This window comes from Phyllostomus discolor, chromosome 8 (genome assembly GCF_004126475.2).
Source record: "Phyllostomus discolor isolate MPI-MPIP mPhyDis1 chromosome 8, mPhyDis1.pri.v3, whole genome shotgun sequence".
NCBI classification, from domain to species: Eukaryota; Metazoa; Chordata; class Mammalia; order Chiroptera; family Phyllostomidae; genus Phyllostomus; species Phyllostomus discolor.
In genome coordinates, this window is record NC_040910.2 from 36,417,110 (window position 1) to 36,701,249 (window position 284,140).

The window sequence follows — 284,140 nt, forward strand, 5'->3', positions numbered from 1 at the left end:
CAGAGACTCAAGATCGGCGACACTGGAGGGCAGACAGAAGTCAGGGAGTGATGGGGGTGGGGCTGGGGGAGGGGGCCAGGCAGTGCATGGGCTTTCTGGGGGGCCAGCAGGAGGCCCTGCCATGTTCAGACCAGACCTGGTGCAGACGGCCAGCCGGTCGGGAGGCTGCCGCAGCGGCACTCCACACAGGGGAGGGGGAGGACTCGAAGCAGGGCGGGCAGGCAACGCCGCCAGGCGACACACCCGTGGGCACAGCTTCCGGGCGAGGCTGGGGGAAGTTCCTAGAACAGCCACGTGGCCCTCCTCCCGAGGACATGAACAGTGCCTCACAGCGGTCTTAGCTCTATTGAACAAAAGAGTTCCAATCTCTGGAAATGCTTCAAAATTAACTGTCGATTTTGCTGCGGAAGCTACAAATTGGTTAGTCAAAAGGAAATCAGCCCCTGGCTGTCCCACTCTGTCCCCCCATGGGACACTAATCGTCCTTAGACACAAAGCGATGCACTGATATCCAGAGAATTAGTCACACACGATTCCTCCTGTATCTAAAAACTAGGCCGGATTGGAATCACTGCACTTAAAGAAAATCACTCTTCAGAACAAGGCCGCTGGTTCTGAGAGGCGCGGTAGGGTCCCATCTTGGCGCTGAGAGCAGCAGCCCGAAGGGCACACGTCACACCCTAAAGCTTCGAGGCCACTGGTGAGTCCCGGGCGTCGGTTTCCAGCCACTGGACAAGGATCCGATTCACCTCAGCGGGCCTGGAAAGGAAACGCCAGGCCGCTCACCCCATCTGCACCCACTCGGTCCGCACTAAGTGAACGGCTCACCCGGGAAAAGCTTTACTGAAGGTGAGCGGGAAGTCCCAATGTCCCCCACCCAGAGACCCCCAGCTCCTTACTTCTCTATCTGTGTGAAGTGTCCACAATCCTTAATGTGTCCCCTTTTCAGGTGGGGGATCTGGAAGAAAACACAACCCGGAAAAGTAAATGACAGAACGCAAACAGGCCTGGTGTCAGGTTGGTGCAGAGTGTCACACGGAGCCCTGAGACGAGGTGCCTTCCTCTCTGCAACTCACAGGCCACCCTCCTTCCTGAAAAGCTCTGCATTATTTAGGGAAGTTACTGAGCAACTACTATGTGCTATGTGCTCTGCATGCATTGCCTATTTAACCTTACCCACAATCCTGTGGGGTAATCAGAAATCCCAGAGAGGTTAGGTAATCTGCCCAAGGCCAGAGTGGCTGAGCTGAGATTTGCATTCAGGGCGGACCTGTACTTGTCACAACCGTCTCCCTTCAGAATCATTCACTCTCAGCCCGTTTGTTTGCTCCCTGGAAACTGCTCAGTAGCTGTTTGGCCCTCGCCATATAGTCGCAGCTGCATTCCCTTCTCGGGCTTCCAGGCTGGTGGTCTGCGTTCGGGGCTGTTTGGCTTCCCCCTCTGTAACCTGAACTCTCACAGTGGGTCAGAGCCACAGGCGCCGAGAACTGCAGACCAAGAGGGAGCAGCAGTGCAGCAGCTTAGGATATGTGTGTTTCTTCCTGCACCGCCTTGAACCTTAACAGGATGTGGAAAAGGCTGGGGGGAGGGGGACATGCCATTTTCTTCTTGGAGATGGAGGCTGCCACTCCCAAGCACGATAAGCCTCAGTGAGGTTAGCAGTCAGTTATGAGGGGCTGGAAAGGACCAGCTGAAGAACCTGAATTTCTACAGAAACCCTCGAGGGTCTGGGCCAGAGAGACAAGGCCCGTGGGCTCCAAGCTCTCTGGAGCCCCTTCCTCGGCTGGATCCAGAGCCCACAAGGGGCATTGTGGCAGCATCCCAAAGCATGCCCTCCCCACCGTGCCTGGAGGTACTAACGAAGCCCAAGCCCAGGGCAGATGAGCTGCTGTGGGCAGCTGGCGAGCCCACAGTCACCCTTCCTGAGAGCTCCCCACTCACCACCAACCCCTACACTTGGAACAGAGTGAGCTTCAGGTCCTGGGTTTGGTGCCCGTCACCCCCTTCAGTGGCTCTCATGGCTGTGGGCCCTCACAGCCCAGCCTGGCCAGAGGCTCAGCAAGAACCTGCAGCCTCATCGAGCTCCGCCGCTCTCCAAGCATGCGTGCTCCTCGCTTCTCAACACCCAATCTGCTCCCGTGTTCTCTCTCTCTGCCTGTGTTGAGTGCGGGCGTAAGTGCAGGGCAGGCAGCTCCTGGAGGGCGGGGCCTGTGTCTTACTCATCTTAACCTTCTCAGTACCTAGCACAGTCCCGACACATTTAAGTGCACAGTAAAAGCCCACGAAATGAATAAATGAATGAGTGAGTGAATGAAGGGCAGACTCCATCAGTACGAGGAGGAGGAAGCATCGGTCATGGTTCTGGCTCCCAAGAGGTGACAGTGATGCTCCTGATGAAGCCCCTTGTCAAGCAAGTGACTCACCTGAAGGTCCCACTCCGTCCTCAGCTGCCGTCTGCCCTCTGGGACCCCTGCCTCCTCCCAGAAGCACCGAGGGCCCCGGTGCAGCACCGCCCTTACCCAGTCCTCCATGCGCTTGGACATCCCAGGAGTGAGCACAAAGTCCTTTTCTGCCGTCACCATCAGGGCTGGAATCAGGATCTGGGGAGGGGTGACAGAAAACAGGTGCAGTCACAGAGGGAAGGAATGTCTTCTCTTGTGCCCTCCACAGCTTAGGTCTCCCCTCCCCTGGGGCAAGGAGACGGGCTCCATTTCCATGCTATGTGGCTCCCTTCACCACTACTCCCTCAAAGGACCCCCAGCGGCACCACCGTGGCCCCGGCCTTGTGTCTGGCATGCACTGCAAGAAGGCGGCATTCACCCTTGCTGCGGGTCCGGAAGGGTGCAGGGAGATAGTAGAAAATGCACGCATCGGTCCCTGCCTCTGGGTCCTGGCGCAGAGCGCCTGAACCCCTGGACACTCCTAAGTGACAAGAGCTCTGGGAGCACCTTCCGGTCTAAGGAGGCAACTCGGTGTTTCCTGGGTGGGGCTGGTCCCCCGAAAAACCAAGCCACGATCAGGGGCGCGAAATTTTCAGCCCACCCCCCACTTCTCTAGAGAGGGGAGAGGGCCTGGAAATGGAGTTAACAATTGATCACAGCCCCATGAGGAAGCTTCATAAAAATCCCAATACTGCTCGGGGTTCGGAGTGTGTCTACACACCCATGTGCCCGGGAGGGTGACACGCTCGGCTCCACGGGGACAGAAGCTCCTGCTCTCGGGACCTTCCCAGACCTCGCCCTGTGTATTTCTCCACGTGGCCCCTCACCGGTGTCCTTGATCACACTCTTTGCGCAGTTGGTAAGCGTGAGGAAGGGTTTCCCTGAGTTCTGTGAGCCACTCTAGCAAAGACTGATCAGACCCCAGGAAGGGATTGTGGGGGCCTCAGATCTGTAGCCAGAGGGTCGGAAGCACAGGTGACAACCAGACTTGCTACCGGGGTCTGAATTGTGTGGTGCCAGGGGGTGGGCAGCCTCGTAGGACTGGGTCCTTAACACGTGGGATCTGACTCTGTCTTCAGGTGGATAGCGTTAGAACTGAGTTAAATCGTAGGGCACCCGCTAGTGTTGCAGGAACTGCTTGGTGGGGGAAAAGCCCTCACACATTTCGTGACCAGGAGTGTCAGAAGCAAAGTGTTTTGTGTGAAAGTGAAGGAGGAAAAGATTGGGATTTTCCAACGCCGATGAACTTAGCGCCGTGACTGGCCTGGGTGAGCGTGCACATGCATGCTTAAGTAAGAATGAGCTGGCTGGCCCGCTCTGTGCCATGGAACCGAACGGGTGGCCCCAGAAAGGAAAAGAGATACCCTTGAATGGAGATCAATACTCCTTTTCTTTGAATTAGATGAACGCTTCCAACAGACAGCCAAGACCCTCGTGAGTGGCTGGTCAGCCACAACTGTCGTTGGCCTGACACCAGAGGCAGCGAACATGACTTCCCGTTTATCTACGGACGCCTGGGGCACGGAGAGGCCACGCAGCCTCCACGCAGCCTCAGTGCTCACTCCACTGTTATAATTTTCAAACAGCTTCAATTTCTCCCTGATGAGGGAATTTGCACTATTTTATTTTATTTTATTTATTTATTTATTTTTTTTGCCTACATGCAGAACCATGTGCTTCTCACTGCACCCGGTCCTCCAAATAATGAAGGACCAGGGCACGTTCCAAAGTGCCTTTGCTGCTGAAACTCACCCTGAGGCTGCTGTTGTGTAAACTCTAGAATGTTCCAGGTCAAAATGCAACCTGGTGGTGGGTGTATGGGAGGGAGTGGGGGAGGAAGAGCACCTAAAAGAAAACTGCCAAAAAGCGGGGGGTTCCCAACTTAGACGCCCTCAGGGTTCACCTCCCCAAAGACTGTGTCATTATGTTCTTCCATGCTCAGAGTTTGCCCATCAAACTGCAGTTCTGCCATTTTTGTCCATCGAAGATTAGAGTGACGATAAGGATAATGACCATTAGTTGAACTACTACTATGTGCTGGGTACTGTTCTAAGCATTTTACGCGCATTCACCCCTGATATCCTTACACAGCTCTATGAGGTGGGCACCATTCTTGCAGAGTAGTTAAGTATCTCAGCCAAGGTCACACAGGGATCAGATCCCAGGCTGAATTGCCATCCAGCCCACCCTTAACCACACTGCCTCTGGACCTAACTTGTGAGGCCGAGACCTCATCTGTTTTATGCACCTGGTACCTCCACGGCCCAGCACAGTGCCTGACACATAGAGAGAGGGTGTTCACATTTGAGCGGGCCCACAAGATAACCAGGGCTCCTGTGGAGCTGGGGACTGTGAAAAAGCAATTTTCCATAAGCTTTTCATGTAACCTGGGACCCCAGGACTCCTATTGCAGACCCAGAGATTGGAAACCACCTTCTGCTCAACAAACAAGGAAACTGAGACTCAGACTGACTTGGTCACGTGACGCAGCCAGAGGCGAGGGCCTGTCTCTCTGAGAACACCCAGTGCTCCAACTGCAAACCAGGAGCTCCACGACCTCGGCCACATTTGGGAGTCGCCCTGGACCATCTGCTTCATGGAGCTGGGGCAGCATCAGGAGACCTGGGCCTTGCAGACTGATGCTGCGGTCACCTGGACAGACCCCTGCTCTGGCTGTAGCACCACCTTCTGCTGTTTCAAGAGAAGCCTCAGCAAGAGGTCCTAGGGGAGACTCTTGATTGGAGGCACTTCGGGAAGCCCAGAGGAAAAGGACAGAAGGGAGGAAGCCGGCAGGTCAGTCTGTCCACGCCCAGCTCTGACCCGAGGGCATATCAGCTGGTCAGTGGGAAGGGGGCAGGGGAGCCACGCTGCACCAGCACTCACCTTCCTTCCCCTGCCTTTGCAGACCCACTTCCAGTTCCTGTCTATGTTTCGATACCAGTTCAGGGGACCTCTGGGGGGCAGATCAGGGAATAAAAACAGGAAAGCTTTTAGTCAATGACTATGCTATAGACCCCACCAGGAACCAGCTTCACACAGAGATGATCTTCTCAGGAAGAGCAAAGTTTCCACAGGGGAAAGAGAACAGAGCCCAGGAGCCAGGTCTCTTGCCCTGCACAAGAGCGTTACACAGAGCAAGGCCTAGTGAGCACAGAGCTCACGGTGCAGCTGCCATGCAGGAGCCAGCCCACAGCATTCCCCACGTTAGCCCGGGGCTGTCATGTAACAGGATGCGGAGCTTGGCTTAGCCCCTCTCCATCCAGAGGCCATTTCCCTTCCCTGGAAAACCCACTGAAAAGGGACATCAGTGGGTGGTGCAGAGGGGTCTCCTCCAGGACAGGTAAGGTTGGCCGTAGGCCTGGACCTAGAACACTCTCCCGGTCCTCAGGCAAGGTTAGGGTTGGCGCCCTCGGGCCCTCACGGCTACTCCTGTGGCCCCAGACCCTGGGAATACTGTGAACAAGCCATATGCCCTTTGGGGACTTTTACCTTTTCCTCCTAACCAAGGAGGGGGTGAGACCAGATTATCTCCGTGCTCCCTTTCAGAGCAAATCTGTCCCCAAATCTGAGACTCTCAAATGGTCTCTGCTTGAAGAAGAAGAAGGAGGAGGAGGAGCAAGAAGAGGAGGGGGAAAAGAAAAAGAAAAAAAAAAGAGCCTTAGGGAAGAGCTGTAGGTGGCGGTGGTACAGGAGAAGCTGGGGGCTAAAGGGCGGCAGCCACAGGCGTTCACGGCCAAGGCTGCAGTGTCCTGGACTTCCGGGGTGGGGCTGACCAGGTCGTGAGTAAGTGACCATGGTTTGGCTCTTTCTGCGTCCTTGGGTTCGAGTGAAGGATGGAGGTGTCAAGAGAGAGGCATAAGGGAGAGAGGAAGGATGGAAATGTGGTGAACTGCAGTGTCCTTGAAGAAATCATGAGCTTTGAGGACTTATGATATTTAAATAGTTGAGGGGCTATGCAAGAAAGGGGCTGTTGGAGCAATTCTTTGTGGTTCTAGAGCAGGGCCCCGAACTTCGGCATAAAAGCAGATCTGAGAAAAAGGAATGAAGTAGCTGCACCTGCTGCAACACGGGTGAACCCTGAGAACACCAGCTAAGTGAGAGAAGCCGGGCACAGAGAACCACATAAGATACTCCATTTACATGCAGTATCAGTACAGGCAAATCCAGGGAGACTGAAGGCAGACAGGTGATCGCCTTCTAGTACTGGGGCGGGGGTGCGGCGCAGCGGGTTGGGAGGGTAGAGGGGAAGTGGGGGCGGGTTGGCTGCAAAGGAAATGGAGTTTCTTTTGGGGGTAATGAAAACGTCCTAAAATGGAACGTGGGGACGGCTGCACAGCTTCGTGACCACACTAAAGACCACTGAGTTTCAGAGAGTGAGTTCTGCGGTGAGACAAAGCTCACTAAAGCTGTTTTGAGAGAGAGAGAGAGAGAGAGAGAGAGAGGGGTCTACAACACCCCTAAAAACTTATGCAATTTTTGAGTTTCTGTGTTTTCCTGGAGAAGGAACTCAGAGCTGTTGTTGGGTTCTCACAGGGGTCATGACTGAAAACAGGTAAAGACATCTGCTCTGAAGGGGCCCCGAAGCATAAAGCAAAACCAGGTGATCTATTCCAAACTAGAGCGGCAGAGCATCGTAAGGTAGTGAGCCTTCGAACACTGGAGGCATGTAAGCAAAGGCAGGCCAGGCATTCATGGGGCTGTGGTAAAGGAGAACTGGGCCTTACCCTGCACCCTGAGAGCACAGCAGCCCCTCTTTGGGGACAATCTCTGTTCTGTGTTTTGGGTACCCTTCTGTTTACCTGAAACCGGACTTCTTAAACTGCTGCACATAGTACTGGATGTCCTCCTCAGACAGGAGCTTGCTGAGGCTGGGCTCTTTGGGGGCTTTGCATAAGAGTCCTCCTGCAAAAAGACACTTCTTTCCAATCCCATACCTGGGCCAGGTGTCCCAGCAACAAACTCTGGCCTTCCCTAGCGAGGTTGAGAAGCTCCTAATTGCCTCTCATGTGCCCTGGTGCTCCTTCATTCATTCTCTCTTAACCACGATAAGCCCATCTCTTCTCAGGCTCCAAGTCTGTGCTGTCTCTGTCATTCTGGAATGCAACAATCAATCTCTCTCTCCCTCTCTCTCTCTCTCTCTCTCACACACACATGGGCCTCAACTTCCAGGAAATGCTCTAGGACTGACCGTCCCCCTCCTGTCCTGCGGAAACATGCAACCCAGTTCCGGGATAACACCTGTCTTCCCCTGTCTCCCGGCCCTGCCAGCCCCCCAGCTCCCTCCTCACCTAGACGAAGCCTTTTCTACATAGCTTAATGAATTACGCCCCTCTTCAGATGTCTCCACTGAGAGCCTTGGTATTTTCACAAGATCTTGACTCCCAAGTTCCCTAAAGGAAAGGAACCCGAGGCCCTGCGGTCAGCCCAGGGCTCAGGCGAGCGGTGTTCCCCTGCGGGGACCCTACGTCACACAAGTCACAGTTCAGAGCTGGCGGCTGGCTATTGCTGCTCAGAGGAGGTGGATGGAGAAACCCTCGTTTAGCGCTCAGCGGGCCCCTGCCACGGCCTCCTGTCTCCCTTCCCTCAGAACCTGAGAGCAACTCTTACCGATTTTACGGATGTTGTACATGATGGGAAGACCCTGCAGGGAGAAGAGTGAGAAATTATGTCACGGGTGAAGTAAAGAAAACAGACTGAGACAGGTCATCCGAAAACCCCGTCACACCGAAGAGCCACGAGTGCCAGGAGACTGTTACAAACGTGCCAAACTCCCAAGAGGGACAGGCAAGCCCTCCGGGGCCAAAGCAGAAGCAGCCAGCAACCCAAGCTCTGGGCCGAGGCTGCCCCACCGAGCGCGCGCAGATCTTGGCGGTGTGAGAGGACTCGGGTTCACCAGCCCCTGGGAGCAAGAGATGAGGCCTCAGGTCTGCGGCAGACGGGAAGTTAAAAACGGGACCCTCCCCAGCCTTCCACCGGAAACCCAGTAAGTCTGTGGTCCTCGGCTGAAGGGTGGGCTGGGGAAAAAAACGCACCCGTCATGACAGAGAGATGTCAAAGGACTTGGTCCATTCGGTTTGGTACTAAGAGGAAACCCAAAAGTGTTCACCAAGAAATTCATAGCGGCTGCCTTCACAAGTTTGGATTTACACTGTCTCTATGCTTTCAAAACCTCCAAGGTGCAAAGTCAATGACAAAAGCAACCACAAAGAGAGGCTGGGTTGGCGGCACCCCCAGGACGCCTTACAGCAGTGGCAGGTGCTACAGCACAGTAGGGTCACTTCTTCAACACTGACTAAGCACACCGGTGCACACTCAGTGCTGCTGAGGGTGAGCTCACAACCAAAGTTACCACGCTTCTCTCCCCTCTCCTCTCTCCTCTCTCCTGCACATGCACACCCCAGAATCCCACCGCAAGGGACAGCAGACATCAAACCATGAAATAAGACTTCCCAAGAGCATCAAATAATAGACCTTGCAAGAGAGGGAAGAGGGAAGAGAATGAAAACAGAGTATGCTTAAAAGTATTATACACAGGAAAGAACCTGAAAAACAAGAACAGAACAAGAGTCCAAATGATTGGGGGGAAAAAAACAAATACAATTTTCATCAATTAAAAAAAGTTTCCTTGAAATTAAAAAAGAAGACTTCAGAGATGGGTTAAACTGCAGATTAGACACCCCTAAAAGACCAATAATGGGGCAGACCCAAGGCCAGGTTCTCCCGAGCAGTAACAGGAGTCTCTAAAAGAAAAAAAAAATGTCAACCTCGAGTTCCACACTCAAACCATTCTTCAAGACTGAATAGCTAGGAGTGCATGACTGCCCGACTGCCAGCAGAACTGCAAAAGAAGGCCCTTCAGGAAGAAGGCAAGTGAACCCGGTAGGAAACAGCGAGCCGCTCGAAGTGAGTGAGGCGCGGAGACAGCGGCAGACACGCGGAAGGCCAGGCAGGCGCTGCCCCGTGAGACGAGGCAGTCGGCTGACCTCTCGCGCCTGAGACCGGAGGGGGGCGGTGGTCACGGAGACAAACCATGATGAGCCACTTTGTGCACGAAAAGATTTAGGGGTAGAAATTAATTTTGAGCTTTGATAAACAATTACACATGCTAAAATGGCAAGGTGAAAATGGTATAATTTCTCAAGCGCCACTATTATGTAACAGTTCTTTCATTTCAGTTTCAAAGCTTTCGTGACCTTTCCTCCTTAACTCGACTGGTAGAGTGCGAGTCCCAACCCTGCTGGCTGCAGCAGTCAGAGGGCAGAAGGCCAGTGGGCTGGTGCCCAGACACTCGAGCCCCTCCCCCATCCTCGTAGGGAGGCCACCCAGCGACCTCGCACCACTGCAGTCCCCGGCCCTCGCACCACTGCAGTCCCCGGCCCGCTGCCCAGCCCACTCCGACCCTCCCGCCGGTGCTCCTCACCTCATCATGTGCTCTTAATATGCATTTGAAAGTCCGATCCAGGTTCTCTTCCAGTTCAGCCTCAGCCACTCCCTAAAATAATCAAGAAAGCAAAATGACGGACTCCACAGAAATCTCGGCCACTGCACCCCTCCCCGAGCTGACTGAAAGCAGGACGCCCCACAGTCCATCCCCTCCAGCCCATGTTCCATTAGAAGCACATTCATTGTGATTTTCATACTGAAACACATTTTTTAAAAAAAGGTTCAAATTAAATACAAGATGCTAACGGTGACTCCTCCCCTGGGAGGTGGGTTTATAGGTGTGGCTTTCTTTTGTTTTCCAAAATCCCTACCAGGAGAAGTCTTGCTTGTAATAACCCCTTTAAGGGAACAGGGGGCGGGGGCTGGCACAGGAGGAGGTGGGGGGCCGAAGGGTGGTGAGAAGAGAAGAGGATTCCAAGGACTCTGAGGAGCCAAGTGGAAAAGCCAAATGCTGTTCCGATCACACCTCTTTTTGCTGCAATAACTTCAAATCCGTCTCCTTCGATTTGGGCGTAAATTTTTACGGCCCATCAGAAGCCCGTGGATTGCCTCCCTGAGGGCAGCAAGGTTCCTTGTTAAAGAGCTGGGACACAGACCCTTCGTGCTGGCAAATTCCTAGGTCTTCCGGCCTCACGGGAGCCTCCTTACATTTAATTGCCTTATCTACACCTGGTTGTTTGGCCATTTCCAGGAAAACAGGCTAAGAGATGCAGACATAAGAACTGAGGTCCCAAGGGTGGGGTGATGGCTAGACGAAGGAAAGTGCCCTAGTTCTGGGGCTGGGGAAGAGATTCTTGCTGGAAATGAAGGGTCTGGATTCATCTTCCCACCACCTCTCCTTCTCACTCAATTCCCTGTCCAGGAGCATTTCCAGACACAAAGAACAGGGAGGCAGGTGGCATGGGGCTTTAAGATCCATCTGTGGATCTTAATCTACTGGCTCAGGTCTCCTGGCTCCAAGATTTTTAGGGCAGAAAAAGAAAATGTTAACACAATCTGTATTTTCCAGGAATTGAAAGCCCTTGGACCTGAGAGCTGTTACAGAATCAGCGTAAAGAAAATCAGCTGGCCCTGAGGCACAGATCCGCTGGGGTGGCTGCTCAGAAATGAGAGATCCTTCCTGGGCAGTCCCCGAGGGAATCAGTGTTATGGGAAGAAACTGGGTAAGAGTATGGTGGTGTCTTAGTCCATTCAGGCTGCTGGAAGAGAACTGTAAGTTGTGTAGCTTATAAACACAGACATGTATTTCTCACACTCTGCAGGCTGGGACTCCAAGGTCAAGGCACCAGCGAGAGCCCACTTCCTGAGTCACAGATGATATCTTCTTGCTGTGTCCTCACATGGTGGAAGGGGGAAGGGGGCTCTCTGGGGTCTCTGTTATAAGGGCATTAATTCCATTTACGAGGGCTCCACCCCCAAGACTCGATCATCTCCCAAAGGACCCACCTCCTATTAACACCACATCAGGGGGTTAGCATTTCAACATATGAATTTGCAGGGTGGTGGTGGGGAGGGGTAAACACAAACATTCGGTCTACAGTAACGTGTCAATCTATTCTTCTCCTCCTTTCTGCTGCTCGCCCGAACGTACCTGGGGAACAACTAAACTGGATTGCAGAATGTTTTCTGAAAGGATGCCCTGCTTCCCCACCTCTCTTACTTTCTATATTGTAACATCCACCAAGAACACTTGCATCCTTCAGACTGCCTTCAAGGAGCCTTCTGCACCTGTCCCAAACGCTGCCTTCTCCCTGAAGTCCTGCCTTCCCCCATCACTATAAAATCCCTCTGCTCTCCTTGGATCCCAGGGGACCTTTCATGTGCTCCCCCCGGAGCACCCGGAGAGCAGGAAGTATCCACTCGTCTTATTCCCAGGATTATCTGTGACTGGCAGAGTAGAGGCTGACATTATGTTTGTTTCTCTCCCCCAAGTAATGTTCCCGGAGAGGAGGATCCTAGAAGTGAGGTCAATAAAGCGTGCTAGTGACCAGCGGCCCTCTGTCCCTGCACGCTGTAAGAGGTCCCCCTCCACTGCACTTCATTTGTTCTGCACATTGCAAAGCACGAGAGCGCTGGATCTACGAGCTGCCAGCACGGTGCACGGGACGCATCTGTCATCAGGCAGTGCTGGGACTGCAGTCTGAGACTTGCCGAGGAAATTGATGTTGGTGTGTTAATTACAGTCCCCTCATACGTGTAAGATTCAATTATGATGGAGAATCAATCACGGCCCTCTGCTACGAGATGAATGCAGAGGCAAGAAATAGCTACGGAAGGAAGCACATTTTAAGAGGTCGATGGCAGCCCCAGTCCCCCCAGCACATCGACGCGGTCATCACTCTGATTTACAGAGAGCAGCCCCCATCCATCCCAGAACCACGGCGGTTCATGAGCTCAGGGCACATCTTGGTGTGTGCAGGCCTCTCCGTAGGTCCAGAGTTCGGAACAGGGCTTTGGCCCTCAAACGGTCCTTGAAAGAGCAAACAGATGCCAAAAGGATCAATAAAAAAAATCAAAGGGGGCCAAAAGGTAACTAAGTCTGCGCACCCACAGGGGAGTGCGTCCGGTGAGCAGAGCGTGAGGACTCAGGTCAGGGCAGAAAGGGGAGAAGCCGGTGATGTTTGTGCTCTGGCTGCGTGCCTTGCTGATGGCGTTGGCTCTCTGTAATTTACAAAAATTCTTTTTCAAGTTCTACAGAACAATGTCAAGGTGCCTGTCTGCCCAGCGGGATGGGGCACCTCCCTCTGTGCCACCGAGCATAGGACTTAAACAAAAAACTTTGGAATTCTACAAATGTGGTTTCAAGCCCCGGTTCTGAGAGTTATTAACTGGGTGACTTAATCTTCCAGAGCCTCAGTTTCCTCATCTATACAATGGGAGTTTTATTTCCTATAATGCCTGACATATAAGAGGGATGCCAATAAGTGGTTATCATTGTCATCATAATTATTATCTCCATCACTGATGTTACCAAATTGCATCAGAATTGTCTACTTTTAGTCCTGGACCCCTCACTGGCCTGCTAATTTCTTCGGGACAACACACTGTACCTTGTTCACATTCTCATTCCCGCCACCATAGCATGGTAAGAGGAAGTAGCCAACCAAGGCTAGATGGATGGGAAGGAGAGAGGGGAGAAGGGAGGACAAAAGGGAAGGAATGTGCAATGAAGACTTGGGAGGGAGTATCTTCTAAATGACCACGTGAGTTGTGGCTTCATTTTTCTGCACTCCACTGCACACCCATATTCACCAAACAAGGTAATTCGCCTCCAGCTCTGAGGTGGAGCTGAGCACCAACCCCCAGAACAACGCCACATGAAGGCACCTGATCTACCATCGCCCAAAAGTTACCACCTGGGGCAGCAAAGCTGAAGAAAGTTCTAGGTCCTAAAAGAAACTCCTTAGAAAGAAAGCCTTTGGAATTCCATGAATCCTGGAGCTGTCTCAGAGTACTCTAAGGATGTTTAAGGATAAAGATTTCCTGCTAGGCAACTTAGAAATGGTGTGAATGACTTGAAAAAGAAGAGATCCACCTTAGAGAATTCATCAGAATCTCTTAGCCGTTCTTACTAACCACGTCCACTTTTCTCCCTGCTTCTTTATTTTACACTTGACATCACAGACACTCCCAGTGAGAAGGAAACATCTAATTCTGTCCTCCTTGGTTTCTGAGGCTTCCAGACCAGCGTCTCCAGCTTCGCCCTTACTCCTGAGACACATTCCCACTGTCTGATACACGTGTCCATGGGGATATCATGCCTCACTCTTCAACGCGATCATTACAATGAACGTTAAAAACCAATAAAGAAAACGCAGCACTTGGTGAAATACATTTTTCATGCATACCCCAGTCTCATCACACGTCATCCTACTGGTTTGAATAGTGACCCCAAAGGATAGGCCAAGACCAAATGCCCAGGACCTGTGAACCTGACCTTACTTGGAAATGGGGTCTTGGTGGATGTAATTAAGTTAGGATCTCAGGATGAGGGGTGGACGGCCAAGTCCAGGAGCAGTGAGGGTGTCTGGCATTCAGCAGAGGGTGGGAGAGAGGCGCGGAGAGAATTCTCCCCCAGAGCCCCCTGAAGGAACCAAACCTGCCGAGGCCTCGATTCGGACTTTCATCCACCAGCACTGTGAGCGAACACATTTCTGTTGTTTGAAGTTCTGGCCATGTGTTACGGCAGCCTCGGAAAACTGATCTGCCACTTCAAGGAGTCTCTTGATGTGAGGGGTAGGGAAAGAAGGACAAGGCTGAAGGTCTGCAGAGCCTCTGAGTCCCCTGGGGCCCACTGAGCAGCAGGAAGACACGGGTGCTGACCACAGGGTGGGGGGGGGCAGGGGTTCCCAGGAGCCAAAGCACCCAGACTTCTCCTTACACCCCGTCTTTATTCCCATGCATATAATCAACTCACTGTCAGAGGAGCCCCAGAAAACTAGGGTAAGATAAAGAAGCTCAGGTTCGTTTGGACTTTTCACCCAAGTGCTGGCAGAGACAGAGGTCTCGGCCACCTCATCTACCAGGGAGGGCCCTGCAGCCAGGAGGACACAGCAGGCCGCCTTCTCCAGCTCAGACCCGACAGACACCTCCTCCCTTTTCACCAGCCCAGCGGGACTTCCCTTTCATCTTCCCTTGTGTTCTTTCCAGGCCGTAGACTAGGCCTGCTGTGGAAGATGCCCTTAATTGGGCCTATTGTTTCATGGCTAAGACAGTAGGGACGGCCACTTAAATCAAATGGCAGCTCCCGCAAAGCGGGAGCCCAGGCAGGTGGTGCAAATCTATGGCTGAGACCACAAGACACCGACTCAGGGCGGAGATGGGCAGGTCCCTGGAGCCGGTGGGCTGGGGCCAGCTGCTCTGATTAGGGCTGTGGCTACCCTGATAATTACTTGAATTCCTCTGAAACTCGGGGCAGAGTTCTCTCAGAACAGGCCAGAAAACATGGCTGGGGTGGCTGTCCCTGGGGCTGAGGGTGCCAGTGGGTGGAGGTGTCTGACACCCGGGGAAAAAGCAGAAACTGCTTATTATTACTGTCTGCAGCTTGGAGAGAGAGGGGGGGGGGCAGGGAGATGGAGGTCAGGTTTCAGAGGGGCTGTGAGAAGGCCTGAGACACTGTGACGCTGCCTCCCCTGGGAGGCCCCTTCTGCTCGTCCTGACGGCACTGAGTCGGGAAGGCCATCCTGAGGAGGAAGAGGGCTCAGGTTGGGGTGTGATCTTGTTCGGAGGTGGGTTACAAATGGTTAGGCTGGGAGTGAGAACTCCAGTGTGAGGCGCCTCAGTATTTGGTTCTTTCCACTAGAACATAATACAACCCACGTCAGAAAACAAAAACGAAATGCCAACAGTTCCTCCCAGGGAAGGCACAAAAACAAAACTGTGACAAAGACTGGCGAGGAGGGCAGCTCACGGTGGCACATTCTTTCCCAATGTGTGATTCCATCAAAGTTGTGTTCCTCAATGGAAGGTTGGTTATGTGAATGATTACGGTCCATCTTGATTATGAAGCACCAAGCAGCCATTAAAAGGGATGGAGTAAATCTTGCCCTGGCTGGTGTGGCTCAGTGGATTGAGTCCCAGCCTGAGAACCAAAGGGTCACCAGTTTAATTCCCAGTTAGGGCACATGCCTGGGTTATGGGCCAGGTCCCCATTGGGGGGCATGCGAGAGGCAACAGCACATTGATGTTTCCCTCTCTCCCTCCCTTCCCCTCTCTCTAAAAATAAATAAGTAACATATTTTACAAAACAGGAATGAGGTAAATCTCTATGTACTGCAGGAAAGTCTAAGATCTATCCAATGAAAAAGCAGAATGACTCAAATTATATCAAAAGTTATATATACTCTCATGTACACACACACTGAAATATTCTTTAAAAATGGGAAGTACCAAATTATTTATAGTAGCTAGTTCTAGATGAGTGAAGGGGGATTTAACTTTTTATTTTGCACAACTAAGTGTTTTCTTTAAAGTAGCAAGCATAAATTGGCTAAAAAATACAGGATGTAACAAATCACCAGCTGTCCCTGTAGCCTGAGGGAGGGAGTTAGAGTGCTCTAGGGATTAAGGAGGACTCGAGCCTGTGAGGGAGAAAGATCGTTTGTGGAAGTGCCCTTCAGCCAGGCAAAACCCTCTGCCCTGACCAAGACCTAAAATTTCCTTTCCCTACATTTTCTCTCTATTCCCTAGTTTCTCAGCTGGTTAAATACCTAAAAGTAAGTTTTGGTGCTTGAAATCTGACTATAGCTTGTTTTATGGTTCCATACACATGTGTGCATGGGTACGTGAACACGCACACGTGGGTACCACACACCACACAACCCAAATAAAAATACACCTGTACTTCTTCCTGCCTAGGGGGCACTTCCTATCTAGGAAGAAGCGAAGATGAACCAGCACTGGGAGGCAGAAGAGGGCAGGGTTAATAGGACACACTAGACACGTTCTGATTTGGGGCGGGGCAAAGAGGCTCTGAGATGTCCCCAGCTAAGCAAGACGTGAAGAGTCTTAAGATTTAAAATTACTCAGGTCCTGCTAAAATTACTCAGCTGATTCTTAGTCTTTGCTGCCCAGAGCTGCCTCCTTGTCCTCCCTTTCTTACTAATACAAATGCAAAGCCTATTACCCCTTCTCTGGGAAGCAAAGAAAAAGACACCTTTTAATACTGGTTTCCACCAGACTTGGCAAATTCCCAGGACAAGACCGTAAACACGTGGGCTAAGGGTTCAAAGGGCTGGGGGTGGGGCGTTGGATCTAAACCTGGAATTTGTCTAAGCCGCACCCCGCAGCGTGCTCTGCAAATAGGAGCAAGAGGTGGGCAGGCTGGACACCCGCACAGTCCGGAGCCTTCCTCAGGCCGGATGAGTCTGGAATGACCTTGAGTCCTCAAGGATGACTCCTCCAGGCTAGAGCAGTGGGGACTGGGCTGGGGAGAAAGAGGCAGAAAGTAAGGGCTGGCTATCAACACCCATCCCTGAAAGCAAAGAGTTGCTGTACACTTTACGTTTTACTTATTGGCCAGAATACGTTTGCAGCTACAATCTGCTTGAAAACCATCCAGTGAGGCCATCCTTTTTCATCCTTTGTCCTGTTACTGAGTAGGTAGCAGGCACGCTGGAACAACCCAGGCGAATGGCTTCTCTGTGAGACCCAGCTGTGTGCCTACCCAGACTACCCCGGCAGGGCTCCTGGGTTCCTTCAGTGGCCAGATCGCTAATTTGAATATCTAACTTTTCCCTGACAAGAGGCCTTGCTTGAGAACAAAACCATCCCCTGCTCTCCATCCCACACTTAAACCCAGTGTCGCGACAGAACAGCAGAGGCACTGTTTTCACAAGGATGGTGCCAACCTTTGAAACCAAAACCTTTGTCCCACTGGGACTGCAATAAGCTCCCGTCTTTCCCCTGGGGCTGCTTTTTCAATCAGGACTTTGAGCTCAGCCTGGTTTGCTTCTCCCCTTTCTGCTGAGACATGCAAGACATAACCAACCCCAAGCTCCCTCCCAGAGTGGCCTAAGGGGAGGCACACGGACTTTGAAGTCAAACAACAGGAGGTCAACACCCCCACGCAGGCATGAACCCAGTGTCGGGCCAGTTAGGGAGCCTGTCGCAGAGTCTCTGCTTGCTCAGCTGAGAGGGTGGGACGGACACCAGAGTCGGGACGGACGCCAGAGTGTGGTTGCAACAGAGCTAACTGGCATACAGCACTCAAACACAGCAATAGTTGCAACCCAGCTGCCCATCGACAGAGGAACGAAGAAACAAAATGTCGTCTACACATACAATAGGATATTATTCAGCCTTAAAGGGGAAGGAGGCCTGGCTAGTGTAGCTCAGTGGATTGAGCGCAGGCTGCGAACCAAAGGGTCACAGGTTCAATTCCCAGTCAGAGCACATGCCTGGGTTGCAGGCCACAGCCCCCAGCAACCACACATTGATGTTTCTCTCTCTCTCTTTCTCCCTCCCTTCCCTCTCTAAAAATAAGTAAATAAAATCTTTTTTAAAATCCTATCTTAAAAAAAAGAGGAAGGAAATTCTGATGCGTGCTACAATGTGAATGGCACATGCCGGGTGAAATAAGCCAGACACAAAAGGACGAATATTGTACGATTCCGCTTAGAGTAGTCAGATTCCACTTAGAGAAGTCAATTTTGTAGAGACAGGAAGCAGAACGGGGGTTGCCAGGGTCTGGAGGAGCAGCGAGGGGGTAGTTAGTGTTTAGTGGGGACAGAGTTTCCGTTCTGCAAGATAAAAAGAGTTCTGGAGCTGGATGGCGGGGCAGCCGCACAGCAGTGGAAATGCCCTTAACGCCATCGCACTGTGCGCCGGAAAAGGTAAATTTACATCGCGTGCATTTCACAATTTAAAAACAAATGAAGAAAATAATTTAAATGAGTTAAATCCCATCGATAAAGACTCTCACTGAAATTTGATCAAAACACAATATATAGTGGAACTACTATTCCCTTTTTCTAGCTCCTATAATTACATTAATGCAACTTTTTAAAAAAGCAGCATTTTTCAAAGGTCTGTCTGGAGGAAACCTGGGGAGCCCTGAGGCCAGCGTGCTGCCTGTGTCTATCTCTCGGGCTCTCGGAGGCAGCTGTGCGGATCCCGAAGGATCCGTGCGCGCTCTCGCGCAGCTGGCTGCAGAAGCAGCGCAGACAACCAGCTGAGTCCCTTAGGCCAAACACAAAAGGGATCTGAAAAATGTAAAACAATGCTACTCACTCACTAAATTGTTTAAGGAAAGTTTGTTTAAAAATAAAAATGTTATGTACACTAACGTGGGCGTGTTATTTTAAAATGAATTAATATTTTAAACTTTCACTTTCTAGTAGAGTAAATATCCATAGATAGAGATATAATCCACATGAACCAAAACCCTGAAGTCCTTAGTGACTTTTCAGAGTGCAAGGGAACCTGAACCTAGAAACCTGAGAATCACTGCAGTAAAGGCACCCTACGTGCAGGCAACAGCCAAGGCCCAGCCCCCCACCCCCGCCCCGAGGTCCGCTCCAGCAGGCCTTACTGGAACCAGCTGCTCAGAGGTCTCTAATCCCCGCCCCGGCAGAAGGATGGCTATCAGCCCAGCACTGCCTGGGGAATGGCTGGATTAGCTCCTCCCCTGAGGCTACAGCCTGGTTCTCAAGCTGTGCTTGCGGGACCAGCGGTATCAGCCTCACCCAAGAGCCTGTTAGAAATGCGAATCCTTTGGCCCCAACAAAACCTACTCTATCAGGGCTCTGGGGCTGGGGTCCAGGAATCTAGCCTCCCACTCTGATGATATCTGAGAATCACTGGGCTAGATAGACACCGTGAGCAGTCAATGAGATAATGAGTCACATGGAGGGCCTCGTTAAAGCGCAGCTTCTCACTGGGTAGATGGCAGAGGGCCTGTCAGGTGAAGCTCCCAGGTGATGCTGGGCTGCAGCTCCCTGCTCCCCACCTGAAGCACCAAGCCCATCCCATCCAGCAACTCTTAGCCTTTACAGAGTTATTAAGGTTCTGATGAAAGTCAGGGACTCTTCCTTTCCCTGGAAACATGTGGGCATACATTAAATTCTGTGGGCAATTTCAAGATGCTCCAGACCTTACAAAACTCACCTTAAGGATCACTGACAATTTCATTAGAAACTCTCATCTCCCGTGATATTTATCCCAGGTTAAACAACTTCTACATGCAAATTCAGCCATGTGTCCCTCAGACTAGAATATCCTTCTCACTCACATCCACCCTTCCAAATCTTACTCATCGTCCCGGGCCCGGTTCCAATGCTCTCTCCTTTAAATGAGTAAAAATTAACTGTTTTCTTACAGACTCCCAGAACGGGCTGTACCTCGTTACAGTGATTTATGCTACTCGTCCCCTGCCTGTCCTCTCAGGAATTGTTGAAGCCCTCAGAGGTCGCTACTCATGTCTAGACCCACTCCTGAAGCTGTCACATAATAGAAGATGCATAAGTATTTGCTAGATGAAATAATGAACATTAATTCTTCACAAGTAACACTCGTCAAAACGTTTTGACATTTCAACATTGTCTGTAACACTCGATCCCTCACACACGTTACAGGGCACCTTTGCTTCGCAGCAGATGGAGTCTTCTTACAAATATTCAACCCAAAAGGATGAAAAAGAGAAAAAAGAAAGAGGATGTGGAAGAAAAAACAGTAAGGACGACACCCCATGCCCACACTTTCCCTCTGGATCACCCACACGGGGCACCCAGCGGTGGGGCCAGGGTGTCGGGGGCCTGTTGGCACCGACCCACAGGGCATGGGGGCTGCGTTGGGGGAGAGGGGTGAGAAGTGACTGAGATTTGGGGTGATGGAAGGGACCTGTGGGACGGCGCCCTCTGGGAGGGGAGCTCCGGTTGGACACTTGGGGTGGGGGCCAAGCAGAGCCAGAGCTTGAGAATGAGGTCAGATAAGAGGTGAGAGGGAACCAAACCGCAGCTCCCTAATTTTGTGGGGGACTCTGCTCCCTCCTCAGTTCCCAAAGGCCAAGGAGCTGCCACTCAAGAACCCAGAACCAGCACTTTGCTTCTCTCCCTCTCACCAGATACTTCTCCAGCATGAGCTGTGCCTGGGTGGGGCAAACACCTGGCAAAGGGTGGTGGGCGGAGCATCACACCTGAGACCGGGCTTCCGATTTCTAGTCCGGCTGAAAGGATTTTCACTCGGCCATCTCTGACGGAGTGACGAACCTACAATGGTTTTCCACCACTGCTGACACCAGCTGCGACTGGGGGCTTACTTTCCAGCCTTTGCACAAGGGTCCCCTGGTCCTTCCGGTTCCACTCGCCCAGATCTCATGCCTAATATGCCAGCCTCTCACAGTCCCCACTCTTCACCCTCACTGCCCCCCTCCTGTTGTCATCCTCCTGTTTCTTTCACAAGGGACACTGTCCCTTTTTTCTTTTACCCATCTGTTGTGGGCCGAACCCTGTCTCCCAGAAATGCCTATGAAGTTCTGATCCCTAGTAGCCCAGAATGTAATGGTATTGGGAGGTAGGATCTTTAAAGAGGTCATTAAAATGAAGTCTTTAGGGTGGGCCCTACTTCGCTGTGAAGAGGAAATCTGCCATGGCTGGTGTGGCTCAGTGGATTGAGTGCTGGCCTACAAACCAAAGGGTCACCAGTTCAATTCCCAGTCAGGGCACATGCCTGGGTTGTGGGCCAGGTCCCCAGTGGGGGAGCACACAAGAGGCAACCACACATAGATGTTCCTCTCCCTCTCTTTCTCTCTCCCTTCCTCTCTCTAAAAATAAATAAATAAAATCTATTAACAGAAAGACAGACAGAGAATGGAAAGAAAACAAAGTTTTTAAAGAAGAGGAAATATGGATGGACAGGCACGAGGAAGTGCCATGTGAGGACAGTTCAAAGAGGGGACCATCTACAGACAAAGCAGACAGACTTTAGAACCAGCCAGCAGACACCTTGATCTCTGACTTCCGGTCTCCAGAACTGCGAGATCATCCACGTTGTTGTTTAAGCCCCCAGTCCGTGGTACTTCGTTACGGCGGCCCTAACTGACTAACATACTGTTTAATCATATCCATCCTTCAAGACCAAGACTGCTTCAAACTAATTCAAGCCATTTTGATTCAATTCGAGCTGAAGGACGCTCACTCTTCCCACGCTCTGGGCTGTGGCCTGGACGGGCACGGGCTGCAAAGGAGGATGTGATTCATGGAGTCTCTTTTCACGATGTTTGTTGTTGGAGGCTTCTGGTGTCCTTCTCAGTGAGTCAGGTTATTGCTGGAATCAAAAACTTCCTCTTTTGAGGCACCATCTTATCTAATAAGGTTGTTCTTAGAGAAAAGTTACTTGCCCAATCAGAACTGGGGTGTTGTGACCCTCGCTGGAAATGTACCACCTTCAAGCAATGCTCTTGTGATCTTCATTAATTAATTTAATCCACTCTTCTCTCTTTAGAGTGTTAATGAAAGCTTTTATCCTTTCTGAATTACCCAGATGTAGCTAGACATTGGGGTCCAGAGCCCACAAATGAATGCACCACAGGTGCACCACAGCTGAGGTCAGCCACGGGGCAAGCCAGTGACACTGACTTCTGATGCTGCTCCCGGTGAATCCCAGTGACACGTGATACCCCAGCACACACGTCACCTGAGCTCCAAGGGGCATCTTGGGTTTTGTGGCACATCGGGTGACGCCTAGAAATGCCCCACGTCTCCAAAGCACACCAGAGGTCCCTACAGGGCTTTTAGGCTCTGCCACTCCCTGTGATCACAAACCTTCCTTCTCAAGAAGTCGAGATACCAGGTCCCGGGCAAGAGGCGAGGAGATGTCACCAGCAAGGGATGGGTTCTACCACCCTCCCAATCAGAGAACTAAAAGGGGGCAGCTCCAAACTAGCACTCAGCCCCGACTCCACAGTTTGGGGGAGCAGGAGAAGCTGGTGTGCCATCGCCCGCACTCCCGTTCCCCTCACCACCCCAAATACACACACAGAGAAATGCGTCGTCACCCAGAAAGGACAGCTGAGCTCCGGAGTCAGTCTCGCCCAAGCCCGTCTATAAAGTCATTTCTGAGTAACGCCAGGGGACAGAGATGCATCGAGTCAGCGAGAAGGAGAGAGAACGGGGAAAGGAGAGCCATACCTTGCTGGGCCCCGAACTTACCGGTTCTTGGAAATAGAGCTGGTACTCAAAAACAGGGCTGGCTTTGATTTTCTCCATCGGGTGCATGTTGGGGTTTGCCGGCATGAAGGGAGTATTCAAACTTGCCACGGCCCTATGGAAAGAAGAGGCACCAAGACACAGACCCTGAAGACGGTCTGCAAGAACCAGACAGGACCTTGCATGTCCAACCAAAGCCGGAAGCGGGCACGTGATGTGCACAGGCTCTCGTCCAGCAGCGTGTGGTACGAAAGGATCCACACTCAGACCTTCTCACACCCAGCCCAGTGGTCTTTTCCCTCATCAAACTGCAGTATTTCCCACTCGCCTTAGATGAAGACAGACAGACAACCCCCGCCCACACACACACACTCCACTTGCAGTGTATCAACCTTGATTAGGGTATGTGAACAGTACATACAATCTCCCCCTGGTTTTTAGCATTCATTTATTCCTTCCTTCCTTCATTACTGTGTCTCTTCTGTGCTGAGTATAATTCTACACTATACACAAGGGGAGAGGAAATAGAAAGTCAACCCTCAAGGAGCTTCTCACAATTTAATAAGGAAGGCCATAAGAATAGCACAGATACCACAGGCGTTCAAGGGGATAAGACGTTTCTGGGTTTGGGCATCATGGAAGCCCTGATGGAAACCTGAACTTGGCATCTAATACAGCAAGTAGAGTAGCCTTTTGGGGAAGCCAGTTATTAAGAACTGAGCTCTTATTTTGCTTTTGAATGAGAGAGAAGACAGGGAGAAAAGCTAAAGAGATCAGAATAAGAGTGTGAACAAATTTTAAGACATTTTAGAAAATGTTTGATTCTTGTTAGTGTTTGATACCATTCTACCACTTGAGCTGTGGTGGAGTTGAACCAAGTTCTCCAGTGTTTCCATTGTTATAAACTTAGCCAAATAAAAAGTAACTCGAGCAGGCAGGGAAACACAGATGGCTGCTAAGGGCAATGTTTATTTAACTTTGCTAAGACCCCAGGCCAAAATGGGAGGTCAGACCAGTTCTAGCTTGGGTTGCCAGCGCCAACAGAGCGCAGCTGCAAAAATACACCTGACTCTCTGGGCTCCAGACCCGCCACCTGTAGCCCCTGCCGGTGCTCCGAAATGCCCTTCTAAGGGTGGTTGTGCCTGACGTGAGGGTGATCGTGAAATGCATGCCAACCTGACACCTGTACACCCGAGTGCAGGGTATGTAGTCGGGTAGGGAGGAGTTCGCGGCACCACTTTGTGGTTGAGGAAACCAAGGCCTAAAAGTGCTCGTTCAGGGCAAAACTGGAAGCCACACTTTCTAGTCCTGACTCTCCATCTGGGACTAGTCTCTCCTGGTGCTCAGTTCTATAAACCCAGCACCCCTGCTGCTTCCCCACTCCCCTCCGAGTCTGCCGTGATTCCCCCGCACGCCCACTGAATACTGAGTCCCTGAATTACTTGTCGCACTACCAGTAACAGGGGCAGGCCTCGCTGTCTAAGACATTATTAGCTCACTAAGTCCTCCTTGTTGGTGTGCCAACGGGCACTGAGGACTTAAGGGGGTACCTTCCCAGATAACCTGTTTGTCTTCAAGAAGTTTTCTGGGGTTCAAGACCCGAGGAAGGATTTGATGGGAATGCAGCCCCCGTCTTACCCAAACCCTCACTGCCCTTGGCCTGATTACCTCACTCTCTCAGGGTAGAAGAGAGCCATGCTCCACACCAGCATGCCTCCCCAGTCGTGGCCGATGAACACCGCCTGAAGGATGCCCTAGCGAAGGGGAAAGAAGGCAGCGAATGTGGGTGGGCTTCTGGGCTGAGGCGCCAAGACCCCAGGCCCCGAGTTCTCCTTAGGCCCGGTCCTGAGATGCGGTCCTTCCGTTCACTTCCCAGGGACTCCTCCACGGGCCGTGTGGCAACAAGGTCATTACAGCGTCAGGACGGGGCGGCCACACCAGGCCATGCCCTCTCAGGTGTCCCCAGCATACTCAAAGTTCCAAGGCCAATTCCACGGGACTGAGAATCCGCAGAGATCAGGGACTGGGATGTTTTCGCCTCCTTCACTAGTGCCCGGCACCGTGCCTGGTTATCATTCTGGGACCCCTGAGTCATATCAGATTCCTCCCTTGGCAATCACAGCCGCTCACAGGTGACCCATCGCACCGCTCTGAGGCTCCCGTAGCCATCCCTCCCCTGACAGTGCTTCCACTCCGCACCAGGACCAGCTGAGAGGGGGGCAGCGTGCCACTGAGCCGCCGCCCCAGGGGTGGCACGGGGCTCTGCGAAAGCGTATTCACAGATCCTCATTGAGTGGTTTCGAGTCTGACATTCCAAATGAAGTTAAATGAAGGCATTCGATTTTAGATATTTCAAAAGATATTTAAAAAGTTGTGAAATATTAGCCTATAGGATATTTTCTAAACTTCTTGACTCAAGCCAACAAAGGTATCCTATTCCCTGAAAGATGCTTTTCATGAAACAAAAAAAAACCCCCAAACTATCTCTACACAGTTCTCCAACATCTCTGTCTTTGTGATCCCTTCTGCTCCCCCCACCCCCACCCCTGAGTCCCACTGTCCCCGAGTGGGCCTTTCCGTGCCCCTGGAGAGCTCTGCAGCCGACACCTTGAAGGCACCATCTTGTCTTCAACTGCCCAGACCCAAACAGAATTCTCCAAAGAGTTCGGTTGAAAATGATTACTTACCAACTTATCCAGGAAGGTTACCATATCCTAAGAAAGAAAACACACACACAAATCAGGAACTGTATCCACCCACCTCAGCCATGTCAAGATTAGAATGACTGTGTTGCCTTTGTTATCGACTGAATTTTGTCTCCCTAAAACTCACAGGTGACGCCCTAACCCTCAGTGCCTCCAAAGGTGACTGTATTTGAGAAGACAGGGTCACTAAAGAGATGACAAAGTTAAAATGAGGTCATCAGGGCGGGCCCTCATCCAATCCAGCAGGTGTCTGCATAAGGAGAGGAGATCTGGGCGCATGGAGACTCAGGGAGAAGATGGCCACCTCCGAGCCTCGCCTGGAAGCCTCAGACAAAAACGTGCTAGCACCTTAATCCCAGACCTCTAGCCTCCAGAATGGCAAGAGATAAACCTGTTGCTGTAGCCACCGAGTCGGGGGTACTCTGTCACAGCAGCCCGAGCACACTGACGAAACGTTCGCACATTCCACTAGCTTTGGAGTTCTCTCCCTTCCCTTTCCAGCTTGCTCTCAGGAGCAGCAGAGCGGAAGAGGCAAAGGCTTGGAAACCGAGGGAGGAGACACAGACCCGACTGGAAACCAGGCTTCTACCTGCACTGCCCTTGTGAGATGCAGAGGCTGCGTGGGGGGCTGGTGGGGTGGGGGTGGGGGCTCCAGAGCTGTGACACTGAGATAGAGGCTCTTTGTAATTTTAGTGTAAGCAGTAGTGTTGCTGGTTTTCTGTCCCCCCCTTGACCCCTCCAGCCTTTGCTTTTGTTCTAAGGAAGTTTGGGTCGCAGACTCTCCTCACCTTTGCCCCATCCCCCCTTAAGCTCTGAGATGAGGGTCCCCCTCTGCGACAGTGCTTATGCCTGTCTTAGAATAGTCACTGACCCACACACTAACTCTTAGGTCTGGCCACCAACATCTATACCAAAATACAGTAATTTTTAAAGCTCCCAGGATGAAAAGACAATATGGGGGAGCGGCTAAAGGGAGAGCTATGGAAGCTAACGTAGGGTTCAGACCTGGCTCTACTGGCTGTTCCCCTCAGGCAATTACCCTCAGGCTATCACCTGGGACTCAGTTTCCTCTCCCATCAAATGCTGAGAGCAGGACTTGAGACACAGCAAACTTTCAGTAAGAATTAAACCTAAATGTTGTGAAATGATATTTTCCTGAGATTGAAGTGAACACCCACACTTCTGTCCTATATTGGCAAAAACACCAAGAGGAAAAAGATGTTACAGATGTTTCCCAAAGATCCTTCTTACCTTGCATAACACTTCCAAGGAATATTCTTCTATTTCTGCAATTAAAAAGAAAAGAAATGCATTCAATATGCAGGGCTAAAATTTAGCAACAGCCGAGAGGACCCTTTTACCAAAACAAAAGTTTGTGTTCAACCCTCAGATTGATGCAGCCCACTTGTTTCCGCTTTTGTTGCCTGTGCTTTTGGTGTCGGACCCATGAAATCATTGCCAAGACCAAGGTCACAAGGCTTTTCCCCTATTTTTCTTCTGGAAGTTTTAGCTTCAAGTCTTACATTTAAGTCTTTAATCTACTTTTGAGTTAATTTTTTGTAAGATAACGTGTAAGATAATGGTCCAATTTCATTCTTTTTATGTGCATAGCTCATTTTCTCAGTGTTTTCCCTATTGCGTGTTCTTGACACCCTTGCCAAAGGGTCAGTTGACCATATGCGTGTAGAATATGTGTGAATTTATTTCTGAGCTCCATATTCTGTCTTTATGCCAGTACCATACTGTTTTGATTACTGTAGCTTTGTAAAATATTTTGAAATCAGAATGTGTGAGTCCTCCAGCTTTGTTCTTTTTCCAGATTGGTTTGACTATGGTCTGTTGTGGATCCATATGAATTATAGAATTGTGTCTTCTTTTTCTGTAAAAAAAATGCTACTGGATTTTAATCAAGGTTGCATTAACTCTGTAGATTGTTTTGAGTAGTATGAATATTTTAACAATAAATGGTTAAATAAATGGTTTGGTTCTTGGCAAGTCCAGAAAGAAAAAGAAAAAAACAGAATTACCACAGAAGTAATTCAAGAAAATTTCCAAGAACCAAAAGATAAATGTATCCAGCAAAGTAGATGAAAAAAGACCTTTGTCACAGCACAAGATCATAAAATTTTAGAATACAACAAATAAAGAAAAGACCCTAGTGTCGAGGGCAAGAAAGAAAAAAACAAATGGTCACATAGACAGGTTTATGGATCAGAATGGCATGGGATTTCTTAGTAGCAACAAGGAAAACTAGAAGATAGTGAGACAAAGGCTTCAAATTTTTAGAAAAAATAATTTGTTATTTAAAACCTATTAACAAATGGTTTGAAACTCATACCCAAATGATCTGAACCAGATGTGTATGTATTCCAAATCATGCTTGGCTTTAGAATTCATAGTATATAAAATCTTCAATGATAGTTAATGTGTAAATTATGGTTTCCTTAAAAATTATAATTAGGGTATAACCGTAAGTTCCGGTTCCAGTGTCAGTGTGCTATTACTAATAGTGCCCCTTTTTACCTTTAATAGTGTTCGGGTTTGAATGAAAAACTGTGTTACTAAGCTATGCCAAGGGGAATCAGGGAACATTGCAGTATAGATGAATAAAAAGACACTTTAATTATTAAATTTGTTTAAAAACCTTAGACACCTTTCCCAGGTTTTTGAACTGAAGGCTGTCCTTCTGTCTAAAATGCTTCCGCATCATTCAACATCATAAGCAGCTGCTGAATCAACACCTCAACACTCAGGGGAAAATCACGGAGGCACTCTCCTGCTATGACAATCTGAGGGGCCTGGTCGGTGGGTCACCTGAGTGACCCAGGGCATCAGCCCACTTCTGCTGGCTTTAGACTCAACACAACAGGCCGAATGTGAACATGGGGGAAGCAGCTCAGAAAAGGGGTGCTGAGCAGCCGGGCTGGCTCACTGGGCCCACACTCACTGAGCAATGCTAACAGCATCGCTGACACCTGAAGGCACCAGGGGTTTGCTGCATGCCTGGCTGCTGCTTCATGTTGCCGCCTCCACACTTGGGATTCTTAAATAGTTTTGGGCTGAGGACCCCTCTGAAACTGATCAAAACAATGAAAATATGCTCATAAACCCACATGTGGCCTCAGGGGTTCACAGGCCCCCTGATACCTGTTCGTGGATAGACTCCCACTGGGGTCCATGGACGCTGGGTTAAAGATCTGGCCTGTAAATTACCTTATGATCTAACAATTTGACTTCTGGTTATATAACCTAAAGAAATGAAAAGAGGACCTCAAACAGATATTTGTGCACCCATGTCCACAGCAGCATTATTCACAATAGTCAAAAGGTGGACAACCCAAGTGTCCATCAATGGGTGAACTGATAAATGTGGTATATCCATTCAATGAAACATTATTCGGCCTTAAAAAAGAAGGAAATCATGATGCAACATGAATGAACCTTGAAGACATTATGCTAACTGAAATAAACCAGTCACAAAAGGATAAATACTATTTGATCCACTTATGTGAGGTCCCTAGTGTAGTCAAATTCATAGAGACAGAAAACAGAAGGGTAGTTGCTAGGACCTGGAGGGAAGGGGAATGAAGTTATTGTTTAGTGGGTAGAGTTTCAGCTCTGCAGGATGAAATATGTTCTGGAGCTGGACGGTACGTCCTACACTCTACATCCCCATCAGCCAGCAGGAGACACACTCAGGGCACAGACCACTGGGCTTCTTGTACTCATTCGGAACCCAAACTGCATAGACAGAGGACACTGCAGGCGAGAGGAGATGCAGACTCAGACCCCCTTGAAGGACTGCCTGCTCTGACCTGGGACCAGGGGAAGGCAGTGCAGCTGGAGAGCTGGGACAGTCTGAAAGCATGACCAACAGAGAACAGCAGTAAGCCAGCCAACCCACCAGGAGGAGCGGACGACTCTCCATAGCCTTTCAGGTCCACAGCCAGTACCCGGAAACCTGCCTGGGCCAGAGCAGGAATCTAGAAAACAAATAATTCAGGTGCACTCCAGTGTGGTCTTATAACTGTTTGACACTCCCTCTTTGTTTCCTCTCTCCCCCTCCTCTTTGTAACTGGCTCCATCCCAAGTGCCACGTGACATTACCTGGTATCTTCTCCATGGGATTGGAACGAGCCCACCTGGATAGGGCTGCCATGGGCGGTGGTAGGGTCTGTGCACTGCATCTAATGCTGCATCTAAGAGCACCTTTCTTAACAAAGACCTTGCAGATTTCTACAATCATTACAAAGACTTCCGGCAGGTGGCACAGAGTGAAGGAGTCTGCCTTTTTTTAATCTGCAAAGGTAGCATATGGGCTAGCACAGCTCTGAGGTCTCAAGAAATCTCCACCCCCAACATTTCTGAGGTCTCACAGCCAGACTTTGGTTTGGGCTTCTTAATGACATTCAGGCTGGGGCACACCATCTCGACAGGCTCCTTGCCTCACCCTGACTGGGGCATGCCTTCACCCAGTTTTCCTTACCTGGTACTTCCAAGAGAACCAGCTCTCAGGAAATCCATGGCAGAGGCACACGGCAGGGCCGGAGCCCATCTCTACAAAGTGCAGGTGCACCCCGGGCTGCAGGGGAGAGAGGTGAACAGGAAGGGGCCGCTGCGCCAGGCTGGGCAGAACAGGCCCCTCTTCTGCCGCAGTCCGGGCCGCCTCAGTGTATCTCCAGATCTTGCACAACCCACATTTCTCAGCCTAAGACCCCAGTGCTAGAAGATTTCTAAAAAGAGACAACTAGCCAAACTGCAATAAAAACACGTGGCTTTTATTGTAACTTATTTAAGAAGCTTGAAAAGAGTATAATGTTGGGGGGGGGGGCAAAACAAAACTATTTTGTCTCCTCCCTAAAAGGCCTTTATACTATCAGAGTTTCTGGTGTGGTTTGTCATATTTTCGATATTAAAACTTGGGATTAATTTTGTGCAGAGCATAATATTCATGCTGACATGCAGAATACCATAATTATTTTATTGAAAAGCTGTTTATCTCTTGAATATGAATTTTTTCAAGTTTGCTATACTTCTAGTACTTTCTGGACTACAGGGGTATGGCAGAGGCTGCTAGGGCTCAACATCCATGTTCCTCTCTTCTCCCTGGAACATGGCAGCATTTTCCAGACCTCCCCCCTGCCCCCCGACTTCCCGGCAGTGGATGTGGCCACATGACTGAGTTCTGGCCAATGGTATGTGAGTGGAGGAAGTGTGTGCTGTATCCAGGGCCTCTACACTGGCCCTCCCTCTCTTTTTCCATCTGTATCAGAATGGATTGGGCCTTGAGAAAGAGGGAATCAGCAGAAAAAAGGAGCCTGGGTGCTTGAATGACCACGTGGAGAGGGCCTACTGTCCAGCTGTCCAAGAAACAGACTCAGTGTTAAGCCACCGAAAGCTGGGGTTGGCCGTGAGGGCACTGAGCCTCCTCTGACCACAGTGGGGTCTAAGCAAACCAACCAAAGCTACATGTGGTCACAATATAGACTACTTTCCCCACATGCACCCACCTCCAGCTTTCTAGCGGAAATGAAGGAGAAAAATGAGTTTCCCATTATGGAAATTCACTTGAAACAATTCTGTTTCACTGCGTCTCAGACTTCGCCAAGCTGGTGTCCCAAGCTGGACGTCTCAGTCATGACTCCCAACAAGCTGTTTTGCTCAAGGAAATGTCAGGCTGACCTTTCACAAACCCTTTCACGGACTACAATCTTTTTTTATCAGAGTATGTTCCACAATCTTCCCTTTAGTACTTGGTAAAGGGAGGGAATTTAACTTTAAATGCCATACTCCTTATATTAAAAATGTTATACTGCCAAGGTCCAATCCAATGATCCTCATCTGCCTCTGTTCTAAGTGGATCCTAATTAAAGCCTCGTTCTGCTGCTTCATATTTGAACCAGCTGAGTAACTCAGCAAATACATGTGCTCCCCCCCTTAAATATGTTAATAAAATTGCCATAAAGCTGGAAAATGAGAAAGATCTATTACAACCCAGTTTGGGTTGCATTAGCTGCCAGTGGAGATAAATGCATGAGCACCCCCAAGCCTCGTCTCCACTGGGGTTCCCCAGAGGTCACTGCCCCAGCTGCTGAATTTGGAGTGGTGGCAGGGGGGTAGCAAGCTCTGACCACCTTCCTTCCAAGTCAAATGAGGAATCTATTGAAACTGGCTGGATATGCAAACATGAAGAGGATGACAAGAATAACCCTGTCCATGGGGTGGAAAACACCAGGTTACAGCCCAGACCCAGGCCCATGCCAAGAGCCCCTCACTCTTCATCAATATAGAGGTGAGGTGTGAAGGGTTATGAAATGCTCACCCCCCACACCCCAGTTTAGGACCACCCAGGGTTATAGGAGGGGCTGCACTGATGCTGACCCGTAGCTTCTACTACCACTTTTTTACACTCCAACTCCCGCTCATCCTTTGATGCCCACTTTGCCATGCCAGCTGAGCCATCCGCTGGCATTCAGGGTGCCGCCTGCCCATCACAGAGCCCGTTCTCAGTGCACCGGGCTGTCAGGCCCAGACCTCATCCTCTGACGTAACCACAAGGGCTTCAAATGTTTCTCTCAGTGGACCGTAAAGTTCCTCGGGCGATGGAAGACCCTCCGCTCACCTCGGCACTTCTCCCCATGCCCAGCCCACAGCAAATGCTCAATAAAAATCTGCAGGGCTCTCCTCTGGGACAGCAGGTCTCGCATGATCTGCATACCTGTTCAGATAAGGCCAGCGCCCCTCTTCATCTGCTACTATGCCTGTGGTCTGCCTGTGGTATTTTGATTAGCTTTTACAAGCACATTGAGAGAAGGACAATTGACCCTTGAACCACACAGCTTGAACTGTGTGCATAAGTAGCCCGTTGTTTCCTGAGCTCTCACAGCATCGGCCACACCCCTTTGCATATCCCAAGGCATGGTCTGTGTCTTTTGATTTTTGAGAAATGATACTCGTGGGAAATGCGATTTCCTTATAAACAGTGGCTATTCAACTGCCCTTGATATTTAACAAATGTCTCTGTGAGTCACTTTAGTGACCTGGTTAGAGAGCACTCAGCTGACCGAGAAAGAGCTCGCTGACTGAGAAAGAGCTCACTTACCTTTATCGGCACGTACCCATGGCTCACATCACTTGGGTGGCACAGGGCTGGGGGAGGGGCCGCTGCTTCGAGAAGCTGCAAGTAGAAGACACAGTGAGAGGTACACGGAGGGAGGCACCTGCAGCTTCCTTCCATGAGGGGTTCTCAGAGTTTCCAGAACTCCACCATGCTGGCACCAGAGGTGAGCTCACAGATGCCCTCTGCCATGGCCTCCTGAGTCCTCTCGGTGACTCGCCAACCCACCATCCTCTCCTGTAGTATCGATCTCATGATAAAGCTGTGGACGCTGAGATTCAGAGTGGTAAAAATTGTACCTACACTTGCCATCTTGGTAAATGCCAGGATTCAGACTGGTTCTGTTGGATTAGAACCCCGCTGGACTTCATCTCACCTTCCTGTCAGTTCCTCGGAGGCCTCTGGGTTCTGACCAGTGACATGCAGACAGAAGAGTATGGCCCATCAGCTGGGCCCATGGAGATCCCCACCCAATCCTCTCCATTCTCTTTTCCCTATTTTCTAGCTGAGTGTCTGGTGTGACCTATAGGAGGTGTTGACCTGTCAGTCTAGCCTGGGAAAAAGATAGGATTGGCTGGGGAGCTGGACCCTTCTGGAGTGTGCGGAATTTGGAGCCAGGAGATTTAAACAGAGGGAAGAGCAGAAACATGCCCCTTCTTCCCTTCCTTGGCCCTGTGGGGGCTGGCTCATGCCCAGGTGGAGTTGCGCACACTGGGCTACACCCCAGAGAACACTGCCCCAGCAGTGAACTGCAGGACACAGCGTCATCTTCCAAAGCTGCATGGATGGTCCCAGACAATGCTCCTCTTTTCCTCTGAGTTGCTTGGTACAAACAGGTGGGCTAGAGTGCTTGCAGACGGGAGGGCCCTGGAAGCCACATGGCCAGTGGGCAGGTGACAGGCTCCTGGTGTAAGAAGCTGTGGCACAGCATGATGATGTGTGCCCTGTGCGCAGACTCCAGCGAGACTGAGAGCAACCCACCCAGCAGCCTGTGCTCCAAAGAACAGAAAGGATGGAGCAAGACTTCTGGATATGGTTTTGGGTGTGAGTCTTTGGAGGAGCCAGGGAATTCTCTGGTCCCCCAAATTGTGCTACATTTTAAGAAAGACCCTTTTCCTTCCCCACCACCCTTTCTTTTCGGAATATACCTGTGTTTGGTGGTGGGCAGCCAACTCCATGTTTGTTCAGTAATACTTGGGCAAGGTTCTTTAAGGTTATGAAGTCATTAGATACACATTTTTATTTATTTGTTAAAGACAAAAAGTCAGTCATTCTGAGCAAAACTGTACCTCCTTCTGTTGAAATCTTAACCCTCAGGACCTCAGAATGCAACTACATTTGGCGATAAGGTCTTTAAACAGGGGACTAGAGTAAAAGAGATCACTGGGGTGGACGATGGGAGTCAGAATCTAATTTGACTGCATCCTTATAAGTAGAGATTAGGAGCCACACAGGGGTAGACCATGTGAAGACACAGGGAGAGGATAGCCATCTACAAGCCCAGAAGAGATGCCTCGGATGCTGCCAACACCCTAATCTTGGGTTCCTAGCCTCCTGGTGAGGCTGTTGTCTCAGACACCCAGTCTGTGCTATGTTATGGCAGCCCTAGGAAATGATAGCACTCCCTCCGAGAAAATGGTTGACACCTTTGCAGTCCATCTAGCTCAATCAAGTGTATGGATTCCCTGCTCTCTCCTATCCCATCACACTGACAGCCCTGAGCAAAGCACGGCATCACTGCAAAATGTCTGTAACTGTCACCTCTGGACTCCCTGGGATGGGTGATCTCAGGTAAGCTCAAAAGAACAAAAGGTGCCTTGGCTTTGGCAGAGCAGGCTAATTCCCACGCAGCCCCCCCAGGAGTATCATTAAGGAAATCCCATTCTTAATAAGAGGAACAGTTTTTACTCAAAAGCCTTCCTGTAGGCTGGCACGAGAGGTGTGCACCAGGAGAAGCCTAACAGCCACACCTGAGTGCCAGTGGCATGACCAGGCACATCAGGTGAGGCCTGGGCTCCCCACTGGGGTAGACCTAGCAGCTACACTCTGAACATTCACTCTGAAAAGGACTGGTTGGCTCGGAGAGCCTGACTCTGACGAGTATAGATTCTCACTCCCAGAGCATTGTTTCTCTGTTCATTGACTGCAGAGAAAGGAACCAGGTATTCGTCAAGGACACCATGATGACGGTACAGCAGGTAATGAACTCCCACCCGAGAGATCTGCGCCTGAGCGCCACGCCTGGAGCAACGAACTGCCCGAGCACCAGAGTCTCCTCTTCTTTCGCCTTGGGTGCCTCCACACAGACCAGTGGCAGGAAGTCTGACTCAGCACACACACACACAGTTACCTGTATCCCAGTTACTTTCTCCAGTTCTTGCAGGGCGACGTGGCTGTCTCGAACGAGGATGGTGACCATTCCTAAATTACGGGCTGGCTTCAGATTAGCCCCCATGTCATCCAACCAAACAACCTGAATCCAAATAGCATGGACACTAGCATTACTTTGACTAAAGCAAACCTCATGTGCAAAGGACAACACCAGAAAGAAACACATTAAAATATGAATAGAGGTGCCCTGGCCAACGCAGCTCAGTCAACTGGAGCATCGTCCAAAGGATTGCAGGTTTGATTCCTGTTCAGGGCACATGCCTGGGTTGCGGGTTTGGTCCCCCTTAGGCACATGCAAGAGAGAACTGATGGATATCTCTCTCTCTCCCTCCCTCCCCCTCTCTAACACCAATAAGCATGTCCATGGGTGAGGATTAAAAAAATGTGAATAGTGGCTATTTTATGAGATAAAATTAAAAATGATCTTTATTTTCATGGAACTGTTTATTCTTAAAATTAAAAACATTGAATTATGTAAGTATCACATAGACACACAGATATCCATGTTCCCACATACACCTACTGGTTTCAGCCTGAATTCTGAAACTGTGAGAAGATTAAGAAAGAGTGTAAATTACCAGAATGACATTAAAATTTATCTAGAAAAATCAACATTGATGAATTGACAAAAAACACATCTGGAAAAGAACCATAATAAACACAGATAAGAAAACTGCATAAAGGACTTCCGGCCAAGATGGGGACATAAGTAGACACACTGTGCCTCCTCACACAACCAAAAGAAGGACAACAATTTTAAAACAAAAACAACCAGAACTGACAGGAAATTGAACTGTATGGAAGTCCAACAACCAAGGAGTTAAAGATGACACACTCATTCAGACAATAGGAAGGGCAGAGACAGGCAGGCAGGCAGAGAGGACTCGTGGCAAGGTGATGGCTGGAGGACCCAGTGAGGTGGTGGATTATGGGACGGGGAGCACAAGCCAGTGGCTGGAAGACTGAGCGGTCCCACATTTGAGCACAGATAAACCGGGAGAAACAACTGAGGAATGGGATGGACTACACAACCCAGGGTCCCAGTGCAGGGAAATAAAGCCTCAAAACACCAACTGAAAACACCTGTGGGGGTTGAGGTGCCAGGAGAAACCCCCAGCCTCACAGGAGAGCTCGATGGAGAGACCCATAGGGTCCTAGAATGTACACAAGCCCACCCCCCAGGAACCAGCACCAGAAGGGCCCAATTTGCTTGTGGGAAGTGGGAGAAGTGACTAAAATTCAGCAGAGAGCAGAGCAAGCGCCATTGTTCCCTTTCCACCCCTTCCTTACATACAGTATCACAACCCAGTAACGTGGGTTGCCCTGCCCTGGTGGACACCTAAGGCTCTGCTCCCCATATGTAACAGGCATGTCAAGACCAAAAAAATGGCCCAAATGAAAGAACAGATCAAAGCTCCAGAAAAAATACAACTAAGCAATGAAGAGGTAGCCAACCCATCAGATGCACAGTTCAAAACACTGGTAATCAGGATGCTCCCAGAACTGGTTGAATTTGGTCGCAAATTAGATGAAAAAATGAAGCCTACACTAAGTGAAATAAAGAAAAATGTATAGGGAATCAAATCAATAGTGATGGGAAGAAAACTGGGACTCAACTCAACAGTGTGGACCAGAAGGAAGAAAGAAACATCCAATCAGAAAAGAATGAAGAAACAAGAATTCAAAAAAATGAGGAGAGGCTTAGGAACCTCCAGGACATCTTTAAATGTTCCCACATCTGAATTATAGGGGTACCAGAAGGAGAAGAAGAGCAACAGGTGGAAAAGTTATTTGAACAAATAATAAAGGAGAACTTCCCTGATCTGGCAAAGGAAATAGACTTCCAGGAAGTCCAGGAAGTTCAGAGAGTCCCAAAGAACTTGGACCCAAGGAGGAACACACCAAGACACATCATAATTACATTACTCAAGATTAAAGATAAGGAGAGAATCCTAGAAGCAGCAAGAGATAAGGAGGCAGTTACCTACAAAGGAGTTCCCATCAGACTGTCAGCTGATTTCCCAAGAGAACTTATAGGCAAGAAGGGGCTGGAAAGAAGTATTCTAAGTCATGAAAGGCAAGACCTACATCCAAGATTGCTCTATCCAGCAAAGCTTTCATTTAGAGTGGAAGGGCAGATACAGTGATTCTCAGATAAGGTCAAGTTAAAGGAGTTCATCATCACCAAGCCCTTATTATAAGAAATGTTAAAGGGACTTATCTAAGAAAAAGAAGATAAAAGCATGTATAGTAAAATGACAGCAAACTCACAATTATTAACAACCACACCTAAAACAAAAACAAAAACAAACTAAGCAAACAACTAGAACAGGAACAGAACCACAGAAATGGAGATCACATGGAGGGTTATCGACAGGGGAGTGGGAACAGGAGAGAGGAGGAAAAGGTACAGAGAATAAGTAGCATAGATGGTAGGTAGAAAATAGATAAGGGGAGAGTAAGAATAGTATGGGAAAACTAGAAGCCAAAGAACTTATATGTATGACACATGGACATGAACTAAAGGTGGGGAATGTGGGTGGGAAGGGGTGTGCAGGGTGGAGGGGAGTGAAAGGGGAAAAATGGGACAACTGCAATAGCACAATCAATAAAAAATATTTAAAAAGAAAAAAAGAAAACTGCATAAAGCCACAAAAGGTGAAAAAATGTTTGGTACTAAAAAAAGAAATTGACAAAAAAGACATATCAATGAGATAGAAGAGAGTCAAGAAATAGACCCAAATACAAATTATAGTTTAGTTTCTAATAAAGGTGTCATGTCTAATCAATGAGGAAAAAGATTATTAAAAAGATTATTTAATTATTTTATCAATTTGAGGGAAAAAGTGGATCCTTCATATCTTACTTCCAAAAATATTTTGAATGGATCAAAGGTTTAAATTTCAATAAAAATAAAAGGTCCTTAGAGGTGTAAAAGAAAACATGGTGTCTTTATTTACAATCTTGGATTAGGGCAGGCCTAGACTTCTAAGCAGCTTATCCAACCCAAAAGCCCTCTGTGAAAAGACATTCATTTATAGGCATGCTAAAGTTGAGAGTGTTGTTACAGTGCTTAACCTGGGTGTCGAGGAGAGCGGAAGCAAAGTTCTAGAGGAGAAGACAAGGGTTCTGGGAGTATGGAGCCTGGCAAGGATTCCCAATGACAGGGCTCGGGATTCCATCTGATCAGGTGTGGGTGCGGTAGGGCCAGTGAAAGGGTCAGAAACAGCAGGGGAAGGAATTTAATCTTGGTTCCAATTGCCTTTTTGAAGATGACAGGAAGGGAACACAATGAAACAAGTGCTTTAGAATAGGCCATCTAGAGACAGTGTGGAGACAGAATGTAGGGGTGCTGGGGTGCTAGAAGACTGCTGTGATATTGGAGCCCATTCCTGCTCACCCTTTGGAGTGGTGATCCCAACTAGCCTTGTGGTCTTGGGAAAATCTCTCAGAGTTGCAGTGTTTTTACAGGCAAACTGAGGCAGCTGGTCTAAAAGCTTTCAACAATACCTATTTTGATCAAGGTCCTGTAAGAGCCACAGAGAGCAGTCAGATGCCCACCTCTGGTAGAACTTTCTAGAAGGGATGGGTAAAAGTCTACAGGAGTCCTGGCCTGAGAGAAGTGGAACCTGCCACTGGACCTAGAGCCATCTGCCAGGCCCCAGATATCCCCCACTTGCTTACTCCTCCTAGATTTTTCTTGATTACCATATCTCTAGAACAGCAATCTCCACTGCAAGACAGCATCTACTACACACCTCATTGGGGCTGGCCTTCAAGGTGTCCAGCACAAACTTGTAGATCTGAGGATCAGGCTTGGCCATTCCGATCCGACATGACTCTATCAGCAGGTCAAAGTGTGTCTTCAGTTCACACATCAGCTGGGCCCAGCAGCTTCTCTGGGTGCTGTCATCCAGCCAGTTGTTGGTGAGGATGCAGGTTGTCAATCCTGAGTGAGAAGTAACCCGTGAACAGACCAGCTACAGAACTTTGCTCTAAGAAGCTCTGGGTGGAGTCAAGTAGGGTTCTGCTCACTTATACCAGTTTCCTGATGCTTGACACCTAAGTTGATAAACTGGAAAAGAATCATCTTTACCCTTAAGCACCTCCTGAACAGGGGCATGAGAGCCAGCCCATTGTGTTCATTAGGGCTTTCAGAAGCCAAGATAGAGGTGCTACATGCCTTACTTCCTTGCAGTTGTAGAGCAAGTGGTTGTGACATTTGTCAGTTCATTCAATCCTCACCCCATTTGCACTGGGAAGGTCAGATCTTACCATCCTACTTCTGCTGATGAGCAAGCCAGAAGCTCAGAGAGTTGACAAGCTGTGCCACTCACACAGGGAAGGCAGCGCCACACGGGGCCCAAACCCTGCCTTCAAGGTGCCACTCCACTGCACCTCCTGGTCTATGCTATTGCGGACTCTGCGCCTGTGTTTCAAACCACCTGCTTTGGCTTTCAGGGACTGCATTCCCATGTCAAAACTAGAGAAATGTAAATAGACATAGCAGTCCCCTCAGGCTTTCTCTGTCTAAACAGGGAGAGCAAGACCCAGGAGATACTGGCAATGAGACAGCTAAGTCAAGGGTGTGACACTTCCCATGTAATATGAGTGACAAATATGGACATGGATGGCTCAGCCACAGTCAGGGAAGTCTACTGATAAGTGGGTGGAATGACTCCAGATACACCTGTGGAGAAGAGCCGGGCTCTGACACCAAATGAATGGCTGTTGAACGAGCATGAGCTCAAGTCATAGACCATTTGACACCATCTCAGTCCAGGTCAGCCAACTCATAGCTCATTACTGTGCCAACCAGAGGTTGGGAAAACCATAATTGCTGAAAACACCTTATTTTTAAATTATTGTGGCAAGATGTTGGGTCACTTGGGTCATTACTTCTGTCATCTTCGTCAGAGGGACAGAAGTTTGCTCACAAGGCACGCTCTGGCATAAATCGCTTGGTTACGTAAAACTTTCATTTTCCCAGCCATTCTGAGGGTGTTGCTTTTTGCCATTGGGTATAACTAACTCTGGGGCTATGTTTTAAGAACAGCTTTCCATCAAGGTCTGGAAGATTTGTGATCTCAAAACACATTTAGATATACTCTGACCTACGCTTGCCAGAGGTCCTGGTGTGGCTGGCTCAGAAGACGGCCAGGACCGGATCCTTACCCTTCTTCCTGAGAGTGAGGGCTGCCTGGAGCATGGGGTGGTTGATCTTCCTTTTTGAAATCGCCTTTTGAAAGACTTGAGTTATGGAGAAATTCTCAGGGAGGGCAATTCCAGAATCCTTGGAGTGTTTCCTGCAGTCTTCTTCTGTGAGTGACATCCACTGTAGAAGGAAATTGCCAAGGGACTGTCAATTGGTACAGTCACTTGGAAAAGCTTTTAGCAGCATTTACTAAAATCTGAACATATGCATTCGGTGTGATCCAGTAATTTTACTCCTGGACACATACCCAGTGGAAATGTCTACATATGTTCACTGCAACACGCACAAAAATGTTCACAGTAGCATTATTCCGTAGAGCCCCACGCTGGAAAGTACTCAAGTGCCCCTCGTATGGGCTGAATTGTGCCCCACCCCCCAATTCCTGGTGAAGAAGTCCTAACCCCCAGGACCTCAGAACGTGACTGTCCTTACAGACAAGGTCTTTAAGAGGTGATGAGGGTAAAATGAGGTAAATGGTTTGGCCCTAATCCAATCTGACTGGGGTCCTCAGAAAAACAGGAGACTAGGACACAGACCCTGGCAGAGGGGAGACCTTGTGAGGACACAGGGAGAAGACAGACATCTGCATGCCCAATAGAGAGGGCTCAGAAGAGGCCAACCCTGCAGGCGTCTTCATCTTGGGCTATCAGCCTCCAGAGCTATGCTATACATAGTCTTCAAACCCTTTGCTCCCATTCTGTCTTGAACACACTCTATCAAACTTCCATCTCCGCATTCCAGAGACTTCTCTCGTCAGGGTTACCAGTGACGTTCTCATTGTGTTGTTGTGTCTGACGGGCACTCACCAGTCTTCATTTTACTCGATCTATCAGCTGCATCTAACACAGTTGATCATACTCTTCGTCTAAAGCTTGATCACCTCATGGCTTTCAGGACTGCACTCTTCTTGGTTTTCCTCTTACACATTCCCTATCTCTGAAAGCCGGGTCCTCCTCACCAACCTGACCTTTAACATCAGAGTACCCAAGACTCTGACCCCTTCTCTTCTCCATTTACGTTCCCTTTCTCCATGACCATGTTGAGTCCAATGGTGTTAAAAATACCATCTACCTGCTGAAAATATATATGCATTGATCCACCCTCAACCTCTTCCTTGAACTCTGGGTTTGTATATCCAGCTGCCTATTCCACACTCTACTTGGATATCAGTAAGCATATCAAATTAAAATATCCCAATCTGAGTAGCTGACTTCCCAATCCCTGCAGCCGTCATGCCTGTTTCATTTAAGAGCAACACCTACTTCCTGTCTGCTTTGGCCAGAAGCCTGAGTCATCCTTAACTTCTCTCTCCTGCCTCTCACTCAATCCGTCAGGAAAACCTATTGAACCTACCATCAAAATAGTCCCAGAACGTGACCACTTTTTACTACTCCTACCAATATTACCTTAGTGCAAGCCGCCATCCTCTCTCTCCTGGACTTTCCAATAGCTGTCTTAACTAGTCTCTGTACGACTGTCCTTGCCTTCTAAGTATATTCTCACAGCAGCCAGAGTGAGGTTTGAAAAATGTAAGTCAGATAACATCACTTTGCTGCTCAAAAATCTCCCAATGCCTTTCCATCTCACTCCGGGTGAAAAAAAAAAGAAAAAGAAACAGAATGGAAAAAGAGATTGAAGTATATCCACATAATAAAAGACCACGGAGCAAAAAAATAAAACTATCTACAACTTCACATGATAACATCTATAATTCTCCTAAATATAATGTTGAGGGAAAGAAACCAGATACAAAAGAGCATGTCTGCACGAACACTTCCATGAAGAGCAAAGTCGGCAGGAGCGATCTAAAAAAGGTGGGAGTCGGGACGGTGGTCGCTCTCGGAGAGCTAGCGTGCGGAAGGGGCGTCAGAGGTGACTGTGGTGCCAATAATGTTTTACTTCTCGATCAAGGTGCTGGTGATAAGGTGTCTTCAGTTTGAAAATTCATCAAGCTATACACTTTGTTTCTTTTTATTCATACAGTATATATGAAAGTTAAAAGATGAATTCATTCCTAAGGTGTAACTCTTTAAAAAACTAAGGAACCCAAGTAGCCTTTATCATAGTATAATTAGGTTTTTCAGACCTCTTCCTCTAACCTATTAGAGTTTCACAGAAGCTACACAAAGGCTAAAGAAGTCTGAATGGGTACAGGATTTTCATAGCAAGTACTGAAAATTCCCTCTATCATTCCTATGTTCATTGAAAATATACAGGGTCCGGCAGAAGTAAGGCCTGCTTGAGTGTGGTTGGTAGGGTAATAATATGGGTGTAATAATTTACAGTTTTAATTTGAACATTTCACCTAAAATGTCACACGGTATGCTTGAGTGTGCTATTGTTATGTTACAGAATTACATGCTTATGATTTTCCAGTAAAAGGTTGTGTCATTAAAAAGGGTGTTATTTGTGCCGGATCCTGTATAGTATTTCCTTCTTTCATTATCTTCCAACAATATTACTGCAGATTTTTTTATTGATTCAAGCTTACTAACATTTATTCCCAATAATATCTTTCCAATTTTTATTCACCTGTGTGTGCACGAGAGAGAGAGTTTTAAAGTGACTGCAATTAATTATACCTCCCACACTAAGCCCCAACTTGCCTTCTCAGGAAAAGTGGGCTCTTGATTCCCACTACAGCAGTCGTCAAACTCTCTGGCTGACCTACAGGTGACTGTCATTCATAAAAAATTTTAAATGTATAGATGGGTTTATCTGTGTACTTACAGAGTACATTCTCAACAGTCTTTCTTCCTTGAGGCACTAAAGAGAATTCAAATGGTTTTCAATCCTGATTACTTTGTTAGAAAGTAACTGAGGTTATAGTAACAATAATAACTATTATTTTTTGAGCACTTACTATGTGCCAGGCACTGTAATAAGCACTTTTCCAGCTTTATAACAACCTATGAAATGGATACTATTATCACTCTCATTTGATAGATGGCAAAACTGAAATTTAACACCCCTCCTCCCCAGTGGCCCTGTCTAAAAATAACTATTCCAATAAAAATGTGAAAAAAGTGGAACCCTTGGACACTGCTGGGGGAATATAAATGGCGCAGCAGCTATAGAACACAGTATGAAGGTTCCTCAAAAAATTAAAACTAGAACTATCATATGACCCAGCAGTTTCACCTTGGTGTATATGCCCAGAAGAACTGAAAGTAAAGTCTCAGATGTTTACACCCATGTTCTTAGCAGCATTATTCACAATAACCAAAGCTACAAGTAACCCAAGTGTCCATCAATGGATGAATGGATAAACCAAAGGCAGTATATACATTCATAGATAAATGGAATCCAAGTTGCATTTATCACAGTGTAATTTCATTCCTCTGAAGAAGGACATCCTGTTGTATGCTACACCCTGGATGAACCCTGAAGACATAATACTAAGTAAAATAAGCAGTTCCACAAATATTGCACAACCCCTCTTACATAAGAGCAGTTACCTAGAGCACAGAGACAGAAAGTCTCGGTAGAGACAGAAAGGTAGTGCAAATCGGTGACTGGGTGGGGGAGGTGAACAGGAAGTTATTATTTAATAAGTATAGAATTTCAGCTTTGCAAGATGAAAAAAGTTCTGGAGATGGATGGTGTGCAGTGTGAATATACTTAACACCACTGAATTGTATACTTAACAACAAAGCTGGTAAATTTTATGGTATGTGTATTTTACCATAATTTAAATTAAAAAAAAAAAACACTACTCTGGCTATTGTAACTCCCTGGCCTAGATCTTCAAAGGTTTGAAAATTTCCTAGTCATTGGGGTATGTCCCTCTGCTTGTCCCAAAAAGACAACAAACCAGTCCAAGATGTCTCTCTGGGTCACCAGCCCGTCCTGTGAGTTAAATGCTGTAAAGGGGAAGTGGGTAAAGCAGACACAGCCCTGCCCTCACCAGGCAATGGTCAGTGCAGGAGACATCTTCTCAAGGGAGTCTACAAGGTGTCCCCTCACCTGGGAAAACGTGATCTCTCCCCTCATGACACGGTCAATGGAACCATCCGACTCTCCTTTCTGGAAAACTCCATTCAGAAAGCCTCTGGAAGACACAATGTCATGAACATTCCAAAGACTTCATCACAGCGGCATATGGGGACAGACACTATCGATGGTAGGCAGTTAGACAGGCGTGAGCAGAACAAGGACAATAGGCTGGGTATAGAATGAAGGTCACCAGGGTGGAAAGCCTTGGGTGCTAGCAAGAGGCAAAAATGGGGAAAACATGAACCTCAAGCACCCAGGGTAACCTTCCCTCCCCTATCGCTGGCCATGTACAGTGGTCCCTCACCTATCGCAGGAGTTATGTTCCAGAGACCCCCGCAATAGGTGAGAATCCGCGAAGTTGTGTTACAGTTATTTTATTATTTATATATATTTTAAGGCTTTATAAACCCTTCCCACACTCCTATAAACCCTTCCCACACTCCTATAAACCCTTCCCACACTCCTATAAACCCTTCCCACTCTCTTATTAACCTTTCCCACACTCTTATAAACACTTCATATGCTCTTAAACACTTTCTACACTCTTAAACCTATGTAATTTTAACAACATATAAAATTCTATACCGCAAAATCCTGCAATACAGCGAAAACTCCACAATATAGAATTAAATACATTTTTTAAAAACCCGCGATACAGTGAAGCCGCAATAAGTGAAGCGCCATATAGCGAGGGATCACTCTAGTTTGGCCCCGCCCTTTATCTTTCATATCACTGGTCATGGGGCTCGGGCCTTCCCCTGGTCTTTCCACCCCTGGCATGTCACTAGTCATGCAGTAGACCCCCATAGAGGAGGAACAAGGGGCAGGAGAATAGCCTCATATGACCTCCATATAAGTCCTTGCACAACCACTCCCTTCAGCATTAACCCCCAGGGACAACCGCTGTCCCTCACAGCTACCCCTCAGTTGTGTTTCAGCTCCAGGCCCAGAAAAGCAACAAAACCAGACAAGCGATGTCATGGCTGACCTCAGGACCAGCTGCAATGACTACTGACCCTGATGCTGACCAATCGGTGGAGACCATGACCCTGAAAGGAACCCCTGCAAAAGCTGATGAATATTCTATGAGATCCTCCCCTAGAACTCCCCTAAAATCTCCTTAAAAGCCCTTACTTAGGATGGAGGACCCTCTCAGTAGCACACCTGCAACTTTCCCACCCTCCCCTCCAACCCACCCCCACGTGTTACATTTACCTTCTATCTCCTAAGTTCCAAAGGCCCCCTTTTGCCTCTGTAACTTGTTTCCTGAGCCCGTATCTTCTACCTTTGTGACCTCCTAAATAAGTTCTACCATATAGTTTGAGTCTTGGCTCTGAATTCTTTCTTAGCCAAAACTCAAGTACCAAGGTTGTTGATCAAGGTCTGGTCTGACTCTCCCAATAAAACACCTGGCGCCATTTTCTCCTTATCAATATATCCACAGACAAACTGCTATTAGAAGGCATTCTGCCACGGACGGAACGGAGCTGAGTATTCTGAAGATGACTTCCTTTTCTGAGTTCCTTCTACCTCATGCCAACGTTTGAAAATTGGACTGTATTTTGAGTGATGTCAGAATAAGCCTAACATTTTAAATATCTGTTAGTATGGATACCATTTAATATAATTTTAAAAGTTAGTGATTCTGTAAATTGTGTTATTGGAGTTAAATTGTGCTGTATGATGAACTGGTGCTTTCTTTGAGGTAGGAAAAAAGCCTTCCCGATACCAACCACCAAATGCTCCTCATGCCCGCAACACTTTAGTAAGTGCTGTAGAGAACACAGGAAAGAAATGAAATCTGGTCCTATTCACTAAGATATTTAATTTGATGGAAAGCATCACACTGTTGTCTGACAATTAGAAAACAATCTGACTTCATTAGCAGCCAGCACTTGTTTTTGTTGATGTACTGATGGCAGAAGGCAGCCATTCGGAGAGATGGGAGGTGGTATCTCATGGTGGTTTTAATTTTCGTCTCTCTGATCATTAGTGATATTGAGCTTTTTTTCATGTGTGTATTGGCCATCTGTATGCCCTTCTTGGAGAAATGTCTATTCAGGTCCTCTGCCCATTTTTAAATTGGGTTGTTTGCCTTCCTGGTGTTGAGTTGTATGAGTTCTTCATGTATCTTGGAAATTAAATTCTTATCAGATGTATCATTAGCAAATATGTTCTCCCATTCAGTGGGTTCCCTTTCCATTTTGTTGATGATTTCTTTCACTGTGTAAAAGCTTTTCAGTTTGATGTAGTCACATTTGTTTATTTTCCCCTTTGTTTCCCTTGCCCTAGAAGATACAATGGCAAAGATATGATTTCAAGAGATGTCTGAACTTTAACCATCTATGTTTTCTAGGATTTTTATGGTTTCATGACTCACATTTAAGTTTTCTTATCTATTTTGAGTTTATTCTAGTGTGTGGTGTAAGTTGATGGTCTAGTTTCATTTTTTTTGCATGTACCTGTCCAGTTTTTCCAACATCATTTATTGAAGAGACTGTCTTTACTTCATTGTATGCCCTTGAATCCTTTGTCAAATATTGACTATAAAGGTATGGGTTTATTTCTGGGCTCTCTGTTCCATTTAATTGACCTATGTGCCTGTTCTTATGCCAGTACCATTTTGATGACAGTGGCCTTGTGGTATAATTTGTTATCAGGTATTGTGAGCCCTCCAACTTTGTTCCTCTTTCTCAAGATTGTTGAAATTATTTGGGGTCTTTTTTGGTTCCATATAAATTTCTGGAATATTTGTTTTAGATCTGTGAAATATGCCATTGGTATTTTAATAGGAACTGAGTTGAATCTACAGATTGTTTTGGGTAGTATGTTAATTTTTCCAATCCATAAATACAGTATATGTTTCCACTTATTTGTATCTTCTTCAGTTTCTTTCTTCAATGTCCTATATTTTTCCAAGTACAGATTTTTTGCCTTCTTGGTTAAGTTTATTCCTAGGTATCTTATTTTTGTTGTTGTTGTTGTTGCAATAGTAAATGGGATTGTTTTTTTAAATTTCTCTTTCTGATAGTTCATTATTGATATATAAAAATGCCACCAATTTTTGAATGTTGAGTGTTATCCCATTACTTTACCCAATTCCCTTATTAGATGGAGTAGTTTTTGGTGGAGCATATAGGGTTTTCTATGTACACTATCATGTTGTCTGTAAATAATGACAGTTTTATTTCCTCCTTTCCAAGTCGGATGCCTTTTATCTCTTCTTGTCTAATTGCTGTGGCTTTGACCTCCAGTAGTCTGATGAATAAGTGTGGTGAAAGCGGACACCCTGTCTTGTTCCTGATTTTTAGGGAAATGCTTTTCATTTTTGCCCTTTGAATATGACTTTGGCTGCAGGTTTGTTATTTATGGCCTTTATTATGTTGAAGTATGCTCCCTCTGTTCCCACTTTGCTGGGTGTTTTTATCATAAATGGGTGCTGGACTTTACCAAATGCATTTTCTGCATCTATTGATATGATTATGTGATTTTAATTCTTTATTTTGTTTATGTGATATATCATGTTTATTGATTTGCAAATATTATACCAGCCCTGCATTCCTGGAATATAACCCACTTGATCATGGTGTATAATCTTTTCGATGTATTGCTGGATCCAGTTTGCTATTTTAGCATCTATGTTCATCAGAGATATTGGCTTATAATTTTCTTTCTTTATAGTGTCTTTATCTGCTCTTGAAATTAGGATAATAGTAGTCTCATAAAAAGAGCTTAGAAGAGAGAAAGGTTAGTAGGAACTTACATTTTCTCTTTACATAATTCTGTTCATTTGAATATTTTCATGGTAAGAATATGCTTATGTATTAGTTGTATGATTAAGACCCACATGAAAATTTTTTTAAAATATAGGAAAGATACTTTAAAGAGTACAGAAAAGCTCAGAAGTGCCAAACAGCAACTGCAATCCAGAAACTGCCCCAAGAGCTCCTGGAAGTATTGAATACATGTTTCCTGTATGTACGCAGGACATGAAGAGGAAGAAGTCCTAGTCCTCAAATTCTCTTTGTTTGCTGATCCCTTGTTTATTTACTCAAACAAAATGTTTACTCAGCTTTGCATATTGAAAGTACCTCACATTCTAAAGTATACAGTTTTGAAAGAAATTGACACTTTTTTCTTTCAAATTCTTTTTCTTTTTCAATTGCAGTTTACATTCAATATTATTTTCTATTAGTTTCAAGTGGCAGCACAGTGGACAGACTACCCCACACTTCACAAAGTGCTCCCTCAAAATTTCCACTACCCACTTGGCACCCACACAGCTATTACAATGTTGTTGACTATATTGCCTATGTTGTACTTTAGATCCCTGTAACGATTTTGTAACTACCAATCTGTACCTCTTAATCCCTCCACCTTTTTCACCCAGCTTCCCAACCCTGCACCCCTCTGGCAACCATCAGTCTGTTCTCTGTATCTATAAGTCTGTTTCAGTTTTGTTTGGTCAATTACATTGTTCTTTAGATTCCACATATAAGTGACATCATATGGCATTTGTCTTTCTCTGAGTGACTTAAGAAAGTGACACTTGCTCCTTCCCTGGTGTTCAGTCCAGTGGCAGGGGGCAGACCTTCCACAATGAAGCTGTGCCGGAAGGTATTAAATGGAGCATACACATCATCTCTGGGTCTCAGGGACCCATCCCTGCTCCTTCAGATCACATCAGCCTCACTTGCTGAGGTGACCACCCTCTAGCAGCCTAACCCTCAGGGGACCCTGGTCTGGGTGACCATACCAAGAGTGGAGTTTGCCCCTCCGTCCTTCGATCTATGGCATCAGAAGAAATTGCATCTTCCTGGTCCCCCCTGGGTATTCAACAATCTCCACTTCTGGACTTCCCAACAGCCACTTGGGCTCCTGTCACTTTGTCCCTGAGCAGGTATTTACAGATGTCCAGGACCTTCATCCCTTCTACCCCTCACAGTTTCAACACCAGGCTCACAGGATTCCTTTGCCCTCCTCCGGGCCCGGTAGCCCAGGCTTTTCATCTTCCATGCCAATGACCCTGCAAACTCCTAGCTCAAGGTCTTGTTCACTTTAATTCCAACCTCCATCAGGCTTACTGTAAGTGGCATCTCTTTCTCCTTACCAATGCACTTGATCCATCACCCCAACACTCAGCTACCTTGAGTTAGAACATTGATTATTTTACTCCTTTTCACCCCATCTCAAAACCCCTCAGTCACCAGCTATCAAAGCAGGTACATGCTTAGCCTGACTTTCATGTCACATTTCAATGCAGGCCCAGTCAACACCCTCACTTCTCTTTTGTGACTCCCCTCCTCTGGCTACACTGGAGTATTTAATGTTATTATGCAGTCACCTTCCAGCCTTTGCTCATGCTGCTCCCTCGCCCTCACCTGGGAAGCTCTCCCTTCACATCTCTCCCCATCAACCTCCTATCAATCTTCTCAGGGTCTGATTCCATTCAGGCTTTCTTGATTCTCCAGGTCAGACCTAATCTCTCCCTTCCTTGAAACACCTAAGAACTTCGTTGTGCCTCTTATCCACACTGCCTTCATCTTGAACTTGGGCAATCTGTGGGTGTTTGAGCTTTCATATTTTATGGCAAGCATGTTGAAATAGGCCCTTCAGGCTCACCCTCTGAATTAATGTCTTCATGGTTCCTACACAGACTCCACAGGCCAAGATCAAGGCCAGGGGCTCTGATCTCCTGGATTGGTTTTGCTATGACCTGTTTTTTTTTTTCTTTGGGGCAGGGGACTGGGTGTCTGTTTATTTATTTTTGCTGTTGGGAACAACCCTAACCATGGTCAGAAGGAGTGTGTGAGTCAGTGCAACATTAGGTAAACGGCAGATGCCCAACAATCACCTTGGATATGCATGAGATTTTTGTAAATAAATGTACCAGGAACACAGCTGTGCATCCAACTTGCATGTTATTTAATTTTACCCTCACAAAAATGTCTAGGGGAAGGTATTTTCTTATTTTAATATGAAGACTATGGTTTTAGATGGTAGATGTTAAGAACTAAGATTTTTAATCTGGGTTTGACCCAGAAACCCATGCTCTTTTAAATACCCTACATTTGCTCCCTGACCAGTGTGGCTCAGTTGGTTGGAATGTCATCCCATAGACCAAAGGGTTGTAGGTTCAATTCCCGGTCAGGGCACATACCCAGGTTGTGGGTTCGAGTCCTGGTGAGGGTACCTATAGGAAGGCAACCAATCGATGTGTATCTAGTTTGAAGTTCTTTCTCTAGTTTGCTGTTACAAGAAGTATATCTGCTGGCTGGTGTAGCTCAGTGGATTGAGCGCTGGCTGTGAACCAGTGTCGCAGGTTCGATTCCCAGTCAGGGTACATGCCTGGGTTGCGGGTCATGACCCCCAGCAACCGCACATTGACGTTTCTCTCTCTCTCTTTCTCCCTCCCTTCCCTCTCTAAAAATAAATAAATAAAATATTTAAAAAACGAAGAAGTATCTCTGCAAGACACAGAACTTTTTTTCTCTTCAAAAATCTCAAAACAGTCTTTAAAATCCATCCCAGCCCTGGTTGGTGTGGCTCTGTTGGTTGGAGTGTGGGCCGGGGTGTGGACTGTTGGTTCAATTTCTGGTTAGGGCATATATCCAGGTTTCATTTCAGGTGAAGATGGGAGGCAACCATGTTGCCTCTTATATAGATGTTTCTCTTATATAGATATTTGTCTCTTCCTTCCTTCCTCTCTCTCTATGGAAAAAGTGCCCCCAAGTGAGGATTAAAAATATACATAAATAAAATAAAATTCCTTCCATCACACAGAATTAGGCGGGCAGTAGCTAGCTCAGCGAACAATTCCTCTCATTTGAGGAAAAGCTTTCCCTATAGAGGGCAATTTTGGAGTTCTTGCAGAGGTTTAATCACTTAAGATTTTGAGAGACACTGTATCTATTTACACAGGCTGGTGTTTTATGGCTAGGTAATTATTTTAACCTTTCGTAAGGCTCTCAAACAACGGCGATCTGAAACCTGGGCTGAAAGGCAACTTCTAGGCAGGAATCCCGCCCCGTACCGCACTGACGCACCCGCGCAGGCTGGGCCCGGGTTCCCCTCACCTGGGCAGTGCCAACTCTTCCTCGGTGCGGTCAAGGGCTCCGGCGACCGATGGCTGCGCCAGGACCCCGTCCAAGTCGAACACGACCGCACGCAACGCCATGGTGGCCTGAGCCTCCGCCAAAGCTCAGGGCACGAAGCGCTCTGAGGCTGGACTGGGGCTGCCAAAGGAGCACTCCCAGAACTAGTCCCTCCTCGCTCCTGACGTCCTGCCCAAGCCTCAGCCTCCGCCCCGCCCCCTGTCCTGGTACTGGTCACGCCCACTGGCCTCTGCTTGAGTCCGGCCCCCTTTTCTGATAAGTTCCTGCCTCGCCCCTTCTGACTTGGTCACGCCCCGTCAGCCTCTTCCTTGCCCCTCGACGGCCTCTGGCCAAGTACCTGCCCGGGTTTTGCTCGAGTCACGCCCCATCCCGAGCTCCTTTTGTGTCCCCTGCGCTTGCACGGACTCCGTTTCCATCGCTTCTGGACTATTTATGACTTTTTTTGGTACATTTCACTTGTACTAATGCCACCTAAAAATGTGTGGTCTTTGTTTTAAATCACAGCGTTCACACTATTGGCTCATTTGTGTTTCTGGAAAACCTAAAGCTCTGCTTAGGAGTGCCTGAGTGGCGCTTTCATGGGGGCTGTTAGCACCCCCACACCTTTGCAGTGCAGCCCCATGAATTTAAATACGCTTCAGCCCAGTGTTCCACCTTGCTGAGAGCTGGGCTCAGGCCACAGACGATGGAGACCTCCCTCTTGAATGTGTCGTCCGTGAGTTTATATGAGACTCTCCCCTACTTAGAATGTGTGTGAGAGATTGTTAGGTACCTTACTAAAATCAACAGGTACTTACTTGATCTACAACATTCTTACCAGTCATCAATCTGATTAACAAGAGACAAGAATCTATTTCTGGGTATTTTGTTCTGACAAACCGTGTTCATGCTTGCTTCCCTTGCTTCATAACCTCTTCTAGGATCTTACCCAAGACAGTTATTAATGTTTTCTGAGAACAGAAAATGTTTCCTAATTTGCTAATGTTTCCTAATTTCTGAGGTGTTCTCTGGGAGTCTTTCTGAAAGGCCACACCTGGAGCTCACTCCTCCATCCCTTTCAAAGGTTTTGTAAGCTCCTAATTTCTTGCATTAAATCTCTATTTAAAATAACTAGAGTGATTTCTGTTGCCTGACTGGTACAGTACTGTTTATGAATACATATATATGCTTGTAAAAGTAGCAAAGCAAAGAGGAAGGAAGACACATCTACAGAACTGGATTTTATAGATCCTCTTTTTGAGAAGGAAAATAAGAAACTTAGATGATGAGACTTTATGTTAAGATGGGAATTATCTTTGGGGAAGAGGAAAGTATAAAACCGTCGCGTGGACTTTTGTTTATTCAGGAGTCGTAAATCAATAGATTGATCTAGTCTGGGATATTTTACAATAAATACCTTGTGAGTTACAGAGCTTCTTGGCTGAATTGCTAGATGAAGGATTCGGGGTTTCAGTTGCATTCTGTGCTCCGTGCCTCCTCATGGCTCACAGTTCTGTGTTTGCTGCCACCCGAGGTGCAGGAGGGTCGGAGCTCACTCAGCTGGGCTGGGGAAACTGGATATCTTTTTGAAATGTAAATCCTAATGCTTACGTCTGCTAATTTTAATATTTATCAAACATGTTTTAGGTCAGCGATTTTCAATCAGTGTGCCACAGCAGTACCTGACTATTTATTTAGTTCAGGGGCACTGGCCACTCTTCCCTTTGACTGTCAAATTAAAAAATCACAACAGCCATCACAATTGCCATCCGGTGTGAATGAATCGAAATTATACCTATTGTTCTGTCAGACTGGCAAAAATATATTTTTGGTGTGCTGCAGAATTTTAGTAATTAGTTTATGTGTGCCATCAAATGAAAAAGATTGAAGATCACCATTTTAGGTGAGAGCATAAAATCATAAAACAGGCTAATGTAGTAGTGAAAACTGAGATGTCAGTCATAAGATTTGGGAGAACGTACAGTGAACTCATGAGGTTTGGTCTGGGATGTCCTGCCTCTACCACCACGTTCCCACCTCCCGCTAGACCTTGATTATTCCAACCTTAGTTTAAAACTCTGTTTAATTCCTAATGGTTGAGAGAGGATTTCACGCTGCTTCTTTTCCTGCTGTCAGTGTTTGAAACAAGCTTAAATTAAAGTTGTCTGTTTTTTGAACCCACATTCCACCTAAGCTTTTTCTTTCTTTAGTGCAGCAAATAAATATCCTTAAATTATTCAACAAATACATATTAAGTACCTGCTATTTGCCAGGCACTTTGTTAGGATTCAGTGGTGACGAAAGAAAGAGAGAGAGAGAGGGAGGGAGGGAGGGAGGGAGGGAGGGAGGGAGGGAGGAAGGAAGGAAGGAAGGAAGGAAGGGAGGGAGGGAGGGAGAGGGAGAAAGAGAGAAAGGAAGAGAGAAACAGAGAAAAGGAAGAAGAAAGAAGAAAAGAAAGAAAGAAAGCAAGAAAGAAACAGAAAGAAGACAAAGACAAAAACGTCAAAGCACCGCAGGACAGAAGAAAACATAAATCATCCCTCCACTAGCCCAACCCTACTCCCGACCCCGAACATCCCCCATCCATCCCTCAAGTCTCGCCCTCCCACCCTTCGCCAGCACCTAGATCCCCCCCCGAATCCATCCCTCCCGAACTACTAACGACAAAGCAACACAGAAGACAGGGAAAAAAAATACGAGAGAAAGGAAAAGGAAGATGGTGCAGGGCCTTGTGGCCCTCAGCCCCTGATTTGGCGGCAGAGGCAGCAGCTGTGTCCTCACTAGTCTGGTTCTGTGCTACGGTTTTGGTGTTGGTCTTCTCTATGCTTGTTTTCCCAGCTTGGTTCTCCAGCCTCCCAGAGGGCCTTGTTAATATGCTGTCATTAAATATATGATCCTCTTAAATCAGCCAGAATAGTCACCTCTTACTCCTTCCCAATTCCTGAAACCCTTTACTGTGTCCTCCGGGACATCCTGGAACTCACCAATGCCCTCTGGAACTTCGGTTTATCATCAGTAAAATCTCTTTTCTATTCTCTTTCCCTTCTTGCTCTGTCTGAAATCTGGTTCTACCCTGGGGCACCTGCTTCTGCTGTTCTCCCCTCATGCCCTTGTACCACTGGGCAGGGAAAGGGGTAGATATCCTTTGGAAACTTCATCACTGCCAGATGCTCCCTGAAGGTTCATAACATTAATCTTGCCTCACCAGGCTGCACTGCTCTCCACCTAACCACTCCATTACACTTCTCTAGTCTGCTCTCTCTCCTAATCTCTCAGAAGACTGTACACTAAATGTATTTCTTTCCTCAGTTTCCAGTACTTTCCCCCCATTGTCACTCTCAGCCAGTATCTTGGCTTTTTGTTTTACTGAGAACATTGAAGCAACCAATAAACTTGCACAAACTCTCACCCCTACTTGTACCTGTGGCCATTTCTACTCCACCTTTTCTCTAGCTACACTGATCAGCTGCATCTGTTCCAGCCTAAGGCCAACTCTTCTTGTAAGGCACTAGGTGTGGTACCCTTGTAGGCTCGGGAACAATCCCTCCTCCCCTATCATCATTTACCTACTCTACTCAGTCGTCCCATTCACATACCAACTGTAATGAACTGAATGTTTGAGCCTCCCCTTCCTGTGTTGAAGCCTTAATCCCCATTGTGATGATATTTGGAGATAGAGCCACAGATTAGCTGGTTTAAATTTATTTCTCACAGTTCTGGAGTCCAGGAAGTCCAAGATTAATGTGCAGGCCAGGGAGGTTTCATCCTGAGGCGTTTTCTCTTGGCTTGTAGGCGGCCACCATCCTACTGTGTGCTCATGTGACCTCGTCTTTGTGTACACACAGGCAAAAGAGCAAGCTCTCTGGTGTGTCTTCTTGTAAAAGCACTAATCCCATCATGAGGAATCCACCCTTAAGACCACAACCCCACTAATTACAGCACCCTCACCCGCAGGATTTATCACACACCTGGTAGCTACCTTTCTTCATTCCTCATCCTAACCACCTGTCCCTGCCTCTGGATTTGAACCAGGGTCAGGTCTCTACATGCCCCAGCAAGCAGCTTCCAGGGACAAACTTGAGAGGAGACACAAACACATCCCAAACTACAAGATTCTGCTCATTTTTGTCCACAATCTGATAAACATGCATAGAAATGGATTCTTGAGGTACTAGACCAAAGACAGAAAAATCACTGTCAATCTCTTTCTTAAAGTCCTCCAAGATTTTCTTTACATATTTAGGTGCTCCTATATTGGGTGTGATTATGTTTACAAGGGTTATAGCCTCTTGTTGGACTACCCTCTTAAGTATTATGTAGTGACCTTCTTTGTCTCTTGTTATGGCCTTTGTTTTGAAGTCTACTTTGTCTGATATAAGTACTGCTACCCCAGGTTTTTTGTGTGTCCATTTGCATGGAATACTTTTTTCCATCCTTTCACTCTCAGCCTGTGTAAATCTTTTGTTCTGAGGTGGGCCTTTTGTAGATAGCATATGTGCAGGTCATGTTTTCTTATCCATTCAGCTACCCCAAGTCTTTTGATTGGAGCATTTAATCCATTTACATTTAAGGTCATTATTAATAGGCACATACTTATTCGTTGCCATTTTCCCCTTTGTACCTATGTTTCCCTCTCTATTTCTTCTCCTTAAAGCAGTCCGGCAGTCCCTTTAGCATCTCTTGCAATGTCAGTTTGGTGGAGATGTACTCCCTTGGCCTTTTTTTTTTAATCTGGGAAGCTCTTTTACTTTACTTCATCTTCCATTTTAAGTGAGAGCCTTACTGGATAGAGTAGTCTTGGTTGTGCAGGTCCTTGCTTTTCATTACTTGGAGTATTTTGTGCCAATCCCTTCTGGCTTGTAGTGTTTCTGTTAAGAAATCAACTGATAGCCTTATCAGAGCGCTCTCTGTTACTAGCTGTTTCTCCCTTATTGCCTTTAAGATTCTCTCTTTATCTTTAAAGTTTGCCATTTTAATTGTGATGTGTCTTGGAGTGGGCCTCTTTGGGTTCATCTTGCTTGGGACTGTCTGTGCTTCCTGAACTTGCATGGCTTTTTCCATCGCCAATTTAGGGAAGTTTTCTGTCATTTTTTCATATCCTTTGCTCCCTTTCTTCTCCTTCTGGTATCCCTATGATGCAAATATGTGGGAGAGCTTTGCCTGCAGAGCCCCCCCGTCTGCCATGGATGAGAATAAGTCTACCAAGACATGCTCTGCTTGGGGAGGAAAGGTGGATGATCTCTCAAAGGAGAAGGGCCAGGAGCCTTTTCCTCAATGGGCTTTTATTGGGTTCGTTTGCACAAGAATACAAGTAAAGCTCATTAATCATTGTCAGGCAGTAAGGATCAAACAATAGATAAAAGAAAGATCTCTGAAGGCCTATTTTGAGTCAGATTCAGATGGCTAAAGAGCTATAAAACTTTGAGGAACAAACTCACTTCTTGCTTGAACTCTTATTTAATTTAGAACATTCTCAACAAAGCAAGTTTTACAGGATTTTACATATTCTTTCTTAGGCCTGATTGCCCTAGGGAACCCACCCTTTCTAGCATAAGGCGGTACCCACCACCAGCATTGTTTCAGGCTTAAGGCATTGTCTCAGGCTTAAGTCAGGCAGGGGAAGTAAGGCAGCCAAGAGATTAGGAGACTTCTTGCAGGCAGAATGAAGACTCAAGCCATGTCATAGCCAAGGGGAGAGGGTCCATCATCCCCTTTTGCTGCAGCCACCCAAGTCCTTTCTTGGGGCCTCCACATGATTGTTCCTGTCTTAGGTCATCCCTCCCTTGGGGAATCTTACCCATCATTGGCTAACTGATCAAGCATTGGGGGCCAGTTATGGATAAAGAAAAAGGAGCAGAAGTGGTACCCCTTCCAGGGAGATAAGCCTTGTCTCCTTAGTGGCTTACAGTCCAAAGGTCGCTTTCTCAGCCTTAGCCATGGGCGGGGGGGGGGGGGGGGGGCGGTTACAGTTTCTGAAACCAGGCAGGGCGGTTCCCAACACCAATATTGTTATGTTTCATGTTGTTCCAAAGCTCTTTTAAACTATCCTCATTATTTTTAAGTCTTTTTTCATTTTGTTGCTTTTACTAGGTATTTTTTTCTACCTTGCTTTCCAACTCGCTGATTTGATCCTCTGCTTCATCTAGCCTGCTTTGAATTCCTTTTAATGTATTCTTCATTGAAGATACTGTAGTCTTCATTGCCACCTGGTTCTTATTCACAGTTTCTATGTCCTTTTTCATGTTCATGTAGTTCCCAGTAAGTTCCTTATAGTTTTCACTCAGTTCCTTGAGCATTCTTGTAAGTGTTACTTTGAACTCTATGTCTGATAAATCGCTTGCCTCAATTTTTTAGCTCTTTTTCTGGGGATTTCTCCTTGCCTTTCAATTGGTGGTTCTTTCTTTGTCTCCCCATTTTAGCTGACTCTTTTAGCTTGTTTCTACATATTAGCATATTAGATCAATCTGCTTTGACCCCCTGTCTTCATGTGGTGGCCTTCTGAGGTAGGAGGCCTGTGAGGCTCAGTGGTGCAGTCTCCCTGATCTCCTGAGGGGGGTGCTCTAGGGATACCCTTTACGCAGTGTATATGGGATCTGCTGTTGTATTTCGGTTTTGATTATTGTTGGCCCATTCATTGATGGGTTCTCCTCTACAGCTGGCTGACTGCGAGTCTCAGCCCCCACCACATCTCGTATTCTGTTGTACAGGTGCCAACGGAACAGAACAAAACAACACAGAAAACAAAACCCACACAAGCAAAAATACCTGCCAACCACAACAGCAACATCAATGACAAATGAGCAAATATTAATAAAGATGGAAAGAGAATAAGATTGCAAGAAAGAAAAAAAGAATATGAGATGACAAAAGGAAAGAAAAACGATTGTAAGAGGATAGATGGAGGAGAAATAATAAGAGTAAGGAATAAAAACAAGGAATCCCCACAAAAGGTGAAAGAAAGGGAAAAAATAAAATTTAAAAATGAAAAATAAGAAAGGGAAGGAGAAGGCAAATGGAGTAAAAAGGGAAAAAGTAAAATATGAGATTTGAAATAAAAATAGTGAAAAAATAAGAACAAAATTGAAGAAACAGAAAAATGTTAAAAAGCTATGCGAAAGAAAAATAATGTAAATAATGAAAAAGAACAGAGTAGAATCTGTCTCAGCAGAGTTTAGTGCTTACCTGCTGGGTTCTCCTTCTGGATATTACTCTGGTGTTGCCTGAGACTGATGAAAGCCAGGGTCAGACTCTGTCCCCATGTAGCTCTAGGCAGCCTGTTCGAAGCTACAAGTGATCCATAGTCTGTGGCTGTCTCCTTCGGGCTTGGCTGAATCCAGGATGGTCCTCGCTGCTGTCTACTACTGGATTTTTATCAGCACAAGTCTCAGTGTGGGCCAATTAACAACCAAAACCACCACAGGTACTTCTCCACTGGCCTCTATCTGCAGTCCTGCCATTAGTTTAGCCTAGCCACCGACCCATCTGTTTCCAAGAGGTCTTCTGGTACAATCAGGATGATGGGACCCCTGGATCTACGTTGGGAGGATCTGTTCAGACTTCAAGGAAGATGGTGGGTGTGTTCCCCTGACCCTGTGCCACATGTCTTGTCTGTCCCAGATTATTTCCAGTAGTGAACAGTTTCTAAAGAGTTAGCAGTCCATTATATGTGAGTGACCAATCTGTGTAAAAGGGTCAGTTCTTTCTGCTTGGAGTTGATGGTAGCTCTGTGTAAGAACCCTGGGGTTGGCCTCCCTCCTTCAGCCTCTTCACCCTTCCCTGTGGTCACCTGGTTTCTCTCCAGAGCCTTTTGATGAGGGTCTGTAAGCTGAAACCAGGTCTGCTGAAATAGGGCTGGCAGATTTACACTTTGTTGGAATTGCAGTCTGTAGGGCACTCAGTGAGGGGAGAGTAGCCTCTACTCAGAGTCAACCCCTTCAGTCTTTGCCAGAGATTCAGGCTCTTGCTTCCTCAGTGGGGCTCACTGTTGGTTCAGGATGGGCACATTCAACTTTCCTCTTTGTAGGAGTGAGCTCAGCAGCTCTGGACTTCAGGGGATAGATCAAAAGAGCCTCCCATTGGGGTTAGGGCAAGACCAGACCGCAGGTGGGGACTAAACTTGCTTTCTCAATCTCAGTAGGATGCTAAGCTCTCTGTCCTACTCCCAGGTGATGTCCTCCAAAATTTGCACACTTTGAGAGTCCCCATTTGAAGTTATTTTTATTTCTCCTTTGGAAATGCACCCTTTAGGAGAATCTTGGATCTGGCAGTGCTGTTCTGCAGAGTTTCACCCTTGGAGGTGGTGCCTGCAACCCTGTAGGAGAAGGATGGGTACACCTTTCCCTTCCCAGAGGACTGTATTCTGTGTGGGAAGTTTGTATTGCTGCCAAGGATCCCAGGTGCTCAACTCTTGCCCATCTAATTCTCAGCCCACAGCCTTTGCAGGAGACACAGTCCAGAACTCTCTGTTCCACACAGCACCCGGTTTGCTTGTAAGCTGAGTGGACAGAGCCCAGAAAACCCCTTGTTGTGCAAATTTCTGATCTCTCTGCCCAGCTGGTTTCAATGGGATAGGACCTGAAGAACCAGCATGGCTTGACACAGCTGAGGAAAGTTCAGAATGGCCCTGTTTGGAGCTTCTTTCTTCCCCCTTTGGAATGCACCCAGTGAGGGGATCCTGGACCTGGCAGAACTGCTCTGCAGAGTTTCCCCCGTTGAAGGTGGTGCCTGCAACCCTGCAGGAGGAGGATGGGTACACCTTTCCCTTCCCAGAGGATTGTGCTCTGCTAGGAGTCTGCCTGGCTGCAAAGAATCCGAGGTGCTCAACTCTCGCCCATCTCGTTCCTAGCCCTCAGCCTCTGCAGGAGACACAGTCCAGAACTCTTTGATCTGTGCAGCCACCAGCTTGCTTGCAAGCCAAGCTGGATGGGGCCCAGCAAACCCCTCATTGTGCACATTTCTGATCCCCCTTCCTAGCTGAACTCAGTGGGAAAGGACCCAGAGATCCAGCATGGCTTGGCACAACTGAGAAAAGTTCAGAACAGATCCAAAAAGCAATTTTCCCATTCCACTAGGTTCTTCTCTAGTCTGAACTCATATAGTGAACTCTTCAGTCTGATGTCCAAACCACAGAAGCACTTCACGCTGAATTGCAACCTCTGGTTTTCACAGGTGTGGTAGAACTTCACCATATCCCACTGCCAGAGACTCAACAGCTTCCCCTCCTCTCTCTATCGCTACAAGTGTCCTTACAGCCTGCAGGTCAAAGGGGAAGGAGCTCCAGTGCTGCGATTTCAACATGGTCTCTGCTGGCAGGGCAGCTGCACATGGGATCCTTGTCTGTCACGTTTCAGCTCCTTTTAAAAAGTCTCTATGCTCTACCCATAGCGCAGTACTGAGTCAGTGTCTGAATCTCCGCACATACAACCTCCACAAAGAATGGGATCTCTCTCACAGTCGTGGCTGGCTGCAGCCTCTAGGTGCCTCTAACACAACCAGCTGCAGCAAGCTGGTCACCTCAGTAGTCTGAGCCCCTGTCTGGAGCTCTCTATGTTGGTACCTCAGCTACGGGAGCACTGCTTACTGTGTGGTCTGGGTCTCAAAGGCTCAGTGGATCCTCCCAGGTTACCCCCAATTAGGATCGGGGATCCCTGTGTGGAACTAAGACCCCTTGTTCTGAGGGAGGAGGGAGCTCCAAAGCTGTGAATTCTGTCTGCACTCTCAACTGCAACAGCAGCCGTGCACAGCAGTTCTACTTCCACTTATGAGATCCCCCTGTCAGATGGTACAAAGCACGTTCTGTACTCCTTGGCTTCAGAGCTTCATATCTACTAAGATTCCATTGATTGTTCAGGTTGGTTGTCAGATCAGCTAAAAATCACGGTTAGGGGCAGGAGCAAGTGAGCTCAGCTTCCAAATCGGCTGCCATCTTTAGAACTCTGGGTACAGATTTTTAGAGCAGCGATGTGTAAGCAATTTTTTCAAAGTGTAATTATGGAAAGGTGGGTGTGCCTGAATGTTAGGAACCAAAGAGTTAGGTATGGGGGAGCATTCTAGCATTTAAACTTCTTTTAAATATCTTGGGAACGTCCCCACCTCGAAGGTGGCACAACCCACTTTCCACATAGAAGCTCAAACATCAGATCTTGCTTTCTCAGCCTTCCTCTGTCTAGTTCATGGGCACATGACTAATTACATGCATCTGTCCTGACCTTTGTATTGGGGGCTGGTGACCGAAGCAGGGACAGAGGAGAATTAATTCTGGCAGCAGTAGCAGCAGCACGAATGGCTGGTGTCCAGGCAGAGCGGTATGGCAGCACCGGTGACAGTACAAGGCTTTGCAGCCAACTCTGCAGCAGCAGGGGCCACCATGCAGGTGATGGCTTGTGATTTTGGCTCCAGTATGGCTGTTTCCCTGTTCTCACCTGTGCTCCCAGTGGGCTCTCCAGCTTTCTGAGTGCTTCTGTGAACTCCCCATTGTCCTTGGATAAAATCACGTGCTGCTTAAAGTTAATCAATAGGTTTTTATTTGCTTGTAACCAAGAACCCTGATTGATACGATCTATGATTATTCTCTTTCTTTCCTCATTTCCCTCCCTCCCTTCCTTCCTTCCCTCCTTCCTTCCTTCCCTCATCCTCCTGGCTTTTTTTTTTTTTGTTACAATTGTTCTATTTTATTATTAGGTATTGTTATTAATCTCTTACTGCGCCCGATTTATAAATTCAGCTTTATCACAGGTGTTTGGTACTGTCCAGAGTCTCAGGTATGCACTGGGGGTCTTGGCACATTTGCCTGTGAGCAAAGGGGGAACTACTGTAGTATTAGCCCCATTTTATGGGTCACTCGGCCAGGGTCAATCATAAAGAATCCAGATCTGAATAACCCTTAACCAGGTCCTTGAGCCTCACCCTGCCCCTGTCAAACTAGGCAAGGAATGTAACTTTCTTAGCAAACAGTAATGATTAATACATATCCACCCTCATTCAGAGGGGCTGGGGGGGCATACTAGCGAGAAACTGGTGGGGAATAGGGAACCAGTCCTACCACATCCCACTGTGACCTCAGGAAGGGGCCACTTTCCTCTCTGGGCCTCAGCCACCCAATCGGTACCTGGAGAAGCCTGGAGTGCCCAGCCCCAGAGGCCGTTCCCATTCAGACTGTTTTTAAGGGACCGTCCGACAATGGGAGGTCACCCGATTCCTTACTTCACCTGGTGGGCCCCTGCTCATCCTTGCAGAGCTGACTGGATGTCCACAAGCTGGGGGTCCTGCCTGTCTTTCTGATGTCATCTCCTGATGGCTGCCCCTCCCTCCTAATTTCTGTGCTCTGCTCTCTTCCCTCAGGATTTCTGCACCGGCTGTGCTCTCGCTGCGAGCACTTGCTTGGCTCGCTCCCTCTGGTTTTTCAGTTCCAAGGCTACGTTCTCTGAGTCCCTCACAGCCCACAGCAGGGGAAGAAGCCCCCCCCACCCCCTACCCCCTCACTGTTTCACAACCTGTTTATTTTCTTCACAGTGCTCATCGCTGTCTGAAATTAACTTAAAGACTCTATGGTCTAGCTCTTCCCTACAACTGAGCTCCAGGAGACAAGACCTTGTACGGTTCACTGCTGTTTCCCCAGCACCTGGACCCATACCTGCTGTACAAGATGCTCAGTAAATATTTGTTGGTGGAGGAAAAAAAAAACAGGATTGAATGCCACCTCCTCCAGAAATTCTTCACAGTCAACCTGCCCAAGGCATGGGTAGATAGCCTCCTCCGCTCCCACGGCCCTTGCATTTGCCTTCACCCTATACTACCTGGGACCCTGTGTATGTCTGTCTGTTAACACAATCATCACCCCACACACTGGATGCTCTATGAAAGCAAAAACTAAACCAGATTCATCTGTGAATTCCAGCAACTAGTCTTGGCCTGGCAGGCAGTTGGGCTAAGAAAATGTTTGTTAAATGAATGAATGAGTGTGCTTCTGCACCTCTCCCCCTTCCTGACTCTGCTTTCTCCTTTTCCGCCTTGACAGATGCCAAGAAAGCAGCACCCAAGGGGGCTGAAAAGAAAGGCCACTGTGGCAGGAGCTTCCTCGAACAGGAGCAGCCCCTTTCTTCTCCCACCAGGAACTACTTCTGGCCAGTGAAGGGACAAAGCCCAAGGCTAGCACTGCCCTTGTCACAGGAATCATCTGGGTCCTGGCCTGGCAAAGCCAACAGGACAGGGATTTCCCCCCATACTTAGTCCTCACTGACGGAATGAGGAGGTTAGCCGGCTACCTTGGAGCCCCAGAGGGAGGCCTCACACAGCCAGCTCTGCTAGGCCAGGGGCCAGTTGGAAAACACTCGATTATTCAAATCTCGTACTGTCTAGGAAGAAAATATCCATTCCTCTGTGAAGAGGAAGTGAGGCCAGCCCAGGGATTTGGATATTGAAGGAGGACATTTCAGAGCAAAGTTGTCCACACAAGCCAGTACAGGGGTGGGAAATCTCAATTTCCCACCCCGGGAAGACACGGGAGCCTGAGACAGAAACCCAGGAGAGCCAGGCCCAAGGCCGGAGGTTGCTGAGCTAGCAGCAGCTTCAGCCAGGCCAACTGCTCTGGCCTCCCCCCCGACCCTGGTCCCGGAGACACAAGGACTGCCCAGCTGCGCTCACTCCCACCTCCAACTCCCGCTTATCCCAGGAACCGAGGCTCACAGGGGACAGATGAACTCCGCACTTCTCAGCTCAGGGGGCCAGGAAGTGTCACATACTCAATTCCTGCCTCCTATCCCCTCCCTGAGTCAGGCTCTGGAAAACCATCAGGTTCAAGAAGAGTTTGCATATCTGGCCTGCAGAGATTTTCTAAATGATTATAGACCCACCCTCTGAAGCCAGGCCGCCCAGGTTCAGATCCACCGCTTATGAGCTGCATGACCTTGGGCAAGTCCTGTCCCCTCTCTGTGCCTCTATTCTTTTGTAAAAACAGCAATTCAAGTACCTACCCTGTGGGAGGTTACGAGGACCAAATAAACAAGGGTGCAGAAAACATTTACTTATCAGGCCACATACAGAGAGTCAGTGAGTCACAGCTCTTACCATTAATTAAAGAAATTACAATTGTGTGGACCCAGGCCTAGCTCTCTGGACCATAGATCCCCGAGACAGACACATCCTCCCTCATCAGAGCCAAAACTAGTCTGCTCAGCAGACTGGGAGGCAGAGGGAAAAGACTCCAGGCTCTGGGTTCAAATCCAGACTCCACCACCCACCAGCTCTGCAACCCTGAGCCCGTTACTTAACCGCACCAAGCCCCGTTTCTGCCTCTGTGCACTAGAGATCACAGCAGTATCTCCCTCAGAAATGTCATATTCCTTTCCCACCTTCAGGGGTGCTAGCCCATGCTTCTGGGCAGTGCCAAGGTTGCCCCAGACAGGGGTGAGGCCATAGGTCAGTTTCCCTTCCTGGAAACCAGCCTCAAGGTGTGGTGTACAAGCAGTCATTCCCTCACCAATTATGTATTAAGTATTGTGCACCCAGAGGCATGGTACATACAGATTTGTTATTCTATGTACGGCCTTGCTATTATTGTTATTGAAGAAATTAAGGTTTGGCACTGAGGATACATCTGTGGAAAAAATGGACAAAAAGACTGGGCCAAGGTGTGATGTTGGGGGAACCCACACCTGACTAAGGGCCTGAGACATCAGTCAGGACACTGGCTGGTCCTGCTGCCAATCACTAACAAGCCATCCATGAGCTGGTGCCATCGGTGGGGAGATGATACCGATGGAGACCTCGGAGGGGCGGCCGAGCTCACCCTGGGGCAGCTCTGGTGTCAGAGCCAGCGGGACAAACCTCATAGGTCAGCATTCTCTCAGTCACGTGGTGATTTCTGAGCGCTGGTTCTCAGCCCAGCTTGCTCCCTCTCCTGGCAAGGTTCTCGTTGAGCTCTGGAGTTTATATTAATAACTCCAGTTTCTATTTCAAGGTGAGAACTCCAGGCTGTGCCGCTGGGTCCTGCCCCTGGACTAAGAGGCCTGATCCACAGAGGTGGGTACAATGTAGAGATCACCAGACTTGGAATTCTAGACACCCAGGCTCCACCCAGTCCCGGCTCCCCTGGCAGTGTGTGTGCGTCCTTGGACACGCTGTTTCTCCTCTCGGAGGCCTGCTTCTTCGACTGTAAAGTTCAGACTACATCTAGCTTGCAGGCAATGTTGGGTATATAAGCCATAGAACAGGTAGGGCTTGCATCTGGGTTCCCCCATTTCCAAGCTGGGACACGTCAGGGTCCAAGAACGGACAGAGGGGACAAGCTCTGTGGAGATAGCAGCCTCAGGTCCGTTCCCAACATGGAGTCCAGGCTCCTGGACAAGGCTGTATTCAGGACAGCAGGCATCTGAGTGTGAGCAAGGGGGGTCCAGGCCACCCTACGGCACAGCCCATCAGGGAACGAGCAGAGCCTGGACGAAAGTGGGCGATGGGTTTCCGGGGCTCAGGGGCAGTGACAGAGCCATACACCCAGTCTCAGCGCTGCATTTTCTGCAGAGATTAGAGCTGACGACAGCCAATAGTCTCTTAAACACAAGCACCAACTAACGCTTGGCATGCACTCATGGAGACCCCACCACCTGATGGGGACTAGTCATCGACCTCCTCAGCCTAAAGGAGGAGACGGGGAACAGAACTCATTCCAGGTCACACAGCTAGGTCGCCCTGTCTATTAGTGAGGACCAAATACTGACTGATCGATTTTATATGCATTACTGCATTTTTAAAAACTCACTTATTGATTTGAGAGAGAGAAACAGCCATCTGTGGCCCACCTACCCATGCACTCACTGGTTGATTGGCACATGGCACCGCGGGGACTCACGGCAGCCTGGGCACACAGCCTCCTGGCTCCACCCTCTGGAGCCGGCCGGCCAGGGCTGTCACTGCATTTTAATCCCTTTCCTTGTGAATTGCTTGATTCCAACTCTAAAATGTGAGTTTCAGAGCCTGAAAATTTGTTATGCTAATGTCTGAATGTCCACTCCAGGAAGAGGGCATCTGTCTGCTTCCTCCACTGCTGTATTCTCAGCACAAAAACAAGGCTGTTAAATTTTGTTCTGGCACCAATTCAGTTGTGTCCCCTACAATAATAGCCATACTGGAGAGGCTTGGTCCCCGTTTTACAGGTGGGGCCATAGACATAGACACCCAAGCTTGTGTCGCTCCGGGGGCCTCTTCTGCTTAGGGAATCCGGAGACACGGAGCTCAGAAGGAAAAAGGAGGCAGAGGGGCGGGGCAGGGATATGGGGTAGAGTGGGTGGGGTGGGGACCACACAGGTGGGGAGGACGGGAGATTTGAAAAGGGCAGGTCTGGGGGGGTGGCAGGAGGCAGGACAGAGGCCTGGAAGGACCTATAGGAGGAATCAGGTTTCAGCTCCTCATCTCCTGGGCGTTAGAGTGGGAAGTAGGAGGTTGAGGTTGTAGGGTTTAGAGTCTGGGTTCAAATCCTGGTTCCTACTTGATTAACTTCTTAACTACTTGGTCAGTTTCTCTAAGCCTCACTCGCCCCCGTTTGTAAACAGTATGAGGCACGTAGGGTGTTGGAAAGGGTCTGGGGCGCAGTGGGCTCTCCAACAGTTGGGTCACCTTCACTGGGGTGGGAGCCAACTCCTGCCTCCCAGGGAGACCCGCCCACCTGCGGCAGCCCTGGGACCCTGGGTCCCACCTCCTGGGACCCTGACGGCCCTTCCCGGCGGAGAACACCCAGGCTTTGGCCCTCCAGGGTTCCCCTCCCCCAGCCCCACCAAGTGCTGAGAAGTGGCAGAAACAGACAATGTCGGGGAAGATGGGGCTTTTCCTCAGCTTTCCACCCAGCCGTTGCTTTATGCGTTTTACACTTTCTTACCAAAACTGGGCACAGGAAGCAGCCCTGAGCAACCCACTCTCCTGCACACATGCCCAGAGGTGGGTCACAGGCTCCCTTGGCTTGGGGAGCCCCGGAGCTTTGACCCACGGCTGCTGTGAACAGCCCCACGCCCAACCACACGCCCGGGTGGTCCCCTTTCTTCTCTCCCGGGGGTCCCGACCCCCTCCCTCCCTCTACTGCTTCCCGCCCCCGCCCCCGCCCCCTCCCGCTCTGGCTCAAACTACTTTAGACCCCAAGGGGGCAGGCCAGCGCCTCCCCTGGTGGTTGTGGCGGGGTCTGGAGGGTGTTAAGTGGGAGGCAGGAGAGGGCGCCAGGCAGGGGGCTGAGGCTGGCAGCCTGAGTCTCTAGATCTCGGACCAATGGGACACCTCAGGGGGGCTGCGCAGTCCCCGAGCACCGGGCGGGGGTGCCCGGAGTGAGGGCAGCGGTCCAGGAGGCAGCAGAGCCCAGGACTGCATCAGCTGGCGGACTCCGCGGGAGCCAAGTCCGTCCAGCTGCCTCGGCGCGCGCACCAGAGCGGGACAAGTGGCTGAAGGTCCCAAACGGGCTGCCATGGGTGGTGTGGGGCGCAGAGGTCCCTGCCCTGCCATTTATACCCAACTCGCGGCCCTGCGGAGGACGTGGGAGGGGCTGGGTAAGAATCAAGGTCCCGGGGTCCCGGGAGCCAGGGGCAGCGCGGAGAACTGACCTGCGCAGAGTCCGTCCTGGCAAAGCGACGTGGGGTCGGCGCGCTGGGCCTGAGGGTGCGGAGAGGCAGGGGCGTGACGTTCCTCTGCCTTTCTCTTTGGAGAATGTGTGCATTTAGTAGTTGCACAATTTTAAATAAACACACACATAGAAAGAGCGGTGTATATACATGTACACACACACATATGTATCAAGTGAAAGTAAATATGGTGAAATATTAACAGTTGTTAACTATGGGTAGTGAGAATATGGGTATTTTATGAATTTTTGTATTTTAAGTATTTTAATTTCCTCAAAAGCTAGTATTAGCCATCACACATGTGTAAATGTATACATAGTACTCTTCCACTATTCTGGGCCTTTTATTTATACCAACCGTTTACCCCTCGTAGCAAGCCGGTGAAGCGGGAACCATTCTTTACCTCCTCCCGTTACAGGTGAGAAAACGGGGACACGGGGAGCGGACGAGGACATGAGGTGGCCCCAGATCACACAGCTCTTCGGGGGCAGAGCCTGAGACCAGCCCCTGGCAGCCGTGTCCAGGGCTGCCCCTTGCTTTCGCCAAAATAAGGGAGGAAAAAACAAGTAGTTTAAGGGGGGGGCGGAAGCCACAGTGTTTTCGGGGCGGAGGATGAACTTACTTACAGGTTGAGGGGAAGAAACCAGCGGGGAGGGAGAAGAGGATGCAAGAAGGCCTGAGGACATTTAATGGCGGGGCCACTAGCCAGATCCTGGGCGCTAACTCTGCCCTGCCTGGGACGAGGAACAGGGCTCCTGGTTTTTACTGAGGACGGCAGAGAGGGATCTGTTTATGGTGCAGTGGAGGGTGACCTTGCTTCTCTGGGCAATGGATGGCAAGGTCGCCAGCAGGGAGGCTGAGAGGCAGCCAGGTGGCGGCAGCTGTGGCCTGGTGTTCCCACAGGAGGCTGGCAGGGGGGAGATGGGGGCTCCTCCAGGGGAGAGGGGCAAGGAGAGAACTGGAGGCTGGCTGTCCAGTGACTCTGTCCTGTCTTCTGTTACTCAGAACTCTACTGTTCTGTTGACAGAACAGGGCCCAGGACCCAGGACCCAGGACCCAGGAGATTCCCCACCTGTGAGTGGGTCAGGGTCCCAGACAGTGACCCAGGAGCATGGGGTCCTTCAGAGCAAAGAGCAAAGCATCCTAGTAACTGGGAACTGAATCTGTTGTCTGTCCCCACTGGACACAGACTGCATAGTCACAGGCTCCTCTCCCCGTCCCTCCAGAGCGTGTGTGTGTGTGTATGTGTGTGTGTGTGTGAGAGAGAGAGAGAGAGGGAGGGAGAGAGAGGGAGAGAGAGAGGGAGGATGAGAGGGCGAGCCTGTGCTTGCCAAGCTAGCGGCCCCTCCTGTGGACTGGCTGGCCTCTTACCTGCACAAGCCTTTGTGACGCCCTCCTCAGCAGCACCTGCACGAAGCTTTGCAAGCAGCCAGAGCGGGGAGCCCCAAGCAAACCGACGTGCCTGCAGAACTTGTCCGGTCCTCCCCAGGATGCTGACCGGACTCTCAGAATCAGGTCTTCCTCATCTGCCAAGGTGCGTCCTTCCCTGGCCTCTTTTTTGGCAATGAAATGCAGTCGCCCAGCTCTGCTCTGCACCTGTCTCTCTGTTTCGGGGGAGACTTTTGTCAGCGAACCAGCGTCTACTAGCTAGGCTGGTGTTTGGCATTCTTTGAATGGCCTGTCTTCTTCTGTGGTCACAGGTAAGAAGGGTGCCCCCCAGACTTGTGTTGGGGACATTGTGGATGTGGGGACACTGTGGGGGTGAGGACGTTGTGAGGGTGAGGTCAAAGGGTACTTAGGAGGGGGTGTGTCTGAATGGGAGAAGCTGCCTGCTCCTAGAAAAATGTTAGTCTCCTGGGTGTCCCTGCCCGGGCTGTTCAGGGCACGGTGGCCGTCAGCCCCTCCCACTGGTAAGGGCAGCTTAGTTTCAGGGGTTATCGCTTCACTATACTGAATCTGCTTCAACATCATTATTGTTTTATCCTCCTTCTCTTGTCATTTATTGATCCATTCAGTAGATACTCTATCTCCTTCAATAACGACTAACAGACATCAGTGGTGTTCTCTGACTTGGAAGGTGGCAAGCTCTTCATCGCTGGGGTTTTTCTGAGGCTGGCATTTGTCGAGGGGATTCCTACATCAGCTGGTGTGGTGATCCAGATGACCTTTAAGATTCATGCAACCTTGAGATGTTAAGCTTCTGCAATTGATTGATTTCTTGGGTAGAACAGATATAAAAGCTATGGATATGCCCTCTCTTCCCTGAGCACCTTTAGTGAAATGATTTGGAAGAAGAAGCAGTATCATTTCCTTTAGCCAAGGGGCTTTCTTTGGGGTATTGACGGCTGTGGGAGAGCTGGGACTCCCGCACTGGAGGGCGGTGGGGATGCTGATGGCAAGGGGTGGCTGGTGGGATCTGAGCAAGCTTTCTGGAGAAGTCAGTGCTTGGGGAAAGAATCGAATGTGGCCTGGTGGGTGAGAAGTTGAAAACCAGCTTAGGGAGGTGGACAAAGAAGCAACCCAGAAAACCTTCACTTCAGTGAGGCCAGGATTCAAGAGGTGGGGGAGGGAGGCTGCAATGAGTTGGAGTGGGAGTGGGGGGTGGTCCGGGCATCCTTGTTCATCAGTGGTGACACAGGCCGGGTAGGGATGTTGGCATCAGAGCCCTTCACGTGTGCCATGATTCTGTGTTGATTTCTCTTGCACCCCAGTCACCCGGACCCGCTTTACAAACCGGGACCTCACCCCACAGCCACCTCCCCCCAGGCCTGCCCATCCAGCCACTTCCAGAGTCGAGGGGTCTAGGGCTCTTTCTCTTTTAATGTCTTTCTAATGAGAGGTAGAAGGTTACCCTGGTTACTGTCAATTACCTGGAACAATTTCTCCTTTGGTTTCCAGTGACAAATTAGTGAAATTATTACAGTGGACTAATTACAAGGTTGCAAATTGGAGGCACGTTGCAGGGATATGTCCTCTAGAATCAATTGAATTCTTTTTGCACGTTCTTCCAGAGGGTCCCAGATTCCTCTCCTTGGATATTTTATATGACGCAATTTTAGAATGCCTGCATTTCTATTTTTTTCCCTCTATTCTCACAAATGGGGGGGGACCTTTCTTTTATAGAGTGCATTTGGTTGAAAGGTGAAACAAATCATAACCTTCAGATCTGTGGCCATGAGATCTGGTTGGAAAGAGGGGGAGTGAATCTGCACACAGAAGAACCTCCTAGAACCTTGATTCTCGGTGAATCAGGGTGCCCTCACCTTTTGGCTATCATAACTAGCGCCCAAATTCTTCTTCTGGCTACCCTTTTTGGTGTGTTTATCCTCATTTTACACATGCAACACCGAGGCCAGAAAGATGGGCGTTTCGGTATCATCGGTGCCCTCCTCTGTCCACCGGGTCAGGGCTCCTCTTAGGGTAGAGTGGCTCACTGGAGCACCTGTGTGCAGTGTGAGGACAAAGGTACATCCGGGTCAAGGATGCACGCCCCTGAGACCCTCTCCTGGCTTTGCCCAGGTGCGGCGCCAAGGGGGCCTGTGCAGAATCCAGCCGGAGCTCTACCGTGTCAGCAACCTGCAGGCCTGCTGGGTAGGCAGTTGCAGTTCAACCCACAGCAAAGCCCTGGCCCGGCCACTTTCCCATCGGCAGCCAGGCCCGCCTCTGAAGCCATGGGCCTCGCCCACCCTGCACTCCAGCCCATGACAAAGCTTGGCCTGTGGTGGCTCCTTCTGATCCCAGCAGGTGAGTGAATGACATCACCAGGACAACATGTCACACCTGTAAGCTCACATGTGGTGGAGGAAACTCCTACAGCTGAGCTCATGGCAACCGCCATAGCTGCAGGGTACTCCGAGTAGCTCATCCCACAGTGAGATGGGGGCAGGGCACTCGCAGCTCTGACATGGGCAGCAGCATCACCTCGAACCTGCCCTAGCTTTGGCGTTCCTCGTCTGTGAATGCCGATCGTGACTCCCAGGTCTATTGTGAGGATCACATGACAGGAGAGTGTGTGACCAGCACCTGGAATACAGTAGGTGTTCCGTGCACACCAGCTGTTGCTACCGATGTGCTTTTCTGGGTGTCAGACCAGTAGTGCCCCTTTGCCCAAGCCCCGGAACCTTAGGAGGTGATGACGATGTTCAAAGAACAGACGTAAGCGGTTCCCTCAGACAGTTGTGGGACACTTTTTAGGAAAAGTGTCCTAGGCTGAATCTCATCTCTAGGTCTCACTTCTTCCCCGCTCCTCTGCCTCAGCAGCCTCCCCACACTTACTTCCTCGCTGACTTAGCGAATGGTCCCAGGGCAACGGACATGTCCTGAGCTCTGACCACGTGCTGGTTGCTTTGTTAAATTCTCACACACGCTATTCTGTTTACTCCTCACCAGTGTTGTGAGATAGGTCCTGGATAGCGTCCCCACTTTACAGACGAGGAAACTGAGGCTTAGTGAGTTTGAGTGGCTTTGCTGGGAGAGGGAGTTGAACACCCACCACCCTGGGCTCCAGGAGACCCCACTCTTCCTTCCTGTCCCCCAGTGCTGGCACGGCGAGCCCCCCACACCCAAGCTGAGGATCGCCTCTTCAAACACCTCTTCAGGGGCTACAACCGCTGGGCACGGCCGGTGCCCAACACCTTGGACGTGGTCATCGTGCGCTTCGGGCTGTCCATCGCCCAGCTCATCGATGTGGTAGGCCCGTCCCACCACCCTCTGAGCCCGTGGGATCAGGCCCAGGCACGAGCCGCTTTCCCAGGGTCCCCCCTCCCTCCCCAGCCCCAGCCCTTCTCCTTCCAGCCCCCCAGCCCACCTCGATCAAGCTCCCTCCCCCGCCTCCCAGCCCTGGAGGCCCTCCTGGGGGGACCGTGATTTAGCAGGGGGGCTTCTAAATGCTTTGCTTGTTCCACTGGACACGGGCCCAGAGGACCCAAGTGGCCTGTGTGACCCTAAAAATCTGAGCAAGGGGTACAGTGTCAGGTGGGGTATTGGCTGGGCCTGGTTTGCTGTATCATATAAGAGGGTCTTCTGGTGAGTGAGGGGCTTGAGTCAGCCTGTCCCATGTCACCCTGTCTTCTGGGGCTGGTTCCATCACTGGCTGCTGTTACCCTCTCTCCCACTGCCTGCTGGCCAGGACGAGAAGAACCAAATGATGACCACCAACGTCTGGCTAAAGCAGGTGAGCACCTCCCCCACAGGTAAGACAGGAGTGGGGGCAATGTGTTTGCTCTTAAGTGCCTGCTTCTCCCCACCCCCGGGATCCCCACGCAGGCTGATGCATTTGTGTAAACGTTACCGGACTATTCCTGGAGGGGAAGAGGCATTGTGCCTGGGCACTTTGCAACAATGCAACACTGCACCATTTTAGTGCGAATGCATAAAAGCAAAATGGCCCCTGGACCTAGGACAGGCCTAGAGTCGGGGAGGCAGGGTCCAAGCCCCAGTGCTGCCACTTACTGGCCGTACCCTGCCTCAGTTTCCTCACCCTAACTCATTGGATTGCTGTGAAGATTAGAAAAAAGCATCCAAAGGGCACTACCACCAATGGTGGTGGTTACTGTTTTAATGATTATAGGCCCCTACAGGGCAAAGGACAGGCTTGGGTGCCAACACCAGTCATTCTCTGTGGGGGGTAGTTGCTCCTTTTAGGTTTAAAAGGGACAGGGGACCATCCTGGAAATGCGACCGTACAACTCTGGAGTTTTTCCGTTGCTGGGGTACTCATTTTCTGAGCATCCACCGGGGCCTAGTGCCAGCCGTGCAGGTGCTGTCCTGGCCTCACAGGCCTCACAGATGCGTTAAATCAACCACTGCACACATCTGCGCATAATCACCATTTGTGATAATGCCATAGAGGAAACTTCAGGGACTGAACAATTCTAACCTGGTTTGGGGGAGAAAACAATAAATCACATGGACCTGCTGGTGTGAGCCCTGGTGGCACTCCTAGGGGGCGCTCCGAAGCACAGTTTGAAAGTCACTGGTTCACTCCCCTTTCTCAGCTGTATGTTCTGGAAGGCTTTTACCTCTCTGGTCCTCAGTTTCCTCATCTGTTAAATGGAAAAATATTTGCACCTCCATGGCATTCTCTGCCCAGCCCTCCTATTAAGGGTGTAAATAATTTTGTAAATTGTGATGCATTAAAAAAAAAGTTAACCCTGGCTGGTGTGGCTCGGTAGGTTTAGAGCCAGCCTGAGAACCTAAAGGTCACTGGTTCAATTCCCAGTCAAGGCATATGCCTGGGTTGCAGGCCAGGTCCCCAGTAGGGGGCATGTGAGAGACAACCAACTGATGTATACCTCTTGCACATCGATATTTCTCTCTCTCTTTTCTCCCTCCCTTCCCCTCTAAAAATAAATAAATAAACTCTTTAAAAATATATTATTACACACGAGTGAGGTGGCTCCCTGGAGCCGTCCACCTGGGGAGTGGCAGGATGGGACTAGAGTCAGGACTAGGGTGACAACGACTAAGTGTGCCCGGGACTTTAAGTACTAGACCCGAGGCAAAGCCAGGGGGTTGGCCATGTCAGACCAGACCCCTGATTCCCAACCCAGAGCCCTCTTCCTCCGTGGGGCTGGATGAGCTCCGTGGTGATCGTGAACCTGCCTGCTGGGGCGCCCCCAGGCTGCCTGTTGGCCCTGAGACCCCTCCCCAGGCAGCACCAGGTGACCGGACTCCCCTCCCCACACACAGGAGTGGAGTGACCACAAGCTGCGCTGGAACCCCGCGGAGTTTGGCAACATCACATCCCTCCGAGTCCCTTCGGAGATGATCTGGATCCCTGACATTGTCCTCTACAACAAGTAGGGAGCCGCTGGGGTCCTGGGAAGGCCCCTGGGAGGCAACTTGGGAGGGGTCTCTGGGTTGGATTTGGGAAGTGCGCCCCCTTATGTCTCACCCTCATTGCCCCCCCAAGTCCTGCTCTGCTATCACCCACCCTACCCCGAGCTTTTGTATTGATCCCTTTATTTCTTTCATTTTGTTCTCTTATGCATACACCGAAATTTATTGAGCACCCACTATGTGTCAGTGCCTGGGGCCGTGCTAATGGGACACAGATTTGCCAACACTATTACTTCAAAACTCAGCTGGTGCAGGCTGTGGAAACAATGCCTGCCGGCTGGAATTTTGCAGCAAGGTGGTGGTGCGGCTAGAGCAGGGAGCAAGCTCAGCTGGTATGGGTGTTTATAAAACCATACTACTTGTCATTGCCTTGTCTTCAAGACCAGAAAGGACCAGTCTTTGAGCATAACAACCAGAAGCCAAAAAAGGCAGAGGAGTCTAAAGAGAGCCCAGCGGGGCAGGGAGGTGGGGCAGGGAGGCGGGCTGATAGAAGAAATGGAGATCTATCATTTTATGTATGGTGTTTGGTAGCGGGTAGTTCTTCATTCAGAAGTGCTTACAATTAAAAGGTATTTGAGACTATGTTCATCTAAAATATGTTCTAAAGTGGGGCTCTAAGGAATTCTTAGAGATGTGAATGGACGTGGAAAACGGCCCTCGGGTCAAATGATCCTAGGTGGCGCTGCACGCCCCCCACCCCTGGGCCTGCCTTCGGGGTCCGTCAGAACGAGGCAGCATTCCAGCATTGTTGGAAGTTGTGCAGCCAAGAAACCCATTCAGGCCAGCATTTCCCAAGTCTTTAGACCCAGCTTTGGAGAAGCCATTAAAAAAACAAATAAACACACAAAGAGGAAAGGTCCACTTTTGGAGTCTGGGCGCCTCCAACCGGGTCAGAGGGGAATGACAATGGTTGCCTGTCATTGGAGCCCTTCTCTCCTGTGAAGTGTTATAGTTCATTGAATCACTAGAAGTGTGATTTAAATGCATTTGCTGTAGGATCTTCCCGTGTATTTTCCTTTTAGAACTATAGGGTTTTGAATCACTGGAGCCGTTTCTGTATGCACAGTCAGCGGGGGTTACCTGGAAGGTCCAACCCACAGGTGCCTAGTGTTGGCTGCTGCCACCAGAGTCACTGCCACCTGGTCCCTGTGTCTATTCCCCTGAGCTGGTACCCAAAAGCCACCTAGTTTCTGCTTCCTGCGCATCTGGCAGAAGTCAGAAGCAAAGTCCTTCCTTAGCATCAGGTAAGACCTGGAGTTTTAGGGTGACCAGTAAGGCTCCAGCCAGTGTTACTTGAATATAACAGGTAATTCTTATGACAGTTCAAGCCAAATTCTTGCCTTTAAGGAAGGGTCTCCTCCCACCCAAATACTCCGTGCCAGGCTTACAGGAAGATCAAAGGAATCGCACGTTCCTTCCTCACAACAGGGCACATCTTGCCATCTAGCGGTGATTGTGTGTGCTGACAAAAATGCCTTCTGAAACTTCTGCCCCGATCTGTTCCTCTCCTCCCAAGTTCCCATTTCCAACCTTTTCTTTAAAAGATTCCCGTTTTGCAGCCTCTAGCCTGGAACCGCTCCATGGGAAATAAGTCTCCTCCTGGTATTCTTCTGGTTCTCGGGCCTTCAGAATTGACCTTGAGAACTGGAGAGGGAGGGACAGCTTGTTAAAGACTCAGGTGGGGAACACTCTGCGTCGCCTCCCAGGTCACACTCCCAGGGCGAATCAGGGGCTCGGGCTCCCAGGAAGCCTGACAGGTCACCCCTACTTCAGTGTCCCTAGAAGCCCTCAAGGAAGTCCCTGTAAGCCCTCAGATGCTTAGCAGCTCCATGAGGAGACCAGACCTGCCCCTCTAATGTAGGCACGCCCTGTGAACTTTGTCCTTCCCCTCCTCTGTCCCTCGTTCTGGAGGACGCTCTGCCGGCACACTCCCCACCCCTTCTCTCTGCCAAACCCTGCCATGAGTCAAGGCGTCACTCAAACGGCAACTTTCACGGGACTGGTCACTCCAGCCAGGAGGGAGTTCCCCTCCATCTCTGTGGAGGAGCGCGGTGGGCCCTCAGAGCGCTGCTGTGGAACTGCCTCCCCCACGTGGCAGGTGTCCGGGGCTGCCTTTCCCTCCCCCCTGCTTCCTCCTGCCTCTGCAGGGGCAGGCCGGCTCTCACGCTGTGCCCCCACAGCCCCCATGTCAGCTCCGGCGGGCAAGTCTGGCTCAGAAACGCACGGGGAATGGGTGCATCAAGGGATTATCATTCTTCACTAGCAAAGATGTTGGGTCTCTTCTCCACGAGACACTGACAGAGGTCCCAGGTGGAAAGACCTGACCCCCAGGTGAAGGCCTGATTCACCATTTGCTGGGGGCAGAAAATACACTCATAAATAATCACTCTGAACTATCAAATATTCACAGAAATGTATGTGATCTATAGGACATCAAATATACATGACATATATATGTCAGAATGTTAATAGTGGCTGTTTTTGACATTCTTGGAATATTTTTATATTCTTCAAAATTCCTACTTCTGTAATTAAAAAGATGAGCTTGAAAAGACAACACCAGTAGCCGTCGATGCCCATGTGCTAGGAGAGTCTCCCGCACTGGCGTGGCCCCCAGCCACCCGACCAGGTCTGGCTTTGGTACTGGGGTCCCTGCTGCCGGCCATCTGGAGCAGCCCAGCGTGTGCAGGGGGGTGGTGTGCGGGCCCTCCAACCCCTCCCCTCTCCCCAGTGCAGACGGGGAGTTCGTGGTGAACCACATGACCAAGGCCCTCGTCTTCTCCACGGGCACCGTGCACTGGGTGCCCCCGGCCATCTACAAGAGCTCCTGCAGCATCGACGTCACCTTCTTCCCCTTCGACCAGCAGAACTGCAAGATGAAGTTCGGCTCCTGGACGTACGACAAGACGAAGTTCGACCTGGAGCCAATGGAGCAGACGGTGGACCTGAAGGACTACTGGGAGAGTGGCGAGTGGGCCATTGTCAACGCCACGGGCACCTACAACAGCAAGAAGTATGACTGCTGCGCGGAGATCTACCCTGACGTCACCTACTACTTTGTCATCCGGCGCCTGCCCCTCTTCTACACCATCAACCTCATCATCCCCTGCCTGCTCATCTCCTGCCTGACCGTGCTCGTCTTCTACCTGCCCTCCGACTGCGGGGAGAAGATCACCCTGTGCATTTCCGTGCTGCTCTCGCTCACCGTCTTCCTCCTGCTCATCACTGAGATCATCCCGTCCACCTCCCTGGTCATCCCGCTCATCGGAGAGTACCTGCTCTTCACCATGATCTTCGTCACTCTGTCCATTGTCATCACGGTCTTCGTCCTCAATGTCCACCACCGCTCCCCCAGTACCCACAACATGCCCTCCTGGGTGCGGGCGGCCTTTCTCAGCTGCGTGCCACGGTGGCTTCTGATGAAACGGCCTCTGCCGCCCTTGGATCTCCACGGCCCCCCAGATCTGCAGCTCAGCCCCTCCCATCACTGGCTAGAGACCGATGTGGATGTGCAAGAGAGGGAGGAGGAAGAGGAAGAGAGATGGGTGTCATACCCCTCCATGCGTGTCCTCCATGGCCACGCTGATCTGCACCAAGGGGCCTTGGGCCCCCAGGCGGAGGCCCAGCTGCAGAAGGGAGGGCTCCTGCTGTCGCTTCGTATGCAGAAGGCACTGGACGGCGTGCACTATATCGCCGATCACCTGCGCTCTGAGGATGCCGACTCTTCGGTGAGCTGGGGCTGGGCTCCTCCCCTGCATGACTCTGTCAGCCTAGCGGGGAGCCTCCTTACCCCAGGGTGTTTGGTTGGGCCAAGCCAGTCTCCTTCACGTGAGAACCCATCTCCCTCAGTCATGGCCCTCGGGAGTCTGGAATAAATAGTGGTGGAGATCGTCCAGCTGGCAAATCTGAAGACATGAAGGGGCAGGTGGCAGACCAGCAGTCAGGAATGCCCCGGCTGCCCTGGCCATGTGGCTCAGTTGGTTGGAGCACCATCCTATAAACCGAAGGGTGGTGGGTTTGACCCCCAGTCAAGACACCTGCCTGGGCCGTGGGTTCTGTCTCCAGTCAGGGTGCGTGCGAGAGGCAGCTGATCGATGTCACTCTCTCACATCGATGTGTCTCTCCCTCCCTCTCTCCTTCCCTTTTCCTCTCTCTAAAATCAATAAGCATGTCCTCAGGTGAGGGTCCTAAAAAAAATTAAACAATTAAAAAAGAGAGAGAGAATGCCCTAGCTAAGCCTAACTGGAAGACAGCAAGACAGAGCTTTGCACGCCATCCTCACCACTATTTCTCCCCATTGCCCGTTGGCCGGGGTAGGGGCAGAGGGAGGTGGAGGGAGTGTCATCAGGAGAGACCATACGTCAGGCTGCTGTGGTGTCAGCCTTCCTCCTTTGCCCTGATGGTCTCCCCCTCCTCCTCCTCGTTTACGAGTCCTGGGTATTTTGTGAACTTCACTGTTCACACACAAACCCCGAGGAAGCTTGGTTGTGCCGGGTGGATGCCCCTCCTTGGCCTCGGCCATGTCTGGCATTATCAGGTGAGCCGGCCACTGCTCAGCGTCTCGGAATCCTTCTTAACAATTGAGGAAAGTATGAAGGGCAGGGAGGTTATTACCAGGTGACCCTGATGAGTAGATACAAAACATTCTCATTATCTAATCTGGGCGCAGCTAGGAGTTCCGACCCACTCACCTAGGCTGTGAGCCCGAATCCCACAAAGTACCCCCTGCAACACGCACCCCCCCCCCGCCAGCCTTCCTAGGGCCACGCCTGCCCTCACCTACGCCCTCTCCATCTCCTGGAGTCGTGGGTGAACAGGGCTTGGGAGGCAACATGGGGGCAGCAAAGTCTTCACCAGGTTATAAGTACTGGGTAGTGTGTTTAAACCACTGTGGGCCCCTGGGTATTCTAGAACCTTTTTATGTCCCTTCAGCCTCTCTTACCTGGAACTTGAGGGCCTCAGGAAAGGCCCTAGGCTGTGTCAGAGGTAGAACAGGATGGGAATTGCTTAGGAAAGCACTGTTTGAGCCTTGAGACAATCTATTACCCACCCGCCCACCCCCGCTTCTGCTTCTCAAGGTCTCAACGGGGCCCCCTTGCCCCCATGCCATGGTGGGACCCCTCCCCTTTCCCAAGCCCTGGCCCCTGTCACTGTGAGCCTCTTGCACCTGCAGGTGAAGGAAGACTGGAAGTATGTGGCCATGGTGATTGACAGGATATTCCTCTGGCTGTTTATCATCGTCTGTTTCCTGGGGACCGTGGGACTCTTCCTTCCCCCGTTCCTGGCTGGAATGATCTGATTTCACGGCCCTGGCTTTGGCCCAAAGGTGGCACTGCTGACCATCCTTGCTGCTGCCTCCACAACCCACCTTTGGGGTCAGTACCATGTGACCGCAGGTGCCCCACCCTGGAGTCCCTACACTGGCCCGGTCCTCGCAGACTTCCTGACCCCGCTCACTTGGCAGCGCTGTGCTCTCGCTGAGCCTGCACTGGGCGCAGAGCCTGGCTTTGGGTGCTGAGCAGCGGGAAAGGGAGGAACTTGCTCTGCAGAAGGTTATGATGAGGTGGTGACAATGTGGAGCGTATGAGATGCTCCTGAAGGAGCTATACAGACACTGGGTGACAGGAGTGTCACTCGGGGGAGCAGAAGGCAGGGGTGAGGCCAGGCGAAGGGGAACACAACACCAGCCTCAATGGAGGGGCGTGGGGGAGAGGCGAGAGGGCGCCACAAGGGGCAGGAGGACTATGAGCGATGTTTTGGATTCAGGAATGAGCCCAAAGTATTAGAACAGCCAGGCCGAGGTGGGGCTCCGGTGCGGGGAGCACTGGCTGGCAGGTGGGGTGTCTTTGAATGAGGTGGAGAAAGAAGTTCAGAGTCTGAGACCACGAATCTAATGGCAGAGTGGGAAAGGCTTTCGGGGAGGGGAGGAGGGGGAGGCAGGCTACGGGTGGGGCAGAACTGCAGGGCAGACCCTCAGGCAGAGGGGGAGGGTTAGCACCCCATCCCCCCTGCTGCAAACTGGCTCGGCAGCAGCCTACCCCCAGAGGCCTGGCAGCATCGAGCGTCCCTGCTATGGGCATACCCTCTGCCCTTCAACTCCTGTGGACAAACCACAAGGTCAGCCTGAGCCACTCTTGATCCAGCGTGCTCCCTCCCCGCCTTGCTCCCCAAGACTAGTGGTGGTTGGCACTCGGGAGTGAGTGGTCCGCTTTGGACCTCGAGAATGCTGTGTAGGTGCCAACACTGCAGGACCCAGGACCGCTTCCCTTCCCAGCCCGCCCCCCCTGTCCTTCCCAAGGCCCCATGGTGTGCCTGAGCTGCCCATGTGGTCTGTGTTCGAACCTTGGAATGCAGCCATCCATGGCTGTCAGTTGCAGCGGGAGTCTAGAGGAGTTCCAGCGGGGGAATCAGGGCTCCCCCCTGCCCCAGCTAGTCCTGCTTCTCCAGGGTGGAACCCCAGCAGTTAAAAGATGTGGACACTGGGTTCTTGGGTCAGCGTGGGTACCCCAGACAGGACGCTGATCAGGACAAGCTTCCAATTTCCCTTCAATCTTTGGGGTCCTCTCCCTCCAAACCCCCAGGCCCAGCCTCTGCTCCTTGGTTCTCTCCCAAGACCCCCGACTCGTGGCCCATTCCGGTTTCTGGCCCCTCCCTGTTTCTGTGCACGTGGTCCCCAACCTCCCTCCTCCCTCCGGGACCTCCCAGCCTGGGTCTCGTGGTGCACCGATGCCCCCTTATGTCAGTTCATCTCCCCTCTATCTTGCAAGTTTGTAGAGAAATCAAATAAAATTGAGGCCGCCGTTCATCTAGCTGTGCAACCCCTTGCGGCATCCCCAGGACCACCAGAGACTCCCCCAGAGCCCTGGTTGTTTGGATGTCAGCGGGGAGTGCCATTCCACTGGCATCCCTCCTGTGGCCGCGTCGGGGGCTGCCCTGGGTCCCCACTGGAAAACGGCCCCTTGGTCAGGTGCGGAGCGAAGGGGCTGAGGCTCATAGCTGACCCCACTGCATGGGCGTCACCAGGCCCCCCTGGGCTGAGCCGAGCATCAGCCCTTGGTCTGCACCCAGCTGAGCGCAATCAGTTTCTTCCAGGGCTGCGGCTAGAGGCCAAAGTTTTCCCCCAATGGCAGTTCAAGCAAATGAAGTGATCAAACCACAAAGCAAATAGTACAATTTTAATTCATCCACAAGTCAAATAGAAAGAAGGGAGAGAGTGTTCTGCACAAACACAAGAGAGAAGGAGGGCAGGAACTGATGAGAAAGGGGGAGAGAAAGGGAGAGGAGCAAGAAAAGAGGAAGAAAGGAGGGGGGAAAAGGTGGGAGTGAGGAAGGAAGGGGACTGCGACCTAAGTCCCATTTGGCCTCGACTCCCCTTCTCCTTGACACTTGGCGTGTTGACAACACAGTGTCCTGCGCCCAGTCTCCCAATAACGTGTTGCTGGACCGTGGCCCAGGTTCCCCCTCCAGGGGGCACATGGCTGTCAGTCCAGACCAAACTCACATTAAATAAATTCCAATATACACTGTACAAGAAAGCCAGGTCCACCCCTCATCTCACCAGCTGTCCACCTCGTGAAAGGAAGCTGCTCTCCGACCCCTCTGCATCCGTGGGCAGAAGAGCAAGAAGGAATAGCTTGGTTTCCCCGTGGCCTGCTATGTCCATGCAGAAAGCCACCATGGCCACTGGGGGCATCAGCGTGACCCCCAACAGGCCAGGCAGGTATGAGGAGGGAATGGCCAGTGGCAGCTGTGCTCCCTCTGAGTCCTCCTTGTCACCCCCTGGAATCTACAGCCCTGAGTCCCCTCTGTCCAGCTGCAGCCTGAACAGCACCGTCTGGGGGCCGGGATGGGGGAGGGGGTCGTGCAAAGTGGCAAGGGAAGAACTCCCCTCGGCCTTCCCCCTGAGAAGACCCACATGACCGAAGGCAAGGCAGGGGCCGGGGGCAAGGAAGGTACACGACAGGCGGGGGCGGAAGACGCGGACAGGTGACTCCCACCCTCCGTCACTCTGCAGGCGGGTGAGCCAGGTTGGCCAGAACCTTGGCCTGGTCCACGGCATCAAGCAGGTTCTTGGCATCCACGGCCAGGGTGTGGGAGGCTGTGAGCATCTGCCGCTTGCACTCCTCGCTCAGGGAGGTCACGGCGTTTTGCTGGGCCAGTCGCATCTTATTGATGAGCTCTGCCAGGTCCTTGTTGAGCAGTTTTTGGGTCCCTTCAATCTGGAGGAAGAGTGCACAGCAGAGGTTGGAGCCCGAGCCACACAGTTGTCCACTTTGGTGTTGGCTGAGATAGTCAGAATTTCTCTGGGGGGCAAGTCAGACCCAGGCCAGGGCTGAGTCCGAGGCCCTGAACAGGCTGGAGCCCAGCCACCAAGGACAGACACCGCAGACGTCCCGGCCCCAGCCCACCCCATGCCAGCCCAGTCTGATCCACCCCCACCAGCCCTCCCTTTATCACATATCATCTTCTTGTGCTGGCCCCACGTTCAAGTGGATAGTCGGGGGTCAAGTGCATTTACTCATTCATTAGCTGTCTGCCATGAAATCAAGAACTCTGGGGCTGTGGTTTGAGCTATAGGGCTTTGTTTACTGCCATAGGCCCGGAGCTCAGCACACTTCTGAGCACGCACTCAGCACTCGAGAGCACTGAGCAGGTGAAACGAATGGCTGGGCCATCACACCCAGGGCAAGATGCTCTCACGTCAGACAGGACAGCCCGGCCTGGGGCTCCTCTGTGGGCTACCACCGCGGAACCCCCCACCCCCGCACTGTCTTTTCTTGAGCAGTCACAGACAGTGGGGATTCAGTGGTCACCTGTGCCACGTCACGGACCACAGGCAGATGCCACATCAAACAGCAGCCTGGCCCTGGCTGTGGGGTTCCCAGACAGAGAGCCAACAAATGCGCGGAGGCACTGTACAAGTTGCCTGTTGCTGCAGTGACTTAAAACGACACACTGATCCTCTTCCGGTTCTGGAGGTTGGAAGTCTGGAGTGGGCCAACGGGGCTAAGTCAGGGAGATGGCGGGGCCGAGCTCCTGCTGCAGGCTCTAGGGGAGAATCTGTCCGCTGCCTTCTTCCGCTCCGAAAGGCTGTGGCTTTCCTTGGCTTTCGGAGCCTTCCAGCCCAAGCCGAAATAATCTCGGCCTCTGCTTCTGTCATCACACCCCCTCTCTGACTCTTACGAGAGCTATGCTTCTGCCTCCCTCTTGTGACTACATCGGACCGCCGTGGATGATCCAGTGTCCTCTCCCCACAGCAAGATCCTCAGCTTAACCACATCTGCTGAGGCCCCTTTGCCACGCAAGGCAACACAGCAACACAGGCGCCGGGGGCTGGCATGAGGCCCTCTCTGAGGAGCTGTCCTGCCCGCCACAGGCTCCCACGTGAACACGGAGCACCGAGACTCCTATGTCAGTGGTCGGTGGTTGTTTGTTTCTCACTCAAATAAAGAAAATTAGATTAAATGGTCCACAAGAGACACCTTAACTGCTATGTCCGTAACACACTCAGCTTGCCTCTAGCGTGGAGGGAGACTAGAGAAGGGGTCACAGGAGGGCCGGAAGGGAAGGCGTGTCCTCCCTCGCGTGTGCGCACACAGTAAGGCATCGCTGCAACTACCTGAGACCTAAGCTAGGAAACCAGCCCTAGGAGGCTGGCCAGGTCCCTAGGTGCCAGCTCAGCCCCCTTGCGGCACCTGCGCAGATGCGCTGTGCAGGGCCACCTGCTGCAGGCTCGGTGGGCAGAAATGAGACTGCCCAGGTGGCCCCGCTGAGCCCCCGCGTGGAACACAGCTGGGCAGGTGCAGCGGAAGGGGAGCCGGTGGCACCGTCTGACACCAGGACGCTCACCTCTGTCCGAGACGACGACGGCAAGGAAGGCAGGATGTTGTCCACGCTCCCGATGAGCTTCCGCAGGGTCAGGCCCACGTTCTGGGGAGAAAGGGCGGGGCGACTGCACCTTCCGCTCTCTGAGAAAGCCATGCTTCCTTCAGAAGGAGCGCTCCTGGTTGGCATCGGCCTTCTGAGCCTACCTGGGACTAAACGCCCTCCGCCACCTTGCTGTAATGGGGTCTTCCCGGGAAAGACACCCGGCATGTGGGGCAGACCGGGAAGCCCAGCCCCATCCCATGTGCTTGCAGGGCTGGGATGAGCGGCCTCCACCTCCCTGTCCTGGTTCTGCCCCTGGTGCTCACCTTCACCACCACCACGTAGGCCTCAGGGGGCAGCTGACAGAGCTCATTCTTGAGGTCCAGCACAGCCCGCACCAGCTCCATGACATTGAGGTACACCAGGTCGTCGGTCCGATCCAGGTTGGCTGTGGGCTGGATGGACTGGCGGGGGTGGGGGGTCTCGAGTCAGGGGAATGCTGCGATTCTTTCCTGGGAGGCACTACTGGTGCCAGCTCAGCCCCCAGCCCAATTTGAAAAGATCTCCAAGACAACAGTGCCCTGCGTTGGGGGTGCACCCCTCCCTTCTGCGTCTGGGGCAGTGGTTCTCACATTGGAATCTGCTGAGGGCCTTCTAGCAGGTTGGTGGCCAGCTTCACACCAGACCAACTCAACCACCACCCTGGCACGGTGGCCAGTGGTTTTCCAAAAGCACCTTGAGTGATTCTAACAGGCAACCAAGGCTGAGAACACTGTTTCAGGTGAGGAAAACCGGCGCCCATCCCAGGCTACCGCAAGAATAAGGTGGGCGCTGACACCCAAGGGGATGCACTCAAGAGAGGAGGGGGCCCAACTCCTGCTCCTAGGGCAGGACCAACGAGCTTTCCTTCAGGTTGGGGAGAGAAGAGACTGGCCATCCCCTTGCTTTTTTGGGGCTCAGCTGTGTGGCCTTAGACAGGGCACTGCCCTTCTCTGGGCCTCAGCTACAGCATGAGGGGGCTGGACAAGGTTATTTCCGAAGGCCTGTGAACTCTTCACAGACCACGGTCTTCAGTCTTGGGCAGCCCCGGTTCAAATTCATTACCAGCTTTGGCAGAGCCAACACATACCTGTGCACCCAGCCGTGGCGGCTTCTGTGGGGGGCCCGTGAACTCTGCTGCAAAAGGAGGGAGAGTGAGGGGGGCAGTTCTCAGCACCCTGGCCCTTCCCTCTGCGTCTGCTGATAACCAAGCCAATCCCCTCTCTGCTACCAGGAGACACAAAAAATGAAACCCTCATTCCCGACGGCAGAGAAAGAAAGTGACCTCCCTGGCCCTCCCAGAGCCAGGGACAGCCCTGTAGTCCACCTCTTGGAAGGATAAAGCCAAAGTTATAGCAGCGCTGGAGGGACTGCAGAGGTGAGCCAGACCCTGAAAGCCCGTGTCCAGCCCTGAGGGACAGCACACCCTCTGGCCTTGACAGTCCCCAGGAACAAGCTTCACTCTGTGAAGGCAGGGAGCGGGTGGCTGTGGCATCGGTCCCCAGCCCGGTGCCCCTGCGGCTAGCAGGGTGGGTTTGTGCGCGTTCCCCAGGGGTCTGCTCTGAGCACTGGGGGAGTCGAGGAAGTGGAGCAGCAGAAGAACCACACTCCTCACGCCCCACTTTGATAAGCAAAGGTGCACTCGGCCCCTGGGCTGCAGGAAGAGCCCACTCAGAGCAGAAGTCACAAGGCCCAGTTCTACTCTCAGCTCCTCCACCAAAGGGCCGTGTGACACAGACAGGGAAGCTCAACTTACGCTCCCTGGGCCTTGATTTTCATCAGTCAGATAAGGGGGCTGCTCAGAAGGGTCCCTGGAGCCAGGCTGCCTGGGCTCAAAGCTGAGCTCTGCCAGTTACCAGCTGGGTGACTTTGGACAAGTCACCCTTCCCCTGCCTTGCTTTCATGGCCTTTGTAAAGTGGGTGCCATAACAAATTGTCTTATGTCACAGAGTTGCCTCGAGATAAAACCAGTTGACATCTGTAAGTGACTTGGGCCTGTGTGTGGCTTGTGTCAAGTTCTCTGGGATGGTGTCATCATCACAACTGTCACTGTCATCCTCACCATCATCAGCCCCACCCATCCAGGAGGATGAAGATGCACCCAGTGTGCTGCTGGCTCCTCCCCCCACTGCAGCAGGGGCCTTTGGAGAGACTCTGAGGGCTCAGCCACCCCCTTTCTCCCTTCCATCCCCCAGGCCCAGGGAAGATGAGCATCAGCGAGGAGAGGCCAGGGGAACCACCCTATTTTCCTCCATGAGGAGCCTCCAAAAGAATGAGTGGGGGCTAGGAAGGGAGGGTCACGCCTTCCTCCAAATAAATGCAAAGAGGGGATAAACTGGGAAGAGGACTCAGGACCCCAGGACTGAGAGAGAGAGAGAGATGGGAAAAGACACTGGACCGGGAGAGTGTGGGGTGGCAGACGGGGTGGAAGGGCAGACACCAACTCCAAGACGGAGCCCCTCTGCACACTCTGAGGGAAAACAAGGCAGACGTTTCTTAAAACTGCAAGTACACTCTACGGCTCTCTCCAGCGGGCAGGGAGCAAGGGCAGTGGCTCAACACCAGAGGTCAAGTGCAAACTCCCACTGAGAGGAAGGGCGCGTGGACACTTACTGTAGCCGGCCTCCTTCTCTGGGGTCTGGAAGGAAGGAAAAAGAACACATCACTGACGTGGCTCTGGGGACAACCCAAGTGCCCCCTGACCTGTTGTCCACCCCCTCGACATGGCATTTAGAGGGTTAGAGATCACGGGCATGGGGGCATAGAGTCTGGGGGTTCCTGACAAAAAGCAAGCTGGAGGCACATCCCTCTTTTCTAAAAAGCAGAGGGGGCTGGGGCAGAAGAAGCAGTGCTGTGGGTGTAGATCAAGTGAGAGCTCAGGAAAAGGGCCCCTCAGAGGTTAGAGGAGAGAGAAGAGACTCGCTGCCAAGGTGAGAAAGAGGCAGAAGGGAAGAGACAGGCAGGCCGGGGGCCGGAGCTGGGGTCCTGCTGTCTGTGAGGGCATCCCAGCCTTCACTCTAAGGTAGAGGCCTCTCCCAGACTTACCAGTGGGGACTTGTCATTCATGTGAACCATGGGGTCCTGCAGAGGAGAAAACCAAAGCAGAGGACTTAGAATTCCAGAACTAGGAACCTCAATAACGCACAGAGAACGTGCACTGTGGTCAGCTGTGGGGGGCAGAGGAGGACACACCAATGTGACATGATGGCATGGACGTCTCTCCCATGCAAGCACGTTTATCAGAGTGTCCTCAGCAGGCTGCCGAGAACAATGTCCCGCCCCACGCACAGCTCAGCGGCTGCTCACCAGGGATTTCTCCTCCTGCCTCAGCCACTGGTAATCTTCCACCATCTGCTTCTGCTGCTTGTCCAGGATCTGCCGCATCTTGGCCCTCTCAGCCTCCCAGAGCTGCTGGGCCTCTTCTCGGCTGCTGGGTCGGATGAAGTCCTCCTCCTGGGAGGACAGTGGGGAGAGAGGGGAGGACACAGTGAGCCTAGTCCCCAGACTCAGAGGAGGGACAGTCCTCTGAAAAGCCTCGTGGCAGCCACAAGACTTGGCCTCATGACGCTGCTCTTAAATCCACAGTCACACATGCAGACAGTTACAATTGGGCCCGTCAGCCCCACACACATGCTTGTGTTGCAATGGAATGCCAAGCTCAGAACGCGGTGTTTAACCTGCATTGTATTCGAGTGATTACATGACCTGTCAGACAATTTAATTTTCGAAAAAACTGCCCTAATGTTATTTTCTCAGCTGGTTATCTGTCATGGTTGCTGTCACTTAATCAATTTAGAAGTGCAAAGCCAACCCTCTAGAAAAGCCTTGGGCACTGCCCTCCAGCCCAGCACCACTGCGCAGGTCTGCAGGCTTCAAGGGGCCGCGGTGCTGCCTGCAGCCCCACAGTGGGGCGGGGCCCGAGAGAAGGAGCAACAGTGGGCACCCATGGATCGTACCTTTTTATTAAAACAAGCTCTTTATCAAGATGGTAGCTGGGGTTGTTTAACCAAAAGAAATGCATGAGCTGGGAGACAAAGTGAAGAACAAAATTTAAAGAAATACAGATGTGTAGACATTCAATACATGCTTCCTCTCCCAGCTTTATGAATCCAACCCTTGATTTAACTCATTTGGGGGACTTTGGACCTGCTCATCGCTTTACCAGCTATTTCCCAAAAAGAAGGTGTTGCGTGTTTTCTTAGCACCTGCTTTCCCCTCAGGCTTCTCAAGGGCTCATTTGTATAGTTATCTGCTCAGTCCCTTCAAACTGTTTTTGCATTCTTTTCTGCTGCCCAACTTTGCACCTGGACTCCTGGACTTGCACTAACACTCCAGGAGTGTTACTGGCATTTTTTGGACTGCATAGAGCCAAGGACTGCCTTCGCCAGGGGCAAGACCTCCCTGTGGCACCCAGGCCAGCAGGCCCCTCCAACTGTTTCCTTTGAAGTGGCCAGTTTCCATACAAACCACTTGTCTAAAATGCCAAAATTCATGCTCTATCCACTTCAGCGAGCCATAGTCTCCGCCAATCCTCTGAAGCTATTTCCCCCACTAAACTCCCTAAACACACTTGACTATAACAAGACAGTTAAATATTGAGCTTTTTCCCTAGTGCTCATTCAGTTTCAGTTACTGCTCTCAATTTCTAACAATACTTCTTCCCACTTCTCGGATTTCTCGGTGAACTATTCTTTGTTCATTATTTTATTCAACAACCATATATTAAGCCACTGCTGTGTGGCAGGCACAGGGGTGGGTGTGGGGAGGGCAGCGATGGTGTAACATGCAATGTCCCTGTTTGCACGGGCTGTGTGAGCGACAGCCAGACCAGGCGTCGCAGCCTCAGCACCATAGACACTTGGGACCAGATAATTCTCTGCTGGCGGAAGATGCCCTGACCTTGCAGGACGCTTAGCTGCAACTCTGCCCTCCAGACGCCTCAGCACCTCCCCAGCTGCAACAACATGCCCCCAGGCAAAATCACCAAATGGGGCAAAATCAGCCTCAGTTGAGAGTTACTGAGTTAGACCTTATTTTAAGAAGACAGATTTCAGAACATAAAGAGTATTTTGTAATTGTAGAATCATAAAAATAAACAAGATTTATTTCACAGAGGACAATGCTCCAACATGAGGGAATTTTAGGGTTATAAACAGCCCCACTTACACGTCAGCACCTGCAAACACAATGGTGGGGCTGCCCCAGGATCCCAGCAGACACTGCCCACCAGGAGCCAAGGGTCAAACACTTTGGATACAGAGTTAGGAACCTCCAGGCATAAGGAAAACGTGTGGACTGCAGGAGACTGGAGGTGGTACTGGTAGGAGGAGTCACCAGAGTCAAGTAAACACTACGTAATGTGTAAGTGCTAAAAAAGGTTCCTACCACTCAAATATCTAGTGCGCCCCAGGCCTGATCAGCATCTCACAAAGTATTTTAAGATGCATTCACAGATTTGTTCCTACATCTTCCAATTTCATAATCAAATCCAAGGAGAAAGTGAGATTTTTAAAAAATTGAATCACTTTTAGGCTTCCTGGTCTGAAAAGTACCTCAGATATTCTTATCAGGCAATAAATTCTTACCTGGCTGGTCACTCTTATCAGGGATCAGGTCTTTGTGGCGCTGTAAGTGACCCACAAGCTTTGACCATTCCAGAGTTTGGCTCCCTGCTCCTCCCCTCCTGTCCTCACGTCTGTCCTTCCTCACTCCAGCCAAACAGCTCCTATGGTTTCCCAGCACTCAGCTGTGGCTCCTACTGATGCCTCTGCCCCTTTCACCCCCCTCAACCCAGTTCCTTCCTGTCCAAATCTTACCCATCCTTCCCAGCCCAGCTGATGAAAAGAAAGCTGGAAGGAGTTGTTCTCCTCTCTGCACTCTCACTGCACTTTTGCCGTATTTTGCTGAAATGTGTGTGCCACTCACGGCTTTCTGGCTTGCATTACAGGTAGGTGTGCACCTTGCCTGTCTCTCCAGGCCAACTGTAAGCGCACTGAAGGCAGAATCACCAGGGCCTCCTGTCAGCACCTAGGACAGCTCCCAGCAAAGCACTCCTGCACAATGTACTGAATTTATTTTAAGCCTCAGTTGTGAGATTGCTGCCTTACGAGTCTGGTGTGGCATCCCACAGATGCCCGGATGAGCCAGGCAATACCGGAGTCAGTCAGTAACAAGGGTGTTTTTATGGGAAAAACATCTCCGATTTGTGTTCAACGCTTTGCAGGGAGCCTAGGCCTTTTCAGCATTCTACCTGGAAAAGGCTTTATCCAAGTTTCTGATGTACACCACAAAGTGGAGTTTTATTTTTAACCTTTTTTGGTTTATTTTAAGAAATGTTCATTATGTTCTTTTAGGCAGACTTTCCTTGCGGAAGGTACTTCTAAACCCCGGACACAAAAGGTCTTTTTTCCCTGCAGCACAGCCCGTCTCTATGGAGCTGAACAAAGTCCTCACGGGAAGCAGGGATTAGACAAAGGCGATGCCGCCCCCCACACACGCAAAACAGCTTCCTTCTGAAAGGTCGCATTGTAAAGCGAAACTCACTAAAACTCAATTAATTACGAATAAAGAGTCAAGGGCAGGAGGGTGGAGGAACTGAATACTGCCTAAATTATAGTGCAGGCTTCAAAATGCAGCTTTGTTATTGTTAAGTATATGCTAAGATATAAATTGTTTAAATGATAAATGGGGAAATTTATTCCACAATAGATCTTGATGCCTAGAATTCTGAATTATATTACTCATTTTAAAATTTTACTAAGTTAAGAACAAGGGCACAGAATATATCAACCAATGCACTTTCCTACATCTTCTAAATCTATTGGAATAATCATGCGGGTTTTCCAAAAAATTTTAGAGGCATGTATACTGAACATGAAATATCGTGCATGTATATGGAGTTAAAGCTAAAACAATAAGGGCTTTAGTCTGTTTTGTCGCATAGCAAGGCTCAGTTTAGTAAAATATATTAAATATTCATGGCAACCACAGGAGCTATTTGCACTGAAGGAGAAATGGGTGCTGACAAGTGACAAGTGGGCAAGCAAAGGTGCTTTTATTTATTTCATTATTTTTTGATTATCACTCAAAGACTCAATGACTGATTTTAGAGACAGAGGAGGGGAGAGAGAGAGGGAGAGGGAGAAACATCAAAGTGAGCGAGAAACATCCATGGGTTGCCTCCCACATGTGCCTGACTGGAGATCAAACCCACAATCTTGGTTTGTGCTGTGACCAGGGATCGAACCCACAACCTTTCAGTTATAGGACGATGCTCCAACCAACCGAGCCACCTGGCCAAGGCTGTTTATTTATTTATTGTATAAGCCATGACAACCAGATGCTAAATCCATGAAGTGCTCAGGGCCTCATATTGGCAGTCATGACAAAGAGGTGACTGGAAAGGCTGCAGCCCCCCAGCTCCTTCCCAAACAGCAGCAACCTTTACAAAAGCAGCAGGACTGGAAGCCACAAAGAAGCCTTCTTCTGGCTGGAGAGAGACTGGACACCCAAAGCAACCAGGCAGGAAGGGCAGAGCAGAGCAGAACCTCCAGGGCCTTTGTTCTCTGGCACCGACAGGCTTAGTTGCCTCTCCCCGCAAGACTCCTCACTACACCCAGAGCTCACGAAAGGGGGACATTGCGCATCACTCGCCACAGCACCAGAGTGTGGACAGGGCAGGTCCGGGTCCAGCTGGTGTCCTTGGGAACAAAGCCTGGCTTGGCCGCCAGCCTCTGATGTGTTCGCCAAGGAGGGAGTCACAGAGCCCCTCAGTGGCCGGACTGGCACGTGGACGCATGGAGGGCACCTCCTGAGTCTGAGGTGGTGGGGTTCCCGGTGTCCCAGGCACCTCCCCTCCATTAGCCTCCTCAGTCCGGGCTGGGACCCAGCATGCAGAGTCCTCTTACCCGCATGCTGTGGCGCTTGAAGACATTGTGCCGGTGGAGAGGCGGGGTGTGCAGCGAGTTTACGGGAGATGGGTACTCCATAGGGCTGGTGAGCGTAGGCGAGCTGGCACACAGACCCTCGGGGACCTATTCAGGAGAAGCAAAGAAGCACCACGCACAGGGACAAGGCGAGAAGGTAGACAATTAGCTGCTACAAACTTAGCACAAAGAAACGATACGTGAGCACCACGGGAGAAACAGGACTTGGTCTCTAGGAGCCAATAAAGAATATAATATCAGCATTTCATGGGCCCTGTTGGGAAGACATGGCGGAGCAGCATACACAGACAGCTCTTGGCTAGGACTGGGCACTGCCCTCGTGGCCAGCGGCCTCCGTGCCCTGCCAACGACGGGCCCACACGTGCGACTGACCGGCCGAGCGCGCGTCCCCTCCCTTGGGACTCTTCAGAAGAGAGTTCTGTTCCATAGTCAGATATAATTAACACACAGATGCGTGTGTGTGTTTGATCGCTGAGTTCAGCATCCCAAAAGGCATGCTTGGTTTTAGTGGCATTGCTTCTATCTTCTGCATCAAGTTTTTTTCTTCAAATGAAGAGGATTTATGTTAGTTCTTGGTTGGGCTTGGCTGGGCACTGGGCAGGGACTCTGAGCCGAGGGGTGTGAAGGAACAGACGAGGGGGACTGGGGCTCCCTCTGACCGAGATGCGAGAGACAGGCGCGGGGCAGAGGCCCAGGCTCGGGCGGGGAGACCCCGTGGTTGGTGATGACGAAGGCGGGACAGAGCTCAGATGAAACACTTCTCTCTCTTCACTGGCCACCTCTGTGGGGAGCTCCAGGGAGCAACTCCATTTTCTGGGGAACATCAACTGTCCCCAGCTTCCTTGGAGCCCTCCTCAGAAGGCTCTGCTCAGGGAGGCTTTGGACACAGACGGGCAGCTGTGGGCAGGCACACGCAGCAGCAGACGCCGTGGACAGACGGGCCGGGCGTATAAAGCGCGCCTTCGCTGGGGACAGCCCAGTGAGACTGCATTGGGTTTCCTTTGACCTCTGGGGACTCTGAGTTCAGATTCTTTTCTGGGTGCCAAAGCAGGCCCTCTCTGTTACCTGAGCAGTGGGCTGCTGCTCCGCAAGGCATGAGAATGGAATTTCAGGAGGGACCAAGACGGCCCTGAACTTCCCAGCACCTGGTTATGCTTACCTGGAACTGCAGTTTGGGAGCCAGAAGGTTGGTTTGTGGCGGGGGCCTGTACTTGGGTCGGCTGGGCTGCAGAGAGAGCACAGAGAGCGGTCAGCCCGGTGTCCCTCCCTGCGAGAGCACTAGAGGGGAATCAGGTCAGGGACAGGTCCGGCTTGCTCAGAATGAGGAAGATGAGGGACACAGTTTCCATTGCATTCACCTCCTGAGCACCCATTACATGCTGAGTGACAGGCGGGTACACAGAGCCAGGCTCTCTGTCCTGCTGGGGGCCGGCACTAGGTGAGGGGTCACTGGGCCCTGGCTTTGCAGCTTCTTTGGGTGGGGGAGCACCTGTCAAGCGGCAGCTGAGAGCCACAGACATGCGCAGGCAGGAGGTCACGGGGCTCCGGCACTTACAGCAGCTTCATGTGGGAGGTGAAAACTGAGCTGAACCCTGACTCAGGGAAGCGGGGAGGCACCCCGGGCCAGGGGCACACTGAGAAAAGGCCCTGCACCAGACAGGGCTTTGTTGTGGACAAATGTCTGTGTCCCCACCAGAGCTGTATGGTGAAGCCTAGCCACCCCATCCCCGCAGTGTGACAGCCTTTGAAGGCAGGGCCTTGGGAGGTAAGGGTTGGATCAAGACGTGAGGGCAGGCCCCCATGTGGGATCTGCATCCTTATAGCACTAAGGAGAGACTCCAGAGTGTCCACTCTCTCGGCCCTGTGAGGGCACAGTGAGAAGGTGGCCATCTGCAAGACAGGCAGAGTCCTCACCAGACACTGGATCTGCCAGAACCTTGATCTTGGACTTCCCAGCCCCCATGAACACCTGCTGTTCAAGCCAGCTGGTCTATGACATTTGGTTACAGCAGCCCAAGCTGCCTAGTACAGGTGCTGTCACTCACAACCCACCCACCCAAAGACAGGGCCATGGGGCACTGGCTCCTGAGCCCAGAGACGTTATGGAGCATGTGGACACGAAGGCTGGACCTAAGGGGCCCGGACACACTCCTCATTCACGTGCCCTTGTGGGGATCTAATTGTCCTTAGAAAACACCAGAAAGTGCTCAAGCTTCTCAAGGAAAGTGTTTCCAGGTGACTCCCTGCCCCAGCTGCCCCATGGGCAGGTGCTGTCTTGCTGTCTCCGATGCCACCTGCCAGGGCACCGAGGGGGCAGGGATTGAGCTCAGTGCTGATGGAGGGTTGCCTGCAGGGGCTGGGAGAACTGTAGGGGCACACTCCGTCTGTGCTGTGAGGGCCTTGCAGTCGGGTCAGCAGTAGGCCAGATGGGGACCCAGTCCTGCTGTGACTCAGGGGACCAGTGAGGCCAGGGCTTGGCTTACCTTGGGTGGTGGTTCCTGGAAGGCTGGGGGCTCCAAAATTTTGGGAGGTCGGTAGCGAGCGTTCCTCTCCTGCTCTATAGCAAGGTCCTTCTCCATCTGATAAATGTCACTGCCAAGGGGTCAGGTCAGATAGGGAGAGAGAAACAAGGTCAATGCTCCTGGGGGCTCCTCTCTTCACTCTGCAGCCCGGAGAGGCCCAAGGATGACCACTGGGGCCCACTTTTATCTCCTCTGCAGAGTGTGCTGGGGAGACCCCTCCAAGACAGGCTGGGACACGGGCCCAAGGTCGCTTCCACACCAAGGCTGGGAGGATTTCAGAAACAGATCCACAGAGGGGAAACCCCCTGGGAGAGACAGTCTCTAGCCCACTTCCCCGTGCCTCTTGCCTTCCTGTGCCTGCTGTTGGCCCTGATCCCCTATGTAGGTTTCTGGCGTCCCAGTCAATGTCAGGACGGCCCGGCTTCTGCATCTCCTGTTTCTCACTGAACGTCCCATCAGCACACTGCTGGTGCATGGGTCACTGCCACGCCGGCCCTGTGCATGCTTCTGGCTCTCTCACCCCATCCAGTGGTTTCCAACCTGGGGATGGCAAACCCCCAAGGATTCTGGAATAATTGCAGGGGTCTGTGAAACCACATGCTCACAGGTGTACTGTGCATTGTCTGCAGACCAAGTATTATGTATGATTGAAATAAATTTCTGGCCCTGACTGGCGTGGCATCGTTCTCAAAAACAAAAGGGCATGGGTTCCGTAACCAGTCAGGGCACACGCCTGGGTTGCGGGTTCGGTCCCAGGTCAGGGCGCATATGAGAAGTAACCGACCAAAGTTTCTCTCTCACATCGATGTTTCTCTTTCTCTTTCTCCTCCCTTCCCCTCTCTCTAAAAATAAATAAAATCTTTATTTAAAAGAAAGAAAATGATTTTCTAGGCCCAAGATAGAGTCACTCGGGGGTGCCACACGAGCAAGCCAAAACTTAAGACAGCTTTTGTGTCCCTCTAGATGCTTTGCTTGACCCAAAATGCAACACATCCAGCCGGCCTATCCCCAAACACCCAGACAGCCCTGGGCTCCACATGTACTTCCTCGTTCCCAGTTCATTTCCTGCTTTTCTCTCCCTTGTTCCTTGTTCCTTTTCGCACTAAAGCTTCTATTTTCTTCTCCATTTTGCAATTCTCTGACCCTTTGGGAATGGAGGCTGCATGCTTCACAGAGTGTTAAATAAACTTTATAGCACCTAAACTGTCTTCTTTAATCACTTTCAATACCAGTACTACTGAATATAACATAGCTGATACTGTGTTTTCAGATTTATATGCATTATATTGTGTGAAATAAAGAATGCATCATACAGCTTACTACATTTTGTCAATCAACAGATTCTAAAAGTATAACTGACATCACATGGAGGAATCCTCAAAATCTGATATTAAAAGGGCCCTTCTTACCCCAAAAGATTGGGAAACACTCGCCACATCCTTTTTTAGCTCTAAAGGAGGACTGCCAAGCTGCGGCTTGGGGGAGGCAGCCCGGGTCACTGGGGCCTTTGGGTGCCCTTCCAATCACAGCAAAAGAGGCCAGCTCCTTACTCCACCCACGCCGGGGGCCAGCCCGGCGCCTCGGCCCAGGGAGGGGCACCCAGCCACTGCCCCCCTTGGTCCTCAAGCCCCAGGATGAAGTAAGACCCCTCTACCACCTCATCACCCCAGAGCTTTTGCTCTCTTGGGCTACATCTTTCAAATACTTTTCTCTTGGAATCCTTCAGTTTCCCAAATCTCCTTTCTAAGGGACCAAGAAATGAGTCTGGAATTAACCAGGGGTGTCAGTGAGGGGGAAGACAGGAGCAGAGCGGCCTTCGAAGCCGGGGGTCTCGCACACTGCGTCACCACCCTTGCCCCTACACGCAAACACAGCGTCACCCCCAGTGCCCCGGCCTGGGCCTTCCCAGCGTCCCGCCCTGGGGGCCTCCCACAGCGGTTTCCAGGAGCTATTTTCTTGCCCCCAAAACATACCCTCATGGTAGCTACCGGGTGTGAGGTCGCACTATTTAACAACCCACAGGCCAACTCTGGCTACTGCCTATTTTTGTATGCCCCTAAACTAAGAATGGTTTTTAAATGTTTTAATTACTGGAAAAAAAGTATTTCAGGACACGGGAAAATGACATGAAATTCGCATTTCGGTGTCCACAAATGCAGTCTTGTTGAAACCCAGCTACACCCACGCATTGCCTGCTGTCCACGGCTGCTCTAAGCCTCAGAGGCAGAGCCGAGTAGTTTCAGCAGAGACCACACAGCCTACAAAGCCCAGAGTATTTGCTATCCGGCCCTTTACAGGAGAAGTTGGCCTTCAAAGGCGCCAAAAGAAGTGAGATCACCCAAGGAGGAACTGATGTCAGAGAGGCCACCAAGGAAACAGGGGCCGCCTGAAGTATGCTCCAACAGCACCCTTCACCAGGCACCTCCCAGGGGTGACAGCCCCGGGCACCTGATAAGGATCAGACCCCAGGCCATCACAGTTCCATTCAGAGGGGAGAGGCGACCCCTCGGTCACTGTCTTCACAGTCCACACTGACCCTCTTCCCTGTAATCTGGGAAGAACAAACGAAGGGTCCGCACTTCTGCTGGAGGATGGGCTAATTCCACCTGGACACGGAGGTCTGTGTAGGTCAGAGGGGCGGTCCTGGCACTCGTCCCAGCCCGCCTGTCACTGCCTTGGGCGAGTCACCAGCTGTGAACCTGACTCTCTGACCGTCGGGGTGGGGACAAGGACACCGTGCGTCATTTAGGGAAGCCCACTGTAAACCTGCAGGCGCTGCGGCAGAGAGGCCTGGCTCCCTCGGGGCCCTGTGCCCGCAGCCCCACCCCTGCCCCCGCTCACCTGAGGCTGCACGCAAGCTCAGTGAAGCGGGGCCGCTCGCTGGGGTCATAGTCCCAGCATCGGGTCATGAGGTTGTAGAGGACAGGCGGACAGAGGTCGGGCTTGGGCAGCCGGTCGCCCTTCTCGAGCACCCCGATGACATCCTTGTTCTCCAGCCAGAAGAAGGGCTGCTTGCCGAAGCTCAGGATCTCCCACAGGCACACGGCTGCAAGCAGGAGGAGGCGGCTCAGAGCCCGTGCTGGCGCCGGGTTCGCCTGGGGGGGTCAGTGCGCCCCCTCCAGGCGCAGCCACAGTCATCAGCTCTCGGTCCCTGCGGGGAGGAGCTCCGTGTTCCCTCGCCTCCCCCTTGGGCATCCCCGGAGTCCTGTTCACCAGAGTGGTCACTGAGGGACCAGCCACTGCATCTGTAAGTGAGCAAGGCCCCCTCTCTGCGCCCCCTCCACATGCAGCTATTACGGTTCTGTGGGGTGGGGTGGGGTGGGGTGGGCACGTCGTTGGGACCACCGGCGCCTTCCCTTAGGAAGGGGTGCAGCCTCCATCAGAAAGGTGGGGTTTGGAGCCAATACGTGCTGCCTCTGTGATCGAGGGGAAGCCCCTGACCGGCCTGAACCTCGGCTTCTGTATCTGGAGACTGGGAATACTAACAACAGGACTTCACCGGTGGGCTGTGGAGAGCTGAGAGGGGTGATCTACGAGGCCGTGTGCTCTGTAGGGGCGGGCTGTCTGTCTGTCTGTCACCTGGGCTCATCCTCATCTCTCCCTGAACCTCCTTCTCGGAAAAAACCTCAGTTTGCCTTGGAGGATCCCTCCCTGGTGTCCCACACTGGTGCCCGGGGCTGGCTGGTGGCGCACACGCTCACCTCGAGAGCCATTTCCAGGACGACTGGCCCGCACTGCCCCAGCCGGCCCTGAGCCCCTGTCACCCCCCCACCACTGGCCTCTCACTTCTGACGCTTCCCAGCGGCCACAGCAAAACAGAGCCCTGCCACCCAGCAGGGGGCCAGAGCCAGAGCCCCGCTCCTGCACCTCCCCTTAGCCTGCTCACGGGGGCGGGAGTCGAAACCCTTCGGAGATGCAGCTCACCAAACATCCAGACGTCACTGGCCGTGGTGAAGCGGCGGAAGTTAATGGACTCGGGTGACATCCATTTGATGGGCAGACGTGTCACAGAGGCTTGGAGTGGCAGAGAGGTTTACAGGCGGCGTTTAGGGAAGAAAGATCCAGAATTATCAAAAAATACAGCCTATTCCCTGGAGGCCCGGGACCCACAGCCTGCTGACCGTGGCCTCTCTCCTGGGACTCTGGCTTCCGCAGCCCATCCGGGGGCGAGGCAGAGGCCGAGCGCCCTCACCTTTGTAGTAGTCCTCATCCTCGATGTAGCGGGACAGGCCGAAGTCCCCCAGCTTCACACACTCCGGGGAGGCCACCAGGATGTTCCGGACGGCGATGTCCCTGGAAAAGGGATAGGAAGACGAGGGTAAGGTGGTTCTGAGTGCTTCAGACAGACAGACGGACGGATGAAAGGAGAGACAAAGGAGAGTGCTGGCCGGGACCCAGCCTCAGGGAGGAGTCCAGCAGCTCCCACGGGTCAGCCCTTCCCTGGCCCACTGAGTCATCTTACTGGAGCCCCCGCCACACACCAGGCCCTTCGTCACCCCCTTTCACCTCACCGTTGAGCCTCCACTCCCGTCATCACTTCTCCTGTGTCTCCACCGCGAAGCCCATTTCAAGCCCATTTCAGGTTCTCAGGACTTGCTCCCTACACTCTGCGGCCCTGCTGCCTGCATTGTCCTTCTGCCAGGGGTGCTGTCGCCCTGCTGATTCTCCAGCCAAGAACCCCAACCATGTGACCGGGCACAGCTGTTCTGTCCTCATGCTTGCAGAGGACTGCGCATGGCTGAGAGCAGCGGCAGCTTGTGCTGACAGGGAGACCCCTGCCCCCGCAGCAGAGGAGCTGGCCCAACAGGGTGCTGGCAGCAAAGGAGGCAGCCTCACCCTCACAGGGCAGCGCTCGCTGACATAGTTTACCCCATGTTCCTGCATCACATCTGACCCCACACTGGCTGGTCAGCTTGCTTCTCACAGGCAGGCTCCCTCCTGGCCATTTGTCTTTATTATTGAAAAGATGTCACACAAATAGAGGAACCAAATCTGTTATCCCACCATCTTCACCCCACGACTCTTTCTGTCTCATTTTAGCCTCGTGCTAGAAGGTAAGCTCCATGAGAAAGGAATTTTTTTTCTGTTTTGATTATGACTTTAACCCAAAGCCCAGGACAGCACTTGGAGGCAGAGGGTGAGAGTTCCAGAGTATTGTTGAATGAGTGAATGAATGAATGAATGAATGAGTGATGAGTGAATGAATGAATGAGTGAATGTTTATAGCCCCCAACCCTGTTTTGCATAACATCACTCACAAGGCCACATAGCTGACATCCATGGTGCGGGACTGAAGAACTCACCCGTATACCTTAGTGCTCTGAGAGCACCCTTCTCCTTCCTCTGGGGGATCCTGTCCCCTGTGGTGGGGGCCTCCTTTTAGGGAGGGAGCAATGCCAGGAGAAGGGGCTGGTGGCACAGACAGGGAGGACTGGACTTGGTAGTCCAGGGATTGCGGGGCAGTGCCAGCCCCTCTGGCTGGAAAGGCCCAGACCCCAGGATCTTCCCAGCGCTGCCCTCGCCCCGACCCTCCTGCCTGGGTTCTGTGTCACCCAATGGGCTACAGGGAGGACAGCAAGTGGGAAGCGATCTCCTGGAACCCACAGGGAAGCAGACTAGGATGCACCCAGCTGCCATCAGGCACCTAGGACTTACTTTATTTTCATCCTTAATAGCAGCCCTGTGAGGTACATATTCCTACTTCCACTTATCAGAGAAGGAAACAGGTTCACAAAAGGTGCTCAGGGTGTCACCTTGGAGCTGGGGTTCTGACACGGTCTGTGTGACACCAAGGCCCTGCTCTACCCCGAGCTCTGCGGGATCAGATCGAGGGGCCCTCTCCCACCCCAGCCGCACCTGTGGACACAGTTGATGCTCTCCAGGTAGGCCATGGCCTTACAAATCTGTAGCGAGTACAGGACGAGAGTGAGCACCTTCAGGGAGTTCTTGTTTCGCTCCAGGTAGTGGCCCAGCTGCCGGAAGGGGAAAGGTGCCATCAAGAGTGGGCATGGCCTTGGCCTGAGCCAGGGAGCCAGGTCAAAGGGTGCAGGCGGGGGTTGGGGGGCCGACCCAGGCTGCAGGAGGTCCCAGGGATTTCGTCTACAAATGGTCTCTGGGTGGTTTCAGCTGAATACAGAAGGTAGGAAGCTGGGAGTTAAGGGCCCCTCCTTCTAACCTCATGCCACCCGGCTCCGCTGCGGCGCAGCTGCCACCACAGGGCTCCCCTACTGCCACCTCCCGCTCACCTCCCCGTAGGAATACAGTTCCATTATGATCCAGGTGGGCTCCTCTTCGATGATGCCTATCAGCTTCACAATGTGCGGGTGGTCCAGATTCTTCATCATCACTGAAATCAGGGGTGAGAGGGACGGGCGGAAGTGGCTCTAAGGTCCTCGGTGAGAAACGTGCTTTGCTGTCCCAACCGGGAGAAACGGGGAGGGACACCCCTCCTCCCACGTGGGTCCCAGCACTGCTCACACCACCCCCTTCCCAAATTCCAGGCCCCTCTCTCGTGTGGGGGGTCTGTGTTGCCTCGGGGTCTTCTCCAGCTCTCGGGCGCTGTGTCCCTTCTCAGGGATCGCCTACCTGCCTCACTCATGAACTTCTCTTTGTTGTCCAGAGTGCAGTCTTTCTTGCAAGTCTTCACAGCTACACTGACCTTCTCCCCTTTCTGCAATGAGAGTGAGTTCAGGGCCCCTTGGTCCAGCCCAGCACCCAAAAGAAAGTGTCCCTTCCAGGTGCCACCGTCATCTCCCCACAGGCTTCACAGCCCACCAGGGGAAGGCCGGTGACCTCTGGCCTCTGGGTCTCTGCACAGCACATTCCTGCCCTTTCTTCCTCGTCTTGTCCCTGCTCCTCTCTTCTCCGCCTGTCCTCTCTTCCCTACTCTTTCTTCCTGTGCAGGGTGCGCAAGGACTGCAGTGACTTTGAAGGCCAGGTTCCTCGAGTCCCTGGCTGTGCAGATGGGGAAACGGAGGCGGAGGGGCCAAGGGCCCTGCCCCAGGTTAGCGGGTGTCTGTGGAGCAGGTGTGAGGCCACCGCCATCAGACCTGGCCTGCGGGTGTCTTTCTCCCTTTATTGTTAGTTTTCGCATTTCTCTGCCCCTTTCCTTCAGCTCTGCCCGTCCCCCAGGCCTGGTGGGAGCACAACCAGGAACGACATCCCACCCCACTGGCGGCCTCAGCATTAACGCCTGCTCAGATCCCCCGGCCCTTCCTCAGAACTGCGTGGTATCGTGCCTCCCCGCTCACATTCCCCCACCAAGGGTCAGTCGCCCCTCTCCCGGAGCCGCCTCTGTTTTGAACCCGGCATCACTATCCTTGGAAATGACTCTTGTTTCCGTCATGCCCTGGGTATTTCATAAATACTGCAGTTGCCAAGTGCACGGAGACCCACGCAGCACGACTGCCGCCTCCAGCCCTGCAAGGTTCATGCTCCTCCCCCACCCTACACACAGTGGAAGCCAGGCGTCGGGGAAGAGTTGGAACTCACGTGGTTTGTGTAGACACCTTCATAGACCTCTCCAAAAAAGCCTTCTCCAAGAATTCGATTCAGAATCACATCTTCCCGGGCGATGCCATATTGTGGGCCTGCACACAGGGACAGAGCGGAGACCCAGAGTTCAGAAACCGGCTGACACCCAGAAATCTGCGTGTCCACAGGCTGTAACACCAGGCTCTGCTCCCCTTCTGCTCAGGTGTGCCCAAGACCCCTTGCAACACCGCAGCCAAGAACCAGGGGCGGGGCTGGGAAAGGGGTGCTAGAATGTTCTGTTGTCTCAGACCCGAGGAAGAGCCGTTGCCCCAGTCCCTCTGAAAGCAGCCCCATGGCCATACTCTGAGGAGCCCCAGATCAAGGGTGCCTTGCTCAGGCTGTCCCTGTCTGAATCCCACGTGGCAGAGGACAGAGAAAGAAAGAAAATCCCCCTGCGGTGTCACATAAGTCCCCACACAGGGCCCCAGCTGTGGCCTACACGGTGGGGTCAAGGACTTACCTCCTGACCTTCGCAGAGTCTCGTCAGGAATCTCAGCATAGATGTCGGACTCTGCAATGACAGGAAAGGACACCCCATGGGCGTGATGCCCCCCTCCAACGGCACCTCCAGGACCCAGGGGTGTGGCTCCCATATCAGGCCGGGGGAACCAAGGCTGACCACACCTGGTGGGGGGGGGGGGCGGGTAAGGTGACAACCAGGGCTCGGGCACAGGTTTCCAATGGCCACGGAGCCCAGGGCGCCTGGCTGGAGTCCCTGCTCGCTGCTGCCCGCTTGCCTTATTTAGGGCAAGTTGGTTAGTCTCCCCTAATCTCAGCTTCCTTTTCTGTAAAATGAATGTTTCTGGGGAATGTCCCAAAGGTCAGGTAAAATAACATCTCCAATGTATTTAATGCTATTATGGATTGAACATTTGTGATGCCCCTCGCCAAATTCACATGTGGAAGCCCTGAGCCCCAATGCGATCGTACTTGGGGGCGAGGTCTTTGGGGGTGGGGAGGGCTACATGAGGTCATGAGGTGGAGCTCCCATGAAGGGAAGAGTGTCCTTATCAGAAGAGGAAGAGTCCAGAGCTCTCCATCTGCCCACCACGTGAGGACACGGAGAAGGCAGCTGTCTGCAAACCAGGGAGAACGTGCTCCCTGGACCTGACCGTGCCGGATGTGGCTCTTACACGCCCAGCCTCCGGGGCTGTGAGAAATAAATGTCTGCTGTGTGAGCCGCCCGGTCTGCAGTGTTTCATTATGGCGGCCTGAGCTGAGACAGACACGGTCCCACATGCTAACTATTCAAAGCACGTTTGCTATTGTGACTGATGGACGTTTTACACCATCACTGAGACGTCCTAGGGAAAGTTCGTGCTTGTGTAATTCTGAGGGGATCCTTGACAATCTCACAGGAGCAAGCAGAAGAGAGGCTCTGGGTGCGGGCGGTGGGCAGCGGGTGGGCAGGCTTACCGATGCTGCAGCTCTCTGAGAGGCAGGGCCGCTGAGCCTCCAGGTTTCTGCAGGAGGAGATGAGGGGGCAGGAGCCGAGTGAGTTCAGAGCCTAGCAATGCTCCCCCAGGGCAATTGTGGCCCACCCTGTCCCACCATCCCGCCCGGAGGGCCAGCTACATTGTGTCCACAGTCTGTAACCTGGGAGCGTGTCCAGGTTATTCTAACCTGGGGGCAGCAGGGAAGGGACAACATTCCGTCGGATTAAATGCCAGGTGGCATTAGAATACATGATTATCCCCATAAGAATTTACTGGGAGAAATTTACTGACAAAAATATTGCCACTCGTGACATGCTGGGGTTCCAGCGTTCTCCCCTGGGGACCGGAAACCACGGGGCTGGAGGCTCCCTGTTTGTTCTGCCTTCTCCCGGGGAGACAGGCTGAGGGCAGGGCCCGTTCCCTGCCGTCTGGCTGTACTCACAGCGCAGGGATCTGGGGCAGGCTGTTCCGCTTCTCACCATCTGGGAAGAGGGGAGGAAGGAAAGGAGATGGAGCCAGGGACACAAGTCCTGCTGGCCAGCTGACCGCACAGCTGCTACGAGCCGGCAGAAGGGAGACCCTCCCGGCCATTATGTGCCCTTTGAAAGCGTGAGTAGAAGCTGGGCGGCCTTGGTCCTGAATTGGAACCCTCTTCACAGGAGAAATTATTGGGCTTCCTCCAGCCCAGGATCCTGCTTCCTGATCCCATCCCAAAGCAGAGGCACCCACACAAGAGAAACCAGCCAGGTTCTAGCTACAGCTTTGGTCTTTCTGGGGCTACCATGACTTTTCCTCCAGAAGTTGGCCTCCAGGCCGCCACTGACCAGTGGGGCCAGGGGTCTGCTGCTTGGGACTCAGGTGGGACCACAGGGGCCAGGTGAGCACCTCCACACACCACCACAGCCACTTCTTTCACACGTTGGTCAATGGCTTAGCTTCCCCTGCTTTCTCCCAGGGGCAGGGTGGGGCTGAGGGAGGCGGCTTGGCTCGGCCGTGCCACCAGATGCCCACTGGGCCAGTTTGCCTGTGAGTAGAAACGTACCTTTCTTGGGATGAATGATGAGAGAGGTTTTATGCTCCCCCTGCAGCCGGCAGTAACCGTCTATGAGGTCAGCCATGTTCTCGGCCTCTGCCAGAGAGGAGGTTTTGATGGACAAGGACTGCAGAGAAGAGACCAGCCAAGTATGAGACCCCAGAGCCTAGGCTGCAGTCTATCCGACAGGAAAGAGAAGAAATTGCATATTCCTGCCATCCACCCTCACCCAAAATCCATCCGCGCCCCAACTGCGGCTTGGCTTGCATTTTCCCGAGAGCCACCAGGGGGCGCTCTTGTCATCCCTCCCAACTGACTGCCTTAAACTAGGAAGGCCAGTTCCAGGTCCGGTTTATTTTAGTCTCTCAATGGTAGGTACAAAATACGCAAGAGCAGAAACAAAAAAGGGAAGAGGGAACGAGGGGGCAGGGAATACATGAATGAAAGGAGAGATAGAAATCTGTTTTCCTCTGAGGTCTCTGATTCTCACACCCACGCAAAAGCCTGGGTCTTTGAGGTCTTAATTCTGAGTCACTGTTCACGTGTGTAAAGTGAGGCCTCTAATTCGGCCAGATTTCTGGTCACCTTTACTCCCCCCATCCTCACCCCTGGCCCAGAAAACTCCCCAGCTTTTTTTTTTTCTTGACACTTTTGACAACAGTGTGGATCCTGAGCTATCTTCTGTATAATGTATCATCGTCCTGGTACTTTGAGAACTAGGTCCAGTTTTTTTTTTCAGCAGGATCTCAGAAGCTGGAGAATCCCCAACTTCCTGACTATCTGTGCAAGAACACCCAACTTGCAGTTGTGCTCCCATATTTTGGAGCTTCCCGATTCCCAGAGACGCTCACCTGGGGGGCACCCTCGATGCCCAGCTGCAGCGCTGCCTGGCCGTCCTCCAGCAGGAGGCACCTGATGGACCTGATCTGCTTGAACTCTGCCAGGCAGGTGGGCTGTGGGGGAGGAAGGGAGGAGCCATCAGACCACCCCACTCCTGGGATCGGGCCATGGAAACTGGTCAGTATGGGGGGCACAAGGAAAAAGTGGGATTTGGGAGTCTCTTAGCGGGGTGAAGAGAGGATCAAAGACAATTAATGCTGGAAGGATCATCTAGTCCAAGCCCCTGGCTTTGCAGATGAGAACATGAGTCGAGAAAGCTAGGACTTGCCCAAGGTCATATGCCAAGTCGGTGGGAGAGCCAGGACTGGACCCAGGCCTTCTGACTCCCAGGGGAGGGAGGGTCCCATCTGGCCACTGAAAGAGCAACTCTGCTATCTGAGCCAGAAGAGCCAAAATAGTGTCCTTCCCTCTGCTCCATACCCTCAAGCCCTCCCTGTACCCCTCTCCAGCCTCTACACAGGGGATAGCTACAGGCCAACAAAGAACAATCAGCCCTATACTGTTATGCCAAACACTCACTACCACTGCTCATGCCCATGGGCAGGAAGAATGGATGGGGCAGGCCAGGGTAGGAGGCAGCAGAGGCGGGGGGCAGCTCAGCCAAAGGTGGGATGGGGCCTGCCCCCAGTGTCTTTCTACCTTTGCGTCTTGACTGGTAAGCTGGCGGATGCCTTTAGGGCCGATGACCAGGTCCACAGTAATGTTCCATCCTTGCTGCAATAAAAGGAAAGAATGGTTACCCAAGCCCTGCCCTACTCCTATTTCAGAAACTTTGGGGGGGAACCCACTACACTAGGCACAGGCTACTGTCTCCTGGGCCCTCCAGCTCCTTCCACTCTTAAACTCTTGCTACAGAGATTGTCCCCTCCGCAAACCCTGCCCACCTCCCAGAGTTGGAGCCAAGATTTCAGCTTCCTTCCCAAGGCAAGTAGATTAACATTTGATGCATGTTAGGGCAGGTCAGTACAAGCAAGCAAAGCCCCTTCCCCCCCCCTCCTTGATGGCCGCCTGGCTCCCTCTCCCGAGAGGCCCAGAATTCAGGTGGAGGAGAGAATTACAATGAGTTCACAGCGATAGGTCTCCTGGTCAATGCTGGCAAAACCGGCGAGGGTGTTGAAGAACTTCATGACGCACTCCTCCTCCCTGAGCGAGGCATACTGCTGGAATGTCTGCTGGATCATCTTCCGGAACTGCTTGGGCTGGGGGGGAAGGGCAGGGGTGAGCAGGCCCCTCCCGGCTCTGGTTCCTCCCCTCAGGGTCTCTCCTAGAGCCTGCCTGCTGCGCTAAGACGGTCCCCGGGCCTCTGCCACGAGAGCCCTGGCAGTCTCTTACCTAGAGCACACACCTGTTGTCTCAAGCAAAGCTCACCACAGCCCTGGAAGGGAGGCAGGGGAGGCCAGTGCTCAGGGGCACAGCTAATTGGCCTCCGATGTGGAAATAGAGCCAGTTTTCCTGACCCCCTGCCGTGGAAAGGGCCCACTGGATGCATTTTGTTGTCCTATGTCCAGGCGGCCCAAAACGACACAGATATCCTGGATGTGTCCCTGGTATTCCCCAGCCCAATACCTTTAGCTCTAGTCCTGGGAACCAGCACGAAGGGGTCTTTCTGGGCCCCTTGCCCACTGACCTTTAAGTTTTCCTGCATCTGCTTTGGGAAAAACAGATCAAGCCCCACTTCCTTCCTGAAAGAAGAAAAAAAAAAGCATCATTTGACACCCTCTGTCCCCCAGCCCGGGACTTCTGGCCAATCAGGCAGAGGTGAGAGGGCTCAAGGATGGGGTGGGTGGGGCTTGCTTCCTGTCTCTGGTCTGGGGGTGAGTGGAGTAGGGGATGAGCAGGAAAAGCAAGGCATCGAGAAGGGAGGGGAGGCCGGCCCATCTCAGGACTTACTCCAGGAGCTCGAAGTTGGACTTTTTGTCAAGTGCATTGTGGGGCATGTCCTTGAAGAACCGCCTGGAGAGAGAGAAACCATGGAGAGGCTGATGGCCGGAGCACGGAGCCACCACAGCCAGGTCGCCTGACACCCCACACGTTGGCCTAGAAGCCCCCCTTCCCCTGCCACGTGTGGGAACCACTGGGAGGGAGCAAGTTAGGAGAGTCAAAAAGTTTGATACCTAGAAAACCAGGAAAACCCAAAAATCTCATTTCTAGAAAAGACCGCAGCCCTACAGCTCCGTTCGGGGACTGCCCCGCTGCGGGCAGAGGACGAGCACGAATGGCCCGGGGCCACCAGCACTGCAGCTGTCGGTTCAGGGACACCCGCCTGCCTCCACCTGCAGGGGCCGGCTGCCCTGGGCAGTTTCCTTCTCCTTCTTCAGCTCTCCCTGAAACATTGTGTGTGTGTGTGTGTGTGTGTGTGTGTGTGTTGGTGTGTCTACTTAAATAATTATTAAATGCAGTACATAGAAAAATTTTAGAACTTATGGAATAGAAAAAGGAAAAAGAAAAAGAATCCTACGGCCAGGGGTGACATTTATTAATTTTTTAATATATGTATAGTCTTTAAGACCCATTAAGTGTATGTCTTAATGGGGATTTTTATGTATTATTTGTGCATAGCAATTGTTGTTTAAGTCAAGATCAAATGGCCACTGTCCCCACTTGTGTCTCCACCCTGCTCTGCCTGCACCGCCAGGTCTAGAAACTTCTTCGGCTGGTGCGGACACTGTCACACTGGAATCTGACACACGAGTGGCTCTGCTCCTTCGGCCCCACCGTCTGCACACGCAGCTGAGGACAGCTGGCTGCGATACTGTAAGCGGGGAGAGGCGGTAACTTCTGACCCCAAAGACGTGAATCTAGACAACTAACTATGACTAGAAAATGTTGAGATTAGATCTTCATCTCACACTTAATTTTAAACATTTATTCTAGATGGACTAAAGAGGTAAATGTAACAATAAAATTGTCATCAAACTACAAGAAAATCTAGGAAAATACTCCCCAGTCATGGGATTGGAAAGAACATGGAAAGCATGAAATCGTAGAAGAAATCCCCAATTAAAAAACATAATGTTGTATCCTTAACAATTCTTAATAAATGGTGTGTTTTTGTTTTGTTTTTAATTTCTTTTTAATTTAATTATAGTTTGTATACTATCCTCTATTGGTTATATTAGTTTCAGGGGTACGACCTAGTGATTTGACATTTTTATACTTTACAGGGTGATCACCTCACTAACTCTACTGATCATCGGCCATCTTGTAAACGTTATCACGATATTAACTATATTTAGTTAATAATATTAACCTTTTCACCCATCCCCTCCACCTTTCCCTCTGGTAACCATCCCTTGGGTCTCTGTCTCTAGGAGTCTGTTTTGTTTTACTTGTTTGTTTTGTTTTTAGGTTCCGCACGTAAGTGGGACCACATTGCATTTGCCTCTCCCTGTCTGACTCATTCCACTGAGCATAATACCCTTTAGGTCCTCCATGTTGTTCCAAATGGCAAGGTTTCATTCTTTTTCATTGCTGCACAATAGTTCATTGTGTATGTGTCTGTGTGTATATTTATTTAGTAATTTTTAATAATGGATGTTTTTAAACGGATAAGAACAGATACTACATTTGATCTTAGCCAAAAGGCCAAGAAGCAATAATAATAATTGGTGTTTTTAAAACTTAATTTAACTGCATTTTACTTTTCAGTGACCATTTACACTCAATACCATTGCATCCCAGCCTCAGCGCGGGAAGCCCCTGCGCTCTCGCCCCGCCCCACACTGCCCCGAGCGCTCCCCCACCGGGCGCCGCACCACCTCGCCATATCGACCGCGCTCCCCATGCTGCAATCCACGTCTCTGTGGCTGTTCTGCAGCCACCGACGTGAACTGCTTAATCCCTTCACCTTAACAAATGGTGGGTTTGAAAATATTGTCAAGCATGTTAAGTAACTATGTTTTAATAAATACAGTTTCAATTTTAGAAAAAATGCACTGGAGACCATCAGACTGGATCGACCTTGTTAATGGAAATTAGCTCTGGTTAATGAAATTGCAAGTGACTTTAGTCAGTTTTTTCTTCCTTTCCTACATGCTCCAAATATTCCATATTGAACGAGTATTACTCCTTTTACTGGAAGAAATGAAGGCGGCGAGGTTGTTCAGCCCATCACGATGGCAGCAGTCTGGGCGCGCTACCTGCGGAGGCAGCCCCTCCGGAGCCCCGCGTCTACTCGGCATAAAGTCCTGTGCTCCTTTCCCTGCCCCTCTCTGGGCCCCTGGAGCTACAAATGTTAAATTTAACTCCCTTTTTAGGTGTCATAGGTTTGAAAGCAGTTATTTTATCCTGATCTCTGTTCTCATTATGGTCCCCTCTCTCTTCCCAGCCCCTGACACACGCACACACCGGGTCACCGTAGCTCGGAGGAGAACAGACGAGGGGAATGCAAATGAGGAAGAGGGGAAGGTCTGTGTGGGGAGCAGGGCCCAGTAACACTAGGGGCTCTTTCTAGCAAGGGCAGGTGGAGCTGTGTCCAACGCCAGTAGCTGGAATGAGGGGAAAACAAAAGCTATAGTCTTTGATATAAAATTCATCTTACAGAACCCAAAATGGGCACAGTCAAATGAGCATTAAAGAGTAATACTATTTAATGATGGCTCAGTGAATATTGCTAAATTATATCTTACAATGCTGAGATGCATTTCCAGCCTATATCCCTCCAAAGAAAGATGCAAGGACACACAGTTTACATATTTAAATAAAGCAGGCCTAGAAAGAAACCAGGCAACGAGATAAATGAGCTAAAGAATATGGCAAACTTGTGGTTTGGGGTTCACTTGTCCAGGAAGCCAGGATATTGGATAGAAGACCTCGTTAAGTGTATAATTCCCCAAGAGAAAACATTTACCATGAAATAGAGATTGCATTGCTTAAAATAAAAAGTTTGAAAAACTGTTTATTGAAAGAAAATTAATATTCTCAATATTTATTTTACCCCCCAAAATGAGAAGGCAATATATGTCCCTTTTTCTCCTGTTGCAATTTTGGTAAACCGCAATGATATAACATGAAAGTTCCATCAATGTGGTGGCTGGCGGGTCTAACGTTCAGCAGTGCAAGTATATGGCCTTCCAATGGTCTAACTCAGTGGTTCTCAACCAGAGGCAGCGGTGACCTCCTCCCCAGCCTGAAGACATTTGGCAATGTAGGGGACCTTTACAATTGTCACACCTGGTTGTTTCACTACCAGCATCCAGTGCGTGGAGGCCAGGGAGGCTGCTAAGTGTCCTACAAAGCACAGGATGGCCTCTATGACAAAGAGCCACACAGCTCTAAATGCCCCGACTGCTGAGGTTGAGAAGCCCCAGCAGCTTGATTCAACACAAGGACTTAGGGAACTGGGAAGTGTGGCTCTTCCCCAATGCTTCTCTCTACCAGGTATCTGACAGAACAAGATAGCAGAGGCTAGTGAACTATTCCAGCTGATTGGGGCAAGTCTGATGCTTGGAAACCAGACAACAGGTAACAGGGAAGACAATCAGTTACAGAACATAAAAATGCTATAAATCCACATGTTTATTGCAGCATTATTTACAATAGCCAAGCTATGGAAGCAACCTAAGTGTCCACCAGTAGGTGAGTGGGTAAATAAGAAGTGGTGCATATATACAATGGAATATGATCCAGCCATTAAAAAAAAATGAAATCTTGCCACCTGCAACAACATGGGTGGACCTACAGGGTATTCTGCTGAGTGAAATAAGTCAGACAGGGAAAGACAAATGCCAGATGATTTCACTTACATATGGAATCTAAAAAAAAAAACGAAACAAAATAAATGAACAAACAGAGTAGAAACAGGCTCATAGATACAGAGAACATTTTGACAGTTGCCAGATGGGAGAGCAGCTGGGGGCAGGGTGAAAAAGGTGAAGGGATTTAGGAGTACAAAGTGGTAGTTACAGACTAGTCATGGGGGTGCAAAGTACAGCACAGGGGATACATCAATAATATTATAAAAACTGTGCATGGTGTCAGATGGGCACTAGGTTTATCAGGGTGATCACTTCACGAGTTACACGAATGTCTAATTATGGGGTTGTCTGAGACAAGATCGTATGTCAACTGCAACTAAAAAAAAAATGAACCTTATCCAGGATTCTCCCTGGGAGGAAAACCATTTCATCATACTTCTACCTGAGATGCTTGTGGTTAAGATCCCAAATTTCCACACAGCCAATGATGACAGATTTAGAAAGTATTCTGAGTCAGTGTCACCTGCCCTCCACTTTCACAGAAAACCTCAGAGCACTCCTGCAAGGCGCCAAGTCCAGGCACCAGGTGACCATCCATGATTCCCGCTGGCTGAGTGAGCTACAAAATAAACTCTTAGGAAACTGAACAAATTGGCTTGCCATACGCAATTATTTAATTCTAACAGAATGAATGTTGGCAAATGTGCACCAGGGAAGAGGAATTTAGATCTTTCAGGGTTATCCATTAATTCAAATATGGACTGTGCCCTCATTGGGTGCTAGGTGAAGGGAATGCCAACCCTGACTTCAAGGATCTGACAAGATTTCACAGTCTAGTGCGCAGGAGCCAACCGGTGCCTCGGGCAGGCAGGTGGGGTGGGCAGGGTGAGGAGAGGCTTCGAGATGGAGAAATCCCTGAGCTGGCTTTGCAGGAAGAGGCTGTGGCCACCAAATTGCTTATTATCGACACCTCACAGATATGCCCTGAGGTTTCCTATGCATGCAGAGGGCACGTAGGCAATACTGGCTTAGTAAATTTTCTAAAGCTTCCAAAACGAAGAATAATTTACCAGGCTGAAAAGGGGAATGAGAAGAGTATGTCAGCCAGAGGGGGTGCATTACTCACTAAGGGGGCAAGAGCAGCTTCTGAGTCCCCAACACCGGGTCCCTTAATGTCACTCCTAGTTTATGATAATTGTTGAATGGATGAATGAGAATTGAGACTAGGGGTGGATAAAAGAATTTTGAGGACTAGAATATTTAAATAAGCCTTAGCAAAACAAAAGCTGGGGTTGGTTAAATGGAAGGGTAAACAAATTTTGAAGTGAACACTGAGGAATTAAAACATATGAAAATAATAGCAATTTTAAAGTGATTAAGGGGGTGGTGAATGGAAAAATGTTTAATTAGGGAAAGGTAACTCAGTAACATACCAAAGTTACCCCAATCTGTTGAAATCAGCGCGCTCCCTACACCACTGATGGCCCCTCTCCCATGCACCGAAGATCAGCTCGTGTGTTTGTTTTTCTTGACCGCGGCCCCCAGTCACTCAGGTGTGCCATGATCTGTGTGTTTCGAACATTTGGGCAGTTGGACATCACTGGGGTGTCTGAGAGAGCCCGTCGCCACTGCTAATCAGACGTATTGCTTTTTCCAGAGATTGAGCTCCACAGTCGTCTGGACTGAGCCGCATCTCAGCTGCTGTCGGTGAGCAGCACCCAGTGATCCCTGACCTGCCTCAGCTGCCTTCACTGAATGAGGGTGCGCCTGCTGGGAGCGCCCTCTAGTGCCCGGCTGGTTCTCCCCAGCCCAGGGCTGCCGTTGTGACAGGCCAACACATCAGAGGACCAGGGGGCCCAAGAACAGGCACAAGTCCATGATCTATCCCCAGGTGATGACAGCAGAAAGTAAAGAAACATCTTTGAAAATCCAGTGGGTTATGTTTTCCTTCTAAAAAGCGATAGAAATATTGATTCATCACAAACATTTGCTAACTATGGAACAAAATGCCTTTTGAAGCCAGCTAAGTGGTCTTTGTCTGATCTTTACTTATTATTAGTTACAAGTTAACTATTATTGGGGTTCTATGTTCACTCAGAGCTTTCAGGTCAGTGTCTGGAGCTCTGCCAGGGGCTGGCAGCTGCCCTGGCACCTCAGGTGAAGGGGAAGCCATCTGGCTCCTCACACTGGGCAGGTACTGATTCACGGCATGTGGGCCATGAATTTCACATTTTAATGTATCGGGGGGCATGTAGATAAAATAACACATTTGGCATTTATAAAGCACCTCCAATAAATTCATAAAATTGATTAGGAATGATTTCAACAATATGAAATTCTGGAAAAAGCAAAACTGTGAAGTCAGTGACAATATCGTTGGTTGCCAGGGGGTGGAGGGAAGGAGGGATACATAGGTGGAACATGGGTTCTTAGGACAGTGAGATTATTTTGGATGATATTGTGATGGTGGCCACATGTCAGTACACACTTGTTAAGACCCATAGAATCTACAATATCAACAGTGAGCCTGGATGTAAACTATGGACTTCAGGTGATAAGGGTGTCTCGGTGTGGGTTCAGAGACTGTAACCATTGTAGCGCTCTGGTGGGGGTGCTAGTAAGAGGGGAGGCGGGCCCTGTGTGGGGAGGGGGCCTACGGGAAATCTCTGTACCTGCCCCTTAATTTTGCTGTGAACCTAATACTGCTCTACAAAATAAAGTCTATTAAAATAAGTTTTAAAATAATGAATAAAAGTAAAGAGAAAAATAATTAGTACAAATAATAAATCATTATTGGGTACTTTGGTCCGTATCATTGTTCTAAGTACTTTAAATGCACAAATTCATTTACTCCTCAGAACAATCCTATATGGTTGCCACTATAATTATCATTCTCATTTTACAGATGGAAGAACTGAGGCACAAACAGCTGAAGCGACTCGCCCAGGAAACGGAAGACCCAGGACCTCCCGGGCAGCCCAGCTCCAGACCCCGTGGTCTTCCTCATTATGCCCAGTCGCTCCTTGATGTGAACTGAATCCATGGAGGATTCATCTTGCTAACCTCTTATCTTGTGCATATATCATACTCCTTTTGTAAGCCAGGAAAGAATTTTTTTTTAGAGACACATACTTTTTCCCTAGGTGATACCATCAACCATGTTAATAGGACAAGGAACTCTGCCTGTGGTCTGTGGGCAGACCGCATGCTGGAACCTTTGCAGGGGGAAAAATCCCAGCCCTGGAAAATTCTGCCTTATGGCCCAGTTTTCAGAAATGTATCCATTTCTCTTGGTGAGGAATAGCTAAAACTTGATTTTATATGGTAAAATCATATAGACCATATGATATATGGTACATTGTAAGGTGTAGCTTTGTATTCAAGTTTAAAAATCATAGGTTTTTAAATCTTCTATTAAACTTACAAAGTAGGCATTTTCCCCATTCTCTTCCGAATATCATGTAACCTGTAACTCAAAGATCAACCTGTAGGAATAGGAACATCTCTCTGACTCTGTCCTCAGGCCCGGGAGACAGGACATGGCGTGCCGCTGTCATTCAACAAACACAGAAAGAGCCTGAGTTGCTAAGGCAGCAGACACCGCGAAACCTGACGAGAGCTCACTGTGCGCTCCAGTGCGTCTGGCATTAGACAATAATAATAGCTATTATTATTGTTGTTGTTGTTAATAGTATTATATAATAGCTATTATTATTCCTATTACCAATAATAATTTGGGAATGAGTCAAGGAAATAAAAACAAAACAAGGATAAAATAGAATACTAAAGGGTCTTCTCATCACTGTTACGTTACGACTAAGTGATGATATTTGGAGAGGTGACTTAAAAGATTGATGTCTCAAACTGAATGCAGAGTCCTGGTGTGAGCGCCACAGATGAAAAGGGAAAGGTAAGCTTTGCTCAGGCATCTAATTTCAGAGGAGATGAGACTGTGTAAGCCGAATGCAGGTTATAGGAGCTGTCATGGCCTCGGAAGGTATAAAAGGGCACACATAATAAAGTAAACTCACAGACAACTCCCGACCCACCAACAGAGGACCCCCAGGGCCACTGCCAGCTGTGGCCAGGTGGTCTGTCTTCCGATTAGCACCACAGGCTGCAGACTTTCTCTGTACAGAGGGCCCTTGTGTCCCCCGGCTTGTTGAGACAGAGTCACCAAGTGGGAAACCAGTGAGGAGCCCTCCAAGGCTCTCCTTGACCTATTCTGGCACAAACGCCAACAGTCTCAGATGCAGAGACAAAAGCAGGAAAGGAGGGCCTTTCCATCCCATGGCCCTCCCTAGGGGACAGCTCAGCACCCTCTCTGAGACCCAGGATGGGAGCCCGAATTCCTGCATGGCCCCCAGAAGCAGCAGCAGGGTCACACTCTCTATAACTTCAATGTCACAGACAGGGCCAGGACTCTTCCTACAACCACATTTTGAGGTCACCAAAAGTCACCCTTTGCCAAAGGTTTCCCTGGCAATGGTCTTGGAAGTCCCTCCATCCACTCAAGAGGCTAACCATGTTCAAGTCATCTCAGGGGTGTGGGGGGGATGGGGGGAGTTGTCAAAATGCACACCCTAAAGTCCCACCCAACTCTACTAAACCAGGGTTCCAAGGGTAGGGTTAGGGTTATTCTACTTTAATAAGCTCCCAGGTGATTATGATTTGCAACCAGATTCCAGAACCACTGTTGTAAGACAGATAAGGGGGTTACAGAAAAAGCAGTGGGAGTGTAGAAGGGGCAGATGGATGATGATGGGTGGTGAACTCAGTGGTGTTGCTTTGGGCAAGAATGTACTAGAACACAGGTTTAACCACATCACCATCCTTGGCCCAACAGCCAAGAGTAAGACCTACTCCTTAGACTATCATTCAGAGTCTTCCACCATCAGCCCGAACCCACCTCCCACAACTCATCTGCCTCTGTCCTCCAGTCTGGCCTTGTCCTCCCACCGGTCACTGAGTCCAGCATGCACACTGCCCTGCCCCAGCCTGCCCCAGTGTCTCCTTATAGGAGGCTCTCTCTTCCTTCCCAGAGCAGTTCCAATCTCCTCCTCCTGGTGCCCTAAGGCAGCATTAATGGCTCCTGTATGTACATCTGGCTGGCGCGTATTTCATCCTGCCTTGTGTTATGATCAATTGCAGACACACCTGTCACTTCCCAAACACCGTAGGTTTAAGGACCTGTCTGGATGATTCTCTAATTTCGTACATACTTAGCAGTGCCTGTGGGAGCTGGGGACATGGCAGCGAGCAACACAGATGGGATTCCCAACATTTGAATACCTCCCAGAATCTCACCTAAGGCTCAGAGAAACGTTTACTGAATCACTTGGATGGCAGCCAGAGGGAAGAAGCAGGCATCCAGGAGGCAAGTGCTGTGGCAGCCAAAGGAAGACGGGGACACCAGCCCGAGAGGACTTGGCACTCACTTCTATCCCAGGGTCCAGACGGCAAGCACCCAGGGCCAAGCCCTGTCAGCCACCACTTGTCCCCTCCCGGCTCACATATCCACTCTTGCTTCCCACCCTGGAGGACAGCCGAGCTGGCCAGGAGCCCAGTACAGGAGGGAAGACACAAGCATCTTCCCTGGAGAGGCCGCAAGGCCACCTACCTGAGCTCCAGACAGCCCAGCTGCAGGGCCATGCCCTCGCTGACCTTGCTGGCATAGCGTTGCATGTAGTCAATCCGGAGCTGGGAGTGGGGAGAAAGGCCAAGGTTGAGACTTCCGCCCTCGTTCCCTGTTTGCCTGAGCAGAGGCCCCAGGAGCTGGTGGGTGCCTTGAACACAGTCCTGTCCCCCTGGGCTGTCTCTCTCACGCACCCACCACGCACAAATGCACAGCAGGAGATGAAGAGCAGAAAGGGGCCGCCCACCCTCTGCTCTGCCTCAGCCTCCCTCCAGAACCCCGGCAGGGCTGACCAAGCCTCCACAGGATGGGGCCTTCGGGTCGTTGAAGTGCTTTGGACATGTTACCGTGAGCTCCACGAGGCAGGAAATTCAGAGTCCCCTCCCCCACTCCTTATTTTGGAGATACAAAAACAGGGATCTGGGGGAGGGGTCAGTAATTTATCCAAAGCCTTGTTGGTAAGTAGTGACAGATGTCATCCACTGTACAAAAAAAGTCCAGCTTGGTCTCCAGCAAACTGGGAGAGACACAGGAGGGAGCGAAGGTCAGCAGAACAGAGTGACGGCATTCACTCAGTGCCAAGTCCTGCGTGAGGCACATCACATGTACTGCATCAGTGTGTTGGAGAAGCTCCAAACAGCTCATGAGAGCTGGTTATTAAATTTTTTGAAATGTTGCAAGCTGGCTGATAACACATCATCAGTAGCTTAAAACAGGCCTATTTACACCATGGGAATTGGAAGTTCTACAAATCAGGTATTGTTGCTTCAGGGAGCTGGCTTGCCAGCGCATCGCTAATGATATCATCTGGTCCTCACAACAACCCCATAAAGTAGGTGTTGTTATTACTATTATCATCCACATTTTATTCAAGAAGAAACAGCTTCAGGCAGGTGGAGTCCCCGAGGGCATTGGGTTAGTAAGAGGCAGAGCTGGACCAGAAAGCAGGTGACTCAGGCGGCAGAGCCTGTGTGTCTAAAACGACAGCCTTCTTCCCGGACCTGCTCCGCCTGGTTCCCCAGCCAGGTCTCCCGGGCAGTAAACAGCCACCAGGAAAGTTCCAGGAGGAGCCGTGAGCATGTGGAGCAGGGTTCGCTGCACTTAACTAGCTGTGAGGGAGGCAGAGCTGGACAACTAACCAGGGGCTAAGGACCGTCCCCAAGTGAAGTTTCCTTGACTGGGACCTCCAGGGCTCTGTCCTCCCATCTCCTAGGAGAGCATGGGTAATACTTGCATTTACGGTGCAATACGACCCTGGGCACAAGAATTCTCTTTTACCTGTTGGTAAAAATAAAGCAGTGTAGTCCTGTCTTTTTTCAGACTCTCTATGAAGTCTTCTGGCAAGTAGCGGATTTGAAGGTCATACCTGGGACAGCAAATTGAGACTCTCTTGTATTTAAACGAGTGGGACCAGGCAAGGACAGAAGCAACCTCATCCACCACACGCAAGGGGCTACTCGTACAGTTCCTGGCCACCCTGTTAGGACTTTTGGGTGGAGGACCACAGAGGGCAGAGGGGTGGCCAGCAGGTGGTGGTCAGCTCTAGTGCTGACTTCCCACACTTGCTCTTCCTGGCAACGGTTTTCCTTGGACCAGCCACTGGCCTGGCTCACCCTCCTCCCAGCACTTCTGTTCCCCCTCCATCGCACCAGTGCCCGGGGTGGGGGGATGTGCCAGGAGCCCATGTTAGGCCTTGGCAAATGCATGCATTGGACACTACAGGAGGACTAAGCCTAAATGTCACTTAGATGTTCTAGAAGATTCTCAGAGGGTGGGAAGTGCTCCCAGGTCCTCCCTGCCCCACACTCATCTCCCCCATCTGAGAGCCCAGGGCCCCTCTCCTACCTCCACTCGGCTTCCATGTGCAGACACGCATACTTGTCCTGCACCTCGCCCACTGTCATCTGCGGGTGCAGCCAGTGGATCTCGTCCGACTTCATGTGCTTCAGCCTCAGCCCATAGCACTCAGCCAGCTGGATGTTGGGCCCGATCCGCCCGCTCAGCAGGATGGAGGCAATGACCTCCTGCGGAGGAGAAGACAGGGACACAACTCAGAGGTGCCTCCTTCCAGGCTCCCACCATCCTCATGCAGCCCCGGAAGAGTGACTCTCCAGGGTGAGCTTCCGTCTTAGTGTTTTATTCATCTGTGATTCTCTAGCTCTCAGTGCAAGGCCCTGTACACAGTGGGCCCTGTCTGATGGATGAACAACCTGGCAAAATGAGGTAGAGACAGAGGAACTGAGAGAAGAGAGCACAAGCAAAGGGGAAAACGCAGTGAGGCAAAGAGCATGAATTCCGTGCTTCTGCATTTCAGTCCAACCAGACCAGCTAATAGTTATCAAGCACCCACTATGCAAAAAGCACCCACTGAATGGTTTCCAGTTTAGCCGGTATTACTCGGGTTCTGCAGGAGGCACTTCTGGGCACTTAGTATTCATTATTTCATTAAATCCATACAACACGGAAGCAGGTGTTACATCCCCATTTGGATGGAAAGGAAACTGATAGAGGCCACACAGCTCATGGAATTAAGCTGGGATTTTCAACCCTGGTCCACTGGACTCTGAGGATTTGGACTAGACCAAGCTGCTTTGTGGGATGGTAGGGCTGGGCAAGACAGAAGGACAGGACTTGCATTAAGGGATTAAGTGGCACAGTCCCCACACAAGAAGCATGACCACAGGACATAGAGTACTGATCGGAAAATAGGTGCCCTCCTTACTCCTGCTTTCTTGGCCGGAAGTCAGCCTGCCCGACATCCCGATGCCATAGCTCCCTGGCCTGGAGCTGGAGCCGAATGAAGAAGACATCAGGCAGGCAGCTGCCTGGAAGCCCATGTAGAAGGCCACGCCTGGTCCGAATCACATGGGTTCCAGTGTAACTCAGGTTTCTCACGTGGTTCCGCACATAACTGGTGAATCGAGCCTGCTCCTGGCGGGGCAGAGAGGACCCTCAAAGGCAGATTTTGAAACTCTCAGGCACTGGTCAACCTCTGTGGAGTATCTTTGCAATGTGCCTGTCCCTAAGTCTACACACGACCATTTATAACACGACAAAAATAACAGCGCCTATTTTAAATGATTTTATGAGGATTAAATTAGGCAAAACTCCTTAGGACAAAACCCAGCATGAGGTAAGTACTGGAAAAAAAATTGCTAGCATTATTTTATCACAGCAATCAGGTGGCAATTCTGGTGCTTTTGCAAAAACAAACAAACAAAAAAGTCTGCTTTCTTCTTCTTCACCTTCTTAATCTCTTTTTTGTTTCTTCTCTTGGGGATGATGGGGTGGCCACGGGTCACAGTAGCGAGGCTGAGGGGTGGCCGCAAAGCCAGAATCGGAGCAAAGGAGGAGATGGGACTGGGCAGAGGTGGCTGGAGTGGTCAGGCGATTGGTGACGTACAGGGAGACTGAGCAAAGGAGTGAATGTATTGAAGACGGTGGGAAATAGGTTTCTTGCCATTGGAGAAAGCACTTGAAATATGGAGAGGGGAAGGACGGAGAGAACCCTTGGTGAGGGATTGGAATTGGAAGTACTGGCGAGAACTCACAGGGAGAGAGAGCGAGCGAGACCGCCGCAGTGCTTTGCTTATTGAAGGAGCCAGGATCAACGATACCCTGAGTGTCATTTGCACACCAAACACTGAGTCTTAGTTTCCAAATATCCTTCCGCACTACAAGGTTCCAGGGCTCCTGGAAGAAAGGGCTGGTTCCAGGGATGGAACAAATAAAGTACAAGATGAGCCTGGAATATCTTTTTGTTCTGGGGGGAAAAAGGAGAGTTCAGAGAATGTTGGGGCTATACGTCAAGGAAACAGATCAACTCAAAAAGGCTGGCACTGGCCACAACTGGGACAACCTGAGCACTAAAATACACAAGCGAGGGATAGATCACACCCCACCAAACAAAACAGAATCTGAGATGGACAGATAAAGAAAGGAGGGAAAGGGAACGCTCTTCCTTACGGCGGCGGCCAGCCACCCAGCATCAGCTGGTTCGGGCGTGACTCATCAGCGGGTGATAAAGCTGGAGGGTGGGGCTCTGATGATACATGGGAGAGTGACGTGGTCTCAGCAGGTCTTCCCTCAGACACTAATCATAAGCCCAGGAAAACCTGGCAGACGCAAATGACCAGGTCACCCACGCTAACATCATCGTCACCAGGAGGACAGGTAAACAGAGTGTGTCTGTCACCTGGATCCACCAAGAAGAACACAGCACCATTTCTGAGATATTTCTGCCAAAAGTTCATGACGGCCAGGGCGAGGGGTCTTCTCGGAGACGGAGAGAATAAAAGGCCTGCCCTCTTTCAGACTCGTGAACTCCGTCAGACTGGAGGAGACCCAAGAGATAGAACAACCAAGTGCAGTGTGCGGTCCTAGACCCAAGAACCCTTAAGTTTGTAGCCAATCAGGCAGACACGTGGGTGGCCTGGGAACCCTGGAGTCTGAGACTGGGGTCCCGGCAGGGGTGTCTGGCAGGGCACCCCAGGACACCTGTGCTGGCACCAGAGCTGCACCGCAGGGTGCACCAGTCCCTCAGGTGGGCTTCACAGTGGGGAGCAGCGAGATCGACCACCATAGACGACACAGAAGGAGCACTCGTTAGGAGTCACACGGTCCCAGGGTCTGGCCCCAGATCTGAGCGAACCTCTGGCAGGATGACTCACTCCCTGATCCCTGGCCCCCACCCCCATCACGTGAAGCTACAGAGCTTCCTTCATTCAAACAGTCGGCGACGGTCTGTGACAGACTCACTGCGCAGAGCACCCCCAGGAGCCCCAGGGCACACGGAGCCCTCACTGCAAGCAGCTTCTATTAGCGAATGCTCAGGGAAAGCAGCTTAAATTGAGGGGCTCCCAGAGTGGGGTAAGGGATCAGATTAAACAGATCAAACATTCGAGGTTTGACATGATCTCACGGTGGAGGCTTTTGGGTCGGCCCTGCCTCCCTCACCCTTTCATGCCGCTCCCCAAGCCTTCACACGGCTCCCCAGGCCACGGATGGGAGCAGCAAGCCCAGCCCTCTGCCCGCGGCTCACCGGTCGTCATTAGGGAGTCAGTATTTCTTTCTCTATTAACAAATCACTTTTTAAAAACACCAGTCTAAGATGTCTACCTACTCACTACGTTCCTATCAATAACACGGTAGGGAAAAAAAGAGCTGTCTTAGTTTTATCAGTCACTGTTTTGATAAGACCAGGATTCTTTTTGGCTACAGGAGAAACTTCACTTCTGCTCACAGGAGGGCCACGGAAAATCGGGCCCTCCGGTTGTCCGTGGCTCACGCGCCTGGTGCTTCCCGGCGAACGGTGGGATTTCTACGGCTTTTCTTCCAGCTCGGCTGACTGATTTACTCTCTTTATCCAACAGTGTGAAGCCCCTGACGGCCGGCCGCTGCCGCTCTCCCTCTCCTCTGGCATTTCCTCTTACAGGTCAGAAACAAAGGACTGGATGCTTATCTCCGTGCCCACAGTAAATTCTTTCCAAAACAGAAAAAGGTCACCCAAGCAGTCAATCACTCAGTCTACTTTCTCTTCCTTTATCGGGACTCAGTCACATTTTTAACCCCCATCGGGAACTGATGTTTGTGGATCGTGTGGTTTAAAGTTGATTTGTTTTTGCAAGGATGTCTAACATTAGGTGACGTATGTGTGAGGCTGTTTCTCGTCTCTTTCTCGGCTTCCTTCATCTGATAGTCTGTCCCTGTACCTCAGCCACATTTTATAATTTCTGTAGTAGTCTCTGCAGGCTCATGATTTTCTTAGGCCCACCTTTTTCTACAAATAAAACACCTAAATTTTTTTAGTCATCATGATAACTGAGACCCCTCCACCCCTTCCATTAGAATTGGCCTCATCTTCGCTAAAGTCCCGCCTCTTGCTGGGGGCAGCCTGCATCTGGTGACTGGCCACTTCAGGGGTGTAAAGGCTTTGTCCTTTCATCCCAATTTGGGACAGTTCTGCTGGGCCATCCAGCTTCAGAGTTCCCTGGGTCCCGACAGCATCACCGCCCACCTTCCCCCTCTGCCCACCCTGCGTCCCTCACTCCGCCCAGGTGAGTCTCACGAGAGAATCCAGGACGGGATCCGTGCGGGCAGACCGCCTTCTCAGTCCACTTTCCTGGGACCCAGCCGCAGGCGCTGGCCCTCAGTCTGCTCGCAGGCTTGATTGAACTCACCCTCCTTACCTTCTGCTCTATGCAGTCAAAATGCCCCTCTCTTTAGACGTGACAGAATTTAAAAATTTTAATAAACCAAAGCCTTCATTCCAAAAAGTCTTGCCTGATTTCTATTTAAAAAGGTGTCACATTGAGATTGAGGGCATTTTCAAACAGGTGACTTTCTGTCGAAAATCCTCACTGGTTCCTCATTTTCCACACGCTGGGATAAGATCCAGACTCGGTAGCAGGAGGCAGAAACGGCCTTCGGAATTTTCCTGTGTGTTTCTCCCCGGTCTCGGCTCCCACTCCCATCCCTGCGGCGCTCTAAGCCCCAGCCTCCCAGGCTGACTCTCATTCTTCTCCAAGCACAGCATGCTCCTCTCGCCTGGAGGATGCCTGGTGCCCCGCTCCCTCCTGTCCTCTCGTCCAGGGGAGCTTCCGGTCACCCTTTAAGCCCAATCAGCACTGTGAGGTCCTCTGGAAAGCTTCCCCCCACCCCCCACTCCCCTTGAAGGGTTTGTTTTGTTTCCTCCTCTGGATTCCCAAAGACCTTTATACACACACCCAGCAAGATACTATTATGGGTTAAATCGTGTCTCTGAGGGGTGGCTGGGTGGCTCATTGGATTAAGCACCAGCCTGCAAACCAAAGTGTCCTCAGTTCAGTTCCCAGTCAGGGAGCATGCAAGAAGCAACCACACATTGATGTTTCTTTCCCTCTCTTTCTCCTTCCCTTCCCCTCTGTCTAAAAATAAATAATAAATATTTTTTTAAAAAATCATGTCCCACCCTGGCTGGCATAGCTCAGTGGATTGAGTGCGAGCTGGGAACCAAAGGGTCCCAGGTTCGATTCCCAGCCAGGGTACATTCCTGGCTTGCAGGCCATAACCCCTAGCAACCGCACATTGATGTTTCTCTCTCTCTCTCTCTCTCTCTCTCTCTCTCTCTCTCCCCCTCCCTTCCCTCTCTAAAAATAAATAAATAAAATATTTATAAAAAAAGTTATTTCTAAAAAAAAAGAAAAAAAAATCACGTCCCTCAAAAAAGATAAGTTGAAGTCCTTATAGCCAGTACCTTACAACGTGACCTTATTCGGAAATACGGTCTTTATAGAATAAGGAAATTACATGAAGTCACTGGGGTGGCCCCAATTCCATGACCGATGTCCTAACAACAAGGGGGAAATTGAACAGAGAGGGAGACGTGCACACACGGACGATGTCATGTGAGCATGGAGGATGTGAGTGTCACATCTACAAGCCAAGGGATGCTCAAGATCGGCAGCAAGCTAGTGCAAAAGATGGCCAGCAGCTGGTAAGAGGCAAGGAAGCACCTTTCTCCTCCAGGTTTCAGAGGGAGCATGGCCTTGCCGACACCTTGATCTTGGACTTCCAGCCTCCAGAATGGCAAGAGAATGAATTTCTGTTGTTTGGAGTCACCCCATCTGTGGTCCTTTGTTATGGCACCCCTAAGAAACTAATATAGACATTTACCAATTAGAACTAAGACCATTGTCCATATTTGTCTTCCTAACCTTGCAAATCAGGGTCAGAAGCCAAACCTTACATAAAATGTCATCCCCAACCCCAAGCCCAGTGCCTGGCACAGGGAAGGTCCTCAACTCCTGGAGGACACAAGTAGTGGCCAGCTCCATGGATAACAAGCTGGGCTCATGAAGGATGGTGACCTACCATCAGAAATGTTCAAAGCATCAGGAATGTGGTGATTAACCCACCACAGTCTTCAGAGTCTGAAGGATCTGGGCGCCTAAGCCCCATTTCCTTGTCTATAAAAGGGGCGGGATTAGACAGCATGTGGTGTAAATAAAAAGAGCAGATATTCAATTATAAGCACGGGACACTGGCCCCCCTCCACCTTCTAACGGGGTTTCCGCACATCACTCAACTCTCCGACTTCTTGTTTATGTAATGATAAGATGTGGCAGCGACAGAAGCAGAAACACACAAATCCAGAATGGAATGTGTCTGAAGGGGAACAGCGTGGTCTTGGGTTGGTGCAATTGTATACATGCAGATTTTTGCTCTTGCAGGTTTCCTGTGCTTGAACTTTTGTATATAATGTTGCAGTTAAGAGAATGGCCTCAGAGTCCGAAACTGTTTCATCTCTGATGTGCTTTATGACTTTGGGTAAATTAACTTCTCCAACTGGTCATTTGTAAAATGTAATAACATTCTTCTCTCATTGGGTTTATTTGATGATTCAATGAGATGATACGAGTAAGGAGCTTACCATGGGGCTTTGTGGATAGCAGCACTAAAGGAAGGCACCATTATTATTCAATAAACATGTATTCATTTATATATTGTTGAATTCAACTTGCTAATATTTTGTTAAGGATTTTGCGTCTGTGTTCATGAGCAGTACTGGTCTGTAGTTTTCCTTTAGGGTGTAGCATTCATATATTCATTTGATAATTATAAAAATATCTCTTTTTATGCCCTGGCTGGCATAGCTCAGTGGATTGAATGCGGGCTGCAAACCAAAGCATCGCAGGTTCAATTCCCAGTCAAGGCACATGCCTGGGTTGCAGGCCGCAGCCCCCAGCAACCACACATTGATGTTTCTCTCTCTCTTTTTCTCCCTCCCTTCCCTCTCTAAAAATAAATAAATAAAATCTTTAAAAAAATAACTATGTGATAAAAGACTTTTTAAAAAATATCTCTTCTAAAATAAATGTTTAAGTTTAGCTATTACAAGCTTGGTTTTGCAGATTAGACATAAAATAGTCAAAGGGAAATCTCGGGAGCAGACCTTGCCTTCCAGCATGAGACAAACGCCACAGCTCACGCCGGTGTGTTCGGCTCATGTGCTGCCAAGCAGGGACCTCACCCCACACTGGTAAAGCTCAGCTTTTAAGAGGTGACCAAATTCGCTGTAAAATATACAACTCTAAAACAAATGTGCTGACTGGGCGGTCAATGTCACAGGGCCACAGAGCAAAAGAACAGCCAAAATTCACTCGGGTCCTGAGGAAGGCTGGGCTGTGCAGATATTTTGCCTTCTTCAGCCTCGTAGCTCGGCTGTGAGAGCAGACCTTGCCAGCAGAGCCACAGAAGTGACACCTACAGCTCCACTGCTACTCAAACGTTCACATGTTTATTAAGCTCATAAAACTTAAGACTGGAATTTTACAGCCCTAAGTAAATTTAGAGATCATTTAAATTGCCTCTGTCTTTATACAAAGAAACCAAGACCTAGCGGGGCTGGGGGACTTGCTCAAGGATACACAGGGAATGTTATTTTAAACTGGCTGAAACTCTCTTAACCTCCCACACTTTATCACTTACAAATGCTAATCTGGCCTCCAGTCAGCTTCCTGTTCTGTCTTCCTATCAAGTGATCTAGGAGATGACTGGCCTCACATGAGCACCCTCCAGGTGTCAGTCCATTCATTCATTCTACAAACATCCACTGCGTGTCTACTTCGTGTTGGGCTCCGCGTGGGCACTGGGGATCCAATGGAGAACAAGGCAGATCCCCACCCTCCAGGAGGCGGCCTCTGCATGGAGACCGATGAGTGCTGGGTGGGTGAACACAGAAGAGCCCTGGCACCCCCTCTGACCAGCCACGTGCACTACGGACTCCCCTCCCGCTCCATGCGGCCCTCATCGGCCACCTTGTCGCAGACCCTTTCAGACTCAGTGTCTCATGGGTTCTCAGACTCTGTAACGATGACCTCACTCCCTGGGGCTCCCCCCACCCCTGATTGCTGATAATTATCTCCCGGGCGGGGGGAGCCAGCTGGGCGTCCTGCAGGCAGGCGTGGGGCCTTTGCAGCCGCGATGGCTCCCAGGGCTGTGGAGACTGTGATGCAGTGAATTTGGGACGGGACTTGGAAACCTAGTACTTTAAAAACTTTCTGGCCCTGGCTGTTGTGGCTCAGTTGGTTGGGGCATCATCCCGAAAACCAAAAGGTTGGAGGTTTGATTTCCGGTCAGGGCACAGGCCTGGGTTGCAAGTTTGGTCCCCACTGGGGGTGCATACAAGAGGCAACCTGATCAATGTTTCTCTCTCACATCACGGTGTTTCTCCCTCTCTCTCTCCCTCTGTTCCCCTCAAAACACAGGTCGGACCGCCTGCCTCATCTGGGAGCACGGATGGAGCGTTACAGAAACCCTATTCACAGCCCCTCTTGGGCATTTGCTGCCACAGACCCAAGGTGCCACCCTGCACACCCCAGGTCAGTGAGAAACTCTTTCTCCTCTGCTGGAACTCGGAATTGAGATAGGAGTTCTAGGCAGCCGCTGTTGGTTTTAGGACTAAAATTGACCCATCCATCCATCCATCCATCATTAAATAATTGCTCATTGATGAATTCCACAAATTGGGAAATAAAAGCAAAGCCCTCCTCTCATGGATTTATTTTCTACTTCGAAAGAGGCTAAACAGTAACAAATATGCATAATATTATCTCAGGTTCTGACAAGTGCTAAGAAGTCACACAAAGCAGGCCAAGGCCCCAGAATGACAGGGGGCTGCTATTTTAACAAGGTGGCCAGCAAAGTCCTCTCTAATAATGCGGCATTGGCGTAGGTCCCCAAAGGAAGTAAGGGAGAGATGGCCTTGCGGGGAAAGGGTCCTTCAGGGAAAAGGACCAGCGAGCACAGAAGCCCCAAGGTCGGCATGTGGGAGGCCCCAGGGTGCTTGGTGCATCTGAGCAGCTCAGCAGAGGCCGGTGGGGCTGGGGAGGAGAGGGCATAAAGGGAAGGGATGGGAGAAAGCTAGGCCAGGCCTGTTTTTTCGTAAAGGGTCAGGAAGTAAATATTTTCGGCTTGTGGGTGATATGGCTCCTGTCACAACTACCCAGCTCTGGTGTTGTAGCTCAAAGGCAGGCAGAGCCAATATGTAAACAAGTGAGCATGGCTGTGTTCCAATAAAACTTTATTTACAACAACAAGTCATGGGCCATCTTTGGCCTACAAGCCATTGTTAGCTGATCCTTGTTGTAGACCAAGGTAAGGACTTTAGATTTTATTTTGAGTGACACAGGGCCACTGGAGAGTTTAAAGTAGAGCAACGATATGATCTAAGGCTTCAATCTAAGCTATACCTCAAATATATCCCTCTAACTGACCTGTGTTTTAGAAATTCACCATGGCTGCTACCTGTAGAATGAACCACAGGGGCATAAGGGCAGAAGCAGTGAGGAGGCAATAGGTAAGAGATGCTGATGGCCTGGACCAGAGTAGAGGCAGTGCAAATGGTGAGAATAAAGTGGTCAGAATTCAGATCTTTTTTTTTTTACTCCTTACCCAAGGATTCCTTATTGATTTTAGAGAGAAAGAGAGATAAACACCGATGTGAGAAAGAAACATCAGTTGGCTGCCTCCCAGATACCCTGACTGGGGATCGAACCCACAACCTACATATGTTTCCTGACTTGGGAATGAACCCGCAACATTTTGGTGTACGGGATGATGCTCCAACCAGCTGAACCACCCAGCCAGGGCCAGATATGTTTGGACGGTAGGGTTGGCAGCATTTCCCGGTGGATTAAGTATAGAGTGTGAGAAGAAAAAGAATCCGAGAATGACTCTGACACACCTGAGCAAATGGAGCTGCGATGAACGGAACTGGGAAAGGCTGGGAGAGAAGGAGACTTTCAGGAGCAGATTAGGAGTCTGGGCCTTTGTGTGGCAGTTAGACGCCCCGTGGAGCTGGCGAGGAGGCAGGCGGACAGCGAGCTGGAGTCACGGCGGGAGATCAGAGCCAGCACTACAAATTTGGGCACCACTGGTCAAAATCAGAATTTCAGGCTATGTGACTGGATGAGATCACCTGAAGAGTGACAAGGGGCCAGTCTGTGGCATCACATAGCCTGACAATGTCACGGGAAATACTGTGCCAGGGCGCAGGCTGGCCACAGGCTGCCTGGCCACTGAGAACCCCAGGCGGCAGCAGGAAAAGAGGCTTTCACCAGTCTGCACTCCGTGGCCACTTCCTGACTGGGCTCTGAGCCTCAGCGTGGGTGTGCCTGTGTGTGCAAATTGCTCACAGGCACCTGCACACTGTGTACACGGGTGTGTGTGCAGCTGAATGGGGGCACCAGTGACAGACACTGTGATCCCAGCTGATGGCCATAGTGGGCTGAATGGTGGCCCCCAAAAGATAGGACCACACCCTGACCCCTGGAACCTCACTGGGAAAAAGGGGTTCGCACAGGTGGTTAAGTCAAAGATCTCAAGATGAAATCATTCTGGACTATCTGGGTGGCTCCTAAATCTAATGACGTGTCCTTGTAAAAGACACACAGAGAGAAGAGGAGAAGGGGACATGGAGACAGAGGCAGAGACAGGAGTCACACGGCCATAAAGCCGAGGCAGCCCAGAGCCACCAGACGCTGGAGGAGGCGAGGGAGCTTCCTCCCCTCGAGCCTTTGGAGGTGGCACCGCCCCGCTGGCCGGCAGAAGCGTGAGAGAACACGGTTCCCTTGTTTCAAACCACCTTTTTCAGTGGAGGGGGGATGGTTTTGTGGTAATTTGTTAGAGCAGCCCTAGAAACCAAGAACAATAGCTACACAAGTTCCAAGTTCTCAATACACCTAAGGGATCATTTTTTTTCAAAAAGTGATTGATGAACAAAATAATAAAAGTGAGCATAACATCCCACTCTGAATGCATTCATTTTGATGTGATAAAAGCCTCTCTCTAACCGGGACATTCAGAAATGCAACCACCAGAGCAAAAATAGAAATGAAAGCACAGGCACCTGACTGCTAATCTGCCGATATAATGGATGCAGTCATACAGATAAATACAGAGAGGCCCAGGGCCCTGCACGCTGGAGCCCCCACCTGCAGACAGCTGTGGTAGGGGCGGCTGGCCTGGTGAGCACGCGCAGGAAGTGAGGGGGGTGCAGAAAGGAGAAGGTCCTTGTGAATGTACCTCTTTTTTCGTCGCTGTGAGTGTCTCTGTGGTAACAGTTTGTGGTTTCCTGGCTGAACCCTTTCCTCTCAGGTTTCCAGGGACTGTTCTCACATACGGGGGGTGGCGGGGGTCAGTGGGCCTTGTCCGGCTTTGCTCACTCTCTGTAGGGTAACCTTTCTGTTAGAAACGGCAACTTCCCAGGACATGCAATCCTGCCTTCTGCCCTTCTTGCACCTCAACCTTGTGATCTTCCCCGTGAAGGCAGGCAGCAGGGATTGTTCTGGAAACAAAGAACCTGAGCGGATGAACCGTGGGCTGGAGGCTCCTCCTCTGCTCACACGGAGCAGCCGGCTGCTGAAACAGAACACCAGCCGCTGGGTGGCCTCAACGACAGACACTGACTTCTCATAGTTTGTTTGGCTTTGGAGTGAGAGCCCTCTTCCTCTTTTGCATATGGCCACCTTCTCACCGTGTCCCCACATAGCAGGGAGAGAGCGCGGGTCTCTCCACCTTCTGACAAGGACACGGATCCCATCACGGGAGCCCTTGTGACCTCATCTAAACCTCGAGACTTCCCAGAGGCTTCACCTCCTAACACCTCCCCTTTGGGGGCCAGGGCTTGGGCACAGGAATTCGGGGGTGGGAGACACGCAGCCCATAACACCCTGCATCCAGTTCAGTGTAGGTAGAAACTCTGAACTAACTGGGATGCTCTTCTGATTAGGGCAGAGCAGAATGGACCACGATATCCGAAGTCTGCTTCTCTGGGAGCACTCCGGGATGAGCTGTGTGGCCACTGGACTCGCTGGGGAAGGCAGTGAGCACCAGCATGTGGGGAGCAGGCTGCGTTTGGGACTGGACTCCGCCCTGCCCACACATCAGACAAGTGGCACCCACCGGCCACCCTGCAGCCTGAGAGCATTGTTCTGAGGGGAGCGGACACACCTGGGCTTGGTGGGAAGGGCACGGGATGGCTCTGCCTCTGTGCCTCCCGGGGATGCAGATGTGGATTCGAAGCGGGGTGATGCTCTGAGAAAAAAACAAGCGTGAATCTTGAACATGGCTTTTCAGCGTCGCAGAGGCTGGCTGAGGGAGAGGCGCTTGGAAGTGGGGGCCCTGTTTGCACCCTGGGAACCACGCCACATCACAGACAAGTGCCTGCTCTTCTGCTTAAGGTCCTCCTTTGAGATACAGATAGCCCCATGGTGGACAGAGATGGGCCCGGGCAGAGAGCGTGTCATCTGGGATTAGCCAGAGAGAGAAAACACACTTTCAGCAAGTCAGTGTGCGGCAGAGAGAAGAAAAAAATATGGCATTTAGCAGTAGGTGACCAGACAGATGACTTATCCCAAGACTCACGATGTTCTTGAGATTGGCAGGGACAGTGTCGCCTGTCACCCCTGGGCACAGTGTGCAGACTGGGACGGTGTGAGGCAGACCAGGACATATGGTCAACATATCCAACGTACCCTAGTGCACAAAGAGGAGAAGGAGAAAGGAGAGGGGCTGGGGAGGAGAGAGCAGGGAGGCAGAGAGAGAGAGTGAGGGAGAGGGAGAGAGTATGAAAGAGAGGCTGTAAGAGTCAGAGAGACGCCCTGTGTGGGCATGTCTGGGTGGCACTCTGCTGGGTGTTTACAAAGTGTTATCTTAACCCCTTTCCCAGACAAGCAAATTAGCATGTTAGAGAAATATACAATGATATAAGCCTCCACTTGCTGCAGAGATTCGGAGCTCCTAAACAAACACAATTTCCAACAAATGTCAAACAAAAGGAAAATGGAAAATCAGGGGGAGCAAAACTCAGCTCGTTGCTCAGTTCTCTTCGACACCTACCTAATGTCTGCTGGGCCCTACGCCCAAGGGCCTGCTCTTATTCACACAGCTCTTAACAACACAGGGAAAGCATCATGAGGCTATTGTATTCACACAGAAAGAAGTGGAGAATAAAAAGAAACACATGAATTCAGCAAGTATGCGTGGATTGACTATGATTTGGAAATGTGCCGGCAATGGACTTTGCCAAGGTGGTTCTGGATTGCGTCTATTTGACCAGACGCAGCTAGACAGGGGTGCTGGGACTTGAGGAGTGTTCCTAGGGAAGGACAAGTGCTTGGCGAGTTTGAAAGGGCTGGCAGCATTTTGGGCACGGGGAAGGATGGTGAAAGAAACTATGGAGCTGAAAGTAGAAAAATCCATCAAAGGACAAAACCCAGCTAGGGCAGGAAAGCGCAAGAAGAGGTCGGAAAGCAGAGGGTGGGAGGGGCCACTCCAGGAGGGTCTCAGGCAGGGATGCTCTGTCTGGACCTATGAGGCTGGATGCAGCGTCCACAAACAGGCCCTGAATAGCAAAGCTGTTTCTCGATGTTTGAGCCAAGATCTTGTGTACTGTACTCTCACAGAACCTCTTTCTTCCTGCCAGGGTACCTGCCTCCACTTGTAAAGTTTCATTCATTAGTGTGAGTCAGTGCCAGGTTCACCCTTGGCCTGGAAGCTCCATGAAAGCAGGGAGGACGTCTGCGTTTTGAGGTAGGATGGTATTTCCCAGGCCACAGCAAGCACGGTGCAGGTACCTGGAGCACGCAACAAACATTTGTGGAGTGGATGATGAATCCATTCGGGGCTCTTTCATTAATGATCTCACCCACTGCCACGGCTCCCACTGCCACGTAGAGGCCGACGGCACTCAAACATCTGTGTCCAGCCCAGGTCTCTCCTCTAGAACCGTGTCTCAAACAGTCTACCCAGCATTTTCACATGAAAGCGTTAGAGCCTCTCAATTGCCCTTGACGGGCCCAAAACTGAACTGCGACCTCCCCACTCCCCAGTTAGCTTCTCCTCACGTGTCCTCCATTTTAGGGAGCGGGACCCTGTCCACCGGAGGCAGGGCTGCTGGCCTCCACACCTCCTTCTTCCCTGCTCCTGCACCTCCCGTCCTTCAGCAGAACCTTTCATTTCCATCTCCTAAACTCTTCACGTTATAATTACTTCTCTCCATACACCATGGTGGTTAAGAGCACAGGCTCCAGAGGTGGGTTGACTAGGTTTACAAATAGGCTCTGCCACTTACTAGCAATTTGCTTAACTCCTCTGGACCTTACTTCCTTATACACAGAGTGGAGACGGTAACACTATGTGCTTCATAGGGTTCTTTTGAGAAGTCAGTAGGATAATGCATATGCTGTGCTTTCAAAAGTGCTAGCTGCTACATCATCAGCCTACCACCTTGGCCTGCAGCAGCAGCAGCATCACCATCATCGTCACCACCATCCTCATCACTATCATCAGCAGCAGCAGCCTCCATCCCCACCATCACCACTGTCATCATCACCACCACCATCACCATCAGCACCATCACCATTCCCACCAGCTTCATTATCACCACCATCACCATCAGCACCATCACGAATGTCATTATTGCTACCACCATCATTACTGTCAACACTATCATCACCATGACTACAACCCTAATCTAAGATACCATCACCTGTCTTCTGGATTACTGCAATAGCCACCTAACACCTCCCCACACTCATTCTTGCCTTCCTCAAAGTTTGAGTCACCCTGCTCCCAGTCTATTTCCTCCAATCTCAGGTCATTGCTGTGCTTCAACTAAATCAGTAGCTTCCCACAAGAGATCAGGTAAAATCCAAAATCGTTAATGTGGTCTAAATAGCTACTCTTGGCCATTCGTTAGCCTCAAACCTGTCCTGTGCATTTCCATCTGTTGGTGACACCGTTTCTCTCGCCTTCTCCTCCCTGCCCCCCACGATCGTAATCTCTCTGAAATGCTGCCCGTGCTCACTGGCCCCACTGTCTGACCACCTGCAGGGTGCCTTTACCCCCGTCTCCCCACTGAGACTTTCCATCAAAGAGTCATCATGTCACCTGTTGCTGAAACCAGTACATCTATCTTTAGCCTTATCTGACTTGATCTTTGTGACACTGCTAACCTCTCTTTCCTCAAAGTGTCTTCTTCCGTTGTCTCCCCTGCCTGTTCTTTTGTTTCTTTTGATTTTTCTCTGGATGATTCATCTTTTTCCTTCATTTGTTCTTCTTTCTCTACCAGCCCCTCAGAAGTTGGTTTCCCAAGATTTCCTAATTCTTTTCACTGGCTCCACTCATTCTCTGTGGATGATTCTATCCGTTCACATGGTGCGCATTGCACAATGACTCCAAAATCCTCAGGTCTGGGTCCCTTCTCCCTCCTGAACTCCAGGCCCACTTCCCTCCATGGGGCTGTTTCATAAACATGATATGTGGACAGCTGAAATCTCAGAAGTCCCCTTCTTTCTCTGGTGTTTGGTCAATGAATGGTATCAACACCCACTCAACTGTCCAAGCAAAAGTTTGAGTCATCCTGTCCCCTACCTCTCTCCCTCCTCGTATCGAGTTAATCATCAATTCTCTTGATTCTGCCTCCTCGGATGCACTCAGACCTATTGACGACTTGCCTTTGCTCCTGATGCCACTCCCTTAGTTCAGGTCCTCACCATTTCCCACCAGCATTTTGGCCACAGCTCCCTAATCCATCTCCTGCTTGCTAGCCTTTCCTCTCTCCTGCCCTTTTTGCACTGCTGTCAGAGTTTAGGGAACAGAGGTCCCTAAATGATTTTCCAGAGAACTAGTGGTCCAACTTTCAAAGAAGGGTTTCTTAGGCAATTAAGAAGTGGCTTATGGGCCCTGGCTGGCATAGTTCAGTGGATTGAGTGCAGGCTGCGAACCAGGCATCGCAGGTTCAATTCCCAGTCAGGGCACATGCCTGGGTTGCAGACCATGACCCCCAGCAACTGCACATTAATGTTTCTCTCTCTCTTTCTCCCTCTCTCTCTCTCTCTCTTCCCCTCCTTTCCCTCTCTAAAAATGAATAAATAAAATCTTTAAAAAAAAGAAGTGGCTTATGTAAGAAAACATCCCCTCTGGGGCCCTGCTCTTAGTGACCCGCCACGTATAGCCACATATTGAAGGTTCTGATAAGTCCTGTTGCAAAGAAATCTGGTCGAATTGACTAACCAAGCATTTCTCAAACTTCTTTGATCATAAAAACCCTTCTCCATGAAACACCTCTTAACATCTTGCAGGATACTATGCACTGCTTCAAAACACAAATCTGACCATCTTACTTCTCTGTTTGAAAATATGATGAATGCATGGGTAAACATTAAGGAAAGACAATTTGAACTTTATTCTATGGGTAATTAGAAAACCGTGGAGATTCCTGAGCAGGTTAACAATCTAATACCTACATAATCAATAGCTTCCAATGATTGAGCTCCTGCTATATGTAGCCACTTCTCATCTATCATCTCTAATCCTTACGACAGGCTACCTATGGGCACGATACCCAATGAGGAGGCAGAAGCCAGGTTGGTTAGGTATTAGGTCTATAAGGCCATATAACCTACAGGTAGAAAGCAGTATTTGGCTCAAGGTCTAGTTGGCTTTAAAGCCATGGCTATTGGCAATAAACAGGTGATCTTTGCCTGCGGGATTAGAAACAGGAAAACCCAGAAGGCTTGGACATAAATTCCTAGAAGGCCATCATATCTTTCTTCGTTCTCAATCTGTTTTCATACCCCTCCAGATAACACCCTGGGTGCTGGCCATTCTTCTTAGACTTGGGTCTCATTACCCTTGCTGGAGCCTCTTGTGTTTGTTCCCCTTAAACACCCAGCAAGACATCAGACAGCTCCAGGAAAGCCTCTCCCCAGCTTACAAACCATATGCTTGAACAGGTCCAAACTCCTCAGCCTGGTGTTCTGGGCCCTCCCTTAACTGCTCTCACCTTCCCCTTCTGATCTCGACTTTAGGCACTTTTCTAACATAAGCCACACTGCAGCCCAACCAAACCATTCACCACTGAGCAGCCTCCCTGCCTTTGTTCTCACTGTCCCCTCCGCATGGAAAGCCCTCTGCTCCCCTCAGAGCAGCTGCTTCAGATGGGCCTGTCCTCCGGGTCCCTTTTCACTGACTCCACAGAACACACCCTGATCCAGGCCATCTGGGCACTCTCTTGTTTTCAGCAAAAAGGCAGGGAGGTGCCCCCAAACTTGGAAGTCAGGTTAACCTCTGAAAGTTACACCAGCAACACCCACAGTGGATGGCATCAGCTGTCTGTAAAGATGATCCACCCAAAGGAAGACTCCAGAAGCAGAGGGTTAAAGAGATGAAAAGACCCTCCTGGAAGAAGGTACCTGGGGCTTAGTCTAAGTACACGATTATACCTGCATTTCCGGGACCCTGAGATGGACAAATAAGGCCCTGATCAAATCAGTTACAGGAAACAGAGGGAGTAACCAAACCATAATCAATTGCGATAACTCTCCAGGCAGTGACCTAATCAATTACTCCGGTGTGCTGAAGCATAGCGCGTGCTGTAATGGATGGAAGGCAGACAGGCAGACAGATGTGCAGAGGGTGCTGCCAGCACCGACCGGGAGAGACACTCACTGAGTTTGGGCAATACTGGCTTTTAGGACGGGGAGGAGTGGTAATGAGAGGACTGGCGCTACTTCACCCGGCTTTCTCAGACCCGGTTAGTATTCCCAAAAGTCCCCTGCTTCCGCTGTCCAAATTACCATCACCACGCAACCTTTTGAGAACCAGTTTGGCTTTTATTTGCGTCATTACACAGGAATAGGAAGGGCAGTAAAAGGGGACGTGGTCACGGTTATCTAACCTCATGAGGCTGCTGGGAAAATTCAGTGAGATAATGTATCTAGAGGAATTGATCCGGGCTGTATACAGTAATTGTTCAATAAACACAGGCACTTAGTCAATCACTGCATTGTAACTCTATTTCTGATGACAAGGTCTTATATGTTTGGCTAAGCTGAACTGGCTTCCTGGTGCCTAGGTGTCCTGACGGTGGTGGGTACCTGGACTTGCAAAACAGATTCTATGACCCTGGGCAGGAATGAGCCAATGTATTGATGTATTGGGCCCTTGGAAAGGGCCTGCCAACCATGCACCTGCTCCAGGGCATCTCTAGTGCATTATTATCCTCTAAACGCCCCCACCAGCTCCCATGTCTGCGCGCCCAGCACGCGTCTTATACCATTTTTGCTCCATTTTCAATTTCATCACTTGTGTAGCTCTCTAATTCCAATGCCACCAGGGTGTAAACTCTTTGAGGGTGGGAGCTCTTACATCTCTTACAGAGACTCAAATGTCATATATATTTAAGAAGTGAAAATGAGTTGAATCAAAGACCAAGCAAATGGTCTGGGGTTCTAACGAAAGCGATGCAATCTGTCCCCCAGGCCGCTAGCGAAGTGGGTTGCAGACTCCTTGAGAGTAGGCCTGGCTCTGCAAGCTGAGAACTTCTCCATTAGTGCCCCCAGCCCAGGGGTGGCTCCAGGGGAGCCTGCTATGCTGAAGGAGAGCCACTCGGCTGCCCAGGAAGGAGAGGGAGAAACAGACAGACACACAGAGCAGGCACCGCCTGCCACACTCACCCGGATCTCGGTCTGCACAGTGCATTTAACCAGTTTGAAGTTCTTCCCAGGGTTGAAGCTGTTGCCATAGAAGCAGACCTTGAGGATCCGCACGTCTTCCTTTTCCACGTCTACTGGCACCACCATGGGCTCGGGGGGGCCTTCCGGCCGACCTAACGTGCCCACCTTCACTCGGCTCAGGGGCTCGGACACCCCAGACATCCTCTCAGACGGCAGCTAGGGCCAGCGCATCGCAGTCCTGCAGAGACAGCAGAGGGACAGCCCTGACGCGAGTCCGTGAAGGCCCACATGCCTCACCCCCTCCCCCTGGGACAGCACGCACCGAGCTGAGACCCACGCAGACAGCACACTCTCCCATTCCCAGAAACCTCTCTTAAAGGCACTGGGATTTTTTGACTAGCGGAAGCTGAAGCACAAAGGATCAGTTTGCATAAACATCCAGGTATGAAACCCAGACCTCCAACTCCCAGGCTGTAAGCGCTCTCCTCCACAAGCCCCTTCTCTCCATTCCTTTTCTCCTCCCACACTGGCTCCCAGGCAAGGGGCCCACATTCTGCAAACGAAGCTGTGAGAGGAGGCGGCCACAGCATGCTTCCAAGGCACAGCTGAGCAGAAAAAGCAAACAGGACAGTGGAAAATAGCAGGAGAGAAGCAGGGACAGAGGGAAAACCAAGAAGAAACAGAACTGAAAACAAGGTGGCCTGGAGGGAGAAGGCAGGAAAGGGCCCAAGTTGGGGGAGAGGGGGCCAGGCTATCATAGCTGCTGGCTGTGTAAGCCCCCACCGGAAGCCGCCAGCCCAAAGCTTCCAGGCAGGAGGCCTCCATCCACGGAAACTCATCACACAGCACACCATTCACTGCATGCAGGAGAATTATTCAAGAGGAACATCACTCCAGCTGCCCAGTTTGGGAAGTTTTTCTGCTGGGACGAAGGGGGCTGGGCAGGGCCCCTAGAAGACCCACCCACCCAGGCCTGATGACAGTTTGGTTGACACTTATATGGATGATAAGACCCCCTAGAAATATTTAGTTCACGCTGAATCTCAGCAAAACTGCTCCTTGCGATCCAACATGACACTGCTGAGTGTACTCCCTCCACCCACCCGCATCCCCAGCAGAAGGGCCCGAAGGAAGCGATAGTTCCCCAGACCAATGATGGTTTCCGATGATGTCGACCTCAGTTTTGCATTAAGATCCCCTGGGTGGGTTTTAAGAAAGCCTGGATCCAGGCCCTGTGCTCAGAGATCACCACTGAGTTGGTCTGCAGGGAGGCCTGGCATTGGCATTTTTAAGTTTCCAAGGATTTTTCTAACATTCAGCCTGGGCTGGGAACCACAGCTCTAGACCAAGCTTCACTCCCATTCTGAACCCATACTTACAGAAAGATAACTCCCTTCTAACAAAAGACTGGGGGACACTTAAGGGGATATCCCTAGACCAGACGTTAGGGGCAAAAAGACAGTTAGCAATGTTAAAATACAAATGCAGAGTCTTCTAAATACTTTAGAAGTGGAAGCAAAGTCTGTGTTCGTTCATTCACACTGTGCTGGGTGCGAGAACGGAAGATGCACACACAGTCACTAGCTTCGAGGAGTCGTTCCTTTGGGTGGCGGGGGAAAAGCCATGTGTATTAGGAGACACAAAAAGGGGGCCGTGAGGATGAGGAAAGGAGTAGGGCATGTCCCTTCCATTGGGGACAGCCAGACACTGGGCCAAGCAGTGGCCTTAGTCCACAGGGCAGCCAAAATTTGGGACAAGACAAATAGAGAAAAGAACCTCCAGTCTGTTTTGTTTTGGAGACTAATATGAACACTGTAGAAGTATCCATCATTTCTCAACAAATGTCTTCTAAGCATGTCCTGTGTGCCAGCACTCGCTATGTAAAAGACATGTACTTACGCTTCCCCAGACCCTCGACAGGGACTCAAGGGGAAGTGGCCTGAGAGGAAAGCCACTACAGGAGTAGGGGGTGTGTGACAGGGAGGGGACAACGGCCAAAGGAGAGTTACTGGTTCAGTTATCGACACCTGGGCAACTGCGCGGTAATTCCACAGGGCGAGCCACTCCCCCCAGGGAGGAAGGGGCCTGGGCATTTCCATTCCACTTCTCACTGCCATCGTCCCCAGCTTTTTGGCCAGTTCTGCTCGAGGACAGAGTAGACTCGGGAGCCGGAGAACGGCCTCAGGCACAAAGACGCAGATGCGAGCACGGAGAAGGAAGCGGGAAGATACAGAAATGAGCAGGCCCGAGGGGCTATCAGAGGGAACAGAGACAGATCTGCTACCTGATGTGAAAATGAGGGAAGGGCATCCTGCCCCTGAAGAGTGTGCACTCCTCGCTCCACAGTTTATCTTTATAGGGATAACCCAGCACAGTAGACACACAGAGAAGTAACCAACACACACAGATTTGGGATCTGCTGAGTCTGAGCCAGGGGCCCCACCACCCCGGCTTCTGTCTGTACAGACTAGTTTCCAAGAAGGGCCTTCATGAAACAGTTTTGCAAAACAGGTGTCTGGGGGAGGAAGAAAATGAAGTGGCAGACGGTGTCTATGCCCAGGGACCAGTTCCTACTAAGGAAAGCCAGAGGGCCTGCACTCCAAAGGCCATTTGGAAACCAGGGGCGGAGTCAGGGCTGCCATATTGGCTGGTGGGAAATCAAACTCAGAGCTGGAAAGAAGAACATTATATTCACGTCTGCAGGTTATATATACCACGCAGCTTCTGGGCATTCATAATGAAGGTGGTAGGGAGGTGCCATTTGGGATATGTCCTCCTAGCCCAGGCAATCTTTTCAACCAAATAGTGCCAATGCAATGAACCAATAGGAGACCCCTCCAGGGACTCCCTAAAACACCAGGGAAGAGTGTGAAGGAGAACAGTTGCATAGAAATAAGACGTCAGTAAAATTCAAGAGATCTGGCTGGTGTTGTCTAAGAAGTCCTGTTTGCACACATCATGTGCATCATTTCCTGAAAACAAGAGTGAGGGAGATGAACCCTTTCGGAAAGGCAGAGCACGGGAGCGGAGGTAGAGCAGGAGATCAGAAAGAACCCGTGATGTGGGACAGAGGCCAGGGCAGAGTCTCGGGTAGGGAGGGGGTAGAAAGGAATTAGACTCCCACAGTGTTTTTAAACCTGTGCAGCTACAGCCAATGGTGCAGTGAAATGCAGCCCTTTTCTCAACTTTAGGGACCAGGAAGATATATACACACGTGTAATAAGGACACGGAGCAACGGGAACTCTCATTCATTGCTGGTGCCAACTCCGAAAGACAGCAGTGCGGTTTCCTACAAAACTAAAGATGCTCTTAGCATACAGCCCAGCAGTCATGCTTCTTGGTATTTACCCAGAGGAGTGGAAGACTTGTGTCCACACAGAAATCTGCAGATGGACGTTTACAGCAGCTTTATTCATAACAATTGCCAAAACTGAGAAGCAACCGAGATGCCCTTCAGTAGGTGGGTGGATAAATAAACTGTGGTGCAGCCAGACAATGGAATAGCACTCATTGCTAAGAAATGTGCTCTGGTAAGCCATGAAAAGACGAGGAAGTACCTTAAATGTGTATCACTAAGGAAAAGAAGCCAATCTGAAAGGCTAGGTACTCTCTGATTCTAACCACACGACATTCTGGAAAAGGCAAAACTTCGGAGACAATAAAAAGGCCAGGCGGTTGCCAGGGTTTGGAGGGAGGAGGAACGACTAGGGGAAGCACAGAAGTTTGGGGGCAATGAACATAGTCTGAATGATACTGCTGACATCCCCCACCAGCGTGGAACATTTGTTACACCGTGGACCTACCTACTCTGACACGTCAAAATCACCCCAAGTCCATAGTTTATATTAGGGTTGTACGTCCTCTGAGTTTGGACAAATGCACCACACCGAGAGTACAACTCTAAACAATGGACTTCAGGTGGCTGTGGTATGTCAACATGGTGTAACAAATGTCCCGCTCTGGTGGGGGATGTCAACAGTGGGGGATGCTGTGCAGGGTGCGGGGGCAAAGGGGATGTAGGAAATCTCTGGACCTTCCTTTCAATTTTGTTGTGACCCTACAACTATTCTTTAAAAAAATTATTGAGAAAAAAAATGTAATGCTGAGAAACCACAGCACAAGAGTTGACCCCCGCCCAGCCCGCGCAGTGTATGGCCCACTCAGGAGTCAGCCCCGACCCCTCCCTGACCGAGAAGAAATGCTCATGTTGTATATCGGGCCGAGCATGGCCTGCCCCGAGTGATGCGTGCTGGCCGTCACCGACATGCCGGAAGGACGCTGCTTTCTCACACTCGTCAGTGCGCCCTGACCCTTGCTCCGGGCACCATCGTTTACAGTGGTCACCAGGGCCCCCCTGAAATATTTTAGCCAAGTCATTTCAGACCCCCCGGATCTACCTTCACCGGCAGCCTGATGCGAGCTCCTCTCTCTGCCTTCAGTTCCGTGCAACAGTCACCTTGAGCTATTTATTTCCAAAATAATCATGATTTTAAAGCTTTAAAACAAACACACGTTTTTTTGCACCACAATCCTGGGAGATGGGGGGGGATGATTATGCCCATGTACGGATGAGAAAACATACTCAAGAAAGTTTAGGCCATCTGGTCCAGGATTCTCACTTCTTGAATAGCAAACTTGGATCCCAAAGCAGATCCGAATCCAAATTCAAAGTTTTTCCCACTTTCCTATCTTTCTTTGAAGAAAGCAGCATCTCTTGATACCACTGAGATAGGCACAAAGGAAGAAAGAAATCGGTCACCCTGGCACTAAGTATTCCCAGCCCATGACGAATCCCGAAGCCCTCTTGGCTTAGAGAGCATAACCCCTTCCCAAGCGAGGACTTAGTCATGTGATCACAAATCCTCTGACTCTCAAGCTGTGAGCCAAAAGTCCAGCCCCTTTCTCCAGGCCAGACCTGGACCCCCAGCCCGACAATCCCTGCTCCCTGCGTCCTGGCCTGTCCCAGACCCCGTGGGCGGTGCCAGAGAGTGTGTCCCGCCACAGCAGCAAGAACCCTGGCTCTGAGCCACCGTGGGCCCCAGCTCGCCTCCCAGCCCCCAGATCTGCCTAAGTCCAAGTCAAAGAATAACAAACACAAGGAAATGGGCGCAAATTAAAACAGGAAAAGTTTTGATTGGCCATGAGAACGTCTTGGCCCAAACCTGCAATGGATACTAAGAATACTAAGAAAGGCTGCACAATCTCCAAAGTCTTCAGGAAGAAAATTAAATGACACTCTTCCTGAAGGGTAAGACAATCACCTGCCTGAAGGAGGGGGAACTGAAGCAGAATTTAAGTCCCTTCAGAGTCTCTGGTTTGTCACCGTACCCGGGGCTGTGTTCCTGGCGTGGGAAGATGTCCTATCAGGGTTACAGGGGTCAATATCCCAGAAAAGCACAACCTTGCCCTTGAAGACATTGTGGGGTCACGTTACATCTCACTGAACGCATTCTGCGTGCCCAGGAGTGTATGTGAGCAATCTCTCGGTCTCTAAGGAAGTTCTGTAGGGTTGGTAATGTCAGCCTCAGACTGGGAGAGAGGACACTGAGGCCTAGCAAGGTGGCTGTCCCGATCACACCACCAACTCTGAGGTCCTTCCTAAGTAACGCTCCAGGCTGGTGTGGCACCGCAGCCCTGAGGACACAAGTTTCAAACCCAGGTTCGATGAGTCAGATGTGCGTGCACCTTCTCCCATGACATCACGCCGCCTCCATGACTAACTGTCCCCTTCTCATTCTCCCTTAAATCTAGGGCATAACTTTCAATCCTTAAAACAATGTATTTTATCCTCAGGACTCTCAGCATCTGCTCCCACATCAGGTTTCCCAAAAGGCTAAGCTTCAATGTCAACTGGCAAAGACCAGATGGCTGGTGTCATGGCTATCCTGCCACCGTGCTTTGGAGTTAGTGCCCAGCTCTGCCACTGATGGCTCTGGTGCCTTGAGACATCAGGCCAGAGGGGTCAGAGTTCCCAAACAGCAGCAGGTAGGTGGGTGATGGCCTTGGATGACGTTATCCACGCCCATGGCAAAATGGAGAAAATAAGCACATTGTAGAGAATTCACCATAGAGCTCAATGTATTCCAGCTGCAGGGCAGTCTTTCACTCTGACATTATGTCTTTCCACATCTCGAGGTGTTTCCAATGTTCATTCGCCAATGAAATGACAACAATAGTCTATGGAAATTGGCAGCGAAGCGTGGCCTCTTGGGGAACCAGACATGAAAGCAGACACTGGGAGCTGAGGCTGAAAACACATTGTCTCCAGGAATGAATGTCCTGCCACTTACTGGTTATGTCCTCTGGACCAGGTCACCTCCCAAGGTCTGGGTTTCCTCTCTTGAGGTCTGAGGCTAACATTATCCATTCTACAGAAATTTCTGGAGAATCAAAGATTACTTATGGCAACTCCCTGGCACGTGGATTTTTTAAATGCCTGTAACTTGGCAGAAGAAAGCATCAGAGACCCACACTAGTTCTCACTTGTAAAAAATTAAACTAGCCTGGTAAGCCCAGGATCGGGTGGTCGCGGCAGCCCCTTCTGTCTCGAGTTCTCTGAGGCTGCCTCTCCAACGATGCCCGCCCTCCTCCATCCACCCGCCCACCTCTGCCTCCTCCTCACTGCCCACACCTCGGGCCGTCGTCTGCCCCGAGCACACCACAGATGTGTGGAAGGGAGCCTCACAGCACCTTCAGAACACCAGCCCTCTGGATCTCACAGGAGCCAGAATGTCACAAGACACACTTTATTTCCACTCCATTTCTGAGTCACTTCCTCTTGCCGTTTCCACATCAACAAAATGGGGAACACTTGCCTTTCCTCTGCAAAGGCCTGCTGAGAACAGCCACTTAACTCCTTGGCAGTGACCTTGCAGTCTCGGGGAGCCAGGCCTGCATTTCTGGGCAAGCTGAGCCCTAATGGCTCTACGCAGCACACCCTCCCCAGCCCAAGCCCTTTCGGTCCCCAGTTCCCACGAGACCAGCTTCCTCCCTGTTCCTGACTCGCCCAATTTATCATTTGGCTAATCCCTCCCATCCTTTCAGAGCACCCCTCCCCATTACCTTCCAAAGGAAGGAACCAGGAAAATGGCGATTATCACCAACTATAATTCAATGTCATTCTAAAACATTTAGTGAGGCTCGAGCACACTTGCAGCCCACCACCCCTCTCACGCATTGCCCACTCGGGATCGTTCTCTCGCCAGTACCTGCCAGCCCAGAGGTCAGCTGACCTGGGGCTGGCTTCCCGGGGCCGGAGGGGAGAAATGGGGACGGGTCTCTCATCCACCTTTGTTCTCAGAGCCTCGGTTCTCCTCACTAGTTCAAGAAGTGCCATCCCCGCAGCTGGGCAGACTTTTCTTACTTCCTGTGTGACCTCTGGTCTCCACCATCGCTCCAATCCTCCAGACCAGTCGCTTACCTTCCTCCTTATTTGCCAGTTCAAGAGAGACTTTGGCTGGTCTCTTCTCTCCCTTTCTTCTTTCTCCCTCCCTCAGTCACTCCCCCTCCCTTCCCTTCCTTCTTCCTCTTTCCCCCTCTCCATCCTCCCTCCCTCCTTCTCTCCTTTCTTCCCTCTTTTCTTGCTTTTCTTCTCCTCTTCCCCTCTTTCCACCTTCCCACTTTCCTCCATGCCCCCCTCGCCCTGCCCGCTATGTCTGGGTGGTGGGGGACATGCCAGACTCCGACCATACGAAAATAAACAGAAGAGAGTCCCTGTCCACCAGAGGCCCATGACCCAGTAAAGAGGAAGAAGAGGAAAACAAAGCAGCCTGAATACAACATGGGCTGATAGGGATCTAAGCTCGGTGCCAAAGGAGCTCAGAAGGGAACTTGCAGGAGCCCTGGGAACCCAGGAATAGGCAACCCAGCGAGATGGGGAAACCACATGACTTGATGTAAGGCTGCCGACAAGGGTAGTACAGGGCTGTTGGGAAATGAGACAAGATGGGAACAACGTGCTAAAGAATTTGAACTTTACCCTGTGGAGAAGCAGCTTTTCACTTAAAAAAAAAAAAAAACAACACACAATTCTGGCCATAGGCAGAAGCACAGGCCCAAGCAAGGAGGCAGCAGAAGCAATTCTAGGGAGGCCAGGATACGTCCCACGACAACCCAGAGCAACTGTGACCTGGTTTGTAGCATTTGCCAATAGCTCTGCAGTAAGTGCTTCCGTGATCGCTAATTTCGAGTTGACCTCACTGCAAGAGGCTCGGGCAGAAATGGGCGCAGCCGGGTCTGTGGGAGCTGGTTCCAGCGCACCACTGCCTGAACAGCGAGAGGCCCTGGGGCAGGGGGCAGACGTCAGAGTCGCTTGCCTCAAGCCTGCCTCCAACCTCGATGTCACCTGGTCCCCACAGCAGCAGCACCGCTCAGCACTTCAAGGCCACGAGATACAAGGCGCACTAGAGAATCGAAGACATGTGCCTCTCCCCGAGGATCTTCCGTTACTCTCCAATCTCCAAATGGTTGTCATTCTCAAAACCACACTCTATGTCATCTTTAACCCCAAACGAAATCGTTCTCCAACTTCTCCACTTGAAGTCGTGGTCTAAAACCGCACAGTTTGTCATCTCTAACCCCAAACTGAACTGTTCTCCAACCTCTTCACTTGGAGTCATGGTCTCAAACTTTTCTTTCTCCCCTAGCCTTCAACGCCGGTGAATCTCACTCACTTCTCTGTGTGAATTACAGAGCCGGCTGACGAGCAGGGAAATTGGCATCATGATGAATCAACGCTTCAGTTGGGCACTTGACAGGGTTCTTCCCCATTTTCCTAAGAGGTTAGTGAGAAGCCAGATGACAGGGAGGTGAATTCACAACTGGTCAAACGGTTTCTCCCCATGGCCGCTGATCAAATGTCCAAAGTTGGCCGAGGACTGGCTGTTGTTTTAATTGGCCCTTGTTCACACCTTTTAATTAGGCATTAAGGAGTTTGTGTTTATCAGACAAGAAGCGCCAAGCTGAGCGCAGGATTAGGAGGGACTGTGACTTTCACTGCAGACCACAGAGAACTCCCTAAGTCCGCACAGGCTGGCGAGACAAGCCGAGTGTTACGAAACCCAGCTTGTGAAGTAGGATAAATGTGAAGTTCTTCATATAGATTAAAAAAAAATTCTTCCCCAGACTGGGATGAGGAAGATGTGGCTTAGCAATGACACGGGTATTTTAAAACAACGGGGCTTAGGCTAACTGTGAACTCACAGTTTGTCCCGTGATACGGCCACCGAAGTTCATGCAGTGTCAGGGTTGCCAGCACATCTTCAAAATGAGGACGGTGCTTTCCCGAGGGGCTCTGCACAGACGTGACCACATCGGCCGTAAAAGGTCGTAGGGCTGCCACACAAAAGACGGACCCAACTTCTTCGTCCAAATCAAAGTTTAAAAGAAGTGCAACAGACGGGAGGGTAGAGGGTCTCTATGCTTGCAGACTGCATGCTCTGCCTCTCTGCCACTTGCTGCCTTGCTGATGTCTTCAAGGCAGACGTAGTCCCATTCGGAGGATGAGGAAAAGTGACCAAGCAGCCTGCCTAGGGTCACCTTTGTGAAGTGGTGGAGGCAGGTCAAGGTCTCAGATTTCCCCTCAGAGCCCAGCAGAGCCAGTCTACCGCCCAAGTTCCACCAGTGAGCCCAGCACCCTGGGCTTTGCGTCCACACGTCGAGGTTGTTTCTGTGCCAAGCGGGGATGCTCGGAACACGGCTTTCCTGCCGTGGCCCCAGCAGTCCGCTGGAACAGAAACTTACACGTAATAAGCTCAGCAGCTTCCAGCCTTGCAGCGCTGAAAGGAGCGCTGGCCTTTTGATTGATTAATATGCATAAGAATGATGGCAACATAGAATTTTAGTTATCTTTTATGATGCACTTAATAAGCACGGGAAATGGGAATAAAAAATGTACTCAAGTAGATTTTTTTTTCAGCCAGAAAGCACAAACCCACGACTGACGTGCAGCTGTGGCCCCCTCGTCTGCTACCACCCCGAGAACAACTAAACAAGCGTCTCCTCGCGAACAAGCGTCTCCACCTGCCAAGCCCCAATCTGCTGCTCTTTGCAAAGCCAGCACATACTACGAATTTGCTTTATGTAAACAGACATCGAAACCGTTAAACATGGTGATGTCCCCATCTGCACACTGCAGCAATCAGTTTCGTTTTCATGCGAATTGGATAAAACAGCACTTTAGACGCCCCATCGAGCAAACAGGATGTCACCTGTGTGTAAAAAGATGGGAAAAATTAAAAATACGTGGAAAGATCCTCAGCAATTAAAAATGCTACGGGAAACCACTTTGAGGTAGCGGTACAAACCTATGAAACAAGCCAAGAGGCCGAGATAAAAGTAATAAAATCTTTTGTTTATGGGCTTGAAATGAAACTGGTACAACAGCCAGTTGAGTCAGAACGGGCTCTCCAAAGACCAAGCTTCTCAAATATATGACAACTCACACGTGTTAACCAGGTCACCCCACTTTGGGAGACACCCCCACCTATCTAAACAGGTGGGCATGGGTGGGGCACAGAGATGTTCACAGCTGTATTATTTAAAATTAAATAATGAAATGAAAACAAAACGCTCAGGAACCATACTAAGCAATATCGATGACAATAAACTCTGATAACAATATGAGTAGTGATAATACATGAAAATGTTATATAAAAATGTTAAAAGAGAATGGAGTTAACATAGTCATTATAACTACGTAAAAATGCTTCTATATTTAGAATTACATGCAATTAAGAGATCTTAAGTTCTCTTACTATTATATCAGTTATTCTCATATGTATTTTAAAAATAAGTGGTTTCCACAAGGATAGAAGCCCGCTCTCTTTCTGTCGCCTCCCTCCAGCTCCTCCTCAGACACAGTCTTACTTTCTGGGTTCTCCACGTAGCCCAGAGATTAGCCAGTTTTCTTACCCCAAAGCCAGACTGAGAGCCAATATGATCCTGAAACCTAGATTTCTGAATCCTACCCAAAATCAGGATTAGAGTGAATAAGACAGAAAGACATCGCAGTGAAATCTGCCAAGAGAACCCTGGGACTACAGAACATTATCCAAACCCCAGACCCTCTTCCCAGAGAACGGAGGGACTGGCAGTGCTTGCGGTGGGGCAGGGCCTTTGCCCCACTGCGACTTGACTCCCTCTCCATCTCTGAGACCCTGAGCACTTGCCCTCCTCCTTCCTCTTGCCCTGCATGCCTGTCAGAGGGCTCCCCTCTGAGAGCTCACAGCACTTAACACAGAGCTCTTCCCTAGCCCTGCCCCAGGTCAGCACTTCTCATGCCCATTTAATCCTAGTACCAAACCTCGCAGGTAGGTATGGTTACCACCCATCTCACCGATGCAGCAGCTGAGGCTGAGCAAAGAGACTTCCCACATGTCATACAGCAAGTAGAGAGCAGACCCACGATTCAAACAAAGTCAGAGGGGCTCCAGGTATGGTCTTGACCGCTACACCCTGCAGTAATCTAGAGCCTGGGACTGCCCAAGAAAGGCAGCCTTGGCCCACAGACACCCCAGGGTAATGGCCGTTGGGCTCTGGATTCTCACCGAGAGAAGAACGGACTGCTGGGCCTGGAACATCTCCTCCAACAGCACTTGGTCCCGTGGCTTGCACGCCCTGGCGGCGCACACGTGTCCACATAGATACTGACAAAGATTCTCTCCTTGACCAAATTTCAGACTTCTCTGAATTCTCTGCTGGACTAGCCCCAAATCTCAGTTTCCATCTCCGTCCTTGTAGAGTCCCGATCAGGAAGAATCCTGCTCAGTGTGTGCAGCCAGAATTCCCTACTTTCTATGGCTAAGTACACGCACTATCCGAGCAAACTTCCCACCCACACACACACCAGCCCCGTCCCCAGGGAACATTTGATCACTTTGGCCTGCCTTCAGCAAGAATCTGGTTAGGCCAATTTAGCAAAGGATCACCCTACTGTCTCAGTAATTTTTTATCCACTCACCCCACCCTGCTCCGTGGCTGTAAATCCCCACTTTCCCTGTTTTAGTTCTGTTTCTTTCCCCTAGCAGGGGTGCCAGACTCATTTTCACCGGGGGCCACATCAGCCTCACGGTTGCCTTCAAAGGGCCGAAATAATTTTAGGACTGTACAAATGTAACTACTTCAATCCTGTTAAGGAGCTGAAATTACATTCAGCCCTTTGAAGGCCACCTCGAGGCTGATGTGGCCCCCGGTGAAAATGAGTCTGGCACCCCTGCCCTACTGCAAAACCCCTTGTGGTAGCCCTGCCAATAACGTCTGCTTTACTGTTTTGGGTTTTTTTAAACATGTCTGAATAATTTTTTAACACTACATACATATGTATGTGGCCATATCTCAAGTCTTAGTCCCGCCCTCATGAATGGAGACCTCAGGAGCAGAGGCGCAGCCATCTGTATTTTTAAATAACAGCCAGGCAATTCTGACACACGCGCAGGGACGGCGGAGAACAGCTGGGTGAGCCATCGTCTCACTGGGGAGTACTGGGCTTCAGAGGCACCGAAGCGTGAGGACTCTGAGCGGGAACCCAGGCCCCCCGCCCCCAGCGTGGTGACTGACAAACACTTGGCGGAGTGACCTTTGTCTGTGAATTTCCATTTTTAAAGTCAGGACCTTCCTGGGTATCTTTGAATCTCTGACTTCACAGCACAGTTGTGGTTTCTGTTTTCATTTGCTGATGTTACCCAAGCCCATTATGGGGAAATAGAGAAGAAACAGGTGGTTTCAGTTTTTCAGAGCTGGGAAAATCAGAAAATTGGGGGGAACTCTGGTTGTTTACAACACCAGCCACGGTAGTTCCGAGGTCGGGCAAGCCCGGGTGCGGTGTCAAGAAAGTCCCCCGCTCGGGGCCCTTCTCCCTCAGCCTTCCCAACCACTACTCAAGCTTCGGCCAGATTTTTTTTTTCTTCCCTAGTCAGAAATAACAAAAACCAATACAATTGAGAAAACCCAACCCAAAATTTCCAGAGCCCAAAAAGTAGCAAAATTAGTTATTCTTTGAAAAGAGCTATGGAAGAGAAAGGTCTCACGGACCCAAGGTCAGGCACACAAACTCAGGGCCAGGCGGCCAGACTAGGCCAGGAAAAGATTCATCCTTAGGGGCCCCAGTTTGAGTAGGAGGCCCCAAGAATGAGAGGTTATGGGCAGACAGTTCAGCAATGTGCATGCAAAAAAAAAAAAAAAAAAAAAGAAAGAAAGAAAATGGAAGGAAGGGAGGGAGGGAGGGAGGAAAAGAAGCAAAATGTTTCTGCATAATTCTGTCCTTCTCACCCAGGTAAAAAACTCCCCCCGATAATTAATTCCCGTCAGTCCTAAAAGGTAATTGATAAGGAGACTACTTAGGCACATGCAATTAAAGTCATATAAAAACTCTAAAGATTACATACATTTTGCTACACAAATATGCTCCCATGGTTACAACTGGGTCATATGCAGAAGAGGCACAGAACATTCTAACAGTTGTAGTAGAGAGGCAATTACGTTTTCCTTTTCATGGGTTTGGTTTCAACGATAAATACTTCTCAAGAATCACTTTGGCCATCTCTATAGGTACATTTGACCCAAGTCTGAGAATGACCAGACCCTGCTACCTACTTCCAACCCCAAGCATTATATTCCCCAGGAGCCAGACTTGGGGGGGCGGGGCAGTATCAGAGCTCTGGGCTTTAGTTCTATAAAAATCATGAATTCAGCTTCCCCCATGTTGGATAGAAGTCTATGTTTGGCATAACGGTCCTTGGCCCTTTTTACTTGAGCTCTTCTTTCATTGAGGTTTCTGAAGCACACAGGAAGTCTGAAAAAAACTAACAGCAACCCATTTCTCCACAGCTTCACCGCAGACAGGCCCGAGGGGGAGAGAGCACAGTGGAACCCAGAATGCACGCTGCTGCAGCAGAGTAGCCACGTGAGGTGAGCGGGCCGGGCCGGCAGAAGCGGGTAAGAGGGTGGCGAGGGGGCTGCCCCCACGTCCAGGTCTCCGACAGCCCCCAGAGGAACCAGGTCGATGACTTCTCTCCTTCCATGGACTGAGAATTTGCTTTTGAAGCACATCTAAGTTCAATGCCAGAAAGATACTCAGCTAACTGGGCCAAGCCACCTCACCTGTCCAGACCTCAGTTTTATCATGGAAAAAGTGAGGAATTAAGTGAGAGGAATGGGTGTGCAGCAAAGTCTTAAGCATGGATATTCCCTCCCAGCTGTTCCCAGCTGTTCCCAGCTGTTCAAAGTGATCGCCTGCTTCCTGGGGTGGTTTAATTCTTCATGTTTGGCTGAAGAAGCTTCAGGGTTTGCAGAACCCCCCAGAACACCTTTCAGTGACCCTAAATTTCAGGCTAAAGCCACTGGACCAGGGTAGATGCTTCTCAAAGTGCCCTCTTGGATTTAAAATTCTGGGAGCTAAAATCATAAGCCCCAACGAGAGACCCTGGGGCCTTGAATGAGATGTGAGGGCTGCGAGGAAAAAAAATGTAAGAGACCAGGAAGCAGATAGGAAGGAAACAAAAAGGATGTAGCATATTGACAAGTGAGAAAATACAACAGCTAAGATACAGGTGGTGAGAACCAGAGGTGAGAGGACTTATAAATTATCTGTTTTTACTTCCTTTGTTTTACGGATGAGAACACCGGGGTCAGAGTCATCAAAGCAGACATCTTCACTGTGGGGAACGGAGAGAGCGGCCCCTTTGATGGCGCGTAACCCCAGAGCTAAAGGACCTGAATCCTCCTCAGTAGGCCTGGCTCGCCCAGAGCAAATCCCCCCGATACATGCTGGCGTCCCCATGACCTGTATGGACTAACTGTGATGCCAGCCAGCTACAGAGTCAAACAGAGGAGGAGTCCTCTGTCTTCTGGAACCTTCTGCACCTGCATCCAATACCCCCCTGGTCTTTACCTCCCCCTGCACACCAGGAACTGGCCTATTGGGAGAGGCGTCCCCCAGCCTGAGCCCCTGTGCTCGCCTTCCCAGAAGGGGAGCCCACGTGGTGACGGGGGTCTAAAGCAGACACACTCTCCCACTACGCATGCTGTAACAAGCGGCAAGGTCCCAAAGTGCTGGTCCCTTCTCCTTCCTCCTCTCTCTGGAGGCGTTGCTGGCCCTTTGTAGGGGAGGGAACACTGGCTCGGAAATGCACAGATCATTCCATGCCAGGACCACCAGCTGCTCCTACACACTTTAACGTCAACTCAAGAAGCCCATAGAAATCATTTTGGATGAGCTACCCAGACATCAGTGATGCAGACACCTCCAGGGGCCATGCAACTTCCCAGCAGCAGACTGGGGGTGGGGGTGTGGCTGGCGGTCAAGCCTCCAGGGCCTGCCCGGCTTGCCTGGCCAGAGCCTGGCCTGAAGTTCTCAGTTCTCTGGGTCTAGACTTTGGTTCTTAGGATTTTAGAGCTGCATATGGACCCCGAAGGTCTCACACCCCTGGACCTTCTCCCACAGCCTTGCAGTCACAGCATTGGCTCCTACTCAGTGCTCAGTCCGAACTGTGGTCCCTGCTCATCCTTGAGCTGAGGTGGCAACCACAACCCCCTTGGTCCCACAGCACCAGCTGAGCAGACTAACCTCCCACTCACTGGTTCTATTCTGGGCTGTCAACATCGCCATCACATCGCCATCATTTGTCAAAAGCCTAACTGAGCATGGCTGTGCGCCAGGTCAGGGGAATAAAGAATCCGGAACACAGGCTTCCCTGCTTTCCACGGCAGCCCACAGCCCTTCTGGGAACAAACCGGCCATAGGAACGAATGCTGAGCCAGACGTGGATGGACATGATACACTTAGTATGTGCCCTGGGCTCACTCAGGTCGGGAGCAGTGCTAAGTGCACAACTGGGGGAGGGACAGGCAACCACGGAAGAGGCAGGCAGAGCAGAGGGAGGAACGCAGCCCAGGAGGCAGGGTTGCAGACTGCCGGTGCTGACGCCCTGACCCCCAGCACCTCACAATGGGACTGTATCTGGAGACCGGACTTTAAAGTGGTGATTAAAGGTAAAACGAGGCCGTTAGGGTGGGTCCTGACCCAATCTGACTGGTGTCTTCATGAGAAGAGGCTACTTGGACACCCCAGGACAGCAGCTGCAAGCAGAGAAAAGATCATGTGAGGATAACAAGAAGGCAGCCCTCTGGAGGCAAAAAGAGTCCTCAGAAGAAACCACCCCTGCCGACACCTTGGTCTTTGACTTCCAGCCTCTAGAACAGTGAGACATAAATGTCCGCTGTTCCAGCCCCCCAATCTGCGGCCAGACTGCCATGGGCAGGGGTTCGGGGTTCTGGTCTCCACCCATTCCTTCCCACCTTAAGAAGTTAGTCATTTTGGCTCTCTAGTCCTTCCTCCACGGCCTCGGCAGTGAGGTACTAATGAATTACCCAGGTGGACCAGCCGGGAAGACCTGAACAATGTGCGTTTAGTCTCGAAGTGGGTTTCCCAGGTGATCTGCTCTGGTGGTTTCCAGTCTTGTGGAGACCCCTCAGGCAAAGGCCGGAATGGATGGCTGGCCTACCCTGAGACTGTTGATCAGAATGAGCAGGTGGGGCAAAGGGACAGGAATGGTTGTTTTAACAGGAAGGATGACATACAACAAGTTAGGGAAGACTGGGTCTCAGCTGGCAAGGCCGATGCCAGGGAGGGAAATGGGCTGTCCGAGCCAGACACGTGGTGCTGGGCAGAGCTGGGCCCCACATCAGGTCTTCTCGTCCCAGGCTGCGTGGAGCTCTAAGACCTGGGCCCTAAGTCTCCCTTGCATGTGTAGGGCAGAGCAGGGGCAGCCGGGAGAGATGTTCTGGCAGGGACAGCACTTTTAACCCCAGTCTTCCTACTGTCCTGGGAACCCTGGAGGCGGCAGGTAGAGGCCTTTTCTAGGTCAGGTAACCCTACAGTAAACTCGCATGGATGAAGACCCCATGCCTGCTACCTCCCGTCCCTTCCAACTGCACAAATGACGGAGAGCGCGCTGGGTTCCAGGTCCTGCTCTGCAACTTACTCTGAGCTATTGACCTAGTCGGTTCACCTCTCTGGGGCCAGCTTCCCCTCTGACAAAGAGGGAGTGAGTCTGGACCCTCGGGCCACTTCCGGCTTGAATGTGCTATCTGGTTACAGCACCTCAGGGCCAGAAAGAGGTGTAGACAACGCTGGGTGCAGCAGGTGCAGAAACAGATCTTTTCAACCCTCAGGCATGTGGGCAGGACCTTGTAATAACCATGTTTTCCAATTTCTTCTGTACTTGCTTCTTTGACCTCTGGGGCCATGCTGACTCTGGACTGTTCCTCCCAGGGCTAGCCAGTTGCTGAGAGGGTGCCTTTCACATAAGAACCAGCCAATCCAGAGCTCACACCCCCACCCCACCTCCTTTACCTGCTCTTACACTCAGAGGCCACCATTCTCCTGCCTGATCACCCCAAGGCCACCAGGTACCAGACAACTAGGGACAGACCCTGTGCCCCCTGCCTGACCCACCGAAATGATCCGAAGCAGTCTATCCTAAACCTGGGAACCCTGCCTCACCTGTTTCTTCCCAAGAAAACCACACTAAAGACTCTTGCCCACATTCCTCCCTCGTTCCCTCTGCCTCCTGACTGACCAGGTGCGTCCCCACGGGGCCCCGCATAGTGTCCTGTGCCTCCTGTTTCCAGGGACCTGTGAGCACAAACTGCTTCTTCATGAGAGTCGTCTCCGAGTCTTCATGTCTTACCATACTTGCTTAAGATAAATTCTTGGCCCCCTCACACAGGCCTGCCAAGGCCTGAACCTCTGGAACTGTGGGCAACCCCTTTGGGGGTTCAAATCCCCTCCAGCCTACCTGTATTTTCATTGTCTGTGTGTACCTCACATGACAAAGGTTTGGAACCCCTGACCCAGCCTACCTTCCACCCAATCTTCAAACCCCCCCTCCAGCCCCCACTGCCTCCCAGCCATGGGGCCCTACTGACTTATGCACCAGGCCTTTCTATTCCTGAGGCACCGGCATTGCTGGAAAAGTCTGCATCACGCTCGCCGGAGGCCTGCCTTTTCACAGCTACTGGCCCCCCGTTGGACTCCTGCCCACTGGGGACTTTCAGAATGGGTTCAAACCTTCAGCTCTTGGTGCCCTAAGAGGTGTTTCTTCTCCTGTCTAAACACCCCCAGTTCCTTCACTGTGCCTCACTATGCATCGTGTTTTTCATGATTCTGTGGTTCCAGAAGTTTCCATCTCAGCACTCGTGTCTGAAGGTTAAGCCTGAAGGAAAAGAAAAGACACCCTGACCTGGAAAGATGCCTGGTCTCCATGCAACCGCTTCTAGTATTTCATGAGATTTTGAATGTGAAGCCTCTCATTTTTAAATGTTGGCACAAACTTACAGAACACGATAAGCAGAGAGAAGCTGCTGGTCCTCCCCCAGCCACTTGTGCAAGACTAAGTCCGCTGGATGGCTTGGCTGTTCCTTAGGTGGAGGAGACAGAGCTCTTCACCCCTGCTTAAAGCCCCTCCCAGTCAAAGAGCCCCAGAAGGTCTGCGATCCTTGGGGGTACGTTAGCAGAAACTTGTCAGAGAAGCTTGTAGGGTACCAGGGGCAAGATCATGGGTGTGTGCTTTGAACACAGCCTCACACTGCCCCCACCCCACTCTCGCAGAGAAACACAGCCTGTAGTGGACACGCTCCCCCCTGGGACGGGGTGGGGCTGACGCTCAGGTCTGCTCTCGAGAAGCAGGGGAGCAGCACCAGGCAGGAGTGCGGTGCGTCGGGCCCGGGTGCTGCAGGCTAAGCCAACAGGACAGCCAGCCCGGCTCCCGACCTCCACGTGACCACTGCTTCAGATTTTTCATGAGAAGTGAGAAATTCAGATTTTAGTGTGAGCTCTTTCATTTTTAAGTGTTGGCACAAACTTATAAAACAGTGTAAACTAATGAAAACAAATCTTTGGATTGGACTGAGCCCCAGGACTGCTAGGCTGAACCTCGTCCTGACCTCAGCCAGGGGTCCCCTCCTCTTCAGGGCAGGGCGGGCACTCAGCTCTTCCCCCAGGGCTTTCTCAGCCACAGCATCCTCCAACTGCAGGGCCCTGTGCTAGTTAAGTGTACATGCTAACTTGCCTGGGCCACAGGGTGCCCAGGTAGTCGGTCAGAGCTTCTTCTGGGTGTTTCTGTCAGGTGTTTTGGGGTAAGGGTAACGTTTGAATCAGTAGACTGAGTGAAGCAGATCGCCTTTCCCCATGTGGGCGGGCCTCATCCAATCAGGTGAAGGCCCAGTAGAACAAAAAGGAGGGCCTTCTCTGGAATAAGAAAGAATTCCTCCTGACCAATGGCCTTTGAAGTAGGACACTGGCTTTGTCCTGCCTGTCAAGCTCGAGTCCCAAGCCTGCCAGCCTTCGCCTGAGAACCATGACTTCACCTGAGAACCATGCCTTCGCCTCCTCTGGGTCTCCGGCTGGCCTACCGCCGATCCTGGGAACTGCCAGCCTCCATAACCATGTGAGCCAACTCCTTATAATAAATGTCCTTGTACATATACACATATATATGCATCATATATATGTATCATATATTTAGGCCGTATATGCATATTTATATGCATATGCATAAGACATATGCATCTATATCCTATTGGTTCTGTTTCTCTGGGAAACCTTGACTAATTTGCTCTCTTTAACCGAAAAGGAGCTATAAACCTAAAGAAGAAACTAAACATTTTATAGAGTGGAAGCATGTGTTCTGGTGCTCCGCCTGACTATTTATACCACATTTTTGATGTTGAACATAATGACAATTACAATTTATCAAGCACTTTTGTGCATCATCATGGTGTTAAGTCAAGGTCCTGTTCCCTTGTCAGAACACAGGAGAACAGGACAGGAGTCGTAAGGACAGGCACTGGCTGAGCCTTCCCGCCACCATGTGGGGTCACACCTGGGCCAGGGCTTGGTTAGGAGAAAATGCTCAATTAATTATGCGTAGAATTAAGGAATGGACTGTCTTCAAAATAGATACTGTTAATACCTCCCTATTATAGATGAGGAAATAGAATCCCAAATACACTTAAATAACCAGCCCAAGGTCACGGGGCTTAGAAATAATAGAGCGGAGACACAATCTCAAGTTCACTTGAATTCAAAACCCACATTCCTGACCCTCTGCCCCCTCCCAGGTTGCTGGAAGAGCCAGGCTGCCTCCAGTGCCTGACCTTGACATTCATACCTACAACTCGCTCAGCCAGTGGGGGTGCTCGGGGTATAGGCCCTTCACAGCTCAGCCCTGCTCAGCAGCAGCTCTGCTACTTGTGGTCCACTGAAGTTTCCCAGGACTAATATGAGAGCTTAACCACAGTTTCATCTTTTAAAAATGAAACAAAAGCAAGAAAGGAAACCCACTGCAGTGGCCTTGGCTTGCCCCCTTTTCTCTTCTGTCTCTGTGACCCCACATGGGCCAGGCTGTGCCGCAGGCTGCAGATATGGGGCTGGCGGTGCGGGGAGTCAAGGAGAGCTGGAGAAAGGGAAAATGCAGCAAGCACAGGGAAGAGGCCAGAGAGGGGAAAGGACAAAGGCAGTGAAGGAAGGGCTCCTGCTAGACCACAGCAGGTAGTAAGAGGCTTGTACAGCCAGGGGTGCGCCATCAGACCCACTTCAAGTGGAACGCACGATGGGGGATGATGAGAAACTTGGTCTTGAGTGTGGCCACACACACAAGCCTCTTCATTCTCCCCTTGCTGACCTGACCCTCCAACCTCTAGAAAGTATCCCCGATGGCCTTCGTCCCTCATGGAAGCCATGTCAGTCCACAAATTCACAGGGTGCCCTCACATCTGCTGTGCCCCAAACGATAGTCAGACTTCCCTTCCTGTGCCTGCAGCGGCAAGCTCCCATTTCGATCTCAGGAACACACAGCTGTTCTGATAATGACACAGTAAAGTACGAGGACAGCTTCACGGTCAGGGTGTCACTGCTCCTACCTTAACCCCCAGGAGCTCTGAGACCCTGAGCACCGCACATCCCCAGTGGGGACCTCAGCTGCTTCATCTAAGTGTGAGGGGCTGGACCAGCTCTTAGATTCTTTGGCTTAAACCCTGAATATATGAACTCCTTTATAACTTGATGTTGAGTTCTACATGAGCCCTGGAGCCCCACGCCTAGCAAGGGCCTGGCCATTGCAGGGCCCTCACGCCTGGGAGGGGAGCCTGGGAATGAGTATAAGAGGGTAGAAGAAGAGCTACAAGGCAGGGGTGAGGTGGAAGGGGTCCGAGGGCAAGACCCTTAAAAAGAGAGACGTGGAGGTTGGAAAACATTGGGAAGAGGGAGGGCATGGAGAGGAGATAATATGTCTTTCTTCTTTTATCCCAATATCACAGCTCTGTTTATTCTGAGAAGCAACCAGCTGCAGCTCCAAAATAGATATGCCGAGAACCGCCTCTAATGACAGAGAAATCTGTGGGAACCAAGGTTAGAATAGGCCTTTCCAAGGGATGGGAGCAGAGAAGAGCCTGGAAGGGAGACACCCTTGGGTGCTCTTTCCACTCCCACCCTGCTGGCTCCCCTCCTCCCCCCCCGCCCAGCCCACGGCAGAAGTGGTTCTTTCCGCAGCCACGTGGACACAGAGCTGAAAGGCTGCAGAGCAGGGCACGGCCTGCAGACACGCACAGGCCCTGGCGCGAGCGACCAGCCCCTCGCTGGCAGGGGTGGCACGGCCAGGTGTGACAGACGGCTTTCTCCTTCTCATACCTGAATATCCTTTCCCCGAAGCTTTTCTGAGCACAGGAGAGAGCGTAAGACAGCCCAAGAGAACCCAGGGAGTTTGTTAAGTGTGCTGTGTTAAGAATGTGTCTGTGTGTACACGCAGGCACAAAGGAAAATGGTGCGAGATGGAGTTCAATGCGCAAAGCAGACTGTATCCAAGACTACTGCATTAAGGGAGAGGCTTGAAGGTGTTTCCAGGCACAGCAGGGGCAGCTGGGAGTTTATAGCCCATGGGCAAGACGAGGGAATCAGTGGTTGGAAATCACTAGGAGGAACTAGGCTAGGTGTCAAGGGTGAGGGGATTCTTGCTGAACTGAGCTTGCCAGGCCAAGGACGGCAGGCAAAGGGTGAGGCCTGGTCGAGAAGAGGAGCCTCAGGGGAGCCTCAGTAAAATTTGGCCAAGGAGAGAAAACTTATCGGTAAAGCAGAGAGGTCAGGAGTTGGAGGAGAGACACCAGGGCTTTGGCAGGCCCCTGGTCTTGCTATGTTGTTTCTTTTCCCACAGAAAGCACATGCTGCGTTGTGCCACGGGTAAGTTCTGTGTCTGTGCAGCTGCTTCCCCAGGGTGCCTCCTGCCCTCCCTCAGCACCGGGCTGCGATTAGAATCAACTCAACAAGGTCACTAAGCCCCCACCAAGTGGGCGGACAGGAGAGAGAATACAAAGGAGCAACGTGTGATGTAGGAACTTACAACCAAGCTGGGCAGACAGATGTGTCCACAAATCAAATTGTACCCGGGGAGCAACCAAACAGAAAGGGGTTGACGCCGCCTGATTGGGCAGGGCAGCCTCCAGGCTGGGCCTTCGAGGATGACAAGTCTGTAAACAAAGGAGGTGGACGTGGAAGGTTGTCAGCAAAGCTCAGAATGAATGTGGACAAGACAGCAGAAAAGCGAAGGCTTGATAAGGATTTGGTAGGGGGCTCAAGAGTTGAACACTTTCAGTTTAAGGTAAATAGTTATAAGCTTAGTAAGTAATGCATATGTTAAGCCTTTTGTTTCAGAACCTACAGATAAGGCCCATCCTGGCTCCTGGGAGAGACAGCCGACCTCCTGGGGCACTGCTAAAGATACCACCTGGGGGGCAAGTGGGGGGGGCATTGTGTTCCAGGGAGAGACAGACGACCACCCGCCCCTGGGAACAGCTGACTGCCCAGGGCGAGAATACTGCAGTTTTTAAATCTAATTTTCCCTGAATTTCAAAATGCCTCACCACACCTTGCTTATTCTCTGCAATAAAAACATTGGCCCAGAAAGAAAATGTAAGACGGTTTGTTTTAGGGTGCGAACCTGCTGTCTTCTCAGATCGCTGGCCATCTGAATAAAGTGCCCATAAAGATTGAATCCCTGTCTCTGTTTATTGGCTTTGGCAAATGACAGGCAGCATGAGCTCTGGTGTCTTTTCTGGTTTCAGATTCAAAGTGCCAAGGCTTCTTTATGAAGGTGGCTCTACCCAACAGCGATGCCTAAGATACTGTAGATTTGGGGCAGCAACTTCATGGTCAATGCATTCATTTAAGCAAGAAAAATTAGTCTCACCTCAAATGGGGGGCAACAATAAGGGACGGATACAGGAAGGTTTCTAGAATCCTCAGGAATTTGTACCCAGTTGGAGAAGGAGCCCAAGTCATCTACAACCTTCTCCAGCACGTGGGACCACGGTGAGGCCTATCATTAAGTCAGAGGATGAGAAGGTAGGCTGAAAAGTCGTGTTTGGGACTGGGGCCATCCATGGATGGGTAGAGGAAAGTGGGAGGGCCAAGCAGGCTTGCCTAATAATAACTCAAGAATTCAGGGGCCCAATTCCATTTGGTCCCCTGAACTGAACATGATGTCTCCCAGCCCCATGCCCCTGTATGTCTGCCTGTCTAAGGCTTTTTGCAAAGTCCACTTCTAGTTCCCCCCTCTGTCATAAAGCTTGCCTTCCCATCCCTTAATAAGATCAATTCTTGCTCTGCATTAGGCACATCGTGTTTATTGTAAACATGTTAGGCTCAGTGGTTTGGACTACAGGATTCTTACAAGCTAGGAATAGTACTTTACACACGTTGTTCCCCAATTGCACTTAGCACAGGACCTGGAACATATGAAGCAGGCCACCACTCACCTGGGAGTATGAAATTCAATGGCCACGGCCAGTCAGTCCCCTGGGGTACATTCTGCAGCTGCCCAGGGCCCCCCTTCCTGCGTGTTCGGAACTGTCCCTTGCAGCTCTGGTGAAGTAGCTAACAGCATAGCTGCATCCCTTACTAGCAGTGTCCCAGACACAGTCCAATGCCTCTGAGCCTTGGTCTCCTCCTCTGTAAAATGGGGCAATAATACAGCTGTTTCAGAGCTGCACTAGGATTCTGCTCGAGGCTGTACACAGAGCGCACAGACACACCCCCAGGCACTCCACAAATGGCGCCGGGAACTGGAGGGCAGAGTCCGGGTCTAATCTTAGCCCCGCAGTGGCCTGGGTATTTCCTTACTTCCTCGTCTGCAGCACTGGCAGAGTAATCTTGACCCACAGGACTGGGGTGGCTGAGATGACCAGTAAGAATTCACAGAAACATGCCCCAGAAACTCTTAGGGACTGTACCAGCTCTGCACGTGGCAGACCCTCCTGGGGCTTCTGCCAAGAGCCGTCACAGAGCCCAAGCCCAGGCACTGGCCAAGGCCAGACCGGGTGTCTCTGGCTTGCTCAGGGAAGGAGGCCTGCAACAAGAGAGGCGGAGATAGGCTGCAGGAGCCTTGTGGAGTGGGAGGGAAGGGCAGGACTGGAGCCGAATCAGAGACTCACAGAGGCTTAGAGTGGGAAGAGATGTAAGAGTTTGTGCAGTCCAAACTCCAGCCAGGTGCAGGAGTTCCCTCCTGGCCACCTGCTGCTTGAATGCTTCTCGTGATAAGGACCTCACTACCTCAAAATGTTAGCAGTCTGTTCCATTGCTCAGACCTCTAATGATAAGAAAGCCTTGTTGTATTTATATTCAGCCCGATTACACTTTTCTGTCACTTCCTGGGTCTGCCATACACAGTGCAGAACTCATTTCACGTCCACCTAACAACATTTCTGTACAGACAACAGCTCACCTGCTCCTCCAGCTTCTCCAGTCTAAACTGCCTTGTGTCCTTCAAGCAGCCTCACAAGACGCATTCTTCAGATCCTTCACCTCCCCAGAGGGACACTCCCAGAAAGCTCTTTCCCACGAGCTCAAATCGGGGCCCTCAGAACCGGGCCCAGGACCACAGGAGTACCAACAGGATGTACTGGCCCTTCTCTAGTCCCTGCCCCGACACGGAGGTTTTCCCAGGCCCCGTGGGACACCTGCGCTTTTTCCCATTTCCCACCTTGAGGGGAGCGCGATGGCTGTTATCCTCGGAAGCCTGGACTCAGGCGCCGGTATCGTAAGACTTCCCAGCCGACTCGGGTCACGTGGGTCTCTCCGAGACAATGCTGGCAAAGCAGTTTTGACAATACCAGCTCTTACTAAATGAACCTCATTTCCACCCAATGGTCATCAATTTCACGTGGGAATGGTTCTTTGCCTGCACGCTGATTCTCTCTCATCCTGGTCTGAGAGAGAAGCACTAACCAGGTCAGCCTGGGATGGACTTGCGATGCTGGGTCCCTCCTGCCCAATCACAGGGCTCAGCATCACCCCCACTAGCCTCGCCGGTGAGGGTCAGGATGCTACTAAGACAGGATAGAGAGAAGCTAGGAAAATTCCCTGGGAAGTGAAATAAGGAAACTGACAAGAGAGCTGAACACAGTGGCGGAGCAATCCACAGCCAGGGGCAGATGGTCCCAGGGCAGAAGGCCCAGTGCCTGGCAGGGGGTAAGGCTGGGAAAACGAGGACCTCGCCCCCACGGTAACCTCTCCTCCCCTGGCCTTTCCTCCCTGGAGAGACCATCTAGGCCTCAGGTGTACTTCAGCTCTAGGCCCAGAAAAGCAGCAAAACCAGGTGGGCCAGCCAAGACCAACTGCCATGACCAGAGAGTCCCTGCCCTGCCACTGACCAATCAGTGGATACTGTGACCCTAACAGAGCACTTCTGGAAAATTGATGAATGTTCTACTGGAACCCTCCCCGAGACTTCCCCTAAGATTCCCACCTGCAAGGGGAAGAGAAAAACCTTGAGACAAAGGACCCAGCCACAGTCTCCCTCTGGGGAGCAGCCAGATGCATTTCCTTTCACTTCTTCTTCCCCCACTTCTTCCCCCAGGAGCACATGTGTCTCCTACACTCTAAGTCAGCAGGCGGCTGGCAGCTCGTCCCAGGCTGATCCCCTGAACCTGTCCCCAAGGCCCTCTCCTCTCTGACCGCCCAGTGAGCTGAGGCGGCCCAGCCCAGGCTCTCCTGTTGCCTCCTCCATGCTACGCCCTTCCTTGTTTTACCGTCCCCACTTTAATAAATGCACCTTGCCCTGGCCTGTGAACCAAAAGGTTCCTGGTTTGACTCCCAGTCAGGGCACATGCCTGGGTTGTGGGCCAGGTCCCTGGTTGGGGGTGTGTGAGAGGCAATCAATCCATGTATCTGTCACACATCAACGGTTTGTTCTCTTCCTCTGTTTCTCCCTCCCTTCCCTTCTCTCTAAAAATCAAGAAATGAAATTTTAAAATAAGTAAATGAATACATGTACCCTCACAGTCACCTGGCCTGGTGTAGTGAAATCTTTCCTACATGAAGTCGAGAAACAACACACTAGCGACTGGGCCTGGAAAGACGGGCCCTCTCAGGGCCAGGCCTCTGTCTGGGAGCACTACCAAGGGGCTTCCCGCAAAGCCAAAGGACCCCGGAAGAGTTAGGGTGGAGCATAGGTAAGGGGAAAGTGGAGCAGTTCAGGGGATGGCAGTGGGGCTGGGGACAGAGACGGGGGGTGGCAGGAAACAGGAGGAGACAGGCTGTCCCAGGCGCCTGTGTCTCCCAAACACCCCTCCGGGAACACACAGAAAGCCTCCCACAGGGGATGAATTCACCCCAATAATAAATCTTCACCAGGACCTGTTATGCTGTGGCCTCCAGGGGCCAACCCCTTCATCCCTTTCCACCAGACCGAGTCGGTCCCGGGAAGGAGGAACACTGAAAGTCCTCGTCTCACCAGCACAAGGAAATGACACATACCTGCCATGCTCAGAGGGAGCCCCTGGGTGAGTCACGCCCAGGAAGTGAAAAAGAGAGAACACGTCGTCCCAGAAAAGGGTGGGGAAAGGGGAGGAGGGCCCAGGCCCTGGGCAATGCTGGCTCCTGGCAGTGCCACAGGCGCTAACTTTTCACCGACTTTACAACTCTATTGGCCCTGCCTCCAGGGTCACAGACTGGGTCAGCACAACGAGGGGAGGCTCCAGGCCAGACCTGGATTAGAGCAGACCTGCCAGCGATTGGTCAGCAGTCTGTGTCCTTAAAAGGAAGTTCCAAAGGGAGACCAGGGCCTTCCCTTCCACCAGCCCATCCCAGGCAGGTTAGTAAACACCAGGGAGACACACACTCAGCTCACTGCTCCGGGACACAGAGGTTGTGTGTTCTTGGCACAACTGAGCAGAGCTGTCTGTCAGATGGATTTGAGGATGAGAAACGTTCCTGATGGAGCATGTTGGATCCCCCAGGTTATCAGTGACGGGAAGTGGGGGTGGGGAGGTGGGCAGGAAAGCTGCTCTAAAGCCCAGAGAACCTGGGTCTCAAGGCCCAAGGAACCGCTGCTCATTGGGAACCCCGGAAGCGCAGGCGGCTGGGGCCTCAGCTGCACCCCAACTCCCTCGGAGACCATCTTGGCTACCAGAGGAAGAAGGGTCCTTCCAGCTCCCTTAGCGTGACCTCCTAATTTTACATAGAAGGGGCCTGGCTCCCATGTGCCCCTGACCCATGGTGCCACCAGGGAGTTGGAGGGAGAGCTGGGCTGTGGCTCTCCCTGCAGGGGTCTTTCCTTTAAGAAACCAAATCTTCCCCACCCTTCCCTTCATCACCCCGCCGGCTATTTGAATGACCAAAACATTTAATTTAGAAAATAATTGAGGGCTCTTTTTCCTGGTTGTCATCTGGAAGGAGAAGAAATCCCCAACTCTAGACCCAGAAGGCAAAAGAAATACAGTTCTGGCTTTTTTTTTTTTTCTCCATCCTGCTAGTCAAAATATACCAGGTGCAATGTTCTATAGACAAGTTTCTCACATCCTTTTTTTATAACATACATGGCATCATTTGGGGGCAGTTCGCGGCATTTTAGGGCATCATGCCAGGGGAAATCCTGCCACTGCCACCCCCACCACTGGGTTTAACTGCCCTGAGCTCCTTCCACCAAGCGAGGACACAGAAAAAAGAAAACTGTCTATGAACCAGAATTCGGGTCCTTATCAGACACCAAACCTGCCAGTGTCTTCATCTTGGACTTCCCAGCCTCCAGAACTGTTGTTTAAGCCACCCAGCCTATAGTTTTTCCACAGCAACAGCCTAAAGAAAGGCACCTGCTTGAATAAATGAATGAATTCAGATAACACTTCAAGCCTGTGCTTTTGCCATTATGCCAGAGCACCTCCTCGCTCTCTGTCTCTTCACTTCACCCAAATCTCCCCTTCAACAAAGGCTGGTCCTCCCTGTAGCCCGTTTATAGGCTATTTCCGGTCCCTCATCCAGAGTTGGTCAAGGAGGGAGAAGAAAGCGGGGCTCTCACAACACATCCAGGATGTCTCACAAACACAGCCCACCTCCCCACAGGTGGGTGGCTGGGACACGGTGCTCCCAATGGCTGTTGAGGAAGAGGGCAGGCACGGGGGGCTCTTGTGCCCCACAGATTTGGGAGGGAATCCTCTGCTGTCAGTTGCTGGCATCCCCTTTCTGTCCCATGTGGCCATGAGCAGAGCCTGGAAATGATGGGGGGACCATGAGGTATGTCAACACCAATTGAAATGGACCTGGAACTATCTGACAGGTACAGAAATTCTTGAGGACAGAAGTGTCACCAAGCAGAGAAATTTTAGTCTGTGGCTATTTAGTTTTTCATGAATCTCTATAGTTTTATTAGGACAAAAACTGACAGCGTGGTGTGAGGGGTTTACGTTTAAACAAAGTTTTCACAGAAACCTAACACGTGTCCAGAAAGACTCCACAGTGGAGCTCCAGATGCGAGTCTGGATGACGTCAGAGCTGATGGGTCTCATGAGTCAAGGCAGCACTTTGGGTGTTAGCTAATTCTTGGGATTAAATTTTTTTTTTGTTTTGTGTTTTAAATCAACCACTGGCCCAGTATAAAAGTTTAAACTTCTCCTGAGACCAGGGCTCTTGAGATAATCCAATCCTTGGATCGATTCAATGAACTTGTGCTGTCGGTGACTGAACCCACCACCAGTGGTTTCAGAGTTTGGAGTTCAAATTTCAAAAACCAGAAAGTTTATTTTGAAATCATTATAGATTCACAGGAAGTTGCAAAACTAGGACAGAGTCTCGTGTACCCTGACCCACCTCCCCCTTAAACGGTGCCATCTTGTAGTTTAATAGCAAACCCAGAACACTGACATTGATACAATACTGTGATGAGACAACAGTTCTAATTCCATTTTCACCATTTTTAACATGGACTTGTGGGTGTTTCTATGCAATTTTATCCCATGTACATGATTTCGTAACTACTTCAGAGTCAAGATACAGAACTGTTCTACCACCATGAAAGAACTGCCCTGTGTTACCTCTTTACAGCCACACTTGCCTCCCCCTTTCCTGCAACTATAGCCCCGCGCCACATAACAATGGTCCCGTCAATGACAGACCACACATATGGTAGTGATCCCGTAAGACTACAGTGGGGCTAAAAAGGTTCTACCACCTAGGGATGGCATAGCCTTCTAGCAGCGTAGAGCAACGCATTCCTCGCGTGTTTATGGCGATGCTGGTGTAAAGCAGCTACTACTCTGCCCTCTTCTACGACTGTATGGAAGGGTAGCACACACAATTATGTGCAGTGCCTGCTATTTGATAATGATGACTAATGACTATTATCACAGGTTTATGTGTTTACTGTACTATTTTTATTCTTATTTCAAAGTGTATTCTTTCCTTTTTAAGTATATTTTATTGATTATGTTATTACAGTTGTCCCAGTTTATCCCCTTTGCTCTTCTCTGCCCAGTACCCCCTTCTCTCCAGCAATCCCCACCTTAGCTCACGTCCATGGGTGATCCATGTACATTCGTTGGCTTCTCTGTTTCCTATACTATTCTCAACATCCCCCTGTCTATTTTGTACCTACCAATTATGTTTTTTAATATATTTTATGGATTATGCTATTACATTTATCCCAATTTACTCCCTTAGCCCCCCTCCACTCAGTACCCTCCTTCTCTTCAGCAATCCCCCCGCCCCTTAGTTTATGTCTATAAGTCATGCTTATAAGTTCTTTGGCTTCTCTATTTCCTATACTGTTCTTAACATGCCCCTGTCTATTTTCTACCTCCCAATTATGCTTCTTAATCCCTGCACCTTTCTCCCCATTCTTTCCCCTACCCCTCCCAGCTGATAACCCTCCATGTGATCTCCATTTCTGTGATTCTGTTCCTGTTCTGCTTAGTTTGTTTTTTTAGATTCAGTTGTTGATAGTTGTGAATTTGTTGTCCTTTTAATGTTCATAGTTTTGATCTTCTTCTTTTTCTTAAATAAATCCCTTTAACATTTCATGTGATAATGTCTTCATGATGATGAACACCTTTATCTTTGCTTTGTCTGGGAAGCATTTCATCTGCCCTTCCATTCTAAATGAAAGCTTTGCTTTCAGTAATCTAGGCTGAGGTCCTTGCTTTTCATCACTTTTTGAATACTTTTTCCCAGTCCCTTCTTGCCTGCAAAGTTTCTTTTGAGAAATCAGCAATAGTCTTATGGGAACTCCTTTGTATGTAACTCTCTGCTTTTCTCTTGCTGCTTTTAAGATTCTCTCTTTATCGCCCTGGCTGATGTAGCTCAGTGGATTGAGCACAGGCCTACAAACCAAAGGGTTGCCAGTTCAATTCCCAGTCAGGACACATGCCAGGGTTGCAGACCAGGTCTCCAGTTGGGGGCACGTGAGGAGCAACCACACACTGATGTTCCTCTTCCTCTCTTTCTCCTTCCCTTCCCCCCTTCTCTAAAAAATAAATAAATAAAATCTTTTTTTTAATCCTCTTTTTATATTTAACCTTTGGCATTTTAATTATGATATGTCTTGGTGTGGTCCTTTTTGGATCCAATTTATTTGGGACTCTCTGTGCTTTCTGGACTTGTATGTCTATTTCCTTTGCCAAATTTTTTTCATTGCTTTTTCAAATAAGTTTTCAGTTTTGTCTCTTGCTCTTCCCCTTGTGGCATCCCTATGATTTGGATGTTGGTACATTTGGAGATGTCCCAGAGTCTTCTTATACTATCCTTATTTTTTTGAATTCTTATTTCTTCTTTCTGTTCTGGTTGAATGTTTATTTCTTCCTTATGTTCCAAATCGTTGTCTTGAATCCTGGATTCCTTGCCTTCACTCTTGGTACCCTGTAGACTTTTCTTTATTTCACTCAGTGTTAACCTTCATCTCTTCCTTCATGTTGTTGCCATACTCCATGAGTTCTTTCAGCATCCTGATCACCAATGTTTTGAACTCTGCATCTGATAGGTTGGCTATCTCTGTTTCATCTAGTTCTTTTTCTGGGTTTTTGTCCTGTTCTTTCATTTGGGCCATATTTCTCTGTCTCCTCAATTTGGCAGCCTCCCTGTGTTTGTTTCTGTGTATTAGGTAGAGTTGCTTTGGCTCCCTGTAAAAGGCACCTGTAAACCATGTGGGGTGGAGCATTAGGCAATCACCAGGGTAGGGCAACCCACTTCATGGCTTTGTGGCTCTGTGTGTGGGGAGGACTCGGAGAGGGGACTGTGCTACTGCCTGGCTTCTGGGGTTTGCCTGGCACTCACCCCATTTCCAGTCACTTCACCCACTCCCCATATGTGACTGGCACCCTTCCAGCAGTTGCCCTGGTGTTAAATCCCAGAGTAGGTGGGTATGCGTATGTTTTAAGACTATGTGGGCCCTTTAAGTGAAGTTTTCTGAAAATCTGGCAGTGTTTTCCCACTGTTTCAACCCCCACTGATTTTTACAGCCAGAATTATGGAGATTCATCTTCCTGGTACTGGAATACTGGACTATGCAGTCTGGCCTGGGGCTGGGATCACTCACTCCCAAGGTATCCTGACAGATTTTTATCCACCACACGTGAATGAGGGACTCCCCATGCGCATTCCACTGCCACCATTGCCTCACCACCTCACGCCACACTTCCTCGCCTCTCCACCTTGTCTCCATCTCTGCCCCTCCTACCCATCTAGATGAAGGTGACTTCTTTAAATCCTTGGTTGTCAGACTTCCATACAGTTCAATTTTCTGACAGTTCTGGGTGTTATTTGTTTTGATATTTAGCTGTAATTCCTTTTTGTGTTGTGCAAAGAGGGGAAGCATATCTACCTATGCCTCCATCTTGACTGGAAGTCAGAGTATACTCTTTCTACTTATAAAAATAAGTTTTATAACAGTATGCCACATTACACCTGCAGCAGCCTCATGCATCTCATGTTTACTGTTGGTTGCATCATTTTATCTTGTGCTTGATTTAATCTTATGTTGTTTTGTATAATAACATGCTGTATAGGCTTATAGCCTAAGAGCAATAGCCTATACCATATAGCCTAGGTATGTAGTAGGCTATGCCACCTAGGTTTTTTTTTAAGTGCATTCTATGATGTTCGTACAACAAAACTGCCTAACAACACAGTTCTTAGAACATATCCCATTGTTAAGCAATGCATGGGAGTGCTACACTAATTTGTTCTCTATCTCTCTAGTTTTGTCCTTTTAAGAATATTACAGAAATGGAATCATACAGTATGAAACCTTTTGAGATTGACTTGTTTTCACAAAACATAATGCCCTTGAGATCTATCCAGGTTATTGCATGTATCAGTAGTCCATTCTTTTTTATTGCTGAGTAGTATTTCATATCATGGCTATACCAGTCATACACTGAAAGTTATCCAGGTTGTTCCCAGCTTTTTTCTGTAGCTCTTGAACAAAAAGGAAACTAGTTCTGCTTCACACTGCAGAGCCTTCTGAATTCCTGATGAGCAGTACACTTTCAGGTGCTGTGCATGCATAGCATGGGGAAATGACTGCAGTCTGTGAGCTGGCTTTTCCCTTGCAGCTCATTCCTGCTGATCCTTCAGGTTTTAAGGGGAATGTCACCTTTCCCGAGTAGGCTTTCTGTTGATAACCATCCCTCTGGCCAGGATTCTACAGCTCCCATAATCTCATGTGTCCTTGGTCCCTGTATACCACCCCCACCAGCACAGGTCTCAGTATTTGTTGAATCAGTAGATTAACAGCAATACTCTCATCATGGTCATTTTCTAGCACAGGCCATCCCCACGTGTGATTACAACACACCCTCGAAGCAACATCTTAAAGAAGGATGGCCGTGATCCAGTGGGCCATGTTTTCTTACTTGAACAATGTTGTGACTGAAATAAAGATAAGACCACTGGTAGGGTCTTCAGGTGGTTCCAAGGTTTTGTTATTATAGATAATATTGTCATGAATCTCTTAATAGATAAGAGGTACATTTCTGCATATCTGATTGTTTCATTGGGAGAGAGTCCAAGAAGTAGAATGACTGAGTTGGAAGCATAAACTCTTACATCTTATAGAATATGTGCCAAGTTGCTTTCCTGAAAGGTAGTTGTATTAGTTTTCTACTGTTACTGTACCAAATTACCACAAACTTCACAGCTTAAAACAATACAAATTTGTCTTACAGTTTGGGGGGTCAGAAGTCCCAAAATTAAGGTGCCATCAAGGTCACATTCTTTCTGGAGGCTCTAAAGGAGAATCTTTTTCTTTGCTTTTTTCAGCCCTCTAGAAACTGCATTCCTTGGCTCATGGTCCCTTCCCCCATCTTCAAAGACAACAGAGTAACATCTTCAACTGGTTCTCTCTGTCTAACTTCTGCTTCCATTGTCACATTTCCTTCTGTCCTCACCTGCTCTGACCCTCCTATCTCATTCTTACAAGGACCTTGTGATAACATTAGGTCCGCCCCAATAATCCAGGATAATCTCCCCAACTCCAAATTTCTTAATTTAATCACACCTGCAAAGTCTCTTTTGCCATATAAATTAACATATTCACAGGTTTTTGGATGAGACACAGACTTCTCTGGAAGGCCATTATTCTGTACCCACCCATATTAAAACATTAAGACTCCCTTTGAACAAGAGTAAAGTAGTCTGAAGAGTTAAGAGGCAGAATGAAAAATAGCCATTTACTCTAAGAACACCAGTCACTCAAGATGGAAGGGCAAGGTCGTTTTTCAATTTCAGATACATACAGTACAATAAAAAACCAGGGATGATGCTGTGGGAAGACTGTCCCTAATATTAACATTGCGTTCAAGCCCAGGAAAGAAAGAACAACCTGTAAACATGTGACTTGGTCTGTTAAATCTTATAAATAGGCCAACCTGACCAGGAAGGCAAGCTCAGTTATCTCTTTTATATATGAACTATTGTCAAACCGTCTAGCAGTATATAAATGATTTATTGACACATAAATCATGAGCTTGCTGTCTGTTCTTTCTGCAAAGTTTCATTTAGGTTTTAGCCATAACACAATTATACATCGCCAATTCCCAAGCACTTTAGATATTACCGTTTCTCAAATTTAACTGCCCTCCCAGCAGATTCACATATCTGCTCACCACAGATCACAAACTGCTACATGGCCAAAGCTTGCAAATTTATTGCTGGGGACCACAGTTGTTTTGTCTGCCTGCAACACGTCCTCCCCCTTCACAGAAATTTCACTCACAGTCTTTGCAGGGAAGTATTCCTCCTCCCATGGCAACTGGCTAGTTCTCAAGGAGGCTGCCATCAAGGTAGACCCTCTCTCCTACCTCTTCCCTGTAGTCTGGACCACAGGATGTGAGGCATTACCCAAACTAGGGCAAACATGGCTCCCCACCCTCCTGGCCAGGGGGATTGGTCCAACCTGGACACATGATCTTAGCTAAACCAATCACAGTTCTTCTTTGGCATTTTAAAACTTTAGCTTAGGGGAAAGCTCTTTCCTGTGGTTGAGAAGGCTGTGGATGAGAGCCTGAATGCCATTAGCAGCTATGCCTCCCACCTTTTACAAAAGCCGTCCTAAAAGAATGAAGCCAACACGCAGAGAGGACCAAAGAGGCAAAGGGATTACACACAGAGACACTTGGCCAAGTCTAAGCTTCTAGCTGCAGGCATTCCTGAGTTCAGCTGCTTCCCGAATCTTCCTTTAGTTTGAGTTTGCAGCCAGCAAACCCCCTCTTTGGGGTTCCTGTCACCTGCAACTCTAAGAGTACTGACTATGACACTAACAGGTGCGTGGTGCCTTCCTTTCCTCACTTCATCCTCAGTAGCAGGCTTGTATCTGCTGATGTTGTATTTCTCCTGTTCTTGGGGAAAGTCTTCCAAAGTCACCCTTGGTCAGATTGCAGTGACTGACAGGCTAAATGAGTTGGCATTCCCAGGCTATTCCTCCTGGAGCAGTTGGACTGTGGGAGAGCACACCCCCAAAGCAGCATCTGCCTAGAACAACCCAACCACTAACGTGCCTCATTGGTTTCAAAGCTGGTCTTAGTCTGATCTGCTACTACAGGGTAGGATGGGGGTGTGTTGTGGTGTACAAAGTGTGAGTGTGTATGTGTGTGTGTGAGAGAGAGAGAGAGAGAGAGTGAGAGAGAACTCACCTGTGAACAAATGCATCAGGGACTTTGCTTCCTCATACTCAGAAGTCACCATGTACAATTAGGCCAAGATGGGCCCTTCCTATCCCATGAGAAGAAAGTGGAAGGAGGGAGAGAAATCCTACCACAGATGGCAAGCAATGGCCACTCCACCCAAGGTGTCCTGGCAAACAGTAGAACCTTCTTAGACAGAGCACAACATCCCCCAAACTCAGGGTGACTCCCTGGCGTGACACAGTAACCCCTCTGCCTTTTTCTCGGGCATCGGACAGAGCACGGCCCCATTCATGCTCATGGCAACTTTGTGCTGTAGACCTTCTGGGCCTCTTTCACAGTGGCTGCTACAGAAATATTTTGGCATTAAATCCCCTTTAATCCTGAGCCTAGATCAGCAACCCCAGGCACAGGCAGGGCGCCACCTCTCTCTCTCCTTGAAGTGACTGTGGCCTCAGTGGCTTAGGAAATGGAGACCCCATGCTTCTTATTGAATGCTTTTTGTTATTTTTGTTATAGAAAATGCTGAGACATTTTACTATTCCCCTAAGTTCAAAATAAAGTGCCTGCAAATCAATTGAAATTCCTACCTTGACGCTTCCAGCCACAACAAGTTCACAAGTGTGGGCTGGCCCAGGTGACCCATCCTCTAGCCACACTGAGCATATCATGTTCTTGCTCTAACAGGCATTTACAAGAAGAGAGGTGATTGGGAGGCTTTCCTGTCTTTTGTTTGCCTTGTGCACAGGAACACATTTTGACCTTTACTTGGCCTTCTGGCTATCGAGCATATGCTGAAGACTACAAATTTTATAGGTGAGTAGGTGGGTGACAAAAGCACTTTGGCAGTTTGTCAAGATAAGTGCACAGCACTTTTTTTTTAAATGGGATGGTGGGGGTGACACCATCCTATATTAACTGGTGCTTTGAAAGTGGGGAAGGGTGCAGGATCTCAGGGCTCAGACCAGCAGAAGGGAGTCTGGTCAGCTGGGGAGCTGCAAGGCAGCTCGACCCGTGGGCCCCCTGAGCCGCCTGTGGCGGGCACAGCAGAGCGCAGGGAAGGCGGAGCCCAAACAGCAGACTGAGTCATACTTATGGACAAGACCACAGAACAAAAGCTGTAGACAGGAGCTGTGCGGGGGACGGCACTCACGGCATTCCGCCCGCCCCGTTAGCCGTGTTCCTCTTTCCTGAAGTGATGGGCCACGTGGGATGTGGGATAAGGAAACCAAACACGGGTTCCATTTCCACATCATCCCTCGGCGGGCGGTTCTAACCCTCAGAACCAGGTGTGGGCTGAGAGATTTGCTTACAACTGACATTTTATTTTTAACTTTTCCTGTAAAATAAGCCTATGTTTTATTCAGAAGAAAAGGTTTATAAAAATTATCCTGGAAATTTTAAGATGTGGATAATTTACAGTTAAATTTTAAACGGTGAAGACTAATGGACAGCATGAGTACAGTCCTATGGTAAAAGATCTTCTTAGAAGAGCAGTTCTAGTCTCAGACAGACCCCCCCCACGCCCCCCAGCCCAGTCCCTGAGACCACGAATGAGAGGCAGCAGAGCTGGGGGCCAGGTGCTGCCCCCACGTTGCTACAGGGCCTTAGGCAAGTCACTTCCCTGCGTTCTCACTTTTGTATTTTTATTTAAAAAGTAAAAGAAACAACCTACAAAATAACAATCACCCACATTTCCAAACCCCCCAATTGACCACTGTTAACACATTGGCAACCATTTTTTTTATTTGTTACGAAAAGGGTTGAACTGGGTGATTGCCAAGGACCTTTCCAATTTAACTTTCTCTAATTCTGATCATTATTCCATGGACCCAGTCGTAGCATAGACCACATCTGTCTCTCCACTGCTCCCCCACCAAACAACCATATTTCTAAGGAGTTAGTGGTACCGTGGTTAACCAGTGACACTTGTATTATATCTGACCTCTTAAGACCTTATTGTACAGCAGGAGTTCCCAACTTTTTAACAGAAGGCTCTTTTCGGCTTCCCCCTGACGTCATGGGATTAGAAGGTGGGTAGCAGCACTGCCCCTGAGGGAAGCTGCGCCCTCCTTCTAAACCAAGCCAGAGCTTCAAGGACAGCTGGCATCACCGGTCTTTCCTGCTGGGGTCCTCATTACAAAGAGACGCTACAACTGCCTGGAGGAAATCTCACCGAGGAGAATGCAAATGTCTCTGGAATGTTTGTTCATCCTTGGCCAGCCTCCCCATCTTCAGGACTTCAATAATATCCAAATTCTATTTGTTGGTCCTACTTTACTTAAATTACTGTAAATCACTGATGTTACATGTGTTACCATCTCTTGTTTCAAGCATTTGCAAATTCAGCTCTTTTTCAGGCCACTACTAAGCACATCACCACCGAGGAAGGCCCGAGACACAAACTTCACACACCTACACCAGTGGTTGCTTCCCTGGTACCTCTGTCACCCCGTGGGCATGTTCGGACTCACTCATCTTCCTTATTGAAAGGACAGGGCCATGTGCCTTCCCAAGCCAGAACTATAAGCCTCCAGAACGTTTCTGGGTGAGGTTTTGATTGCGTGATAACCAGCCATCTTGCTCACAGGACCCGAGGAGTTAGGGAGTGGAGATATCGATGCAAATGACTCTCACAGCCACAAGACAAATACTGTGTCTCTGAAGGAGGACTCAGTTCTGTCCGCCGAGGCCTCTGGAGGGCGGGTGGCTGTCGTCTCTCGGTGTGCTGCATTGCGAGAGCTTCCAGGCACTCGAGACACATGCGCCTCCCATTCTCTCATTTTACAAGATGGAGGGACAGGACTGGTTTGCCCAAGAGAACTCTTATCTCTAAATTTGTAAAAGACCTTGACATGTGTGCAAGACATTAACAGACATTATTATCTTTTTTGAGCCTTACAGCAACTCTGTGCCTTAGACAAGTCAGGCGTTCTTAGTCCCATTCCACAGGTGAGCAAAAGGAACGCGGGGCTGTTGAGTGCAGGACCCAAGGTCAGAGGTACTAAGGGGTAGACCTCGAGCTGACCCTCTGCCTCCCGGCCCAGTGTCTTGTCACGACATGGCACTGCCTCTGGGAATCCAACCAGAAGACTGGTTTTTGCTTGAGGAAGGGCAGGTGCCAAAGGAAGAATAAGGAAGTAGAGGTGGAAGGACAGAAAGGGACTGGAGATCTCCAGCTGTGTGCTGTGTGTTTTGCTGGGTTCTTTCTATTTGTTAGTTTATATAATTGTCATAATAGCCTAGTGAGGTAAATACTCCCATCCCCTTTGAAAACAAAGATTTAGAGAAATTAGAAAAATTTGACCTAAATCATATAGTCAAGACAAAAGAAAAAAGGAATCTAAAATTGAAATATATGTTTTCAGATTCTAGACTCTCTAGTCTTCTCGACTGTTTCATGCTAGACAACATCTGGGAATTCCCTCACTGGGACACCAACAGAGAGCAGGTGCCACCTGTGTGGCATCCGGCCTGGTGGTCTGAGGCTGGGATGTAAGGAATGTAAGGGACAGAGATGGGGGGGACATGGGTGGGTGATCTGAGGAGCTGGGGGCTGTTCAGCAGTGTGGAGAAGCATCCAAAGACAGAGGAACCAGGGACCGGAAGCACAGAGGGCTGCAAGAAGGGGGCTAGGGCAGAGCGGTGCCAGAGCATTGCGGCACAACCTCCAGATGGAAAAGACTGCAGGAAACGCAGTGGCTGGTAGGACACGGGCTTGGTGCAGGGCAGGACTGCGTGGGAGCAGAGAGGATTCTGCAAGCTGCCCTTCTGCATCACAGGCATCCTGAGAACAAGTGCAAGCAGAGAGATCCGGCCCTTCAAGAACCACCTACCCAGCCACCCCCACAAAGATATTACCCAATGCCAAGTAAAAGCAAAGCAGCAACCAATTTGGGCCCCCTGGATGATGAGCCAGTATCTCTGGAGCATAATGCTGGCCACCTCTGACAGCTACCTCCCTCTAGTTGCAGAGAGAAGCCAGGGAACTGTTTGTATTGTCTGCTGTGTTCCGTGGACAGTGCTAGGAGGTGCTATCACACTTCCTTTACTGGTTGCTAAGCAACAGCATTAAGATGATATACAAGGCTGAAGCTCTAAGAGGGGGGTGTGTGTGTGTGTGTGTGTGTGTGTGTGTTGGAGTGCATGCATGCTGGGGTGGAACTGCAGAGTCGAGTAGAGAGAAAAGTAGGCTTCGTTGCTTTTGTTTTGACTGAGGGATCTTGGCAGGTCAAGTTTAGGAGAGCCCTGTCCTGCAGAAGGAATGGGGATGGCAATACTCCTGAAGTGCAGGGAACCGATTAAGAAACGTTTGGGTGCTCACAACATAGAAAGAGGACCAGGTTTTGGGCAAGACTGCCCGCCAAGAACAGTATCTCAGAGAAGACAGGTTCCAGGCATCTAGCTTCACTAGTTTTCAATTTCTGGGATATTTCAGATTTATTTCCCCCGTGCTGCTCAGCTCTCATTTTATCTGGAGATTTTTTTTTTAATTGAGAGATCATTTTATCTGAATTCAGAGTTGCTGTAAGGCTCAAATTCTGGAAAGAAGAGCACCTTTGGTTTGTGAAATTCGAGGCCTTTCTGGGTCTATGTTGCTAGAATGGAATGCTGTCTGAGCCAGCAGAATGGGCTGGTTCGGGGGGAAGGGAATTCTCCATCTTTGTGGGTCTAAACAGGCTGGACAACCACTTGGCATGAAAGCTTCTCAGAAGACTGGCCTAGAAAGAGAAGTAGGTGCAGCAGGGCAAGAGGCAGAGGAACAGAGGCAAAGGAACTAAAAATAAAGGTTACGTTCTAAGAAGACGAGGTAAAATCAGCTTAACTGGACAAAGGTAAGGTAGAGAATGTTACAGGCAGAATTGTGTCCTCCGAAATTCCTGTGTGAAAGTCCTAACCTCCAGTACTGCAGAATGTGACTGTGTTTGGAGATGGAACTTGAATGAGGTAACTAAGGTAGAATAAGGTTATTAGGGTGGTCCCTAATCTAATACCACCAATGTCCCTATAAGAAGAGAACATGTGGTCCAGGACAAGTACATGAACAGACAGAAGACCATGAGAGGACACAGGGAGAAGTCAGCCATCTACAAGCCAGGAACACAGGCCTCAGAAGAAACCGACCTTGCTGACACTTAACGTTGGACTTCCAGCCTCCAGAATCATGAGGAAAAGATGTCTTTGGTTTAAGCCACCCAGTTGGTGGTATTTGTTGCAGCAGCCTGTGCTGACCAACACAAGAATGACAAGGAACGAGGCTGGGAGAGCAAACCAGACACCAACTGCAGAGGTGTCTGCAGTTGAAAAGCCCGGCTGAAGAATTCCAGCATAATGGGATTTGGAGATGGGTTTTACTTAGCAAGATTGATTATCAGAGTATTTCCAAACAGAAGGCCCACTGGAGAGGGGAAAGACAGGAGTCCCCGGTGACGCGGTCTGGGAAACACCAGCTAAGAGGTCTCATTTCTTGTGGAGTGTTATGTGCACTGCTGGCGGTGACATTTTCAGATGGTGACAAGTGATGTATGCAGAAGTGGAGAGACAGAAAGGCAGGGCATCCGAAAACCACATCACACAAGGAAGGGGTGGGAGACCACTCTTCATGTTAGGTCTGGATCAGAGATTAATGGGGGGTGGCCCCTCTCTTTGAGGGCTGTCATCCAGAGGACCGGCCAGCATTCTGGGCTGCCGCAGAGGGCCGTTCCCGCTCCAGCAGGTGTGTTTTAGAGGGTTCAGCCCTGTGGAAGTAAGAACTTCCCAGCAGTAAGACTTTTCCCACAATGATGAGCTCTCTGGAGAGGCATCTTCCACAGGTGCTCAAAAGAAAGAAGACCTTTCTCCAAGGGATGGAGTTTAGACTAGCTGACTTTGCGGTCTGTTCACTCCTTCCCCCAATAATTCTTGTTCTGGCAGAAGTGGGGGTGCATTTCTGGCCCTTTAAGATGCTCCACTTTTCTGTGATTGAAGAAAATTCTCCATCACTTTCCCCATTAGTCACAGCAGCATGGCGAGCAGAAAGCAAGTAGCTCTACAAGAACAGAGCACAAGTAAAGATTCACAGAACCCCTTTCCTGAGCTTCTTCTTCCTCATCCACAAGGGGGAAATGGAAATTCCAAGAGGGCAACTGCCTGTAATAAATACCATTGTCTGGAGTGACCAGACTTGTAGGTGAATGAGATTCTCCATAACTTCGGAATCACGGTGAATAGATTTTTAAAAGATACGTGGAGCCCTGGCCAGTGACTCAGTTGGTTGGAGCATCATCCCATACACCAAAAGGTTGCAGGTTCGATCCCGTTGGGGGCATATACAAGAGGCAAGCAATCAAAGTCTCTGTCTCACATTGATGTCTCTCTCCCTCTCTCTCTCTCTCCCCCTTTTTCTCCAATAAGCATGTCCTCTGGCAAAGATTTAAAAAATGATACGTGGAGAACTTATTTTATGCCAGACACTGCCTAAGCCACCAGACAGGGCTGAGAGTGGATTGGAGGGCAGGTGAGACGGCCTTACACAGCTCCCGAGAGTCCAGAGGAGAAAGTGCCCGTTGCTGCCTAAGGCCACATGCTGCGAACACAGTGAGAACAGGGCCGGCCATTCTGACTACAGGCCAGAGGAGATCAGGAAGGCAGAGGTGCAGCCAAAAGATGAGGAGGGTTTCGAGGGGAGAATAGAAAGAATGAAGAAGCCAGAGACGATGAGGAGCACTTGGGTAGAAGGAACAGATCTTCTGACAAAGGTGTGAGACGTGAACACCATTTCGAGAGACGAGGAGTGCGGGCACCTTTGGGAACGACAGGTCCAAAAGGCCAGTCGCTTGCAGCCAGTGGCATGAGCCTCCTCTCCTGCTCCCCAAATTTCTGCCACAGCCCAGAGCCTCACCATGACCCCCAGGGCGATGAGTCCTGGTCTCCTCCATGGCATCGCGTGTACATTTTCCTCTGAGTCATCTTCCCGTACGTGTCGACCCTGTCATAGGTCTTGTTTATCTTTCATGCCTGAATCAACCCTGTGTAATATAATTTGTCTACTTCTTACAGTTTTGATGGGTTACGAAGTCCCATAGCCAGAAAGTCAGATCTGCAGTCTCGGGAAGGCAACGCTGCCTTCCCAAGCTGTACAGAACCCAGCCCTGGCTCGGCACGCCTCTGCTGGGGGGCAGGCGCCCGCTCCCACAGGCAGTGTCCTCCGAGCCCTCGCCTCTACCTCCCCGTTCACCACTTGGGCTCGCCCCAGCATCCACATGGGCTGTCCTGCCCCGAGGGTGTAGCATCTTTGTTTAAACATGAGTAAAAGATGGTGATGTTTCTATTTCCTTTGGAGAGGGTAACAGAATTCCTGAAGGAAGAAAACTATGTGTTTAGACACATGCCTGCTATGGATTGAATAGCTGGATTCCCCTCAAATTCCCATGTGGAAATCCTAACCCCCACATGGATTGTATTAGGAGGTAAGACCTTTGGGAGGTGGCTAGGTCATGAGGGGGAGCCCTATGATAGGACTTGCGTCCTTCTAAAGGAGGCCCCAGAGAGACTCCTCCCCCTTTCCACTGGGCAAGGACACAGTGAGAAGACTGTCTATGGACCAGGAAGCAGGTCCCCCCAGACAAGGAGTCTGCCAGGGCCTCAATCTTGGACCGTCCAGCCTCCACAGCTGTGAGAAGAAAGGTTGTTTATCAGCTACCCAGGCCACGGTGTTTGGTGATAGCAGCCCAGATGCCTAAGATAACACTCCGCTAAATCACGGCAGTTAGATGAGGCTCAGGGAGGCCGGGCAGGTATCCCGTGTTCATTGCTCAGGAGAAGCAAAGGAAGAAGGAGGGGAAGGGGAGCAGAAAAAGAGACGAAGGCCGCAGGACCTGACCCTCTCCGTGACACTCTTCCTCCTCCCTCCAGTTCTTCAGTGAAACCACAACATCACACGTTTTGTGGGTTTGGATTTCTAGGGTCATGGGTGAATGGTCTGAGCTCTGTGCCTTGGGGTGATGAGACCAAACAAAATCTCATAGCACAGAGGCGGCCAGGGCACAAGGAAGTGAGTCTAGTACTGCCGAGATCCTGGGGCAAGACCTTGGACTGCCGTAGCCTGCGGGGCCACGGTGTCCGCCAAGTGTGATAGACAAGGGGCAGGGGGGTAGGGGACATATCAGTGACTGTGTTCTAACAGTGTGTGCCATTGATTAAAATAATTGTTAAATGTATTGAGTACTTATGTGCAATGCACCAATGCTAAGTGCTTTACGCACATAAATGTATAACCTCTTTTTAATCTTTGCACTATCTCTTTAAGGAAAGCACTACTGTTATCGCCATTGGGCTGTAGGAAAGCTGAGGGCTGGGGTGGGGGGTAAGAATGCACTTGAAGCCACATCTCCAGGAAGCGAGGAGCCACACCTTGAGTGTGAGGGCTTGCTCCCAACCGTTATGAACGCTGCCTGCTGATGGATTGTGAGTTGTTTGCTTGAAGGCGGATGTTCCCTTGCCTCCGCTGGGAGATGGGATTGCTCCATATTTAAAGGAGCGATAATATCAGGCCCAAGCTTGTGCTGGGAGGGGCAGGGTGGGAGAGGGAGGGTATGGAGTGGGGGGACACACACAAAAAAGAAAGCTTGCCATTTGCCTAAGGAGTAAAGGAGGGAGTCAAGAACTGAGTCTAGGGGTCTTTTCCAAACATAGGGCATGTTTCTATTCTTTTTCCTTTAGCCAGGAGACTTGGACAAATAAGAGAAAAAGAAAAAATAGGGAAAAGGCCGGAAGGCAGGGAACAAGGTTCATGAATAAGGTAGAGGCTGGTGGAGAAAATAAGCTATAACCAGTTCAAGGCACATTCTGTGAGTCTCCCCCAGGGTGACCTTGTCATTAAACCGTTGTAAATAGGCAGCAAAGGGCAGTAGTTCCCAAAAATGTGTCTGGGCCTCTTGGGCTTCTAGCATTCATGAGGGTCCTCAGGCCAGGGGATACCACAAGAGCCTGGGAAACCTCAGAGGTTTCATTGGAGAGGAACAAGGCAAAACAGTAAGAACTAAAAGACAGTCTTCAGGAAAGGTACCAAGTTTGGAAGTTATTCAAGTGTTGAAGAAGGAAGAACAAGGGCTTGGCTATCTGGAGACCAAGAATCGGAAGGTGCAGATCTGGGGGAAGTGCAGGAAGGAGCAAAAAAAAGAGAAGGATCTGTCATAAAATGAGATTCCCGAGGCGGACTTGGATGCCAACGGCCTCGCTTTTTTTTTCTTTTTTTTTTTTTTTGCCTGAGGAAAACATTCTTAATACAGATCTGGGGGTGGTAGTTCCCTGACTGATACAGATTAGTAATCACAGTATTTTCAAGGCTGACGAGCCCACTGACAGCTCTGGCACGCAGCCACACCACCTCACGGACGGAGCGCAGCCAGCCCCTTCTTGTGCATCTCCTTGGCCTTTGTGGATACACTTTAAGAACTAGGGGCCAGTAAGGGCCAAAGTAAACAAACAGGCCTTGGCTTGTTTTGATCTGTTTTTCAAACCTTCTCAGTGATTAAGCAGACACTGATGGACCAACTCCCACCATAGCCACTGAGGGCAGACACAGGCACCATGACGGTGACCACTAAGAGTTACAGTCTCACTGGGAGGGACAGCGCTCTGGACTGAACATTTTTGTCCCTCCAAGACCCGAATGTTGCAGCCCTAACCACCGTGACTGTACCTGGAGGTGGTGTGGGCCCTGACCCGATAGACTGAGTGTCCCTGTAAGAAAAGGAAGAATGACCAGAGCATTCTCTCTCATTCTCTCTCTTCTCTCTCTCTCTCACTCTCTCTCTCTCTCTCTCTCTCTCTCGACTTGGCGCACACCAAGGAAAGACCAGGAGAAGACGCAGCAAGAAGGCCAAGGCCCATGAGCCACAAAGACAGCCTGCATCAGAGACTGACCCTGCTGCACCCTGATCTGACTTCCAGCTGCCAAACTGCGAGAAATCAATGTCTGTTGTTTAACCACGTGCTCATGGTGTTTTGTTATGGCAGCCCACACCGACTAAGACAGAGGCACGCATATGAGCAGCAATAAAATAGGACAGAGGGAAGGTCCTGTCAGAGTCAGGAAGGGGGTTGAAGGAACAGAGAGGATGGGGAGGAAGAGAGACTGAGGGCACGCGAAGTTGGCGTTAGGGCTCAGGCCTGGAGGGGTCTGAGAGGTGGGAACTCAGGAAGCCCCGGAGAGGCATTCCTGGTGGGCAGAAGACCATGGACAAAGGCCAGAGCAGGGAAAGTCCACCAAGCCCTCAGGAGCCTTGGGCAGATGAAAGGTGGGGCTCAATGGCAGAGTCCATGGAGCCAGGGTGTGTGTTCCAACCAGGGTGGGCATCAAAACCATGTTTGGAGTGTTAGGAACAAAACAAAGCACCCCTGGCTGGTGTGGCTCAGTGGAGTGAGTGCTTCCTGTGAACTGAAAGGGCACCGGTTCAATTCCCAGTCAGGGCATGTGCCTGGGTTGTGGGCTAGGTCCCCAGTTGGGAGTGTGCAAGAGGCAACCAATTGATGTATCTCTCACACATCAGTGTTTCTCTCCCTCTGCCTCTCTTTCTCCCTCCCTAACCCTCTCTCTAGAAAGAAAGAGAGAGAGAGAGAGAAAGAAGAGAGAGGAAGGAAGGAAGGAAGGGAGGGAGGGAGGGAGGGAGGAAGGAAGGGAGGAAGGAAGGGAAAGAAAGAAAAGCAAAACCAAAAAAGGAAGACGCGGTTGCCTGGGTCTGACTGCAGAAGTGGGGGTGCGTCCAGGGTGTTCCAAGTACTCGCCCCCGAGTGACAGACCTGGCTCCGCACCAGTGGTTTTCAGCGTGTGGCTCCGGGCCAGCAGAATTCACCTCACCTGCAGGACTGCTGGAAATGCAGGTTCCCAGGCCCCCGCCCAGACAAAATGCAGCAGTGACCCTGCAGTTGGAGCTGGCAGTCTGTGCTGTCAAATGCCCTCCCAGTGCCTGATGGCGTTGACCTTCGAGAAGCTCCACTCTGTGCTACACTGGAGGGCCCAGGCTGCTCCCACTCAGAATGTCCCCCAAGTGCACTCGCCCTGAGACTGGGAAGCCCACTGCTCCCAGGTCTTTTTTAGCAGCTGATGAAACTGTGTGTGTCTCATTTTCCTGTAAGTCCCTCTGACACCCCTCACTTCCACAGGTGTCCGAGACCAGCACCAAATTGCACTTCCTCTTCAGCTCGTTTCCCTAAAACCTCAGATCCCAACAAACGTTGGCTGAGTACAAGGTTCACATCCTGACATTTGCTAGAAAACGTCTGGGAGGCAAAGGGGCACGAGACAAGGTCCCTGCCTTCTGCCGCTCTGTTTACCAAGGCATGCACTTGTGAAAAATAATTTCATCTCCAGGCAGCACGTGCCCAAACAGCTGGTACAGCCGAGAGCTCCGACAGGAACGGTGCGGAAGGCGGCACGGGAGCCTCTGTCCCACGCCCCGTCCCTTTCCCTCCACCAGAGCCTTCTGGTCCTGGGCATCCCGTCCGCTCCACAGCTCCGGTGGAACACCCTATCCCTAGTGTCGGGCAAACATTCGCTATCTGTCCAGCCCTCGCTCTGCAGCAGGTGACGTCTTCATAGATTCCCAATTCCTGTAGAGGATGTACCATCCCACCTGCTGCACTTCCCCACTGGATCCGGGCTCGTCTGGACAAGCCCGGCTCTGTTCTCTCTGCCCACTCCCCTCTGCACACAGACGCGAAGGGGAAGAAGGCAGCAAGCTGGTTCCTCTCCCGAGCCAGCCCTGTGGGCCAGCCCTTGCCGCCGTCCTCTCTGGCCAGCCAGCAGCGTGGGTAGCGGAGACACCCAAGCCAACAGCAGAACTCCAGGCCACAGACACGGCAGCCTTTGTCCGAGCCCCGGAAATGCCCGTCTCCGAGTCTCCAGTCCAGAGCCTTCTCCGTGTTTGGCCCCAGAGCTGCTCGGACCCGGGGCCAGAGTCTTCTTTTCCAAAATACAAATCTGACTCTTACCTTGTTAAAAACTCCCATAGCGATATAGCCTATGTATGTGATTATCTTATACGTCCTATAGGTTCCTGTTGTTAGAGAACAACATCCAAGGCCGAGAGACCATGACCAAGGGTGACTCCTCGGTCCTGCTGGATTCAGCTCCCTGAGCGGTTCACAGCTTCCCAAACAGGTCATGCTCTCCTTATCTTTAAACACGCTGTGCTCTGCCCTTGGAAGAGCATCTCCTGCCCTTTATCTGCCTGGTGCATTCCTATCCATTCTTCAAAACCCTTCCCGGAAGCACCTCGTTTGTCAAGCCCTTGGAACCTCCCCCAGGTGAGGGTGCCGCCCTGCCTGTGGCATGTGCCCACCCCCCCACAACAGGGCTGGCTCCCCTGGGACTGCTCACGCTGCTCAGGACTTCAAGCAGGATGGTCTCTCGTTCACATGTGTCTCCCCAAGCCTGGCACGCACCTGGCCCACAGCAGGTGCTGAGGAACGGGGAGCTGGGGGGGATCTCAGGCTCACCACATCAGAGCCACTGAGCCCACATCCTCAAAAAGAGAAGCAGGACTGCAAGGAGGAAGACTGGGCACTCTCCGTCCTGGCAGAGGTGTAAAAACCAAGGGAAACCCCCACTTGGGGGGACAGTTTAGACTCAGTCTTGCTGTGGCCCAGAAGGAAAGGCTAGCAGTCCCCACCCCTGGGATCCCATCTAGGAACGGACTGAAAGCCAGTGGAACGGACCCAGAGGTTTGCCTGGCACACACAGACCTGAACCCCTGATTTCTGCACAGGCCACCGTTGATAAAGGAAGGGGTCCCAGCTGTGTCCCCACGTGCTTCCCCTGACTCTCGCCCCCTGCCCTCAGCTCCAACCACGCACACTGCAGAGTAAATGCCACAGGAGCCTGTCCTTCTGTCACTGCCTTGGGGGTCTCTCCAGAGAGCAATAGCAACTGCCACGTATTCCCTCTCCAGAGTCTGTGCCTTTAGAAGCCACCTCTACAGCTTTCACCCAGGTCCCTGTCACTTCTTCATATGTCTGGCCACAGTTTCCATTTTTGCCCCTTTACCTGCTGTTCTTTCTCTCTACTTTCCTCACTCTACCCCAGAACCCAGAGTCCTATTCTCCAGGTCGCCTGTGTCTTCTGAAGAGCAGACCGAAGGGGGAGGCTGGACGGGGCAGTGCGTGGGACTCACTGGTGAACTGCGAGTGAGTGTGGTTTGGAGAAGGATGAAATGGCCCCGCCACAGAGGAGGGCGAAGGCAAAGGCCCTGGAGGGAGGCACCAGCAGCCTGGACGCCCTCCGGCCGGTGGAATGGCAGCAGTGGACTTGGGGCCTGAACAAGGCGAAACATAAGAGAACCCTGGCGTCACGTCACAGCCCTGAAGGCCCTGCTCCAGCACCCGGACCCCTGAGTCAGTCCTGCAGTCGTGCTACTTGGTCGTCGGGCGTCTTGGTCACCTGCAGGAAACTGGGCTGACGCAGGGTCTCCCCTTTCAAAAGATGATGAAGACATTCCAGACAACAGAAAATACGGTGCTTCATTTCTAACTTGTGACTGCAAACCCGTTTTCTACACAATTTTAAATACGATTCCATAGAGTGTAAGACAAAGACCAATGCTGGTTTCCCGGGTAGGAATCAAGGGGGAATAAGGAGAGGCGGGTTAGTGTGGTTGGCTGGTCGACTGGCTTGCCGGCTTACATTCCTTCCTTCCTCCGCTCATTCATTCACACCGAAAGTCGTCTGTCCATCTGTGCATCCACCACCCATTTCTAAGTATTATACATGTTTAAATATAAGGTAAAGCTCTCCGCCTCCCCCAAATTATCTGTCAGAAAAGAGGAAGTTTATATTCGAGCACTGACAGAATTCTTTCTCAATTTCTCTGTTTTGAACCAAAATACACTGTTTGCAGAAAAATACTAATTAACCTGACACCAACTCGGTCAATGCAAGTCTCGGATGCCGACAAAGGTCACAGGGTGGAGCGGTCGGGTGTTTAGCACGGCGCTCTAATGCAGGGGTAGTGACTTCCCTTGGGGGTCTAGCCTCAAAGGTACAAGTACTGAATATCGTTGTAAACAAATATTTAAAAGATCATTTAAAAGCAATATACTAAGTGGTATACTGTGGATATCTAAAAGAAATACCGTCTAAAGGATTTGATTAGACATTTCTCCACAGCAGACATACAAGTGGCCAGTAAGTACATGGGAACATGCTCAACGTCATCAGTCATAAGGGACATGCAAGTTAAAACCACAATGAGATACCACTCCATGGCCACTAGAATGGCTGTAGTGAAAATTACAGACAATGACAAGGTGTCGGTGAGAACAGGGAGAAACTGGAACCGCCACACGTTGGTGGCGGGAGTGTAGCATGGTGCCGCTGCTGTGGAAAACGGTTCAGCAGTTACTCAGAATGTGAAACATGGAGTTATCACACGGGCCCGCAGTTCTACTCCAAGGTATAAAACTAAGAGGAAGGAAAACATATGTCCACACCAAAACCTGTACACCAGTGCTCACAACAAAATTATTTATAATGGTCAAAAAGTAGAAACAACTCAAATCTTCATCAACAAATAAATGGATAAACAACATGTTACACAGCCACGCAATGGAATATTATTTGGCAATAAAAAAGGAATGATAGACTAATACAGGCTACGGCATGAGTGAACCTTGAAAACATTATGCAAAGTGAAAGAAACTAGTCACAAAAGGTCACGACGTTGCACAATTCTGTTAATACGAAACGTCCCGAATAGGCAAATCCTATTTAAAGTAGATCAGCGGTTGCCAGGAACCGAGGGGAAGGGAGAGTGAGGAGTGACCGCTAATGGTTTCTCCCCGGGATGATGAAAGGTTCTTCAAAGACACAGCGGTGATGGTTGCACAACTCTGTGAATTCACCAAACTGTACATTTTTTAAGGATGAATTTTATAGTATGTGAATTATATCTCAAAAAAAGCCATTATTAAAAAAACATTGGTGGGGTGATCCCACTGTAAGGTATAAAAATGCTGAATCGCTATATTGTACACCTGAAACGAACATAATCAATGTAAGAGTGTATGCTGACTACACTTTAATTCATTCATTCATTCATTCATTAACTGAACGAGCACCTTCTGGCCTAGAGAAATAGCCAGCTCTCCTTCGGGACAAGGACGTGGGCACAACGCAGGCGGCCGATTCAAAGAGAGGCTCTGGGAGGCGGAGGACAGTGACGTCAGAGGCGTGAGAGAAGCGTCTGGACGTGGTACCCACGGGGAGGGTTGGGGAACGCCATAGTTTTTAATTTGATGTATTATTTTATATAGTCTGTGATTTAAAACATGTGTCACTAAAACGAAGTGTTAAACATCACCGTGAAACATTCACACAGTCACTTTTTTCAACAACCCTCCTCCCGGGAGGCACTGGCTGTGCTCATCGCAAGCCTACTGTGTGCTGGGCACTGGCTGTGGCCTGGACTCATGACCTTGACCCCCAGTGCCGAGAGGGTTCTGGCCTCAGTGGAGCTTACAGTCTAGTGCGTCTGAATGGGAATGAGATGAGCCTGAGGCAACTACTATGAAAAGTTTGTAAAAATAGTAAAGCCTCGTGCATCGTTCTGCATGTGTGGCGCTCAAAGGAGGAAGCCCCGGACTTCCCTCCCAGGGACACCTGCACTGGCTCCCAGGTGCACGCCGTGTGTCTCTTCTCCGAATGCGCATGTATGCACCACCCCTGGCCTCAATGCATGCACCTGCCATGGCCCAGGTGGGATTCCTTCCCTGAGATCATTCTTTGCTGAACTCACTTGAATCCTGATCCGCCCTCCAGCCCCTGTTACACATAAGCAATGACGACCTCATGACTGGAGACCTGAGAAAGAGCCAAGATGATGGGGGCCCAGGGACTGCCGCAGACATGGGTCCAGTGTCCGGCAGGCACTGCCCTGCCCACACCAACCCTGGGAGGACCTTCTGCGACCCGGTTTATTTACTGGGCTTTCTCCCAACATCCTTTTGGAAGAAAACTCTCCACTTGTTGACAAGTCCATCTCTCCTCCCCCCTTGCCATATGTGCAAAGGAAAACCCTGAGGCTTGACCAGGCTTACCCGGCTGACTCAGTCAAGGTCATGTGGTGGGACAGTGACAGAGCCATCAGCGACCAGACCCAGGGATCCCCAGGACTCCCTGTTGCAGGGCAGCACCCTCTCTGTCCCTCACACCTTTTTCTGGGAGTGAACACAGGTGGGTGGCTAAGTGTTGGACAAACAGGTGTGGGAAGGATTTTTCTGCACAGACAAGTAGACAAAGAGGCACTCTGGGGACAACAGAGGACCACCCGCTGGAGACGAAAGAGTCAACGTGGACTGAGTATTTTCAGATCTTTGGAACACAAAACCCAGAAGTCTCCACATGCAATTCCTAAAGGTCAAAGTCCAGATTACGGAAACTGCCAGCTTCTGCCCGGCACATCTCTGTCTGGGACCCCGACAGCAAGTTCACCCTCTACAAAGGTGCCCTGTCTTTTTTCCTACTCCTTTCTTTGTTTTGTCATTTATCCTGGCCTAGACGGGCTCGGTAAACTGGAGGATGAGGGAGAGGAGAAGGCAGGGGTGTGATGGGTTAGAGAGACACAGAAGAGCTTAGCAGAGGGATCATCAAGCCCCCGCTCTACACACTGCCTCCCTCTCAGGGCTCTGGAAACCTCCACCTTCCAGAGCAGCAGGGAATGCATCCCGATCTCGAGGGAGAGTGAGGTCCCTGTGCTGGTCACTGGCTGTCATGCCACCCAGCACCGGCAGTGACGAAGATCACATCCGGTGCAGGCGAATCAGGCATGAGTGTGTAGACAAAGAGGGAGCTGGAACTCCTATTCTTGGAATCTGAGGGAGTTTGGAAGGAGAATCAAGGGAAAAGCACCTCCTTGCCCTGAGGAATTTCACACCCCAAAACCCAAGCCCAGAGACTGCAGGAGATTTCCCAGGTTGGGAGCTGAGCCAAGGGCGTCAGGCTGGGGCAGGCGTTCCGGGCAGGACACGGGATTTGAGCAAAGGTTTCATGGGGACCGGAGAGCAGATGGGGAGAGTATGGGGAGAAATCAGGTGAGCAGGGGAGACAAGGCTGCATTATGGAGGGCACCGGGCAGTAAACCTAAGGGGTCTAGGTTCGCCCAGAGGCACTGTGGGAGCTAGAGCTGGGAAGGGGAGGGGCTCTTGGGTAATGTTGGGTGGTATTAGGTAACAGGCTTGGCCAGGGAAAAGGGAAGGAAGGAATGAGAGGCACATGGAATCTGTAGGACCCGTCAGTGAGGGGGAAGACAGGAATGGAGAAAAGCAGAGAAGAAGAGAAGGGGAAGACGACTCCAGGGTTTTTGACCCGGGGACCTAAGAGAACAGTGAAGGCATGAACACCGGGAAGAACTCCAGAAGGAAAAGATGGTTTGGTGTGAGAAAATGATGAATTCAGTTCCCGACATGCTGCATTTCAGATGGGTTACTTGAGTGGCAGTGTCTTGCAGACTCTTGCAAGTGGAAGGCTGCAGCAAGGGAGGAGGGTGAGGCTAGAGGTGGAGCCCAGGAGTGGTCTGAACTGATGGGGATGGGTGGGGGCCGATCCAAGTGCGTGTTCCTCCTCGATTCTGGAGGAGACCACCATTAGCCCTCTACACGGGCTGACACTTAACACGTACCCAGCAAGATGAGGTCTGAGGAAGAGGACTTATCTGTGACTCCAGAACACGAAAGGAAAGGAAGGAGAGTGGCAAATTACGCACATAGCCTCGACAACGTGATGCTCCCATACCCTACGTCTTTTACATTCATCTAAGGACCGACTTCAACCCAGAGGACATAGAGGCTCTGAGTGACCGGCAGATCCTCTCCAGGACCCCCAAATCATCCTGAATTCCACAATTTATCCAGCTTCCTAAGACCTAAACTGTTTATGATAATGGCCTACCTGCTCCTCTTACAAGCTCTCTTCATTCTGATCTACTTTACACACTGCCACCCAAATCCAATCAAGTTCCCCTCACCCAAGACAGTATCTCGACAGCTCCCTGAAGCCTTCTCAGTGAAGCTCAACAGCTCCCCTTGGCCTGCGGAGTGACGTCAAAACGCTTCAGCTGCCACGGTCAAGCTTTACCTTCCTTTCTGCCCTTACACCTTATCTTCGTTGTCTGCAGTACCCTCGGCCCCACCCAAAATGAGTCACGGGAACGAGGACTTCCCACTCACCTGCTTCTATTATTATTTACACTCTTCTTTGACACAACCACCATCCCAAATTTCTATGGCCATACCTTACCCAACCTTCCAGAGCTCTTCCAAATGTCACTTCCTGCAGGAAGCACTCCTAGATTACCCAGACAGAAGTAATCTCTCCACCCTCACACCTCATTGCACTTTATAAGTACCTCTCTTATGTCACCATAAGTCTCCGTCTTGTCTGACAGCTATTCATCTTTACGTATTACCTCCCCTACCAGACTATAAACTCACTGAGGACAGATACAGTCCTTCAAATGTGGGGAAATAAGAATATGCCCTAAGCATGACAGAGGTGAAGAGGTGAAGAAATAGTAAACAAATGCCCAGCACACGCTACAAAGAGGAGAATCAAGACTCAGAGGGATCACACGACTTGGTAATGCCACGGCGGTAGAGAGTGAGAGCAAAGACTCGGACCCACCCCTTTCTGGCCCCAAACGCCTTCTCTCTCCAGGGACAGTGCCTGGCGGGAGTTGACAGGGCATTTTCACCCAAGGCAAAAATGTCTCTCAGTGCCCCTTTGAGGGATGCCACACCATTTCTTCATTTTCAAGTGAGTAAAGTGAGGCGTGGGAGAGTGAAGAGACTCACCCAAAGGCACCCAGCCAGCAAAGGGCAGACTGTAACCGAGGGGCCTATCCCCCAACTCCAGATCGCCCCCCACCGCCCAGGCTGACCACCGCCTGAGCAAGCAGGGATGCTGCCTGCCTTGCGCTGGGGGCTGGGGACCAGGAATATGACTGGTAGGAGCACTTTCAGCTGTGCCTGTGGATCATCTGCAACCTGCCTGGAGCAGGAACCGGGGGTGGGGAGAGTGTGAACCTGAGCTGCAGGGAGAGCAGCCAGGCCCAGGCTCCAAACGCTCCCGGAGAACAAAGAGACATGCCTGAGGTTAGGGAGGGACAAACTGCATTAATTTAGAAACCAGGAAAAGAGGTGATGCTTCCAGTGACCGGGATCAGGGGAGGGATCGGCTGGAAAAGGGAACCGCCCAGAAGAGCAAAGCCCAAACTCAGGGCAGAATTCCCAGCAGGTCTTTGAGGAGCCTCAGGGGCCCACCTGCGACATGGCAGGGATCGCAACAGCTGGGCGAGTCCGGGAGTCAGGTGCAAGACCCTCAGAGAAAGAAGGGGCTGGAAGAAGCGGGACAGCGGTCCTGGTGCCCACCCTCAAGAGCTGTTGGGAGAAGTGCCCCCACTGAAAGGAAGACTAGTCCATAAGACAAGAACTGAAGCCAGCCCCAAGTTCTAGATCCAGGGCCAGGTGCACCCCTCTGAATCTCCTCTCCAGGGATTTCAGAACGTAAAAGGGAAGCAGGGGATTGGCAAGGAGGAAAATGTTAGTGAACTGTAGCCAAGACAGAAAAGGGGAAGGCTCACCCTTCCATGGGTCGTGGCCATCGCGTCGCTGGCCTTAGTTCCAATCACGTTGACTGGCTGCCTCGTAAGAGCAGCGGGAGCCTTTAGCCCTGGGAGAAGGTGGGAACTGGGGGAGACCCGGAACACCAGAGGACCGTCCCCTCCTGCAGCCTGCAGCCTGCTCACAGTGTGCCTACGGGGCCCTCGAAGATAAAACCCTGCAATCCTAGCTCTCCAACCACGAGACTAGGTAAAAAGTGCATGGGAACACGCAGTTTCCAGTGCGCTCTCTTAATCAAACTGTCATCGTGAGTAATAATTTATGCCTTGAGAAATAGCAGAGTGACTCAAAAAGCTGCCCCCTCCCCCAGCGCCACCCCCTCGCACAGCTCAGCTCTGCTGAGAACCCTGGAGGGGGAAGCCACCATTTTCTCCTGCCCATCGCTCCCTCTGCACCTCACACAGCCACTTGGAGTCCCGTGTCTGATGGGCAGCCGGAGAAGTCTCTGTGCTGGCTGAAGAGCTGAGAGCTGAGCAGGCCAGCTGCTCGGCAAACACAGTGAACTGAGGGGCAGGGAGGGAGCGAGAAACAAAGACTGTTGTCCGTGCAACGCACGTCCACCGGACGGCACTCACAGGGTGCCTGCCCCTCGGAAACCGGCCTCTGTGCTCAGGGGGAAAAAGTGTTTCCCCATCAGCTCAGATTGACCGTGAGTTAAAAACAGAATGAAGGCCTACTGTGTGCTGCCTGTTAGAGGACTAGATGTTTTAGGTACAGACGAGGCTATTTTTAAGCTGGTGCACGTGGCCATCTGGGAGGTTCAAATACTGAAATAGGCTACAGGGGGGGTACATGTCTGCCACCCAGCCCCTGGCTGCCTGACTCCTCCAGCCCCCATGCCCCGACCCCGGGGGTCTCACTGACCCCACCCAGAGCGATGGCTCCTGTTGGTTCTGTGAGGTGCTTGCCCATGCTTTTGAGGCTACTAATATTTTGAATCTGACTCCCGGTACCAGTCCCACTGTACCCTCACATGAAGCCCTGTTATCACCTCTGTCTTGCAGGTGAGGAAGACAGGGCTCAGGGACTTGCCTAAGGTCGCACACTGAGTGCAGAGCTGGAGTTGGAACCCAGACGACTCGACCACCCGACCACCAGCCATGTTCGTGCTGCAGAGACGGCTGCCCCTCTCCTTGCTCTCCCCCTTTACCGCAGAACTGAGGCAGGGTCTCAGGGAAACTCCCGGTCACCACGCCAACAAGAACTTCTCTTCAGCCCTGGCCGGTGTGGCTCAGTGTACTGAGCACCGGCCTGCAAACCAAAGTTCGATTCCCGGTTCGATTCCCAGTCGGGGCACATGCCTGGGTTGCAGGCTGGGTGCCCAGGTGGGGGCATGTGAGAGGCAACTGATCAATGTACAGTATCTCTTGCACATTGACGTTTCTCTCCCTCTCTTTCTCCCTCCCTTCCCCTCTCTCTAAAAATAAATAAATAATATCTTTAAAAAAAAGAACTCCTCTTTGTTCCCATCCTTTCAGCCCTGAGCACACCAGCAGGTACATAACTGTGCTCCAACCACCCCTGGGTGGCCCCCTCAGAGCACCATTTGTCAGCCCACAGCTCCTGGGCAGGGGAACACTAGGGGCAGAGGCCTGCGACTTGGGGTCCACCCCAGGTATGCCTCTTCCCCTGCTTCTATCAACCATCCTTGCCTCAGCAGAATTCAGGACACACGGAGCTACTGCCCCCACCAAGGAGGGCTATGGGCCAAGGGGCATCTTTTCCCGGGTCTTCTGACCAATGCAAAGGGGTGTAAGTTGCAGTAGGAAGATTAAGGCTGATGGGGGAGGAGTCTGTGTTCGTGGGGCAGGTGTGAGGCTGGGACCCTGGCACTCAAGTTCTCAGTCTCTCGGGATCTTCTGTAAGTGGGACCCCGCCAGGTTTAGGTCCATCCTGGCTAGAAGGACGGGATGAATGATGGCCCCTGAAAGACGGGCTTGGTCCCAGAACTGCCCGACAGTCACTGGGCAGGGAACACTATTGTCTTTAGTACAGGACCAGGTGTCCCGCTCATGCCCCCGCATGTGCTGCACAGTCAGATTTAGGGAACACCAGTAAGTCCAGTGATACAGGCATCTTTCCTGCAGGACTTGCCATGACCTTGACGGTGCAAACACGGATGACAAATCTCCGAGAGGGCGCATCTGGACATTTCCCCAATGGGGCACAAGAACTACTTCATGGCACAGAGCTTCTCCAAACACCGTTTGGCAAATGCTGCTCTCAAGAACGGGTGACAAAGGGCTTATCACTGGGCAGGGGGATGGGAAGATTTAGCCACTGGAAAGAGGGACCATTTCTAACCCAGCAGTTCCCACAAGAGAAACACACTTTCCACTTCCTCTTTCTCTTACCAATTCTTAACTCCCTTCTGGTTCCCTTTCAGGAAGCCCCAACTGTGGTTCTAGAAATGCCCCCAACTGACGTCCAACCGTGGTTCCCAAGGCACCCTACTTCACCTACTGAACCCTGAGTCTATGTTTCTAATAAACCACTCATTATAAAAATGGAATGACGCCAGCCAAACTTTAAGGAGCATTCATCTGTGTCAGGCACTGTCCTCAGTGTTGTCTGCGGGTTCTCTCTTTCAACTCATTCATTCACATTTCCCTTCAGTTAATTCTCCTTCGAGCTACTTCCTCTCCCCCCCCCCCCTCACTGCCCTCCAGCGGGAGGGCTGGACATCTCCTCCCCAGGAAGCTGGTCCTCTGGGAGGGGAAGAGCAAAGCTGAAAAAATGATTCCGACTCTCCCTCTCTGCACAGGAGCTAACCTGCTCTCTCACGGGAAGCAAGACCCCCCTTCGCCTGTCCCCCTGGGACCTCTGAGTGCTCCATAAATGGAAATGGAAATACACGAGCCCTGAGCACTTCGCGGTTGCTACTCTGGTGGCCTCAAGAAGGTGTTACAGAAATTAATATCACGACGCTTTCTTTTGTACTCACTAGGCAATCTACATACATTATCACCGATCCTCCCAACAAACCCAACAGACGGGGAGTCTTGTCCTCATTTCAGAGACAAGATTATGGGCTCAGAGAAGCTAAGTGGCTTCTGTGAAGCCTCACAGCAGGCAAGTGGCCAGGCTGGGATTCGAGCCCAGGTCCAACCCAAAGCCCAATTTCTTTCTGAGGGTACCATCCTCCTTCAGCTGTGGAGATAAATGAGCTGACCGAGGAATTATTATATTATTTCTTGTTTGTTTGTTTTTGTTTTTAAGAAATAACGTTGTCAGTCAGTGAAGTCCCAGCCTGGAATCCAGAACACTGATTACAAGGTGAATCTGTCTGGAAGCTCTTCTTCTGGCCCCTGGGCACCACCCACCCTTCCCTTCCCATCATTCTTCTAGAGCAGAGTCGCCTGATAAAATACCCGTCACCCGGTTCAACCTGAGTGTCAGATAAACAATGAATGATTGCTAAATATAAGTATACCCCCAAATACTGCATGGGACATACTTATAGCTGAGAAATATTCATTGCTTACCAGAAATTCAAATCTGAGTATCCTGTATTTTTATTTGCTAAATCTGGCAGCCCACCCTAGAGTGGGAGGCATGCTGGGAAGTCTCAGGCCTGGCTCCAGGTCCCAAGTGTTGCTCCAAGCCGAGTTGCCATGGCAGCCTGAGCAGGCCGTTCTGGAGCTGTCTCCACTTACCTCTCCTGCTTCACCTCGCCCCTGCACCCTCCATGTGCTGAACACTCTGAGCTGCTTTCAGTTTCCTCCGATGCGTCATGCTGCTCTGGCCTACTGTCTCAGCACTCGCTGTGCTCCATGCCCGCTCTCCCCCCTTTTCCCCCTCCCTGGCTAATTCCTATGGATCCTTCAGGTCTCCACTTAGCGTCACTTTTTGCCAGGAAGCCTTCCTGGGGTGCATCCCTGACCCTCTGCCCCCACAATCCTCCAGCACTGGGTTAGTTAGCACCCTGCCCCTTCCTATCCAGACCCTCGGCATCTACTACATTGCTCTAGGGAGCAGGGGCTGGGTCACCTGCACTGCTGTCTCTCCTCACCCAGCCTGGCCTCAAGTAGGAAGTCGGTAAATGCTTATTGAATGAATGAATGAATGAATGCAGGCAGAACGTCCTGCCAGAGCTTAGTCTCTTAAATGCGACTACTTCCTTCCTCCCTTCCATCTTGACTTACTTTTTCATTTCTGCCTGCTCTTCTCCCTCCCCTAGAGGGACTGTGAAAGGCTGGGCTTAGGTCCACAGCAGCATTTCTTGGCCAGGACTCAGGTGAGGACAGCCACCGTGGCACAGAGGGGCCTCCTCACGTCCCCTAGCTGATCATGCCAACCAACTGCCCCTGTCGGCTCAAGTCCCGCTGCAGGTCAGCAGAAAGCTCAGCTCTTCCTCCTCTGAGTTACAAACCCTCCTGTAAATGCCCCCATCGTGTCCCAACTTCGGCTCTCCTTGCCCCCCTGACCCTTTGAGAGGAGTCTAACTGGATTGAGCTCCAAGTTCGGTGTGGGGAGATGCCAGTGTCAGATGGCAGAGGGTTAGGGCAGGTGGTGGGGCTCGGTGGGCTCAGAACATCACCCATATGTTCCCCGCTCACCCACCCGAGGCTTTGCCCACGCACAGCCTGACAGGAGAAGGCAGCACAGAACTTAACCCTTTAGTGGCATCCAGGAGGTAGTTTCACAAAGAACCAGCGCGGTGGTTGGTGGTAACTTTGCCCCCACAAAACACACACACACACACACACACACACACACACCCCGGAGCTCTGCCTCTTCCCCCTTGCAGACTCCTGCTTGCTTCCAGTGCGGGTTTGATTGGGAAGATGCCCTCTCAGGGAGGAAGAAGTGGATGCAAGTGCAGCGAGGTGCGCATGGGAGCCTGACCAGGGTGAGGGTCCGAGGGCATAAGGAAAGGGGAGAAGGCGGGGCGCAGGGAGCTGCTCAAAGGCAGGATTCTGAAAAGCCCTGCGTGAGGCTCTCTGACCTCACCTTTAGAGGCTGATCGCCTTTCCATGCCTTCTCGTCCTGGCCCCCAGACTCCCCCCTCCGAGTACGTTAAGACGAAAATGAGGGAGAAACACCTTTTAGCCTCAAATTAACTCCGAAATAGACTCCTTCTCCCCCTGCGGAAGATTAGCAAGCCCGGAGGACAGCGTACCCGCAGCTCCGCCTGCTGGGTCCCAGGCTGCTTTACCAGGAACTCGGTCCCGTCTAGGTACTCACATTTCCAAAGCACCCACCTCCACCCTTTCCACCTGTCCAGCCAACTTCTGGCTGGTGCTCAGCCCCAATCGCGGCAGAGGACTCACGCGGAGGGAAGCGCCGGCTCCAGCGGTGGCTCTCCGCGCGGCCAGGTGAGGCGGGGCTGAGGAGGTGCAGGTGAGTCCGTCAGGGCTGTGGCAGGTATGGGGCTCCGGAGGCTCCGGAGGCCTCCGCTGAGTAAGAGGTTTGTGTTTTCCCCTCTCCTCCTCCTAGTTAACCACACCCCTACTGCTCTCCTCCCCACTTCCTTAAAGGGTGGGGTGTGTTGTCTGTGGTGCTGAGTGTGCCTGCTCCAGCCTCTTACCATAAACTCTGAAATAGACGCCGCCTTCATTCCCTGAGCGGCACGTGCTTACCCACCTCAGACGCCGTCTGCTGCCATGTGCCCTCTCGGGCATGTGCCCCTGTACCCCTACCACTCCTCCCTCCTCCTTCCACTCCACCTGCAGACTTTTGCAGGGCACACTCAGAGGTTGCCATTTCCTCTCTAGCCTCCAGACATATTTCAGAGCCAGAGACTGTACCTGCCTCCCATACTCTCAGCACCTGTTTCTCCATGTCCTAAAGTGCCAGCCCCTTTTCAGGGCACCGGTGAGATCTGGTGAATATTACCCAGAGCTTGACAGAACTCAGGCCAGGTCCCTGTACTGCGATAGGGCAGGACCAGAGGGTGGCACCAGAATGCTCACAGAAGCTACCAGCCTTTCCCTTTCCATTGCCCAAGTGAAGAGGCTGCTTCACCTCTTGACTCAGGCCAGTAGGGCAGTAAGATTCAAGGCAGTCATCCAAGGGCACTGAGTGACCTCTTCCCTGTGTCACTAACAAGATTCCAGACTGTCCTGAATAGAAAGAGGTGACCTAGGCTTAGTATAAGGTCAAAAACTCAGTGTGTGCTCAGTGTGCCCCACATCCTTAAAGCTCCTCTCCAGGGTCCCCACCCCAAACGTCTTCACTCTGTGTCCTGTGAAGGACTGGGACCTCGCACGGCTGGAGGATGCTCTTCGGAAGGCCGGCCCTGAGGACGGCAACTCCTGCAGTGGCGCAGCCACGTGTGACAGCCCAGCAATACACAACTGCCCCCATGACACGTCCTGACCCCCAGCTGCGCAGCTGCCCCAGGAGAACAGCAGGAAACGTCAGTATTTGGTGAGCATGTCTAAATGCCAACCACTGTTCTAAGGAAGCACCCAGATTACACGATTTTATTTAATTCTCCCCATTTTCTGCAAAGAAAATGGAGACTTAGCTAATACATCTGGCCACCAAGTCAGAAAGTCAATGTTTCTCAAAGTATGATCAGTGGACTACCTGTAGCTTTTAAAGTGCAGATACCTAGCGGCCGCCCCAGGTCTACTGAAAATCAGCATCACTGAGCCTGGGGCCCACCTGTCCCAACGGGGTAACTTACAAACCATCTGATGGGAGCTCACGGCCACAACTGTCCTTTTTCACCCATCCATCGTGGTCCCAGCACTCACTTGGAGCCTTGGGAGTAATGCTGGTGACCACACAGCATTCAGAAGGTGGCCAAGTGGGTGTCCAGGAGGATCTTGGCCAGGGCTTGGCGAGACAGGGCAAGTCAGAGTAAACTGGAGAAAGCAGGGAAAGTGTGGGAGAGACAGGTGGCTAACTGACCACACTGCAAGGAAGTTGTCAGGTGGCTTCAGAAAGTGAGTGTCCCCTCCGTATTCTCGTGCATAGAATGAGGTGAGGAAGTGCGAGTGGTGTGAGGGTTAGACACCTACATGAAGTGTTCAGGGTCTGTGCTAGGATGGTGATGGTCAAAACTAAGTGCACAATGAAGCCATACTGGCTTAAGAAAAGGTGTGTGTGCGTACTGCCCCCATGTGGCCAAGTCCTGAACTACAACCTCGTTAGGCCCCCCGATTCCAGAAAGAAAAGTTTTCAGATAATTCAAAATTTTCAGAGGTTGTTGAATTCTTCAGCGATTTTTTGAAGCTCCAAAACTTAGCTCCTAGGCTAGTAGAATCATAAGTTTAGTTGTTATAAATGCCTACAAGAGCCTAAAAGTCCATGTAGGTGCTCTAAAAATTTTCTATCAATGGCTCATTGTGGGTTGGGATAGTGCTGTACCCCAGTGAAGAAGCGAAACTATTTTCTTTCAATCTGCTTCTGGCTGCGTCCAAGCAGAGACGGTGCTTCTGTGCAGGCCTGGCTGGAAGTGGGGGAAAATGTGTGGGCGATTCAGCAAGCAGAGGAAACAGTAGGAAAAAATACTGACTTTTCCATTTAAATGCTTCGCCTTTACCCCTCATTCAGGTCTTCGACTGTGCACAGTACTGCTAGATCCCCTTCCAGTCTTCCCCGAGAGTGTCGACATCACCCCCAAACACCACACGTTAAAATCTTAGAGTCACCTTTGTCTGTCTCTCCTCCTTCATTACCTCATAGTCGTTCACTCCCAAGCCCTGGGGATCCTTCCCAGCACCTTTCCTATTCGCCATTCTCTCACCCTGTGGCCTCTCTGGTTCACTTTGTCTTACAACCAGAGTCTTGTGAAAAGGGCTCTGCTACCCTGTCCTCCACTCTCACTTCAAGAGTAATTGGGACTGGAGCTCAGAAGACTGGCCTGACTGGGTGATGAACTTTTGGGAGGGCATCTGAAACCACAGGAATGGATGAGATTGTCTGGGGCCGGAGTAAGAGGAAGCAGAGACCTGAAGATCAGGCTCTTGCCAGAAGTGAATTCAATGAAGAGGCCTAAGTCAAATGGGGCGGGTTGATGATCAAAACAGAAGTGAAGACGTAGAGGCAGTATGTGCCAACTACTGTTGAAAAGTTTAGCTGAAAGGGGAATCAAGAAATAGGTGGTGGAGGAGGGTGTTATGGGCCAAAAGAGGGCTGTTTTGTCATTGGTTTAACACGATAGCTAGTGGAGCAGGTTAAATGCACTAGCAGGATCCAATTAAGAGAGAAGACATGACCTTGGCCAAGCAAATCCATCGCTCTGAGTTTGTATTTCCTAAGCAGGAAAAGTAGAAGCATAAGTATTAGTGGCTCTATGTATTTCACAGGGTACAAGTGAGATCTATCACTAGGGTAAGTGATGGGTATGAAAATGCTGTAATTATTACTTTTAGAAATCATAGGAATTAAGTAGAACAGGACTGTGAGGACACACCACATACGTATCTGTTACATGGACATCATTTGTTGAGTGTTCACTGTGAGCCAAGAACTTCCATCCAGCATCTAGTTAGTCTGCACAACTGAGGTCGTAAGTTTTTCTATTTTGTAGAAAGGAAAAGGAGACTTGAAGAAGGTAAATAATTTATCTGCAGCCCAGCTAGGTGTCAAAGAGTAGAGCTGAATCTAAAACCATCATTGGCAGTGCTGTGATGGTATATAATTGGGGTCTTTCTATTCTGGATAATAGAATTAAATCACATAATATAAATGTACTATTAAAGTAAATTTCATTTTTAAAGAATAGTATGGTTATAAGTGTTCTAAACACAACAAAGGAACAAAAAACAATCTTATGGGCACAGAACTAAATAATTGAAGTCCTTCATCACCAAAGGATATCCATGTCTAATTTAATCAGGTACTACTAGGTTTACTAAATGGACCACAGTGAAGCCAAAATGAAGTACTCAAAACCATACCCTTGATTTCAAAAAACCCTTTATTCCATCCATTAAAGTACTTGTGGTTGTCCCCCTTCCTTCCCTTGTAATAGAATCCCTGGTTTTTTGTTGGGCTTAGGCTGCCCAAAATAAAGACTACATTTCCCAGTGTTCCTTGCTGGTGTAACCATGTGGTTAAGTTCCCAGCAATGGTTGGTGAGAAGTGGCTTGTGCAACTTCAGGATGGTGCCCTTCAGGGGAACGGGCACACACTCCGCTGTTCCCTGTTCCATGCCAGCCAATGGCAGGGACCGGAGCAGCCATCCTGATCTGTGCTGCTGAGAAGAGCTGAACATGGTGAGAGACGAAGTCCAGGTTTCTGTTGCCACCAAACCACTGCGCCTGTCCTTGAAACAGTCTGGACCTGGGTGAACCTGTTCATGAAAAAGACACGCTTACGTTATTCAGGCTATTGCATTTTGGCTTTTTCTGCTACCATAACCTAGACTGCATGCACCCTAACTAATGTGCCACCATCTGGCCTGTTTTCTTTCATACACAAATTAAGGCAGAACCTCAATTTCCTCATCTATAAAATGGGAATAATTTACCTTACAGGGTTGTTGGAAGGACTGGAAATAATACCTCTAAATTTCCTTTCTGGTGCTATGGCTCATGGCTGATAAAAGATGGAAGGTATTCTATCCTATTATTTTATTGTAAAAAATGCATCCCGGAAATAAAAATAATCACTATTTTAAAATACTCCACAACCCCCACCCAATGTGCAGAGGAGCACTGAAACAAAAATAGCAGAGCTGGTAACTGATGTGAGCGGAATGGTAGGTATATGGAGATTAATTACACTGTGTCTCCAATACTGTCTTTAAAACTGTTCATAGAGGGGGAAAAAAGTTACGACAAAGAAAATCTTTCCAGAGAGAAAAAAATAATTCCTAGACATAATCCAAAGTGAATTTTCTTGGGAAAAATAAAATTGTATTCAATCCTTTGAGAAATTAATTTGGGTACTCAAGGGGAGGGACAGATGGAGAAGACCAAAGAAAGTTTTTGTTTTTCCACTACAGCACCACTGCCGGAGCCTCCGCGCCCCTGAAGCCAGGCGTCTCTACAGCCCCAGACTCTGCTGTCGGGCCTGCAGCACGCTCCCGTGGGCTGCCTGCTCGGACTCAGAGCCTGCCCTGCTGCCTTGCCCGTTCAGAGTCAGCTCCACGGCTGCTGCGACTACTGCCTTCCTGGCTCAGTCCCTTACTCCCACCTGAGTGAGCTCACCGGGTTCCTGCAGCCTGTGACTAAGCTCTAAAGCAATAGAGTAACTGTAAACCTTTTCTTGCCATTGTTGAACTATGCAATTCTAACTAATGTGGCTCTCTGCTCCCAGCCCACACTGTGCTGAAAGCATCAGCTAGGAAGTGAGAGTAAATTGCTACAGGCATCATTGTGAATACAAGAGGAACCTCTTAAAAAGAAACAAAAAAATGCCCTAGCAAATGCAAGAACCCTCCAACCTCGGGCATCTGAGGGTATCTACACACGGGACAAACAGTCCTCCATGCTTCACTCCCTCCCAAGCATACCCCTTTATCACTCAGCGCAGCACAGTAATCACTGCCTGTTTTGGACACTGTGAAGAAAACTTTAAATTATGTTCTGCATCCTGTATTTTAGAGAGAGAAAAAAAGCACACATTTCAGGAAATTTTTATTCAGATATTTGCAATAAAATAATTGGGTGGTTCTAGATAAATTTCAGGAACATGGGAAATCAGCTTCGATTTCACTTTTTTCAAGTTGCTAAGTTGCCTTGTATGTACCAGAGTATCTTACCACCCTAGCTTCTCAATGAATCACAGCAGTGTGCGACCCTCACTGGGGACATCGGAACAAGGGGTCCAAAACCCACGTGCCTGCAGAAGCAAAGCAGGGAATGTGAGGAAGGCTGGCGGCACAGGGACTGGAAAACAGACATCCCACCTACAGGAAGCAACTGCTCTTCAGCTCCAAAGTCTCTGGCATGCAGGAGAGGAAGCTTAATGTAACAATGTGGCCAGGCCTTTCTTTCTTCCTTCCTTCCTTTCTCTCTCTCTCTCTTTCTTTTTTTTTTTAAGAAAAAGCAGATGACTGTCCAAAAAAGCAATTAGGAATTGCATTTACAGTAGTACCAAAAAAGAATAAAATACTTAGGAATGCACTTAACCAAAGACATGGAAGACTTGTAGACTGAAAACTATAAAACATTGCTGAAAGAAGTTAATAGGAGGCAAATAAATGGAAAGCTATCCTGTGTTCATGAATTAGAAGACCATATTGTTAAGATGTCAGGACTACCCAAAATGATCTACAGATTTAATGCAACCCCAACAGTATTTCATGCATAAATAGAAAAAAAATCCATCCTAAAATTCATATGGAATCTCTCAGGGACCCCAGTGGTTAAGCTCCAAGCAGGGGAGCCATGAATCATGTTAAGAAACACTGCAGAAGGCCAAAAAAATTAGTGGTATTCATCCCCTCAGCATTGTGGAGAAAGGATTATTCTGAGGAAAAGTTTGGAAGAAAATTGTCAAGAACTATAAAAGGTAGGACATTTCAGCCTACTTGCAAACTGAATTAGCCTGCCAGTTTTATGAGTTCTGGCAGATGAGACTCCAAGGCCAGAGACAAAGGACAGTTTATTCCCAACAGCAACAGCAGTAGTCAGACCATCATTTGGGCCAGTTTCCTGCGCCTTAATTCCCACAAGCCCATGAGATGAAGGCCACAGGAGGTTGCACTACAGGAGAGCTCAAAAGGCCTGAAGCTGAAGGAATCTGATATTTCATAGTTGTGAGATCGCCAGACTTTTTTCTGGAGACATTATTTTTGCCCTCCAAGGCTATTTACCATAGAAACGGCCTTGGAAAGACAGCCTAAAAAAGGCACTGGATGTCTCCACTCCATACAGAAACATGAGACGTGTGGAAATTGTCTTCCAACGGAAACCAGGAATGCAAGCGTTTCATACCAAATCAGGAGAAAGGACTCCTACCTCTGAAGGCTGTAAAGTGATCAGAAATCAAGGGGGCAGAAATGGGGAGTTGGGGAGGTTAGGGCCTGCAGTACGAGAATGGATCCTAGTTCCCAGGGCTAACTTGGGAGAAGTCCCTACTCTGTTTTAATGAGCGCCTGCCTAATGTCATGAGCACTTTCCATACTTATTTCACTTTAATCCTCACGTCTCATGGAGAGACGAGATATTAGCGTCCCTTTATACACACGGAAATAGATTTTGAAAGGTTGTGACTTGCCCACATACTGAATCAGGAAACAAGAATGGCGTCTTCCTTCACCTGTTTCCTCCCTACCCCAGAGGATAATAAGACTGGCCAAAATTAAGTAAACAACTAATGCAAGAGTGGCCACAGATCTTTGAAAGGGCACTATAAATCCTAAGTGGTGAAAACACGAACCGCGCTTTCAGGCTCACTCTCTTTCGGACCCAGGAAGTGGGGAGCTCTCGCTTTTCCTACCTCGCGGGCCTGACATTTAGGGGATTGGTTAAGGAAGGGGGTCCTAGTCTTCATTTCCCACTTCAAATCGGAAGTACCTTTCCAGTGACACGGAAGCCCTACAGTTTGGCAGTAGAGTTTCTTCCTCCCTAAATCCAGACAGCCCGCCAGGTGGGCGGGGACAAAAGAGCAGACCAGCCCTGCCTCGCTCTTCCGGGGTTTTCCCGCGCAGACCGGAAGTGAGGCGGAGCCTGAAGCACGCTCCACACGATTGGTCGGCGCCGCTGTCGTTTAGCTCTCCGAGGGAAAGGGGCTGAGTGCAGCTCACCCAGGGGTCTGTGGAGACCCGAGGTGGGTGGAAGTGGGGAAAGCGAAAGTTGCGGTCTGTAGTTGCCATGGAGCCGGGCCCTGCCGTGTCCCCCGGGCCTTTCCGCTCCTTCAAGGAGGAACTGCTGTGCGCGGTCTGCTACGACCCGTTCCGCGATGCCGTGACTCTGCGATGCGGCCACAACTTCTGCCGCGAGTGCGTGACCAGCTGCTGGGAGGCTCAGGTGTCGCCTTCCTGCCCCGTGTGCAAGGACCGCGCGGCCTCCGCCGACCTGCGCACCAACCACACCCTCAACAACCTGGTGGAAAAGCTGCTGCGCGAGGAGGCCGAAGGCCCGCGCTGGAAGGGCCACCGCTTCCCACGCCTCTGCCGCCTGCACCGCGGCCAGTTCAACCTATTCTGCATCGATGACAAGGAGCTACTGTGCTGCTCGTGCCAGGCCGACCCCCGGCACCAGGGACACCGCGTGCAGACAGTGAAGGACACTGCCCAGGATTTTCGGGTAAGCGCGGATGTGTGAGGGAGGTAGTCCAGCGCGCACGTGGTGGCCGAGTCAGCACTGGAACCCAACACCCCAAAGCCCGCTATTCCTGCCATTCCAACGTGCCAGAGCTGAGTATGCTCAGTTCCGCCCTTCTTCCTGCGGCTAGCTTGATGGTGTCGCCTCCGGGCCCCCACCTGGATGATTCTGTAACCTATGGAGGCTACCTTTGTCATCAAAACCTCCCAGGGAGCCTGAGATGGGAGATCCGAGAATGTACACAGTGTACAAACCGAGTTTACGCGAGGTTCTCAAGATAGCCCCACCCACTTCTTAGGCCACGCACCCTTTCTGCCAGTAGGGTGTGGCCCTTGCCCCTTAGAGAAGCACACGTGTGGAGGAAACTCAGGAAACCTGGAGCTCGGCACACTCAGGTTAGAGATGCAGGAGCCCAAGGCCTGGCCGTGGATAGGGAGCCTTGAGATCCCCCATGTGGTCACCGGCTTTCCCAGCTGGCCCCTGTGTTGTGTAGCTACGGGGAGGCTTCTGGCCCTGGACATCTGTCTCTTTCTGGATCACTTTCTCAACCTCCCAATGCCTAGAGTGCCAGTAGCTATAAATAAAGTAAGGGGCAGCTTAAAACGACAACTTTGTCTCACAGGAGTGAGGGATCACAGGGGGCTGTCTTAGAGGCTGCCTACCAGGTTCTTATTCTGCCACATAGTAGCTATGTGCCCTTGGGCTTGTCACTTCCCACTTCTGTGCTTCAGTTGTTTTCATCTGTAAAGTGAGGCTAATAATATTTCTTGACCTAAGAGGGATAATGTGATGATTAAGTGATATAATCTGTGAAGTAATTAGTGCAGTCCCTGGCAAATAATAAAAGCTCAATAAATGGTAGTCATTTGTAATTATCGTTATTAGAATTGTTATTTTTTAATTATTTTTCCAAAGAAAAACACTCAAAAGCTTTCTCAGAATGTAGTGAGAAATAAGTAAAGACAGAGAAAATACTAGGCCTTAGATACAAAAGGTGGGAATTCGATATAAAACTAGTCCTTCTCTGGCTGGTGTGGCTCAGTGGATTGAGTGCTGCCCTGTGAACCAAAAAGTTGCCAGTTCTATTCCCAGTCAGGGCACATAGGCTGTGGGCCAGGTTCCCTGTTGGGGTATTGGGGGTGTGTGAGAGGCAACAGATTGATGTATCTCTCACACACTGATGTTTCTCTCCCTCGCTTTCTCCCTCCCTTGCTCCCTCTCTAAAAGTAAATAAATAAAATCTTTTAAAAAAAAAACTAGTCCCAGTTCTTCAAGGAGTCCAAAGAGATTAGAGCAGTGGTTAAAGTTTAAACAACAAAAACTGTTAAACAAAAAGGTATTTGAATTTGCTGACTAAAGTATTTCACATGATCCAAGCAAAATGAGAATGTCAGGATGCGGGGAGATGTGTGGTTTAGATAAGGACGCATGGGAATAAGTGGGTGAACCCTGTGGTCAGTCCTGTTGGTTAGTGATTGCAGGCCAGTCCAGGTTAGAAGGCCACAAGGAGCCTGTGGGCACATTGTCTTTACAGTTCTATTCACGGTTCAGGATGCATGGCCAAGCCTGGACCGGCTTTAGGCCTGAGTGGGGTGCAGTCCCTCTTTTCTGCACTGTGACCAGCTTGAGAGGGACTAGGCCCCTGGACCCCCTCAGCCCTCTCTCCCTGTCTGTAGTGGGAATAAAACGACAGTGTTGGGTTAGAGGATATCTAAGGGCCCTTTATGCTGTAGAGGTCAGGTTCAAAGTCAGGGCTATACTTCCTGCTGTTCCTTGCTGTCTGTGAATGGACTGGGCTCAGTAATTGTGATTGAGTGGAACTTCCTTGTGGAAGTGGAACTCCGGTTGTAAATGTGTCGTCCTCCCTGTCTGGCCTCCACCCCTCACCTGCCTTCTTGCCTCCCTCTCATTCCTCCCGTCAGGCCAAGTGCAGGAACATGGAGCACTCGCTGCGGGAGAAAGCCAAGGCTTCCTTGGTCATACAGCACTCCTACCAGGCCATTGCCAAGCACAATCAGGTAAGTGAATGCTCAGGCTGGGCTGAAGACCAGGGCCACATAGGGCCATCTGGGGGGTAGGTGAGGGTGGGTTGGCTCTGGCCGAGGCTATTGATGCAGAGTCAGCCTTCCCCAGTCTGAGGGTCTGGCATAGCCATGCTCTTGAACACTGATTGTGGCTGTCATGCCAGGGCTTCTTTGAATACCTGGGCATGGTCATGCCAGCAGCCACAGAAGTGGTTTTAAAAGCCACCTGCGCCCTGGCTGGGTGCCTCAGTTGGTTAGAACATTGTCCTGTTCACCTAAAGGTTGTGGGTTTTATCCCAGTCAGGGTGCATACGTACCTAGGCTGGGGGTTTGGTCCCAGCCCAGGCACATGGGGGAAGCAACCGATTGATGTTTGTCTCTCTCCCCCCCCCACCCTCTAAAATCAATGAACATATCCTCGAGTGAGAATGTTTTTAAAAAGCCACCTTCACCATCTGCACTATGGTTTCAGACTAACTTAAGTCCCACATTTCTCCATCTACCTGAGTGCTCAAGCCAGTGATGACCGGGGGTCATTAGTTATTCCTCTTTCCCGCTTACTCTCCATGTCCACTCCATCAGCAGTCTCGTCCCCAGGTCACCATCTCTTCTCACCTGCCCTGCTACCTGGGCCCCGTGCTTCCTCCCACTCATTCTGCAACCCTGTCTCCACGTAGTAGACTGCTCTTCTAGAAAAATGCATCCATTATGTCACTTCTCTGCTTAAAACTGTCCGGCGACTCCCATGAGACACGGAATGAAATCCCGACCCCTCACCATGGCCTCAGGCCCTCACCCAACCCCTGCCCACCCTCACCTTCATCTCCTCCCAGGCTGGGCTGCGCTCTCTGTTTCGGCCACACTGGCCTTTCTGTCCCTTCAGCGAGCTAAGTCTTCTGGCCGGGTTTTCCTGCCTGCTGTTTTCTATCTTCCTGGGTGACAAGAATCACCCCAGATTTCGCTCTCCCTCCCACCCTACATTATCAGTCTTTTTAGCTTGATATTTCAACAGTGCCATCTCTGCTCATTTGCATTTCTCAGATTATTAGTAAGTTTGAACAGCCTTTCACAAGTGTAATAACCATTTACGTTTCTTCCGGAAATGCCAATTCAGTCATTTGTTCTTGGTATATTTATCTTTTCTCCCTGTGCACCATAAGAGCACCTTGCATATTAAGAAAAGTATGTTCTTGTATATATTCACATATATATGTATGTCAGAGATATTCTTCCTAGTTTTGTCATTTCTTTTTCAGTGAATCATTTTCACTTTTTTAGGCATTTTCACTTTGTCAGTGAATCATTTTATCATCATATTGTCAGTGCCATAAACATACATTGAATTTTCAGTCCAGAGGTGTGTGTGTTCCTAACCTGCCATTACTGGAGCACACATTTTGAGGTGTTTTTCCGATAGTCATCATAAAATATACAATTTGTATATTTCCATAAATATGTATTTACCTGTATTAGTGGTCTCCTGCCATACAAAACTTCTTATTTTTATATGTATTCAGTTACTTCAGTTCTTTCTTTGAGGCTTCTCAATTGCATAGTAAGAAAGGTCTTTCTCATTGCAAGAGGAGAGATATTTTTCTGCTTTTTCTTTGAGTATATTTGTAGTTTTAACTTTTTTAAAGCCTTTTGTAGTTAGGATTAAGAGTATGCATGTTATTAATGATTCTGTTTTAAAATAAATACTCCTGTTGCTCTTTTGGTAAGCCTCTTGATCAAACAAATTTTAAGTCCTAAGATTGGAAGGCAGATAATTTTTTAAAAATAGTCGCTGTTTGCAGTGATTCTTTTCGTGATTCAGGATTTCTTTTGCTGTCGTGCAACGTAAACAGGATACAGAATGTTGTATGTGGAGGAGGCTACAAGGCTAGATTGGTCATGTATAAGCAGCAATTTCAACTTTTAAAAAATCGAAACAACTTCATTATGCTGTTTGACTGATTATGAAATTTAAACTGGTAAATTGTGCTAAGAAAGCTGTATTTTATTTTATCCATTTGGGTTCTACAAGTGGTTTCTTTTGAAAGTAGAGCTCCTTTGCTAAAAACCTGAGAGCCACTGGGGTAGGCAATGGCTGAGGTTCCCTCCACGCCTGACCTCTGCACCTCCTCCCCACTCTGCTGCAGGAGAAGTCTGCCTGGCTAGAAAAGCGGATCCGGCAGGAGTTCGATAAGCTTCGAGAGTTCTTAAGAGTGGAGGAGCAGGCCATCCTGGATGCTGTCGCCGAGGAGACCAGGCAGAAGCAGCTTCTGGCAGAGGAGAAGATGAAGCAGCTCAGGGAAAACACAAAGACTCTGATGCACGAGACCGAGCGGCTGCAGATGGAAATGAAGGAAGACGATGTTTCTTTTCTCATGGTGAGGAGCTCGTTATCTTCATTCAGTGACCGAGGCTGGACGTTCAGGAAGCAGTGGGCAGCCGGAGACCAGCAGCCCCAAGCAGCCCAGTCTTTCTGCAGTTTCCAGATACTGGGTTGGAGGAGCTCACAGACCACATCTTCTGCTTGGGTCAAAGATTTTCATCAGAGCAGAGTTCCTTAGGAACTGCCAGGCTGTCTTCCAGGAGACCGCAGCATTTCGCGTTCCCACTAGCAGTGTGTGAGGATCGCAGAGTCTCCTCATCCTTGCCAACACTTACGTCTTTTTGATTAAAGCCATCATAACGGGTGTGAAATTGTATCTCTTATGGTTTTGATTTGCATTTCCCTGATGGCTGGTGATGCTGAGTGTCTTTTTTTATGTAGTTGTTGGCCGTTTGTGTAACTTCTTTGGAGAAATGTACGTTCAGGTCCTTTAGCCATATTAAAAATTGGGCTGCCTGTCTTTTTTGTTGAATGGTAAGATTTTTTTATATATTATGGATACTGGACCTTGATCAGCTAAGTGATTTATAAATATTTTCTTCCAAGCTGACCTTGATCAGCTAAGTGATTTATAAATATTTTTTCGGTTTCTTGATGGCATCCTTTGAAGCACAAACGTTTTTCATTTTGACGAAGTGCTACTTACCTATGTTTGCTGCTTGTCTGTGCTTTTGGTGTCGTATCTAAGAAACCCATAGCCTAATCCAGGTCATGAGTCTTAGAGTTTTCTCTCTACATGGAAGTCTGACCCTTTTGGAGTTAGTTTTTGTATGTGGTGCAAGGTAGGCACCCACCCTCGTGCCTTCGCATGTGGGTGCCAGATTGTCCCAGCACCGTGTGTTACAGACCATTCTCCTTCTACCCAACGGTCTCGGCACCCTCATAATAACCGATCGCCAGTAAACATGCGGGTTTGCTTCTAGATTCTGCACGTCCTCTGACCCCTATGTCTGTCTTTAATGCTAGTACCGCGCTGACTTGTTTACTGTTGCTTTTAATAATCTTCAAAATAGGGCTGATGGTGAGCCACCAACTTTGTTCTTTTCCAAGATTGTTTCGGCTATTCTGGGGCCCTGGAACTTGCAGATGAATTTTAGGATAAGCTTAGCAGTTTCTCCAAGCAATCCAGCTGGAATTTTGACAGAAATTGCATTGAATCTGTGGTTAATAGAGGGGGGCACAGCCATCTTCACACGGGCTGTGTGGCTCCTTCTGAGGTCAGAAACTTACACGTTTTCTCTGTGTCTATGTTTTTGTCTGATTTTTTCTCTTTCAGAAACACAAGAGCCGAAAACGCCGGTAAGTTGCCAAGGCTGATGTAGGGGAGGGAAAGAGGAGGCAGAAATAGCAGGGGTGCAAAGTCCAGTGGCTCCAGGGCCAGGCAGGTAAAAAGCCAGCGGGGTGTAATACAGAGGGAGCAGTGGGGACTGGCCGATGCAGAGAGGTCCTCTTTCCAGGTATCCCACTGGTACAGTGTTTTCCTGAGCGTGGGGTGTTCCCATCCCCTGGGTGGGGAGAGAGAGCGCCATCCTGCATGTGGCTCACAGTTCCCAGCAGGTCACCCCAACGTGTAAGCTTATTTCTTGGTCATCCCCACCCTCTTAGAGCCTCGGGACACATGCTAGTTTGTGTTGATAGTTGTACACAGGGATGGGTAAGGAAGACCTGTGTCGCAGTCAGAGCTGTACAAAGATGGAAGAGAGTGCTTTGGTAATAGTGAGTTCCCTGTCACTGTAGGTGTGCAAGCAAAGGCCAGTGACATCTTCATACTGTTGGACTAGAGGACATTTATTTTTTTTAAGATTTTATTTATTTTTTAGAGAGAGGGAAAGGGAAGGAGAAAGAGAGGGAGAGAAACATCAATGTATGGTTGCCTTTCACGTGTCCTCAACTGGGGAACTGGCCTGCAACCCAGGCATGTGCCCTGATTGGGAATTGAACCGGCAACCCTTTGGTTTGCAGGCCCGCACTCAATCCACTGAGCTATACCAGCCAGGGCTAGAGGACCTTTAAAGGTCCCTTTCAACTCAGACATCCTATGAGCAGATGTGTAAGCGTGATCTCTACCCGCAAGGATGGGACCCATGTCTGAGAAAGTCCTACCTATATGTATCTCAGCTTGGGCAGGGGGAGCCCTCGGACTGAATCCTGAAGCGGTATGAGCTGCCCATTGTCTCCTGGCTCATCCTCCATCAGAACCCTGTCTGGGTTTGTCCTGGGTGGGTGGTGGGGAAGTTAGGCCTGTGACAAGTGAAGCAGTCCTGTTGTTTGTTCAATTCAGCTGACCTAGGTAGGCCCGGGATGCATGGCCCTGGCCCTGCCCACTAGGCCCAGTTCTCCTTCCCCAGCCTCTTCTGCACCATGGAGCCAGAACCCATACAGCCCGGCATGCTCATCGACATCTGCAAGTACCTGGACTCCCTACAGTACCGCGTCTGGAGGAAGATGGTCATGTCTGTTGAATCTGGTGAGTGGGGGTGTGGGCAGGTGACACAGGTCATGCGGGGTTGGGGGCGGGGGCACTTCATGCAGGACAGAGAACCAGCGGAACTCACTTTCTCCAGCCTCGTTCAGAGAGGCCCCCGGTGCCCTGCCCCTCCTCCACTCCTTGCCCCGCTGCTCAAACCCCTCCCAGCAGAACTCCTTCCTCTTTGAGTCCTGACACTTAGCCACCGCTTCAGAAAAAGAAACCCACTGTCCTCTCTGTTCAGAATGGTATCATGTCCACAGTGAGAGACCTCCTCAGTTCAGAACCGCCTCCCTCAAGGGGGCTCCAGCCCACGGATCACTGTGCCGGGTGCAGTGGGCTGAACGTTCATCTCCCCTCAACCACCACCAAATTCTTGTATTGAAGTCCTAACCTTTAGAGCAATGGTGTTTGGAGGCAGAGCCTTTGGGAAGTGATTCAGATCAGATGAGATCATAAGGGTGGGGCCCTCTGATGAGAATTCAAACTCATGAAAAGAGACATGAGAGCTGGCTTCCTCTCTCTCCATTTTGTGAGGACACAGCAAAAAAGTAGCCATCTGTAAACCATAAAGAGGGCCCTCACCAGCACCTGGCCATGGGGGTACCCTGATCGTGGATTTCAGCCTCCAGAACTGGGAGAAATAAACTGTTGTTTAGGCCACCCATCCTTTGGTACTCTTTTCATAGCCGCCCAAACTGACTGAGACTCATGATTTCACTGGGGGAAATGTCAGTGACCCGGGAAATGTCACGTGCATTTCTGAGACGGCACGGGAGTTGTGTGAGCATCAGGCTCCCTAACTGCTAGCTTCCTCTGGCTGTCATAACCAAAGACTGCAAACCGGATGCCTCAGAATGACAGAAATTGATTCTCACACTGCCAGAAGCTAGAAGTCCAAAATCCAGGTGTCAGCAGGGCCGTGCACCCTCTGAATGCTGCAGGGGAAGATCCTTCTTTGTCTCTTCCTAACTCCTGGTGTCCACAGGCCATCTGTGGTTTGGGCTGCAGCCCTGGTGGCTCCACCTCTGTGGCTGCGTGGCCTTCTCCCCTCACTGTGTTGCTTCTCTTTCTGTAAGGACAAGCCTTTGCTTTAAGGCCCCACTCTGTTCCAGTCTAATGACATCTGAAAAAATAAGGCCATCGGAGGTACTGGGGGTTAGGGCTCCCACGTACCTTTTTTGGCAAAGCACATTGCAAACCATAGCACTGCCCCTCAGCCCAAGGCAGCTCCCTCCCTGGACTGGGGCCACGTGGGACACCATTGGTCAATCCAGGGGACGGGCCTCAGCTGGTGGGGCAGAAGGGCAGGAGGGGAGGTTCTCTGATTTCACCCCACTCTTCCTCTCTACTCTCAGTGCCCTTCAGCTTTGATCCCAACACCGCAGCAGGCTGGCTGTCCGTGTCCGATGACCTCACCAGTGTCACCAACCACGGCTACCGAGTGCAGGTGGAGAACCCGGAGCGCTTCTCCTCAGCACCCTGCCTGCTGGGTTCACGCACCTTCTCCCAGGGCTCCCACGCCTGGGAAGTGGACCTGGGGACGCTGCCGAGCTGGCGGGTGGGCGTGGCGCGCATGCGCCAGGATACCGGCACGGGGGGCCACTCCCACAGCTGCTACCAGGACACTCGCTCCGGCTTCTGGTACTTGTGCCGCACGCAGGGGGTGGAGGGTGACCACTGCGTGACCTCAGACCCAACCACGTCACCACTGGTCCCCTCCATCCCGCGCCGCCTGCGTGTGGAGCTAGAATGTGAGGAGGGCGAGCTGTCCTTCTACGATGCTGAGCGCCACAACCACCTCTACACCTTCCATGCCCGCTTTGGGGAGGTGCGGCCCTACTTCTACCTGGGGGGCACACGGGGGGACGGGCCCCCCAAACCTATGCGCATCTGCCCCCTGCGCATCACCATCAAGGAGGAGCTGGATGGCTGAGCCCGCCAGAGGCTGCCCAGGTGTATGCCGCGGTCCTGCTTTCTTTCGGCCCCTCTTCCTAAAGCCCCTCGCTTGGGCACCATTACCTCCCACGGTCTTGCCAGGATCTTGCTCCTGCCTCTGATCCCCTCCATGGCTCCGGGCCCCACGTCTCCCTCCTCATTCTTGGTCTTTATCCACAGCTTGCTGGCCAGGCTCTCCCCAGAGTCGTGGCGGGATGTGAATTTTCTGAACCCTGACATCCCTATTTCTGGGGGTGATGTTTGCCTCTAGAGTAGACCTGTTTTAAAATTTTTAAATGTAGGTTTTATTATTATTCGGGTGTGGTGAGGCCAACAGACCAGGAGAACACTGCTGTTGAAAAGAGTGTGTTACTTAGAGTTCCCAGGAGGGGCCCTGCGATTTGGGGATGGGGGTGGGGGGCACACACAGGGAAGCACCAGGTCCCCTGGGAGGCAGAGCGGGTGAGGGGAGAGAGCACAGGTGGGGGACTGCTGTGGTTTTCACAGGAAGGAGCAGGTGAGGCAGGTACAGGGTGGACAGGTACAGGATCGGATAGTTCAGCCAGCGCCGGGAGGGGCAGCCCCGTGACTGGTGAGCTCCGCGTTTCAGTATCGAGAATACAGAAAACACTGGAGTACAGTTAGCGCAGGGCCGTGGCTGTGGGGCAGGACCAGGGCGTGGCTTATCTGTCGCTTTTTACCAGTATTTTAAAGCTGCCTCACAGAGCTTCCCTGGGGTCGCTCAAGGCAAGGCTGCCCATCAGATCAACTCTGATTTATCTCTCGACACTTTTTGGGTAATTTCCTCTGAACAGAGGGTTTCAGAGTGCTTAAAAAAACATAATTTTAAAACCATAGTTTAGACTGGTTTCCTGTCTGGTCCTCAGTTTCCTCATCTGTAAGTGACACAGCAGGACTGGAAGGCCATGTGCTTCTGTGGCTGCTCTGGAGGAAACCCCCCAGGCTCTGTCATACAGGCCTGAGACAGGAGGGAAGAGGGTATTGGCCGGGGCGGGCCATGAGAAGCGAGGGAGATGCGTCTTAGCCGGCCTCAGCCTGCTTGTGCTTGCTCTGCTGCCTTTTGCATTTTTATCCCAATTCCTTCTCCCTCTGCCATGCCCGCCAGACTTGGACCTCCACCTTTTTACCTCACGCACACCTCCAGGTGGTTTTTAATGCTCAAATCCCCGTGTCCTGGGGACGGCGTTGTAAAAGGAGATACTTTTCTATAGTAGCAACATTCTCAGGGGAGGCACGTTGCAGACCAAGGATTCATATCCTTTCTCCTGCCTGTACCCCCTGTTCACAAAAATGAACATTTTAAACAGAAATGATTTTTTAAAAACTATAAATTGGTTATAAACATGGTGCATACTTTGGTAGGGGCCCGGGGAGGGACTTGGTAGGACATGCCACTGAGTGGAGGCAACCAGGTCGGCAGTGGGAGGATGTTGGTGAGCGGGCCCCCTGACGCACTCGGAACAGCTCAGCGCACTTTGATACCAAACCCGCCCGCAGCCGGTGGGCACGCTCTCAAATCAAGTACTTATCTAGCCCTTCTAATGTAATTCTTACATAGTTATCTTGACCAGAAGTTATTTTGTTAGTTACAATGAACTTCTTAAAGTGTTTTATATTTCCACCTTAGATGTTGGAAGAGTTTTTTTTTTTTACAGAATAACTTGCATAGCCTAGACCCCTTTTTACAAAAAAATTAAAATATTTGGGATAAAACCCACCTTTTTTTTTTTTTTTTACATTTCCCTTTTAGTGTTCTCGTAAGCAAAAGTTCATGTTGTAGCATGTATTCAGCTTTATTCCTTTTTACTACTGGGTAATATTCTGTTGTGTGCATAGACTAGGTCGTATTTATCCATTCGGTTGGTGGGCGTGTGGATTGTTCCCACTTTTTTGGCCATTATGAAAATGCTGCTCTGAACTTAGGTGTGGACATGTTTTCCATTCTCTTGGGCGTATACCTAGGAATAGGTTGGCTGGATTGTGTGGTGACTCTGTTTAACTGTTGGAGGGACTGCTGGTCTGTTTTCCAACATTGCCGCCCCACTTTATATTCTTACCAGCCGTGTATGAGGATTTCACTGCGCCAGTATCCTTGTTAACACTTGTTATTGCATGTCTTTCAACTTAGCTGTCCTGGTGGGGGAGGGGACTGTAATCTCATTGTGGTTTCAATTTGCATTTCCCTGATGCCTAATGATACTCAGCATCTTTTCATGGGCCTGTTTGCCACTTGCATGCCTTTTCAGGAGAAATGACTCTAGATCCTTTACCCATTTTAATTAGGTTATTTGTATTTTTAGTTATCGAGTTGTACGAGTTCTTTATACATTCTAGATACAAGTCCCGTATCAGATACACGATTTACAAAAATTTTCTGTTAGTCTGTGTGTTGTCTTTTCTCTTTCTCAACGATGCCCTTTGAAGCACAAAAGTTTTTAATTTTGATGATGTCTAGTTTGTTTACTTTTTCTCCTGCTGTTTGTATAACCCAGAACTCTCACTTTTGACACTGCCCTTCAACCCATATATTCCAAGTTGTAGAATTTGGCTGGGGCAGGCGACAGTTGTTCCCTAGGACAGGGAGCCCTAGGCCGAGGACTGGCTCTTCCTTTCCTCGTCCACATGGCTTGTCCCAGTTTCACTCTCCTGCTCCTTGACTACATTCAGGCTGAAGACACAACCACCAGGCAGCCTGCCCCTCTCCAGCTTCTCCCACCTTCAGTTCATCCCCTGTGCTGCTGCCAGATGCATCCACCTCAGTCTCACCTGGCACCCCAGGGGCGCCCCACCCCTACCTGCACAGGTACATCAGTCTTCAAGGGCAGCATTCGGCGCTCATCTTTCTCCATCTCTGCCTCTGGACCTAGAGTGCCCTGACTTCTGTCCCGTACATGCCCCTGCCAGCACGGGCTTCTCCTAACCCTTGGGACCCAGCTGGCTGTTTTGAGTTAGAATGTCCTGGCATCTGGTTATATTGGCCCCACCACTTAACATGCTCTGTCTCTGGCACACACTTGGCTTTCCTGAGTTCATGATCCCCACCTGTGAAAACAGGGACAATCTCTACCTTCTAAGGTCTGATGTAGCGTGCCTGTACAGTGCTGTCCCACGTGAGCACACTTGACAATGGCAGCCATTGGAAGCAAGTAAAGAGATCACATAGGTTTCTCTTGTTGACCTCCCTGGCTCCTTGTCACTCCTGCTTCAGCCACGAGGTATTTTGGAGGAAGAATGAAATGTGCTGTGGCCACCTCCTTCCATGCTTCCTCCTGCTTGTGCAGGATGAAATTTCTCTCAACAGAGTTTGTCTGTTGATCAGAATAGTAGAAGGCTCTCATGACCCAGGACCTTCCACATGGAGTAACCATGCCATCCTAGAATTTTCCCGTCTCCTTAGAGTGACATTCAAGAGCCTTCCCTGCAGCTTCTACCCACCTCGCCACCATTCCCTGCACAGATTCTGCCCAGCCTTGCAGAGCCTGAAGCACCTGCGCGTCCTTGGGAGCCACCTCTTGTGGCTTCTGCCTGCAGGCCTGTTGCCCTCCCTAACTTGCCTTCAGTCGGCCTGGAGTCGGGTGGCACCTTCTGCGGCCCACCCTGGGCTCCCTTGGCTGCCACTGCACACTCGTTCGTTCTGCTGGAAGGGCGCTTGGGTAGTGGTGGAGCTGCCTTGGCTGTCCTCTCTGCATGGAGACTTGAGGGCAGGAAGCATATTGTCTTCACCTCCCCACTGCTGGATCAGGTACACTGCCTGGCCTGACAAGTGGTGAGTGAGTGTGTGTGCTGGGGGTCAGGAAGCTGTCCCTGACAATCCCACAGGACTGGCAGCATCAGAACCTGAAATCCGGATTCTTGGCCCCAAATACCAACTGTATTATTTACAAGCTGCCTATACTTTTTGAACCTCTGCTCTCTCATCTAAACTGAGGATTATGATTTCTACCTCAGGCTGTTGGGGGATTAAAATGAGGTAATTTTTTGGTGCAAATGCCATGTACCTAAACATAGACTTTCTACGTGTTGGCTAATTCTTGGGAAAGTGGGAGGTTCTGAATGTCGATGTTATGATTCACATTAATGAAGAATCCCAAAAGCAATTGAGAAATCTGAGTTAACTGTATTGGAAGTACCCAGATTTCTTGAGATTTTTAACAAGGATGTGTACATGAAAATTATGTTTATGAAAAATTTCAATGACATGGGAACATGGTTATGTTGTAATCGAGAAAAATAGGGTTCAGAGTTATGTGTACAGACCAGCAACACACACAAAAAGACAAGCAAGATCCTGTCTCGGATTTTTGTGTATTGTTTGATTAGATAATCTATTCACATGGCAGTCAATTCCAAAGGTACAGAAAGTACTAGAACAGTCTCTCCCACTTTTTCCCGCTTAGCCTCTCCTTGTGGGCAATCACAGTACCATTAAAAAACAATCCTTCCAACCCTGGCTAGTGTGGCTCTGTGGAGTGAGCGCCTGCCTGCAAACCAAATTACTGGTTTGATTCCCAGTCAGGGCACATGCCTGAGTTACAGACCAGGTCCCCAGTAGGGGGCACTCAAGAGGCAACCACATATTGATGTTTCTCTCTCTAAAAATAAATAAGATCTCTAAAAAAAAAAAATCCTTCCAGCCCTGGCTGGTGTGGCTCAGTGGAGTGAGCGCCTGCCTTTGAACCAAATTACTGGTTTGATTCCCAGTCTCAGGGCACATGCCTGGGTTGTGGGCCAGGTCCCTAGTGGGGGCCATGTGAGGGGCAACCACACACGATGTTTCTCTTCCTCTCTTTCTCCTTCCCTTCCCCTCTCTCTAAAAATAATAAATTGAAATTTTTTAAAAAATCCTTCCAGAGATATTCTGTGTGCAGCAATATCCTGTTTGTGACTATATCTGGCTCTCCCAATACACTGTAATTTAAGAGCAGACACTCTAGATTTGTGTCTCTGTGCAACCCAACAAGAGGAAAAAAATAAAGGATATTACTAAAATAATTTCCTTCCCTCAAGGGGGCAGTTCGTCATGGGTGTGTTCATGCAGTCAGTTCAACTAGTGGATTTATTTTTTTGTCCTTGTCCAAATATTTCACCCTAGGGTTTTAAAACGGGGAAAAAATTAAGTGGAATTTAGTTGCTCCTGACATTAGAAGATAAACCTCAAATGTGAGACCTCAAGATACATTTGAAAAATCTCAGTCCTCACAAAGGCATCTATCTAGTGATATAAATAGCCTAGCGATTAAGAGGTTGGTATGTGGGATTGGAGAGGCTGGGTTCAAACTCCGGCTCATCTACTGTGTGACCTTGGGAGATTTGCTTAACCTCTCAGTGCCTCAGTTCCATCCTGTGAAAGATGGAGAGAGTATGATAGTTTAAGATTAATGGAGATAACCTACCCCATAAGGTGGTTATGAGATTAAATGGGCAAACGTGTGAAACACTTAGAATAGGGTCTGGCACATATTTGCAATTGAGAGCCTACTCCTGTGTTGCCTGGCCCTGCTATTGAAGAGCTGTGAGACTTAGATAAACTTCTGTAAGCAGGGAAACTGGGACACTTGCATATTTTTTTCAAGGTCTTTTCCAATTCTAATGTCCTGTGATCCACAATTTGTGTCACTAGCAAAAGCCTAGTGCCTTGCACGTAGCAGGGACCGCTGCCCACCAGTAACCCACCAGTCCCACCAGAAGGGGAACCTGGGTGCAGTTCCAGGAGCTTTACCTTGGGTTTTGAGTCTGGAGACAAGACCAAAGAGTCATAATATCTGAAGTATAGAAAAGGTTATTCTAGGGAGGAGGAGGTCTTGAAAAATTGTTCCTAAAATGACTGATCAGTCACGCACAATAAAATTATACTGTCACGTTCCAGTGATGGGTCACTTATGTCCTTGTATGTGCCAGACTGAAGATGATGTCAAACACTGACTCACATCCACCATGAATATGATCTCAGCCACAGCAGAGCTGTTTGGATTGGGCAAAAGATAATTGTTCATGGAGGGGGTTGAAGCATCTCCCTTCAAGGTTTCCAAAGGAAAAAAAAAATGCAGCTTCTTGCACTGGACTGTGCCACCCATTCCTTTCCCCAGCAACAACTGGAGGACCAGGCAAGAGAGAGCCAGTGACCCCCAGGCAGAAGGAAGCCCCCGCTTCAAAGCATCCTGTTCTGGATGCTTTGTCCTTGTTGCTGGGTGTCACTTGGGTGGGTTTCTTTTGCTAGGGAACAGGCTGAGGAAGATGGGAGATTTTGGTTTCTATGGATACTGGGCTGGCTGGGATTTGCATAATGCATTTCAGAGAACAGACAGTCCGGGAACAACATGGACCCAGGAGGAACATAAAGGCACATGGAAACGAGTTGGAGGGTCTGGGTAGTCAGCCATAAATCAAAATTCCTAGCTGTTTGGTTTTGAAATTAGACAAAGTTATTTTAATTTCATTTGGAATAACAAGAAGGGTTAAACCAAATATTTTTTGGTGGGAGGGAATAATCACACCCCTCAGATTTCATCTTGAGGAAATATTCAGATATTGGGATAATTTATGTACAATTTATGTTCATCACAGAATTATTTAGAATAAGGAACAGCCAGAAATAATCTAAATATACAAGGGAAGGGGAACAGTAAATTATTCCATATGCTGAAATACAAAGCCACTAAATAAATAAAAGAATATTTAAAGACAAGAGGAAATACTTGACAAAAGCCAAATTAACTAACAAAGAATAATCAGAGCAATTTCAATTTTGTAAATCTACTGTATTTTAGAAACAAATACCCAATATTGTTTACCATGGCTTGTGTTTGGATGAGGTGTTTGTACACAAGACTTTTTTTCCCCCCTCCTCCTTCCCGGCTCCTCCTGTTTTCTAAAGAGAGAAAGCATTACACTTACAAAGGTAGCATTAAGAAAACGAGTGTTAAATGTGGCTATTAAGTGGTTACTGGTGCCCTTGAAGAAGGGTTCTTTTCTGAACGGTGAGGTTAGGGGGGGAAGCCTTAACAGAGACAAGGGAGGGAGATAACCGCTGGGCTGGGTCCCCAGAGACAGGATGGGTGACCACAAGGGACAAACGGAAACATTTGCATTGACTCATTGTGAATCCTGCGTGTTTCCAGCCGGACGCTAGTGGCAGGGGTACTCAGAAAAAAAAGTGAAGTTCTGGGACAGAGGGGCTGAGAGACGGAGCCAGAGAGCACAAAGGCCAGAACCCGTTTGGAAACGACCCCAGGGTGGCGCGTGCCTGGAGAACCGGCTGATCCAGGTCCGCAGGGCGTGGCCACGATGTTCTACGGCCACGTCTAGAGTGGAAGCGTCTGGGGAGCTGGTCCAGATGCCTCATTGAGGCATCCGGGTCTTAACGAAACTTCCTAAGCAGGTACGCTACTATTGGCTACTGCTACTGACATGATGTCACCATCATCCAATCTGAAGTCAATTGATCTTCCCAGGTTAGGAGTTAGTTAACTCTTCTACACCGTAGGAGCCTGCAAAAACAGTGCCCCTTATCCCTTTTTGACTCTACTTTTCCACGGTAGGGAAATGAGGAGGTGGCGATGGAAATAAACCAAAAAGAACAGACATGCCAGATTTTATAGATATAGATATAATTTTTATGGTATAAAAGTAATGCATGTTCATTCTGAAAATTGTAAAAAGAATCACAGAATTCCATTACCCAAAGTTAATACTATTAAACTTTTCGATGCAGTTTCTTTCTTTAATTTTTTTAAATTAAAAAATATGACTTTTTTATTTTTTAAATTAAAAAATATGAGAGTTTAATGGAAATTAACTTATTATATTTCTGCAGCATTTTTTAAAAATTCACTTATGAATTTTAATTAAGTTATTGCTATATAATTAGTTAAATTATTAAATTAATACTCCTCAGCCCTGGTTGGTATGGGTCAGTGGATTGAGTGCCAGCCTGTAAACCAAAGGGTCATTGGTTCCATTCCCAGTCAGAGAACATGTCTGGGTTGTGAGTCAAGTCCCCAACAGTGGGGGTGTGAGAGGCAACCTCACACTGGTGTTCTCTCCCTCTCTCCCTCCCTTCCCCTCTCTCTAAAAATAAACAAAAAAAATTTTTTTTAATCTTCAAATGCATAGTAGTTAAGGGCTGCATAACTTTTCAACTAAATGGCCATTTAATAAGTGTATCATTTTCCAGTATTAAATCTCAACTCTCATTTTTACTGGCTATCAGGAATTATATGAATATATCATAATTTATTTTAAAAGTGCCCAAGTCACCGCTGCTGTAGGCGCTACTGTATATACATTGTATTGTATGACCCTTGACCAGTCCATTCCTTAGGATAAATTCCTAGAAGAAAAATTCCAGTGCCCAAGATTAGAATACATGTTGCCAGATTGCTCTCCAAAAATGTTGTAGACAGGCTATGAGAGTGTCCAGTGCTGCACAGCCTAAACAAACTTGGGTGTCTAAGCGTTTACATCTTTAATAATCCAGTACAAAAAGGGAGCTCATGAATCTTCCCCGGCCCATTTCTTTCATTACTAGAGATGTTGACCACGATTGTATCCAATGCCTCATAACTCCTTCCTGAATTGCCTATATCTGTCTCCTCTGCCCATTTTTATATCAGGAAGTTTGTCGTCTTCTAATCCACTTGCAAGATTTTTAATTTCAACCTGACAGTATTTTGTTGAATCTTTTTTCATAGGTACATAAGTAAATATATAGGTTTTTCATTACACTATTTTTGCCAGGTTTTAGGCTCAGTGTTCCATCGTTTCGGTACTGCACCCGGACAGCTTTCCTCTTCTTCTGTGTGTGGAATGGTTTACACAGTAGGGTCATGGAAAGTTTAAAGAACCAGAACCGTCATTGGAGGTAATTCTTTGACCACTTTTAAAATATCTTACATAATTATTCATCAGTTCAATTCAGTTAGTCTATTCTTTATTAAATATTTAAAACTTAATTATTTTAGTTAAAATAATTAAAGTTTTAATTACAACTTTATTAAACTTTATTTAAAAATTTTAAGTTAATAATATACACTTGGGTACAAATAAAAAATTCAAAAGGAAGACAAGGCAGGGTAAGTTTCTCTCTCCTCTCTGCCCCCAGTCATCTACCTTCTCTGCCCGTAAGCAGCCATATTACTGGTTTGTTATGGATCTTTCCAGAAGCATACTGAAAATAAGCACATTCTTTTCACAGGCTATACATATTTTTATCTTGATTTTTAAAACATGGCACATTTCAAAGATTGTCTTATTTAATATATATAAAGTTACCTCGTTCTTTTTAAGAACTGTGTAATGTCCCTTGTATAGAAATTATAATTTACCTAGCCACCTCACTTCTGAGAGAAATTAAGGTTATTTCTAATATTCACTATTACAAATAATGTGACAATAACTATCCTTACATGTAAGTATCAAATCTGTGGGCTGTTTTTTAATTAAGCAAGCTTAGTCCATTTGCAATCATTTTCATGACAGATATGCTTAGACTTAATTCTGTCATTAATTTTAGATTATGAATTCTGTTTTCATGTCTTCTGAATTTTAAATATTTCACTATTGCCCTGGCTGGTGTGGCTCAGTGGACTGAGTGCCAGCCTGTGACCAGAGGGTCTTGGGTTCAGTTCCTAGTCAGGGTACATGCTTGTGTTGCAGGCCAGGTCTCCAGTAGGGGGCACACAAAAGGCAACCATACATTGATGTCTCTCTCTCTCTCTTTCCCTCCCTTCCCCTCTCTAAAAGTAAATACACAAAATCTTTTTTTTTATTTTTTTAAAGATTTTATTTATTTATTTTTATAGAGGGAAGGGACAGAGAATGAGAGAGAGGGAGAAACATCAATGTGCGGTTGCTAGGGGTCATGGCCTGCAACCTAGGCATGTACCCTGACTGGGAATCGAACCTGCGACACTTTGGTTCGCAGCCCGCGCTCAATCCACTGAGCTACGCTAGCCAGGGCACAAAATCTTTTTAAAATAAATAAATAAATGTTTCACTATGTATCTGTGTGCATGTATGTATTGCTTCTGATAATCTGGAAGGTTTTCCTCTTCGGTCTGGTGGTTACCCTTATAATATAAATCTCAAGCTGTTTTTATTTATTGAAGTCAATGAATGCAGCCTGTGTCATTTCTGCTGTTTGTAATTGTGGGTGCTTCCTTTGGGGTTTTGTGTATACCATTTTTAAATATGCTCTATGCTCCACGTAGTGGTTTAAAAAAATATGTTCAGAAATTCTTTGATGCTCCTACTTTGAGGAGAGAGATCTAATTCCTCTCTCCCTAAGCTTGGGTTGACTCAGCAGCTCATGCTAAGGAACAGAATGAAGCAGAAGTGGCGGTGTGCAACTTAGAGAAGTAGGTCACAGACAGGGGCTGCAGCTGCCATCGCAGCTGCTCTTTCTCTTTCCCTCCAGCATCATACCCCGCTGCATCTTGAGCACATCTTCCGAAGCAGCTCCTCCAGCCCCGGCAGACCTTCCAAGGACCACAGCCCTGGCCGGCATCTTGGCTGCAGCCCTGTGACAGGCCGAGAGCCACAGCTGGGTTACCGACCCTCAGAAACGGATGATGCATGTTTGTCATTTTACGTTTTGAAGTACGCAGTATTTTTGCAGCAGTAGATAATGAATGCACCCTGTGTTGCCTCTCGCACCCTGTTTTATCTGGCGTGACAGTGCTGCTCTCATCATCTCGTGCCCGTTTGCTGTGCGTTGGTCTGTCCTTTCAGTGTTAACTCCCTGTGGCATTGTTTTAGATACGCTTGTAGTAGAGCTGTGAGACAAGGTGTGTTTCAGATGTTGTTTTTCATGGAAAAATCTGAAACTTACTTTTACTGTCATTCTGTTTTATGTATTTTGTGCTTCCCTGAGTCATCCCACACACACACATTTTGCTCTGTAAAGTGTATTTTCTTTGCATTTTTTTCTTTAAAAATTTGGTAAGTACTTACACTATTTGTAGTTTCAATAGTTATTATCTTAGTTTTATGAGATAACGCAACTAATTCTCCCTATTTTATGAAATTAGCATTACAAATCAAAACTGGAGAGAAACATTATAAGAATGATAATTATAGACCAGTTTTTTTCAAAACCAAAGATCCTTAAGAAAAAAGCACTAAATAAATAGGGAACCAAATCTTAAAGCATTTAAAAAGAGTATATATCCAGGTTAAGTTTATTTCAAGAATTTATTTTAGGCTTTTTTTAAAGTAAATTATTTTATTGGGGAAATATAAGTTACTCAAATGTTAACTAGTTGTAGGCAAAGGAAAGAAACATTAAAAGTCGGCACATTGGTAAAGGACGCAGAGTCTTTGTTAGGTTCTGCCCAACAAATATCGCGAATCCAGGGTTTCCGTGTTTCTCCCTGGCTCAGTTTCTCAAGGGTCTCTTGCTATTCAAACGATTCTGAAGACCAAAGGAAATAGGATTCTTTTGGTTATCGACCAAGACTCTTTAGGTCTTCTCTCAGCCAAGGCATGCAGTGAAATTATAATTTACGCTTCAGATGCATCTGGAGAAGTAAGAAGTCTCTTTCACATTGCCTTGCCATGCTCCGTGCCCCTGTCCTCTCTCCACGTACTCATTCTCCAAGCATTTGCTCATCCCCCGATCAAGGTCATTGCAGTGACCAAAAATTTCAGAGTGCTGTGCTTTCTGTGACAATCCTTAAGTTCATCAGGACGTTGCATTCTTCAGTGTGCAGGTGTGGAAACAAGTCAGGATGCATCTTCAGGGGGTGTCGGAGCCCAGCGGAACAACCAGACTGGCACCCGGAGGGCTGAAGGGATATTCACCGGCAAACACTCCCCAGCAAAGGCTAGCCTGCCTGGGCGCCAGAGCCAGGCGAGCTCCAACAGGTGGGGAACGCTCCCATGCCCTCCACAGCTGACGCACTCAGCCGGCCCCCTAGTCTTTGTTTTTAGAGTTCAAAATCAATCAATTATTTCATCACATTAAAAGAGAAGAAAGTATATGATCACCTCAGTAGATGCAGAATAATTGATCAAATTCAAAAACATTCATTTAAAAAAATTCTTTGGAAGCTAGGGATAGAAGAAAACTTTCTGAATCTGAGAATCGGTATGTACAAAAAATCAGAGAAAACAAGACATTTAATAACCATGAAATGTTGAAAGTTTTTCCCTTGAAATCAGGCCCAAGACAGCACGTCCACAATCACTGCTTTTACCCACCATCTTTTTGGAGTCCCTAACCAATAACTTAAGACAAAATAAAGAAGTAAAAGCTATTAGGATTGAAAAGGAAAAACTAAAAGTATCATTATTTGCAGATGATACAATTATTAGTGTAAGTAAATCTACATACAAATTGTTACTAATAAATGAATCTAGCAAGAAACTAGAATATAAAAGTCAACAAAAGATATTTTCAATAAAATATTTTTCAAAAATACTGAAAAATTAAATATTTATGGATAAATATGATAATATTTATAGGACCCTACACAGGCAATTATCAAACATTTCTGAAAAAATTAGAGAAAGCCTAAATAAATGAGAGATATACCATTTCATGGATTATAATGATCAATGTTGCTAAAATGTCAGCTCTTTTCTAATTGATCTATAGATGCAACACCATTCCAGTCAAAATTCCACATAGTTTACAGAAACAATCCTGGGTAGATTGTAGATCCAAATGTAAAAGGCAAATAATGCTTCTAGAAGATTAAATATGTAAATATTCTCATGACCTTGGTTAGCAAAATAAAGCACACAAGAAAACCTAACTATAATGAGGAGATCAATGAACGTGACTACATGCAGATAAGAGCTTCTGTGCATCGAGAGAAGTCATTAAGAGACTGGTGGTACAAGCCACAGATGGAGAGAAAATGTTTGCAATACCTGCATGTGCCAAAGGACTCAGATTCACAATACTGTCTGTGACACAATCCTTTATGTCATAAAGGATTCCGGTATAGTTTTCTGCCTAGATCCCAGGCCAAAATAAAGAGCAAAAAGAAACATTTTTATTGACTATAGATGTTCTTTCCCAGTTCAGAGAACCGAAAGGGGTGGGATGACTATGAGGGAGAAGCTGCATCCCTGGTCAGCCACACCCCGAGTTCTGGTTCTGAAGTGCTCGGGTGTTGCTTCTCTGCGTTTTGCGGGGCTGCCCTCATCAGGAACAAGCCAAGGCTGTTGGGGCTGCTCACCTCTCTCCAGGGTGGTGCACTGCTTGGCTTGTGTGGAGGGCCTGTGGACCCCCCAAGGGTTGGCCCCCTGGTAAACCTCGGGGACAAAGCAGCCCCCCAAGGGACAGGGTATAGACTACCTGAGGGTGAGACCCCCGGCAAGCTGCTACCTCCATTCAGAAGGTGTCACACACCCAAAGCCAATTCCTTTCCAATCTCCCAGGGGTGACCCAGGAGGACCGCAAACAAGGACCGTGTCCCAGAGAGCAGATACTGACTAATGAAGGACCTCTTCCAGGTGCCCGCTGGAGTCACCACACAAAGGCCACGAGCTTTGTCAGATACCCAGTGACCATTTTCTCTATCAGGTGGGATACAGACGGCAGATTTTATTATCCCTCCATCAACTGTACCAGCTGGAGACTGACTTGGAGGAAAAATGGACATGACCTGGGATCAGGGCTCCTGTGGGGTAAAACATGGCGATCCCACCACCTGAGACAGGGGCTGGCCAGGGGGCCCCCAGCCAGAAGGAATGTGTGTGTTCGGGGAATGGATTGTAACTCCCTCTGTATGACCTTTCCTTCTGCACCGCACACCAATGTGATGTAGCTCTGGGCCACGCTTAGGTTCCTGTAACATGGACCCATGCTGCCTTTGTCTGGGACCCCTTATAACGAGCCTCAGACCTGAGGAGGTGCAGTCTCTCTCGCACCGACCCGCCACTGTTGGTGCACCACCCTGTAGTGAGAGTAAGAAATTCCATGTCCACACATCACCAACACTTGAGCAGCTCCCCAGTTGGGGCTCCTGTGTTACAGCCTCAGTGAGGGGTGGTGAAGGTGTTTGGGTTGGCAGACACATCTGTGCTGTGTGAGTGACCCCACTGCCATGGGGCAAGGCACAGGCTCCCAGCTCACATAGGATGTTTTCCCGGGAATTTTGGATTGAATCAAGGAGAGAACCAGTGGATTTATCTGTGTGATTCAATAAAGGAATCCAGCACTGCCAGGTGGCAATGGGGTTCTTCATTGCTGAGAGGCAGCCATGTGCAAAGAGCAGCAGGGACGGCGGTCTATAGCAGGGACAGAGGTCTACAGCAGGGACAGAGGTCTACAGCAGGGACAGTCGTCTACAGCAGGGACAGAGGTCTACAGCAAGGACAGAGGTCTAAGCAGGGACAGAGGTCTACAAAGAGAGGAAGGAAGCAATGTTTCGAAGAGGCTGGGGTGGGTAGGGGAGCACTTGGATTGTTTCCAGTTTGGGGCTTTTGCACACAAAGCTGCTATAAGCATTTGTATACAGGTTTTTTTGCAAACATGTTTTTATTTCTCTGGGAATAATGCCCAGGAGTGCAATTGCTGCATAGATTGTGAGTATACGTTGTAAATGACAGACTCTTTTCAGGAGTGGCTGCACCATTTTACATTCACACCATCTGTGGGTGAGAGTTCCAGTGTCTCCGCTCCCTCGCCAGCAGCTGGTGTTGCCATTTTTCATTCCACCTGTTCCAGTGCAGTGATATCTCATTGTCAGCCTAAAGTACATTTTCTTTATTGCTAGTAGTGTTGAACTTTTTTTTTCATGTTTATGCTTGTTGTCTGTGTGTCCTCATTGATGAAATATTCCTCCATATCGTGGCCCATCTTCTCACTGGGGTGGGTGTGTGTGTGTGTGTGTGTGTGTTTACTGTCAAGTTTTGATACGAATTATCTGGTTTTGTTAACAGGTTTGAAATGGGCTTCTGTTACTTGCAGACTCCTGGGTGTTCTACTTTTGTCTTCAGTGACCATCACAATAATGGCTGACGTTTGCTGATCACAGTCTTCGTGTTGGGCATATAAGTGACTTACAGGATTTAGCTCACTGCCTGTGTATTGTTTTTGTAAATATCGGATCTCAGACTTCTATTCACTAACTAACTGCCTTTACCACTCAGCTCATCCGTACTTAGCACAGACAAACGGCTCCGGCCACCCAGCACTGCCGAGCTCGAGCTGACCGAGCCTGCGTGCCCGTTGGTTGAGGAATAGCTAAGCCGCTGATGTCACGAGAGGGCTCAAGTCAGGGCGGTTGCTTGTCAAGAGAAATAACAGCCATCACCGTCAAAATCACAGCATAGCGCACACGTTTTCACTTATTTTCAGAAAACACCTGCCAATGTTCAGTTCGACACATTCTACAGAAAAAATCCCTCAAGCTGTAGTCTCCTAAAATAAAAGCTGAAGATCAATGGCCCATTTACATTACATAGTTTTTTAACCCTAACCGGAGGATATGTTGATTGGTTTTTAGAGAGAGAGAGGAAGGGAGTAAGAGAAACATTGATGTGAGAGGGAAACATCGATCGGTTGCCTCCTACAGGCAACCCCACCAGGCACTGAACCCACAACCTAGGCATGTGCCCTGACCAGGAGTCATACCCGCAATCTTTTGGCATACAGGATCACATTCCAACCTACTTCGCCACCTGCCAGGGCTACATTATATAATTTATAAAAACCACGTCAGTGTGAAAGAAGCAGATACACATGCAGTGTTCAGCTATTCTGAGTTTCTGTGTGAGGCTAGGACTGTATTCCCTGAGGTCTGGAAAGAGAGCGGAGGTTTTCGGAGGGTCCCCAAGGAGACTGTGCAGTTGGCCCTACAGCAGAACCACCTCTGTGACGGACAGGGCCCCTTTGGGGTCTGGGCACTGTCCCCTGTGGCCCAGGGGCTGTACGTGTAAGTTATTGTGAGTTGAGCTGAGTCAATGCCTGGCTTCTGGATAATCAATCATCTATTGATCGTGCTTGCAGCTTCCTTTTTCCACACTTGGAAATTGACAAGAGTCCCCATTCCCATGCATTAGACAGTCGTGTCTCCGACCTTGGAAGAGGTAAATGATGGCAGCCCCACGGTGCAGCCAGACAGCTCATGGGCATTCAGGGAGTGGCCACGCCTGCCTCACCCCCACGTCATTACCACAGTGCAACCTTCGCTGTGAAGGTGGCATCAGCAGAGCAAAGTCACAGGTCTGTGCACCGTGGCCCCCACGTCCCCTTGACCGATGTCTAGCCACTGCATGTAGATTGAGTGATCACAGAGAAGACCCAGCACACAGCAGACTCAGAGGGCCCAGGGACAGCCTATGCTCACCCACCGTCCTCAGCGAGCCTCACGCCAGCTTTAGGCACTGAGGCGTAAGGCGCGCACGCCCGTCCACCTTTCCCCCATCTGTTCCCTGACTTCAGCTCATCCCTCTGAGCCCCCCAGCTTTGACCTTGCTGATTTCTCTCCTGGTTTTGGTCTCTTCTCACCCTTTATCCTTTAGACTTGGTGCTTGGCACATCTTCCTACCAAAATCATGTTTCTTTCCTTGTTCGATATCACTAGATTGCTTTATGCTACCTCAAGGAAGCCCAGGACCGCTCCCATCCAGGGATGCCCCAGGGGCTGTGGCTCCACCTCCTGCCCTTCCTCCCAGTGATATTTCCCCTCCCCAAAAGAGGTTCAGCTCCAGCCTCACCACTCAACAGCCAGGCTGTTTGCAATTCACCTGTCCTCTCTCTCTCTGGGATGGAAGGCAAAGCCCTTTCTCAAAAGGCTGTTGGGAGATGCTGGTTAAATATTTCCAGGAAGAGGAATTTGTTGTTTCATGGCGCATAGTTTTCAGTCTGCGAAGATGAAAAGTTCTGGGTGGTGATGACAGTAGCCCAACACTATGGGAGCAAATATAAATCCATCTCTCCCCATCATAGCTTAGTACCCAGATGGTAGCTAGCTACTTTCAGAAATGGGGCCGCCCTCCCAACGACCCTTTGACCCTATCCTGGGCTCTGCTCTCCGGTCCTGAGGTCCTGTCGCTTCCATTCCCCACCCTGTCCCAGCCCCACCCTCCTGTCAGTCAGTCAGGGGGACACCCGACAGAGTGCTCCCCTCCCTTAGTAGCACAGGATCTCTCATTGGTTGCCATCACCATGGCAACTCACTGTCTCCTTCCCCCATCCCCTCACTCTCCCCCGGGCCAGCCGCAGATTTGTGGAGTTCCAGACCTCTCAGGGTTGGGAGGGAAGCAGAAAGAGAGAAGGGGGAGGGGAGAGAGGCTCTCAGGTTCAAGTTGTCCGGGACCGATTCCAGCCCCGCGCACCATGCAGCCCCTTTTGTCTCCCCGTGTGGAGAAGCCATCCCGACATCCTGAGGCACGCCCCATGCCCTCCGATGTTCCTGCTGGGGGACAACGCCAGGGCCCAGTGTGGCTGGGCTCTGAACCCCCAAAGGCTGTCGGGGTCATTCGTTATTCTGGCCACCCGTGGGTGTGGTTGGTCAGAGGGGGCAGCCTAGCAGGCACTCTCTCCGCCTGATGTAAAGTGCGGGGTTAGGAGATACACGTCCACATGGGCCACGCCCCGGGGAACCACACAAGACACCAGACGCTGAGACCCCAACCAGTGGGTCCCAGCTGTGGGGTGCAACCAGGGTCAGAGCCAGGGCCTGAGAGGCTGCCGCTTCCCCAGCCGCCCATAGTGACCCCGCAACACGTGTTCACACCTGGCCTGCAGCGTGCAAATGCCCATTTGAGCTCTCGTAGTCTAAACAGAGAGATGAAAAGCCTGGGCTGAATTCAAGGTAACCTTTTGTCATCATGTGTACTCTCAGTCAGGGGCGTCACGGTAGAGGGTGAGGGTCCCAATGAAATTGATTGTACTTGAACAAACCCTCCCGGAAAAGGGCGAAGCCACAAAAGCCTGACACGAGGTACAACGTGGATGAGCCTTGAGGACGTGAAGCTCAGTGAGATAAGCCAGACACACAAGGACGAACACTGTAGGATTCCGCCTACATGAGGTAATACATGAGGTCATGAGTTTGCTAGAACAGGCAAACTCGATGAGACAAAGAGCAGACTGGAGGTCGGGGCAGTGTGGGGGGCGTGCAGGAGGACGGATGGGGAATGAGTGTGGAGTGGCTGCAGGAGGGTCCGCCTGGGAAGATACAGGAGCCCTGGAGGTGGCTGGGGGAGACGGAAGCACCGCAGTGTGCATGTGCTTAATGCCCCTGAACTGTACATGTGGAAATGATTAAAGTAACAATGTTTATGTTACGTATATTTTACTACAATAAAAAATGTACCCCCTCTCCCAGAAAAAAGGGAGCGAGGCCAGACTGGGTGGCCGGCGTGGTTCCCGCCCTGGGAGCTCGGGAAAGAGGACACGCCCAGGGAGGCTCCAGGGGAGAAGCATCCTGGAGAAGGGGGGCTCTCTCCACAGTCTACCCTCAGCTGCCTCACCCTGCCCCCTCCAGCTGCCTGGCTTCGGTGAGCAGTTGGAGAAGGTTACATCAGAGGCTCCCCGCCCCCATTCCCCGAGGGAACTGAGGGAGCCGCCTGGGATGGCCCACTGCCTCTCCACGGGGTTCCTCCTCATTTACAAACCCCCAGGTCAGTCCCGACCCTCAGCTTCGGTCCTGATCGGGAAGACCAGGCGCAGAGGGCCCACGTGGGCTGGCTGGGCAGTGAGGAACCACCAGCGCCTGTCACCATGTAGCCACGGCACAGGGGTGGCCTCACCACAGCGAGGTGGTGAGAGGGAAGCCCTGCTCTCCTGGGACCCCTGTGCTGCGCCTGCACCTGCCCCGCCCCAGGGTCTGGGGTACCTGCAGCCCCTCCTTGCCTTCTGAGTCTCTGTTCAAACCCACCATCCCAGCTGACAGAGCTGGAAACAGGCACCAAGCCCTCCAGGAAGCTATTTTTAGGGTTCATCTGTGATTTCTGATTTCTCCTCTAGATTCCATATTCTCCCACCCCCAGACCTGAAAGAGCTAAGAATTCTGGAGATCATTCATCAGTCCCCCTCTCCAGGTTCTCTCGCTCACTGCTTGCAAGCTGTGTCCTCACCCCCACCTTCCCCTACCACTCCCTCTTTCTTTCTTCATCCCCACCCTCACCCTCTGGTCCTCCAGCTCCACAGGCAGCATGGAAAGCAGGCTATTTGTCTGACATCATCTTCCACTCCCTGGCCTGCTAAGAGTTACTCACTCAGGCAATCCCTGCTCCACCAGAGGAGACTGTCCAATTGCCAAGCAACCCACTGTTGGCCAATCACAGAGCTCAAAGGTGATGTCATGGCGAGAGCCGAGCAGTGGTGCTGATGTGGAGAGAAGCCCAGGGTACCACTAATTGAGGGAGTGAGGAAGGGAGCAGCTCGCTTCTAACTGGACTGCAGGTAAGTAGAAATAAAATGCAAATTATTTGAGGCTTTTCAGATAAAAGAAAAAGTAAACCAGCAGCTGCAAAGAGGAGAAGCAGCAAGGGGCCTGGCACCCATTGTATTGCCTTTTGGTTTTGCTCAATCAATTAAACTTTGTTGAATCCTGGGGGAAACTGGGCGAGGAGAAAAGAATGGCCTTGGCAGAGGGTGAGGGTGGGCTGCAGGGGTTCCTTCCATGCCGGAGCTCAGGAGAGCGGATGGGCGGGAATTGCCTGGGTCAGTTGCCCATGGTGACTTTTTTCCTGCATAAAAATGTTTGGTGCTGGGGAGAAAGGTTTTGCTCAGAGTCCAGCTTCCCTGGAGCTGGCTGTGACCCCCAGGCCCCTTTCAAGCTAGAAGCTGTCCTGAGTTTTACATTTTCTTTCTCAGCCCAGCTTTTCTCCTCTCCCTTCCCCTTGGTATCACCCATTTCTTTCTCCTCTATCTACACTGAGTTACTTTTTTCTCTGGATCCTAAGGATACAATGAGATCACCAGCTCCTCCTTGCCCCGCCCCACCCTGAGGTCAGCTGGATCCCACCTGGGCAGGGTGGCTGCTGTAAAGCTGCACACTGCCACGCCCTGGTCCCTGCCGGTGGCTGCCGGGGCCCTGCTCGCTCAGCCCACCACCCTCGCCTGGAGTTTAGGCGCTGTCCTCTTCTCACACAGGGCCCAAGGATTTGACACCCAGTGGCCAGCTACCCCCACGTGGCGGTGCTGTCTTTGTTTAATTCCTCCCAGTGAGACAGTCAGGTGTGGAGGAGTCCCATTGTCCTGAAAAAGGGCAGGTCTCCAGAACTGTTCGGGGGCTCGGAAATATGCAGGCAGCCCATGTCTGAACAGCGGGGCACGGATACCCCGTGTTTCAAGACCAAGAGAATAGCAGGAGGGATGGGCAGGGGTGGCCTGCTGGGGTCCTGCAGGGAGGGTGGGAGCTGGAGACAGGAGGTGTGAGCCTCTCTCTGCCGAGGCTGAGGCCCCCTCTAGGGAGAGGAAACCCCTCCCACAGGCAGGGAGTCAGGGTGCTGGGGGAGTGAGATCATCTGTCAGGTGAGGAAATAATCACAGTGCTGGAGCAGGCAGTCAGGAGGCAGAAGTGAAAGGTCTAATCAGCGGCGCTCGAGTATCTCAGACACCCTGCTCTATCCTCCAGGGCCAGCCAACCTCCCTCTCCTCCACTCGCCCCAAACCCCCACCCTGCTCTCTGGAGCTATGCCTGCACCCCTCCTTGAAGCTCACCTGTCATCACCAGCACCTGAGCACCTGTCAGCAGGTCCAAGCCTTTCTGGGACAGATTTGGAGTGGGTGAAAATCTTTAATTGCTAGATGGATCCACCCTAGAGCTTTGTAGGGGGTGAGTTCCCCATCACAAAAGGCATTCAGGCAGATGTGGGATGACCACCAGCAGGGTGGCTATAGAGGAGATTTCTGCATTGTGTTGGAAACTGGTCTAAATTAATGTTTTTCAAACTGCAGATGGAGACCCATTAGTGGATTGTAAAATCATTTGTGGATTGTAACTGGTATTTCTTTTAATAAAATAAGATAAAAGAGTATAAAAAAAGTCAGGATACTTCCCATATAGTAGAGTAAATAATGTTTCCTGTACCATTTTTTGTTATATATTTTCAATTATGTATATATTTATAAATATAAGTACATTTATAAATATAAAGATTATAAGTATATTTATATAGATGTTGATATATTTATGCTGGTATTTCAGTTTTATATAAACATTGATGTGCCTGTCTGTCTTTATATACATGTGTGTATCCATGACTGTATGTGTGTATACATATGTATATGTGTGTATACATATGTATGTGTGTATACAATATACACACACACATATATCAACGGCATGGCATGCACATGCTGGGCCATGCCATATGACGTTGAACTTTACTGTGGACCCCAGTAAGGAAAAGGTCTGAGAAACACTGGGCTGAGAAACCTGTAATTCCTTTTTTCTAACTGTAAGACTGTAAGCCTGTGGATAACTCTTACTAGACTATCAAGTTCTTTTTAAAATTTTTTTATTTTTAATGTTTGTAAAATACACATAATGTCAAACATCCCATTTTAATCACCTTTAAGCGTGCGGCTCAGGGCAGCAAGCGCACCCCCGATGCTGTGGACCACCAGCACCGTCCGTCTTCACAGCACTTCCGTCTTCCAGACTGAGACTGTGTCCCCCTGACACAATCCCCGGCCACCCCTGCCCCGTGCATGGCCACCATCACTGCACACTCTGTCGTGTGAGGGGGATCGCACAGTAGTTGTCTTCTGTGACTGCGTTATTTCACTTGGCATAACGTCCTCAAGGTCCACCCGTGCTGTAGACTTAGCCCCTTGCACAGAGGACTGTCTTGTTCCTATGTGTCCCTAAGACCAGGTACAAAATAAGTGCCCAGAGGCAATACCAAGTGGAAAAAGTTACGTCTCTTTAGGGAGGTACTTTGTTCTAAGCCTCCATGAAAGACAGAGAGGTCCTGGGTCCTGAGCTGCCGGACGGTCGAGCAGACACACTATTGGTGATGGGTTAGTGGGAGTGTCTTGCATTTTTGACTAATGTCTAGATTTCATTTGGCTCCATAAAATAAATCCAAGAGCTGCCCTGGCTGGCATGGCACAGTGGATTGAGCACCGGCCTGCAAATCCAAAGGTCGCCGGTTCAATTCCCAGTCAGGGCACATCCCCGGGTTGTGGGCCAAGTCCCCATTAGGGTCATGTGAGAGGCAACTGATCTATTGATGTATCAATCACACATCAATGTTTCTTCCCTCTCTCCCTCCCTCCCTCCATCCCCTTCTCTAAAATAAATAAAATCTTAAAAAAAGAAATCCAAGAGCTAAGTGAGGTTGGCTGCTTCCTCTCAGCTGACCAGGCGGCCAGGCCGTTTGACCCACATTCACCCTCTGGGACAACAGTGGGGCAGCTGAGAGGGTTCAAAACAGAGCAGCAAAGGTGGATGAACCAGGACCCAGGGAGAAACGAGGGCCAGGAGGGGAAGAAGGAGAGGGGACGGGGGAGAGGAGAGTGTCTTCATCAACCCAACCACACAGAAAGGGCAAGAAAGGTCAGGTCTTTTATATTCTTGATTTTAAATAATTGGATACTTAAAAAATAAAGACCATAACCAAAAAAGGCTTATTTTTTCCTGAACCCCTAAGATCTTCTTCCTAGGCCTCTTTGATATTTTTACATTATTTTCTACTTATCTGGAGATTCCCACTTGAAGGCATTAAATTCCCAGAAATTTTGAAGCCATGGGTAGTTAGAAATGAGACTTTATGACAGAGGGGTATAAACTAGAGGGAAATTATAAAATATGCAAAATGTAATTTGTATAATGCCTTATAACTTTTTAAATGTAACTTTTATAATTTTTGTAAGAACCAAATTCTCTCCCTCTCTCGGCTTATACAATTTAGTGTGCCTATAAAGTTAGAATTGGCTATATTTAGAGATTTGATTGTCTGGGAAATGTTACTTTTTCAGTTTTCCTTTGGGGAGGAGTAAAGACAAAAAAATCTCGCCTGCCACTGTAAAAAGCATTTTGGGTTATTTTGCATTTTTAGTCCCACTAGAAAGACAGACAGATGTAGGCACATTAACCCCCGCCTCCGTACCCCCTCCCCATCATTCCCACCCAAGCTCACTGGCCTTTTCCATCAATTAAAGCTGACAGCTGTGTGTCCTCCTGCTTGGGGTCCTGCAGTCAGAGGTGGGTGGTGGGAAGCAGGAGCACAGACAGACCAGAAAGGGCAGGAGTGTGGGGTGCTCAGCCTAATTTATGACAGAGCAGCGGCAACCTGGGAGTTCGGAGAACAAATCGGGGAAAGTGAACCAGAAAAAGCTCTAAGCCCAGACTCTAGGGTGAAAGACCCAGTGGGGAAGAGGGCTGAGCGAGTTCCAGCGGATGGTTTGGGTGACAGCACCCAGCAATCCAGACTAGGTAGGGAGCAAGGCTCAAACTGAGTACAGCCATCCCCACGCCTTATCCGCAGTTTCACTTTCCACGGTTTCAGTTACCCACGGTCAGCAGTAGTCTGGAAATATTGAATGGAAAGTTCCAGAAATGAGCAATTCATAAACTTTAATTAACATGCCGTTCTGAGTAGCGTGATGCAGTCTCACCCTGTCCTGTTCTGTCCCACCCGGGAGGTCCAGGGTCTCCGCACTGCACCCACTCTCCACCCCTAGGTCACCCAGGACCATCTTGGTCATGAGACCGCCCGCCATGACACCACAGCGCTGCTGCCCAAGTCACCCTCATTTTACTTAGCAATGGCCCCGAAGCGCGAGGTTGGTGCTGCTGGCAGTGCAGACGTGTCAAAGAAACCGTCAGGTGCTTCCTTTAAGTGAGAAGTGATATTTTCCCTATACATTCATTTCCTCTGAATGTATATTCATTTCCTCTGAATGTACAGGGGAAAACATAGTGTGTATAGTTCAGTGCTAGCCGCAGTTTCAGGCACTGAGTAGGGTCTCCGAGCTTGCCCCTGCAGCTGGGGACGGACCAGTGCATGTGGAAGCAGGTGGAGAGGCTCTGTCTGCAGACAGGACAGACACACCTTGACTATTGATACGGGGACAGGTCTGCCTGTCTTCTGTGCCTTCCACCAAACAAGACACATGAGGACTCAACAAGCATTTCATGAGTCCTTCCTAGAAATAAATTACTCCAGAAGAGGTCTAGCTAATTTTTTTTAATCCATGATTTTTTATCAAATTAGAGAACTCTAGTACCAAAAGGATGTTGATCATGGTCATAAACAAAGAAAACACTAGAAGTTACAGTCATGGTCTAATTGTAATCAACACACTGATAAAGCAGCATGCAACCGTCAGATATCTTGAGGCTGGGAAAGATGTCTGTTAAATTCACCATTGTGTTCCTTCCTAGTAGTGCACACAGCGCTCACAGTAGTTTCTCAATAAATAAATCAGTAATAGTAGTTCATAACTGAAATCCCAGATTATTCTGAAAAAACCATGTCACACGAAGAAAACCATTAGATGCTGTTTTATTCTCAATGCAGTGAAATATAAGTATAAATGACATTAACTTAAAGATAGAACAAGATATAAAACTTACAAAGCACTGGAGAATGAGAGAACAAAGAAAACAAAAGAATTATCGCAAAAGGTGTCTCCCTTTAGCGCATCCCAGTGCAGGCCTGAGCCCTGGCTGTTACTCCTGCTTAGTCTTGGGTGAGGCCCTGGGCCTCCTGGGCCCTCTGTCTCTTCATCTGAAAAAGGGCAGGAAATGAAAATGCCAGAAACCTCCATGGCCCCTCCCATCCATGGGCAGAGAGCTTGACTTCTGGAAATGTCTACATGTCCTATTGACCACGCTCTGCTGATAGGAAGATGGTTTAATTTATTACACTTGGCAGATCTTGTGTGTGCATTTCACCAGGGGCTTTCAGAGGCAGTGCCCAACTCGAGGGAGAGCTGAGCGGTGAGAATGTGAAGCCCTAGGCACCCCCAGGTGAGAGGCAGATCTGGGGAAAATGAGCCGTTCTGCACCCTTCCACCTCATACTCCAGGCAGCCATGTCTCTCGCTTCCATTCATGCTTGGCCTTGCATTCGAGGAAGCCCCATGGGAGTTTACTAGAGACAGCTTGGCTTTGAGAGAAGACTTAGGTTCAAATCCCGTCCTCATTATTTTTTACTTGTACGACTTCTGGGCAAATCAAGTCACTTATCTGAACTGACTATCTGTAGAATGGATATAAAAGTATCTATTTCATAGGATTTGGGGAGAAAGAAATGATAAAACAAACATATCCAGATTGCAGACAACAGACACAAGAAAAAAACTACACGGAAATGCTAATAGCAAAAAGTCGCAAGGTGCCAGCAATTTTTCTTTTCTCTGTCCCATAGATGGTCTGAAATATGATGTTAACATGCTTGTAATTAAAACAGTGCATATAAAATGCATATATGCATACCTACACATATGGAAGTGCCTGGTAAACTGTAAAACACTGCAAAATACTCCTAAAGTTGAGACTAGAGTAAGAACACACAGGCTTGTTCCCCACGCCGATCCCTCCCACGCTGCCGCCGCCCGGTCCCCGGAACTCCACACATCTCCCGGATCGCAAAGCCCCGCCCCCCCTTCCAGCAGCTCTGAATGGAATCTGTGGCCCCGAACTTAACTTTTAATATGTCACTTCTTCCATATATATTGACTCAAAGTAAAAATAGCCCAGAAGGTGCCACCACTGTGTGGATTATTTGGGGCTGCCAGTCGCCCAGCCTTAATTTTCCTCCTCTGGCTTGCCTCCCGATATAAACACAGACCCCAGAGCTCCGTGTGCACCAACAGGTGGCACCGCCTCATTTCCTAGCAGCACAACCGAAGTGGCGTTGCTCAGCCTGTTAGGTACTGGCTGGCGTCTCTCCCTCTCGAAGCCAAGCCGGCGTGAGGGGGGCGGTCACACCATCACCAGCCCCCAAAACCAGTGAATCACACGCTACTGCGCTTCGACAGGTTCCCCTCGGTGTGTCTCGGTAGCCCTCCTTGGCCTGCGCTCTCTAATGCCCACTCCTCTCCGGTTATAACATGTCCCACGTGACAGCGGAGATCTGCCCGAGGCCCGCGGAGCGCCCAGGAAACTTCCAGAGGCTCCAAACTCCCACCCAGGGGACCCGCGTCACATTTCATCATCAAAAACCCCCGTGGTTATAGTTTAGGACCTAGCCGAGGGCTTGGCACAGACTTAAATATTCAATGATAATTGTGGAAAGAATGAAAACCACATTCATGAAAAAAATGATTTATCTTCTTTTTTGTTTTAACCGAAATAAAATAAGGCTGCTAATCAGGGCCTCGGATCATCAGGAAAGAACCAGGGTTACAGCACCGAGACGATATGATTCCGAGACTGTTAGGTGGCTTGTGCGCTCATTTCAGGGAAACACGTGACTTCAGCGGGCCCTTACACACACCGGGCGCTGGCACGGACCTGAAGAGCCGCCTGCCCGTACTGCGTGTGGTTCCGGCCCAGGTCAGAGCTCAGGGCTGCCATGCCCTGGTTCTGTGCTGAGTCCTCACAGCCTCTGAACACCCTTGCCAGAAACCACTCTATTCAAACCACTCAGATTTGCATTAGCTTCTTCTCTCTCAAAAACAGTCCACCTGGGGATTGACACATCCTGATGGCATTCTCCAGGCGTTCGTTGTGGTGACAAATAAAATGCTTGCTCATTCTGGCCGTGAGGGGGCCATCAGAGGCACCTGAGAATGGCGGGCGTGCACCCAATCAATGGCCATTTGGCTTCTGAGAACTGGTTGCTCTTCTCTGTCAGCTGCTGGTCATTGACCGCATTACAAAGAGCCTGCGAGTGTGGGTCACCATTTCTGGTCATGTGAATGAGTCTGCCTGCTATGGTGTCCCTTATGCATCCCCATCTTTGTATTGCGGCTCTGGCAGCCCCCCTGTGGGCTGTTCATTCACTGGCATCCTGGTCTGTGGGAGAGAGAAGGGAACGGTCAGAAGGGAAGGGTCCTGACAGTGTGATCCAGAGGCTTGGACTCTTGTCTTACCTCTGCCACCAGCTCAGTGTGACCTCAGGATCTTTGGTCCCCAGGAGAAGGGCATTGGCATCTCAGACGGGACAGTCGTAGGTTGTGTGGGATTGTTGCGTGCAATGAAGGAAACTGAACCTACCTGGCCCCTGCCCACTAAATGCCTCCAAGTACCACCCCCAGTCTAGTGACCATCAAAAAGTCCCATGTACTTCCTGGGAGTGAGGCTGCCCCCTGCTAAGAACCGCCGGCCAGTGATGGCCAGGTCTCGCCACCTGGGACATTCCGACGTGCTGGGGGAAGCTGGGGGATCCAGGAGATCCCCCTCCAGTCAGCGGCCTGATTCTAGACCTTTGCTGTCAGCCACTCTCACCCCCGATCAACACTTACTCATTCTGCGTCTTACCTCCTGATGGCCCCGGATCTCTGCCTGGCGGGGCTATCCCTAATTACTTTACCGATCATGCTAATAGTTCAGTCCATCAGGGGGGAAAATGTGTGATGACTTGCCTTTCCATACAGACCCTTAGACGCTGGAGCTGGGGGTTGTGTATAGATCGGTTTGCAGGCAGGAAAGCAGTGCTGGGTGGGCTGCCAACAGTCCAGGGTTTAACTTGTTCTAGGCAGGTCCTCGATGATTCCCACCCAGTCTTAGCCTCTAGCCTTCCCCTCCCCATCTTTCCCTGAAGGTCATGCTGCCAGATGAATCTTCTTGCACCAGTAGTATAACCTAAAGATAGGGCCAGGCTTCAGAATGAAAATCCCAGCTCTGCTCCTTACTCCACGGAGGATGTGGTGCCGTGAACTTGGGTCCCCTGAGCGTCCATCTCCTCATCACAAAAGAACCTCAGGGAATAATCTGTGATAATGTCTGTGGTTTTCCTGGTACGAATCAGGTGCTCAAGGAATGGTAGCCATTGTCACGGCTGTTATCGGCATCACCATTTCCTCTCCCCTTCTTCAGAAGATGTCAGTGGCTTCCCACTGAGTAGAAGATAAAGTACAAACTCTTTCCCCGGTCTGGAGATCTCTGATCCTCCCTTTCCTGTTCTGGCAATCAGCCCCAGTGCACCCTGCATGCAGCCCAATGGGCCCCCCTCACCCTCATGAAACTCAGTCACACGGCCATCACATGGTCAAGTTCCAAAGCCATTACAAGATTAGAAGCACTGCAGAAACTAAATTGCATAATAACCCCATCACACTCCCACCTTTCACATCCAAAGCTTGAGTTGCTCTCACCAGCTGCTATGCTGGATCATAACTGACAGCCCAGGGTGGACCTGCCTCTTGTCTGTGTCCATCAGAACTGCTTGGGAGCGAGCACTGGGCAGGAGACTAGAGGCCACCCTCCTGAGCTCGAGCTCTGGTTCTATAGTTACTACCTGAGGCATTGTGACACATCCACCCTCAGGTGGGGGCCCCTTTGGTCCCTGCTACCATCCAGTGCATCCGGTCAGTTTGCAGCCTCCCTCAGGGGCCACACAAGGCCTAGGATCGGCCTCTGCCTTAACAGAAAACACAGCAAGGAGCCCCTGGGAGGGCCAGGGGTTTGCCTCGGCATGGAGTTTTGCTTTATGGTGCTCAGATGTCTGATGCCTTCCTAGAATCTCCCACTGACAGGCCTGACCTCACGGCCTCATGCCCACCCTTTTCTCTCTCTGTCTTGTCTGCTGGAATTCCTGGCATTCTGTTCTGTCTGCCCTTGGGCAACAGCCCCCGAACTGTCCCCAGGACAGACCTGGTGGCCCCACTGCATTTCGGGAGTTACAGGCATGAAAGCATGACCCAGACCTGCAAGCCATTTCACAGATCCCACGGCTCCGTGAGAAGCTTGTCGGGCCCTGGCCCGTAGGACTACAGCTGCTTGGTGGGCCCTAGGGTTGACTGATCATGCCCAGGAGAACGGCCTGAGTGGTCGGTGCCTAAGACAGGGAAACAGAGGCCTAAGAGCTGTTCTGAAGGGCCTCCCGGCCAGAGGTCAACATCACCGGATCTTCCAGGTGGTGTGCCTTTAATCAGGTGCAACCCACTTGGCAGCCTGGAATTCTCACGGCCAGGCTGAGTGCTGGGGAGGTGGTGTGACCGGCCCTACCCAACACTGGCGCCGCAGGTGACCTGGGGTAAAGTCAGGCTCCCTGCTGCGGCTGCCACCAGCCAATGGCTTAGGGCCCCTTTGCACTGCTGGGCCCTTCAAAAGAGCCATGTCCTCCTCACGGCCCCTTATATCTTCTCTCAGAATGTCCCAAGGGCAGCAACATCTTTTGGGTGTTGAGTACAATAGAAATGACGTGACTATTGGCACAAAGATTGGTAAGGGTCCCGTGTACCCACAGGGACACGCACACAGAGGAGAATACCAGACTGTGTGAAAACACTGGTAGACGAGAGAAGGATCATGGGTATGAACCTGGCTCTCACTTCCCGAGTGTGTTAGTTTCCTAGGGCTGCTGGAACAGATTGCCACAAACTTAGTGGCTTAAAACAATAGACATTCATTCTCCAGCAGTTCTGGTGTCCAGAAGTCCAACGTCAAGGTCATACTCCCTCCGAAGGCTCTGGTGGTTTCTGGTGACCTCAGGCATTCCTTGGCTTATGGCAGCATCTCTCCAGTCTCTGCCTCCATCTTTACACGCTCTTCTCCTGGGGCGTCTCTCCTTTGTATGTCTCTTACAAGGACACTTGTCATTAGATTTAGGTGCCTGCCACCCAGATAACAAAGAATGAGCTCATCTTGAAATCCTTAACTTGTTAATCCTTAACTTAAGAGAATCCTTAACTTAATCCTTAATAGCTCTTAGGCCTCTGTTTTCCTGTCTTAGACACCGACCACCCAGGCCGTTCTCCTGGGCATGTCCAGTCAACCCTAGGGTCCACCAAGCAGCTGTAGCGAATCCTTAACTTCACCTGCAAAGACTCTTTCCAAATGAAGTTACATTCACAAGTTGCCAGAGCTAGGACTAGGCTATACGTGACTGGAGGATGCCTCAGCCCACTACACCGACAACCTTAGAGACGCCACGGCCTCCCTGAGCCTCCACGCCCGCATCTGTGAAACGGGGACAGCAGTTCCTCTGTCACCAGGTTGTTATGAAAATTAAAGTGAATGCATCTGTCACAGAGTAGATGCTTTATAAGCACATATTTTTAACTATGCAGATTCCAACCCTGTGAAAATGAGTGTTCTTAGTTACAAACCTCTTGGCCATGCCTACCTCTGTCCATCTCCAGGGAGCTCCTGTCCCCTGCCCTGGTCTCCTTCTCTGCCTCTCTGCCCCGAGTCCTCTACCTGGTTCTGCTTGCTCCTAAAACTCTGAGAACAGTAGCATCATAGAGGTCTAGAAATATATGTATGGAAATATATATGTACATATGGAAATATATGTACATATAATATGGAATTATATGTATGGTATACTATATATACCATCTATGTGGTCTATATATATTATAATACACGTATGATTAAATATAATACATAATTAAATCATACATAATTAAATCACACCCTCAGGCCAGACTGGCTTTTCCTGAGCCCCCTGCACCATGGAGGAACGAGCAGTTAGTACCTAGGCCCACCACGGCCCACGAGGAGGGGTTAACAAGTCAGAAGACCTGGATCTTAGAACCAGCTCTACCTCCAGCTGGCTGTGCGACCTTAGCCTAAGCCATACCTTCTCCGAGCCCCAGATTCTCCATCTGAAAGTGCAATTGATGATGCCTGCCTTGTCAGCCTGGCCCAGCGTCTTGCAAAGGTCACCTGGGATAGCGCAGGTGACAGAACCTGTGACCTGCAACGTGTTTCACAAGCACAGAGTCTTAGTGCCCATTCTCTGCTCACACCCGGGGGCACGCTCCCTGACTCCAGGTATCTGCCCCTATACAAAAAGCCCAGCTCAGTCCCCCTTCTTTCTCAGGGTGTCCTTTTCTGTACCCACTTCATCTCTTTGGTCTCCCACTTCTGATTCATCACCTAGGGTCAAGTCTGAGGCCACTCCCTCTCCTGGCAAGGGCTCACTCACTCCACCAATTGCCTTCACAGTTGGCGGGTCATGAGCAGAGACCGTGTAGAGAGGAGGCCCATGTCTGGGGACGTTGCGTCCAGGCACTCGGGCCTGCCACCCTGCTCAGGAACCCACTGGCACTGTCGGGAGCAGCTTGACCTCGAGCAGATAGCCCCATTGTGCTGCACTGGGACGGGCGAGGGACAGGGAGACACTGTGAGAGCATTTTGCAGCCAGATGATCTGGCTTCAAATCTCCATTCTTTTGCTTTCCAGCCACATAAACCCACTGCACCTCCATTTCCTCATCCGCAAATGGGGGCAACAGTCCTCACAGGGCGTGAGAACCAGAGGCAGTGACTGTGCAGCAGGCGCGGCACCGGGTGACCACGCTGCTGGGAAAGGCCGAGGAAGGGAAACTAACGTTTATCACGCACCTCGTTTTGCTGGGTGCAGCGCCTGTGCTTTTCTCCACTAATCTGCACCGTCCCATGAGGAATTCAGGTGCAGAAAGCAAGGTCGGAGGTGTAGGGTGACGAGTGACAGCTAGTGAGGAGGTGGAGTCTGTTTTTGACTCCTCACAGGTTGAGCCCTGAAGCTGGAACTGAGCCCACTGCACCACTGGCCCCTGCCCATCCCTGGCCCGTGCAGACCCTGGGCCCCAGAGGCAAAACACCTCATGCAGTGGGGAAAGGGCTTAAGTCTGTCTCAGCGTCCTTTGTCTTCTGAGGGTGCTGGCAGGGAAGATGTTGGCCCATGCCACCCTCCGCTGCCACAGCGACCACTGAGTGGGGCTGTATCAGTCAGGGCTCCTCAGAGAAACAGAACCAGCAGGATAGACACAGACGCACAGGAAGACAGCGATTATGAGGGACCAACGTGTGCAGTTATGGAGGCTGACAAGGCCCACGATCAGGAAAGCCGGCAACGTAATCCAGTCCAGCCAGAAAGCGTGAGAACCAGGAGCTCCCATGACCAAAGGCAGGAAGATATGGGTGTCCCAACTCTAGCGGAGGGAGCAAATGCACCCCCTCTCCACCTTTTTGTTCTGTGCAGGCCCTCAAGGGGTTGGCTGAGGCTCGCCTTCCTTGATGGGGGCCATCTTTACTCCGTCTCTCGACTCACAGGCTCATTTCTTTCAGACATCCTCACAGACATGCCCAGAAACCATGCTTACCAGCAACATGGGCATCCCTTAGCCCAGTCTGGCTGACCAGAAGCTAACCATCACAGTGGCCAGGGGACAAGTGGCCCCCATGACGGCCACCCACTATTGGTTATTTCTCACTCCACGCAGTAGTCGCCTTCAGGGGAGCCCTGTCACCTGCTGTCCCCAGACACTCCCCCGTCCGCTCCCTCCCTGCCTCTCCTGTTTCACCACTCCCTCCTCCCTCCCACTTTTTGGTCCCCCATCAACCATCTTGAGATCTCCTGAGACCAAGTTTCCTCGGCCCCGCCCTTCGAGTGTGCTGGTCCTTGGCAGAATGCCCTCCGGGCCCTCTCCCGACCGACCCTGACTTACCGGTTAAGGCTCTTTGTGTGCTGCTGACCCCAGAGGGCCCTACCTGGCTCTCCAGGCCTCGCACAAGGCACAGAGCTATGTCTCGGCTTGCACAGTGAGCCTGCGCACCGCCTACCGTCTCTGCACTAACTACGGTTTGATGACATTGTCTCTTAATGAGGTGTGTTCTTCCGGTAGCCTGGGGTTGTCTTAAGCGAGGTCAAGGAGAGCTGAGTCGGGTGCTTCCTGCGGGGAGGGAGTGAGAGGGAGGGCGCCTGGGGAGGCGTTTGGGCATCTTCTGGCCAATTCTCTCTCCTCCACATCAGAACGGGGCCCTGGAAAGCTCTGTGTAGATTCAAGAAGAAATTCACAACAGTTAGTTTGTGACTGTCTCCCAGGTAATTCTGATTCAGGCTTTGTCTCTCACCCTAACCTTTGCTCTGGGCCAGGCCAACGAGTGGCTCAGGGAGACAGATGAACACCCCTTGATCCCTACGGTTTAGGGAAACCCACTTCTGCATACTCAGGGGGCTGGAAAACCAGTTCCAAAGCCACTAGGATTGTCTGGAAACTGAGCTTGACCAGGGTGATGTGGGCGAGGTGGTCGGAGTTTGCGAAAGGGCAAGTCGGTGTGCAGAGGGCCTGGAGGTGGGAGCGGATGGGGCTCCTGCTGGGGTCCCCTCCCTGCTTCAGTGAAGACCTTCCTCAGCCAAATACCCTGTCAGTGGTAACACACTCTCTTGTTCTCAGATTTGTGACAGCGTCCTGAGCTGGTGACAGACCTATTCTGTGACTTGCAGCCAGATTTCAGCTCTCACATTCCAGAAAACATGACTCTCGCTGGTAGGTGCAACACTATTTATTGTGTGAAGGGGGCACCTCAGCACAGGCTGTCTCTGTATTCGCACGGAGGTGCTTCCGTGCGCACAGAAAAAGATGAAAGAATGGTGCCCAGGGTTAAAAGAGGTCACCTCCAGATGGTGGGGGGGGCAGTGGGCGCAGGGGGGAGTCACAGTGGAGCTCTGCTTCCCGTGGCTCTTCTGCGTGTGTGCTTTAAAAACTGTCTATAATGCACATGTATTATCTTCGCAGTCAACTACGTTTTCAACTTGTAAAAGGAAAGGAGGAAGAGAGTGCCCAGGCATCGCACTGGGCGTTAGCTGAGGGAGCCTGAGCATGCCTGGGCTTAGAACCAGGCCCGCGGTCCCAAGGCGGGGGCGGGAGGGGTGCCCGGCATGTGCCATGTCAGGGGGGGTGGGCTCTGATTCGTGACCTTCTGGTTTTCAAATGCCCCCAGACACAGAGAGACCAGACAGGGGTGGGGGTACCACGCTAGCTGTCATGGATGCAGCCCCCCTGGCCTTGACCCTTGGACTGGGAAGGTAGGGAAGGCTCACAGCCTGACCTGGCCACCCTCTGAGGGCCAAGAGCAGGGGGAATGGGAGTGAGCTGCTTTACCTACTTCTTTACCTCCGGGTTCCCAGGAAAACACTGCCTGGAGCCAAAAAAAGGAGAATCCTGGACAAGCGTGGGGAGTTAGAGAGCTTGGGCCAGGGTGCATGGCTGGGGTGGTCGCAGATGCTGGTGCTCACGGTCTTCACCTGAGAGCGTTTTGTGTGGGGCACGAGGAAGGGAGGCAACCTACCTCGGAGCAGACAGGGTCACCTGAGAGCTCTGGAAGGCTCAGGATCTAGTCGGTGGACAGGATGGGGTCTGACTCACACACAGGAATCCTAACCAGGGCCGTCTGGGGCACAGGGGGCTGGATCCCCGGCCAAGGGGTGGGTCTGGCACCTCTGCAGAGCCCGGGGCCCCGGCTGCTTATGCATGCAGACTCCCATGGGTGCCGGCTCCGAGCCTAGGAGAGGGTGACCATCTCCACCCACTGGGTGTTTCCACAGCCTACAAAGAGAAGATGAAGGAGCTCCCACTGGTGTCATTGTTTTGCTCCTGTTTCCTGGCCGATCCCCTCAATAAGTCCTCCTATAAATATGAAGGTAAGAGAGGGCCGCAGTCGGGAAAGAAGTGGGTTGAGAGTTTCTGTGGCTCGTATCCACGAGGACAGCACCCCACCCCAGCCCGGCTTTCTGAAGCTCTCTTCCCCACACCACCTGCCCTTTCCCAGAGCCCGCCACATCGCCCCAGCTGACTCCGAGGGTCTGGGCGCCGTGCATGGGGCTGGGCCTGGCGGGGCGGACGGCAGCTGGGGGTCTGACTCAGACCCTGGGCAGAGTGCTCTAGATCTTAGCTTTCATTCACTCACTGAACTAATGATGCCATGGAGGATACAGGGCAGAAGCAGAGACTACGCCCTCGGGGATGTCTAGACCAGAGAGGAAGCAAGACAGGGGTAAATCACAGAACCCGTGGTCACCAAGGCTCCTCCGGGGAGGGCAGAAAACAGCCCGAGAGAGTGCAGAGCTGGGAAGAGGACTTTCGCCTGCAGCCACTCGAGGAGGCTCCGTGATAGCCGCATGGACAGCTCCCAGGACACCGTGTCCCAGGATGCTGGCCTGGAGCACCTGACAGCCACATCCTGACGGGGGGTGGTCAGGGCATAGGTCACCTCTTCATTTCCTGGGGGTTAAAAGGAAAGGATGGGTTTGGTCTGGAAATGAGAGATGGGGGTGTTTGGGTTACCTGAGATTGTTTTTTTCTGTTGTTTAGGCTGGTGTGGGAGACAGTGTAGGAGAAAAGATGAAAGCCAGCGGAAAGACAGTGCTGACTGGAGAGAAAGAAGAGAGCAGGGTAGGAGGGAAAGGGGGAGAGGCGTCCGCAGGCCGAGCCATCAGACTGGTAGTGGGACGAGGACTGGAGGAGTGGCTGGGCGGTGGGCAGTGGGTGAGCACCACAGTGGCCGCCAGAGATGACACCCCGAGCAAGAGCTCAACCACGGGAGGAGCCTGGTGGCAGGAGCAAAAGCAGGTCCTACAGCCCTTGTTAGAAATCACACAGCCTGGGACCTTCATTTGGACCCTGAGATCTCACTGTGGCTACCAACTCCTCCGGCCCCATCGCGCCCTTTGAACTTAGGTGTCATGCTGGAGGCAGGCCCAGACCCCCCAGTCACTGGTTTACCGTGGGCTCCCAGGCCCCCCACGTGTGTGCGTGAGTGTGTATGCTTTATGGGGGCCCACGCAGCCTTCAGAGCGTGAGCAGCCCCTTGTCTTCTGCCTGCAGCAGACACGGTGGACCTGAACTGGTGTGTCATTTCTGACATGGAAGTCATCGAACTGAACAAATGCACCTCCGGCCAGTCCTTCGAAGTCATCCTGAAGCCACCCTCCTTCGACGGGGTGCCCGAGTTCAACGCCTCCCTGCCCAGGCGGAGAGACCCGTCGCTGGAAGAGATACAGAAGAAACTAGAAGCAGCTGAAGAGCGAAGGAAGGTAAGTGCTGTCCTTTCTCCCCGCCACCTCAGCAGGAGGGGGAGGAGCTCAAGGAGACAGGCGGTGGCTCTGAGCTGGGGTCAAGTCTCCACCGACCTAAAAATATTGAGGCAGCACTTCCCGTATGCAGGGCAGAGAAGGGGGCGTCGCTGGGAGGAGCCAAGGGCAAGTCCCTGGTCTGCAGGAGCTTACAGTCTGGTCAGGGGGACAAGGCACTGCGTCAGACACCCAGGAGGTAGACTTGTATTCACAGCGACAAGAGTAAGACATTGAGAAACACTAAGGATTTAGGGAAAAACTAGACAAGTAAAAAAACCAGGGGGAGCTCCTTAATTTGGGAGGGGGAAGGAGGTCACGACGTGGTATACTTCACCCCCACCCCCCAGCGTGCCTGCTGTGTTTCCTATCGATTCTTGTGGCCCAACTCTGATGTCATTTCTGTGTAAGTTTTTCTTCATCTTCCAAGTAGAAAATAACCTCTTCCTCCCCTGAGTTCTCCCTACGGTACTTCCTCTCCACCTCAGAAGGCAACTGTCACTCGCTAGTCTGGGTTCGAGTTCTTTAAGTATGTGTGACCTCTAATAGCCTTTTGTCTTTCCCAAGTTTCTAGAGTAGTGCCTGGCACATGGTATATGGTCATTTAGTATTTGTGAGTGAATGAGTGAGTGAGTGAGTGAATGAATGAATGAATGAATGATGGGCATGAGGAACAGAGAACTGAGGGTACAGTGGGCAAATCCAGGAAACATCCTGCTTCCTGCCAACGGGCCAGGACCAGGCTCGGGGAGTCATCTGACCTGGGTGTGGAGCTTTAAGTCATGATGATACAAATATCCCTGGCACGCTCACCTTCAAGGGTCTCTTTCTCCCTCGGTGCATCCCTAGTATCAGGAAGCTGAGCTCCTGAAGCACCTGGCAGAGAAACGGGAACACGAGCGGGAAGTGATCCAAAAAGCCATTGAGGAAAACAACAACTTCATCAAGATGGCTAAAGAAAAACTGGCCCAGAAGATGGAATCCAATAAGGAGAACCGAGAGGCCCACCTCGCCGCCATGTTGGAACGGCTGCAAGAGAAGGTAAGTGGTCTGGACTCGGAAAGGAGGCTCCTGGGATGCTCTCTTCCTTCCCTCGGCAAGTATGATGAGCCTGTATATCATTGCAGGGAGCAAGCAGCCTCAGGCAGGAGTGGGGATATTTCTGTTAGGCTAGGTCCTTAAAGAGTTCCAAGGGATGATTTGGGAAGTCACAGCAGGAAACACACACTGAGCTTTGGAATTCCTTGGGGGAGCACTGCAGAGCTACACAGTCGAAATTTCTCATTGTCTCCCGGAGATTAGACCTCTTGCCACCTGGAGGACACCCACCTAGTGCAAGGGAGGAAGGACGAGCAAGCAGCTGCACACTCCTGGCTTCACCCTTGAACGGACCAGTTTGACTCCATGAAAGATGTTAGCTTGAGTTCTTGGCTCCGAGCCAAGGGCGTGGTGACCGGAGCTGCCCTTAAAGCAGGAAACATGATTCTTTCCCACTCTCTTGATAGGGACCGAGGCAGTCACGGGTCTTTGCAACGCGCTGCCTTTCATCAATAAACCAAACGGTGTCACCTAAATATGAGGAGCGTGAGAGGCTGGGGTTGGTCCCACGTGTGAGCAGAATAACAGCGCATTCTGCTGAGGACACGCTGGCCTCGTTTCCTGAGTCTCGAGGCTGCCCCCGTTTCTCCTGCAGCCCCTGGGAGAGCTCTAGCTCTGTGTTTTATTTCCAGGAGCCGCCTGCTGCGCGGTGACTCCCTGGACCCGATCGGTGGCCTCGTCCCATGGTGAGCAGCGTGGTCCCCGCTCCTTCCTGCCCATCGACCTAGAGTCGCAGGCCCCTTCACAACAGCTACTAGAAAGACAGGGGACCTGAGCGTCGCCTAGTCCCTGCAGCTGGCCAGCATGCACACAGCCCCTCCACAGTTTTACTTCATCCTTCTGGGGACAGCTAGGCCTCCGCCAAGTACCAGATAGGAGGGAAGCGACCTTGTCCAATGTCAGGCCTCCCCAGCTATTGAGGGACGGCTAGGAGCAAGCTCTCACAGGAAAAATCTGGGATTGAGTTAGGATGGGGCATGGGCTCCTAGACCAAACCCAGAGGAAGTCATTGAGTCCAGGGCATGATACCGTATTTGGAAGAGGGCCCAAAACTTCTGATTCTTCACACCCCTATCTGCACAACCAGTCCGTGTGGTAAGAAGGGCAGGTGTTACCCTTATTGCACCGATGAGGAAACCATGTCCGGGAAGGTCAGATGACCTGCCCAGGGCACACCACCACTAAGCCATGGAGCTGGGACCAGAACCCAGTTCTTTGATTACACATGTCCAGGAGGCTCTTTCAGCAGCTTGTTTCAGGGAAGCCAGGCCCCGGTTGTCCTGCTGGCCTTTTGTTAGAGAGGAGAACATTGGGGACCAAGGAAAGGGAGTCCAGAAACCTAGGGCTCTGCCCAGTGAGCTCAGCCGGGCATGGAGGTAGATTCTGAGAGACTGGGGAGGCCCAGGCCCTGGGTTAACAGCTGGGAGGTCAGGTATAACTCAAAGAAACAAGCTGTTGGAGCAGACGTTCAAGTGGGCCTTGCTCCTCTGGGGTCTCGGCCTCTGTTCCCTCTTGCCCACCAATGAAGCAGGAGATGGTTATGTGGGTTCTGCCCTGACTCAGGCCAGGGACACCTTCGACGGGGCTTATGTCAGTACCTGTGTGGGTCACGGACCACCTGCACCAGAGTCACGTGGTATCAGGTTTCACACTACAGATACGTGGATCCCCTCCTAGACCTACTCATGCTGGCTGTCTAGGTGTGGGGCCCGAGGACCTGCCGTCTAACAAGCACCCTAGGTCGTGGTGATACACGTGGCAAGGTTGAGGACCACTGCCTTAGACGCACGGCTCCCCATACTTTCCCCAGGGCCAGGAAAAGTTCTAGGACCTCTGCAGGGACAGATGTGTGGTTTAAGGTGCTATATCCTGGGACCTGGACTGCCTCTGTGTGCCTGCTCAGGGCTGGTTCTTGGTATCTGGATGTGACGATGCCAGGGTCCAGCAGCCATGATATTTATCGAGCACCTAGCGTGTGCAAGGTGACTTAGGAGGAGCTGGGAGATACAAAAAAGAACAAGGCACTCTCGCTGCCCATGGAGAAGTTGCCCAATGGAGGACCTGGATCTCCGCACAATGAATGAGCTGTAATGATAAGTCCAAGGGGTGGACACTAGAACCACAGAATTCTAGAAGCTCATAAGCTTCCCATGCACACCCGCTCTTCAAAGACCAGAGAAGTGAGGCCTGATCAGTGAAGAAAGTTGGTCAAGGCCACACAGCTGATGGGCCTTTGAAGCCAGATCCCATCATTTGGCTGGACGATGCTGTGAGGCAAAAGGGGTTCTCGTAGTGCACTTGTAAGAAACCTCACCTTTCGGGGTTGGACAACCTTTCCAAAAAGTCTTCAGTCCATTTGTACTTGAAGAGCCCTCATTTCTTACTAAGAATTTCTTACGGACGACTCTCGTAAGGAGAGTCCTGACTCTCCATAAGGAGACAGACAGGAGGTCGAAGCAGCAGTCAGGTTGCACGCGTGTCGGGGGGACACCTGCCGTGAGGCCTGCCTGCTCTGCCTGCTCCTCTGGCAGCTACACTGAGTGGCTCCTTATAGAAGCCAAGCAGCATATTCACTGCAAACCCCAGGACGGCCAGGTGAGGGACGGAGAGGCTGGTGGGCACTGGGGTCACTGTGAGGTGGGTCCCCTGGGAGCTTGGCCCCAGTCAGCAAGCCACCTGGGGCCACACCAGCAGACACACTCACCTGCCTCCTGCCAGGCTCACCTGCCACCTTCTGTCCCTTCTCAGGACTCCTTGAGACCCTGCTCTTCACTTCCGGCGATGGCCATTCTTTGGGCTCTCTTGTCCCTCCCTTCATCCCCCATGTGTGACCCGCCCTTTTCCCTCCCTTCCTTCCCAGGACAAGCACGCGGAAGAGGTGCGGAAAAACAAGGAGCTGAAGGAAGAGGCCTCTAGGTAAAGCCCAGAGGCCAAAGAAGTTTCCAGAACAGCCGGACAGCTGCAGCAGCTCCGCAGTTCCCGAGGCAGCCTCACCCACCGCCGGCTGCCCTCGCAGCACTGGGGATTGGGGGGAGGGGGGTGGCCAGGGTGTTCCCTCTGCTTTTGGTGTTTGTACATGTAAAGAATTGACCAGTGAAGCCATCCTATTTGTTTCTGGGGAACAATGATGGGGTGGGAGAGGGGCGAGGAGAGAAGCGGGGAAAGGGAGATGGAGGAGGACTCGTGGACACTGCAAGCCTGCCCACCGCAGGCTCAGGTCAAGTCCTCGACTCTTCTTGACCGTGAGCATCCAGGCACCGTGTCGAGAGAAGGTGAAAGTGGAGCAGAAGTCCGAGTGAAGGACAGAGTCCTGGGTGGGGCAGTGGCTGCAGGGTGTGGCCAGAGAAGCCCAGTGAGGGGGTGGGGGGCCCAGAGGTGTTGCTTCAGCCCTGCACCCGTGGGATGAGGTCTGAGTGTGTGTGTGTTCGCCGTCATCTTTTGATCATCACGACCAATGAAACATTTACTCCAAGTCTCCGGTTCTTTATTTCCTGAAGCGGTCCTTTGAGTGATTGAGAGGATGTTCATGAATTTGGTTCCCACCCACCAGGTGGCAGAGGCCCCTGTTGGTCCTTACTCTGACCGTCAGAGTTCCTGCCTGAGATGGCGAGGCGGGTTGGACCATGCCGGCCTTTGGCATAACCAAAACGTGTGTTGCTGCTCTTCCCCTCCTCCCCCCCAGTCCCTCCCCTCCTCCTCCTCTTTGTGGGTTGTCCCTTATGGGAATCCATGCACTGAACTGATGGGAAAAGAAGTCCACTCTGTCTTTCTGTGGATCGGCTTTCTAATGTGCTCCCCGGATGCCTGGGAACAAGGAAGTTCTCCTCACTTGGGGGTGTGGGGTTACAGGTGGCCACAAAAAGCAAGTGAGGAAATAAAGCGTGTGTTAGTGAAAAGCAGAGGGGGTCATTGAAGACCCAGCAGTCCCCTCACCCAGAACGCCCACCGTGGCTGGTAAAGGAGGTCCGTTCACCAGCAGGGGGGGTCCTCTCCCCTGCAAAGAGGAACGTGGTGGGAGGTGGCCTGTGCCGGCTGGTCCCAGGGCATCTCCCCGCCTGGCCCCACACACTGTCGTTTTGAATAGATTTGTAAATAAACTGTTTGGTGTTGCTTTTGTCCCCACCTGTGGTACTGCAGCTTAGCTTCATCTTAGGATGCAATAACAGGAGGGGTCAAAAATGATGATGAAAATAATGATGAATAATAATAATGGCAGCTGACACTTAGGAAGCACTTACTGTATGCCCGGCAATTGTCTGGAAATACACACACATACACACACACACACGACTTAATTGTCTGGCTATATATATATATATATGGGAGACATTAATATATATATATATATATATATATATATAAATGGGAGATAGAGAGAGAGATACATCTCTCTTTCTATATATATATGACTTGATCTTCACAACAACCCCACAGGGTAGGTGCCGTCACTCTCCCATACTGAAGACAAGGAAACTGAGGTACAGAAAGGTTCCATCAGTACCTTGCCCGCGGCCATGCAGGTGGCCAGTGAGAGAACGAGGAGTCCCGTTCCACAGTGTTCCCAAGTGTGAGTTCTCAGCCACCGCAAGGCGCTGGGCCCTGACACTCTCAGACTAGGGTGTGTTTCCTGGGACAGCATTTCTCAAACCATGAGCTGTGACTCATTGCATTGTGAAATAACTGAGTGGGTGCCACCGAACTTTACATTTTTTTTAATGGAATAGAGTAGAAAACAAAATATCAAAGTAATCACAGGCAATAAGGAAAGGACTACTTTATGAAAATCGTGTGCCAGTGTTATATTTGTGTAAGTAAGTTCTAGGTCACAGCATGAAGTGTACTTCTTCCTGGGGGCTGCAGTCGAACCCTTTGAAAGTCAGTGCAGGACAGTGAGTGTGGGACCAGAGCGACAGCCCCAGGGGCTTCCGGAACCTGCTGTGCTAGGGAAAGGGAGGAGTTGTGGCCACACCTTCGAGAACTACCTGCTCCCGAGTGAAAGGAGACGCTAATGTCCTGAGGGGTGTAGTCCCACAGGTCTACCCCATCAGGGTCTCCCTCCCCCCCCCCCCGGGGGAACACCCAAGGCCGGGAGGAAGGTCCCTTCCCACCACTCTCCGTCACCAACTCCTGCACTTACCATTCGTCCCCTGATTGACTGCACTGATGCAAACCTCCCTCCTTCGCACATGCAGTTCCCTTGCTTGGGTTCATCTTCCATGCCTGGTTGGGTTAATTTCCATGCATTCCTTTACATTCCACTCCAATAAAGTTCCCTGACTCGGCCAATAAATTTGTACCTCTTTTTTTTTTAAAGATTTAATTTATTTTTAAAGAGAGAGGAAGGGAGGGAGAGAGAAATAGAGGAAGAGAAACAGCAATGAGAGAGAGAAACATCTATCAGCTGTCTCTCAAACACACCCCAACTGGGGACAGAACCACAACCCAGGCATGTGTCCTGACAGGGAACTGAACCAGTGACCTTTTGCTTTGTGAGAACAATGCCCGAGCATCTGAACCATATTGGTCAAGGCCTTTTGTACCTGTTATTTGTATATGAATGCCATGTAATTATTTGTTTACCCATCTCTCTCCCTACAAACAAGAACCATCTTTCTTCGTCTTTGTGTCCCAGGCTGTGGGTGCTCCAGAGTTTCTGTCTAAGATGGCATTAGGGACAGCAGTTTGGTCGAAGGGAAGTCCAGGGTACTGGTGTTAAAGCATCATTTGTATAGGTCTTCGCTGATGCACTGTATCCAAGACGCAGAAAGCACTATCAATCACACATATCGAAGAATGGAGGTGGCTGGTCCAGCTTATGCTGGAGACTAACACCCACCACCGAGGCGCCCCCAGACCCCACTAACCCCCAGTGCCTGGCTCTGAAAACTGAAAACTGAAAACTCCAATGACGTGCTCGGAACGGGGCTAGCTCCCAACAATGAAAACGCAGGCCCTACATCGGAGGGTTTACGCACCGGCTTGGAAGCTCATGCGGTGAAAAGTCCAAGGTGCTGGTTCTTAGATTTTCAGTTTCTATCAAAATCCTTCTGAGAGTTTTTAAAGTGTGTATTTCTTACCTTCAGGTATTTATAAATGAAAATAATTGACCAGACTTACTAAAATATTCTTTTTTGCGGATGTTGCTTGAAACCTTCTTTTTAACAACCCATTGTCCAGGATTTTAGGGGCCGATCCTGACTCCCATTTGAGGAGTTCTGTACAATTCAGAACTAAACTGTAGGCAGTACCTCCAAGGGCAAGAGGAAGAGTAGTCATTGGAGAAGCCTTCACAGAGTGGGCAGCACTTGCTCTGAGCCTTTAAGGAGGAGCAGACTTAGAACAGAAGAGGCAGGAGCCGGAGGGAGGGCTGGAGATGTGTTGGGAGCCAAGAGCAGTGGGCAGTAGCTGCAGCCACAGAAGTGGATGAATTCGTCACCCAGGAAGAGCAAGCAAAGAAAAGGGCTCTGGGATTCTCTCGACAATGTGGCAAGATGAGGAACTGGGGCCAAGGAAGGGCAGAGTGTAAGAGAGGCGGGCTTTAAATCCTAGGATCCCAAGCCTGTGGTCTTCAGTAGAGGCAATATCACCCTCTAGAAGGCATTTTGGACATGCGCAGCAGCGATTTTGGTTAACACAAGGGGCAGGCTCAGCCTGGTTATACTACAGAAAAGTGAAATGTTACATCACAAGGCACAAAAGACTGGACACGCAAAATGGAAATGCACTATCGTGAGGGTCTTACACGGAAACTAAAGCGTCACGCTGTTGTTTGAAGACAGTTGAGGGTGTGATTCTAGTCTGAGGGCAACACTTAAAATAGCAGCGACCACAGGGGAGATGACAACTAAAACAAACAGGTGCAGTTGACAAGCCAAGACTGGAGATAAGTGGAATATTTTTAAAATTCCAATCCAAAATAAGACAGGAGAAAAGAAACAAATGAGACAAATGCAAAACAAATAGCAAAATGGTGTAGTTACACCTAACCATACTGATAATTTTCTTTCCAGTTTTATTGAGATAAAACTGGCACACAACTCTGTAAAAGGTGTACAGCATGCTGACTTGACTTATGGTTACCGCGATGATAAGTTTCCTTAACAGCCATCATCCCATATAGATACAAAAAAGGTTTTTTCCTTGTGATGAGAGCTTTAGGATTTACTTGCTTAAACACTTTTTTAACCATATTTGTAATTACATTAATGTAAATGGTCTAAACATTCCAATTAAAAGGCATACACTGTTATACTGAGCAAAAAAGCAAGACCCAGTTTTTTGCCACTTATAAGTTGCCCACTTTAAATGTAAATACAACAATAGGTTAAAAGGAAAAGAATGAGTAAAGATGTTTCATTCAAGCACCAATCAAAAAAAAAGCCAGAGTGTCATATTCATATCAGACAAAATAGATTTCAGAACAAGGATTATAATCAGGCATAAAGGGGACAATATATAATGATAAAGGAGTTGATTTAACAAGAGAAAGCACAAATTCTAAATACATGTGCACCTAATAACAGAGCTTAGAATACATAAGGCAAAACAATAGAACTAAAAGGAGAAACAACTAGAACATCATATCCAACAACAGCAGAATAGACATTCTTTTTCAAGTGCACCTGGAATTCATCAAGGTGCCCTATATTCTGGGCTATAAAACAAGTGTCAAAAAACTTAAGAGGATGGAAACCGTACAAAACAAGTTCTCCCACCATGATGGAAGTAAGCTAGTAATTAGTAACAGAAATATATCTGGAAAATCCCCAACCATTTGGGAATTAAACCACACAACCTAAATAAAGCCATGAAGAAAAAAATAAGTCACAAGGAAAATCATAAATATTTTGAATTGAATTGAATTGAAACAAAACTGCAATCTATCAAAAATTATAGGATACAAAGAAAAATTTACAGAGAAATTTTTAAGTGTCTATAATTAGAAAATTTTTCAGTATCTTTAAGTGCCTATATTAGAAAAGAAGGAAGATGTCAGATCAATAGTATAAGGATTTGGAAAAGAAAAAACAAACCCAAAGTAGCCAGAAGGAAACCATAAAGATTAAAGCAGAAATCAATGAAACGAAAAACAGAAAGAAAGCAGTTCATTGTTCCTCTGGGTGAAGATGTAAAAACTGCAGCACCTCACGGAGGATGTCGGGTTTGGCTTCCTTGGACGTGTAATGCACGGTCACGCCTCTCGAATGGGGCACATGACACGCAGGGATATGCAAAGTCAGAAGAAAAAATTGCACGTCTTCCTAGAGGATTATGTTTATCGATAAGTCGGGGGGAAAACATTGTTATGATAATATAAAAATCAAATACAATACAAATAGGTACCTAGGTTTATTTAATTGTAGTAAAAAGATATGACAAAATTTACCATCTTTTCCATTTTAAGTATATACAGTTCATAGTGCTAATTATATTCACGTGGTCGTGAAACAGATTTACAGAACTCTTTCATCTCACAAAACCTAAATCTCCCACCATTAAACAACTCCCCTTTCCCCTTCTCCGCAGCTCCTGGTAACCACCATTCTACTCTCTGTTTCTGGGTTTAACTAGTCTAAGTAAATAATATTGGTGAACCCATGTAGTAGTTGTCTTTTTATGAATGATTTATTTCACTTATATAAAGTCATCAAGGTTCATCCATATTGTAACCTGTGACAGTATTCCCTTCCTTTGTTTGTTTGATTGTTTGATGGTTTGTTTAGAGAGGGGAAAGGAGGGAGGGAGGGAGGGAGAGAGAGGGGGACATTGATGTGAGAGAGAAACATCAGTCAGATGTCTCTCACACATCTTGGCCCCAATAGGGGACCAAGCCCACAACCCAGGCATGTGCCCTGACTGGGAATAGAACCGGCAACCTTTCACTTTGCAGGATGATGCCCAAACAACTGAGCCACATCTGTCAGGGTCATTCCCTTCCTTTTTAAAGCTGAATATCATTCCCTTGTATGTACATATCACATACATCCATATACCCACTGATGGACGCGTGGGTTGCTTCCACTCTTGGCTAACGTGAATAATGCTGAAATGAACACATATGTACACACATCTCTCAAGATCTTTCCTTCAATTCTTTTGCATAAATATCCAGATATGGAATTGCTCAACCAAAGGTTAATTTTTTTTTTTAGAAACTGCCCTACTGTTTTCCACAGTAGTTGCAAAAATGTGTGTAGATATTTTAAGAAAAACACAGGCTTCTAGGAATTCGCTGGCTTATAGAGGGCTAGCTCTGCCATACCCAACACACCGAGAGGACCGGCTTTCACCCTTGTCTGCCATTAGGCTCACCTGGGTGGAGAAGTTCGGGAAACCCTCAGGCAGTGGTTAAAAACCTGTGCAATCTGTTTAGCACTAGTGCGACCTAGACTTACAAATACCAGATCTCCTATTAATTACCTCTGTGACTCTTGCTAAGTGACTAAACTTTGCTAAGTCTTAGCTCTCTACCTGTAAAATGAAGATTCGATAACTGGTGTAGCTAAACTGCTTAGTATAATGCCTGGCACGTAGCTAATGCGCAGTAAACAGTAGCTAGTGATATTCTATCGCTGCTCCCTGTAACGACACTGAAGTCGTTTCCTATTCCTCATGACAGTGTTTTCCCAATATCTTCCTCATGATAGATAGTGTCCAACATCACTTTAGGCGAACTTTCCATGTATCTCCAATAATTATTTGCATGGGATGGTTACAAATTTGTATTTCATTCTATTATAGATGCTTTCTAGTTCGCCTACATCTCTCTTAAAATGTGATGCTCAGTCTCATGCACTACTTTTGTGAATCCAAGTGGGTTTGGCCACTTTATTTTATTTATTTACTTTTAATATGTTTATTGATTTTAAAGAGAGAGAGAAACATTGATGTGAGAGCGGAACATCGATTGGCTGCCTCCCACATGCACCCCGACCGGGGATTGAACCCACAATGTAGGTGTGTGCCCTGACAGGGAATCGAAGCCCCAACCTTTCCATGTGCAGGATGACACTGCTGACAACTGAGCCGCCGGTCAGGGCAGTTCGGCCGTTTTAGCAAACCACTGGGCAGTGTGTGACACAGCTCTTAACGTGTCCAGGCCCACCGTTGATTGAGTTACTTTCTTTCTAGGAAGTTATTCCAGAGAAATATTGTGAAATACAGAGATTTATGGACAATAATGTTCATCAAAGTGTTAAATGTAATAGAAAATGTAACTATTGTGAATGTCTAGCAATGGGAAAATAATCTTTAAGGTATGGGAAAGTCAGTCATACAATGGAGGTTTGTAAAAAATTTAGCATTACGAGGAGCTTGATTCAGCAGATCATTTGAAATAAAAGTAACATTATTACATAATTTTTAGTAGGAAAAACAGGATGTCAAGTTATAGATAATTCTGTAATTCACAACCACAGTATATAGGCATAAATACACCAACATGCTAATTTATATGTTTAGTTTTCATTCTGTTGAGATCTTATTATGTGTTAGGTATTGTGCAAAGTTTTGAAGATACAAATATAAACACAGTTAAAATTCTCATTCTGAAATGTCTTACAATCTAGATGAAATAGAGTTCTGATATTATGATAATTTTTTTCTTTTAAATATTTTAATTATTTATTTTTAGAGAGAGGACAAGGGAGGGAGAAAAACATCCATCAGCTGCCTCTCACACACACCGCAGCCCGGAACTGAACCCACAACCCAGGCACATCCCCTGACCGGAAATCAAACCAGCAACCTTCTGCTTTGCAGGATGACGTGAACCAACTGAGCCATAGCAGTCAGGGTGTCGTGATAATTTCTATGATGAAAGTGGTGTATGTTTTGTTAGGGTGGAGCAGAGGGAAGGCCCCACCCCTCAGTGGAGTGGGAGGAGGGTGCGGGGGCAGAGACGGTTGCTCAGAAGAATGCTATCTGAGCCAACTTTGGGAGGGTGACTGGGAGAAGGTCCGACAGGCAGAGGATGGGGAGAAAAGGGTGGGGGAATGGAATGGAGAGAACAGCATGTTCAAAGGGGGGAACATCACATGGCATTCTGGATGTGACAAGGGGCTCCCTAAAGCAAGGATTCATGGTAATAAGGGGAGGTGGCAGGAGTTGGAGCCAGAAGGATTGGCAGGGTCCAGATGCTCCTCAAGGCCGGTGGGGCGGGAGTTGGGGAGTGCGGGCGTGGCCCTGTGAGCGTTAAGGTGGATTGAAAGCAGGGGAACAGCACACTTATGATTAGGAAAGTCGTTCTGACCGCACAGGGGCGCAGAGGAGGGCGGTGATCAGATGCAGGGGGTTGGCTAGGGAAGGTGCGGATTGGAGGGGGCCGGCCAGGTGAGAGCCGGAACTGAGAGTGTGACGATGAGGGGCTAGAGGGAAGAACCAAAACAGGGAGAACCAACAAAATTCAGTAACTGAATAGAGACATTTCCAGGTTCTTGGCTTGAACAAGTGGGCAGATAGTGGTGCTGTGATTAAGATGAGACTATAAGAGGAAAGAAAATTTCCATAGGGAAGGATTCAGTTTGGGGCATTAATTTTTTAAAGATTTTATTTATTTATTTTTAGAGAGAGGGGAAGGGAGGGAGAAAGAGAGGGAGAGAAACATCAGTGTGTGGTTGCCTCTCACATAGCCCCAGTTGGGGACCTGGCCTGCAACCCAGGCATGTGCCCTGACGGGGAATCAAACCAGTGACGTTTGTCGGCAGGCGGGCACTCAGTCCACTGAGCCACACCAGCCAGGGCTGGGGCATTCAATTTATGATGTGATTTCTTTAAATAATGTAAGCAAGCTGATTTCTTGACTACAATTAAAGTTACACAACTTGCTTATGAGCTGTTTTTTTATTAACACCATTAGGGAGTAATGAGGCTCTGTGTTTAATAACCCAAGCTGGGCAGAGCAATTCTGCTGACAGTGGGCGTGAACAATCTCAGAGGCAGTGGCTGCAATAATATATAACCCACGAGTGAGTTAAATGGAAGTGCTAGCTGTAACGAGTGTGCAAATACATGCTTTAATAGAGTAAGGAACAATGGACTGCGCATTGATTGCCTGCAGCACACCAAGTTATCAAGAGTCTCAGCAGCTGCAGGAAGTCTGCTCCTCACGTGTGGGTCTTGTCTGCACAGTGAAACTTCAAGTGGAGACTTTGCTCTCCTCAGCCTCCCCAGCTGCGAGGTGTTGTCAGTCCGCTAACTCCTGGCCAGGAAACGGAAACAGCACATGTGGCTTCCAGGAAGGTTTCTAACTGCAGGAGTGTGCCCTTTTTCTTCCCTTTGCATTTCTGGCTGGATTGCCTGTGGGTGTAATGGGTGGAGCTGCAGCAACCAATCTGCATCCTGAGTGAAGACAAGAGCATGCCTGGGGCCTTGGCAGGGCGGCCGAAGCCTGGCCTTCACGCTGCGGGCACGAGCCTACTTCACGTGCATAAAAGGCAAATAAATTCCGCTTCTGAGAATTTTTTTTCCTGTCAGTCACAATTGAATATAATCACATTGGATTTAATTTCTGTCTGCAACAGTAAAGTTTATATAAAATTTGTGTTCTGCCCATATCCTGAGATTATAATAATGCCCCAAAAGCTCTGGCATAATGGACATAAATAAAAGGACCTTGAAGCTGTGTTTCATGGGGGATGCAGCACAACTCACCAACGGAAACAACAGGTGGTAGGTTCCATGGCTGCTGTTTGCTGGGGACACGGGAGAGGGGTCATTAGCCCAGGCTGAGGGAGAGGGACCTTTGAGATGAAGCCTCAGCATGAGGAGCACATTGCCAGGCATGGGAGGAATGTGGGGAGAGGGCGTTCCGAGGGACATACAGCGTGGTAAAGGCGATGGTGTGAACAACTTCTAGGCAGTGTTCTCTGGAAGGCTAGTGTGTTTAGGGAACACCACATGCAATGGGACTGGCAGAAGAGCAGGCTGGGATGATTGGGCCATTGGCAAGGGCTTGGATGATCAAACTGAGGAATTTGGACTTGGTCCACAGGTCCTTAGGAGCCATCACAGGATCTGCGAAGGTAAGTCCCTCCGTGCCCTCCAGGCCGTGATCACACCGTTCCGCACGCAGAACATCGTTCTGTGGCCAAAAAAACAGTGAAGGGGCTCCCGGCAGAAATAACGTGTCATTGCAGCTTTCTCCAAGGGACTCAGACAACTTTGGGAGCAAGAGTTGGGGAAAGGAAAGGGAGGAGGTAGGGGAGGAGGGAGGTAGGGAGACACACAGACAGAGACAGACAGAATGTGCACATGTGCAGGCTTAATAGCTGTTCCAGCGGTACCTGAGGGGGAAGAAAGGCTGGAGACTTGTAACAGAATAGATTTCAAAGGACTGGAAGGAAGAATCAAGATGAACTTTGAAAAGTTTAATTAAGACCACAGAACACTTACTGTCTTCGGGAAAGAGAAAAGTGTCTCTAAATGTATTTGTAATGAGATCTTCACACTTTCTCCCTTGGTCTGTTTTTGTGGCTTCTCTGAAAGTTAATGGTACTAGATGTTAAATGTATTTTTTGTTAAATATTGTTTTGATATGATTGACCTTCTAGAAATATTACATGTGGCATTTATTTAATTTTATATTTTTTTCTTTATAAATACCCGAGGGAAATTTTATAATCTTAACGTTGTATTTCAGGAGAAGAAGACAGATGTGAAGGGCTTATGACGTGCCTGCTGTGTGGCTGGCACTGTGCCCACATTACCACATCTGGTTTGCTCAGCACCGTGACCCCACACGGAAGACATGGTTCATGCACCCATTTCACAGAGCAAGCTGAGGGTCTCAGAGACAGGATAGTGCCCAGGTTCCTTCTCAGAGGCAGAGCCAAGATCTGAATTCTAAACAGCTTGACAACAGAACCCATAATCTTTCCAAAACACCAAGAACATTCTAGTTCTGCCTTTCTTGAAGAGTTTATTTATTTATTTTTAGAAACAGGAAAGGAGGGAGAAAGAGAGAGAAACATCGATGTGAGAGAGAAACATTGATCAGTTGCCTCCCACGTGCGCCTCAACAGGGGAACCAGGCCACAGCCCAAGCATGTGCCCTGACCGGGAATCAAACCTGCGACCTTTCATTTTGTGGGAAAACACCCAACCCTCTGAGTCACATCAGTCAGTGCTGGCTCTGCCTCTCACAGGCTGAGAAAACGGGTATGTTGTGCAGCCTTCATGAGGCAAAGTAAGTTATACTTTGTCACTCTGCTATGATGCTGACATCACTCTCCTAAGTCATACTTCGAATTCCTAAGGAAATGCTCCTGGGAACCTTAAAATGAAGCACACTAGTTATTGGGTAAGGGAGGGCTACCGGGTGTGTCTTTTTCTTTGACTGCCTTCAAGATCTTCTCTTATTTATCTACTTAGGTTCTCGGATCTTGAATCTGCAGTTTGATGCTTTCTGTTATTCTTGGGGAAAATTTCCGTTATTTTTCCCTTCATCCTGTATGCTGCCTATAAGAAACACACTTTAAATATAAACGCATAAAGAGATTTAGAGTAACTGGCTGGTGTAGCTCAGTGGATTGAGCGCGGGCTGGGAACCAAAGTGTCCCAGGTTCTATTCCCAGCCAGGGTACATTCCTGGGTTGCAGGCCAGAACCCCCAGCAACCGCACATTGATGTCTCTCTCTCTCTCCCTCTCTCTCTCTCTCTCTCTCTCTCTCTCTCTCTCTCTCTCTCCCCCTCTCCCTCCCTCCCTCCCTTCCCTCCCTAAAAACAAATAAATAAAATCTTTAAAAAAAGAGAGAGAGATTTAGAGTAAAAGGATGAAAATATTGGTGTGTACAAGAATGCTTGGTTTTATTTTGGGAAATATTTTTTCATGGAATAGAGAAATAAATTTTAAATAGCGATTGCTTTGTCCCTCAATAAAATTCAAGAAGTTATGAACCAAATCAAAGATTTTTTTTAATATTTTATTTATATATTTTTTAGAGAGGGGAGGGAGATAGAGAGAGAGAGAGAGAGAAACATTAGTGTGTGGTTGCTGGGGGTTATGGCCTGCAACCCAGGAATGTACCCTGGCTGGGAATCGCCAAATCAAAGATTTTAAAAAATGATAAGAAAACAGAGTAACATGAAATGGACTGAGAAGAGAAAGGAAGAAATATGGAGATCTATGATACTGGGAAGTATTGAAGGAAAATAAAAATGTATATTAGAATAGGACACATACTAAAATTGGTGAGATAAGTAAGTGAATAACTCACTATAGATAGTTTAAGCCAAGTGTAATACAAGCTTGAAATTTTCTCCCTGAATGAAGAGGACAAAAGAGAAATAAAAAATTTAAAGTGAACAATAAATAGAACATGCAATGTATTAATCTATATTCTTTTGGTATGGATCACAGAAATCTATCTCAAACCAATGGAAGCATCAAAGGGAATTTATGGGCCCACATAACAGGGAGGGCTCAGCCCGCTCTAGGCTGCAGGCGTGTCTATATACTGCTGTTTAACAGCTGTCTGTCCTAAGCCATTCCTACAGTCGCTTCCAACAGTTTTTCTTTCTTTGTTTGCTTGTTAATGGCACTGGGCTGCACACTCATTTTAAAGAGAACATTCGTTTATTTATTTACTCATTTCTCATTGACGGTATTAAATGCAGTTAAGGTAAATCCTCAGGAAAGAGTCTATGGGAGACTTACTTTAGAGAAATTCACTTAAAAATCCAAATATGGTTTGATTTCCACCTTCTAGTTTCTACTTTTCTGCCTTGGCTTTCTATTTGGCTTTGAGAATTCAACAAAACATTCGTCATTAAGTCCCACTGGGTCTGGGACTTTTTTCCATTGAGATGAGAATGGGAGTTTATTACTGTGCAAATTCTATGTGACCAGGCCGCATTTCTTCCTGGAAATGGGGAAGGTACTTGAGGTGGGCCGATCTTGACGTTCTGATTGCCTGGCATTGCATTGCAAAGCAGCCTGGAGCATGCAGGAAAGGGGTAAGCCACCAGGTGGTGCTCTTGGCTCTTGCTGGTTTCACTCTGGGATCTTGGGCAACAGTTTTGCAAAAACAGAGGTTGCTAAGCCAGAGTTCCGCACTTTGGTAATTAGGAACAGGTTGCTATGGTGATAGAGGATGTTTATGCCTTTGTAAGAGCCAATGTCTATAAACTATCAGATTGCTTCCTTTAATGATAATGGCTGGCATAGCAAAGTCATGAAAATCCCCTGAGATTGTGCAAATTTCTTTTTTTAATATATTTTATTGATTATGCTATTATAGTTGTCCTATTTCCCCCCTTCACTCCCCTCCACCCTGCACACCCTCTCCCACCCACATCCCCCCCTTTAGTTCATGTCCATGTGTCATACTTATAAGTTTTTCAGTGTCTACATTTCTCGTACTATTCTTACCCTCCCCTTGTCTATTTCCTACCTACATTCTATGCTACTTATTCTCAGTACCTTTTCCCCCTCTCTCCTCCTCCCACCCCCCTGCTGCTAGCCCTCCATGTGATCTCCATTTCTGTGGTTCTGTTCCTGTTCTAGTTGTTGGCTTAGTTTCTTTTGGTTTTGCTTTAGGTGTGGTTGTTAATAATTGTGAGTTTACTATCCTTTTACTACACATGTTTTTTTATCTTCTTTTCTTAGATAATTCCTTTTAACATTTCATAAAATAAGGGCTTGGTGATGATGAACTCCTTTAACTTGACCTTCTCTGAGAAGCACTTTATCTGCCCTTCCATTCTAAATGAAAGCTTTGCTGGATAGAGCAATCTGGGATATAGGTCCTTGCCTTTGATGACTTGGAATACTTCTTTCCAGCCCCTTCTTGCCTGTAAGGTCCCTTTTGAGAAATCAGCTGACAGTCTGATGGGAATTCCTTTGTAGGTTACTGTCCCCTTATCTCTTGCTGCTTCTAGGATTCTCTCCTTCGTTTTTACCTTGGCTAATGTAATTATGATGTGCCTTGGTGTGTTTCTTCTTGGGTCCAACTTCTTTGGGACTCTCTGAGCTTCCTGGACTTCCTGGAAGTCTATTTCCTTTGCCAGAATGGGGAAGTTCTCCTTTATTATTTGTTCAAATACATTTTCAATCTGTTGCTCTACCTCTTCCCCTTCTGGTACCCCTATAATTCGGATGTTGAAATGTTTAAAGATGTCCTGGAGGTTCCTAAGCTTCTCCTCATTTTATTGAATTCTTATTTCTTCATTCTTTCCTGTTTCATTGTTTCTTTCTTCCTTTTGGTCCACTCTATTGTTTTGAGTCCCAGTTTCCTTCCCATCACTGTTGGTTCCCTGTTCATTTTCCTTCATTTCTTTTATGGTAACCTGCATTTTTTCATCTAATTTGTGACCAAAATCAACCAATTCTTTGAGCTTCCTGATCACCAGTGTTTTGAACTGTACATCTGATAGGTTAGTATCTCTTAGTCACTCAAAAGGATGAGTTCTGGGGCACTGATTTGTGCTTCTGTTTGAGCCATCTCTCTCTCTCTCTCTCTCTCTCTCTCTCTCTCTCTCTCTCGCTCTCTTTTTGTCTGGTCACTCCTGTTATGGTGAGGGGCGGAGCCTTAGGTGTTCACCAGGGTTGGGCACCCCAGTCGCTAGATTGTGATGATGTATGGTGGGGGCGGGAGGGAACAATGGCCATAGCTCCATTCTCCATGGGACCTCAGTCCCTTCCCTGGGATCCTTGGTTGCGCGCTCTGCCCTGCTCCACAATCGCCACCTCACTGGGTCCGCCAGCTGCCACTTGCATACTCAGGGTCCACCCGCTTCAATCTTGCACAGCCTGGATGCCTTACGCACTCCTGGCTGCCTTATGCGCCCAGTTCTCCCTGTTCTCCATGCCGTGACCTCGCACCTGGCTGCTTGTCTCCGCCCCTCCAACCAGTCTGGATAAACGGGTCTATTTCAACTTCTTGGCTGTCCAACTTCCATTCAGATAAATTTTCTGTCAGTTCTGGTGTTATTCTGCCTCTAAATTGTTGTTGTTCCAATCTTGGTTGTGCGTGGAGATACGGTGCATCCACCTATGCCTCCATCTTGCCAGAAGTCCGACAAAGAGAGCAGATTGTGCAAATTTCAATGGTTGCTTCTCTTTCTAGGTTCTTCTGTGACTCATGGGCTATAACTGGGGGGAGTCAAGAGTGACAGAATGTACTTCTTTTAACAAGTTTATCTTCTTCTGCATTGGATTTTAGACATTCCCATATCTGTTTTCTCCTCCTCATCAGAATGTCTCAATGTGTTTTTCATCAAAATACTCCATTAAGAAAGATAACATGGTCTAACAGGTTTGAGAAAGACTGCATACTACTGCTCTCAGAGATTCCCAGTACATACCAGCATATTAAAATCTATGCAAAGTCCTGTTTTATTTCCAAAATGTCATATAACAATTGAACCCATTTTAGTAGAATAGTCATTAACACTTAGGGAATCTACCCTCATTTCATTCCTAAGATATTAATGAATATCCTATGAAGAATGAGTTCACTTATGACTTAACGTATTTATGTAGAGCTGACCAACAGGTGTTGAGCTCCTTTCTGTGGCACAGGCCCAGCCAAGGCTTGGTGCACTGTGGAGGCTCAATAAATTGTTGCTTCCTGGAGATCCCAGATGGTGGTGGAAGCTACGCTAACCTCCTCCCAGGACCAAACTGGAATTACAACTGATTTATAGAAAAATCATCTTGAATAATCAGCTGAATACTAGCTGGAGAAAGGCCTTAAAATCAAGGACTTACAGAAGAAGCCACATCGAGGCTGACGGGAAATGCAGAGGCGTGAGAGGGCTGGCTGGGCTCCCACAGGTGGCAGCTTTTCTGGAGGGATGTCTCAGCTGTGGGGGGTTCTCCTTGAGGAGTGAGAGGTCCAAACCCCAAGCCGGGCTCCCAAGCCACATAACATCCAGCTGTGAAAAGCAGCGAGGTTTCTGTCCACCAGGGAGAGCCAGCTAGAGATGCAGCCACATTCTTAAAGGGCCAATGCACAAAATTTTGTTTGCAGTCACTTACCCTGGGTTCTAGTGAAGGGGGGGGCAGAGAGGACTAGAGCCATGTGAGGAAAGCCTGAGGTTGGTGGCTCTGGGAAGAGACCTGAAGGATCAGCTGTCAGGACCTCTGTGCTGAGTGATTTCCCGTACTGCAGAAGCATCTTTCTCTGGCAGAGCAATCTCCTCCATGCAGCATCAGCCTTGGGGGCAGCAATAGTCCCAACTGCAGGAATCCCTCTCACCCTACCTTATGGAGTAAAACCTGCTCAGGAGTACAGCTGGAGGCTCTTTCAGTGGCTAAGCCTAACAGGCAGCCTCCAGGTAGAGGTGGATATCTGAGTACTTTGAGACTTTTGCTGACCTGCCTCTGGGCCTAGTGCTGGTAAAAGCCAGGCTTGGTGCACAGTTTGGTCCTTTCCACATGCACCCAAGCCCAGCAGAGGGAGCCACAAGCTGTGGATTGCTGATAGCTCCAAACAGATTGCCCATGGTCAGTCACGGGCAGCATCTGCAGGGGTCTGCACCAGAGTCTTTCCGAAGAGGCCCAGAATGAACACGCCCAGTGTCCAGCTTCAGAATAACAAAGCAGGATCCAATAAGCTCCGCAAGCAGCATATCCACAGGGAGATCTCTGCAGGCACCAAACCCCACCAAGGTGAATTCTACTTCACGTGATCAGCACCTGCACAGCAGCTTGCATGCTGTGTTGGAGGCTGAGCCTCACAGTCATCCCGCCTAAGGGTCGATGCCAAGCATGAATGAGCCAACAGCAATCAGGACTCAATTACAACAGGAGGGCTCACACAACAGGCACAAGGGACACTCCCAGCATTACCAGCTCACTGACCAAGGAGACTCAACCACTGGGTCCCACAGGACACCTGCTACATTAGGCCACTCTGCCAACACTGGGAGTCACAGCAGATCTACCTTATACATACAAACACAAAAAGAAGCCAAAATGGGGAGACAAGCAGGCCCCAAATGAAAGAAGAGAATTCTCCAAAAGAAAAGTGAATGAAGTGGAGACAAGCAATTTACTGGATAGAGAGTTCAAAGGACTAAGTATTAGGATGCTCAACAGTATGAAAAGGGGCTTGGAAACCATAAAAAGGGAACAGTCAGAAATGAAGAATGCAATATCTAAAATAAAGAATACACTGAAAGGAATAAACAGTAGAGTAGATGAGGCAGAAGATCAGATCAGTCATCTGGAAGACAAGGTAGGAAAAAACACCCAGTCAGACCAGCAAAAAGAAAAAATAATTTTAAAAAATGAGGATAGTTTAAGAGACCTTTGGCATCGAGGACACCGAGCAGCACCCCGTCCTCCCCACTTGAGCCAGCAGCAGCATCTGCATCACATTAGTTCATCGGTCTTTTCGGCCACCCACTGAAGCAGGCGCCTCCTCCCTTCACGAGTCCGAAGCCTGTGTCTGAGCTGACAGGCAACTTGCCCCAAGTCATCCCATCAAATGTGTTCAGCTGCCTCCTGCCTTTTCACCCTTGGCGTCTCCTCTTCCTCCTTAAAGACCTCAGCAGACAGCTACTCAGAAATGTCTGAAACAATTGCCCATTTCCAAAGTGCATTGAAAAGCTACAGTGTTTACAGTGGGATGAAACACAATTCTAAAATGTGTCTCTTCAAACGCCCACTATCACCCTCTCCCCCATTAGTAGACTAAACATTCCCTTAGAATCACGAACGTTTCTTTCTTTTTTCTTGCATTCCCCCCGCCATATCAATGGTCCAAAAGAGCAGTAAATGGTACAGACAAGGTGTCGAGACAGTTACTGTTTTGCCCACTAAAACCAAAACATTAGAGCTTACAAATGTGTAAAATCTTTCCCCATTTGAAAATGCGGTAGAAAAAAATAATTTACCTTCATGGTAGCAACACATTCCATAAAATACCCAGGGGTAAGTATGACAAGAAAATGTATCCGTCTATATGTACATGTGTACATGTGTACTTTTGTGGCTACATGTATATTTATATGTATGTGTGTACTCATATATGTATGTGCGCATAGATCACATTACTAAAGAATGGTGAATGGAAGCATGCACTATTACAAATCTACCAATTCTCCTCAAATTAATCTATAAATGCTATACATTGCTAGCCCAAATTTGAAGTATTTATTCTAACATTTAACGAGCTATTTGTACAGACAAGATGAAAGAGCAATTCGGCGTTAACAGCCTTGAGAACACTGCAAAAGGCAAAATGAAGGAAGAAATGTGCTCCAAGCTGCCAAAACGCACCAAAGAGGAAGGCATCGTAAAAGTATAGTATTTGTTAAAGAGAGAAAAACAAATGAAAAGAAGGGGCTTTAGAAACTGATTTGCTTGTAGGAATTTAGTATTTTAAAAGATGACATTTTCAATTGCTGGAACATTAAGGAATATTCCATAAATGCTCTTGGGTCATTATGTAAACACGGCCAGATGAATAGAGAGGAAGCTTCACGGTGTCCACCAGGCAAATGAGAAAGAAACAAAGTAAGTGAGAACAACATAAGACGGCATCAGGTGGGCACTACAAGCACAGCCGAAGCAGGAATGCCAGGCCCAGTTAGCAGGTTTCAGGGAGGAATCCACGTGCAGTCGAAGGCGGTAAAGGAGGGTGACCGAGAGGCGAAGAGCCCCTGGCGTTCTATGAGAAACAGTGGGAGTCCCTTGTTCACCGAAGACAGGCAATCGCCTGTGGTCACCTAATGTCTGGTACAAGAATGGCGGCCCTCTGTCTTCTGTGTATGTTAGGAAACACAGGAGTTAAAGCCTAAAAGGATAATTGCTCCCAGGAGGTGTTTTGTCTCTTCGCCTATGCAGAGTGTTGCTATTTGGCCTTAACAAAATAATGTAACCCTTTGGGTCAGAGGCGCAGCCCTGTGGCCCGGCACTGGAGGCCAAGATGGAGAAGGCACCGTGACCGTGCCTGGGGCGCTATGGTAAACAGGAAGGAAGGCGAACCACACACTGCAGACCACCAGCATGCTGAACAGTCAGGAACTTGGCTTCATGGCTTCACCGAAGGCGTCAGGCAGGTGCCAGGCCAGGAAAGCCGAGTGTCCCAGGACACAGCAGAAGGTCGAGACTGGGCCTTTGTTGCACAGGATGAGGAGGTGGCCATGCTCAGAGTGTGTCCCTGTTTCAATGAGTCAGGGGAGCTTCCCAGCCAGACTCCACGGAGGATCGGTTGGATGAGGGAGCAGATGGCAATGATGGAGTCAGGTGCCCCTGACACCATCCACCTCCTTATCCTGGTCCCTGGTGCAGTGGTCTTGAAAGTCAGAGCCACAGTAACAGTTTTGGCAGAGACCGTGGAAACAGCTGCAATAAAAACTCCAAAGGTCACCTGTGGAAGAGTGAGGGTGGCTGTGTTAGGACGGCAGATGGAGACTAAGGAACAGCGGAAACAGAAAGCCAGGGAGATGGGCAGGACATAGCTGAGAGCCCGAGTATTGGCCCTGACAGTGAGCGTGCCTCAGTGCTTCACAAAGACCCCAAGGACTGCGCGGTGACAACAGAGAAGCCAACAGCTGTGCAAGCCTAAGGAAGCGTCAAATGCCAGGAATGTCATAGCGTTCAGCAAGCTGTGGTCTCTCTCACGGCGTGCACTGGCTTGCTGGGCACACTCTATAGGTCGGTCACTACCTGAAAAGAAACAAAGTCTCAGTGTTTCGGGGTTAGCCACTCTTCCCTCTTCCCAACACACGCACACAAATACAAGCTTTCTTCTGATGTGGTTATCGGACACTTCACATCAATAAACACCCATGTTAAAACACCGTAGTTTTATATCAGAATACATTCAGCATCAAGTAAGAGATAATTTGACTTCAAAAAGTCCAGTATTTGGTTGGTATGTCAGTTGTAGTTTTCCAGAAACTTGAGCATTCCAGGGCAAATCATTTCTGCGGCAGGCCGTTTCCCAGCACCCCAGTGATGGAGCGGGGGAAAGACGGGGAGGGGAAGGCAGCGCATCATGGGCGTCGAGCATTGGAGCGCTGTGGTCAGCCAGAGCTTACTGGACTGGGGGGACTCCCGTGAGCTGGGAAGAGCACATTCCTCAGAGTCATCTGGGCAGAGAGGGAGGCAGCTGCCGTAGGAGTGCCACAGCACCTGTCAGCTGTCGTTCCCGGCTGTGCCAGGGGCTACGGATCCTCTGTGTCAGCATTTCTCACTTTTTTCTGTAGAGGGGCAAAGAGTAAATATTCTAGGTCCTGTGGGCCGTGTGGTCTCTGTCTGGACTCCTCAGCTCTGAGCTTGCCGCACCAAGCAGCCTTTGTTGAAAACGGCTTGCTTTTCTCATTCCTATTTCTAAACACAATATTAGAATAACACGTACCATAACTGTAGCTGGTCTCTCCGAATTGTTCTTCTATAGAAATCCCGTTCTTTGATTTGCCTAACTTGATTTTTATGTTTCTGCATAACATGTTTACTTTGAAAGTAAATTTCTCTGATAAAATGGTTGGAATTGCATTAAAGTAAAAATTACTTAGGAAAGTGATGGTAGAAAAAATAAAACACTACGAGCATTGCTAAGAGAGAGACTTACAATAGAGTCCAGAGGCCATTAGGGGAGTGGGGCCATTTGCAGGTCTCGTGCCTCAGTTTGCAAAGCTGCTGTTAAGTGGCTACCCGGCTGCTCACCCCGGCTCAGTGCTGAGTGTGCACGTCCTGGAACACCAGCTGCTGCCCGGACACACATGACCCCAACCACCTCCTTGTAGGTTTCACCCTCTTGTTACACGTTGAAGCTAACCCAGCCCTTGTTACCTAGCCAGCAATCCCTCCTCTGCAGGGAGGAATTTTGCTGGGTGCTCTTTGCCTTTACAGACCCTGCCTTCCTCTGTGCTCTCTGGCCACAGTGTAGTGGTTACCTGAATCTGCGTCTCCCAGCTCGCAACGTTCTTTTGCTCAAATAAATGTGTTTTGTTCTGTGTTACAGCCTGAACCTCTTCATTGGGTAACAAAAGAATACAGACTTCCAGAGTATTCAGAGATTCCATTTTAGAAAAAAATTAATATAGCTACGTTTCTTTATTTTCTTTTACATTTCTCAAACACAATTTCAGCCAAAATTAAAATCATTCTGTGCACAATAGACACAAACTGCCTGCTCAATATCCTTCCTCTCTTTTAACTAGCTATTAGAAACCCCATCTTGATTGACCCCAGCAAACCGTGACGGAGGTAAGCTAACCTTTGTCAGAGTGCATTCTGCCTCCCTCGCAGGGTGATGAGTCATGTGACCTAGATCAGGGGCAATTTGATTGTGTGTTCTTTTCCTCGAACTAAAGAAAATCCTCACGTAATAAAATGCCACAGCTGACTCTCCCACCTCCCGTCCTGCCTTGAATGTGGATGGTGTGTGTTGTCAGATACTTGTACAAACATAATCCCACACAGTAAGTATATTAAACAAAAATTACATAGAGCCCTGGTCTCTTCTATCAGTAGGCTGAGAAAAGAGGGAGAAAAAACGCCTTTTATCTATTTTTGGAATCCTTGTAACAATACCAAATGTCAAGATTTTAGCTGCTGTTAGGTTCTCTGTCACTTTTCAGCTGAACACAACTAAAGAATTCTGTTCGTTATATTTTCATGTTTTGTGACTGAGCAATTAGTTTAACATTGTATCAACACATTATTATTGATATGTAGGAAAATCATTACTAATGATCTGGGGTTTTTAAAGATTTTATTTATTTATTTCTAGAGAGATGGGACCAGAGAGAGAAAGAGAAGGAAAGAAATATCCATGTGTGAGAGACACATCGACCAGTTGCCTCTCACATGTCCCCAACCAGGGACCCGACCCGAAACCCAGGCACGTGCCCTGACTGGGAACCAAACCAGCAACCCCCTGGTTTGCAGGCCGGCACTCAATCCACTGAGCCATACCAGCCAGGGCTGATCTGTTATTTTCATATCCCACTAATGAGTCAGCTGTCCTTGCACTCCCATTTAGAATATTTTTTTTGCATTATGTAAGTACATAGCAGCAGATCCCACCGGTTGCCTACCCAACAGCCATTCTGTCTCCTACCTAACCGGCACGGAGTTGTGCTTAGACGTTCAACTTCTTCCACGTAGCCACGTGTTTGAGGGGAGGGCCACAGGTCTAAACCGCTTTGGCTGGCCCCGCTTCAAAGGCGTCTTTTGGTTGGACTGTCATAAAACCATAACAACTAGGTGCCCACACGTATTCATCATTCTGTTCACTTGCCTTGATGTGATATTTGAAATAGCTGAGGCTTTGAGACCATGAGGAACCGAGCGTGTAGACAAAGCTGAGGTCCCAAGAAGACAGAGCAAAACACCATGCGTGCTTGATTGTATTTTTGAGCTCAGGTGCTGAACTCTCTAATCCTGGGGTCATCCTCTCTCTTGCGGGGGGGTTGTTTTTTTTTGGGGGGGGGGTTGCTTCAATTTTTCTTTTGTAAAGTTGCTGATAACAGGACAATATTCGCCAAGTAAGTAACAGAATGAAATGCATTTCCTCCTCCATCTTTATAACACAACAACTGTGCATTTTTTCCTGGCACGGAGAATCCTTATAGGCACTTGCTCTGGTCTCTTTGATGGGAGACAAGAAATGGTTTTTATTTTTTTAAGACATACTCAGTTTGTTTTTCTATACTTGTCCAGAAGCATCCTAAAGATAAACATACTTTATAAATATTTTCTCTCTTCCAGTCCATTGCTCACTTCTGCAACATGCTATTTCACTGGCAGAACATTTAGCAATGTAAATAAATGAATCTGGTAAGAAGCAGTTGTGAATTGCTCACTTTTTTCTTTGGTAAGACTGGAGGATTGTACTTTAAATAAGATAAGGTTTTCTAAAATTATTTATCTATTCCATCATCATGGATGATCAGTCTTTTGACATCTCGTTCCAAAAATATTAATCTTACTCCAAATATCTAGGTATGCCTCATTGAAGTATTTTTAAAGTGCTTTACCAAGTTCTGACTGGTATACAAAAGGCGTTACGTATTTAAAATCTACAACCCGGTGTGTTCGGGGATAAGTATGCACCAGCCACTGCACACAAACCCTTAAACCTGGTCATCACCTCCCAAAGCTTCCTCCTGCTGTCTTTTTTTTTTACAGTGTACTTTTATTTACTTTTTTCTTTTGTGCTAGAAACACCCTAAGATCTACCCTGCTAGCAAATTTTCAAGTATACAGTGCAGTACTGCTAACTGCAGGCCCGCGTGGTACAGGAGACCTCCAGAACCTACTTGTCTTATGAAACTTTCGTTGTTTCAGCTTCCATTGCCGAGAATTCCCACTGTATTTTAACTGACAAATGCCCTCTTGTTTTTCAAAAGCCCAACCCAAATATCACCTTTCCATAAAGAATTGTCTGCTTTAGCCACATAAGGCTGTTTCCTCACTTTTGTTCACTTTGCTGGCCTCTAAGCTTCTTTATTGTGGTGCTTTTCCAGTTGCCCTGTTATCATGACAATACACACCCTCACCGTGGATTCTGGAGGGCAGGACCTTTAGATACTCAAGTCTGCAGGCTTGGTTCATGGTTATATACATTTTTTAAAAAATAGTAAGAGTAGTTGACTTACACAGCTATGTTAGTTTCAGATGTATAGCACAACTTAGTGATTCAACCTTCATGTACCTCACGATGTGATCACCACAGTAAGTGCAGTAACCATGGCCACCATGCATAGGTATTATGACATTATTGACTGTGAATTGTACACTTTAAACCTATATCATTTTTAAAAGATTTTAGTTATTTATTTTTAGAGAGAGGGGAGGGAAGGAGAGAAGGAGAGAAACATCAATGTGTGGTTGCTTCTCACATGCCCCCTACTGGGGACCTGGCCCAAAATCCAGGCCTGTGCCCTGACTGGGAATCGAACCAGTGACCCTTTGGTTCACAGGCCGGTACTCAGTCCACTGAGTCACACCAGCCAGGGTTAAACCTATATATTTTATTCATCAATAATATAACTGCAATAACTTCAATTTTTAAAAAGGATATTACTGGCCGCATGCTCTGAGCTGTGCACTGTGCACTGGCTTCCTCATTTTATACCTGGAGGTCTGTGCCTCTCATTCACCTCCAGCTTTCTGGCCCCGCCCCCAGGGCCCCCTCTGCTCCGACAACCATCAGTCTGTTCTCTGGGTCTGTGGGGTTACTTTCCTGCTTTGTTTGTTCATTTTAGTTTCTTCAGGTTCCACACATTAGGGAACTTATACAGCATTTGTCTTTCTCTGACTTGTTTCACTTAACATAATACCCTCTAGGTCCGTCCATGTTGCTGACAATGGCAAGATTTATTCTTCTTTATTGCAGAGTAATGTTTCTATCTTGTACTAAAGTACAATAGTGTACTATACCCGTTCACTTACTGAATCATTAGTTTGGGATTTTGTGCACCTACTATGTGTAAGGCACATGCTTGTTACCTTGGGCATTGAAATATGAATAGAGGGCATGCTTTCAAAGCAGCCCCATTTTATTCTCATTGCAATTTTATGTACTGTATTATACGAGCAAGGGAGGTATGCAGTGGCAATAAAGCACTGAGTGTGTGTGCCTAACACAACACGTGGCATTAAGGAACGTGGTCCCGTGAGAAGAGCAGCTTCAGCAGAACCTAAGGTGAATATAAAGAGGCCAGACCGAGGTCATGCCCAAAAAATAAGTAAGTTACATATATCACACGCAAACTTGTTTAAGACAGAATAAAGAAATACTCTTAACAGTAAAATCCATGTTTTACAGCTGTTCCATTTTAGTAGCCGGTATTTATAACCACCTTCTTTCCTTACCCACTTCATACCCACCCTCTTTGTCCACAGCAAGCACCTCGGCTGGTCACATGGTTCTTTGCCTTGTGGGAGGCCCTGAACTCTCATTCCTAAAAGGTTTGAGCCATTAGTTGTCCTGCCTGGGTTGGTTTCTTACAGCCTTTATTGACTTTAATCACAAAGCATGGTGATAAAAAGATATACCTTAAGGCATATTCCGAATCTCTAACATAGGCTGGCCTGCCTCCCTTGTGGGGCAGTGGGCCAATTTCCTCTTGATAATCAGGGTCAGTCACCCCAGCCAGTACCAGAATGTGATTCTTTGCCTCGTGATTCAGAGGCATAAGGTGACCAAAGTGCTGCGGACAGGCTTAACTTGCAAATCAATAGAATTAAAGTGTCTCCTGCTTCACGCCCAGCTCTCTAGGAAGTAAGAACGCTGAACCAGCAGAGCACAAAGTCACATCGACATGCAACCAAAATTCTACTAGTGGGTCCCTGGGGGCAATAGCGGTCATATGAGTGGCGCACTCCCACTTCCACCCTTGATTACACCCCACATTACATTACTGTCTTCTACCCATGGCGTGGCATGTCCTCCCAGTTATTTACCATGTGTCTCTTTCATTTCTTCAGCATTATTATGTAGTTTTCAGAGGACAAGTCTTTCACCTCATTGGTTAAGTTTATTCCTAAGAATTTTATTCTTTTTGATGCTACTGTAAACAGAATTATTTTCTTAATTTCTTTTCGGATTTCTTCATTGTTAATGTACAGAAATATGAATAATTTTTCCATTTTGATCTTGTATCCTGCAACTGTGCTGAATTCATTTATTAGCTGTCATATGTTTACACATGTTTATGTGTGCACATGCATGTATGATCTTTAGAAGTTCCTACATATAAGACCATGTCATCTGCAAACACAAATGATTTTACTTTCTCTTTTCCAATTTAGGTGACTTTCAATTTCTTTTTTCTGTTCTTTTCTTTTTTTTTTTCCTGTTTTGGCTAGGACTTCCAATACTATGCTGACTAGAAGTGGTGAAAGCATCCTGCTCTTGTTCCCAATCTTAAGGGGAAAGTTTTCAGACTTTTACCATGGAGTCTGAGGATAGATGTGGATTCTTCATACATGGCTCTTATTCTGTTGAGGAAATTTGCTTTTATTCCCACTTTGTTGAGTGTTCTTATCATAAAAGGGTGTTGATTTTTTTCAAATGCTTTTTCTCATCAACGCAGATCAGCGTGCGCTTCTGCCCACCATCACTCTGTTACTGTGGCATGTTACATCGGTCACTGTCCGTGTGTTGGGCCATCCTGGGACTCCAACAATCAGTCCCATTTGCTTATGGTGTGTGATCCTTTTCCTGAGCTACTAAATGTGGTTTGCTAGCTTTTTTGAGAATAAAAATATGAATGAATATTCATAAAGGATATTGGTCTGTAGCTTTCTTTTCTTGTATTGTCTTTGTTAGACTTTGGTATTAGGGTAATACTAGCTTCACAGAAGAGAAAGTGTTTCCTCCTCTTCAGATTTTGGAACCACTTGAGAAGGATTAGTGTTAACCATTTTTATATATGTGATAGAATTCAACAGTGAAGTCATGTGGTCCAGAACTTTTCTTTGTTGGAAAGTTTTTGATTACTGGTTCAATCCTCTTACTAATTATAGGAATATTCAGATTTTCTGTTTCTTTATGATTCCACTTTGGTAAGCTGTGTTTCTAGGAATTTGTCCATTTCTGGTGTCTCAGCCACCCAGCAAGAACCTTTGTTATGGCAGCCCCAGCAAAGTAAAAGGTTTTAAGGACCTTCTCATGTTTACCAATTAAGAAATGTCTTCTCATTCTGTGAATTACATATTAGAAATGAGTATTGTACTTTTAAATATTTTTCCTGTGGCAAAAAAAAACCCACACAAACCATAAAATTCACCCTGCCAACAATTTCACGTGTATGTCACAGTGCTGTTGACCACGTGCATGAGTGGGTGACAGATTCTCAGAACCACGCCGCACCCTGAATGACTACAACTCTCCCCTCACACTGAACACTCCCTGCCCCAGCTCACACAGCCAACGTTCTGTTGAATGACTACAACCCTCCCCTCACACTGAACAGCCTCTGCCCCAGCTCTTCACAGCCAACGTTCTACTTTGTTTAACTGCTTTTGATACCTCATCTAAGTAGAATCGCCCAATATTTGTCCTTCCATGGCTAGCTGATTTCACTTATCAGGTACATGCCTATTGCAACATATGACAAGATTCCCTTCCTTTTTAAGACTGAATAATAGTTAATTGTGTGTGTGTACATGTGCTTTTATACATACACACACACATTTCCTTTTATAGCATTTTTGCTTACCCTTCCATCTATCAGCTTTCATTTAGGCTGTTCCCAACTCTTGGCTATTATGAATAATGTCGAAATGCATTTTCCCAAATGTTTTCCTGGCACTTAGTAAAATTAAAAAAACTTTCTATATCCACTAATGTAATAATTTACCTTTCTAAATTTCTAAAATTTTAACATTTCCCTAGTTAGGATTTGCATGGATATCAGCTCACTAATAATTTAAAGTTATCGTATAAAATATTTTGGCTTGTAATGGCATTTGTGCATGTGTTCAGGAAATTTTCATATTTGGGAATAGTCTGATTCTTGAATATTTAGTAGAGTTTTTAGTAAACCTTTAGAACAGGACGTATCTTCCTAGATGTAAGGCAGACAACAGTAAAATAATAAAGTGATCATTATATTTAACTATGTCAGAAAACTGGAGCTTTATTAGTTTTTTACATACTCTTTGCCTATGTGTTAAAATGGTGCACATTATGTTGTTAATAAAAAGAAAATTCAATAAACAATTTAAAAATATCTTTTTAGACAGTAAGTAACCAGAACGGGAGGGAGAGGGATAATGGGGAAAAATAGGGGAAGGGCCATGTATAAGGGCCAAGGAACTTGTATAAAGGACACATGGACAAAGCCAAGGGGGGTAGGATTGAGGGTAGGAGGCGGGAATGGGTGGGGCAGGGGGTGTGGTGGGGTGAAAATGGAGACAACTGTACTTGCACAACAATAAAAAATAAATAAAATATAAAAAATTGAAGTATCTTCTTGGAAGTTCTGTGTAATATGAACATTTTAGCAATATGCCACCAGCAAGTTCCTCTACTGCAAAATACGGTAGGTAATAGCCTCTTCCTTATGAGTCACTGTGAAAAAACTTAGAAATAACGTAGGTAAAATGGTTATCATCATATACGTTGGGAAGTAACGCCCATTCATTTTTCCCACCAAAATGATCAGATTTTTATTTTTATTATTGAATTGTGCCATTTTCAAGATATATTCCATTGTTGCAAAGTGAATATTTTTTATAAATTCCTCTTAAAGTTGACGACCCCTTTGAAACATGACTTCAGGTCTCTCCCCGCCTCTCTCTCTCCGTCTCTCTCCCTCCAGGTACATCTCAACTAATACTTTAAGCCTTGTAATGAAAGCCTTATAGCTGCCCCACTGCTTATTCAGACTTCCAGAAACAACTTCATTTCTCTGCTTGTAACCCTATTTTCTACATTAGCTACATACACATCTTTTCCATTTTTCAGCTTTTAACTTTTTCTCATGCCTTCCTTCCCTGAAAAAAAAATTAGCATGTACTTCTCTTACAGAATTTAAAACATAATTTACCTTGCCTAGTATAATTATTTAAAGAATTTCAAAAAATCAAAATTCAATACTTATTATTATATAAACATTTACCATTTTATGACATGAATCTTATCCAGAGAAGTGCCATCAGGATAATATGAACACATTTTCTTCCTAATTTTTTCTTTTGACCTTTGAAATGCTAAACTTCCCTTGTTGCTTTGTTTTCTTCCTATCAATTCATCACTGGTTCATCCCTCTGCACCAGAAATATAAATCTGTTTTCAGTGGATTCAGATGCACAAGACAATTTACCAGCTTCAATTTTTTCCTTGGGGACACCAATATATTTATTTGGAAGGACAGAGGCGAGGATGTTTACACCTGGGTGTAGGGGAACTTATTCAGAGACGCAGTATGTCTCCAGCAGTAAAGACACCTGGAAAAGGTTGGACTCCCTGTGTTTAACCTTCTGCGACTGTTAATTCTCTGCAGCCTGAGGTTTAGCTGACTACCCAGAAAGCCAGAACGCCACCCAGAGATAATTGTCAAGCCCCAGGAAAGGGGTAATGAATGTATAGAGCCTGGATAACTTCTTGATGTTAACATAGAAATGCATTCATTGTTCTTGCAGGTGGTCTGCAGTGACTCCCCACCACATGGTTTTACTATTAACCCCTATAAAAAGGAGGCCTTGTCCTGGGAGGGAGGTGGATTTATTCCCAGCAGCCACCACTGGAAACAAGCAGTTGCTTTACCCATGTACGTTTCTCCTATCAAGGCTGCTCTGAATTTAATAAAGCTCCTACGAATTTGAGTAAGGCTATGTGTCAGTTCTTCAGAATTCATTCTGAATTTAGACTTTGGGGGATTTCCCCCAACACTGGGTAAAAGGACTGGGAGACAGTGGTGGGAGTGAGAATATTCTACTGACTCTGTGACCATTTTTGAAGTGTTCCTATGTTCATCTATGATGTAGTCCCTCCCCGCCAAAAAAAAAAAAAAACACATATATTTTTAAAATAAAACAGCGACAGTGTTAGATCCCTCTCTATTCGTTTGGGACAGCAAGT

The 284,140-nt window shown here is 49.5% G+C and overlaps 5 protein-coding genes, 1 long non-coding RNA gene and 1 pseudogene across 17 annotated transcripts; 3 read left to right on the plus strand and 4 right to left on the minus strand.

Moving 5' to 3' along the window:
• Window positions 1-329: 329 nt before the first annotated feature.
• Window positions 330-51,214, minus strand: EPHX2 (epoxide hydrolase 2). Of its 4 annotated transcripts, none has more exons than XM_036032058.1 (19): window positions 51,029-51,211; window positions 43,923-44,007; window positions 39,917-40,076; window positions 38,500-38,690; window positions 34,701-34,823; window positions 32,336-32,410; window positions 29,720-29,815; window positions 29,138-29,216; window positions 26,485-26,519; window positions 25,216-25,242; window positions 24,197-24,282; window positions 22,532-22,643; window positions 9,862-9,933; window positions 8,052-8,082; window positions 7,241-7,346; window positions 5,325-5,394; window positions 2,520-2,600; window positions 900-958; window positions 330-759 (listed from the first exon to the last, which is right to left on the minus strand). In XM_036032058.1, the coding sequence occupies exons 1-19, from the start codon at window positions 51,127-51,129 to the stop codon at window positions 681-683; spliced, it is 1,668 nt and encodes a 555-aa protein (XP_035887951.1). In that variant the 5' UTR covers window positions 51,130-51,211; the 3' UTR covers window positions 330-680. The 4 variants fall into 4 exon arrangements, with proteins under 4 accessions (XP_035887951.1, XP_028376145.1, XP_035887953.1 ...); XM_028520344.2 differs by having other exon boundaries at window positions 7,241-7,343; window positions 8,049-8,082; XM_036032060.1 differs by lacking the exon at window positions 43,923-44,007 and having other exon boundaries at window positions 51,029-51,141.
• A 19,936-nt stretch (window positions 51,215-71,150) lies between these two features.
• On the plus strand, window positions 71,151-81,983 carry CHRNA2 (cholinergic receptor nicotinic alpha 2 subunit). Of its 2 annotated transcripts, XM_028520975.2 has the most exons (6): window positions 71,151-71,385; window positions 72,179-72,330; window positions 72,770-72,814; window positions 74,332-74,441; window positions 77,213-78,209; window positions 79,655-81,983. In XM_028520975.2, exons 1-6 carry the CDS (start codon window positions 71,313-71,315, stop codon window positions 79,778-79,780), a joined length of 1,503 nt encoding a protein of 500 aa, XP_028376776.1. In that variant the 5' UTR covers window positions 71,151-71,312; the 3' UTR covers window positions 79,781-81,983. The 2 variants fall into 2 exon arrangements, with proteins under 2 accessions (XP_028376776.1, XP_035887950.1); XM_036032057.1 differs by lacking the exons at window positions 71,151-71,385; window positions 72,179-72,330; window positions 72,770-72,814 and having other exon boundaries at window positions 74,363-74,441; window positions 77,349-78,209.
• Window positions 81,642-198,405, minus strand: PTK2B (protein tyrosine kinase 2 beta). 3 transcript variants are annotated; one of them, XM_028519425.2, is made up of 31 exons: window positions 197,953-198,405; window positions 137,590-137,827; window positions 118,934-119,112; window positions 118,367-118,454; window positions 117,074-117,153; window positions 107,648-107,710; window positions 107,385-107,439; window positions 106,816-106,956; window positions 106,397-106,471; window positions 105,709-105,810; window positions 104,867-104,984; window positions 104,267-104,306; window positions 103,805-103,851; window positions 102,849-102,899; window positions 102,347-102,444; window positions 101,441-101,525; window positions 101,101-101,201; window positions 100,712-100,827; window positions 99,048-99,148; window positions 98,780-98,869; window positions 97,697-97,901; window positions 94,817-94,925; window positions 93,493-93,558; window positions 92,295-92,420; window positions 87,694-87,840; window positions 87,433-87,468; window positions 87,001-87,025; window positions 85,478-85,524; window positions 84,675-84,812; window positions 84,331-84,411; window positions 81,642-82,700 (listed from the first exon to the last, which is right to left on the minus strand). In XM_028519425.2, the coding sequence occupies exons 2-31, from the start codon at window positions 137,788-137,790 to the stop codon at window positions 82,485-82,487; spliced, it is 3,027 nt and encodes a 1,008-aa protein (XP_028375226.1). In that variant the 5' UTR covers window positions 137,791-137,827; window positions 197,953-198,405; the 3' UTR covers window positions 81,642-82,484. The 3 variants fall into 3 exon arrangements, with proteins under 3 accessions (XP_028375226.1, XP_028375228.1, XP_028375237.1); XM_028519427.2 differs by lacking the exon at window positions 197,953-198,405 and adding an exon at window positions 172,120-172,267; XM_028519436.2 differs by lacking the exon at window positions 92,295-92,420 and having other exon boundaries at window positions 197,953-198,120.
• On the minus strand, window positions 109,249-109,354 carry LOC114504463 (annotated as a pseudogene).
• Window positions 198,406-201,451: 3,046 nt separating the features above from the next.
• LOC118501975 lies at window positions 201,452-205,164 on the minus strand. The gene is made up of 2 exons (XR_004904637.1): window positions 205,102-205,164; window positions 201,452-201,929 (listed from the first exon to the last, which is right to left on the minus strand). It is a non-coding gene; the product is annotated as an uncharacterized LOC118501975 (long non-coding RNA).
• A 76-nt stretch (window positions 205,165-205,240) lies between these two features.
• Window positions 205,241-219,065, plus strand: TRIM35 (tripartite motif containing 35). The gene is made up of 6 exons (XM_028520983.2): window positions 205,241-205,833; window positions 207,774-207,869; window positions 210,017-210,247; window positions 211,529-211,551; window positions 212,601-212,719; window positions 214,078-219,065. The coding sequence occupies exons 1-6, from the start codon at window positions 205,399-205,401 to the stop codon at window positions 214,653-214,655; spliced, it is 1,482 nt and encodes a 493-aa protein (XP_028376784.1). The 5' UTR covers window positions 205,241-205,398; the 3' UTR covers window positions 214,656-219,065.
• Window positions 219,066-233,863: 14,798 nt separating this feature from the next.
• On the plus strand, window positions 233,864-255,111 carry STMN4 (stathmin 4). 6 transcript variants are annotated; one of them, XM_036032063.1, is made up of 8 exons: window positions 233,864-234,044; window positions 247,873-247,965; window positions 249,024-249,119; window positions 249,790-249,870; window positions 250,303-250,511; window positions 251,397-251,588; window positions 252,278-252,331; window positions 254,506-254,638. In XM_036032063.1, exons 2-7 carry the CDS (start codon window positions 247,953-247,955, stop codon window positions 252,296-252,298), a joined length of 612 nt encoding a protein of 203 aa, XP_035887956.1. In that variant the 5' UTR covers window positions 233,864-234,044; window positions 247,873-247,952; the 3' UTR covers window positions 252,299-252,331; window positions 254,506-254,638. The 6 variants fall into 6 exon arrangements, with proteins under 6 accessions (XP_035887956.1, XP_035887955.1, XP_028376238.1 ...); XM_036032062.1 differs by lacking the exon at window positions 252,278-252,331 and having other exon boundaries at window positions 233,888-234,044; window positions 247,884-247,965; window positions 254,506-255,111; XM_028520437.2 differs by lacking the exon at window positions 252,278-252,331 and having other exon boundaries at window positions 233,893-234,044; window positions 254,506-255,111.
• Window positions 255,112-284,140: the final 29,029 nt, after the last annotated feature.

Excerpts from the sequence above, each read along its gene's own strand:
- EPHX2 (XM_036032058.1), bottom strand. The coding sequence starts at position 51,129 with ATGGCGTTGCGTGCGGTCGTGTTCGACTTGGACGGGGTCCTGGCGCAG. Across the intron at positions 29,816-32,335 it reads ATGGGTACGTGCCGATAAAG|CCCGGGGTGCACCTGCACTT; the intron begins GTAAGTGAGCTC and ends TCTCCCCTGCAG. Across the intron at positions 24,283-25,215 it reads TAACCTTCCTGGATAAGTTG|GGCATCCTTCAGGCGGTGTT; the intron begins GTAAGTAATCAT and ends CCCCTTCGCTAG.
- CHRNA2 (XM_028520975.2), top strand. The coding sequence starts at position 71,313 with ATGGGCCTCGCCCACCCTGCACTCCAGCCCATGACAAAGCTTGGCCTG. Across the intron at positions 72,331-72,769 it reads TCGCCCAGCTCATCGATGTG|GACGAGAAGAACCAAATGAT; the intron begins GTAGGCCCGTCC and ends CCTGCTGGCCAG. Across the intron at positions 78,210-79,654 it reads CTGAGGATGCCGACTCTTCG|GTGAAGGAAGACTGGAAGTA; the intron begins GTGAGCTGGGGC and ends TTGCACCTGCAG.
- PTK2B (XM_028519425.2), bottom strand. The coding sequence starts at position 137,790 with ATGTCTGGGGTGTCCGAGCCCCTGAGCCGAGTGAAGGTGGGCACGTTA. Across the intron at positions 119,113-137,589 it reads CTGTGCAGACCGAGATCCGG|GAGGTCATTGCCTCCATCCT; the intron begins GTGAGTGTGGCA and ends TCTCCTCCGCAG. Across the intron at positions 101,202-101,440 it reads GAAGTTCATGAGTGAGGCAG|TGATGATGAAGAATCTGGAC; the intron begins GTAGGCGATCCC and ends CCCTGATTTCAG.
- TRIM35 (XM_028520983.2), top strand. The coding sequence starts at position 205,399 with ATGGAGCCGGGCCCTGCCGTGTCCCCCGGGCCTTTCCGCTCCTTCAAG. Across the intron at positions 207,870-210,016 it reads CCATTGCCAAGCACAATCAG|GAGAAGTCTGCCTGGCTAGA; the intron begins GTAAGTGAATGC and ends ACTCTGCTGCAG. Across the intron at positions 210,248-211,528 it reads ACGATGTTTCTTTTCTCATG|AAACACAAGAGCCGAAAACG; the intron begins GTGAGGAGCTCG and ends TTTCTCTTTCAG.
- STMN4 (XM_036032062.1), top strand. Across the intron at positions 249,120-249,789 it reads GTCCTCCTATAAATATGAAG|GCTGGTGTGGGAGACAGTGT; the intron begins GTAAGAGAGGGC and ends TCTGTTGTTTAG. Across the intron at positions 251,589-254,505 it reads TGGAACGGCTGCAAGAGAAG|GACAAGCACGCGGAAGAGGT; the intron begins GTAAGTGGTCTG and ends CTTCCTTCCCAG.